Below are 243,526 nucleotides of genomic sequence, written 5' to 3'. Positions count from 1 at the left end.
TGCCTAAAATATTCACGTTATGTTTTGGAGGCTCCACTTCAAAATAGCGCGTGCATCATCGAAGCGAGGACAAAACGCTCTGCGCCACGTGCTTGAAATTTTCAACTACGTAACAGTTTTTGCTTCATGAATTTTCATATACGCTTTCATTTCAATTCTAACCTGTCATTGGAGATATCGAAAATACTGAAAGATACGAACGAAATAACAAGTTTGAGCTTCATGAATTTTTACATGTTTGCACACTTGAGTTCTGACGCGTTATTATAGAAACTATTGTTTGTACAGTTCTTGTTTTTCAAATTCCCTGCGACGCTAAACATTTTCATACGCGCTTCTCCACAACGCCAATGTATGGAGCAAATATTTTCGATATCCGAGCCACGTGGATCGAAAAAACCAAGATAGAGCTTATTCGTCTCGGTTCTATATCCATAGGTGGACGCGTTATCGTGAGAAAAAAGTGGTGAAAAAATGTTGAAAACAATTTCAACACGTGCTTATAAAAAATCGCATTTGAAAAAGAAGACAAACAGTTTCAAGGAAAAAAGTGGCGCTCGTAAAATATGCTCCGAGTGATAAACGTGCCCGTCGCGTGTTTACTCAAATGTGACAAATTTTAACCGATGAAAACATTTGTTCCTTACGTCATTACATTAATCACCGGGCATTCGTATATGTTTTCGTACAAAAACAAGGAAAACACTGACGCTACCGGTTTTTGTATTCGCAACGGTTAAAACTTGCGTAAAGTCCGTTCCTGTCGTAATTAATTGTCGGTTTAAAAAGAATACAAACACACGCAGGTAAATATCTACGCGGCGTCCCTTGCCGAGCCAATTTTCGAAAGCGTTGTGGAGATAGCGACGGAGGTTAGTCTCGTCGAAGAGACGGGGGCGAATGAATTTGCACTCGTTATAAATAATCGATTAGTCAACTATTCGCTCGTCCATTTGGGCGTCGGTTCATCGTAGAGTTGAAGATTCAACGACGACTATAATGTTCAATAAAAATCTTTTGACTAATCGACGTCCACGAAGATCGAGAATGCGGAGCGAAGAACGTTTTCATCCGATCTAAAATTATTTGCCGATGTCCACAGGCAAGCTCCATTTTATTTCATACAAAAGCCTATAATGGTAACGAAGAAAAAGATTATTGGACTATTATCAATTTAATACGATTGTATCGAGCTCCCACTTTCCTCCCCGAGTTTATATCTACTTTGTAATAACCTCTGCCCAATCGAGACAACGAGATAGTGCTCCCCTCTATATCTGATTTCATGAACGCTCCTTTATTCCTCCTCGGCACATCAGCGTCTCGTCCACCATTTATAGCCTGCGTATATATAGATAAATATATCCATCAGCAAAGATCGCTATCGGATTTACATTATCTTACCAGCAATTGGACGGTGGAATCACTCGCGTTAAGCGGATAACGTTGATCGTGAAAGAGAAAAAAAGAAAAAAAAAAGGAAAAAAAAAAACTATAGTTATTACAAATGAAAGTAATGATCCTTCGGGCTACAAATAAATGGCCACTTCCGTTAGCATCGATGCGGAGAAAAAAAAATTATATAAGATTATGTTTTATATATTCATGCATATTATATTATATGCATTTTTTTCATTATTACAGTTCAGACGTATATTTCCTCATATTATTCAAATATATTGGCCCCGCCAGGCACGGAGTTTTCGAGTTGGAGTAAACCGTTTTGTTCGAGCGGTGCGTAAATACGGTGATTATCGTTATCAAAATAATCGATAACAGCGTTGAAATATTTCACGCGCTATTCGTACGACGTGCGGAAAAGCATGAATCTCATGATTCCTGTCGTCGAAAATTTATAATAAAATCCAATGAATCGTTCACGACTACGGTGTTGATTTTGGCGCTCAGATATCAAAAACGCTTGCTAATCAACGTGACACTAATCGTTTCGTGTACTTTTAAGTGGCTGCGTAAACACACACATCAATATTTGGGAAAGTATCCTGTCGACTGAGTCTCACGAAAATTCACGAATGCAACTCACGAAAATTGAAAATAAAAGTTAGTGTCGAAGAGAAATTTATAACACTTGCGGCAATAACGAGAACTGGCATCCGGCGGCGAGTTTCGCTCGGTGTGCGAGACCATCGCGCGATTCATGTCGAAATAGAAAAAAATTGGTGCGGTATTCGAAGAGTATGAAAAAATTTATGATTTTGTGATTTCTAGAAGAGCGTGAGATATCCGGAAAAGGCGCAAAACTATGCAGTCGAAAATGCACGAGAACAGATTTTTGACGCACCCACACGAAAAACAAACTTACGAACATTATTTTTAAAATATTGTTACTTGCTACATTGTGGACGAAATAAAGAGTCAAACTAGTTTTTCGAAAGTATGGAGCAGAAGACAATGTGATGCGTATCGCTCGAGGTTCTTACGTCTTCTCAGTCTTTGATCTTGTTTATTAGAAAGAACGATCGATGTCAGGGAATCAAGATCATCGTCTCTTGGTAACGAGACAAATACATGCACATGCAAGAGAGAAAAATCGTAACAATATTAATGTTATTATTCATAAATATTACACATAAAAATATCCAAGAGATTCAGTTTTACGAATGTAGGATATATTTTCAAATCGCGCGAGAATAGACGACGAAGTTTTGTTGAAACATTCAAAATTTTGTTGACCGAATGAAATAAAATAGTCGAATACTACGTCGGACAAGATATTTTGGATGAACACAAAATAATTAGTCGATGTGGCTCAAATATCGATAATTTATACAACAAAATGTTTTCCCGAGTAATTTTGCAAGACGCAAAGGCCTGAACACCTCGACAAAACAAACAATCAAACGAATCTCGACCGAACGAATTTCGCTCGATCAACAGAAATGTCATTAGGATATTTTGACCCGGATCTCTCGTCCCAGGATCTTTTGAGCATACACGCAATTTTTCATAATTTCAACGAGTCCAATCGAAAGTTAGGCTCGACGCGGTTCAATTGAACACCGCGAGAGTTTATCATTGAGCATTACGTAAGGACGCATTCGGTTTGCTGGCACGTTAAATATCGATGTAAACAAATTTGAGGGTAAGCATCGTCACAAGGGGGTTGAATAAGTTAGGGTCGCATGATCTCTGCAGCAGCCCGGCGACCTCTTTCTCTCGGAGCCCTCTGGCCCCGCGTGTACAGTTTGGCGAAGCGATGTTTTGCCAGCTCGTGTCGAATTTTTCGTCACGGCTGTCAAGTTGGCGCGTGAGAGGGAGCTTCGTAAATGGTTGGATGTGCTTTCTCCCGCTGGCTTTTTGCTCGTGCGATGTCCGGGCTCGAGGATATAATGTCGCGTATAAAGTATGTAATATTGACTGCGCACCTATGGAGCCTGCAGGGCTGCGCGTTCCGTCTCGCCCTTTTCGGGCTTTCGATCCTCGGACAATAATACAGAGTGTAACGGAAGGGGGCGCACTCCATTATACACGAATTACAAGCGCGTTTGGGGATCGCATTATGTGCAGCGCGAATGTGTCGGCGCGAACAAGCGAGACGAAAAGTATCCGGATCTATCTGTGATTCGGCGGAGGCATAAAAAGCGCGCGCGACGCCGAAGGAAGCGCCCCCTGAATCTAAATTTATCTCGGGCCGAGGTTCCAGGGGCATATGTGACAGCGAATAGGGTATCTTTCCTCGTGCTGCCGCGCCTCCGATTGCGGATGACCGCGCGGGACGAATCGCTGGTGAATCGGTCGGTTATAATTTAAAATAAATTGGCTGTACGGCGGGGCGGACGAAGTCGATCGATCGTGACAATAGGGTCGGCAAAACTGAGCGTTTACAATGGAGCAACCCTCTTCGTAAAATAGTCGGGTTTCGTCGTCGACGAGCAGGGGAATCGAAGAAACATATTCGATGCGGGCTATCGCAAACCTTTGTTCATTATCCGCCGTCGTTGCTCAGGCATTAATTTCATTGATGCTTCGGAAGTGTTGAATATACGAAGCTCCGAGTACGAGGAAGAAACGCTTTGCGGGATCGGCGGATTGCTTAAATCACGCCGGACAGGCGATTGCATTATGATAATAAGTTCGTACGAAATGAAGACCTAAGAACAGATCGACTCGCATTAATAAGGTTCACTTCGGAAACAATAAACGATGAACGCATACGCAAAGAGAAGGCGAGATGACGAAATACATAATCGCGACTTGGCATACGCGTGATAACTCCAAAGTCACTTACACGTGCTTCATCGCCGGGCTCGCCGTCGAGGTTTAATGGGGAAAAATGCGGGAACGCTGATTGAATATACGGAATAGCCATCGCGATGGAGCGCGCAGCTTCCAAACGGTCGCGTCTCGTGTTAGCTCTCGAAACGTATCCTCACCTCTCGGGCCTCGCTCGTATCATCGAGTATATATAGATGCTGCGCTTGCAGACCGCGACGGAAAGCAAGCCGTACACCGCGTACACAAAGGGCACATTAGCCGAGGCCATAAAAGTAAAATAGCTATTGGCCCCCTCCAGCCCCTCGTTCTTCCTATTCTTCTCCATCTTCTTTTCCTCCTCCTGCTCCGCGTCCTCTCCTCTCACGAGAGTATAACGAATCCCTCGTGCGAATATTTCTGCCCGAGCGAACATTGCTTACTTCCCTCATCGTTTATTGTACTTGGATTCTCGTATATAAAAGGTGTATCAAAAGTGGAGCTCTATGAAAGCCGTCGGTAATGGGGAAGAGCGTTTCGAGGTGCGAATTTATGGCAATTTTTCATTTCACACGGTATCGTTGGGTTTATTAGTTTTTTAATACCGAATCGGTGCGCGTGTTAGGGATAAACGTGAGTCGAGTCGAGTCCGAAGGGACCGTCCGCAGCGATGCAGATGATTTTTCTTCAGCTTCTCAAGTAATCCTCATGAGAATGAGTTTCGGAGTAAATAGTGTTAGCGAACTCGGGCTTCCTGCGCGTGCTCTCGGTGGTGGAAATTCCCGAGGATTTTCCATCTTCGTGCGCACATTACGCGACGAGGAATTTTTATTGTTTCTGGCGGGCGCGGGGGGAGGGTCGAGGATAAAGAGAATATAAGAGTCGACGTTAATAATTCGGTAGGGGCGCGCGTTGCCGCTAAGAGGATAAGCGTGTCTCGGACCGCGCCCGAGGACCCGTGACCCAACCCCCGAGACTCGCGCGCGCGCACACACACACACACACGCTCGTTCCAAGCTCGGAATTTCTCTCACAGCGTCAGCCGAGCTGGACCACTTGCGCGCTCGGTTCGCCACCGAGAAAGTGCGGTGTTTGCAGAATTCATTGAATCATTGCCATTCTCGGTGGCACGCGCTCTCATCCCCCCCACCCCTCGCCACTCTTCCCCGGCCACTTTCCCTCCCGGTCTAAAACTCTCGGCAACACCCCCGACTCTTCATCATGCCGCCGCAATTTTTCAATTGTTAGTCGTCCCCGCCAAGAGGAACAAGTGAATAATATACCCCGACGAATTCTCCGAGCCCTACCGCACCGCCCGAGGGGTGAAAATGCCACGTGTGCATCACTGCTGCGACCAACAACGTGTACCGTACACGTATATAAATAAATACGTGAGTTATTGTCCCTCGGCAAGCATTAACAATAAAATCGAAAACGTCATGCGGAAAATCCGGGCATTCGACAAAGCGCCCACTGTAGTTTCAAGAAAATAACATTTACGTAAAACGTTACGTGGATCTTGGACGACTAACCAAACCTATTTAATCAACGATGACAACCGATCGAAGAAGCTATTCAAAGGAGCCTTTGTCATTCGGTAAACAATTCAATAATGAGATAACAAAAATGTTGATTCAATAGCAATTGATATTATTAGAAAAGTTTTCTTCATTAAACTGCAATGTTTTTGCGGGGAGAATGAATCTGCGGTTTGATCTAAAAGTATTATTTTATTCGTTTATTTATTTATTTATTTTATTAGTTAACTCGTCGTATTCCAAGCTCTCGTTTGAGGAAAAGGTCCGCATTTTGAAACAACGGAATTTAATCGTAGACGCGCAGCCGGAGCGGTTTAGATAATTAATTAATTATGAAATATCAACGCGCTTTGTATCGATTCAAAGTTTAAACCATTAAAGTCAAATTGCAATTAATATGGATAATGAGTTTCAATCGTGCAGCTCCGAGAGGTGGGTTTAATCGTTGGAAAAATGATAGAATCGCGGTATATAATGATATGGAAGAGTGTAGGTACGCGTGTACTCTTAACGACGTGTATCTCGTAACTTCGATGAACGAGCCACTCCGATCTTCACATCGTAACGGGCAGCCATTAATTTCGGTGCGTTCGTTCGGCCAACGCTATCGTTTTTTTTTCTTTCTCCTCAATTACTCAGTACGATAGATTTGGTGTTGCGATGAACGGTGCTATGCCTCTCGGGTTTTTACACGAATGTGACCATGCAAACGAGATGACAGTCTAATTAATCAATTGCCACAACAATGACTCATTAGTTGTGGCGACGTTCGCTCAATATCTGACTTTGACCAATTATTATACATCAGGCTTTCTCATGGAAACGTACACTGCAGAGAAGAAAAATTAGAAAAAGACGAGACGAGCGGTTCTCGATGTTTCCTATATCATTAAATAATCTGCTTGGAACAAAAACAGGATTTTCATCGGCTGTCCAACGTCCTTCACAGGGACCTCAGGCGCGCTCTGATAACCTTACCAAGTGTTTGGAAGCATACGAATGTTTATTCGAAAACATTCTACAATCGTTTCAACATTTTAAAACGATGCCATGCTTGACCATGTTAAAAATATGAAGAATTTCAAAATGATACGAATTTCATAAAATTTGGTAAATGTATTCTTTAAAAATATATAAGACGATATAAATTTTTTGGATTTTTCTACCACATAGCTCTCGAGAAATTGAACACTCAGGTATACGTCTTGTGCAGAAGAACTTCGATTTAACGCTCAACTATTATACGATAACCATGTGGTAAAAAAATTTGAGAAAAATTGTATTTGCATACTTGATGCCAAAGAATGTTAACACCAAATTTTATCAAATTCGGATTATTTTCATTTCGTCATCCACCTCTCTTAAAAAAATAGTAATAAACTTTAAAAAGTCTGAAGTAAAATAGGTGTCGGGATTTTCGTCGGGAGATGTCTCTAATCAAATCGTCGAATGAGAATAAGTAAAGACATTTCCCGACGAAAATCCCGACGTCTATTTTATTTCACGATTTTTTAAGTTCATCTTTTTTTGAAAAAACCCGAAAACTTGACATTGCTGGGCAATTCGCCATCGCATTATTCGCGTATATCCTTAAATCGCATTATCATAAATTTCGTTAGATTATCTTCGGGATATTTTGAGCACGTTTTATCCCAAGGATATTCTGTCGCAGGATATTTCCTCCCGGATGCATTGTCACGTGACCGAAGTATGTTTCAGAGTCAATAAGTTAGAGAGTGTGAAATAGGATAATATCTCAAGACGTGGAGACTATCGAAAAGTATGGTGTCGTCAAGTGTTTGTTGAGGACAGAGTCTTCAAACGTATCTCACTTCGCGGTCGACAGCACTTGTGCCTCTCGGTGTATCGTGCGCATTTGTTAATCGTCGTAAACTCGATCGAGAAATGCCACCACACCCTGGTGCCTGTGGCTCGAGTCCTTCATAACTTAATTTTCTCACTTACCACACGCTCGGGCGCTTTATTTATTTCAACACTTAGTCGTTTCCGGTTGTGCCAACATCGTCGTGTCGATATATTTTCGTGTCGACTAATTTGCAAAGGTCATGAAAAACAAGCAACGAAGAGATTCGCGTGGAGGAATGGACCAAAGTCGAAAAACAAATTTCCAAATTTCCAAATACAAGGCAGTGAATCCTCGTTAAGCAAAAACGCTAAAACAAAGGGAATATCTTGTACTTTTGCAACAACTTTGCACGGAATAAATGAAACAACCGAAGAGAAAACGAGAAACCATGATTTTTAATTTTTCGAATTTTTTAATTAATAAATTAATGTTTTCATTCAATAATTAAAATTTTTTTCAACAACAACTATTTTCATTCTTATAAATGATTAATTTACCATTTTTTTCTGATTAGTAATTAATTCACAATTTTATAATAAATTTCTTTACAATTTCTTTAAAACTATTTATTTATAATTTCCTATAATTTATTAATTTACAATTTTTATAAAAAATTATTCATTTCAAACGAGAAAACGGAATACTTCGGGCGTTCCTGTACAAGACAAAAATATTTGATCCCGTGGCAGGAAGACAGTTTACGACTCGAGTCTTTTTCGCGAACCACTTATATAGGGCGGCTTTCCAATCGCATTATTTGTTTTGAGGATAATAATTGTGTAGCGCTCTGTATATTTTATTTGAAGGAAATGATGAAATTTTCAATCATTTCTCGCAGCACAAATAGACACTGAAATATCTATAGGACAAATATAAATTGTGATGCCACGAGAATCGTAGACGTGAAAATATCTTTTTGTCCGGAGTTCACGGATTCGCGTAACCGTGAAGGAATATATAAACCGGCCAGAGTCGTTCAAGCCCAAACACACACACACACACACACACACACACACACACACACACACACACACACCGTGTTCATACGTCCGTACATTTGAACTTGTGTGTATCCGCGTATTAATGTACATTAACATACATAAAATTCTTACTTTGTAGCATAATTAGCCTCGGTTCAACGTCCCGGGCCCAGATACCTCTTATTCATCATTTCCGTTATTGAAAAGCCCATGAAAAAAGTATCCTGCAATAATGAAGGATGCTCGCGAAAGAGTTGAGCGTTCTTGTTTCATCGTTGATCATGCCCTCCGGAGTTGGATAATCGTAGCGAGAGCTAAACGGATTTCGTTGATACGTCAAACCTGTCGTTGTGGCTCATCGACGTTCTCGTCGCAGCACTTAGCAACGTTTATCCCAGCTGGGAAATAAAGCCATTGGATTATCGATGCACAGGAGAGCAAGCGGCAGTTCGAACTAACAAAAAACAGTTCTGCGGCCATCGCGCTGTAAAAAAACTCATAAAAAACTGCATCAAAACGAAAATGACAGTGTTCCGAGGAGAAAATATTAGTCTATAATAAAATAATTTACACGTATGCAAGCCACAATAAATGTACGATGCAATACAATTTTATGAGCCATGCACGAAAGTACTATGAGAATCGTACAAAAGATTCAAAAATCAGTTCCCCTTTCAATGCATCGCTCCCCACACACACACACACACACACGAAGAACCCTAGACGATCGCGAAGCCCCCTCGAACTGGCGGAAAGTCGAACGCGTTACCAATTCCAAGGTAATATTTACGCGCCATTAACCCCGAACATGTGTACAGGGTAGCAGATAATCGACTCTTTCGCCAACCCCCTAAAACTGGCTTCACATGACCTCAGTGCTTTGACTTTCTGCTGCGTTGTGTACAGAGCCAAGGCTCAGAGAGGCGGTGCGCACTGCTCAAACTCGAAGGAGATCCGGAGCGAAAATGGTACACGGGAAATGACTGCTCGGAAATGGTAATTGCTCGCGACTGCGAGGGCCCAGGCAGCAGGCGTGAGGCGAGCGAGTCTCGAGTTTTCACGGGGCCTCGGGATTGCTCGCGTATAAAATAACTTTTAGTGGAATCATAAAAACTGTGGTGGAAAAAAGGGCAGTAATATTGTAAAGCAAAGAAGGAGAAGGTGGCGCGGAGCGAGGCGAATCCGAGTCTATTAATTAGCGATCAATTGCAGAGCTTTTATGCGATCCCGTACACACAGAGCCGAAGGTCCAAAGGTCGAAAAATCAACGTATAAATATATACTTATTCATGAATTTATATATGTATTTTTGGCGCTGGCTGCGGAGCCTTTGGCGCAATGCTGGACCAGCACCGTGATTTATAGAGACCGCCTTTGTGCTCCCTCCCTCGCTCTCTCTCTCTCTCTCTCTTATCCTGCACTGCCGGTGCGTTGTCTTCGGCCCAGCCGCGAGAGCACATTCTCTCCTCTGGTCTGCTTTGAAACGAGGGAGGATGAGAAAGCCCGAGAGATGAAGACGAGGAGAAGAGAATGATGAAGAAGGAGGAGGGAGATACGAGGTGAAGAGAAATCACAAGAGGACGCGCGGAGCGAGACAAGGAAAGGGAAGAGGATGAGACGGCGCGGCGTGTCTCGAGAACGGGGCAGACATCGCGGCACAGAGGAAGACGATTTTACCTTCCAGACAGCGTGGCTCTAACGTAGCCACAGGTGCGTGCCTTCCACCGCGATATTCCTTCCCCATCCTTGTCGTTACGGGGCCTCCGAATCCTCCCGAGTCCCTAAAAACCCATTAGCTTTTTCGCGATCCCTCCGCAACGCCGCCACGCCTCAAGCTTATTCTCTCGCCTCCTTACATACGCTTTTTTACCCTGGGCTATTCACATGCGGAATTTACTTCGTAGTTTATTGTCATTCCACGCAATTTTATTCCGGAGCTAACTTCATTCCCGAACTACTTGACTCTTGTGCTGGATTTTCGGATCTCGCAAACCCCCGGCCAGATATATCACCTTTCCACACATGAAACAACCGAGGCTTTACGTTTTTGCAACACCCTGTACACGATAAAAACACACAGGCCCAACACTCGAGCCAAACCATTTCGTCTGTCGCTCTTCTTTTTTTCTTGGCTCCGTTTCACCGCGGCATCTCTCTCTCTCTCTCTCTCGCCTGAGAAAGAATTCCATCCATCAGCAGCCGCCTACCACCCTCAGTTAGTACTACACATGCACGACACAAAACATCATACTATGACAAGTTGTATAACACCGACTCGAGAAAAAAATAGCCGCTACAAAAGTGAAAATCCACATTGAGATTACACGCCGTCGAGTAATCCTGTTTGAAACTTCTTTTAATCCGCACCCACCGTTTGCTTCGATTATGAGAATCCGATTAGTTCGCTTTTTCACGCGCGGTTTATTCGAACGTGATATTTTATCGGAGGAAATATAACAAAATGTGTATTTACGTCGCGTGTGTTTGTCATGCGAATGTTTTTCATAATCGGTCAAATTACCTGGGAGTCTACCGAACGTAGAAGCTTTTATGTCGGCTCCACGGTTAGAAGGTCGTGCAGAATCCACACGAAGGATCGTTCTTCAAACTTTGCGTGTATAAAGGCTATTCGATGCAAACTGATGAAGCAGCGGACTTCAAACGGTGTCTGTCCTCCCCATATAGTGGCAAGGAAAAGTATTTGTTTCGTGGAATGGAATTATATTGCTGGTTTCAAGCAGTGCTTTGTTGGAAGCTTCAAAACACCTTTTTGTGCATTTCGAATCTTATTCTCGTTGAGGATCCTTCAAAATTGATGACAGGCGATTACATTTTGAGATACGATTTCACAATCGATTCGTCATTTCCGATAACGTATATAACTTTGCTCCCGAGCATCGCGAATGTTTGATGAAAAATTTATTTTTCCGCGACTTAATCTCACGAGGTTCCGAGCCTTTCGAGCTCCGAAAAAATACCGAAAAAAAGTGTTTTGTCGGAGAATCGATACGGAATGGGCTGTATAATGCGCGGTGTAAGGGAAGCTAGAAGGAGAACGCGTTCGCGAAGGTATCCGAGGTCCGTCGGCGAGGTATGAAAAAGGAATAAAAAAGGGGGAGCGAGTGTTCTCTCACAAGGGACTCAGGTGTTGATGACCAGACAGTGTGCGCATCAGTCTTTCTCGGAGCGTCAGCCACCTCCTCTGTCTCTTTCTCCGCTGCTCGTTTCCTCTCCCTCGGTATCCCTGGTTCCCTCTCCCGGTGGCTGGGCCCTCTCCGCGAGTGCGGGATGCCTTTTATCTTTTTTCATCTCTTTCCTCAGCATCTTCGAGGGCTTCCTCAAGCTTCTCGTATCTTTTAGACTCTTCAGTAGAGTCTCACAGTCTTTTACGACGGTGTCTTCTCGTAGAGGAGAATCCTCACACTGCTATATTTCACCGTAGCGTTGTGTGAGCGAGAGTTTAATCGTTCGTATCACCCGGAGCGCCTTCGCCCGAATTCTACCCGTGTCCGAACAAATTACTACGCGCGTCTATGCCATAGACCAATATATCTCTGCGGTTCCGCATCGAGCGCGTTGTTTCCAATACAGAGTCGGTCGAGACACGTAGACACGCGTTTTCGCGTGTCCGTATATGTAACGGGAAAAGAGATATTCGAGCGCGGAACTCGAGCGAGGCAACTGCGAGCCCTCGCCAGCAGAGGAGCCGGCACACGAAACGCTGCCACCTCAAATCCTATAAAAAATCGCCCCGATGCAATTAAAAGCCGAGCACACTCGACGAAAACAATGTTCCGTCTTGGTGCAATTTCTCCGAATGATAAAAAACACGCAGAGAAATGACGAGAGACTAATAAAAATGGTGAATATACACTCGAGATCTTAAAAGGAGCAACAGTACATAAAATTTCGATTTTCCAATATGAATACATGTATACATATACATACACGCACGCGTACACATCGATACTTTGATGGCCGTAGTTATGTTACAACTATACGGTATATGCAATGGTAGCTCACGCGGTATATAGGTGCGCGCGAGCAAATTGGTACCCGGCCGCGCGATTATTCATGCCATTACGGGATGTGTAGGCCCTTTGCTTTTCGCTCCAATGCCGAAGCGGAATGGATCTTAACGAGCCTTCCAAGACCTCAAATATACGTGTATATATGTATATGCGTACGCGTATATATGTATATATCCCTGGTTACCACCGGAGCACCGAGAAACATCCGAGGAGGATAATGGAGGAGAGTGAAATAGAGGCGTAAGAATATCTCGCCCGACTCGCTTCGGCCAAGAAACATAGAAAAGAGGGTTGGATTTATAATACATATACTTGTATATATGTAGAGACACATAATTCATTTATGCATTGTGCCTCGTGTAAAACATTCGCGTCGAGGCAAAAGCAAGTGAGAGGGAGGCCGGGAGGGAGGGAGGTGCTCAACAATAGAGAGAACTCTCGAAACAACAATGGACCATTTTCATTGGAAAGACGCGAACTCTCACGCAACACGATTTTTCACCCGCGCTATTCCGTATTCGACAGCCTGCCGGCGAGACTCCTTTTAATCGGTACGAAATTAACATTTTCTTTTTTATTAATGTATTTCCGTAGGAAGGCTGACGAATTTTATTTCTCGAGAGCCGGATAATTCGTTGTCATAAATCTTATAAATATGTTTGAAACTATTAACGAAGTGGGCACTTTTGTTTTTCAATTTAAGCTAGATCATGCCCGCAGGCTCGTATTTTATGGGTGTCTAAATTGGCTCGATTTTCAATTCCTAATTAAAGATATTGTCACTCTATATTAATGACAGAATAATCAATTCGAAATAGTAAATATATTTTATCGACTTATGATTTTGACGAATAAAATTACAAGCCAATTATTTAACGGGGATCCGTCACTGCGACTGAACCCGAGTTAGTTTCTTATGGGAAAAATCGCTTCGAAGGAACAAAATCCCGAATTTTATCACTAGTAAGACAATCGTCTCGAATTTCTTCCCAAACCTTCGTTTATACTTCGTTGTTATTGTCTACGTTTTTCATAAACTTCGTTAAAAGCGTTCATTCGTAACATGGAAAGATGAAAGATTTTTTACGCAGTCCCTCTGTGTGTTTTTCTTCATATTTAAAGACATTTATCTCGAAAACCAATAAGACGAAACCTTTAAAATTTGATACGCGTCTCAGTCGACTACCCATTTAAACTCGCTGTAAGAAAATCGTTTTCTTTCTTGGATCTCAGGCCCTGGATTCAAAATTTCTTGTGATTTCTTTTATTTTCCGCCATTACTTTGTATTATTTTAAGTATTTTTTCTTTCTCTTTTTGTCATTAATTATTGGTAGCATTTCGATTGTATTTTTTTCGGCAATATTGCCTAAAAGTTCAACTAATGCGAACAACTATCATCATCGTCCCTCTCTCTCTCTCTTTATCTACTAATTCGCCTTTACATCGTCACAGAACGTTTGATGAATGACAAGTGAGAAATTGGAATCTCATGGAATCTATGAAAAGCACATTTTGATGAATTCTGTTCCTTTTGTTCATAGCTTCCGGAATAAGTACTAACCATAGACGCTGGGAAAAAAGGTCTGGTAACTCTGCTCCGAGTCTTAGCTCGCTAATAGATCGACGAAGGTCTTTTGGGAACCTGGAGAAACCGCGAAGCTAACGTGGACCATACACTCGGGTCCGAATGCCTCCGAAATTTTCTCAGGCACACAGTGTTTCGCTCAGGCACAGTCGAGCGACTACGCTAGACTATTAGGCTCACGCGATCCGTCGAAAAAGGCCGAAGGAACAGGGCAGCACGAGCAACCCGGTTTTCTATCGGATTCTGTACGTTTGTCCAATGAAATTTGCCGGGTAACGTGCTGCCCCATCGCTCGGTGCACTTCGCTGCTCTCGTCTAACCAAATTTTTCATTTCCAAGGTCAAATGATCGTTGAGAAAACGACGGTTTGAGGCAACTGCTCTAACGCCTGCTGGTCAAAGGCGGACCGAATTCCCCCAATGTTTTTACTTCCCAACGAGTGCACGCGTTGGGCCAAGCAAAGAAGAATTTTGTATTCTTTTTCACCGCGATTTTGTACCGAAAAATCGAATTTTTTTTTTCTACCATCGCGTGGATTTTTGGTGAACAGAACGAACTATTGCGAAATGCGAAAATGTGCAATGACCGAAGTTTGCAGCTGATGCTTTCGCAAATCTGTTACTTTTTGCATTTTCTTCGGAACTTAAACTCACTCCGATACGAAAGCACCAAAACAACTGTGAAATTGTAACTTATTCCGAAACGATTGGAACTCGCTCATCGCGTCGTCATAATTCACGCAGTTTGAACGGTGACGGGATGAGCGCGCGCGAGGGAGACGCTCACCTGTTCAGCTCCTTGCCACGTTTTATTAATTCCACCATTGCGTAATGTTCCTCGCTCCATAGTCGCGCAAAGTACGAGCGCTTTGAAAAAGCTCGACAAACGCAAATGTGTCAATCTCCCGGGGACAAACAACAAACAGCGGCTTTCATGAAATCAGCACCGAGCAGCGATTTGCGATTTGATTTAAACGATCCTAAGTAAGTATAATTTAATAACCTTCTGCCACCGATTCATAACCGGCTGCGAGTGTACGTGCGCGATTGTCTGTTTTGCGGCACGAGCGAGCCGCATGGAGTTTGACGCCGCCGTCAATGCGACCAAGAGAAATGAGTTGCCGTTGAAACGTGCGAAAATAGTTGCAATCTCGGGTATTAATGTTACGAAGTGACGATAAATCGAATGCCGCAGTCGCGATCATTCAATAATGTATTCGTCATTAGCGAACGTCAGAGTTTTTCCGATGGAGATAAACAAATCCTATTTATCTACGACGAGATTGCATTTTGTAAAACAAATAAGTCGATCGAGGGGAAAAAAAGGCAAAAAGTGAGGAATTTTCAATATTTCTGCACCGAAACCGGTTTGTAAACGGTGAAACTTGCATTTGCGACGTTAACCATATAATCTTCTATTGTGTAAGCGAGAGAAGTCGACACGCGTTTGTATCGTGATAGCAGAACGGGCTACAGGTGGTGAAAAGAGTGAACTTATTGTTGTGCCTGTAAAATAAATGAAGAACGAGATGTCACTGGCCGTGCAGCATGCCTAAATATAAACACACGTAAAAAGCACTCGACATACGTATCCAGCGATGTTGCGTATACATAATAAATAAACACGCACAAATGCAGAGTGATCGTCTCGCAAACTGCGTCGCGCGCGCGCCGCTCTGACACATCGCGACAAAATACTTTTATATTCGCGTCTCGTGAAAAACTTGTTTCGTTTACATGTTGCGTGTGTCTCGGACTCGCGCACGTTTGCGCGCTCGCTTTGTGTGTATCTCGCTCCACGAGCGATATTCTCGGACTCGCTTTCGCTGCCGACATAAGAGTATCAAACGTAAAAAGACTCGACAAACAGAGACACATATAAAGCTTATAAATGATTCGAGAAAGAAATGTTGCCAGTTTGTCCGATTGTTTCCATCATGCTCTATAGACGAGGCGAGCTTCCATGTACACAGGCTTGAAGAGACAATAAATTATTTCAATCATACACATATCGAACGGACCCTCGCACACGAGCGGTGCAAAGCCCGAGGTTCGTTGTGGATAATTCACTTCGACGATATACGAGAACTCTGCTGTGACGGCTCGCGAGACTAATTTTCACTCATCGCTGTAAATACACCTTTCCGTTTCTATCCTTAGAACGCTTATTTCGCATCGGAGATAACGAGAGCTAGTTGCGAAGTATTTTTCGTTCTCCGGAAGCTGTTGACTCGGTACAAAAGTCGTGAGCTTTTTCGCGGCAGTCCCGGCAAGTCCTGCTGAATTCTGAAGCTTCGAGGTATCGAGTTGACAGAGCGAGCACTCATTGTTGAACTTTTTCGTACGAATCGTTCGAATGTAATACTCGCATGAGAAGCGCACGACTGCGCGGGCTCAAATGAACGAGGGATCGGGTATGAAAAGTTTTTGTAAGCCACACGCGTTGTGAGCAGAGTTCTCTCCGAGCGAGAGAACTCGGCTCGTCAGCCCACATCGCGAACAATCCCCTTTGCAGTGTGCTTTCGAAGTGTCACGATTTTTTATTCCCGTGATAAATCCATCAACGAGCAACAACAAGGGCACGTATGAATTCGTTGGCTCATTATAGATACAAAGTCTAGAGTCGCGGGAGCGCAGAGGAGGAAAAAACAAAGACGGAGCGGTGGGCAAGGAAGGCAGAAGGGGCCCAGAAATACACGGATGTTCGAAGAGGCGCTCACAAAACAAATTATGCGGATGGGAACTAATGATGATTTGTTTAACTTTCTGGCGGGCCTGCGAGCCATGAAAGAAAAAAATCTATAGATATAAGTTTGCCTTTGTGCGTGTGTTTATATGCGTGTACATCCGTAATCCTGACACGGCCACAACTGCGTTATGTGTTAGTGTAAATATATAATAAAGTACAATAGAGCCGAGGTGTACCTGAGCAAGTTTGTGAGGAAGATCGCGGGTGCGAAGGATCAAAGAGAGAGAGAGAGAGAGAGAGAGAGAGAAAGAGAGAGCGGAGAGAAAAAGGCCTCCATAACGTCCGTGTGTATTTATAACCTTTTTGACTCCTTTTTTTCTCCCATTTTTTTGAGCCTTCTCTCTCCCTCTCTCTTCCTCGTTCTTCCTCTTGTCGCTCTCTCTCTCTCTCTCTCTTTCGCCGCTTTTGCCGAGGCTGATTGAAGAGGGTCATCCAATTCCCCTTTCTCCTCTCGGGTAACAATGATCCAACTGGTGAATCACAGCCACAATTATGTTGCGTTAAAGACATCGGTGCGCTTTGTCGAACAACCACCGACCGATGTTGTATCGACCCTCAAAATTATACGGCTCTCGATATCTTCTCTTCTTTCCACTTGTTCTCTCTTTCTCTGGGAATTATTGTACAATGACAAATCACCGCTTACCTCACGATTTTCTTCTCTCCTTACGCGCCTTTCACGCTTCTTCGCGCACTATTGAACTTGACTCGTATACATTTCCCGACTCGTGTCATAGACCAAGTATTAGGTACGTAACAGAATCACTCGCACACCTTCGATTTCGGGTACATTTATTTTCGAAGGAATTCGCGCAAACGTTGGTACCGTTTGCACGAAAATATTCAGCGAAATTCATATTAACTCGCGCATAATCCGATCAATAATTTTTCAAACCCATTATTCACTCCGTTGAGAGATATTTTTTAAGAAAATGGGCATGGAGATTGAACGTTTGACAGAAAATAACTCGAGAAAAACACTTATTTCCTCGTGACGCTCCAACGATAATTCGAGTAATTCTCCGATTTCGCGCCCTGCCGAATTCGCAATTCGTAGTTTGTCAACGTACACATGAATCGTGAAATAAAAAATTGGTAGTCGCGTAAAATAAAAGAAAGATTATCCTAACGTCCACGAAGGTAAATGAGATAAAACACGTGAATTCTTATGACCTTTGATATATGTACAATAATTTATTTATCGACGAGTTCTTTTCTACATTTACAAATACTTGTTTATTTTTGTTTATTTCGCGATGGATGTTGAGTGTTGTTTTAATGTGTACGTGTGTTACACTTACAGTCGAGGGGTGTAATTCGTTTCGTTATTTTCATCATCCATATTAAATGGGATAAGAGCTGCGTAACCTGTCCACGCTAGTAGAATTCAGCTCCGTTTTGGATAAAGCTTGACCTTCGAAACGTCAACGCTCATCGTTAATTAACTCGCAATTAACTCGTATTTACTTATTATGCCACATCGACACGAGTCTACGTTAACGTCGTAAAGAATGATCGACTTTTATCATCAACTATACAATTTAAATGAACGCTTAAATTTATATATATTTGTACATGCACGTACACATACATTTGCATCTATATTTTCGTCGATAGTTTGAGATAAATATGCTTCGACGCATACGTATATGCACATACGCGCGTATTCAAGCACGTTTAATAAACGCCCTCGTTAACTTGTTCCGATCACAGAATTATAACCGCTTTTATAAAAGCCTATTAAATTTTAATCGTTCACCTGGATATTTATTTGATTTTCAAACACTCTCGTTCGCGTTTACGCGGATTTATATGCGTATAAATGTGTCGAGATGATAAACGTATTTCGACGACAGTGACATTCGAGCCAGGCGTTGTACAACAATTGAGCTAATCGTAAGCAGACTATATTATCTTCGGTAGTTTATTCGGAAATAGTCTTCTTGCTCATCTTTGACGAAAATATCCAGCCCCATTTGTTTTTCGCGAATGCTTTGCCGGCTCTTTCTTCTTGCCTTTTGTCCCCGGATCGGTCCTCTGTTCAACGTAGCTTTGAGTTGGTCGCGATCGAGACGAACCAGACGAATTTCTGGCAGTGGAATTAGTCCGGAAGCTTTTTGATTCCGGATGTACCGATTTTTGGTGTTTCTCGACGAATGTACGCTTCGTTTTAATGAAATGGGAAGCTTTTTATTGGTCGCTCGATCCGGTTCGCTATGGACGGAGCTGCAACGATGAGAGAGAAGAAACTGGTTTGTTTTGGAGTAAGTTGAAAGAGCGGAGGATTCATGTCGCGGCTCCGTAGGGCGGTCTGTGTATTCCGGAACCCGTGATCGGTAAAGGATAACCGGCGTACATGGGTCTCGGCATTTGCAAAATGGCCGCGGTCGTCTTGGCCGCGGTGGGAGCGCGGAGGAGTTGGCGGTGCTCCAAATTCCTCGGGTTGGCCGTCTCCTCGTCGGGGGCTATGATGTTCTCGATGGTGAAGGGCTTTTTCGTTCTTTTGCCGATTCTGCTGCCGATGGTGAGTTGCAGGGCAGCGGAGCTGGAGTTGCAACTCGACTCGGAGGAGTTACGGAGATCGCTGGGGTCCCCGTAGTTCGGGGAAGACCGAGGGGACGAGGTCGGCCGGTACAACGAGTCCGCTGGTCCGTAGGGCTTGGTGAGAATCGGTGATATCGAAGCCGCCGGTGAAGAGCTGTCGCGATAGATGACGTCGTTGCGGGAGGAATTGCCGGATATCGATTCGTCCTCACCGCTGAGGCGTTCCGGGTAAGGGTGAGCCTCGTAAAGCAACGAATCTCGGAAGGCCTCGGCGTTGATTTCCGACGGTGAGCAACGAACGGCGAGCAGCGACCGATTGTTCTCGTTGTCGACGAGCCTCGAACGCTCGTGGCGATGATCGCCGCGCTCGCGCAGGCTCAAACTAGTCGAGGGACTGTTTCGACGATTGCACAGATGAGCCGAGACCGGACTTTCCGGTAGTTCCGCCGCCAGCAGAGCCGCCGATTGTCTGACCGAGGAGCTCTGCAAATAGGGCAAATGCGTCATGTAAGCGGAGCTGTTCAAACCGGAAAATGCCCAGCCGGAGGTCTGCAGAAGAGCTGCAACTTCGTAAGGACTCGCCGATGCGTCGCCACCGTCGGCCAGCGTTCCGGTCAGTCTTTGCCGAGCCTCCGGTGACAGCAAATAATAACCGGGCGTCCCCTCCGTCCCGGGGACCCCCCCGTCCATCGGGAAACTCGGGGACGCCGTCGACGCCGCGGCCACCATCATTCTTCTCTCTTGCATCTCCCATCTCAACAAATCTTCCCGCAGTCTCTGGAGATTCGCCGCGCTCAGGCCCCCCGTACTTCCGCCGCTCGATGCCGACGAGCACCCGCTCCCGGTTGGCTCGCTGCTGTGCGGCGGTGGCATCGACGATGCCAACGCCTGCAATTCCGACTTCAACAACTCTTTGTCAGGCTTGTGAAGCTTGAACCGCTTCCTGCGTCGCAATAACGAACCGTTCTCGAACATCGAAAGGGCTGCGGGATGAAGAGCCCAGTAAGCACCTTTCCCAGGCCTGTGAGGTCCCCGTGGAACCTGAAATCATTAATAAAAACATGCTCTAACGATCTTTCCATATTTTTTCCTCCGCAGCACGCGACATCGATCTTTCTTTCCTAATCTTCATTTCCACCTTTTTTCCTCAATATGCAAATTAGTCTTTTTTCTCTTTCCATCTTCGCCACGTTTTCGTAAGAAACGAACGTCGCTTCATCCACGCAGCTCTTCAAATTTTCAATCATCGTCAAATTTTCCGTCCCCGACTTGAGCTACTGGCCTCGATACAAAAAGCCACACTCCGCGACACCTCGTGTCTCATCAACTTCTTCAACATTATTACTGAATAAGCTCCCCAGTGAGAGCCAGTGATAGAAGCGTGCCAATTTGTAGCAACACTAACGATTTTATAGCCACCGTCACTCGACGAGAACAACCGTGCGCAATGAACGATCCAGCTAACTTTAATGGTCGTCCAATTTAACTAAGTCGCGCTCCCCAGCACTGTTATTCCGCGCTCGTATTACCTTTACTGCCACAAACTTTCTCTATCCAATCCTGCGAGAACGCTCGCCAAAAGAAACTCCCAATCAGAATGAATAAATAAAGCTTCGAGGCGAGGACACGTAAATGAGGAACGACAAGTTGAAACTTTATCGCGTTCGATAATACACTTGTTGGAAGATGCTCTTACTCGTGGGCAATCTATAGTTCGTGGCATTTGCGTCATTCATTAAAATTCGAGCCCACGAAACTACGCGTCTTCCAATCAATTTATCATTTGCCGCAAACACCTGTGTGTGCTTTACCTTCCCACCCAATTCTACGCATTCAAAATAAAGTTTAAATACGATCAACTCTAATTAAAGCCATCGAAATGTACGCGACTGATACGAACACAAGGCACAGATAAGAACGTCCACGCAAGTGAAGATCTCGACCTTGCTGTGATCAATTTATTAGTTCGATAACGTAAGTAAGCAATTAGTGCTGCTATCCTTTGCTATTCAAGCCTGCGATTAATCATAATAATCATTTCATTAGGTTGCACGTGAATAGAATATCTTTGAAACTCTGCTTCCTTATGTGCGTTAATTAATAACTTGTTTATGTTAATGAGCATTAATTAGGCTCGCGAGCATAAGAATTTAATCTCACGATAAAGCCACGTCGACGCGAGTTTCCGATCGATTATTGAGGGCATTTCGTTCCTTCGACTGCCTTCCAAAACGTTATAGCTCTTCGGTACGATTTTGACTAGTATTCTGAGCCACGAATGATTATGATTTCCTGGAAAATCGTCGCGAGACGGAGGCTCAAGTTGCAACGTCGGAGTCCAGCGGAGCGAAGGAAAAAACATTTGGAATTGACCAATTTTTTATTTCACCAAGTATCGGTGGAGGTTGGAAAACTACAAAAACTGCGAGTTCGGCAGGGAACGAAATTGGAGAATCGCTGGAATTATGGGAGGGCTTTTTCGCGTAATTTCGTTGGACTTGGAGGTTGCAAACTTCAGCGTCAGTCAGCTCCGAGGCAGAATCTCTTCGTGAACATAAAACACTCCGTTTCCTGGACTGAAATAGCTCCGATAGCTGGTAGCTCGTCCCCTCAATGTACCTCGATTTTCCAGCGTTCCGGATCGACCGAATCCCACGAGAGATCGAAAAAGGCATTGGAAACAGTTCGCTATTTGGTCTACGACTCTCGCCCACTCTGCCGAACCGCAGTGAGTTCCCTCGCAGGTGCACGACCCCGCAGGACAATCCGGCTCGCTCTCTGACGCTTCGTTCCCTCCAGAATTATCGATTCTGACATCGAGAACACCGCAAGCCAAAAAAACTGTACAACCGTTCGCATTTCCCGGCTCAATTAACGCTTAACGCCTTGGAGTCCAACGAAATGAACGAAAAAAACGACGCTGAAGTTTGCAACGTTGGAGTCCAACGAAATGATCGAAAAAAACTCTCCAATTATTCCAGTAATTCTCCTATTTTGTTCCCTGCCAAATTTGCGATTCGTAGTTTTTCAAGCTGCACCAACGATTCGTGAAATAAATAATTGGTGAATTAAAAACGTTTTTTTCCTCCATTTCGTTGGACTCCAACCCGTTGGAAACTTCAGCGTCGTCGAAAAAAACGTTTTTAATTCACCAATTATTTATTTCACGAATCGTTGGTGCAGCTTGAAAAACTACGAATCGCAAATTTGGCAGGGAACAAAATAGGAGAATTACTGGAATTATTGGAGAGTTTTGTTCAATCATTTCGTTGGACTCCAACGTTGGAAACTTCAGCGCGGGGGCTCGTCTTTTTTCTCTAGAGATAACGAAGAGATTTTATGCCGATTTCACCACGTCCCTCGCCGCTCGCAACGAGCTATAGATCTCGCAGCTATAATCCTGATACAGAGTTAATACACGGAGTTGAGGTGTGAAGAGAATAATCGGATTGGCAGGTGCGAAACAGATGCTTCGACAACAATGTGTTACACGTGCATACGCGCCTGGCACCTTGCCTCGTTGTTCAACACTTTCGTGATCTATAAACTCGAGTTCTTTTCATCGTGAGCTTGCAAACAATTGAATAAAATAATGTTACGAGTTTGATTAATGAAGTGAAGAAAATTGCCTCGATTTCGAGTGCTCGTTAAATTTTCGGGGAACGCCTCGATTTTGAGAATATTTTTCATGCGTACGCGTCGGTTTCTTCGCCCGAAGATTATTCTTGTCGAATGATGAAATATCGGGGATTTCACGAATTCGAAAGATTAAAGGGGAAAAATAGAGGACGAATTTAGTCGGGGATGAAAATGGAAAAGTATTCCAGAAGCGAGAGAATTTTTGCGAGAACAATTAAGCTATTTTTCTGGTACGGCGAAAGTGACGTTTGCAGCGTTCGAGCCCAACGAAACGATGTAAAAAACTCTCCAATAATTGCAGCGATTCTCCAATTTCGTTACCTGTCTAATTTGCTAGTGAAATAAAAAATTGGTCAATTAGAAATGTCATTTTCGTTAATGTTTTTGGACCCGAGCGCTGCGAATTTCAGCGTAGTCGGCGAAAGACTCGAGGCGTCGAAACGTCAAAAAAAATGTCATCGCCAGAGTCAATGATTTCTGGGCTGGGGATCCGTGCGAAGACCGCGAATAGCGAGTCGTCGAGAAAGCAACGAAAAAAAATCGCTGGATTCCGGATACCCGCGCCAAACGTACGTTTCGCCGTCTTTCCGTGCGGGCGCATTCACACAACGTGGTATTGGAAGTGTGTATCTCGAGCGTGCAAGATTGTAAACCGCAAAAACCTCCGACGAACATCGAGTACGCGATTAGCCTCGCATGTAACGTAAACGAGAAAATGAAATTACGTACACACATATCGTTGAAGGAGGGAGCATAGAAGCGAGTGCAAAAATGACGTTGCAGCTATAAAATTCAAATACGCATATTTCCATACTTTCAAAACTGTCGCAAGATCTTTTTCGAGGGTAAAAAACAGACTTCGAGGCGCCGAAACAGCCGCCCGAAATATCAAATCTCAGTTGTTTTTTTTTCACGCTTCGGAGAGTCGGTTAAAAAATAGTTGAAACCTTGGAACTCTCGAGTACACGTTCCACGAATGTCTTGACAAAATAACCGGGGATTAGAATCGATGATGAATTTAGACACACTCTGAACTAAACAACAAGACGCATACTAAAATTGTTTTGTGTTATTTTCCTTCGCTACTTTGAAAGGTGTTCAAGAGGTCACTTCTGATTGGGTTTCCGGTTAAATGAGCTGGTTGGAATATTTGGATCGTCGCTAAGTAAAAGAATAAATTAGCGATAGTTTCGAACTCTCGAATGTGAAACTCGATTTTTTATGAGGAAAGACGAATCGATGAAGTGCAACGCTGAAGTTTGCGAGGTTGGAATCCGGTAAAGTGAACGAAAAAAAGTTTTATAATTCACCAATTATTCAGTCCGCGAGCCATTTTTGTGTAGGTTGAGGAACCCCGCCAATTGCTAATTGGAAAGGAGAAAAAATAGGGGAGTTACGAATGTTTGTTTACTTTTTTTTCGTTTATTTCGTTGGACTCCGGCGTTGCTAACTTCAACGTCGTGTTCAAGTACGATTATTGTTATTTGAGAGAAATCGAATCGATCGTGAAGGTTGACCTACCTTGATGAAACAATCGTTGAATGACAAATTGTGCCTCAACGAGTTCTGCCATCGGCGAGTGTCCTTCCGATAATAAGGAAATCGATCGGCGATAAATTTATAAATTTCGGCAAGCGGCAGCATCTTGTCTCGCGAGGACCATATTGCCATTGCGGTGAGCGAGATGTAAGAGTACGGAGGCTTTTGATCACCGTACGTGTCGCGCGACGGTCGCGGCATCATTAGCAAGGATCAACGCGAATTCAACGTCGGAAATGAGAAAAAAAATTTCGAAGCTCCGGCGGAATGCCGAGGGGTATGAAAAACAACACAAAGCAAACAAAAACACCACTTTCCGTGTGTCCCGGGCGAGAAAAAACGGGTGAGAAACGATCACATCGAGCTGGCACTGCCACCTGCCGGATTAGTACGAAATCCAGCCACTATTCTCCTCAGCCTCATGGCTACGATCGTCCAACTTTATCCCACATTCTTCCTCCGCGTTGAAAACGAAACGAAAACGGATAATGAAATGCTGCGGCAAGTCCGAACTATACGAAGAAGTCGTTTCCGAGGCTTTCCAGACTGCCAAATCTCAAGGCGATCGATAAATTGCCTCGTATTTCAAATCACAACGATAAAAGAAGCCTCATGATGCTCGCGAGAACAACGGGAATTCAGTTATGATTATTTTGAGATTTGTTTCGACTGCGATAACCGCAGGAGAGAAGACAAAGAAAACAAAAACAATCACGCTCACTCTTCTTACACTTGTTCGTTTATTTCCGACGATGATGTAAGGAAAAACACACTATTCTTTGGCGAGATAAACTCCACTGTGCGATGCTCGTATCGATGAGCACTGTTTTGACTACGTTTTTAACAAACCCCGCTACTAGTTTCACGGCAACTAATTTTCGTATTTACATACACAAACGTACGTGTCAAAATACATAAATATTTGTTTATTCAAATAAATAGTCCACGTAGGGTCCGAGGGTCAGTGAGAAACTTGAGTCGAGTTCGTTCGGTCGAACGGATAATAAACGACGAGTATCACCGGAGATTGAGAGGGAAAGAGGCTCTCGAGACGCGAGCTCCCAACGCGCTCGGGGCTTCTCGAGTAACTAGCTTCGAAAAATCCTCACACCCCCGCGTCGCGATCGCTGCTCCCCACTCTGTTTTCCAAGTAGTCGCGCACAGGAGGACGGACGTTCGTATTCATTGGTTAGAATTCAAGAACTCTACGAGCCTTCGATTTCCCCAGAAATATTGTTGCTCCGAGGGAGGGGAACGTCCAATGAAATACAAGGATCACGGAAGTTTCGAACCGCCCAGTGGGAAGATCGGAGTGGGAGGGAAATGCGATGGATCCGTGATCCTCGTGAATAAAGCAGCGTATCGAGTCTTTGGGCGTTCGCGCTCTTGGGCTTCGCGAAAATAGCCGATTGGTCGTGTCAAATGGACAGTGGGCGTGATAAATGGCACATTACTCCGCCTTAAGGATCTTCCTCTTTTCTCCCTCGAGATACTTGTGAAAAAACGTCCACGGGGCTTTCGCGCATCTTCCTCGTTATCACAGATGATGGGTTTCGCGAGATATCCTTTGTGTCTATATCTATACATTTATTGTATAGATTTATAGCTCTGATACACAGTGTACGTATATAAGTGTGTGTACAAGAAAAGCGTGAGTATATCGGGCCTCTATATGTATACCCGTGTTCATCAGATATCCTTCTCTTTAAGTACTACATACCATCAGATCTAAATCACTTTTCGGATTCTTTGAAAAATAATAAGTGAAAGAAAAAAACAAAACAGCATCCGCCCAGGTTAATAATTAGAAGAGACTTTGTATTTTCGTAATATAATCGTGTATGTCATATTATTTCATTATTTATTGACAATACTATAGCTAGGGAGAGAAAAATATTCTTCGGTTGTTAACAATCAATCGTAAAACGAAGAAGCGATTCCAGCTGATGTGGCATTTCTGTATATAGAAGCAAAATAGAATCGTGCGCGGTAACGCAGCGTGAAGTGAAATTTTATTATACCTCCTCTTCGTCCGCGTATACATATTTACATATATGTATATATAAATACGATGTGTACGTATATAAATTTCTCTACGTGCGGGCTATACGACTGTGTAATGTACTGTACAAAATTGATGTATGAACGAAGTTAGCGAATACATACTGTTTTACTGTGTACGAGCACTCGTGAACGGGCTCCCAATATGGCGGTCGTAGAGGGCGCGTAAGGGCACGACCGGCACGGTTCTCGCGCGCACCGGTCTCCCCCATGCACGTACTACGAAAAATTAGTATGGTGGGGGCTGCGGTAGAGAGTACAAAGCGGTGGGAGAACGAGAGAATGTGCGAGAAAGAAAGAGCGAGGGAGAAAGATGCAACAAACGGAGTGTAATTGATTTCATGCTCGAGCGATCTTGCCTCTGCAAAAGAAGGGTGGGGGAGGGTCTTAAACCGTATCATACTTGCTTCGGGAACATTATGGCAGCCTTCACATCCCCGGATTGTTATATTTATTATATTCCCAACCAGCACACCGTTTTCGCGTGTTACCGCAATATATACCACTACCCTGGGTAGTACTATATCTGCGCGCGTCAATTTACTCGACTAAAGAGTAGATAATCACTTCTCATCTCTCCCCGATATATATCATCAAAACGTTGTATTTTCGATCATTTAACCAACAAAATTATTCTTGTCAGCTCCCATGTCAACTGCAAATCATATGTTGAAGTTGATCCTAATTTCTCTTTTCTCCTCCATTATGTTAACCAATAATTATTTTTTTTTTTTTTTCATTCTTTCCACTTTTCCTTGGTTTTATTTTTCGGGTAATAAAGTTTTTGTCAATATATCTTGATGAAACTGGACGAGTAAGCTTATTAAACTTATAGACAGCTTAAACTGCCGTTTTATAATCGACCGAACTATCGCAGAGCTTTTTTACTTTCGAAATTTTCAACTATGCTTCTCACACTCTAGCGGTGACCGAAACGGTTATCAAAACAGAACACACACGTAACTTTGTTTTCTTGTAATATCAAGCGTATACCGACAAAGCTCTGCGTATGTGTATGCAATTCTTTATCGACCGTGACACTGATAGATCACTTTCTTTATGACAAGAAGAAGAAAAATATACATCGACCGTTGATCAATTAGGACTTATTTCTCAAATCCTAATCCGTCTTTATTTCAGTAGAAAAAAAAAACAAAGATTCGGTACAAAAAAAACCGTTTATCTGACATTTTCAATTTTAGTTCCCTTTGATCGATGCAGAGGTCGCAGAATGACGACGAAATTTCCTCACCGAGCGAGTTTATTTACTCGAAATTTGCCAGATTTGCCGACAAACAATTACCGCTCCATCTAGCGTTGTCTTAAGAAAGTTCAACTTAGAAATTTGCTATACAATTTTTACTCGAGAGATCACTGAGCGGCGCGAAAAACTTTGGGGCTCGCGTCAAGAAACTCTTGCCGCTCAAGCTGTCAGTTTCGAAACCGCAAGCATCAACAGTGGTGGATATTGAGTGATAAAAAAAACGCGGAATGGAGATATGGCTCTTTTGGAGGATACCTTCGTTATTCTTATTACACAGGTTAATATTTTCTCGTGTGATGAAGAATTTATTTTTATTCAAAGCATGCCTATTGATATCCCTTAATTATATCCGGCTTCATTTGAGAGGTTAATCCAACAGTTACACGTCAGTCTTCGCAGACTTCCCTCCGAAATTGCCATGAACAATTACTCATAAGTTTTTATGAAACATTTTTAATCCAAAAAATTAATAATTTCAAAATTTTATCACAACTAAAAAACGTTCAACACTGATCAACTTCCCCAGAAATTTCCATTTTTTTTATGATCTAATTGTTGAATTTCATCCAACGCTCATGACACTTCACCATAAAACTCTGACGCCTGTTTAAATTCGTACATCCATTATAGATAAATTCGCTGTATACAATCTATTTTGTTGTGTAAAAAATTCAATTTTAACATTAGTTTAATTGAACAGTATTCTTGATCAATAAATGCTTTCAGGTGTTTTTTTTCTTAGGAGGATGGGTGTTTTTTGTGAAAAAATTGTTTCGAGATTATGAAGTGCATCACACCTTGGTGCAGCTCATATTCTCAACGACATTCTCACTGTCATGTACCATGTTTGAATTGATCATATTCGAAATTGTTGGAATTCTTGACTCAAGGTAATGTCTAACGTAACAAAAATACTATCAATACTCGATGCTTCTTTGATTCGCTTGAAATAATTATCTCTGTCGATTGAACATATCAAATTGGAGTTAAGAAAATTTTAATTCATCAAATTTTGCTCGCTACTTCTCACATGTATCGATGATTCCTTTGCTTGTAAAAAAATCAAACAGCCATCATCGATCATTGAATCTAATGGATTTTTGTTTTTTCTCAACAGTTCCAGGTATTTTCACTGGAATGTTGGATTGTACATGCTGCTTTTCATGGTTATCGTATTGATACCATTTTATATAGCATATTTTATCATAAGTAATGTCAGATTTGGTAAGTAAAAATACTTCTTGAAAAACTTCTATAAATCAACCCTTACGAAAACATGAAAATCTATTACTGACAAAACAAATGTTTTCTAAATTAATTTTTTTCGATTGTTTAATTCCCGGAACAGATAAAATAGAAATGATTATCAATTTACAATACTTTTGGGAAAAAATTAAGTTTTCTATAATAAATTCAAAGCAAAACCATCGATACACCTGTTATTTGCATTCAATCAAAATAATTACGCCACTCAAATAATTTTATGTACGTAGCCTCAAAACAATAACCCATAATGTTTGCTCTATTTACAGTTAGACTGAATTTGATACGACCACTGACAGTATTGGTCTATCTTTTTTACCTCTATTTATTCTGGAAAATTGGTGATCCTTTCCCGCTGTTGAGTCCAAAAAAGGGTGTGCTTTCCATAGAACAGGGTATCAGTCGCATCGGAGTCATAGGCGTAACGGTAATGGCACTATTGTCCGGTTTCGGTGCCGTTAATTATCCGTACTCGTCAATGGCTTGTTTCATGCGACCGGTCTCGTATTCCGATGTCCAATCGGTCGAGAGACGTCTGTTACAAACGATGGATATGATTGTAGCAAAAAAGAAGAGGATAGCATTAGCGAAAAAGGGTGAAGTGTTGACCCCAACTGAAACGAGATCGCGACTATGGGGCATGTGGTCACCGTTGGGCGGAAACCAAAGAAATCAAGAGAGTAAATTGAGACTGAAATGATTATTAAAAATTTACTGAATCAACACATGAATTTGTTGGAAAAAAAGGACATTAATGAAAGTTTTGTTCAATTCGATTCTCTAGATGTGAAACAATTGAGACAAGAAATTTCTGGCTTGGAAGAGCTTTCCAGGCAATTGTTTCTCGAGGCTCACGACATGCAAAACGCCAGAGAACGATTGGAATGGGCCGCCACTTGGCAGGGAAAATATTTTAATTTTCTTGGCTACTTCTTCTCCATCTACTGCATGTGGAAAATATTTATTGTGAGTTCATCAATTTTTTATATTTGATTTTTTTTTTAATTTTGGGGTATACCGTAAAAACGCGATTTTTAGTCGAAAATTAAATAAAAAAAAGTTTGTGTTTCATTCCTAGTCTACGATCAATATCGTTTTCGATCGCGTAGGAAAGAAAGATCCCGTGACTCGTGGCATAGAGATAGCCGTTCACTGGATCGGCTTTAATATCAATGTCACATTTTGGTCCCAACATATATCGTTCTTCCTCGTCGGCTGTATCGTCGTCACCTCGATCAGGGGATTGTTACTCACGTTGACCAAGGTATGGACTTGGAAAAAAAAATGACGCCCGTTTTCTCATACATTGATTTTCTTGATAATTCCTTCAACATTAACTTTACAGTTTTTTTACGCGATATCCAGCAGTAAATCGTCAAACATAATCGTCTTGATACTGGCGCAAATAATGGTGAATATGAGAAACAAATATTTCTTCTAGTCTTAGTTACCGCCATGGCATATTTCAAAACATAATTTTCTTTCAGGGAATGTACTTCGTGTCGTCCGTACTTCTGATGAGAATGAACATGCCTGCCGAGTATCGCATTATTATAACCCAAGTTTTGGGTGATTTGCAATTCAATTTTTATCATCGCTGGTTTGACGTCATATTTTTGGTGTCGGCGCTTTCGTCGATCGTATTTTTGTACTTGGCGCACAAGCAGGCACCGACTGAACGTGCCTAAAAGTCAAACGCGATCTTTGTCGATTGAAAATTAAACTCAATAACGATTTTCAAGGCAAGGCGAGAGAGATCAAAGAGGTTAATTTGGAAGATACGTGCAAACAGTGTGTATTTCCATTGTAAAAAGTTTATTAAGTCTTGTTCTATCAATGGCTGTGTAAGACAAAAACAATGAAAACAATTATTCATCCAACATCTTTGTCACTAATCTATTCTTGATTTTCTACCCTTTAGCACGATTTACATCAATACGATTGGAGTTAAGTGCTGACTTCGCTTATTAATCGGCGCCAAATAGTTGGGCACGTTCAAAGATTAACGATTTTCAAGCGACGCGATATTCGGTTGTTATAAAAAATTTGACAACTTCGTATTATGCTGTGTCATTACGAGGTTACGGTTTTCGTACTCTTCTTGTTCTTCTTTTTCTTCGAGTTTCACACTTTCACGAGTACATTTTAATAAAATCAACAGTAATAGACTACGAGACGAGTCTCTGTAATCACTCGCGAATATTTCACAAGACAGAATAAAATTATGCAGATTATCTAATAAACTAATTCAATGGTCCACTCTTCGCCCATATTTACAGCTGGTTTTCGTAGAGTGAGTACGTTGTTGTTAGGATTATATTTCGCTTCCAGTAGAACTTTTCCCATTTCTGAAAAAAAAAAAATTAATTTATGAAATTCTTCAAATCACTTTCGACGACTTTCAGTTTTTTTTTTGAAAATTTGCAATTTGACTTCAAAATATAAATCTCGATCTATAGGATTTTTAAAATATCTTTAGAAAATAAAAGTGGCAAATTCATAAAGACAAAAGTGCACAAATTTAACGTACTTGACGAATTGAGAACCGCTGATTTGACTCCCTGCGGTGGATTCGCGATATCGACTCTCTCAAGCCAGCTCTTGGTTTCGTAGATTGCTTTTTTGTTGATAAACTTGGAGGTGAGGTTGTGCCCATCGAAGGTTAATTGGAGATATAAATATTCATCATGGCGATATTTGAAGCTAACTTCGTCATCGATGTAGAGAGTACCATTGGCAGTGCCGTCGTTTCCGGCAATAACGACAAGGGTGTACGGATCGTCTTTCATGAGGACTGTACTACGACGGATACGCATTTTTCTTGGTACTATCGAGCCGCCTCGTTGATAAACAGGTATTTTGTACAGGGTGACAGGAATGGTAACGAGTCCGGGCGTCTTGTGCGATTGCATCGTATCGACGTCGTACCAAACAACCTTACCATCCCCGGGGAAATAGACCTTAACTTCGGAGACTGAAGGGTCGAAAACGGGTCGAACGAGGATAGAATCGCCGAGGAGAAGCTGATCGTCGATCGTGAACGTCGCGGATTCGGTCGGATAATGAGCCCACAACGGTCTTATAACGGGATCACCGGTGGACTCGTGTTCCTTGAAGAGAGTGTACCACAATGATAAATAAGAATAACGCATACGCAACGCGTCACGAACGATTTGGGTAGTCTCGTCCTTGAAAGTCCATGGTTCGCGTCTCTTAGTCTCGATATGAGAATGTGCACGGAAAAAGGGAAGCCAAGCGCCAGCCTGATACCACCTGACGAAGAGTTCAGCATCCGGATTCTTGAAAAAACCACCGACGTCAGCGCCGCAAAAGGATATTCCTGAGATCGCAATCGAAAGACACATCTGATAACTCGCTCTCAAATGACTCCACTCAGCCATATTGTCACCGGTCCAAATGGCCACGGTTCGTTGACTCCCAGCGAAGAAAGAACGTGACAAAATGAAAGGTCTGAGGGCATCGTTCGATCTTCTTAGAAGTGCGCTGTAAGTCGCAGATGTGAAATAAAGTCCAACTATGTTGTGGACATCTCGATGCTCCCACTTTCCGTAGTGCACCAAGTCCTTCGGCATCGTCATTTCTGGACCGTTGAAAACACTCGGTTCATTCATGTCGTTCCAAATATAAACGTCATTAGTCGTTCCGTGAAATTTATCAAACGCATAAAGAGACATGTAGTATTCTCGTACTTTCGGATTGAAGAAATCGAGATACGAAGATGCACCGGGCCAACACCAGCCTTCGTAATCCTTCTCATCGGGCGTTTTAACGTAATACCCATTATCCGTTGCATCGTTGTGCAGGAAGTAATTTGTATCTCGTTTTATATGAGGATCTATTATCACCACCAATTTTCTACCCTTCGCCGTCAAATTCTGCACCATTTCTAAGGGATTCGGAAACTTTCGACTATCCCATGTGAAATATTTCTTTCCGTCCGTGTATTCGATGTCCAACCACATCACGTCCATCGGCATATCATGCTCGTCGAAACCTTCCGCCACCGTCGCCACATCTTCTTGGTCGTTGTAGTTCCAACGGGACTGATGATAACCCAGTGTGAACATCTGTGAAAGAGCGGAAAATAAACGATTTTTTAAACGCGAAAACCATAAAATATCAAATTTTAGTCTTATCGATTCGTGTTACTATGAAAACTAATTGTTTTGAAGCTCCGTACCTGTGGCAGATTTCCCGTGCCCGTTAAATCGGTGTACTGTCTAAACGTATCCAAAGGCTTTGGTCCCAACAAGAAAAATACATCGATAACACCGCTTTCGGACATGAAGTGAGCATCGACCTGCGGTTTTTTGGTTGTACCCGATACAAAACTGAAGATATTTTCTACCATGTTGTTGTCCGCACTTGATAAAATATCGACCCACGTTTCAGCAGCATTATGCCAGAAAATACCGGATGTTTTCTCCGTTCTGTCGATTAAAAAAAAACAATAATAAATAATACATTTTCCAGTACGTCAAGGGTTGTTAACGATAAATTTCATATAAACCCAACATCACGATCGAGAGCGACCCCAATTCAGTTACGCGGAAATTACTATATGGCATTCTCTCAAAACTTTTATTTCACTTCATAGTAATTTGATTTTGTAGTTTCTATAAAAGACCAGTTTTCACAGATCAGTTATCAAAAAATAAAAAAAGGGTATTGTGAACTTTCTTCCTTGGAATAAGGATTTTGTTTGGAAAAATCTTGCTGCATTCGAGAAGAGGTTGAGGAGTCGATTAAATAGAAATCAAAGATGTAAAGAATAAATCAGCACATACCCATGAGCATAGAGAACTGGTATGGCTCCGTAAAGTGACATGCGCTCATTGACCTCGTACTCGAAAACATCTAAATTGTACAATCTGTAGGGATCAGTTTGCTTGGTCGATTGCAATGCATGAGAATCGGCATGTTCAGGAATTCCGTAAGCATGTTCCGCTCCTGGAAAACTGAAATCCAGAGCAACAGCTTCGGGTCCATAGGGCTTGGAATCGTGATGTGATTTGAAATTTTCCTCCCACGCACCAGGATCGTCTTCGGCTCCGTCACCCGGAAACGGTGAAGCTGTCGTGACTTCTAACGGATCTTCTGTTGTTACTGCCTCTTCAGATTTTCTGTAATAACCGACAACGCAGTTTCAAATTTTCACTCAAATTAGATTGATGAATAGAATCGCGGTAAAGAACCGAGACGATCGCACCAACTTTGAATAATGCTTCGAACAGGGAGAGCGGTTGGCCCGATGGACAAGGACTCTCGGGCCCGCAATCTGCGGGTCCCGAGTTCGAATCCCGGCGAAAACACCAATGAAAATTGAAAAATATTTTCAAGTGTTTTCTGCTGTAATCCCGGGTGGTTCGGACTCCACCTTGATAAATCCATGGCCAATACCTCTCTGTGATGCATGTGCGGTCGGTGTACGGCTTCGGGGATTCGTCCCGTGGACGATTCTCATCGTGCGGTGATGGCCCTCTAGCCGTGAACCGGCTGGCGCAATGTACCACAGTAGAGGAGGTGCATGTTTGAGCACCTCTGGTGGGAGTGCTTGAGCGTGCTCGCACTGCCACCCGAGGGGATCAACCGAGTACCTTCTGGATCGGCAAGATTTTCTGCAGTTTCCCTTCGCCCTCGGTAAATGCCATACAGTGGGAAGTAAGTCGACTGCAGCCGCAATGGGAAGGGGAAAATGTGGAATGGGGGAAAGGGGGGGGGGGGGGGGGGCGTAAAAACTCAGAAGGTATGCGAGTGGAAAAAATTAAGAAAAAAAAAAAAAAAATGCTTCGAATACAATAAAAATTTCTCTATTACTGTCGACGAATGGACGTATTACGTTAAAATTTTGAAACCAAAATAAGTTGATCGGTACAAACTTTTCGAGTCTCAATCTTTTGTGTTCAAATCTCATGAGACCCCGGGCATTGGCAGCAATAACAAGCTCATTGTCGGAATACATGTCCACTCTGAACGGATTGAAATATACAATGGCTTTTCCATTGCCATTGAGCACTGTAACATGGTCTGACGTTTTTTCTGCCACAGTCAATTCAGATGTTTCTGGAGGACCTTTCAGAGCATCTTGTACTTCGTAACTTGCATTCCTAGGATTTTTCTCTTTTATTTGGAGTCTGAATATGTTTCCCTTGAGTGCAGTCAAATGAAGAATATAATTAACTCCCGTATCCTTGTTGTAAAGATCAGAAAACAGTGTTGTTTCGTTCGCATCAATTGTATTTGGCAGAACTTCGTAAGGAGTTTTCCCAGGCTCAACTTTACGACAACGTCTGTAAAATTCCATATAATTTTGCATTATGTCTGTTTTGCTAATTTCATATTTTTTTATATTCCAAGTAAATTTGAATGAATAAAGTACAATATTAAATCCTATATTTGGAATTTGATATATTTATTCCTATGAAAATTGAACTTTTCTTTCAAAAAAGCTCTCCTTCAGAGAAAAAAAAATTGTAGAAAATACAATGAGAAAAAATGTTGAATTTTGAACGGAGCTAATACAACTTTTCAACTCACCGGCAAAAACTGCTCTGATCACATTTTTTGAAGTCATCTCTGTTTACCGCACTAACAGTAAATACAAGACACAGCACCAAGACCCCCAACCTAAACCAAAAAATCAACATTTTAGTACAGTTTTCTTTAAATTTTACATTTATTATTGACATTTTTTTGATAATTGTTTGAAAGCTTGTAACTAATAAATGCACGAAATATTTGATGTACAATAATATAAATAATAATAATATGATATGTCATTACTTTCGCGAAAAATAGTGTATTTATGTATATAAAATTGTGCGATATCAAGATTCGTTTTTTTTGCACGTATATGTAGTAATTTTTCATTCATATTTTTTCACTCCAGTAATATGTGCCATAAACTCGGTAAAAGAGTCAAAGGATCAAAGATAAGAGAATGCTGACTTCAGCGAGAGAGGGTGTGTGTAAAAACATTGAAATAGATAAAAGAAAAGTCTCGAAATCGTGGTCCAGAGGACACGTCACAATAAAAGTATATAGAGGGCCGATATAAAAATAAGGCAAGCCGCATTGTGAGATGATCAAAGTTTCGTTTCATTAGAATCCGAGACTAAAGAAGACGTTCTTTCCGTCGTTCAAAATTTCGACGTTATATTGTTAAATTTGTTAATACATCGGCGTGGATTTTTTGTTTTTACTCTAACGCTTCACTCACCGGAGGTACGTAGCCATTTTGTAAAGTGGAGCGTGTGTATTCTCGTACGCACGATCGCGGATGTTTCTTGGTTACTGTCAAAACGCGAAATAATTTTTTATATACCGAAAAATGACTATACCCATCCACCCGGCAAATCGTCGTCAACTGGCAATCACAATTCACAATCACAATTTATAACCGCGAACTAAACTGAAGCGAGTTTCGTCTTCGACCAGATTGCAACGATATCATCTACCTCGAATATATCCGTAACCCCCTCCTGCGTTATTTTCCAGAACTCGATCCGCGCGTTCCTTCAAACCCTTCAAGTGAATATTTCCAAGTATTATTTATCAGCAAGACAAAAAAAACAGTCAGGAACGTCTTTTTTCGTTTAAAATAATGCTTCTTGATACACGACGATTATTTTACCTCAAACGACGTTAAATGAAAGAAAAAAATATTTGGTCTGTAGTGGAAAGTATCAAACAAACGTCCTCCAATAAAAAAATGCCGCGTGAGACATATATGACGACGGCATGAACGGGACAAACGTACACAACTCAAGAAACGATTCATATTATTACACACCTAGGGAGGGAAAGTAGACTAACTTCAAACTGCGGGCAGATTGTCACCCGAGCCGAAGGCGAGGGTGATAAGCACGCGGTTTGAGGTGGTCTAATTCACTCCCGTGGATTTTATACTATTTTTCACCACACATGCACCGAAAATTCAACCTTCCGGTTTCGGAAAGTTGAACTTTCGGCGCATGTGTGGTGAAAAAAAAAGTTACAGTATCTTTCGCGATGAGAGGAAAACAAAATGTTTATATCAAGATTATTCTTTAAAGAACAAAATTTTTATCGCGAAAAATCTGTTGCTTATTGTGATTAGATGCTTTTCAGCGGATGATTTTCTTATAGAAAACTATAATCCTAACTACAGTCGCAATATCGGAAACACGGCCCTGGGTATACTTTGCATGCCATGCCCCTGTTGAGAATTTTCTAAACTTAATTTAAATAGAGTTACCATGGCAACGTGCAAAAAGCGTCTTATCATTCCGCTAATTTATCTTCTTCGATCGATGAATTGCTATCCTTATATCATTATTACGTCAAGTCGAGTCAAGTGGATACTTAACTTTAGAAGAATCGACGATAAATTTATCAACGTTTCCATCGAAAAGAGCATTTTTACACTCTTGTCGAGGTCGAAGAATACTTGAAAATTATAAAAAAATGGCCGAAGTAGAAACCGTCGGTGCTGCTATTATTTTTCCCGAAAAAGAGAATTGTTGTGACACAGAAACAACTAATTCTACAGTGCAATGGAAAACCGAAGACAACAAAAATTTAGGCAAAACGTTGAAGGTTTTAGACCCGGAAGATCCCTTGATGAAACGCTTTCAGAATGCTCTCAAAGCCCATTTGACCAGGATCGATCAGAAATTAACTGAAGATATTTTAAATCTCGTGAGTCCAAAAGTTGATTTCACTGATGCTCCACTTATCACTAATATTTAGTATAAAGTACAAAATTCTTATTGCTAGGAAATCAGCACAAAGGAATCGAAAAAACAGAGAGACACCAAGGCCTCGCAACTATATGCATCTCAGGAAGAAATAGCACGTCAACAAGAGACAATTGACAATTATCAAAAGAGGTTGGCAGAACTAATAAAATTTCGTGAGGAGAAAGAATCTCGGATAGACAACACAAAAGAATTGAGAAAATTGATGAAAAATGAGCTGGAGGCTGAGAAAAACAAGGCTACAAAATTTAGTCAAGAAATTGAGAGTCTCGGCTCGACTTATCATCATTTTGAAGAATGGGAAAAAGAAATAGTCAATCATATGAAAATTTCCAAACGGATGTCTGAAAAAGAGGCAACTCTGCAGCGAGAACTTTTGAGAAAAAAACAACAAGAGGATTATGTTCTAATGAATCTTATGGAAGAGGTTTCCAGGCTCGAAAAAGAAATAAAAGATTGCCGGGAACAATTGGCTATCAAAGAAGAAGAAAAATTGGATGCTGGACAAACTATTACCGACGCAAACACAGATTTGGAGGGATTACAGCGAACGCAAAAAAAATTGTTTTCCGAATGGAATCATGTGGTTGCCGGTATCTCACAAAGAGATAAAGTTTATGAAGAACTTTCTAAAGAACGAGCGTAAATATTATTTTCACTTTTAAATCAAACATTTTGTTACATTCTATGACGATTGTGATATTAAGTGATAATCCTCTGAATTCTAATAATGATCCTCCAAAATATTTGACAAGTTTTTGAGTTACTGCTACTTTTTATAACATGCATAATTCGAGTAATTTTTCATTGTTTCACAATATCAATTGCAAATCTTTTGTTACTCAAGACTTTCTTTCCTCAAACACTTTCAATTCTAATCATGTGATTGGGGAATATTTTTGCAGAAAAATTCGTGAGTCTTTTACAACTTTGGATTCTCAAATCGAGAAACTCAAAAAAGACACGAACAGAGAGATGGAGAACAATGAACGTCTAACTTCCATACAAACGAGACTCGAGAATGACGTATCTTCCAATCTTGCAGTGATTGTCGATGAGAAAAGTAAAATTGATGATGTAGAAATTGAATTAATGAACATGTCAAAATTATTGGAGGGAAGTCAGAACGAATTCGACACGGCTTCTTGGGTAATTATCGAAATTTTGTCGAACGACCAAACACCTGGGATAACAAAAAAAATTGTCTTTCCTCGTGTCAGGATTATCAACGTTGCGTTAAGGAAGAAAAATCGATCGACAAAGAATTCGACAAACTGACGAAAACGAAGAACAATCTCGAGGACCATGTGCTGTCGAAATTAGAGACGAAAGTGTCCCACAACAAAACAGTAAAATCGTTGAATAAAAAGCTTCGTGAGGCTCGGGAGAAGATACGGGAAGAAGAGTTGGTGATGGTTCAAACAGAAAATACTTATGGGAGAAATCTGCTGCAGATAGAAAAATTAAACGCTTTTCTAACAACTGAAAAATTTGACGTTGAAGATTTAACACGAATGAATATTGAAAAAGAAAAAGAATTAGATGGCACACAGAATGAGATTAAAAAGTGTGACTCGTTGGTAGTAAAAAAACAACAAAAAATCGTCAGTCTCAACAAAAAGATTGAAGAGGTACGTACAACATTTTTCATTCTTCACTGAACGAGAGAACCAACCTTTTTCATGTTTCATTTCACCTTTCTTCACACTCAATTTTTTTAAAATTACCATTCTAGGCCATCTCATCATTGGCTGGTGGTGAGGACATTAGCCCTCAGGATTTCAGGATAAAAGAGCTCGAGAAAAACATCGAGGAGATCGAATCGAGTAATCGAAAGTCCCAGGAACTTTGGCTGCGTCAGGAAGGCTACATGGTGACATTGAGCGAAGAACGTACAGAACAATTGCGAGAAATCAATCTCCTAGGGAAGCAGATAACAATTATGGAGCAAAAGAGCTTGAAACTTGAGCGCGAAATCGAGACGCAGAAAAAAGAGGGCGATAACATATGCCGTAACGTGAAAATTCTGCAACAAAAATTGCTTTTGGCAAACGAACGACTCGCGGTACAGCGCGGAGTGCACGACGATCTTGAAGATAAAAACTGCATTACGAAAAGCGAATGCATCGAGACTCTTCGTGATGCTGAGATTGAACTGTTGAAGTTGCAAAATGATATCAAACAATTAGGCGCCGATCGTAGAATCCTCGAGGAACAACTTCGAGCTTGTCAACAGGAAGTCATGTCTTGGGAAAAAAAAGTACAAAACTTATGTCGGCTTTTTGGAAAAAACGATCACGATAAAAATCTCCACATCTCTCATAACGTAATGCATTTCGATATATTTCGATATTTTCGTAGGTTCGTTTGGCGATTGAAACTGCAAAAAAAATGAAAGTTGAAAGTCTCGCTGGTGGCGAGGTTGCTATCATGAAGAGTGAAATTCACAAAATGGAAATGCGTCTGTCCCACTTAAGAAAAGCTCAGGAAAAAATGATACGTGATATGGAGTTTTGCGTAGCTCGTAGAGACGTGATTTTAGACGGAGCTATGGCTCGTGAAAAGAAGAATCCTAAAGGAATACACAATCAGAGAGTTATTTTTGAAAAACGCATGAACGATCAAAGACTCAAAATAAAACAAATAAACAAGGTAAGAATCTCGAATGAATAAAAAAGGATTAACTGATCTCTGTTGATTCCGAGAGTAATCAGTTTCTCATACAAGCCATTGTTCGTTCATAGGAAACTAAACAAATGGAAAATCAAATATTGGAGTTGGAAGATCAACAAAGAAAATTGCTCGAGCAATTGAATGAAAATCAGAGAGTCCTTCGAGCTTACGAGGATGATATTCCTGATATTGACAAGCAAATTAACGAGGGTGAACTTGTGAAATATCATGTACGCCTGAATTTTTTCTGTGCTATTATACACAAAATATTTCAATGAGATCCGAAATGAAAAAACATCTTTTTTTGATAGAAACTCGAGTGTTTGGTACGGAAGCAACGAAAGATTCGAATGCTTCAAGATGTCAAAGAAGGACGTTACAAAATGCTTTTCAAGTCGGAAATGTCTTTAAATGATGAGCTACAGAAACAACGAGTCGTTAGTTTGAATTTAAAGGAAGTGATGGAAGAAGCTCTGCGTGATTTTCCACTTTTAAAAGACAGTATTCGCAAAATAATACTGGGCATGGAATCTTTGTGAATCGTAGAAATTTACTGAGCTCTTGTCCTATGAAAAAATGGTTATGAAAAAAAGTTAGCATGTAGAAATGAGCTGGCTAAATTTCGAAACCCAGATGATGCGAAAGTAAAAACATTTTATACGAATAAAACAAGCACATTTTACCCTTTTATTAGGCTGTACATAATTTATTAAATTCCACAGTTCACTATAACCATCTGATAATATGATAATTTTTTTTACCTACTCTGATAAGGGTCAATTTATTTGGTAGTACATGAATACCATTGGTTATAACTTCACTGGGGTTTATAATTTTTTGATGATTAATGTGGAATCCTCCAGCGGGTATAATCCTTAAGGCATCGTGATCGCTCTTGAAGCATTTTGTTTCCATAGCGAGTTCATGGACTGTAATACCCGGTCGCAACATCATGTCCACAACTTGAGCACCCTCGAACACTTGAACAACCTCGTCTGTGCTCATGGTTGAGAGAGTGTCTATAGATTTGTTGTAAAGAAGGGCAGATGTTTCCTGTGCAGAATGTAACCCCTCCTCTGAAACATTTGAGTGTTCATGAAAAAAAGGAAAAAAAAATTTCCAATGAGAATACCTGCAGGATCAGTATGCATTGTAAACAGTTTTCAAAATGTTGTTCTGTGTTATTTGAAAAATCTTATTTTTATATAATCGAAATATCACAGTAAATGAAACTGGTGCTTCGTGCAAATAGATTTGATGAATATTTCCTTTTTCGTACCTCCGTGGACAAGAAGAATCACATTTTCAGCAAGAATGCGCTGGGCTTCTCTTTTCTCTGGGGCTTTTTGGTGAGCATTCATAATCTCTTGGATTCGTCCAAGTGGTAAAAACGTGAAAAGTTTCAAATAATTCTCAACATCAGAATCTTTTGATCTGACAAAAAATTGATAGAGCTGAAAACTTGAGGATTTCTTTGATGATAACCAAACGGCATTACCCACTGATTTACCAAATTTTTTTCCACCCTCTGCGGTTATCAATGGTAATGTGAGAGCATAAACTTTTTTTTTGGTTACTTTGCTTATTAAATCATAGCCCGAGACCATATTCCCCATTTGGTCATTGCCACCAATTTGAAAACAACAATTGTGTGTTTTTGCGAGATACAACCAATCATAAGCTTGAAATATTTGATAAGTGAATTCTGTGAAACTCATACCACCTTCGGCATTCAAGCGTGACTGGACAGAAGTCCTTCCCATCATTACACCAAGCCGAAAGTGTCTACCAATTTTCCTAATGAATTCTATGACATTCACGTCTTGATACCAATCCAAGTTATTTAAAATGATTGGCGGTTTCAGCTCATCTTTTTCATTGACCCAGAAATACTTTTTGTGGTTCTCAAAAATCGTTTGTATGTTAGCACCTATACTTTCAAGATTTTCTTTGGCAACAAGATTGCTCAGTTCAATCCTTTCTGAAATTCTGTGACTCGGATCTCCTATGAGACCTGTCGCTCCACCTAGAAGTGCTATTACTTGATGACCCCCTCTCTGCCAATGCAACAGGTTCATTAGGACTAGAAGATTTCCAATGTGCAAACTTTCTGCTGTTGGGTCAAAGCCAGCATAAACGCACTGTGGTGCTTTTACTAAAAGTTTATTTATTTCGTCTCTGCAATAAAAAATATCAGTCAACGTGAAACTCTTAAAATGTGCCTCTTTATTACTGATTTTTTGTAGAAACGTATTTTTTAAAGATAAAATAACACTGAATACTCACGCACTAGTATCAGGAAACATGTCCTGAAACATTCCTCTTTCGTGAAGTTTTAGCACATTTCTGTTTGAATAGAATCTCTGCTGAAACTTCACAAAATGTTTGCCGGTAGCACATAACCTCAAAATATAATTCGGATTCATGGCGCTTTGAAAAATAACGGAAAACACTATGCCCTTATTACAATATTGTATTTTTTCAATTTATAGTATTTTGTACTACTTTTCACACATTAATCTTGATATCAAACGCTTATAACAGATTTGATTTAATCATGCAACAACATACTATGTTGTTACGGTTTACAACCAGAACAAAATGCCAAGTGCTAATATAGTGGATATAGTGATAGTGTTAGTGCGGTAGTGGCGGTGGATTCCCATATAAGCTATTAACCTTGGGAGATGTACTCTCAAGTACTCTGCAATCTCTGCATTACACATTTGTTTCTTCCACATTTATATTGGTGTCGATAATAACCACCAGATGGCTAAAAGGTAAAAATTATTTCTCATAGTTGTTCGGTTACTGATCATTTGAATATATACGAAAAATTTGCAGTTCTATTTAACGGGGGAGTTAACGGCCACGTGGAGTACTTGGAGGTTCAATACTTAACCGTATATTAGACAACTACTCGTTCACTACCCCTTCAGCCCCTTCGTCGTTATCTCGACTTACCTCCTTATCTCGAGTCCCATTACTTGCCCCACTTTGGGGCCCCCGCATGAACGTGTAGTAGCCTTGGGTTAGTATCCATCGGGTTGACGAATCCATTCAAACCATCGTCCTCCAAGTACGCGGCTGGTTCCCCCTTAACTTTTGGTTCCTCGCATTGATATATTAATATAATATATTGAGGTTTCTAAAATTTTATTAAAAAACTACTAGTTATGTAGTTCGATGAAAATTTACGAATAACATATTTAAATAAATAAATAGCTTTATTCGAGACTTAATCAAGTTTCAAGTTTGTCACTACCTATAACGGTTACTCTCTGTACATAAAGATTTCTCTTAATCGATTTTGCCTCAATTATCATAACAAAAACAATTGAAAAATATATGACGTAAAGTACGTGTGATGGTAGAGATAATTCGTAAACACGATTATCATAATGAATTTATTCACATGACGTTTGTTTTCATTTATTTTTTCAGATTTAAACCCTTGAGTGCAGATGTAGATAATTTGTACTTATTTCTATATAATTTGCAAAAAGGCTGCAGAATCCATAAGAGCTTTACATCAAATTACTTCATCATACATTGAATCTTTATCTGCAAGACGAGATTAATCTGTGGCGGTATCGCCATCCCCTCTTACGGGAGAAAGAGAAAACGCGGGGGCACAAGAGGGCGACGACAAGCGGCATCGCCGCAAACAAGATCTAAAACCACGCACAATCTACACAACGAATCGTCTAGCGTCACGTTTCGCCACAACGGTAGCTACCACCAAGGGCTACCACGTAGCTACTCAACGTCTCGAAGCTTCTCATCATTAATAAATTGAGAAATTTGATTTCCTGATAGCGATCCCGAGAGTAACCTCAAATCTATATTCACCCCATATTTGCCGATGAGTTTCATTCCAATTACATGGAATCAATAGGGTATTTTACACCATGTAAAAAAATATATAAAAATGCATGATTATGATAGATTTCGTAAAAAGTAAACGAGAAACATCAATATTTATTCATAAAAATGCAATGTAAATTTTATAATTCAATTTTAAAAATCGTCTTTTTTCATCTGTTTTTCAAATGTCTAAAACACCATCCGCCAATTGGATTCCAACGTGACGTTACTCCGATAGTAAACAATTTTTGTGGCATTTTTACACTTGTATTATTGCATTCAGACACGAGACACCAATGATATACCACTATAACTCATTATTTTTTTTCACAAATCTTATTACTTGGTCTTTCGCAATTGTATTGTTTACTAACGGAGTGACCTCACAAACCGAAACAACATGGCGGCTAGCGTTTCCGCGCTAAAATTGAAAATCATAAATAAAAAATAGTTTTCAAGACAGTTTTCGGTCTTATAAAATTGAAATAAAAATTCTACTGATTTATTACGACCTCAGGATTATTTTAAAACAGTTTTCTAAAAAAGAGGTGTAATACCCTATTGTATCATTAAAAGTTTTTTTCATACATGTATTTATAAATGAATAAATGAATAAATGAATATATTCAAGATCAAACGCTATAAAAGCATTAGCTGATATTTAGTTTTTTACATTCATTATGCAAACATGTATTTCAATTTGTTAAAATTATGTACAACGTGAATAATTCGTAGAATGTTTTGAAGTGTATTTGCAAAAATTCGTTGGTCCGTTCGTCTTGTTTTTCGCATCTGTTCATTTTGTACTTTCGACGAACGAAAGCACTTTCCTTTTGCAGTAGCATAGAAGTTTGCATTGTCGAAACGCAACAAGAATTGCTTTTGTTATGATTTTTTCAACTCATTTTAGTTGGTTCAATTGTAATATCATTTGGTTTGAGGTTTTCTAAAAGAGTTCGTCGTAGATTTGTATTGGTATTTCAGGCATTATTTTCTTTTTTAAAATTTGTTCCATTCTCAAGATGCAAATCTTGAGATTTTGTTAAAAAAAAATCTTTTTCAGGCTCGAATCACGCATATGGCCTTCGAAATCGTAAAAAAACAGGACTGCTTCAAGCTCTTCCTTCAATGGTCGCTATGGCATCTTGCACCCCTTCAATTACACTATAAATATATGGACGTTCCATGGGATTGACTTTCAGCATTGATAAAATGAGTTTTTCCATGTCCTGGAAGAAATTCAGTCTCAATTTATTGGTGAAAAAAATTGCTACGATATTTTCGAATCTTAAATTCTTTTTCATTTCATTTTTACCTCGTTGTACGGCGAATCTTCGGGAAACGCGATATTTGCACTTATCACTGCAAGAGCGACACTGTCACCTCTTTCGTAAACCGCGTCAAATGGTGATTTGAAGTAACACAATGCGTATAATATACAACCCAGGGACTGAAAAAAAATTGTTTCAACATTTGCATGAATGATCACTCGAAAGCAAATTGCATATTTTGCAATGATATTGAACTAACAACAAAATCTTTTAAGTCAATTTCGATTTTTTCTTCTCTCGCTGTGTTATTGAATTTTCAATTATTCAAAAACTTCAAAATCTCACCCAGATGTCAGTCCTTTCATCAACCATGCAATAACTCTCGACATTGAATAATTCAGGTGCTCGATAAGGCATGGAGCATCTTTCAGCAGCTACATCTTGAAGAGTCTGAGCAGCATGAGCTCCGCACACTTTGACTCTTGCAGGTGCAACTGAGCCTGCAAAAATAATTATTTACTATGTTCCAAACAAAAAATTGTCCTTAACTTTAAACAGGAATCTTACCAAGATCCATAATGACAGGTGTGTAACCATCGCCCAATACAATATTTGCAGTTTTGAGGTCACGATGGGCAAGTGGTTCGGGTTTTGCTTCGTGGAAAGCCTTAACACCTTCGCATATCTGTAGAAAAATATTGAGGACCTCTAGAGGAGAAAAATGGTCCTCTTTCTTACTCCTTCTTTCTAATTCGCTTGCCAATGTTCCTTTCTGTAATTGTTCAACACTTGTCAATATTCTTTATACCGTTGTACTAGAACAGCAGGCAGTATTACAAAGCAAATTTATTCACTTTTTTTTTACTACTAAATAAACCTTTTTGTTCAGGGATACCATTACTTACATGGTAATATGGTAAGACTAGCAAAACTTCGCTTGTTGCATTGACAACAGGATCAGCAGTTCCTTTGTGTGTAGAATCAATGCATTCTATGATGTTTGGATGTTTAAGCATTGAATGGTACTCTATCTCTTTGACTGCTAATCTTTGGTCATCCAGGCCATGACAGACTATTTTTTTGATGGCATACTTTTCGTGTGTCAAAGAATCCTCTACCAAAGAGACGGTACTAAACCCGCTGATAAATAAAGAAGTTTCTTGCATTAAAATATAGTGTAAATGGCTCAAGGCTTTACCTGTTTTTATCACAAGAAAAAAGAAAAACCTCTATCTATTCACGTCAATAGTCATAAAAAAGATGCTGTTTATTTATTCATATTTAACTTTATGGAGCGTATATTATCTCAAAGAGGTTATATCATGAATTTTTTTATTCACTGACTTTTCGAAGAATTCTCTGTGAATTAACATCGATAATAAATCCATTACTTTTCTAGAGAATGTTTATATTGTCAATTTATCTGATGGAATGACACTTGCCCATCTCCAAGATGTTCACGAACGGTGTATTTACGACCGTTTACGGTTATAGTCTCTTTGGCGCAAATGCAGCCCATTTTAAGTATCAAACTCAAACCAAGGCTGTTCATGTTTTCATGGATATGAATAATATAAAGTAATTAAGGAAAAATAAGACAATGATACAGAGATTAATTTTTTCGTTCACGTAACACGAACCATCATTTCTGACGCGACATCAAAATGTCAACATCACATTGAGGTTAAGTTTGCCTAGTGGATATGTCAATTCCCTTCTTGCGGCATTGAAAGCATCGATGTACTAGTACGTACTAACTTTCAAGAGATAATGCGGAAAATTTTCATTTCCATTGTGTGGCTTTTATTTTTGACAGATGGCGACACAAAAATAGTCCAACGGGTACACACATCGGGTATGGCGCATATTACCCACCGTGCATATTCCCCATTGAAGTTTTGCATTGGCATCACTGGACTTGAACACGAAGATTCATAGAGAGGCATGATACTGATAGAAAATATGTTTCTGTTTTACCATTCGTTATAAGTATTAATGAATTTAGTACAGATAGAGCGTCGGGTTGTATTTTTTGGAGTCAGCAGTGCTGATCACTCGTTAATTCAAATATTGAAGTGCTGCATGAGCACTTGAATATGAATTAGTACGATTAAAGAAAATCGCGTTGGATTTTTATTACGGGAATAATAAATATTCACATATACGTACATCAGTCATGCACTAACAGTTTGTATATGTGACTTGATGAATCGAATATATTTATTTAACATTCACTTTTGTTTACCAAGAAACATTTTTGAACATTATATAATATAACATTATATGTATATCTGTCGGAATTTTTGTCTAGCGAAGCACGAATTTTGCGTTTATGATAACGCGTCTCTTTGTTCAATGAATGTGTACGCCGAGATTCAAAATGATAAAAGTTGTTATTAATCTATCTGTGAAGAACAAAAGATGAACTATGGGGAATTTGCGCCGTCCAAATTCCCAATCGACAAAAAAATATATAGAAATCAATGGAAAAACAATCGTCAAAATAATATAGACATGGCGGTGGGGAATTTGCACGGCGCAAATTCCTAATCGCCATGTCACAAATAAACAATATTAATTAAAATTTGATAAAAATACCTTAATATATAAATATTAGAGCGCCACAAATAATGTATAATTTTAATGGATGATCATAATTTATTCAACGGTTCGGTACATACAATTTTGTGTATTGATAATTATGGCAATAATCGGTGAATATTTACGAATGGATTTTGGATAATTCGTTCAGTTTGTTTTCGTTCTTCACGTGTTTACGTTTTCACGCGTTTACGCTTGGGCTTGGTCGTGTTTGGACTTTTCGTAGTGTGCGTAGTAGCAGAGCAGAGTGGGGATAGAGGCGTTCGGTCAGCCAGCGGGAGAGAGGGGAGACGGGCGGACACCGGGCGGAGCTCGAGAGAGGGGAGAGGCGCAGGCGCAACACGATCGCTTCACTCACGTCGCTCGGCCCGCTCGGCGCGCACAGGGAGGGGGAGAACACGTTTCACTTTTCGCTTCACTACTTCATTTACCGCCCGGCGGGCGTAGGGTGAGGCCTGACGCGGAACGCGAGCGTGCCGTTATCGCTACGCATTGTACATTCCAGTGTATTGAGAAAACGGGGCACGAAATACGACACGTGGAATCCTACTTTATCCTGAATGACTAAAATAATCTTTTTTTACGATTTAATTTTTTTCAATCAATCGATAAACAAATAAAATAGAAACCAATAAAAATTGGTAGCGGTCATAATTTTATCAATTATTGTAGCTTTAACAGTTATTTCATAATTTTAACAGTAAATTCAATCTCGCTGAAGCAACTGATCGGTCATCTAAATTACAAAATAAAAGAACTTAAGATCGTGAGAATCGATAAAAGACACGAAAACACAACGTAACGAATATTAAAGTTGAAATTTAATAAAAAAATAATGATTCGCTCCTTGTCAATATACATTTTTTTTCTTTAATTTCTGAGATTCCTTTTTTTGACGCAACTACATAGATGAGCCGATAGGGAAGTCCTCGCACTCGATGTTATTATTACAAAATTTGCACATGAATGAGTATTTATAAAATTTTGGTAATTCGTGAAAAATAGTATCGAGGCAAGGGCCAGTAACAGAAAGAGTTTTGTGACGTCTGTAATATAGCTTCGAGAGTCTTGTGTATGCTCGCACGCGCGCGTGTCCGCAAGCGAGCTAAGATGCAAGCATACCCCGAGCAACGCAACGCAAAGCAAAGCACCTAACGCACGGTCCTAAAGCCATGGGGTTGTCGGCAAGCGAAGACGGACAGTCAGTAAATCTACTCCATAGCGGATAGTTTGACACAGTTCCGAGCTCGATACAGTTTCTGTATCACTTTGAAGTCGCGCAGGCAAGATTCCATGCAGATAAGTCGGAGTTGCAAACGCTGCACGCTAAGCAATGCACGCAACGCGTATAACCGCAGCTATGTACAGCATTACGAATAGTTTTTACTAGTCAAATGCTAACAATAGGACGCGAGCAACCGACCACGCGTGCACGCACGCGGGCACACTCGATTCTCTATGAAACGGTGGTACAGGTTTTGTCACTACAATTCTTTCTGTTACTCGACATATTGGCTTATCCATTTGCGCAAAAACGGTTTTCTGGAGAAAAAACCTAGGGAAGAGTAGGCAAAGAAGAGCCCTCCCTGAAAATGGGGATATTTTTTTTCGTTTATGTTAATTTTCGTATTCAATCGGTCGTACAATTAAATAACGAATTTTTTCTCTCGCGTCGGTATAAAGTTAAATTTTTGGTGAATAAAAACCCAAGTTCGTTCTCGAAAAAAAGACCAGCGGAAATATAACTTTGTGATAATGAATCGCGATTACGATTTTCTGCGATACGGTGAAGTGATAACAAAAGTTAAAGGTGAAATGATAAATTCCAAACATGGGAGGACGAAAAAACATTGGAAGCAAAGTGTGTTGAAAATATGTGGAAAGTTCTTTATGATCAGAACCATGGAGCAGGATAAGAGAATCGTAGAGGCAGAGGGAAAGCGAAAGAATCGTGGAGGAAGATGGAGAGGGAGAGGATCGTCGAGGAGAACGGAGATCGCAAGGATCGCGGGAGAAAAAGGTAGGAAGAAGATCGAGGCCTGTTCCTGTAACCGTGAGTAACTACACCAACGATTTTTTTTTTAAATACGAGTACGCGAAATATGAAAAATGATTTTCATGTTACAAATGTAAACATTCTGCCGATTGAATGATCAAAACACGTGAACGTCAGGATGACGTTTGGATATTTCATGGAAGTATTTTTTTCAAATAATGAACCGTTAGATATAATATTTTCATATTATTTATTTTCATGATACAGTCGTTGCGATTTATAGATTTACGAATAGAATGTTTTGCAGAGTTGATATATGGTGGTAGTTGTGCAAATTTTCGTTGAAATGTTTCTGGTAAAGATGTAAATGTGTCTTTACTCGACTGTCAACAAAGTTGAGAATCTCTGTCGTCGTATCTTTTTTTCTTCAAGTGCTCATGCAGCACTTGAATATTTGAATTAGCGAGTGATCAGCGCTGCTGACTCCAAAAAATACAACCCAACGCTCTATCTGTATACTACATATTCATTAATACTTATAACGAATGATAAAACAGAAAAATATTTTCTATTAGTATCATGCCTCTCTATGAATCTTCGTGTTCAAGCCCAGTGATGCCAATGCAAAATTTCAATGGGGGAATATGCACGGTGGGTAATACGCGCCATACCCCACACATCATCAGTTGTGTCAATATTTTCTTACTAACTAATTTATTTTCACGTTTCTTTAAAAAAAATATCATCTTAATGAAGTGAAAACAATTGCCTAAATACATAACAGATGGAATAAAAATATTAGAAGCAAAAATAAACGAATTATCGATATCGATTTTAAATGTCGCGCCATTTATTTCGAAAGAAGGACTCCTCAAAAAACAATTACCGCCATGGAATAGAATAAAAATTTGTTTGCTCCTTGTGAGTTTTTTAGTGGTTTTTCATCTTGTTTGTTTTCGAAATCAAGCTATAAAAAATTGTTGAAAATTTTAGAAGTACCCAGCCGACAGTAGTGGGGTTGGCTTATCATCGCGATTTCCGGTTGATAGAATAATTTTTTTTCTCTAACCTCGTCACCGATGACACCGCGGTTGGGGAATCTTCTGAAAATCATAGGTTCAGTGGTCATTGGGAGGAAAGAAAACGCAGTCCGAGAAGAGAAAAAATAAAACGAAGCGAGCAATAAGAGATTCCCTGCTCGCAGCAGGGCTGTGTTTTTGCGTGTTGTTCGGTCGATTGTGTATCGGAAAGGAAATTAATAAAATAATATTTTAAAGAATACACGGAACAGAAGAAAAAAAAATTGTAAAAGTTGAAAGAAAAGTTGAAGTGCCAAAAGTTCTGCGGACTTCGTGTGTGAAAACGTGTTATATTTGCGTTGTACGCTTCAGCTGACGGACGGAATACTTCCCAAATAGATACTTTCCCGATGATTTCGCTTCAGTCTCATAATCAGGCAAGTGATGCAAGCCTATTTCGTTATTTCGATACTTACCGCAACGTCTCTTCAAGTTTTATTTATATACTCTTTCGACAGAATGCCAGTCGCGAAGTTAACATTCCTTCTGGATTATTTTGTGAAACGTCATATCAATTTGTAGAGTTATGTGCCAAAGTATTTTATTTTCACCTTTAGGTAATTGTATGTATTGCTGGTTTTTTCGAAGGTCCCTTATTTTACATAAGTTTGACGTTACGTTATTTTATGAATCAAAATATGTTGAACCAATTTAAAATTACAAACGAATTATCTTATAAGTTAACTATCTATCAGGTTAATCTTAGTTAAACAAGCAAACGTTCCTCATATTGTTCCTTTTTTAGGTCTTGTACCACCTGACACAATTGACATCAGCATTCACACCAATAACATCTTCAATATCAACCAGAATAAAGAGACATGAAAATGTCAATGCTCATATATCGACCGATGAACTTTGTCCCGAAAGTCTTAGCGAGGTGTGTAAAGTAATTTTATGAATTATAATAAACGAAAGAATTTGATCAATTCACTAAGCTGTCAACTGTCAAATCGGGTCACTCAATCTGGACTTCTGTGAAGCCTTGAACAAAATTCAAAATTATTGGCAAATAATCCTACAGAGATTTGCTAAACAGTCATAATTACTGTCCTTGATGTGTTCTTTTAATTCTTCAAAATTTTATCTCAATACTCTTTGCTGAGGCCTTAAATGATTCATCTTATTTTTCATCATTTCTATTCTGACGATGAACCAGTTTTCATTCAACAATGTTGCAGAATTGTTACAATGAAATAAAAAACAATTAAATTTCCAATCATCATAAGAATACTTTTTCCTAGTTTTGACATGCATACGCCTCAAATTTTTATTTGAAAACTCAGTCGCAGCATTGATGAACAAATAACTGAATGAATACTCAAAATCATGATTGTTAAATAACTGTATTTTATTTGCAGGCAGCAAAAAATTTCAGAGGGTTCGAATTACACAACCTTGTAATTGAATCGATAGGCAATCCACCAAAATTTCGTCAGCTTCTTGACGAAATTTCGGTGGGAAGAGTGAAGCGGCCACTAAATAAATGTAGCATATGGAACGTTTCGTATGTATCTGGGAAATGTTTTGCGGACAACAAACGAGATTTGTCATGTTCACCGATTTCCGAGCCTATTTTACTACCGGTTATAAAATGTTCTCTCGAACGAGCAAGGAACACGATGAGAAACGACAACTTTTTCATCGGGCCACATTCACATCGAGGTATTTCGATACGTAGCTTTAGAACAAACAGGAACATTGAAGCAGAAATGGAAAGAAATCCTACAATCACTGCACGACTTCGAAAATGGATGGGTTTAACAAAGGCCACGCACGAGGTACAAGATTTGGGACAAAACATACAAGTGCTTTGTTCTCTTTTTCCTTTTCATCAAAATTCGTTTGACTCGTTATTATTCGAGTTTTTCCATAAATTCTTTCGCTACTTATCTGTGTTTGTTATACCTACTTGAAAAATCTCGTATGTACATCAAGATTCGGTAGGTCAATAAACCGAAAGAGCTGAATGGGAGTAATTTATAAAAAAAACAACAATCAATTTTCTGTTTTGATTTTAACGCGCGTGGAAAGCATTTTTCATTGGTTCGAAAACGATAGATACTAAACAATATTTTCAAGTTGTGCTTGACAAAAAAAAATAATAAATTCATAAAATTTCGTTTGACAATGAAAATCGTTCAGAACGGGAAATCCGGAATGACGATTGATCAGACAAATCTCGAGAATTTTAAGACTCTACTAAACGATCATGATATGACGAAAGACGAGAAGCAAAGGATGAAAGTTGCATTCGCCGAGGGTTATCTAGCTGGGAATGGTCGTAAGGTGCCCGGTCGAACCGTCCGCTGGCTTAAAATCTTGCAGCAGGTGGTAATGATCGGCATTACCTTCATCGTTCTCATATCTGTAATGGGTGTGTATGAACGCTAGCGATTTTTAATAAAAATTGATGCACTAAATGAATAGTTATCACATTGGCTTGAAAAATTGTTGGCACTTCTGGTTTTGGTCTTGGCAATTCGCATTTATTTTTGAAAGCATCCTGCAACAAGAAATGACCGCTAAAGATTTTCAGTCCTTCGCAGAAGTTCTTTGAGTCCACAAGTTGTAAAAATATTTGCGTATTGCATTTTCCTTTTTGTGATTTACCATGACAACGGAGTAATTAATTTTTATTGTCTATCAGCGAGTACAAACGGAAGTATGTTTAGAATTCAAATTGGCAAGCAAGGCATGATCGATCCTGAGGAAATAAATGTGACTTTCGAAGACGTTAAAGGGGTGAGTTTCAATGGCTAGAAGAAATCTGACGATCTTATGACAATAAAATCATGAGGAATATATGATTTATATCGTTGCTCGATTTGACATGTTTTTTTTTTATCAAAGGTCGACGAAGCAAAAAGCGAGCTCAAGGATGTCGTCGAATTCTTAAAAAACCCCGACAAATTTTCGGTTCTCGGTGGAAAATTACCCAAAGGTGTTCTCCTCGTTGGGCCACCGGGAACGGGAAAGACGCTTTTGGCACGTGCGGTTGCGGGTGAGGCTGGTGTCCCATTTTTCCATGCCGCGGGACCAGAATTTGACGAGATTCTCGTTGGCCAGGGAGCACGAAGAGTTCGTGATTTGTTCAGTAAGTTTTTGAAAATGATCATTCTCCAATATCGTGATCAGCATAAATTTCAGCGTTATATATATTTATACATTAATCATTCTTTTGATACAGAGGCTGCGAAAGAACGTGCTCCTTGTGTAATATTCATCGACGAGATCGACTCTGTAGGTGGAAAACGTACCAATTCGGTGCTTCATCCATACGCGAATCAAACGATAAATCAACTCCTCTCCGAAATGGATGGTTTCCATCAAAACGAAGGAGTCATTGTTCTCGGGGCGACGAACAGACGCGACGATCTTGATAAAGCTCTTATGCGACCGGGACGTTTTGACGTTGAAGTTTTCGTCAGCACGCCCGATTTCATCGGTAGAAAAGAAATAATTAGTTTATATACGAAGAAAATACTTACGAAGCAGGTTGATGTAGATTATTTGGCACGATGTACGACCGGCTTTACGGGTGCTGATATAGAAAATATGGTAAATTATTTGTTGAACGTGTTTTTCTTTCCTCATTTGACAGTAAGTGAAATTACAGCTAAAATGTTTCTCTTGCAGTTTCATTTTATTCATTATCTTGAAATAGGTTAATCAAGCAGCTTTAAAAGCCGCGATCGAAGGAGCGGAGTTCGTTACGATGCGGCATCTCGAACGAGCACGAGACAAAGTGATTCTTGGTCCTGAGGGAAAAGGAAGGATGCCCGATGACGAGGTTAACCGTATAACAGCCTATCACGAGGGCGGACACGCTCTCGTTGCTTTTTACACCAAAGAAGCGACTCCTCTGCACAAAGTCACTATTGTACCTCGCGGACCTTCTCTTGGACACGTGAGTTTGAAAAAAGCTCGAAAACTTAACTGTAGTACACGAGAAAAGTCTGTTTCATACGAATCGCCACTGTTATGTCCATATATAATCTCATTGTGACTGTATACTTTATTACGTTTTTTCATTGTATGATTTTTAGACTTCTTTCTTACCAGAGAAAGACGTATATCACGTGACGAAAGCACAGCTTATGGCAAAAATGGATACGATGATGGGCGGAAGAGCTGCCGAAGAGCTGATATTTGGACCTGATCGTGTAACCACCGGAGCGTCGAAAGATCTCCAGGTGACTTGACAGGGAACTGATGTTGGAGTTTATGGGAAAATATTCTGATTCAAACTGACTGGATCTTGTTGTGAATGGAGGTAACAGCTTGATGGCATGTTTAAAAATGTAATGATGAATTTTAGGACGCCACTAGAATAGCCGAGGAAATGGTTAAGCGATTTGGAATGTCGGATAAGGTCGGCTTTCGATTCCACACAGATCCAAATCAGTCGTACAGAATTAATTCACCGGAATACAGTCCAAGTACGAGTGAACTGATTGACGGCGAGGTCAAGAGACTTTTGCAGGTAATTTCATTTCTCTGAATCGTGCGAGGCTTTTACGTTCCAACGAAAGTTCTTAATTAATGAAAACCGATATTTTTTAATCGCTAGGAATCTTACGAGAGAGCAAAAAATATACTGAAGACACACACCAAGGAGCACAAGCTTTTGGCGGACGCTCTTTTGAAGTACGAGACACTTGATGTCGAGGACGTAAATGCGATAGTAAATGGCAAAAAACCACAAGTCGAATTGTTGAACGAGTCTACTAGAACCCCGATTATTGAAATTCCCACGAACGTCCTGTAAATATAAGGGAATTTTCACAGTCTCTCCCTTACTAACTAAACAAATTTAAATTCGGCAGTGTATCGCGTCTCTTTTTCGCTGAGTCCCCGAGACTAGGAACTTTAGCGCGAAAATCAAACGATTGAATGAGTCCTCGCGCTTGGAGAACTTCCGGCCGTACTTTTTTGTTCTTCATTTCGAAACTACGATCGTCGGGCAATCACTTTTCCATCGGCTCGGTAAACAAAAATGAATAAAGACGAGGACAACACGCCAAATAATTGAGAAAACCACATATAATAAACAAATTTATGATTCTCGGTCGATCGAACGTGAGGAAAATTCGATATTCCGCGATATTTTCAAATCGCGGTTAAATATTGTTGAAAATTTTAAAAAGCGTGCTTCGTCGCGACATAGATAGTTAACATTGCGAGACGAGATTAAAATGAAAATAAATAATGTGACTGCAATTGAACGGCTGGTGTATGCACGAGATGAATAAATTTTGTACAGTAAACAAATCCGTCTTTTCCATTTTTCCGAATTCCTTCCTCATCATTCATACAGACTGTAAATAGTCCTAAAGATATTTATATTTATATATATATATATAACACGAATAATTATTCTCCGATAGAAAAATTAAATCGACAATTAGGCCATACAATGTTAACATTTTATTTTATCGTCAAATGGTAATTATAAATTATACAAAATTATATATATATGTATATATCTTATATTTCCTACCTACGAAATATAAGATATATATTTATATATATATATCTTATATTTCCTACCTACATATATATATATATATATTTTTTTTTTCACTACAATGTATATGAACGTTCAAATCATTTTCGTTTTTCGAAAACTAAGTGTGTGTCTGTGTATGTGTGTATTATGTGATGTGTGTACAGAAACCCGTTACGCTCGTTACGCAAACTACTGCGAAAAAAAAATCGGAGCTGATTTATTTTGTTAAATAAAAAAATTGATGATAAATAACTTTTGGTTTAGGCCAAAGAAGAATTTTTTTGAATGCGTAAACGTTAAATAAGATTGTACATGAAATAAAAATAATGAAAATGAACATTTGATGGGAAATTACTCCGATTTTTTTTATGGGTTGATGAATCATTATGGGCTCGACATAAAACTACTTGGGACATCCGTTTTGCTGCGCGGTTTGTTGAACATGTTTTTTTTTTCTTTTCTTTTCCTCCATTTCATTGTTCGGTGTTGTAGAAAAAACGTGGATTTTTACACGAAGTAGGCAAGGAGCGGGAAAAGAGAATTTGTGAACGAGTGTGACGAGATATCATGTTTCGGGGTGACGAAAAAAAATGTAGAAAAAAGAAGAAAAAAAAAAGAAAAGATAATCGGGTCAAACGCGAAATGATGGGATACATTATGTACATGCGCATACACACATACAAAATACGTAAGCACTCGCGCAAATATCACAGTTTACTAAATCATCGTAAAATGGTTTTAAATTTTATAATAATAACAATAATTGCGAATCTATAAGAACAAATTCGTACGAGAGGGGCACGAACTTTTACAATTATTATTTGCTTTATAAAATATATTTTTATGTATATTCATGTATAAAGTAAATAATAATGAAAAAAAAAAAGATTTAAAAAAAAAGTTAAGAGTCCAACGATTGAGACGAAGAAGGATTGTCTTAACATAAAAGTGAAACTTACGACTACTTTATTTATGATTGGACTGAGGCGTATTCACAAATCGCGTTTTCGAAACTTGCTTCAAGTATTCAAGCCAAAAGAACGTATTTTTCAGTTTTTTTTCTGACACGCATACGTCTATCAATATTTTCTTATGTCTCTTTCATGGCTCATCTGGGAATTGTTCAGATCCGGATAAAAACTCACAAATCAAGAAAACGATGGTAATCGTGGCAAATTTATGTTTGAAATCTTTCCTTTTTTGCTGCACTTTTTTTGTTTTGTACAACATTTTTAAATAGAATCTCGGTCGAATTAATACTGACGGATTACTAAAAATTTTTAGACCGCGATAATATGATAGAGGAATTCGATTTATAACTCCACGCGATGGGAAGACCGCTTTCCCAAAGCACGAAATTTCCAAATAATCGTTGATGCGAGATTGTCGTTTTTTTCTTGTAACGCAAAATTTGTGAGATATTTAAAAAAAATGATTCAACTGATTACGATTTATGAGGACGATTGAATTTTTCATCGCAGAGCGCCAGGGGATTCGAAATTGAGCTCAATCGAATTTATTTACACCGAAATTGAAGTTTTTTTTTTCTTTTCTTTTTTTCAAATTTACAAATCAATCAATTTTTCGTTAGTTTTTTTTGGCCAACTCGTTATTTAACTCCGGGTAAAATATTATTATTTCTACATCGTGATTGCCGGATAAGGGATTTGATTATACGTGTGTTTGCAGATTTTCTAAGAAACACACAACCTTGACGAAAATTGAAAAAAATTCATTGAGAAAAAACGTTGTGTGGCTGACAAAAGACAATTATTTGCATGCGAATTCTACGAAATAAGATGAAAAAAGCACGACAGTGTTTCGGAAAGGCAGGAGAAGAGATCATTCGTACAAATAATCATTGTGATAACGTAAGCGATTTTTTTTCCAAAAATTAGGGCAATCATAGATCACACATTCTCAATCATGGGATTTCGTCTTTTTGAAAAATGTACTTATGAAATGAACAGCTGTAATGGTTCACGTGAAACACCTATGTGGAATATCATTCCGAAGATCAGAATCGAACTTCGTGATTCGAAGATCATTCGAATAATTTTGTTATTTTTTTTCCTTCATTCGTTGTGCCAAAATGATTCTAATAACAGTTGATATCTGATTGATGAAAAAATTATTTTATTGAATTCAGAGATCAATTTGAAACTCGAATGAAAATTCGGTACTTTTCTCAAAAATTGTTTTCATCAGCTGAGAACATTTTAACCGGTTCATTGTGGCTGATTGAAAATCATGATCAAATAATCGGTGTATGATTGCCCAAAAAAATTTTTGGCCTCGTGGTAATGCACATTTTTTTTTCACTTCGCTACATTGACCTTGTACAATTATAATTGCGCGTATTCTACTGATCGATTATAGTATTTTAGTGAGTAACTGCAATTCTATAGGTTTCGTTTGTTTTTTCTCTTTTTTTTTTTTGCTTTGTTTTTCCTTTCATTAACTGATTTCTATTTGACATGCAACACGATTCGCTAAACAAGTGGTTTATTCGCGACTTCATTTTCTCGCATTTTTCCCCACGGATACTACATTTTGTCATATTATATTCAATATCGATATTTTACACAAGCACGAAAATACAGATATTGTGAAGTAAGAAAAAAATTCTTTCGATCTCCGTTCGCTTATTTTTCTTCAATTTGTTTTTTTTTCTGTTTTTTTTTTGGTTTTTGTTTTTGTTTTTTTCGTGAACGACTACAGTCAGGCAGTGATCAGTTTTAGCGTCGAAAATTTGTTTTCGCTTTTGTACTAGACGGAGGGAAGCAGAATCTCGTTTAATCTGGGAAATTTTGAAAAAATGAAGTCTCGCCGGAAATTGCTTCCGTTAAAAAATCTCTTTGAAAAGTGAGAGCTCATGAATTTTTCGGTAATTATTAATTTTTTTCATTCGAAACCGTCGATCATCGGACCGCCCTTTTTAATTATTATTACTGTTCTTCGAAAAATCAACTCCTTTCCTGGATTTTTGGTCTCGAAAGTGAAATTTTTCTTTTTTATATTTCGTGCCTGATTTTCGGAAGGAATTTGCGTAGTAAACGCTTCCGCAAAAAAAAAAAAAGAACGACCTTCGACCACGTTCTAAACGATATGAGAGTTAGAAATTTTATTTTTCTTCCTTTTAATAAGCTCGATTCATTAATTCGTCCATTATTCCTGTAGGCAACTAACGATCAAACGATTCTTCTTCGCACGCGTAAAGTAAAAAAGTCCTAGAGACGAAACGACGAATGGTTCGTTTTTTTGCGATTCGATCGTCGGAGCTGAATTATGATTTTTCAAACTATACAAACACATTTATGTACGCTTTTTGTTTGCTTTCGTTTTTTTTTTTGGCTTTCGACGAACATCAATCTCTTCCGGTTATTTTCGATCTCGATTTTTTTCTTCCTTTTCCTCCTTCGTAAACGTTGCGACTCGAAGCTTAACGTATTTTTGTGCGTGTGATAAAAGATGAGATAAAAATTTCGTAATACCATCTTTTCCTTTCACTCTTTTGCGTTTCTTTGTCACTGCTCTTTAAGACGAATATTCATTTCGTAATATCTCCTACGTTCTATCAATTAATTTATTTTCTCGCACATTCGTTCGATCATTCAGATTGCAATTTTGAATCGACGAGCATCGTTTTCGAAACTAATACTTTTTTTGGTACATCGTCGTTGAAAATTACTTTCATGTCGTATATTATTGCGTTAGAAAAGAAACGAAAAATTTTTGTCAACAAAGTCGATTCTATAACGATTATAATAAAATTCATTTTTTTTTCAATCACTCGGATTTTGTTTACACGCGCGAGAATTTTGTAAGCCTACATTCGCTTTACAAGCTTTGTTTTAATCGATCGTTGAGAACTAATAAATCAACCACTACACCGGGAACAACGAATGAGGACATAGTGAAGCTAAAACATAATCGTTTTTTATATTCTCCGATCGAATAAAAGCAGTTAAAACAGCAAAATCATTGTTCGAACGACGGCTGGCCCCCGACCGACCTGACAATTTTACGGTAATATTATCGAAAAGGCACGGAAATTGTATTTATTTTTGTTTAATTTGCAAATACATTCGCTAAGTCCAATCGAATCGGGGAATTTCGTATGTAATTTATTTTTTCCTTCGTAACTCGTCAAATTAAAAGAGCCGGCACGTTCGTTTAAAATTTTAATCGATCCTTTTAAAAAAATATTCCTACAAATTAATTTGTACAAAGAAGAAAATGACCGATCAATTTTCTCTCGGTTCAAGACACGTGCCCACAACATTCGTTTCATTTTCACCTCCGCTTTGCTTACTCTCACGCACTCTCTGGACGAAAATCTAACCACACACATAGCAAGTAAAAAAAAGAAACAAAAGAGAAAATAATAATGATGCGAGTATAAGATGTATGGAAAGAACCGTAAAAAAAGGCGAAGATAATAACGAAGTCTACACAATCGGATCACGAGCCTCGTCAGGGAGTCTCGGGTCATCACAATTATCACGAGGATGAAGCCCGCGAGTACCCTTTTCGCAAAATACTTTTTCGTTCTCTCATCTCTTTTAATTCCTTTTATTCTTATATCTCGTTCGAATGTTAAAAAGTGTTTGTTTCATCGAAGCGATCGTGCGAAGAACAAGCTCACGTGACTGTCGACGAAATTGCTTTTTTTTTTCTTGCTGTTCCGATTTTATTCGATTTTCTCGTGCTTTTCATCTCGCTACGAACTGCAAATTCCGCTATGAATTCAATCAACGATAAAATTCGTTTGATCGCTTCGATTCGCGAGTTTGATCGAAAATAAGGAAAAGAATCCGTTAGCAATGTTCGCTAGTCACGCGACATGTTCGCGACAATTTCGCTCGTTCTCCCCCTCTTCCTCAACATTTGAAAGTTTTCCTGGCAGTGAGTCATATTTGTTTTTCTTTCGTGTTCGTTCACTCCGTGATTGTTAATTTTTGATATTAAAAAAAAAAAAAAAAAAAAAACGGTGGAGTACCTCTCCGACGTTATTCACTATCGGCACAACACTTTTTTCCCCCCTCGCGACCCCGAATGGTTATTCTTTCTTTCGAACACTGGACGATCGTTATACTTTGAAACAGTAACAAGAAATCCGGCGAAATGAGGAATCAACGATTAGTTTCGGCGACCTCGTTGAAGAGCGGGGTCAGAGAATCGACGTCTTGAAGACCGTCGAAATTTCCAAGTGGATCGAGATCGTCGTTGTCCGCTTCGTTGTCCCCCAGGAAATTAGTTTCCAAGAGATCGGTAACGTTCCGACAAACGCTGTCGTTACTCGGATCGACGTTTTCGGCGCGGAGATTCAACGAGTTTAAGGTCGGCGATGAGAGCATGGGCTCGTTACTTTCACGATAAATCTCTTGGGATTGCAGAGTGTGCAATGGCGTGGATGGATAAGATCTTGAGCCGTTACTGTTGTTGTCCTCGTTGTTGTAATTTGCTGCGTTATAAGCACCGGTAACGATCGGCAATGGAGTGTTCGGATAAGAGCGCGATTCGATGATTTTACGAAGATTGCCATCGACCGAAGGGTCGAGAACGACCGCTGGATCGACGATGCTCTCGGTTTGTATGGACAAATCGGCGTTGGCCAGGGGATCCAAAAGGTCGATCGTGAGATTGGTGTTCTCTAGAAGATTGTCATCGTTTGTCGTTCTATCGGGTAAAATAGTCATGCTCTGACGTCCCTCTTCATCGAGAATATTCAAAATTTTGGTAATCGACTCTTTGTCCTCCATGAGAAACTGCTGATCATCGGCGATGAAGCCGGCGTCGACGTCGTCGAGAAGGTAAGCTTCGTGAGCACCGATAGAGACGAAATCGTTGAATTCACTGGGCACGGGTGTCGGGGCGATGGAACTGTTGGATGAGTTATTGAAACTGTGAAGATTGCCTAGAAATTGTGAATGATTGGACGCTATGGGTGACATTAGAGTCGGGTTGACCATGCGATGAAGAGGCACCGATTGCGATCTGTAATACAATTGTTCGGTCGTGAAGGATTGTTGTCTCGTTGCGCCGTTGAGCAATTCGCTGATTTCCTGATCAGGAGGTTGGCAATTTCTGACTGTGTGATTGTTCGTTCCGGTGTTTGAAGCTGTTGGGGTTGTATTGGTCGTTGTGCCGCTCGTGGAAGATCTGGTGGTCGGGAGGCACGAGTCGTAAACGTTTTTTATTTCCTGTAGATTCTCCTGACTCGGGTAATTGATGAGTAATTGTTTTTGCTGATCTATATCGCTGAGGAATGAAGTGGCGCTCGCTTCTCCGAGCACTTTCGAATCGTCGTTTCGTCGTTCGACGCTTATCAAACGTCCGGGAAGTAAACTCGACGCTTGGACCTCGACGACGTTGGAGCGTGGTCCTGTTAGGGACGTCGGCGTGATGGTCAAACGAGAACTGTCCGAACTGCTGGTCGGTACGACGAACGTATCTTGTCTGGTATTCGTATAAGGAACACTGCAGGATATCGACCTGGCGAGGCTCTTTTGGCCTCGAGCTCGAGATCCACCGGCCGATTGTAAGTTACTTCGTGAGCGTGGGACCGGAGTATTTCGTGGAGAAACGAAAGGACTCGCGTTGGCGGAGCTGGGCTTTGAAGCGGAAGCTGCTCGTCCGTTTATCGGTGAATGAGGCCCCGGTGATATTGGTGTGAAATTGAATATTCTACGACGGGTATTCGGGCTTTGTGGCACCGTGTTTACTGGTGTATTCGCGGTCACGTGGCTCGTCGAGATTTCGTGAAGGTGCGAAGTTTGTTGTTGCTGTTGTTGCTGCTGTTGTTGGTGTTGTTGTTGTTGTTGCTGTCGTTGTTGTTGTTGTTGTTGTTGTAGTTGTTGCTGCTGCTGCTGCTGTTGTTGATGAAGGTGTTGTTGCTGCTGCTGTTGTTGGTGATGGTGTTCGAGCACGCTAGTTTCAAAACTCACTCGTCGCCTCGTCCCGCTGCTAGCTGGATTCGAATGATGATTCAATAATATCGGCAACACGATGTCGTGTTGTTTGCTCGTGTTTTCTCGACTTTTAGTCTCGATCACCGGAGTCGTGCGTCTTATTCCGCTCGAACCGTCCAAGCTGTTCACCGGTCTGATGGTTCCGTCTTTGAGATTTTGCTGCAGTATTATTCGGAGCTGCGACACTTTGTCCGATCTCGAAGAACGCTCAGTTTCCGAATTACTCGCCAATTGATTGTTGAAACCAGCCTCAACGTCCGAACTCGAGGAATTACTCTGCTGAAAGTACTGCAGCAACTCCTCCTCTTGCTCCTGCGAATTGTTACCGCCGTTCAAATAGTCGTCCAACGCGTCAGGATCTATTGTACACAATTTATCCTCCAAACGGTTATTCACCGTAATACTTTCCCATACAGTCGCACGTCCGTTCGTCATCTTCTCCATTATCGAAGTCTCCGCGTCTCGCGAACGTACCAGTTGCGTCTTCAATTCAGGACAGTCTGGTTTTTCGAGTTTCAGGTTACTCGGTACGACGAGAGTGACCTTCTCCACGACTCGTTGAATTGGCGGCATTTGAGCGAAATTCTTAATCGCCTCTTGATGCTTTCCTCCATCTATTTCTTCAGCTAATTTAGCTTGCTTCTCCGGACTCGATTCACTCGGTTGACGCGCCGAGTCCAGACTCGATCGTTTCCGCGAGGTTTTTAATTTTACCTCGCGAACCACGTCATTCGGCGTGCAAGATCTCGATGCGCCATTGTTGCTACTTCGGCCTTCATCCAAACGCGGATGCGTCGACGACGCGGTTGTCCCTTGAGATTGATCGTTATCACAGTATAATTGAGGCGATACGGCGTTATTGTTGTTGCTGTTATTGCTCGCTCCCTGACTCCCCGATCTCGGCAGTTTTCGGCTTCTCGATGACGCCGGACTCGACGTCGCAGCCGGCTGCGACGTCGTTGTCTTCGGCGATGGTCCCGTTGTCGTTCCTGCACTCGTCAATCCTCCAACTATCTGCGGCGATTGACTCGTTTTACTCTTTTTACACCCCTTACCAATCGACGACGACGATCTCGTCGTTAATTGCGCTGGCGTTAGACTCTCCGCGCTTTTTTCTTTGCTCGAATTTTGTAGCGACACTTCCTGCTGACGATTCTTCTGATCCCTCGTGTGTTCGCGCTGCTGCAATTTTCGTTGCAACTGCAGCTGCGCCTCTCTCATCTTTCCAGGTTTTCCAGCCACCGGTGTCACCGACAAACTCGGCGATGTCTCTGAAACTGATTAAAACGAAAGTTTATCTCCCTCACTTCGTATGACGCTATTTTTTTTATATTACGTTGCTCATTTTTGCGTTGAAAATGATTTTCAAAATTTCTATCAAACCTTTATTATTGGTCGAAGGCTCCGAATCACCGGATGCACTCAAAATGCAAACAGCGGAGAGCGATCGCGTGTTCACCCGGAGATTGTCGACGAGATGTCGTGCGAGCGCACTGAGGGACGAAAATTTCATTTTTAATAAACTTTCCGCCCATTCTCTAATCAGAGTCGATGCAGCCCCCAACATTTCTTCAGTTATCGGTTCCTCGAAATCCTCGACCTAGAAAAATTCGAATCAATCGATATTTCACCAACTTATTCTTACTTTTGTTAGCCTATTAAAGAAACAAAGGATTTCTGTTTCCAGACTCCATAACGGGCTTTTCACAGAAGAATAAAAATGGCTGCGAAGCTAAGTAATTCAAGAAAAAATCATTAAGTACCGCCGTCGTGTCCGTGACTGCTGGTAACGTCGGCGTATCGAGTTTCACTCGTTTTCTCATACCGGCGTAACAATAACGCGAGTTCCCTCGCGTACCGAGTCTCCGTGGTCTGACACGTGGATAAACTTGCTTCATTACTTTTCCAAAATCGGCAGTTGACAATGGTTTCATCGCGTTTCTTATACAAAACACGCTGCAATTAAATATATTTATAAATTTCAATTTTCATAGTTTTCAACGAGAAAAAAAAATTTACTGATTCGTTTCATTCGATTTTTGAACCTTCGAAAATTGTGTATCATTCTAAATGTAAGAATAATGAAATAATTATTTCAAATCGTACTTGTACTCGTCGTAAACTTCCTGTTTGGGTAACGAAACATCCGGATCCTCCTCTAAATGTGTTTTTATCCACATAATCGTCTGATGGATTTCGTATCGATTGCCAAGCGGATTCAAAGGTTGCCTCAATGGATCAACCGTTCCTCCAGGATTAGCGAGTGACGCCGGTAATCGTAGATAGAGTAATAATTTTTCTTCGATCTTCAGCTGCTCTACTTGTAGAAATATTTCTTGAACGCGATTCTTCGAATCCTCGCTGAAAAATAATATGTCTTGATAAATAACATATCTTTATTTGTCATTTCCGTTGTTACATTTTTATTCTTCACTATTTACGAGAAATTGGTCTGACACACTCACTTTGAGTTGGCAAATATTGAACTCGAAAAAATTTCATTTTCACTTGTTTTTATAAATTTCGTTTTATTTTTTCTCCATAATTGTGGAGATTTTTCGAAACATCGATTCCGCTAAAGTTTCGTAATATTTTTTACCTTTTCGCACTCGACGCGAACCAATTTTGGCATATTTTCTTTTCGTATCTAAGCACTCATTTTATTCCGTTTTGCCTTCAGGTTATTTCGCGAAAATTTGTTCAAGAGCTGGAAAGGTAGGCGATTCGTGAATCAGGAAGGTTTTGAAATTCCGGAAGTGAAACGAAAGGACCGGAAACGCTCGACAGATGGGCGCCATTTTTTTGCCTCGCATCTCTCAAAATACGAGGGAACTAATTTGGGGAGCTTTTGTTTACCGAAGTCTGCAGACGAGATTGAAAAAATAATGACGCGAAGATAAAGTGAATCGAGTACTAACCCCAAGCTGTCTTCAATCATGAGGCGAATTTTGTCGTTTTTGTTGGAGTTACCGTGTCCGGTAGAAGATTGGCCAAATTTGGCGGCAATGATTTCCTGAAGTATATCACTCGAATGAAAGCCGTTAGTTCTCGAGACATTGTTGATTCTCGAATGATGGTGCCCATTTTCGGAAGTGCCGGCTGTCGTGTCATTGTTACCGGCGAGACTGTTGTTGCTCCCGCCGTTCGCACCATTTTCATTGACGCTCTCAACGAAATTTCGTTCTTTTTTTATTCTGCGTGTCTCGAGCACGGGGCGCGTTGGACTTTCGTCGTTAATGGAATTGGCGATGTTGGTTAAATTTGTTGGTGTTCTTTGCTCGAGACCAGCACCCTTTGGGCACTTTGCCTGGCCGAATCTCTGCCGGTCATGCTGTCCCTCCGCGTTCATCGTTTTTTTTTTCTCGAAGATCTTTTCACCTCGCCCTTTATCTTGTTTTTTCCTTAGTTTTTGTATTTAATATGTATTTCCATATATTCGTAATTTTTCTTCCGTCATAAAAATGTTTTTTTCTTCGTTTTCATTTGGGTATTCTCCGGAGCCCTTTCGTCCTTTTCGACCTGAGTCTTGGAATTTTTCGCTCCACGACGAGACGAGACACCGCACAAAACACAGAATAGTCGCGGACTATTCTGTCTCTTTTGGCAATCACTCCTCGTCGTGAATATCGCGCAGTATCATTATTCTAAAACGAGGATAAACGTCTCTACTCAAATACGAGATAAAATTGCATCCCGAATCGCATGCATTCCCACAAATCTCAACATCAAAAGCAATCCCCGTTTAAATAGTCCGCGAATCTTCTCCTTCACTTTTTTTTATTATTATTTATTCACACTCTAATTATAACGGAGCCTGATAGAATTTGACAGTCGTATACTTTGCAGTTTAAAAACAGTCGCGACGTAACAAAAACGACGTTTCAACAAGATCGCGTGAAGAACATCGGGTTTTCGTTTTTTTAAGCGTTTTTCTTCGTACACGCACGATCGATTATGACAGTTTTTTTTTAGTTTCTTTTTTGAAAGAGAAAAATCCTTGAGCTTCCTCTTTGCGTCCTCCCCCGTTGCACATAAATCCCGGCGCATTCACGATCAAGCTTTCCCGCACTCTGCTTCTTTATCGCTCTCTCGATGAGCGACAAATTTGTCACGATCGGAAAATCGACACTTTACACAATTGACTCGAAGTTTCAAATTCACGAATATCCTTGAATTTTAACGCAACAACGTTTTTTCCTTGTTCGCATCACGCCACCACCATGCACCCTCGATCACACGAAGCAAAAGCACAGTACTTTTTCTCTTTCGCTTCCTTTCAATCGCCTTTTTTCTCTCCCTTCTTCAGGCACTCCCGTGTAGATTTTTTACTGCTACGATCTCGAAACTTTTCAAATTCACTTCTCTCTCGCGGTAAATCCCTTGGTTTTCACAGTCTCGAAAGTCAGACAATTTGTTTTCTCTTTTCACCGTCGTTAATTCGCCGGCAAACGACGCGAGCCGACCATTTTGTCCGAATCAGCTGCTCCCTAATGTCCAACTTGTTAGAATTTCCGTTTTTTAACGTTCTTTCTTGCTTTGTCACATAGCCGCGATCTCAGAGACGATAGGAAAAGAAGCTGTTTTTAATTGTTTTGTCATTCAGTTTGACGAGATTGGAGGGGAAACAAAGGGAATAACTGAGTCGTGTCACTTGGATTTTTCGAATTCGTTTTGTTGTTGTCTTAATATCGTAAAAAATACGAATTCCACATTTGTTTCGTTATTTTAACTTGTTTAATGTCACCGTTTTATTGTCTCTCGGATACGTCGAGAGTTCTCGTGGTTGATGTCTCGGTGTCGTGCACGCGATGCCCTGCCGGCTAACGTGCCGCGACCAGGCTTCGGACATTTTGTATCAATCAGCTGCTGCTGTCCCGGCTGCTGCTGGTGCTTCTTCTGACTCGAACGCCCCCGTTGTAAACGACGATAATCGCCCCGCTGTTCGAAAGATCCACGGCATCATAAAACCCCTTCGACGTTTATTGAACGAAGGCACTAAAATATCCTATTTTTCTCTAACAAATATCAACGAAATTGATTACTCGGTTGTAGCTGTCTGATCCTTTTTCCACTTCGCAAAAACAATGGGGTCGGGGATCGTTCACTCTGAAATTTTTCATTCAAGTTCCGGCCATTGAATTCATGATAATTCACGACCCGTTCTTTTTTTCACAATTTCGATTATTTCGGTTTTCTCGTAACACTCCCTCGAACGTCCATTCTAACGCGTTAAATAATATACACGCGTTCTTTGTTTACTTGTGCCTGATTGTATTTCGTATTTTCGACTAACGTCACGAATGCAAATACATACATTTTTTTTTTGACGATCGAAGCATTTGACGTTTGTTGTCTTTATTGCCAGTTTTTTTCCAGTAAAAATGTTGGATTTTTCTAAGAGAATAACGCTAGAGCACTTTGGCACTTGTCGTTGTGGATCTAGCGTCTCTCTCACTCCCACGCTTTTCTAGTATTATTCTTCTACTGTCTTTCTCGCTCTCTCGCACGCGGAGAGATTCTATTGTGGCCGGTTCGGTGAGAATCCGCGGGGCGGCAGGAACGGTATCGACACGAAACACACCGCGCGATTATCCTTCCACTGGATCATCCCACTCTCACAAAACGGCCTTCTTTGTGCCGAGGTATTTACAAAAAAATGAGACAATTGTCCTCAGCACTCGTGTTCGCCGATGAGACGCGCGGAAAAAAAGAGACGCGATTACGAGCCAAATAACCGCGCGCGTTCACTCTTCTTTTCCTATACACACGCACACTTTGACGCTAACCGTCACTTTATCGTTCTCTCGATCGAACCAACGCAGATGGCGCCAAAAGCGGTTTTGAAAAATTCCAAAAAACTCTTGGCACATTCGCAATGCCGAATTTGAGAACTCACCTTGATGTAATCGTGTGTACCACCAGTAGGTAAAAAAGTTCATCCAACCAACATCGAAAAATCAAAAAATATGAGAGACGACGTTACATCTCTGTAAACTTATTAGCCGAGTAATTTTGGATTTCTAAATTTTGTTTGGTGCCAATCGTTTTCGGGTTTTTATCGAAAATCAACCATTTCAAAATTTCATTTACTTCACAGATATGTGTGAATCAGACTTTGTTACCGTTTTGTAATATAATGAATGAAAATTAATTAACTTTGCCATCGTAATAAAATTCTGAACGTAATTAATCGTTGTGTTGCAAGCGTTGCAAGAAACAATTTTTGTGATGTGTGATACGTTTGAATTTATCAACGGCATCATTCAGAACTACTTTGAGTATCAAGTACCAGCGCTCTTAACCTGCAGCGGCAAAATGATGAAGTAAAGTGAAATAAGGTTATCGATGGTTATCGACGCAGCAGCAGAAGACCACGGAAAAAAAAGAACAACGAGCATCAAAAAAGTAACCTCGTTCCATCAAGTTCGTGGTGGCTGTTGGTGGCGCGGACGAGGGGTGGGTCGGCGGGTGAAAACATTCTAGTCAGGTTCTAAGAGCTCCAAGTCAAGTCGATTAAATGTACACACGTATTAGCCTAAGTCGAATTGACGGATAAGCACATTTATTTTTTGTTCTCATGTTGGAAAAAGTTTCGGAACGTCAGATTCGTGCGCGGTGGAATGTGAGATATTCTTCCGAAGGTACGCGTATGCGAATACGTGCTTATTTATACGTATAACATCTACGCACGTTTCGAAAAAATCTCGATGTTTGTGCTTCGTGTCATGTCAGTGAAACAAAATTCTGGCTGAGCGCGAACGGGTGTTTTTAAAAATTGGAACATCGTTTAAAAATAAAAAAAAAAAAAACAAAATCGAACGTTTATCGTGTATATTGCACGCACGAATTGGATTGACGAAAATTTTACTTTTTATTCCCGTCCTGACTTGAATGAAAAATTTAAAAAATGGCGATTCTCAATCAGAATATGAGTACACTGGAAGGATTGGCAGATTTGATGGGAGTTCCTGTTCCTGCTCTGCGCCTAATGACCTCCATACTTTTAGGTAAAAAAACGTGCATTTTTCAATAAACTTGCGCGCACGCGCTTATATATTCTTGAATTATATAACAAAACATGTTGATAACATTGTTTATAATTTATGTCATTGCATTATCGTTGTTAATAGCGCATAGTCAAGACCTCGATTATCGAAGGATATAAAACGTTGATGATTCTTGCCCCATTTTTCCAAATCGGTCTTAACGGTCATGTACACGTATTGTCCGTGTGCCCTATTTTGACTCCTGTACTTGAAGTTTTCATTTCAGAGGAAAATTCTACTAAAGTTTCGATTTATCGGTTTTTTTTCAATCATGATATTAGCGATTATTTCGAGACCAGGAATCGGAAATCAACAAAGGAAAAAATCCGAAGAAACGATCAGTTGCCCCAAATTCATTTTTCCGTCATCAAGCACAGATTTTTTCAGCCACTTTCTTGTAAATATAAAATAGGCATCATGATCACCCGGGAAATTTTTCATCCAGAGTTGAAGATGTTAGCAATTGAACAGTGTTTTTGCGATGTAAAACAAAACTATATAGTTGAGTAATACAATTTTGACAGTTAATCTTCGATTTTCGCAGAAGCCAAAACGTTGTGATAGTTTGAAAAAAACCTTGCGTTTCAAAAATACACCGGATAGCAGGAGCGCTTCAGTTCCATGTAACTTGGAACAACCCTCTAGCAGACGACAGTCAATATCTGTCGCACTCACTCTCATAGCCTCCCGTAGTTCCACCACCCGCCGTTTTTATTATCGCCAGTCATTTAATCTCTTTCCCTCCTCCATCCTTCTTCACCCGATCTACAACTTCTACAAACCGAATAACTGTTATACGTATTTTTTTTTCTGCGCAATGCTGCGGAAACGATGTACACGAAGAAAAATCAATCATGCCCTCTTTCGAGTGCAATGTACAAAGTTCAATTATCTCTATTGATAACAGAGGTTGTATTTGCAGATAAGAACCATAAAAAACATGTTCCATAGAAGAAAATAATCTCAATTATGGAAAAACATTGTAGTTATTCTAATTATCGTGTGTATGAATTTTCATGTCTGACAATTATTTATTGACCGAAGTAGAAAGATAAAGAATCATGTTGCAGGCATTTGAATTTTTTTTTTCTCATTCAACAAATACAATTTTCAATTGAAATTCAATAGACAAATTATTTCCAATCTTTTATGGTTCATATTATCCTGTCTTAATTCCCCACCCGCCATGTCTGGATCACAAAATTATTGTTGCTATATGGAAAAATACAAATTGACTGATTCAATTTTATTTATATATATGGTCTTTAACATTCTATGAAAGTCAAGCCTTAGCTCGCTTGTTCCTGAGAAAAATTGTACATGGCACCGATGATAAAGAGTCAAGGCGTTAGATGATGGTATTTTGTATACAAGAATAGATATTTATGTATCAATAAAAGTGTTTTGTACTTTCAGAATAGGCAGTAACACATTCAAAAACTCTTGGAATACATATAGTTTTTCTGGAAATCAAAGAAATTCTGAAAATTTGAAATCTTTAGTGTTTTAGTTTAGTTTTTTTACATTAAATTCATTTACTTGGGAAAACACTGCTGACATTTTATCTTTGGCTATAAAATTTTAGGATTCCCTCTCGCTCTGGTACACCGGCATTGTTTGTACGGAAAATCAGCTACATTGCAGCACTTATTCTTCATAACAAGCGGCCTTTCGATAGGATTTTGGAACTATGGTAAGTGTCATCTCTTACAAAATTAACTCAGAACTTCATTCAAGAAGTTTTGCAATATTCTATTTGAAGCTGTTTGTTTTTGCATTTTGATAAATAGGATGGAATTCCTTACATTCGGCACAAGCTGTCTGCGCTACGTACCTGATACTTCTTGTCTTTGGCGGTACATTGACTTCAACAACGATAACATTTATCTTCAATATGGGCTACTTGTTATACGGTAATGAAACAATGAAAACGTCCACAATCCCTGAACTCGTTCTGAACTCGCAGAAGCGTTCTGTCCTCTTGAATTATGAATATTTTGTTTAAAAGGCTACTGGACTACGAGTACAGACGTATATGATATCGTATGGACGATGCCTCAATGCGTACTTACTTTGAGACTTATTGGACTCGCCTTTAATTTGTGGGATGGCACTAAAATGGACGTAAGTGACAGTGCCAGTGAAAAAACATTGGTCAATGTTTGCTTTCATTGATTTTTTCAAAATAACGTTGTACGACCAATTACTATTGATTAGACTTTTTTATTTTTACATGGTTAAGTGGAAACGATAATGGATTTCCGTGTAAATAACTGATATGGCAAAAAAAAATGGCCTGTAAGGAAGTTTCGAAAAATTTATCGAAATTGAGAAAATTGGTTACACCAACGATATTTTATGTTCGCTGTACGGACACGACCGATAATACAAAAAATGTTACATAATTTCAGGAGAGCCTGTCGATTTACCAGAAAAAGGTGGCTCTGTGTACATGTCCGAGTTTCTTAGAAGTGGCGGCTTACGTTTACTTTCCTGGCTCGTTTCTAGTCGGTCCGCAATTTAGTATGCGACGTTATCTCGATTACGTGAACGGGACATTAATCGAGAATGGAGATGATCTTAGAACAAGCTGCTTAGTAGCTGGAATAAAACGAGCTATCGTCGGTTTTATTTACGTAGCTTTTTTCCAGATCGGTACGATTTACGTTTCCGATCAGTATCTGCTCGGAGACGAATATCGTCAGCAAAATTTCTTTAAAAAATGCTTCTTGATTGGCCTCTGGGGACGCATTAATCTTTACAAGTACATTAGTTGTTGGCTTATTACCGAAGGGGTGAGTCAATTATGCTACAAATAGATTCTTAGCTAATTAGACCAATTTCGCCTTTTTAATCAGTTGTAGACGCGATGTCCCGGTTTATACGGTCAGTAAAACCAAATTCGAAAGCAATTTCGAGCTTTGTTTAGCGACCACCTAATCCGGGACTCGATGCGCATCTTTAGATACAACTATTTAGAAAGGAAGGTTCGAAATATTTGAGAAAATTGTTGTTTACAGGTGTGCATTACTTTTGGACTACCCTATAACGGCCGCGACAAAGACGGCAGTCCCAAATGGGATGGTTGCTCGAACGTTGCACTTTTGACTTTCGAAAATGCAACTACTTTCGATCACTATATCATGTCCTTTAATAAAAATACGAATCATTGGTGCGCCGAGTATATTTACAAGAGGCTCAAATTTCTCGGATCACGCATATTCAGTCAAGTCGTCACGCTCCTTTTCCTCGCTGTATGGCATGGCTTTCATTCCGGCTATTACCTCTGCTTCCTTATGGAATTCCTTATTATGTACTGGGAAAAAGACGTAAGTACGAAAACGCGAGAGCGACACCACACTATTTTACGAACGGACGACAACCTAACGATACTAGAAGTTACGGTAGCTCGATACGAATATCCGAAAAAATGATTGGGCATCAAAGACAGAAAAAAAATCATCCACTCCGAATGAATTTGATGGATGAAAATGAGCAGACCGATTAATATTATTTTTTTTTACAGATCGGGCCGGTGCTGATGCGTCATGAAAAATTGCAGAAATGTTTGAAGGAAAACTTAGCCCTGCGAGTATTAGTTTGGGTGATCCTGAAGATGTACACTTTCGTGTTTATGGGCTATGCGTTGATACCGTTCGTTTTGATGTCTTCGTCTCGTTACATCCCTGTATTCGGCAGTATTTATTACTGCGGTCACGTCTTATTCTTATCATATCCGCTCGTCGCGCCTTTCATCAAGAGGACTCTAAAGGCCTCTGTGGAATCTCGTTCTCGCGCCCACCAAGAATAATTTTGAATTTGAAAAAACGAACCTACAAAAGCTAAATATAATTGTAAATTTTAGAAGCGTAAGTAGGTAAATATTTTCCTATTTCGAAGAGGGAGAGACGGCTGTTCGTGATTAATCGAACGAATCTCGCAGCATTGTGATAGTTGACAAAAAAAAAGACAAGATTGGAAGAAAAAAAAACAAACTAGAATCAAGAACGCTCCCTTCTCTGTTTCACCAAGAAAAATACTGTTGGACGACGAAATTATAATTCGAAATGTTCACCATTTTTCCCGTTGCATCGTCGTGTCGCTAAATGAATATTTTGAACTGATTTTTTTTCTGCAGATACTTTTTTTAGAGACTTTCAAATCTCTTATTCATCCGCTCTCAATGGTGCACAAAGTATGATATTTTTGTAATCAATTGACGTTTTTGTTTGTCTCCAATACTCACGATGGTATATGAAGTAATTTTTGATTTTTGTGAAGATTTTTGACACGTTAAAGCGAGAAATCATTTGGTTCTTGTGTGTGATCAAGCGATCTGTAATGACATATGTCAATCGCCCAAATGAATGAATTGCAGCGGATTGTCCAAGTGATGTTATCATATTCCAACAGTATTTTTCAACTGGTATTTTTTCTCTATAGAGCTACTTCATAATACTGTTTTTTTCTTCGAGCAGTCAGCACAGATGGTCTTCCAGCTCAATGGGAAACATGCAACACACACGAGAGGGAAAATGAAATAATAACATTAATATGAATAACAATGATAGCAACAATAATAAAAGACAACACATAAAAAAAGACACTCGGATGACGATTCGTTACGATCGTATGAGAATAACAAACCAAGGTGTTCATGATATTGGAGAAACAAAAAGCTTCGAGGCTGATTGAATAAATCGTATTTTCTTATAGTAAAAAACGATTCCAAATAAAATATAGTGGACGCTGTCATGATGCGATTCTGGCTTCAATCTCAGCTCCAGTGGTGGATGGTCTTTTTTCTCAAAATACCTAAAATTTGCGTTTATTGGCTATAATGGAGTTTGAAAAAATTAAAACAATGCCGACCTTGATGAACCGATGATCTGAAGTGTCAAATTATGAGCGTGTCCACTTCATGTATCAACGATGTAACCTTTAACCCCTTTTTGTTGTATTACGGGAATGGGAAATGAGATTTTTGGAAGAAAGATAAGACGAGGCATTTACATTTTCTTTTTCAAAATTTTCTTACGAATGTTTCTTGTCTGGTATAAAAAACGAAATAATGAAAATTTAATGACTACATGTACTTGAAACAGCCGGTCTGTGAAAATCCAGCTTTTCCGATGAGTTTAGCAAGACTTTTTATGTTTTGTGTTCCTCTAATAAGGTCCTGGCGAACCACCGGATTGTGGTGCACCGTAACTGTCTTGCGGTACTCCTGGTGCACCGTATTCCCCGCTCTGCTGTTGCTCCTTCTGAATACACATTGAAAAAAAGCCTTCAATTAGAATCAGTCGGTCGTTCATAAGTGAGTGAATTTTTCTAAAATTCATCCAATTGCAATGCCTTATTGAGTTATGTGAGTTTAGTTCACGGGTTTAGTTATTAGTTGTACGAGTTTCTAATTGCTTTTCAAATTGCCAGGAGATTTTTTCGATTTATTTAGAAAAAGTATATGAGAAATTCTTAGATCATTGAAAGTTGAATTTAGTAAATTGAAGAAAGTTATTTCTAATTTCTTCTCAAAAAAACATTAATATTTCGCTAAAATATTCTTGATAATAGAATCTCGCGAAATATAACGAATTATCACTTTTTAGAGGAAAAAGTATAAACAAAATTAAAAGAACGCGTATACAGTAGACCGACCTGAGTCTTGTAGCGAATAAAGTAAACTTCAGGTTTGCTCGGCTGTGTTGGTTGTTGAGTAGGTAAGACAACTTCGGGCGCCTCTTCCGGTTTCTTAACTAAAACGTAAATGAGCGTTTTCTGTTCGTCCTGTGGCGGTAAAGGAGGCAGCACCGGCGCCGTTGGGGTCGGTGGTGTTGGCGCCTTGATGAACACAATTTTGTAATGTTTTTGTGGTGCTGGTGGAGGTGCTACGTATTTTGGTGCTTTGTATTCCGGTGCCTCGGGTGGCGGTACGTGAACGTAAACATGCTTGTGGATCACCGAACGTTGCGGGGCTCCGTATGTTGAACTCGGACCGCTCGGATAACCTCCACCGCCGCTGTTGCCTCCTGTGCTCGGAGGAAAGTACGAATCGACTGGCGGTTCCGGTGCGGGCTTTGCAAGACAGCCCAATGTACACCCCACGATCAGAATCAACTGTTGGGTTTTTATAAAACAAATGACCCTTTAACTCTTTGATTATTGAAATATTTTTTGGAATATTTCACATTTTAAAGTGAGCAGTCGAATCAGAGCACGGAAATGGGTAATCGCGACACTGCTAAAATCTTATTTGCTCGACTGCAATACAAGATAGTTGATATTTTGCGTAATTTTTTTACTGCAATGAAATAACTAATAAATCTCGTCATTTTCCCGACTACTTTCAACGCGAATCGAGAAGATTTCGTCAAAAAAGTGCTTGCATCGAAATTTTTTATCATTTTTCCAACTCTTACGATCTGTTGCATTAGCGGAAGCGTCAGCGGGATTGGATTTCTGAAAAACGGTGAGTAGATGAAAAGTTATGAAAATTTCACTGCCAATTATGGACAATTCGACGGTGAAGTTTTGTGGAAATTTTTTCGCTTCAAGCTTATTGTCGATGTCTACCTCAGCGACGAAGGGATTTAACTAATTCAGTATATTATTATTGCGCACGAGAGATATTCGTTTAGGAAACGTGAAATGTGACACAGACGTACCGTAGGATTGAGCAATACGTAAAAATCGAGTTATTCATTTAATTTCAATGACTGATGGTCATTCGAAGGTATGATTAAAGTGAATTATATAAGGCCCAAAGATGGGAAGGGGAAAATCTCACGGAACAAAGAAAGGATCGTGTGTATCGTGTGAAGGAAAGTTGTACTCGAAGATGAAGCTGCTCCCGATGCTACTCGGAAAAAAAAGAACAAAAAAGCAGATCGAAGGGTGGACGACCTCCGAGCGCAAAGTAATTTCAACGCTTTCGCGATTCACCTCGATATTCGTTCTTCGTGTTTAGCGCTCACCGACTGTGGAGAGAGTAAATTGAAATATGGAACGAATTGAAGTAGCTGATGCATCGTTACATTGTCCGTTGAGGGGGAGAAAAAAAATTCTGAAGGAACGAAATTCAAGTGCCTGTCCTTTCACGTCGAAGCTTCAGTTCAAAAGAAATTAATCAATGTGAATAAAAAAATGTTCAAATTTATTTTTCGACCAGTCAAATTCCATCGAAATTACCAAAGTTTCGATTCTTCAGAGTTCAATTATAATCTCGCTCGTGCGCGAATTAATAAACAAAAGCCCGAAAAAAAAAATACGGTCGAATAGAAAATTTAAAGTTGATTTTGACGTCGAAACGACTGACCGACAAAATTGTAACTTTCGTTTCTCTTCGTGTAAAAAAAGGATAAAAAAAAGCGCGTTTGAAGCGAAGAATACCCGAACAATTTTGACATCGTCGGGGTCCGCGCAGCGGCATAATTATCGTTGGGTTGCGCGTTCGTATATTCGCGAAAATACTCGTGGTGGCACAAAGTGCGCTAATTACTTCCTGTAGAAAGCATCTCGAGCGAGTGCGCTCGACTTAATTTTGTATTTTTATTATTTCTTCTTATTTGTCTTCATTGCTCACGACTCCGTCGGTGTTCGCCTCGGCACAATGATCATCATCATCATTTTCATGATTATCGCGGTGCTCGAGATTTCGTCAAGTGCGAAGAAATTGTACGTTATAGACAAAAGTGAGAAATGAGCACACCACGTTCGACATAAAAACCAAAAATAATCGTTTTTTTTTTTAATTCAACAGAACCGAGGACCGACGTGGAAACGAAAAAAAAAAGCAATCGTCGACCAAAGTACAGGAATAAAAGGGAAAAAAATGGACCGAAAAAATGTCTGGTGACGAAGCGAAACAGCGAACCGTACGAGGAGATGAAAAATCGAAGAAAAATAGAAATTGGCGAAGGTGGAAAGTGGACTGGACGATAATCACTTACGATGGAAGAAGACTGCATTTTTGCGAGACACTAAAGGCCGAACGTTCAGCGACGTAAAAGCAAATTTTCGATGATGTTGTAACACAAACTTGCTTATTATTTGTTTATTTAACGAAAACGGAAGAAATGCGATTCCGAAACACCGGAATAAAACAACGGAGAACGAACCGATCGACGAACCGGATTAAGTAACACTCGCTCTTACTGGAGCACTCGTACACCGGAGTGTGTGCTCTACTGGCGTTGTCTTTGAAACTTTTATACCTCGACCCCCCCTAGATCGAGAATTTTCTCATCGTGTGTGAGTCTGTAAAAAGGGGGCAATGCGTATACACAGTCTGGGATTATATAGAGCGATGGTGTGGTTCGGGTCTGCTCCACCTCGAAGAAACGATCGTACGTACGTACTCGAAGAAACTCCTTCACCTGTCCGTCCCTCGTACGAGCCAATGCTCTTTCCCATTCGATTCGGACGTCGAGTTTGTACATACGAGTCATCATTATCGTCCTCATCATCACCACCATCCTCGAGAACGACCTCCGCGTATTCGTATTAGATCGAAAAGAGATGCCCGGAGAAATATAGTGGGGGCAGGCCCGCGGTGAGAGGTTTTTCGACGCTCGCGGATATGGTGAATCCAGTGCGAATGTAACGAAAGTGCATTCAGCAGGTGGAACGCACTAAACGTTTCTGAAACGCGTGATCCCGGACAGCGGGCACACTCGTTGGCAACGAATCTTCGCCTTTGGCAATCTCCAGTTAAAGTATAATAAAAATTACCGTCTCGGGCTGAGGTATTATGGATAAATAAATAAACATTGAGATGGGGAAGGAATGTGCCAGAGAGCGAGGACACTGCAGCGTCACGTTTCCGGGGACATTATTACTTTGAAAGTATGAACTCGCTTTTTCAAAGTTTCTTCGAAATATAAACGCGAGGATTATCGGCGCTTTGTTTTTCTTCATTAAAAAATGTACTCGCCTAGATATACTGGATAAAATAGTATTGTTTAAGAATATTCCATTGTATCCAGTAAAAAATGTAAATTGTTTTTTCTCTTGGAAGACTCGCTAATGCTCTTATTATGTATTCCAGGGGTTTTCGAAGAATTAACGGAGTGTCGGAGGATCGGTGAAAAAGCGACGATTTACTGGTAGCGATTACGACTGCGAGGGAAGGCTCTTGGGCGGAACGTATGGCGAGGAGTTTGTCCGCTCGATAGTCGAAGAATCTTGGAGGACTGTGGGATACGCCATTGTGCTTTCCCTCGGTGAGAATTATACGGCAACCTTGTTGTAAATTTGTGGGCGGTTTGATTGAAAAGTTGTTTCAAAATTTCAGTCGTATCGAAAGGTCAGTCTCGTTAACTTTCGTCACTTTGAGTCGTGAAGCGTCCTCATTTTGTCGTCCAAGAGGCAAATAATTCAAGGATTTTGGCGTGTAGATGTGAATCGCGCCTGGTTTTCTCGTCAAGTTTAATAACGTTGTTACGAGAAGGAATCGGGGCTTCGAGATCGAAAGGCAAAGAGGTGCCAATAACTGGGGGCTCGATGTTCCAGGAAAACTGACAATAATCTCAGAGCTCCTCGTCGCGTTGATGTAGTAACACATCGCAGCTCGTTTTGCCGGGTTGCGCGAAACAAAAAAACGTCGTACACGAAACGGAGCATCAATTGTAGGGAACACCTTCGCAACCGCATATGCACAGGATATTACGAACCCGCAGCGAGCGAGCATTAGATCCGATCTAAATGAGATACGTGAGGACTGACAAAACACTTTTGCGCTCGGACCCCGAACGCACTTTTCATGGAGCACAATGAAGCTACGAAATCATTTTAATAACGCTAATTTCGTGAAAAACCAATGGACAAAGGGCGGGGAAGATGAAAATAATGGGCCATCGGATCAGCAAACGAATTCGGAGTTTCTAGCGACGTAATAAAAATGAGAAAATTCTTTGCGGGGATAAATACAGCGATGCAGTCGAAACAGAAAGATTCTCGGAGCTCGAAGTGAATTGCCGTTAAGGTGAGCGCGAGTTATTCGAAGAGAAAGAGACGCAGGAGTAAAAGTAGCATCGCAGAGTTGCGCCGGTAGCAGCGGCGTTCGTTAAATTTCATTCGCAATTCTTTGGCCAACGCTCGAGTTCCCGATGGCACGCGCGTGAGAAACGATTCATTTGATCCCCCGTTGCTGGTGGTAAGGCATATCGCTATGGCAAATTCGTCGAGGCATCATCGAGAACGAAAGTTAAATTTACGATGCGAGACGCGTGCTGCGCTATATAATCCAACTATCACGAGGCAGATCCACCGTGTGTGGCTAGACTCGACGTGTAAACTCGTTTTTCTACGTGCCCCGCTCGCTATTTATGATCCCGAGTAAGACGCGCGCGTAAAAAACTTTGCACATGAATAAAATAACGGGCGCGCACGCATATTTACTTTTTCTCGTGCAAGAAACTAGGAAAATTCATATTCTTTAAGCATTTTCCTAGCGTGCCTACCGATTTCTTCGAGTTACAATCGCTTTGTCGATCATCAAAGTAGCGCTAACATTTTTCGACGCTCTCCAAAATCTGTCAACTTTCGGGGCTTCGTAAGAAATTCAAATTTGCCAAAGCAACGAAGCATTTCGAGCAATTAGTTCGATCCGTCGAGCCACCGATCAAATGCTCATTAACGCAGTCGCACGAGAGCAATTACGCTCCTGTTTGCGATCTAGCGTTACATGCTCGAGCCCCGAGTCGCAACGAAATGAGTCGTATAACGACTCATTGAATTCTCATCACGCATCGAGAGCGATCGGGCTAGCGGAAAAGTCGTTCCGAGTGTCCGGTTACGCGAACAACGATTTAATCGACTATTCTTACGCTCACGTATATCGGCTTTTTCTAATCGAATCAACGATCTACGCGAGTATCGTTTGATTACTCAATACCGTCGTTAGAATTCTCTGTTCCAGGTCAAATCCTCACCCAGTTATGAGCACGCTCATTTTGTGGAGAAAAAACTTATCCGGTATTTTCATTTTCAGAGTTTTGGAGAAAAAAAATACCAAAAAGTGCGACATTCGCTGGAGAATCCGTCACGGGAAATGGACCGCTCCCGATTGCTGAACGACCCTAAAGAACAGCCACGGAAACTCCGAGGACGAGGCTCCAGAGATTCGACCTGGAAGTGCGTGTACCTAAGCAGCCTCAATTAAATTCCTTGTAGGAAAGTGTTGCTACGATTGTCAAATACACGTGGACGCCGAAGAGCCAGACACGCGCACAGTCGAATTGTTATTCCCAGGAGGTTCTGCTCGGTTAGAGTTGGTGCGGCGCCGCATGTCCGCCTCGCGATTGCCCATCCGCTTATGCGTTCGCTGCTCAGAGTTGCTAAATCGCAGCGCGCACACACGCACGCAGTGTTCGAGAGGCGTTTGTCTCGCAGGCTCGACTCTCCTCAGCCGGTCACTTTCACCCCAAAGCGTGCTTAACGCGCGCGCGCGCGCGCCTCGGCACATCCAAATACATCCTCATCGTGGCTTATTTACCGTAGCATGTCCGAAACTCGCTGGGTTTGTGCACTGAGAGCGAGCGGGAGCACATAACGAGTGTCCGGAGATTCCGAGGGCGCGTTGCCGGCCGCAGAGCGTTCAATTCTCGAGAGAAAAGTCTTTCGGTGTCTTTGTCTCTGGCGCGCCGTCCGTTTACGAGATACGGAATTATCGGTTCGCCGGCCAATCCGGAGGGCGGAAAGGGCGGTGCGAGGAGTGGGGCCCGCCGGCCCCGCCCGTCGCCGCGGATTGGCTGGCCCCAATTCTTCGATGTCGCGAGCATCGGACGGGAAAACTCGTCGGGACTTTCCTCTTCGGAATTTTTCGCTCTATTTACACCATCCCCGGCAGCTCGGCCGTCACTTTTTCGACAGCCCGCTTAAATAAACAAAAAACAAAGTTTTACGCGGAAAAGATAATAAATATAAAAATAATTTATTTGCCGGACGAAGGATATGTTGTAACGCGCGATCCTGCGCTCAAACACGCACCGTTCGTGTGTGTGCCAGTTACCCATTTTCGATGCAACTCTTTCAACGCAACCTCACGGACAAAGAAATGAATTCCTTTCGGAAGATTCTAAAGAATCTGTCGATTTTTCGTACCGCGCGCGACACCGAAGCCGGTGAATAAATTCTTTGCAAATTTCTTACTCGCACAAAACCTGCTGTTTATTTCAACATAATTTATTTTTAAATACCATTTAAATAATTTCAGTTGTGACACATTTATAAATAACTATAATTCGAGAGGAAGATTCGTTCGACGAATACATCGGAGAACGATTTTTAATTCGCGGGGTTACGTCGAACCATAGTTCCTTATTTGTGAATAAGTTGGAGAGCCGCTTGAGCAAGTGGTTCAAGGATACCTCAAAATATCGCGCGAAATAACGTTTTGTTACATTCCGCTTTACTTTCTCGATCTTTTGCAGATGGTGCCTGCGGTCTGCGACTCGATTGCCTCGGTCCACGGATCGATGACGATCGCTCTGGCCCAGAGCGGGCTCCGCTTCGCGTGTACGAGAAAGGTCCAGATTCGAAAATGAATTCGATTATCGCAACGAGTCGAGCGGCTCGGCTGATCCTGCTTTTTTATTCTTCGGCCCGTTCGATCGAGTGCGTGCAGTATCCTGCGAGTAGAAAGGCACTCTCGGCTCGACAGAATCTGCAGCGATCCTGGCTCGTCCTCTCTCCATCACCGTTATTTCAGCCGGTTCGTTTACCGGCAGCCGGTAAGCGATGTACGTCCCCTTTGTTTTGGGCGGCTGATAAGTGCGCACGAGGTAAAATCCGTTTTTGTTATCCGGTTGCGCGGCGGTACCGGATTCCGACGAAGCAGGTTTACTTACGAGAGAGCCTGATGGATCGTCCGAACGAGCTTCTCCCACCAGACCGAATGTGAGCTTGGAGAAAAGCCACCGCAGGAAGCTGGGGCCGGCGTGCGAATCCTCCCGCCGAGTCTCCTGCTGATCCTGATGCGATTCTTCTTGCTCGTCCTGAGGATCGGGCAGGAAGGGAGCCAAGCCGCCGAGGTCGTCGAGGAAACTGAGGTCGATGCCTTCCGTGGTGGTCTCTTGGCCGAGGAACACAGGAATCGCGGGACCGATGTAGTATCCTGGGGATGCGTCATCTTCCTGGAGGCTCCTCGAGTCGCTTCCTCCGGCATCCCCGTCCTCGCGGCGCTCTCCCGCTTCCGCTTCGTCAGGCTCGGGTTTTCCGCTGCTTCCAGGAATTTTGTAGATCCTCCAGATCGTGTGCTCGCTCGGATCGACGTCCAGTTGTTCCGGGGGAACTTGGCTATTGTAGGGAATGAATTTCCAGGTCTGAGCGGGTCCTCCGGAGGCGGAAGAGTCTCCGGCGAAGGGCCAGAAAGTCTTCCTCGATCTTTCATTCCCTGGCGAAGAGTTCGCAGAGATCGTCAACAACGCTGCGATACCAAGAGCTCGATAGATCATGGAATTTTTCATCATCGACGAGGGACGCTCGACGTCCGGAGAAGAAGGCACACGCGTAACGAGCTATTCGGCCAGACTGGCCGAATTCTAGTCCGGAAAGAGTACTTAAGGAGGCCCTCCGAGCGACGATCGACAAATCGACGAATCGTCGAGTTTCCCCGAGCAACCGCCCTAATGGGCATCGTTAATCGGAAAATGAAGCGTTCGGGGGCATTCACCGCGTTTAATATTCCAGTCGAAAGCAAAGCACGAGAAGCTTCGAGAACCGCATTGTTCGAACCACAGCGGTGTTTCTCAGATTCGCTACCGATTTTAATCGAGAAGACGTTCGTTTATCAGCCGCACATATCGAAAGTGTTGCGCGGACGTACGAGGAAATAAGTGTTCGTTTCTCGTCAGTCTGCTACGGACTTCCAGATGAATTACGCTCGCGTACGGACTTCCTCTACCGCATCGGTAGAAGCTGCACACCACGAAGAAGCCCCAGCACGTCAGCCGAGGACCTCGAAACGTGCGTGTAAGCAGCTGTTACGTCTTACGAGAGTGCATAGCTTCGAGACTCCGTACATACGAAATAAACGGTTTTGCTGCGCGGCACGACGAGATTCCTACTTAACAGGAAGATCGCTCTCGCGGGTGAGAGTGGATCCGAGAGTTGTACATGTGAGAGAAAAACACGGGCGGCCGGGAATAAGAAAGGGAAAAACGGTGGATCACGAGGATTCGAGCGCGGGTGAAAGCGGGCCCGTTGGATCAAAGGTCGCGACACCTGCTCGCTCGGACAATCTCAATAAGAATTCCTCCTGCCATTATCTTCCTTGTACTCAAATCGTGTGTATAAACTTGGAAACTCATTTAACACGAATTAAGAAGATTCTCAGGACTCGAGCGTTCGTTTCGTTGTTGTTGCTGTTGCTGTTACTTTTCTCCATTCAATTAAATATTGGGCAATCCCTCAGCTACGTGTTGGACTTGCCTTATTCTCCATTATACTTTTCGTTCATTACCAATTTCTTCTTAAGCCAGCTAGCCGAGACGATTTTTTTTCTTCTCTCTCTCTCTCTCTCGCTCTCAACCGAGGAATGCCCGAGAAGGTTTATATTTTCTGGCAAATTATCGTGAACCCCGTATACCCCGGCGAATATGACCGGTTAAGACACTCTCGTAATATTAATTATATTCTCGTTACGAAATATTTAACTCGGCTGCTTTTCGTACGCTCCCCCGAGAGCCTTCGAAATGTTTTGGAGAACATTTTTAAGTGATACAATACAGAGTACACGCCTCCGTGTCTAAATCAGCGCGCACGAGTATTGCGGCCACGTAATCAACTTAAATTAAGAGATAATGAGCCTACGAAACACTTTAGGGCTGAGCGTACTTTTTGTTCTCCTTTCCTAAGAATCTAGCGACCTTTTTTTCCTTGGAATTCCTTTTTGTCGTTACACGAGAGACAAAAATTCTTGAACGTCGGATCTTTGACGCAATTCTCGTTCCCACATCATATTCCGCTTTTTATCAATTGACACTTGCTTCGTTCTACGAACAATTCTCAATAATTTCCGTTAGATAATCGTGCCCGTTGACTTATCCGAACGCGCATTGCATCACGCTCAAAAATACAGAGTTTGACATTTGACCCAAACTCGTTTACGATTGCTCATCGAGCTGCGATCAGCTTCGCACCCGTCAAACATCTAATTCGGTTAATTCGACGAATCCTCGATCGAATCGCCATCGCGAAAGAAATTGCGTTTATTCTTTACAAGCTGCCCTCGTCGTGCCCTTCGCAACGGTTGCGCGTTTTGACGAATGAAAATGTTGATTGCGAGATAGCGAAAAGTGGGGGGGATGTTCCGAGGCAAGCTCCCCGGAGCGATCAAATGGTCGGCGAATCATCGGGATCCACCAATGCAATAATTGACGAAGGAAAAAAATAATCTCCTTTCTCTCGAGGATTCGACAAAAATTCAGGCCAAGAGGAGAAAAAAGTAGGAAGAAAAAAGCGACGAATAAATTGCAAGTGTTGACGGAGGCTCGAAATCCAGCAAGGTAAGACTCGGTGAAAGCGCGGCTCGTCAACACCAGTAAAAAGACGACTGAGGCTACGAGCGGCTGCTCCTCGCACCGACATAACATTGAGATATTTTGTGCATTCGTAAGCCGCCACGGGACTGGCCCCGAAGCGAGCGCACGTAAACTTTAATGGGAGCTGGGCGCCGTTTCTTCCTGATCCTCGCGAACTCTGCGCGCTCTCGCGGGAGTGTGCAAAGAGAGTCGAAGCGGATGGGGGGGGGGGAGGCCCGTGACCGCACGTGCGAAAAAATGTAGAAGCAAAGTGCGCAAATAGAAATTCTTAAGCAAATTAGCCTGTTGCCAAGTAGTAGCTCGAAAAGCATTTTTTCTGCTTTACGCACTTTGCGCAACGCGCGTGCACGAGGCAGCGGCGACCCGTGCGACGCGACGCTCGCTCGCGAGTACGAAACGTATAAAGAAAGGAAAGTGGGAGGATGGCGGGGGAGAAAGATGCGGAAGAAGATACTCGCGAAAGATGAGGTCGTTTGGAGAAGAAGCGAAAGTTGCTCGGCGCTGCGGCGTCTTCCCGCGAGCGGTATAAAGTTCGATTATGATCTTCCCAGACGCCCGATATCGTTGTGTGCGACCGTCTCAGCGAAGGTGGAAGCCGATGACACCGGTTTTCCCGCGCGAGATCCTTTCACCTTCACAAATGAATATTCACGATGCGAGAAGAAGGAGAGAAAGGTGAGCAAAACGAGGCTTTTGACGGAGGTTTTTGGCTCCGGGGAAGGAGCAGCTACGAAACCGCTGACCCAGTGGCTTCGGGCTTCGGACAAAAAAACCGGGAACAAGGCGCGAGGCGAAAATAAAAGTAGCCAAGAGAGAATCGAGAGGATTATTGCTGCGAAAAAGCTTTCGCGGTCGAAGCGCAGTTAGCGGAGGGAAAGCGGGCCCGAGTCGTGTGAACGAGCTACACACACGGCGGAGAGCAATCCTCGGAGAATGAAGAGCGAGAGAAAGAGGTAACGGAGGGAAAAGTGGGAGGTGAAGGTGCCCGGAGGCTGCGGGGGAGGAAGAAACATCGCGCTTTGTTCGCTCGTATTACTTGTTTTTCTCGTTTTTTTTTCTTATGTAAAAAAAATACATAGAAAAGCTTTATTTCGCCACCGTTTTCTTGCAAAAATTGTATAAAAAATATTGAGTGGGGGGGGGGGGGGGGACGGACTGGGAATTACATAAAAAAGTCTTGTTCGTCGGGGAATGTTTTCGGCAGTTTTAACAGCTTCTTCGTTATCTCTCATGTTTTCTTCATCGCCATCGGCCAGTTACCGATCTCTGGCCGATCGCGTACGTAATCGATGAAGCCCCGAACGTTTCCCTCGGTGTCTTCGTCTGTCCGACGTCGAATAACATAAACCATTTTTTGGCAGTCGTTGGTTATGATTATTCGCGTTGATCCAGCTCGAAGGACGATCTTCTCTTCGGGTTGGACGAGACCTCGGGATCGATCGGTTGATCCCGAAGGACCGGGGCAAAGGCCCGGGGTCGATCGGTCAACAGGCTTATTCTTTCTAGAATCGTTTCGAACGGTGCTCAGGAAGCTCCTTCCGCTGGAGAATCGGCGATCGATAAGGGCTCGATCGGTAACGATATCGGTACGAGAAATCGACATCGGGGATTTTACCCTCGGCAGATCGCTTAGCTTCCAACTCGAGGAAACTTGAAGTTGTTCTGTTGCTCGTGCTCTTCGTTCACTCGTTGTCCTCTTTTTAATCTTCCGGTTCGTCTTAGGGACTTGGAGATTCGTTATAAAGGATAATATATAAACAATGAAAGAACGGTTTTTCGTTGAGGGTCGCGCGACTTCTCGAACGGAGAAGGTTTCGAGTTTAACGAGTAGTTCAGCTCTCCTCGTGCTTTCTTCGTCTCTCTCTCTCTCTCTCACTTTTGCTTCTTTCGTAGCTTATTTATATTAATTATTCGTTATTATTCGATCGATCTGTCCGGCTGATTATGCTGGCCTTCCGGGTCAATCGCTTTCACGGTTTCCGCATTCGGTCTCGCTTTCTCTGGTCCTGTCAATGTGTGTGGGTGCTGTGTTCGTGTGAGCGTGTTTCGTCCTCTTTTATAACGTTCTTTAAGTAAATTGACTAGTAGGGGCCGGATTGTCCAGGGACTCCGTAACTCGAGCTCGGTCCACTCGGGCCGCTTGGTCCACTTCCGTGACCGTCACCAAGCCCACCACCAGATCCCGAACCACCTCCAATTCCACCTCCTATTCCACCGCCAATTCCACCGCCGATTCCACCGCCGATTCCACCGCCGATTCCACCACCGGATCCGCCGCCTCCACCGCCGGAAACTTCCTTCTGCAAAGTAAACGAAAAATTTCATTTGAATGGGGAAAAAAACGATTCGGAAACGATTCCGCGGCGAGCCCGTCGGCTCGTACGAGAGGCTTGACGAGAACGCATTTTTTTCAACGATTCCCGTCCTCGTGCCCTCCGCAGGGAGAAGAAAGAGTTCTTAAGACTCACCTGAGTCTTGTATTTGATGAAGTAGACTTCGGGTTTGCTGGGCTGCGTTGGAGCGATCGTTGGGAGATTTATTTCCGGTGCTTCCTCGGGTTTCTTCACGAGAACGTAGATGAGAGTTTTCTGCTCGTCCTGTTGAGGGAGCGCCGGGATAACCGGGGCGGTTGGGGTTGGCGCGGTCGGCGCCTTGATGAAGATGATTTTGTAGTGCTTCTGGGCAGGCGCCTGGGGCGCGATGGGGCGCTGGGGTCTCTCTTCAGGGGCTTCCGGGGGCGGTACGTGAACGTAAATGTGCTTTTGGATGAGAGAACCGCCGCCGAAACTGCCGCCGGATCCACCACCGAAGGATCCACCACCGAAAGAGCCGCCTCCGAAGGAACCGCCGCCGAAGGAGCCCCCGCCGCCGCCGCCGCCGCCGAAGGAACCACCGCCGAATCCACCGATTGCGGTCGAGCCGAAACTACTGGAACCGCTGCCGAAGGAGCCGCCTCCTCCTCCTCCTCCTGAGCCACCCCCGTGGCCACCTCCGAAACCTCCCAAACCTCCGAGTCCGCCAAGCCCACCGAGGCCTCCGCCGCCTCCGCCGAGGCTTCCACCGCCTGGCGTTCCGTAGCTTCCGCTTGGCTGGGGTTGGGAGTAAGAGTAGCCGGCCTCTGGGCGAGCCATCGCCACTGTGGCCAGTGCCACGATCTGTCAATAATTAAACGTTAGACAAAACATGCCTCGTTCCTATTGAAAATCTGACCCCGATTGATTCTCTATAATCGAGTTACTCGTCGGCTCGTTCGGGGAACGTTAATTGTTAGCATAAGTACGAAGAAACCGAAGGAATATCTGAGAGAAAATTTCAAATCACAACCTGCCCGCATCTTCTACGACTTTCGAACTCCGATCCACGGCACATTCGCGTGAGAGCACTAAAAACTTTCGAAGGGAAAACTCAAACGCGAAATAATACTTATTCATTGCGTCCGATCGCGGCTGCTCAACAACGCGCGCGTTAACCATTGTCGGAATAAGCTATTCCCGTAACGGCACAAGAGTATACAATACGCATATCGTAATTCCATTCGATTTTTAATTTCGTCTTTCGGATTGTCGGTCGAACGTGAGAGAGCTTCTCGAAAGATATAACCGAGAGAAAGTGCCCGAGAGATGACGTCGTCGGCCGTTGCTGGCACGGCCTCTTTCATCCGGTTCTTCGTTCCCTCTTCCTTTCAAACGTTTCCTCTCTTTCTCGTCCTCGGCCTCTCTCTCTCTCTCTCTCTCTCTAACTTTTGTTATTATCCCCCCGCGGGGATAACTGGCGAAGAACTTTGATCAGTTTCACGAGAAAAAAAGTGAACGGTTCGATAATGCTTCTTTATTTTGGGCTCTTTACTAAATGACGCGCTCGAATGCGGGACCGCGAAGAAGCACTTTTAGGATGCTGCGCGATTATCCGTCTCTCTAGCCGCGATTACTCACCATGAATGCCCTCATGGTTTCGTCGATAGTGCTGGGACTCTGATGCTCGTTCCTCCTGCTTAATTTGAGGACTGATGCTCCGTGTTCGTTGCTCGAGCCCCTTTTATACGTCGCCGGAGCCGGGCATGGTGGCGGCGGTGGTGGCGGTTACTACAACGACAACGACAACGACGATGAAGACGACGTTGATGACGACGACGAGAGGGCAGGACGAGGGGAATCGCTCGCTGGTTTCGGGCCCCACTCGCGTGTACCCGACTCCTTGGCAACCCATCGCACTGCGAGCGACCCATCACCTATGGGATTTGCCACCGCTCCATTCTACATCATCCGAGAGAATCGACGCTCTTCAGACATACGACGACAACGCGGACTCGAGGAAGAACCTTAAGCCACTTTGGCCTGTCTTGTCTATTGCGAATCTTCACTTTCATTAATCCTGGCTTACTCTCACTCTCGTTATACTCATCTCTCTCTCTCTCTCTCTGTCCCTTTCCCTTTCTTTTCTCCTCGGCGAAACTGCGTATTTCACGAATTAAGGGGTCCGGTCTAATTAGAATTTTCAAAAAATCCATTCTTTTTTATCGCATTTTTCGCAAGTTTACATACTCAAATTTTATACAAACATCTGAGCACTCCAAGTGTACTTTTGAGCGACGTTTGCTTGGCCTAGCGCTAATACGCACCGGTGCGGCACCGCGTACGCGCCTTTGTTCAAACGCCTTTTTCTCAAAATTACGTTTTTCTATGGCTCGTTGATAAAATCTCCGAAACTATTTAACCGATCGTTGCCAAAATTTTACCACGTGTTCTTTGTGACTGTAGCTGCGGCGCGTATCACACGAACTTCGAAATTTTCACTGTGGAACTATTTTTCTTTTGCAAATAACGGTAAAAGGAAACGTGCTTTTTCGTAGTTTTTGGAAAAATGCCCGGCGTTTTGTCATTTTTTAAAAAAATCCTATGATACGCGCTACAGCCACAGATTTACTCATTGCATCTAAAACCAATTTTATTTCCCGATCATCCGTTCCAGAGATTTTATCAACAGCAGCGCACACCCATCTTTTTTGGGACCTGCCTTCTCCCCCATTTTTCTGTGCGAAAACTGAGTAAAATAAAGATAAAAAAAACATTTTTTTGTCTATTTTGAGAGTGTATTTTTTAGGCCCAACACTTTTTATACCGACCAGAACAAATTCGTGAAAACACGCGAACTTTTTTGTCCGTCTAATTAGGGTAGACCCCTTAAATGTCCTCGCCTCAGATATGGCACGCAGCTGCTCATTTTTTTTTCATAATTTCTCTGTCCCCGGGTCCAAAGCGTTGCGAAAAAAATCTAGACACACGCACGCGCTGAAAAGTTTGAGTTTTTAAGGTGTTTTTGGGGAGAGAGGCGCTCTTGCTTTCGTTCGTAAAAATTATCTACTTCTGCGTGTCCGCTCTCTCGGGGCCGTCTCATTTCTTCGTTCTTAAAAACGCTCGTGTCCGACACACTCTCTCGACCTTTGATAAATGAGTCTCTCGAGTGATCAAGTAACGTTCCGATCGCTTGTTGTTCGCTTTTGAGAGCGGGTAACGAGTCCCGTAATAGTCGATAAACATTGCGCCCTGGCACGTGCTGTTCCTCGTGCACGGAAAGTCATACGAACGCCGCTCAATCCGTCGAGGGATGCTCGCTTTTCGATCGATTCCTTCGACAACCCCTCGGCGCTTATTTTTTCTCGCTTCACCGAGAGATCTCGGAGGACCGGCTCGCTGGGAACGAATTCGGGGTCCAGGCCACGGCAACGAACGACCGACGCCGTTTGTTTGCACAAATCCAAACACTCGAATGTATGAGTGAATCGAGAAGGTCATGAAAGCTCGCAACGTTCGTCTCGATTGGCAGCTGTCAAACGAAATTAATTCGACACTAATTTATAAATCCGCAAATCATCCGCGGCGCTACCGCGCTCCAAAAATAGAAATCTACTCGCCGTGTTTCTCAGTTGAAACTCTTGATTCCCTTTGACCATAAAACAGCACATCATTATGTAATTGAAAAATTAAAAAAATGAAACAAACTACCCACGATCGTTATCGTTGATTGACTTTCGCATTGAAGCGCTCAAAGTCTCGTTGAGCGAAAAGAAAAAATACTTTGAACTCCATCAAAAAAATATCTTCGCACAATTGCCTATTTTTTTCAACGATTTTATTACCTTTTCTCTCTTTCGCTGCAACATGTTCCCGCCAACGTGTCAACAGGATGGAGTACAAAGATCGTGAAACAAGTACAAAAAGCGAGGCGTGGAAATGCTGCATAAACGTGTGGCATATGTAAAACGGAGAGGCGTACACGCTTCTCGAAACGTTAATGAAAAGAGAGGTTGGTTGACGGGAAGATTTACGAGAGTTTAGGCCGTTTAGCCTGGCGAAGCTTCGCGACCGACTCTTCCGTACCCATTGTGAATATAATATTGGACTTTCACGGAGTATAGTGCGCGCGGAAAAGATCTTGGCTGAAACCGCGCGAGGACGAGCGTACCAATGTGTCAATTAAAATTAGTCAGTCTCATTGTGTTTATTCGTAGCGAGTATATTTTGACGAGTGACACGTAAAATATGTTGTGCTTCGAGAGCTACTCGTTCCGCAATGATTTTCAAGGTCGTTTCGCACTTCGGTCCTCCATTAAATGATTTCACGTTCATATATAAAATGAAAAGTAAATGAAATAATCAAGAGAGTCTCCATCATTTTCGCCGTTGCGAAATATCGGTCGCGTAACAAACGGAGATTCATTTTTCCAGTCGCGGGGCCCGAGCTCCCGCAGTTTCGAGTGTGCGACAAATTTTTCGTTCCTTCTTCGCTCCGAGAAGTTTGTCCCCAAAGCGCACCGCTCGAAGGAGCGCTGCTGCTGACGACGGATTCTCAAAACTAAACGGGACGAAAGCATAGACTAAATAAATCTCGTTCGAGTAGCGCGCACGCGTTCGAGGGCTGACGGAGCTGAGAAAAGAGATGATGCAACCGCGCGCGATTGCGTCGAGTCGTGAAGCAGGTACACAATGCTGTCTCGGAGGAAGATCGCGCGCGCGGAAGCGACGTTGCCGCGGGACGACGATCCCTAGGAAGTTTCCTCCGAGCAACAGCAAATCCGCGAAAAATCCATCATTTACATAGAACGATTATTTTCGAGGGAGGAAAATACACCGAAGAAGCAACATTTATTCAGCGGCGTTTAGAGACCGATCGTAAAACAAAATTCTCTCCGTTTCGGTCCCACCGCAACCGTGCACCACCGCAACGGCCCGTAAAACTCTTGAATTTTCTATTTTATTGCAAACCTACACGAAAAACTATTGCAATGCTATTGCAATTATTAGTTTTCCTCTAATTATGTTGGAACATAAATAAATCCCCGAGCTCGCTAAATACATATTCGTATATACATATATTCATCGTAGGATAAACCCGCGCAAATGTGCATTATTTATTTAAACACACAAAGATATAAACGTCGATTGAAAAAAATCACTCAACCCAAATTGCTGGGAGTGTTAAGCCGTGGGATTTACGATCTTTTGTTTATTTATATCCATAAAATAGTTTGTGCTCACAGAATATGAGAGACTCTCGATATTAATGGGAGATCAACGCTTTGAGACAAGCGTTATGGAAGTTATGGCATAGCGAGGTGTACCAGCTCGAAAGAGATCACGCAACAGGCTCGTACTTTGGACGCTTTCAAGAAGAAAGAAGATTTTTAGAAATGAAAAAAAAAAAAAAAAAAAAAACACACACATTCATAGATCGTTAACCACGCTCCGGGCATATCCTAAGAGAGTTTAACTCTCGTCATACACGAGTGTACTATATGCTTGCACTGAAAAGTTTGCGGGGAAGAAAAAACAGCGGAAAAAAGGAGAGCGAGCTCGGTGCTGCGCAGGAACGAGCTCGGATGCGTGGAACCACGCGATGCTCTTATTACACACAGATCTTACTGATCTCTCATCCTACGTTGCATGTGCCACTCACGCCAGCAGACCTTATTACAACCGCGTAACGCGCAATAATTGCTCCAATCTTATTAATATGTAACGCGAAACGGGCTGCAAAACGGAATCGCTAATTATTATAGAAATTACGAAAGTTTTACGATACGTTTCAACGGAAGCATTTTTTCTTTTTTCTTTTTTACTTTTCTCCGAACGTTTTATTCGAGTCTCGCGACGCAAAAGTTTTAAAAAGGAATATTATCGAAAAGAAAGTACTTCAATGAGAAATCGTAATGATTATATTTTTATAAACGTTTCGATGGGGAGCTCTCGCACTGAAATCCGCGTTGACCAATCGAACCTCTCACGACACTTTTGTGTCTCGCGTGATATTTTTTCAATTTTTTTTTATCCCAGCTTACTCGCCGCGCTCGTTTTTTCGAAAATTCGTTTTCGGCTCGTCCGACCTCGTTCCAAGGGAATCGAGATTTTTTAATTCCACCTGCGGGACAAATTTTCGATAAAATTGCAGCGTACCTTTCCCTATTAATTTCATTCGCGCGTTATTGCTAAAATTGGTCGACGAACGACTCGCGTGGAGAGCGCCAGCTCGACACGCCGGCTCAGAGTCGATAAAAATTCAATTTGAACTCTCAAATTCATCACCGAATCGTCATTCCGTCTTTGATTTAATCAAAATAAAAAAACGATGGAGAAATTAGAAGAAATCGGAAGCAGAGTCGTAAAAATCAATCGCTCGATCGAACCTTTCGTCTCACGCACCGCGTTTACGAGGCGCGCGAAACATAACTGAAGACCCCCGCGGTGGGGAGTCCTCTGACGCGGGACAACGTGTCATAAAACGGCACACGAATCGCTAATTGTGCGTAAAAAAACGGCGAGGCGCCAAGAGGTCTGTCATCGTTAGAAGTGACGTAAATGATACTCGCTCGTTCTCACAAAAAAATCGGTTTTATGGTCTCGCGATATTTCGATGAAAAAGCCTCATTCGAATTTATCCAGCAGTGAGCCGAGACGAAAAAATTGTGATTAAAAAACTCGATATAAAATTATTAGTTTACGGAAGTAAAACGAGTTCCTCGTCATAAATATTCATGCTGCTTCTTTCTAATTCGGTGAAAAGACTCTCGATCTCGGTGTATAATTATCGAATTTGAGCCCCGCGGGAGGGGAGAACAAACGTAGAAAGGAAACCGAAATTCATTTGACCCGAATATCCCGTTTTTACTCGACGTTAAACTTGGCTCGCTCCTGGCTTTTTCCTCCTCGATTTCTTTCCCTCCTTCTTCCCTCTCAAAACGTTTTTTTCCTCGATCCTTCTTCCCCCCGAGGCTTCATCATTTTCAATATTACAGCGATACGCGTGCGCGTGGAAGCGCATCGACTGGGAATATTGAGCTGTGACGACCGCCACTCGAACTTTCGCGGAAGATGGTTTCGCGCTCGCGAACTCTCGTACACAGCTCCGATCACAGATTCGTGTCGATTCACTCAAACATCATCGTACGATAATTTTTACTTTGATTGTATTACCGGTATATTACATCGGGGAATAGCAACTGGATCAACGCTTCCCTTCCTTTATCATTTCGTATTAATGTTCGATAAATAACCGTTAACTTGGCCACTTTTTTTCCTCTCGTGATGCACCGATCTTCGGTTATACAAACTATTTACTTTATTTTAACAATAAAATGAAAAAATTTGTAGGTAAACTTATCAATAAATTATAACAGTTAACCTCATTTACGTAATCAATTTTCACAATTTTATTATCACTCGCAGCACCAATTACAATATTATTGCCACAATAAAATTTGAATACATTTTATGACGCTTAAGTTTTCAACGTTGGAGTCCAACGAAACGATGTAAAAAAAGCCTCCAATGCATAATTACAGTAATTCTCTAATTTCGTTTCCTGCCGAATTTGCAATTCTTAGTTTTTCAACCTGAACTTCCGTCGTATACAGCAAATCTCGTATACATTTTTACGTGATTCATCGCATTTTTATAAAATAATTTGTTATTCAATCAAATTTATTATTAGAAGTGAATCGTGGGCAACGAGTGTCCAGAAATCAAAGAGGCCATAAATAATGATGAAATAGTGGAAAATTTATATAAATTGTTGGGACGAGCCAGAGGAGAGTAATTAAGGAAGTTGAGGCTGTACAGTCATTTTTTTTACCCAAAAGTGATGACCTGTACCTTTCAAAAGTTAGGCCAGTTTACAGTTTGGCAATGTTGCATACACTTTAAAGAAAAGTTGGGGAAAAAAAGACGAAAAACTGGTGAAAGCTCAATCGAAAACACGAACGGTGACGATCCTAGCCTCAAAAAACTGCACGGAAAACAGATTATTATTAATATAATCTCAGCAAATCTCCTAATAAATCTGAAAAAAATTGACATTATTCGGCAAGCCTTGCTCATGTTGCCCAAAAAATTTCATATTTTTAGCATCATTTTTAACGGAGATATCACCGAATGTGTCTTGACTTCCATAAGATTACATGTTATTTGGCCCAAATTGTTATTGATTTTTCTCAGCAACGACGCTCCTAAACTGTCTGAAAATTTAACTGATTTTTTTTTACACTTCACTTTATAAGATGCAATCGGTTTAAAAGCGGTGACATCATTTTCATTCTAATGCCTCAACTTCCTTAAAAAGGTAACTGATGGAACAATTCAACAGGTCAGACAGTTCGAATTGATGGCACAAAAAGTAGAAAGGAAGAATAGTGAGAGGACATTTGAAGAAAGGGGCGATCAAAGCTAATTGGTAAAATAAGGGAATGTTAAAAATTAGATACAAGGAAAGAGAAACTGTTGTCAAATACTGGTGTGCAACGCAGACTTTATGAAATAATATACGAGGGGAACAGGGGGGAGATAATTATGTAAAAGTCTGAAAAGTCATACAGGAAATAAATGCTGCTACTACTATTAGAATTGAATTCGGAGATGCAGGGGATTTGTCACGAATAATGAATAACCGAATTCATAATTCATTTCTAAATGTTCATGTATTTATTTTTATTTTTGTTTTTTTACAACGATTACGATTGAAGAATTGAGAATCTGATTGATTCCTCCATGAATAGGAAGACCCGATGGGCGAATGATTTTCGTTTTTTTTTCTCCACTTTGACGTTAATTGACAAAAGCACATGGGACAGCTTTTTATGTTTATTTTATTAGGCAAGAGGCTCGGGGACGTTTCTGTCGTCTGCGATTATTCTCGAGAATATATCGATAATTAAGATAAATGCGAATGGAAATATTCACTTGATTCGTGAAAAAACGATAATAAAAATGTGCTCTTTTACTGAGCATTGAATGAAAATTTATCGTGAGACTGGGAATCAGGATTTTTCAATCGTTCGTAAGTCCGGCAAGCGAATCGTTCATTATTTTTTCATCTCGTTTGGCATTATTTTCGACAAGACGAGGAGAGCGCGGCGGTGAAACGAATTGAGAAAAATAAAAATTGTACTCGTTTGCGGAAAAGTAATACGCGCTAATTTAGGTTTGATGGGAAGCAAGTTGCGTAATAATCGGTGTTAAATATTTATGGATAGTTTAAGCGTCGAATAATCAGTCCGGAGGTATCGAGGCTTGAGATATAATTAAGTTGGGCTTACAATTAACGTTTGTAAGCATTATTTGCTCTTGTCGAGTTAATCCGTTGCTTGAGCCTCTCGCCGCTTGAATTTTGCTTAAGAGTGAAAGAGAAGATTGCAGAAAAAAGGGGAACGGAAAAAATGGAGAGGTGTACGATGAGTCGGCGAAGGGGGGGGACATGCAGGGGCATCGGAATCCGTGCGCCTTTCTGCCCTGCAGCGTCTCGTGCCTCGTGCGCGCGAGAGACCTGATAAAACGTGAGATTGTATAAAATGATGCTGCTGCTGTGGCTTCAGTTTCGTGGAACGTCCCAATCCCGGTGCGAATGCGCCTCGTTGCGTTTTCTCGTCCGTGTCCCCGTCCGCGCCGCCACGTAAGAATTAAATTTCTACTATTTTTCCAGAGCCTAACGACGGAGCATAAAACCGCGCAATTCCGTTCAACGATTCGCCGCCTTAATGACGAAAATACTTTTTGTAATTAACCAACGTTTGTTTTTAAACTCGCGGATCTCTCATTGACATCGAAAACGCGCGAGGAACTTTTCCAACGATCCTCCTTCCCCCCCCAACGCGTTCATCGACCGAACACTTTTCTAGAACCCCGCGAGCGGGATGATCACTCAATTCTCAAATGTGAATCAGTCCGCATCCGAAGATCGCTCGAAAACGCATTCGTCAAATAGTATTCGAAACCTTGCGGAGCAATTAGTCCGCGAGGCGGTAGATTCGAGAGGACGAGCGATGAGAAACCGAGCAAAGTTTAATAACGTCGATCGAAGGCTCGTTAACGCGGGAATCGGGGTCAAGATATTCAATCGACAGGACACGAGGCACTTTATAAGCTCGATGTTAAGAGAACTTCTTTTTCACTCGCCTTCCTCCATCCTCTATCGCAAAGTAACGCATTTTCGATCGAATCTCTTTCACAATCGTTGCAAACACGTTCAAGGATTTATTTGCTTTATAGGAAATATTTCACAACTCCGAGCGATCGCATTTTAAAATAATGTTCGCGCGACTCGATCGATTATTTTTTCATAATCGAACATCCTCAACGCTCTATCGAATAACCATTCCGATGAAAAGTCCACAATTTTATGCCGACTTTTATGGGCAGAAGATAAAAATCAATTTTGAAGATAGACGAGATTTTCTCGCGCTCGAAATGTTTCCACCGACTCATAGACTCTCATATTCTCGTGCGTTTATTGCACTGTCAAATAAATTTCGAGCGAGAGACCAGCCGAAAGTTCCGAATCGTTCGAAGTTTACGTAACGGAAAGAGCTCTTCGGAGCATTTAATCGAGTGAGAGCATCGGATGTGGATTTGACCGACGGGAAAAGAAACTGAACGATCTTGCGACGACGCACGACGGTTGTTTTCATTGAGAAATAGCGACAGAAAAATATTCGAAACAATTGGCTTCGTTGGATTAAATGACAGATTAGATCGAAAATTGTGATTTGTTCGATAAAAACAAAGATTTTTAAAGCCCGCGACGGCGTTACGGAATTCTTTTAATTTTCTCGAAGACATACGTAACGAGAGAAAATTCCCGTACGTGTGTGTTATGAGTCACGTAAATTAAGGAGAGTTTGAGTTTTAAAAAATACGAATACATTAGCTTGCTCGATGAGGGGACGATCGTTTAGGGAAAAGGCGATTCGAAATAATGGTGTAGAAACGAAAAACATGACACAACGCTCGAATTGCTCAATCGCCTATTTTTATTGAGTTCATAACGAGCGGCTCGATAAGGAATGAAAAATGAATGGAAAGGAGTGAAAAGTGTGGAGACTCGCCGAGAGGAAATGCCCTCGTAGGCCGAGCACGAACGACGAAAGGTGCCACAGTTAAAATAGAGTCGCACGGCTGTCATGCGTCTCCGAGACGCGCGAAACGAGGAGCCGACCATGAAGTAGTGACATAATCGGAAATGTTATACATCACGAGCCCGTTCGCGAGGAAGAGAGCGAAGACTGAATCTCGCTCCACTGACACGAGCTCAAAGGCTACCGAGCTTCAGCCACACGAGAATTGCTACTCGCGCACAATCGATCTCCGATATTGTAAGTAGCGATGAAGGATAAGCGTCGTTTATTCCAACGGGTTAAAAGTTCGAGAGAGTTGTAAGTTCGATGGTTTATATTTTAAACGAGGATGAATAAAGATAACAAGGAGCAGAGGCTCGCGGTTGAAAACGAGTAATTACACTGTCCGACCTAACCTCACTCAGGTATAATTTGTGATGCCATCGATAAACGAGGGCCCGCGAGAGCGAGAAAATGCTCGTCGTTTAATCGGCTATAAAAATGCGTCATTTTTTACCTCTGTTTCGTACTCATCTGATTTCGGGATAAACCCAACGATTAGATTTTCCCTTCTGCGGAGAAAAACTATGCGAAAGCGGACTTATCGGTCCGTTTCCGGGTTTCGTGAAGAGGATCCTCGAGGAGATAAAAAAAACTGAATAAAAAGACTCGCGGGTAAAATCGAGCGGAAGAACGAGTTCGATCGTATATAGCGACGAAACACTTCGATGGGAATAGCTATGTATACATCGTGTAATATGCATCGTGCAACAGAGATCTCTTAGCGAACGGCGTACGTTCACATGTGTGCATAGCTATGTGTCAGAGATACGTGCAGGTTAACATGGAACAGCTCTCTGCAGATATGCAGAGCTCACAATCGGAAGAAGACGCCGCCAGAGGGCTCACCACCACGCGCAGCTTTCCTTCGTACGTGTACACCGAGTGTGCATGTATGCGTGAATAATGTACGTATACGGTTTGTTACAGCTCGGAAGAAAGTTGAGAATTTTCACCTCGACGCGACCGGAGAAAGCTTATTACGCGCTTGGAGATACGAGGCTTACGACACGCCAGAATAAGAAGGAAGAAACGGAATGAGAAGATCAACAAGTCAGAATTCTGGAGCCCGGGAGGCGTGAGATCACTGCTCGTGCGCGCGCAGCTGTTCCTCGCCGTCTTAACCTCAAAGTGTATTAATATTTTTCCATTATCATGTGAATATGCATGAAGTCAGCTAATGTTGATCGTTTCTATTTTTGTCGGCGATCCGAAAAGTTCTTGAGTTTCGATCTACGGAGAATCGAACGGAAATTCGGCATTCGCAGGAATAAAAATTTAGACCCGAGAGTTCTGTTGGCGCGAGGCGAAAAAGGAGGGAAAATTGCGTGGGAGCTCTGTGACCCGTTTACGAAAATGATTACGAGGCAGTTTCGCGTGAAATTATTTTCGAACAAATATGTATATTTAAAAACGGAAAGAACGAGTGCTCCCGCAGTCGCCGAGTCTTCAAGCGGGGGACAAAATGCTCTCGCTCTCATCCGCAAGACTTGCAGCATTTTTCGTAACCAGCAATGAGAATGACGTCAAAGACGACGACGACGACGACAAGTTGCTCTCTTTCTCGCGGACACGCGGAATAGTCGTAGCGACAAAAATGCCCCCGGGGGCCTTGCAGCCTCGCGAAAGGGTCTCTTTTAACATCCTCACAGAACTCGCCATCATTCGTTGCACAAAGTCATTTGCGCCAGGCCAATATGAGACTCGAAAGTACCGGGACGATGTGCTTCGTCGTCTGCTCCACGACCATTTTTCCTGCCTCTAAACATCGCACTGTTCGCAGACACTCTCTGTCAAGAGGAACACACTTTTTTTCGATCTCGATACAAGTATTTATTGCAAGGCCAAATAAACTCGGATTCATTCTCATTAATCAGATTTTTTTTATTTGAAAAGGTAGCGAATCTGGGACAGACTATTGCGAAGCAATAGAATTGCACAATTGTGCAATCGATAATTTAATTTTCGAATAACTGTAAATTGAGCGTTGAAATTGACGTCAATTCGAGAAATAATTTGACATTTTTATTTTTTATCGCAAAAAACGATTTCGTCGTTTTCAAAGATTGATGTGCGTCGTGCTTCGAGACATTTTTCTCTCAAAATACTTTTTTCGAGTTTTTTTTTTCCAACGATATTCGAGAAGCTCATTCCCTGACTTGAACATTTCGTAAACACGACGCTGAATACATAAAAACATGTAAAACTTTTGGCCTTTTCTGTGGGAATTAAATGAAGAATTACTTCGATTAACGAGGCTTCGAGAATGAGAAAGAAAGAGCGATTGTCATAATATGCAAATGCGAGAGCATGGGCCCGGTATAATCGCGTTACAATACGAGACGTGAAATTCTCTCGAGCCACAGAGCAACGACTGTACGAACGCAAGAATTCCTAATAATATTTAGTTATTAATTATGAGAATAATCCCACCAAAGATTCGTCGAACTTTCCTAAAATTTGATCATCCTTTTGAAACACCTTCCAATTGCTTCCTAACCTAAAAAAATCCACTCGCACAACGGTTGTTGACAATTGGGTTTTCTTCGCCAAATGCGTGTCCCAGATTGAAAAAAAACTTTGAATTCTCCACAAACGAAATGATCCGACATCCTTGAAGCTCGTCGTGAAACGTCCTCCATTTCATTTCGAGCAAAATTAGCTCAAAAAATAGTACGTTGTCAGTTATTACGTGCGTATTCCTTAGACTCGTTGTGTCATACTTTTCTCCTATTGTCTTGAGCAACGTCAGCCACTTAGCTACACTACAATCACAGTAAACTCGTGGCTGACGAATTTACCAAGAGGCACAAACGTTTTCCTCACTATTTTTCACCATTTTCGGCTCGTACGCGATATTTATTTCGAATAAAAATGTCTGTTTTCGTCAGGGCTTGAACCGAGTCAAAAAACTTCCGGGGAATGATCGATTCGTGAATATTCGAAACACGAACGTGACGAAATAAAAATTGTTTGAAATATATCGTGTCGATTGACGTCAACAACAAAATCTTTGAGTGATACGGGTTACGATCGTAATTCTCGTTGCACGAGAAACTTTATTTTTTTTCTCTTTCTTCCAACAAAGCGAACGAGGAAGAATGGATGATGCTCGAAGGAAATGGAAAACGAGCGTTGTTAATCGCGGAGACGCCAGGCTATTTCGTGGTAATAAAAAAAAAAAAAAAAAAAAACAAAGAATGAACGAGAATTTTCTGGCATTGTTGCCAGTTGCCAGTATTATTTTATAGGCATTTCCATGTACAGGGTGGTCCGATTTTGCTGGACAAGCAGTCCCGCGTATTCAAATGAAAAAAATCTTTTTTTTTTATAAAAGTCTAAGATTTATGAGTGATTCTATAGTCGCAATTCCGTTTTCAGTGTTAGATCAAATTTGTCGATTTGCAACACCAGAAGAGTTCGATATCCTCGAATGAATAAATTTATGAGTCTTCCAAGTTAAAAAATCTGAAAAAATCAAGAATGTTCAAAATAATTTATTCATTTTACGAAATAAATATTTCAGTTATTTTTAGAGATCGATAAATATTCACTTCCAAAGACACTTCCGCGATGAATGGACAAAATTTTCGAAAATTCAGTAACGAGTCAATTCCATGGAAACGAGTCACCCTGTAGTTGTAAATAAACGTCCATAAAGAGTTCTATCGAGACGAGCGAGAATAAAAACAAACGCGCGCTCAAGTGTGGGTAATGTTTTGTGGTTGTATTGCTCGATGCGCCCGAGTATACATAATATAAGGATGACCAGATGACCGCTGCTACTTTCACATTCTGTAACCGAGAAGACGCGGTTGGAACTTTGCCAGCTAAGCTTTTGATGGGGAACCGCATGGGGAAAAGATAAATGAAATATATATAAACCCGCGGTATGTAAAAAGACTCATTGTCACTATTCTTTTGCACGCTGTCGATGCTGAAAGCGTTTTTGCATGGAACGTGATTTTCCTGTTTTTTTTTCTATTTTGTACACTTTACTTTTGTCGTAAACTTCTAAACTTCGAGGCAGAAGAAACAAATATGACAGTTCCCTGTGATGAATTCGAATTCGAGGAGAAACGGTAGAAAAAATGTTCAGTTCTGCTGTTTGCATGATTTTAATTTAGTTATAAATTTCGTTATGTAAATCAATGAATTCGATTGAATTTCAGTGGACGTCAAAAGATTTCAACGTGCAGAATTTCGATTGGAAATAAAATGTATGGAAATTGTGGGAAGTGCACTATACAGTGGAGAGAACGCTCACATTGACGGGAATCTCCTTTGTAAATCATTGAAGTAAATATAAAGAATAAGTTCAAGTGAATGTAACATCTGTTGAAAGTGCGTTCGCTCGAGTACAGCGGTGCAATTCGCACATTTTCTGCCATGTTTATAATATTGTCTGCTTGCAAGTAATGATTTTTATATTATTTTTTATTTTCACTTTCAGTCACTGTTATACTCTTGCTGAAGAAAAATGAAATTTTATCACAAAGTTTTAATAGCGATACCAACGGCGATACGTGAATTCGACCATTGGCACGTAGTTAAAATTTTATGTACTAGATTTTAGGTTATGGCGTTGATGCCATCTGGTGGCCAAGTCTTCTGGACTCGTGCATTCGATCACGTTGCTCGATTTCTCAGAAAGCTCGTAAAAAACATTGAGAATTACAATAAAACGTGTCTTAGCTCAATTTTCTATATTTAGCTGTCTTTACAATGTCCAGATCCACTTCTATGCGTCATTAAAAATATAATTTCGTACCGTTACCTGTGGATAAAGTGTCGAAACAAATATGCAGAGAATTACTATTCCCGAACAATTGCCGAATGACCTGCCTGCGAAGCAATTTGTACAATTTCTCAACGTGTATATCGTAGTGCAGATACGAACGAAACGTCAATTTTCTTTTTAACTTACAGTTCAATTACCAAGAACACTGAAATTGTCGCTAGTTCCTATAATTGTAGTACAAGTGTTTATTACAAATTACAATCGGTATATATGCAGTGTTTGTAGCGACAGGTGGTGTGACTTCCGAAATGTTGCAAATGTCATTTCGTTCACCTGCCGCCAGGGGCGCATGACGGCCACGCCGCATACCGGAAGTAATTTGAACTCCCACTGGATATATAACCAAACAAAATTACGCTAAACGAAAAATGATGCAATTTCGAAATAAAGTTCACGCGAATTATGTCCATTTCAATCGTTATCGATCGAAACACGTTGAATACTATATAATCGATGAAATTTCAATGCTATTGTCCATGCAATATTATAAAATAGGTGTTTTCGGTCTCCATTGTTTACGCTCCGGTTGTAATACATTAATGCACGAACAGGCGTCGACATGTGTATATATATGAGAGCGATCGTGGGAATATAGGGGAGACGTGCCAGAGAAAGAAAGATTGAGGGAGAGAGAGAGAGAGAGGGAGAGATGGAAAAAACAAGGTAAGCCTGCGCCAGACACGGACGAAAGGATGAACGGTGAAAGTTTTTGGGTAGTAGAGTCCTCTCCTGATGCTCGATCTTTCTTGATACGATCTTCAACGAGAAGTCGCGTCATGAAGCAGGGACAAAGGCGAGAGGAGGCAACTCACTCCAGGTGTTTTCTTCTTCTCAATTCGAACACTATATACGTACAATCATTATGAGGCAAAGTAAATTATATATGAATCGTTCCATTCACCGGAATGGATTCTTTTACCATATCTTCGATCGCATGTTTGGCAACACAACATTGGAAAACATTGAAAAAAATGAATGTTTCATCACATTCTTCAATTCGTGCGCATGTACATATTTGAAGGACATATATTCATCGATAATGTTATCGATTTTAAGTTCTCAAATATTTGTTTACAATAACGAAAATTCTGAATAATTTTTTTTATTTATTTCTCCATTCAAAATCTATTCGCTCAAACTAAAACGCTAAATGTTTATATTGAGTGGCAACGGAAAGTAAATAAACTCCGACATGTGTGAGGGCGTGAAACTGTTTCAATAAATCCAGTACCGTTCGTCGGTAATTCGATTTTTAATATATATATGTTCAATAAATTTTGTCGTTTTGACCGTCGGTAATAATGAAATCTTTTATTTTTCTTTGTACAGACAAAAAGCGGGAATCGGAATTCACTTGATGGTTTTGATTCGCTACCGGTTGTTTACGAAAAATTTTGATAAAATACATATTTAACTTTGAGTACCAGTGTTGTGATATATTTCAAATTTCTCAAATTTGAGGTGAAATTAATTACTGTGTCATGAAATTGCAGCAGTTTACAAACTCGAGACATCGAAATGTATTCGCTCATTCAGACATAACCTTCAAAATATGAAAATTACGATTCAACCGAAAATTGTCAGTATGATATTATTTTCTTCATTTAAAAATAATTCAAGTTTTGATGCATCATGAATGACTTTGGAGGAAAAAGTTTCACTCGGCCGAAAGTGCGTTTTTCAAAATCGGCCGAATCACCGGAGCAAATGAGCGAGACTAGGGCATTTCATAAACCTAAAATAATAAGTGTTACGACATTAGAGCCCCGAATAAAAATTCTGAAAGCACCGTTAGCAAATAAAGATTTTGGATGGAATTCTAGTCCAGAAGGAATTTCTCCGAGACGTTCAGCCGGTGACTCTCTCAATGATCAATGTTCACGTCTTCCACAAACAAAATTTGTCTCCAGTCCCGATGGAGAGGAAATTCTCCCTTATCCAGAAAATGCTAGCAGTAAAAAAGAAGTTGCATTAGATGCCAAAATCTCTAAAAAAAAGCTGTCAAACACTAATCAGCCTTCCAAGACTCTGAAGGGCATTTTAGTTGAAAAAAAACCATTATCAACGAAAACTGTGCATTCCTCATTGAAAAAATTGCCAAAGTCAGTTGCCTCTCTCCCTGAGACAGTTTCGAAATCATCCGAGGACAACAAGAAGATTGTGACAAATGCATCTCGACCTAAGTCTTCCAGTTCGGACAAAGAGAATATTCTGTCGAGAGAAAGCAGCAAAACTGTGACTATCAAGGTTCCTCACAACACCCCAAGAACTGATAGTTCAACAGGAACAGCCAGAAGTACAGCCACACAAAATAGTCGATCCTCTAACAAACCTGCACAACCAGTGACTAAAACAAATATAGGAGTAAATACAACTTCAAAATCCTCGACAAAAGTTAGAGGAAAAATTGGAGAAACAATTCCAGTGAAAAAAAGTATCAATGTACAGAAAAAGCCACCAGTAACGTTGATGGCCTGCATGAAATTTGGTAAAATTGGGAATAATAAAGCCCCTATAAAAAAGACTATAGTGAGAGACACTCTGGCTAAACGCTCTGAAGTGTACGTGGGCCCTGGATTTCCAAGATCGAAAACACCAGATTTATTGACTCATTCCAAGGGAGGAAATAAGAATTATTCTCGTGCAGAAATTCATTCAGCTGATAAACTTGCTCGTCCTGAGTACAATTCCATAACATGTACAATGAGACAATTGCAAGAAGCTCGGAAGGAAAAAATTGTTCCGGACATTGATCGCTTACCGGCATTTTATCGGAGGCTCATCAATGGAAAGGTATTTTGAATATTTGACACTGTAATAATTTGATTTGTTTTTTATTTCTCCAATAGATGATTAGAATATAGAGATGATCCTTGACAATTTTTCATAAAAAGATTCAACATTCCAATTGCAGTGTAGTTTTTGAGAATTCACATGGAAACTATATTTAAAAAATTAAAAAATTTGTCTTGACAATATTTTACTCCAGAAAAAGGAGATAATTTTTTTCTTTCAACACATGAGAGAATTCATTGATGATACGTGATGGGTTTTCATTATTTTATTTATTTTTTTCAAAGAGCCTCAAGAAAGTTCTAAGAAAACTCGATTTGCTTGTGTCAAAAATGTGATGCTTTAACACAGTAAATAATTTCTTACTTTTACAGGTATCGAGTGCACTGGATTTCGGTGCGAACGAAGCAATTTATCGGGACCTGATAGATCTGAGTGTTGATGAAAAACAATTGCCAACTAGATTAACCCGGAGTAAAGATCCTGAACCTCGTCAACGAGACGTAACGCCAAAGTTATCGGATTTCTTCGTACCAACGAACGAGGACGAGTTTCGGAGAGCGGTTCTTCCGAGACCGCCGAGTCCTCGCGTATTCGACACTTGGAATCCTTATAAAATAAGCGATCGCATATTTTCGTGGAAGGAAAGTCTCGACCGAGAGTTCTGATGAGAAGATTCAACTCTTCACTGTATTGTCTCGTTTCTAAAACGCTTTTCTTTTACTGACGAAACGTAACAATATTCTGTACAATATTACGATATTTATATATATTTCTTTTTCAGCTATGTAATGTATGATAAAAAAAGATAGGAAAGCAACGACGATTATCGTTCACGTTACACTTGATATATACATTTTTATTGGATCTAAGCAAAATGTTTTTCGTTATTTTCATGCTTTTACCTTAATTTCATTGGGAACGCGAAAACCTTCGGAATTAACTGGCGAATGGGTTGAGGTCTTCGTTATAATCGTTCTTGTTTTCGTCAGCTGATATCAATTTACCCGCTTCTTCAGCTTCCTCGGCGAAAGGATTCATCGACTCATCATATTCGAAAGGATTCATCGGTACGATCGGGGTTTTTGGTGGCACAAAAGATTTGTTAGCTGGCGACGATTTCGGACTTGGATTGTTCATTATTCTTGCCTCTCTTATCGGCACTGGTGATGCTCTTCGAGAATTTGTCCGTGGTGTAGACGATCCGCTCACCGCACCCGATATGTTCGCCTCCAATGACGACGAGTAAATATCCGGTTTCACCAAATTTCTTGGTCGGTCCTCGTAAATCGTTACAGAGCTCGATGCGAATGGATCGTTATCGGATTTCTTCACATCCGGTTTGACTGGAACAAACAAAATGTAATGATTCTACAATTTCATCAACATTCGATTAAAACGAAACTATGATGTTGGACGGATGAACATAAAAATGAGGAATTTCAATGAAAATTTCATGTATTAGTTTATAATTACCTAGTGTCGTATTACGGCCCTCGGTCAGTCTTATTTTCGCTTCGACTCCTGGCCCATAGGCGTTGTAGTTTGGTTTCGGGTCCTGGATTTTGTTCTGCACGCTTGCGGGGTTAGTAGGAGGCGCAAGATTTTTCGGAGCTGGTCCAGCAATAGGTTTATCGGCGTCGGTGATGACCATGAGTTTTTTGAACACTCCACGACCGAAATAATTAGCAACGAGGGAAAAGGGATCCTCGGCACGATCAAGAAGACAATGGAAAGTCTCGTGCAAATCTCTCGACTGTTCCTGAGCTCGAATGATGTCGAGGAGTTTTTTGTTGTTGGGCAAACATGCAGGACACTCGTTTTCGTTTTCTGAGAAACTCTGGAAACAACTGTAAATATTTGTTTTAATAAATTCACTCAACGAAGCATCAATGAAAAGTACGGAAATACGTACTGTTGGTGATAGGAATGTTGGCACATGAAATGGACCGATGGGAGCTCGAGTTGATGGTGACAAGCGCTGCAACGAGCGCACTGGAAAATCATCGTGCTGTTTTTAATGAGATCTATTTGCTCTCGTAATTTTTTAGTGTCTCTACGATATTTTTCCGTTGATTCAGCGTCTAAACGCGTCTGTTCATATTCATTTTTGAATACACCGTTGAGATACGATTTCACGTCACCGAGGCTGCACGTTAGAGATGTCGAGAGAGCATCGATCACCATTAGAGGCGATAAAAGGCCTTCGGCAGCTGAGCCCATGAAATCACATGAATTTAAAGTTTTTAATATACCCAATAAATAGCGGACGATGTTTATTAACATTGTCGAGTCATCGGATTTACCTATGTGTTCGAGTATATCCGCAAGGAGTTTCGTCGAGGCATTTTTTTTCCTCGCGACGCTCCATAAAGCTTGCACCCAAAGATTTGGATCTTGATGACCGAAATTTTTACACGTAGCGAATACCTGTTCGTTGTCTCCCTCCCGCAAATGATACTGTAGAATTTCTTGATATCTAAAAAAAAAGCATAATGAAAAAACTATTTCTATGGATTTAATCATACACTCGTTTTCATTCACTCACAATTTACGTTCCTCGTAAAGAAATAACAATCCACGACGAAAATTGTGCTGATGACATAGGATAAGGATTTGGTCCTTGTCGCAACAAGCCTCGGAACTTTGCAGCAAACGCACTACTTTTTGCTCATACTGAAGTTTTGCCACCTCATTGTCCAACGCTGACCAGACGTGCAGGTAATGTTCCACCAGGGTATTATATACCAAGGTGCTCCATCTACGAAAACATACGAAAAGTTACGTTATCAGATTTAAATAAATAATGTGGAAAATTTGATTGCAGTGAACTTACTTGCTGTCGCATTTGATGAGATGCTCCAAAAATTCGACGAGTCTCTCAGAGTTGTTGAGGAAAAGATGAATGAAATCTTCGGGATTGGCACGTTCAACGTGTTCTTCGCCAGTTCCATCGAGAACATTCTGTTGAAAGGCAAATATAGTTTTAATTCAATAAATGTAACAATTTTTGTGTTGTTGTGATATGGAAAGTGGAATTTAAAAAAACGTGCCTGATCGATCAACGGTCTGTTCGTGGCACGATAGTTGGTACAAAGAGTTTTGAGAAACTGCGTCGCTTCGTTGGGCACATTTTCAATGAGAACATTGCCATATTTTTTCATGTTCGATTCTGCTTCGTCGAAGTCTAAAGTGTTTATATACTCAAGAGCACTTTTGTATTCTGCTTTGTCCTCGATTTGTATCCTCAAGTACCACTCGTGTTTACGATGTTTTCGTGCCAAAAGCAGTGCATCTTCGGGCGAGGCTTGACGGCACACTTTAATCGCGATGTCAACGTCGAAATCAACCTCTCGATCTTTCGTCATAATGAATTCTTTCAATTTCTCCGTATGGTTTAATTTGGTGTAACAATTAAGCAGCAACGTAGTGTGATCGCCGGAAGCGTGCCCCTGTTTGTGCAATGCCTGAAGATACGTCGTTAAATTGTCGATATGTTGGGAATCGAGAAATTTTCTTATTACGTAAGACGGCTCGAGTTTTCCGATAGTTTTTATGTATTGTTCTATGGCACCATTGTGATCACCTTTCGAGTACAAATGATCACCGTACTGACGGAAGATATCAACCAGACCTTCGGCATCGTATTGTTGACTTTTGGCGATTCTGTTTGAAAAATAAAAACATCATAGTACAAAAGCTGTTCCTTTAAATTGAAGAAACAAACTATTTACTGTGAATCATCTTAAAAATACCTTATCGAAACGTCGTAGAGATTTTTTTTGAACAACAGTGCTAATTTGGATTGTAAATCCTTTTCATCAAGGTGGTAAAGTTTGCTATCCCCGCTGAGTATGAAAAAACTACCCCATTCGGAAAGTACAGCTTGCACCGATATCATGGATGCTGAGGCTACAATGAATTTGTTTTGAATATCGAGCACCGTGATGATGTGTTTGTCCACACCCGGTGGTATTGGTTCTACGGTGCTTGGCTTAGCTGTTATCGTTGTTGTTGTGCGTGGTACATTGCCTGCTTCTTTTGCTATTATTACCAGATATCCACGGAACCAATCGAGCATTATTTTCTGACCATCCACTGCGTAACAAGGTCCACGACCGTCCAGAGTGTAACAATAAATTGCCTGAAAGAAATTGTTTGTTAGCTATAACTGACAAGTTGGTGTTGGTACTGCGAGGTTTGATGTTTGGAAGAAAAGATTAATGAAACAATAGTAAGGTGGAGTAAAACGATGTTCGTACATCATTTCGTCCGATCATGAAGTGGCTGTCTTGGCTCGTTTCAGCAAGAACACTGCATTTCTTTTCGCAGCCCATGTTGTCAAGCGGGGATTTAGTCTCTTTGTCCTTGACCGTGATGTTATAGAGGTAAACACTGAGGGTGGTTGCAACAAATAAATAATTCTGTTTTCCTGTGTTCCTGATGGCCAAACCAGTTATTGGAGTATTGCCGTCTTTCAAAATTTTTATCTTGTTTTTACGCTCTCTTGTAAGATCACCTCTGAAAGTTCAAATAACAACAAAAATGTTTGGTTACTCCACTTCCGTCAACGGAAGTCTTTATTTTATGGAAAATATGTTTTCCTGCAATCACCTGTAGAGCATTATTGAACCATCCCCAAATCCAACAGCCATCAATGTCATGCTTGGATGTACACAAAGAGACGTTGCTGGAATTGCTCTATAACTCGGGATCGCTCTACTTATTCGTACACAAGTTGGATTTTCGTGTTTGTCTAATTTCCCAAAATTCCATACTTTTATTGTTGGATTGCATCCCGGATCGTCTTCCTGGCAACCGTAATAGAATAAGTTTCGCAAACATTCGATTTTTTATCCTTCAATTTTATTTTGTAGATATATACATTGAAATACTAACAGTTGCAAACAAGTTATGAAATGAATGTAGCCTTTGAGTAATTGAACCGATGAATTTCGGAGTTGACAATTGAACAATATAATTTTTCCAAAACTCACGCCTATTGTGAAGAGATAAGTGGAATGTTGGACCTGTTCAGCAAGAGTTAGGCTCATCTCATAAGCCCTAAAAGTAGAAACCTGATAAGTACGTTTGACGACATGGACATTGCCCATGGCATCACCGAGGATCAAATTTCCATTGCCGCTTGTTGCTGCAGTGACTTGGGCACCCTGTAAAAAAGAAAACCAAAAACTCAGTTTGAAAAATGACTCACAATATCAAAATGTAGAATAGGCAAATCGAAAAAATTCATATAAATAATACCGCGAGTGCCTCCGCGATACTTCCGCCATCGACCTCTTTCTTGAGGTCGAAAAAGTTGAACCGCCGCCACTACGGAAGCAACAAAGAAAAACAAAAGTCATTATCGAATCGACAATTCGGGGTGGTTTTTCGTTTTTTTGAGGTTAGATCATTAATGAAAGACTGCCTCAGAACGACGATTTTAAGAGGACAGTAAGAAATTTTCCATACCTCTAAAAAAGCCATTTTACTTCAATCAAAAAGGTTTAACTCAACATTGGGAATAGTTATTTTTTCACTTCACTCAACTTTCGCTTGATCAGACGAAAGATTTTTAGGCTATAGTTTGACAGATCTTTGACAGCGGACTTAATATGCTTACCGACAGATTACACAACAGAATTCTTCAACTTCAACTTACCGATTGAGCGGGTCAGTACGAGTTGAAGAGGTTACCGCTCAACGGTATAGTTCAACGATTTTATTTTACGAAAAAATGATGTATCATAGATCGATCCACACGTGATATAATGCACCACTGACATTCGTTCGAGTAATTTGCGAGAAAAACGTCAATATTCAATTTAGCGATTGAGAAAAAGTATACGAGTAATGCCTGTCGAATCAAACCATCAAACCAAATGAAGTTTGGCGAGTTCGTAAATTGTTGGAAAGATGGCGCAGGTGTCCCTTCTGAGGGCGTTCAATTTTCAGTCTTAACGGTTTTTTCAATATTGCACATTGTATGTGGACAATGATTAATTAGCTATGAATTGATATTTCAACTTATCGCATTTTGCAACAAGTAAACGTTGCCAATGTAACTGTGATATAGCGAAACAAGAGCTTGAACTTTTCGCATCATAAATAAAGGACGTTTGTTACTTTACCGTGTGAAATAGCCGTCTGAAAAGAACCTTCCAGTGTTTGCGTCTTGTATCACGAAGATCTTTGAAAAATCCGCCATATTGAAATTCGTTGAGGGTGTATACGCCGGCGGAAGAATGCGGGGGATGAAATAACGAACAATTAATCGATCTTTAAGACGTAAGTTTTTTTTGTTATATTTGTTGATAAAAAGGACGAACAGTTAGTTGTGTCAACGAGACGAAAATAGTCATCGGTGACGGCTTTGCCCGGTAAATCGCGCGGGTCTCGGGGAGTTGTTTTTTTTTTTTTTTTTTCAATTATATATATGATTCAACAAAGGTCGAGAACAATCGAAGGAGTGACAATCAAACAAACCATACGTAACCGAACGTCTGGGCACTTTTTTCGTTGTGTTTTAATTGGGACATTGAAAAACAATAATGAAACATTGTGAAATACATCTTTTGAACGGAAAGTTTGTTCTGAAGGCTCGGAAAAGGTGGCAAAGATTAAAACGACATTCAGAATTTCGTTTAGGAATAATTACTTGGATTACTTTTAACCATAGATTTTACGATTTAAGAAACGGGCGTTCGATCTTGCATTACGAGTTTATCATTATCTCTCAATTTTTTTCTCTTATTCTACTTAATTTATAACTTTCAACAAAGAATCAATTGAATCAACATCGTTCGCACAGGTGAGGGAAAAATGCAAAGGATAAATCTCGTTTTTCCCGACAGAATTCCGTCATAATTGCGTGTCTAAATAAATTCAATTATACGTGTGCTTTAAAAACAGCATTTTTGTCGATCGATGAAACTTTGAAGCAAGATCGTATCGCTCGTTTGCTTTTAATATATATATATATATATTTTTTTGTTCAATAACTCTATCTTATCTCTTTTTCTACTTTAATATATAATGCCTAACAATAGTTCATTTCCGTGGTTCAATTGTCTCACATTCGTTCGTCGAATAAGTGTAACGTGCATACGATTTTTACGATTCGTTTATTACACTTTCATACGTACGAGTCTCGTGCATTAATCAAATCACTCACTCTCTTGCGCGTATTTATTTTTAATCTCGTTGAAAATATTCTTATGGATTCGCGTCGTTGTACGGCGACGTTTTTGGGCGAGGAATTTTGGTACCAAGCAAGCGAACGAGGTTTTTCCTTTTTCCTGCTAATATCAACGTGACTCGAGAAGTTTTATTGAGTATAATGAGAATTTAGCTGTAAATTATATTTATTCTGAGAAAAAGCGTGATTTACAATGAAAAAGAAAAAAATGTCGAATTCGCTTCCCCGTTTCAGTATAGTTGGATGAATTTCGAGAGTTTTTCTACATTTCTCAAAACTTTTCTATCTCGTTCGCTTCCAATTCCCGTCATTTCTTTTTCTCTGATTTTTTTAATACTTACGAGCTAATGTTTTCTCCCATGCCAGGAGATTATAACGAATATTCAACTTGCACAGACTGGGTGAAAAATAATATTTTACGAAAAATGTAGTTAATTAAAAAAAAAAAAAAAAAAAAAATGTATATCAATGCGAAACGTAAAACCGAAAAATCGATATTACGAAAATGGAGTTGAATTTCTATTCACGTGCATCAAAACTGAGTTTAATTGGACGACATTGTTGTAACTGTCAAAAATTCGATAACAATTCTCCCTCTCCGTTCTCCATTGTTTTTTTCTTTCTATTTTCGAGATCGATTTCGTTCAAACACGTTGGGGGGTGAGATTTTCTCGTGGAAACATTTATTTACTAAATATCTCGTATATACAAACGGAAAAACGATAAAAAACGAACACACACGCACGCACACCGAGAACTTTCGTATCATTACTTTTTCTTTATTTTTTTTCGTCCCCGAGCATCCTCTTTTCGTTCCCGTTGAATGGACCAAGATTCGACGTTCAAGTAGGAACGTTCCCTTTTATTTCAATGTTTTATCCGCAGCTATTTTTCTTTCTTCCGGAGCGATGATGCTCACTTTTCTTTTGTTACCTACAACGATTATTCCAGAATGGATAAAATTGGCGAATCGCCAATGTAAAATACGCTTAAATCTGTGACTAACATTAATATTTTACGCCCTCCACCCTCCCGTAATTAAATTTTTTCTCATATTCTCTATGTTCCTTCGTGTCACTTCGTTTTTCGCGCTTGTTTTTGTTTTTGTTTTTTTTTTTTCAATTTCTATCTTTTGTTTTTTTTCTTTGTTTTTTGTTTTGTTTTGTTGTTTCATCAATAATTTACACAGTAAAATATCACAGTTCTGTTCTCGTACCGCGCGATATAACTATCATTATCATAATTATTATAAATATTATTATTATTATTATTATTATTTTTCGTACCTACATTTGCTTTGACAATTGTTTCGCGCCCTCATTCCTGTTCCGAACCAGTTATTTTTCTTTGTTTTCGTCTCATTGCACACATTATTATGTCAAAAGACTGAGGATGCAATTTTTACTTTTCATCAACATATTTGCTGTTGTTGTTGTTGTTGTTGTTGCTGTTGTTGTTGTTGATTATCGGAATTGGGATTAATCGTTAGTGGTAATCAACAAATTATACAAAACGCTTTTCTTTCATTTTATTTTCTCAATTGTTCCTTCTAAACGGGATATTATTTTTATTAAACGAAAATTATAATTATTATAATAATAATAATCATTGAAACTAAGGATAGAGATGTAAAAGAGGAAACAGAAAGAAATGAGAAGAGAAATAGCATAATAAAGAAGAAAAATAAATCACATATTAAAGCGCGAGGTCCCTGGTTTTCCCCCCTCCCCTCTCGTTATCGGCCTAACGAAATTCTATCGCAATTGTTTTATTTTTCAGTTTGTTTTCCTATCTCATATTTTTTTTATATATACTCATATATATATATATATATATATATATAATTTTTTTTGTCTCGCTTGTTTATCCAGTCCTTTTTGCGACGAACATTCAAAATCTTTCACACTTTATCTCGCAGTTTTCTTTGCTCACGCTCGTCACACGCATACGTCACTTTGCTTTTATTTATTTGTTTTTGTTTTGTTGTGTGTCTTTTCGAATTCTCACTCGTTCGCTCACTCTCACTCTCTCTTTCTCTCTCGCTCTCGTACGCGCGACCGGGCGCAACAATCTTTTAGGAAACCCAAAGAGCAATCTGTTTCGCGTGTCTGCGCGTCTGTCTGTCGAATGATGTTGTTTTTTCTTCTTTCCTTTTTCATATTGTTTGTGTGTTTATGTATTTATGTGGGTGTGTGTTGACGATATACAATATTTCGTAATAATTGTAGAATACCATACTTTCCTAATAACAAATTAATAATTAAAGAATTTGAGCACAGGTGAGGCGTGCGAGCATCGCGAGGAAATCAATCCGCGCAAAGGTTGAGGGAATTGTTTATTTTTTTTCGTTTTCTTCATTTTCTTCTCTTTCCATAAATTATTCAATTTTTCCCTAATTCTCATAATTCTCTTCAATGAGATTATTTTCTGTTAAATATTCACTTTAAATGTACCCTTTAAAATATCCATTTTTCGTTACCCTACTAAACGAGGAAACGTCTTGTTTTTACGCTCGATCGCAAATAATCATAAAAAAATGTTGTTAACAATTGTCCTGTGTGCGGAACGTACGATTTTTTTCGTTCTCGTTAATTCTCAGTGGATTTTTATTTTTTTTTTTTTCATTCCTTTTTTTCCTCTTTCCTCAATCTCGGAATGAAAAGTTGATTGCTTACAATAAAAAAACTGTAATAAATCGTTTAAACGATAAAACTTGTCTCCGATTTATTTCTTTATTTTGCAATTGCCATTTTTTTTTTATTCTTTTTTTTTCAATGTTATTATCTATTTTTATTCAACAAAAATATGATATTTCAAATGAGTTTTTATCTTCTTTCACGAATAACGTTAGAATGATTCGAGATATCCGACAAAATTTCGATAATAAGAACGAGAATTTTGGGTATGATAAAATAAAGATATTTTGTGCTTATACGTCGATGTCGAGCAGCACGTTTCCATACGATAATAATGATAATAATAATAGTAATAATAATAATAACGAATCGTTCGTAGAAACAAAAATGTAAACAAACGAAACTGCCCCCCCCCCCTGCCCCGTGTATTTGTTCTATATCTTTCGTGGTTCACGTTCCTCCCGATTCCCGCATTCGCCATAACAAGAAATTATCTACACAGTGTCCTTTTCACTTTCGTCCTTTCTTCATATTTTTGCTGCCTCTTTATTCCCATCGAATTATTTATTTCTTCTTCAATGAATTATGATTTTTCATAATTTTCTTAATAATCCGATCGTCTCGACTGTAATATATTTGCTTCGTCGCTGCCGAAGTCGGTCTGTACACATTTTTTTTTTATTAATTTTTCCTTCTCACGTCTCGAATACATTTACATTTCTTATATTTATATTTTACGCTTTTTTTCCTTTCTCTTTCTCTCGCTCTCGACGATTCGCGCGCTCGTGCGTCTCTCCCGAACGATTTTTTTTTCTCGAGCTCGAGAATTCTCTCGTCTGACGAATTTTACCCGCGCGTTTCAATTTCGAGCAAGATTCGCGAATGTTTCGCCTACGAAAAACGAAGAAAAAACCCCCGACCCTCTGAAAAAATAAATAAAATAATACGACGCGATATGCCATGAGAACAGCTGTGAAAGAGCGAAAAAAAAATACATATTGAACCGAACACCGAACAACAGTGATCATCGATCATTTTTTTCCATCGACGTATACAGCGTTTTAATAAAACTTTCATCCTTCTCGAAATTGAATCTTACGCGACAAAATTCATCAGGTTTACATTTTACGCTCAACCGTTATGTTTATTCTCGTTCACGCAACTTTTTTATCCCAATTTCACAGAAAACAAAAAGAAACAGTCTGGACAGTTTAACCCATTTTTCCTCCACTCTCTCTTTCTCTCTTTTTTTTTCATCTCGTTTCGGACAAGGTACGTAGAATATATATATATATATTTTTTTTTTCGTAAATCTATTTTATCCACCTTATACACCTACCAAATATTAATTAATAATATTAATATAATAATAATAATAATAATAATATTTATTTATATATTTATATAATAGTTATGTACAGGAGGTCGTTACCATACCACTCAATAATGTTTCGCTCTTTTATCTGTCCAACTCGATCATCTACCTCGTGTTTGTGTTTGTGTTCGTGTGTGCGCGCACGCGCGTGTGTGTAGATGTGTCTTTCAATGCTTTTTCTCGTTTGCGTGTGGCATGATCAAACCTACTCTACTATTCTCACGTTCGCCGCTTACATTAACTTTCGTTATTCCCTCTCTCTTGTTCTCTCTTTCCCTCTCTCTCTCTCTCTCTCTCTCTGCATTAATCTCTTGCTCTCTCACTCGTAAATACATTATGTCGCGATTTGTGCCCTGAATGTAACCGTCGCGTCAAACTTTCGTGAATAACATATGAAAAATCAGTATGAAAAAATGAAGAAGGAAAGAAGGAATCGAAGTGATAATGCTCGTTCGGGGAGATTCTCACGATTGTTATTATTTTTTAGAAAAACAACAACGTCTTTATGGGCAGCGAGAATATTTGAGGCGCGTGTGTAAGAAACGATTGAAATATCGCGAAAGGATTGTCCCGAAGTAATGAAAAAATGTGCGCAGCACATTAATTTTATTTTCCTTCAAGTTTTTAAACTCGCTTTGACTATTCAAACGACTCTTCTGGTCGAATCCCGATGTGGCCCCCGACGAATTCGTGCAATAAAAGTAAGAAGAAAAAAATGTATAAAATTCAGTAACATCGAAGCCAGTGACGATTTCGTTCGATGCAGGAATGTGTAACGGAAGAAAAGTTTAGCTCGGTAGCTCAACGGGATTGTGGCGGTCGTCGTGCGCGACGAGGCCGCGGCGCGAAATCTATCGATCACTTATATTTTTCAACAAGAGGAAAAATACGAGACCGAAAAATATTCCCGTATAAATAAGATAATGAGACGGCCGTGAAGCGAGGAAAAGTTGTAACTACGAAAATTGGAAACTCACTCGTCCAATGAAGCAACGCGCTTAACGATATCGTCGGGGAACGCGAATTTCGAAAATGCCTGAATCCTTTCAACATCGAACGAATGTTTTCACGAAACGGTGATAAAACGCGAATGCACACGGAGACACGGAAACACACCCGTTGGGCTCTGAGAAGCATGAAGACGAAAAGAGCGAAAGAAGATGAAGAATGAGAAGAATGCAGGGGCAGGATTTCTGGTGGTCCGGTGAGCAGCGCAGGGGCCGGTAGGAAATAGTTTATTAGTCATGTTGCTCTCGAATAGTGGCAAGTCTTGGTTGGCTGTTGGGAGCGAGAGTGAAGTGAAGAAAAGAAAAGAAAAGACGAGTTCGAAGTACGTCCTCCCCGCAAGCCGGCGCATCTCTGTGATCGGGGGCACGGGTCTCGCCACACAACACTGACGTTTCTTTCTTTCTTATATTCTTGTTCTTTAGTACCTAAAGTTAAGCTACAGTTACTGTTTGTCCTTGAGTCCACCGAGGAGCGCGTGTCCCTCCATGCTTGCGCTGAGGTTGCCCAAGTTACTGAGATTGCTGAGATTCCCAAGATTACCAAGATTACCGAGGTTCGGTTGATGCGCGTAATTTCTTATCTGATGAAGGCTTATCAGCTGATTGGGGAACGACGTTGGGTTCTGATTGGTCGGAGCACCGGGTGTGACACCTGCGACCGATGAGGACGTCGGCGATGATTTTTGGGTGTTGAAAGCCTCGTAGAGATAGGGCCTCGAGGCCGGATGATGACTTCCAGGGTAGTGCAGATGATTGAGGGGATTGAGGGGATGCTGCATCGAGGATATCGAGTTTATGGATATCGATGATATGGGAGTGAACGCAGAACTGCTGTTCGGATGATGATTGCTACCGGGTTGGGGGGTTTGTTGCCTCGAGTCGTTTTCGATCGAGTCCCTGTTGTTGTGTCCACCTCCGTTGCCGCCTGGTCCACCTCCGTTGCCGTTGTTTCCGGCGCCCCCGCCGCCGCCCCCTCCTCCACCTCCTCCCCCAGGCCCGTTGGCACCTCCGCCGGCTCCGTGGGGCGGTGGCAGGAGCATTTCCGTGTTCTGATTCTGATGATACTCGGTATGGTGATGCGGCAGTCTCTCGTGGAGTTCGCTCATCATCGAATCCGGACTGACTTTCGGCCAGTAATGATCCTGGTGATGAGACATGGCGTGTATCGCGGGCCTCAGGCCCGTCCCGATAATCGGGGGTCTCTTGTCCGTGCGCTCGGCGTGCTTCTGCATGTGCTTCGCCAGGTAAGTCTCCTGGGTATAACTTTTGCCGCAATACTGGCATATGTGCGTCTTAAGATGCTTCGACTCTTTGTGCTTGGGTATGTGCTCGAGGAGACTCGGCTCGTCCGAGAAACACTTGTAACACGAATTGCACTTGTACGGCTTGTCGGTTTGATGACAGCGCGAGTGACTCTGTAGATTGCTCAGCTGACTGAACGCCTTGGTACAGCCGGGATGACGACATTTGTAAGGCTTGTCACCCGTGTGCGTGCGTATGTGCTGCTGCAGATGACTTAGCTGGGTGAACTTGCGCTGGCATATCTCGCATCGATAAGGCTTTATACCAAGATGAATTCTCGTGTGCTGCGACAGATACGACGAATTCGCGAACGCCTTTGAGCACTGCGTACATTTGTACGGCTTTGCTTCTCGCATGTGTATCTGCGTGTGCAATTGGAGATCAGCTTTGCTACCGAATATCTGAAACGAAATAAATCAAAAATCCAACTTAATATACGGGCTCAGACATAACTTGATCTTTCTATTTCTTTGTCAAATTATATAAAAACAATTTCCTCACGCGCACTCGATTATTTAATTCGATCGAATCCTCTTATAAAATCACTCTTTAAGGCTCCAACTCGTAATGTCTTTGATCGGTTGATTAAAAGTGTGTTGAGTCGCAAAATCGCGTCAAGTGCCTTGCGGTACCGACGGCGACATAACTCGTATAACTTTTTGCTGGTCCATGAGACGGTTCTCCTCTTCTTTCCGCTCTCTCTCTCTCTCTCTCTCTCGGGCGCTCGGCTCTCTTGCGAGAGCACCTATCGACGGGAGAGGCTGACCTTGTCTATCATGTTCGTAGCCTCGAGGCTATATACCTGACTGACTGGCTCTCTCGCCACTCTTTCCTTGCCTCCGCAGCTCGAATGCTACCGCATAGAGTTCCAGTATAGACACAAGATCTTATACAGGCGCATTAAACACACGTATAAATATACAGCTCGCACATAATACTCGTATATATACATATATATACGTACACGTAAACCGTTTCATCTTTCTCAGGATGAATCGCAATCCTCACATTCGAGAATATATAGTTCGCGGTCCCATCTCCCGCCGTCTCTCTATACGACGACGAGAGGGCATATTCTTCGAGGGTATTCGCGCTCCGGTCTCGTCTCTCATCCCATGCCTTCGATCATAAAACCACGTTATAGGAGTAATTCATCTCAGTCACGAGATATTCTGAAATTCTCGGACATTAAGAATCGAGACGAGGCGGGAAAGAAGGAGAGGGAGAGAGAGAGAGAGAGAGAGAGCCCCGAGGCAAATAAAAGACCGGACCGATGATCTCCGGTGAATTGTGCCTAAAAGAGTTGAAGTCTCCCTCCCCTCGCGTGTGTGCTCGTTTGTCTGAGTGCGCTAGTGCGACGTGGTCAGTTTCAAAATCGTATTATAATAGCGGCTTAGTGTATAGCTCGGATTTTGACTTTGTTACTGCAACAAGTGGGCCAAACGAGTTTAAAAAATGGTGTATCGAGACGTGTGCTAATAAGTTTGACGACCAGGTGGGAGTTTTCGAAGGGAAACTTATGGACAGACTCTGTCGATTTTATAAATATCGCTCTCCAACGCTTCGATCGCGTTCCCCATGAAACAAGTGTGCGCCGCGATCGAACGAGGAACGAAACAATAAACCGCTGACACATATTCGATTACGCAAATGTTTCGGGACGTCGAACGTTCCTCGCGAGTCATCGCGTCATGAGAATCAGGATATGATTTTTAGGAGGTCTCTCTCTCGTCTGCCTCACCGCGTCCCGCTCACCTCCGCCTTGTGGCATTGAAACTTGGACGAGTATTTCGGAGATGGGAGAATTTGCTCTTTGGAAGGCCTCGCATGTCGAGTCCTCTGAATGCAACGAGCTCACACTCGCGCGCCTTGTCTCCGTCTGGCTTTACGTAATTCCTCGCAGACGATTTCGTCCACAGTAGAAAAACTCATGGGCACACATGCGCGAACGGCTGAAAAGACGCTTGACCATGTATAAGACGCGCAACTCGCGCGCGCTCGCTCGCTCGCGGAATAGAGAACTCAACAGCTGACTTGGCTCACGTCCTTTAACGGAGCGACATTTAAAATCTTTTTATTTTTTCATTTCCTCCTTTCGAAAGAGCGTCCTTGCAGGTGTCAAGTTCGCTCGCTCTTGTGCCACTCCGCGCACAGCCTTCTCTTCGCGCGCACGTTCGATTCTCACATGCTCGGCCCACACGTTATTTATACCGAGCAGCCCACCGAAATGAGAAAAAAATGACACGCACACACGCTCGGCTGGCGGGATCCGTTCGAATATTTGGCTACGAGCACCGATCTTTGGATCTTGAGATCAGAGAGCCTTCTTCGCGCTGTCTGCGCGTGAGCGTTGCTTTTAAACACATCGGTAGCAAGGAGAACCAGCTCGCCGGTTTTGCCCGCATGAGATCCATATTTATTATTAGCTTTCCGGCATCTGAAATAATCGTTCGATATATTTCGTCTCGTTGGTTTTATATTAACGACGTTTTTTTTTCCCTTTCCGCTCCATATTTCCACTGTCAAGGAAAGATTGTGGGAACTTCGATGACGATGTTGAAATAATGTTTCGATCGATTTATTCACAACGAACATCTCGCTCTCGTCAAATTTCATAGCTCCTCAATTTTTCATATTAAAGTTTGAAAATTGATTTTTCTACCGATTAATAACGTACGAGGTCGCACAGCAGCGGGTCGCTACCGCGAGGAACGGTCGACGCTTCCTCTGCTGCGCGCCCGGTCAACCGAAGAGGGAGGGAATCTTGGTAAATTCAATCGAAATATGTGGCAGTCGAGCCGCACGACCTTAATGACGCTTGTACTCGTTAAAAAATCACGATGATCGAGAGAGAAGCAGCATCGTAGAGTCACGGGTAATTTGGGATTATAATACGCACTGGGACAGTAATCCGGCAGTCGGTAGCCCCGAAACGTCGTTTTTTTTCTTTCTTTTCCTCCGCGTATAAAAAAGTGTTCTAGGATAATTGTGTGGCCACGAAGAAAGACGGAGAGGAGAGTCGAGACGTTGATGACACTAATGAGGACTCTGTCGGCGGAGCGGTCGCCGGTATTGAGAGAGAAGAGCGACACACGCAGTGGGGAAAAAGCATTTAATCTAAACGGTTATTTTGGTAATTAAACTTTGAAGCCTTTCACCTCGAAAGTAGAAGAAAAAAGTCGGAGGAACAACGAGTAGCATAAAAATGCTCCGCTCGATGTTCGCGGGGACACGGAACGAATTTCCTCATAGCGGAATTCATCTCGTTCGTCACAACAGAGGCACAGACGATTTCTCTCGAAATCGAAGAAAAATAGATCGAATATAAGAGCACCTGAAACGGTTTTGCGTCAAAGTGGATTAGGCCCGTTTGCCCATCCTGCTCGCCCGGCCTTCGGCCCCGCACTGTTGGGACAACATGAAAGGAAGATCCTATTTTACTCCGGAGAATCGAACGAAATTGGCGTATACAAGCCTCGAAGAATCACTGCAAGATTAACGCGATCGGTATAGAGCAGCTCGTAGGAGGGTTGACCATAGTTCCTCGCGATCTACCTCCCAGGAGCATCGATACATTCGTAAATGTCTGTGCGTGTCCGTGTACGTGCGTACATATTCAATGGAAAAGGTACTTATGGCACGTCTACGAGTCTCCGGTCGAGATCCGCATGGAAGATCATACGAGAGAGGAGGAGAAAGAATCCCTCGATCCGTCATCGGCTTGTTTGCCGTAAAACTCGAGATTTTTCCCTCGGCGTGTCCCCCTCGTCGCAGACCATCTTTCTTTTTCTCACGAGCAAGCAGCTTTTTCCTCCCTCAATATGTCGTGTGTTTCCGATATCTCTCGTTTCGGTGTATCTCTCTCACCGCGGGAGGCGAGAGAGCCTTCCCCCGCGCGCGCATCTTTTTTCCAAATGCTCGAGAGAACCTCCCTTCGAGAATCTCGCGTGTGTGATCTGCGTTCGTAAACGGGGGGAAAAGCACGAAAACGAGACGAGGCCAGCTGTTCTGTTTTAGTATAAATCCAAGGATTTTAAATGCTCCTCTTGCTCTCTTTGCATCGTTATGAGCGCCGGGTATGAAAGTTTGCGTGGCGTAAGTCATGCCGGCGGAGGATGCCTCGCTGCAAGACCGATCATCGCGTTCTCTCTCTCCCCCCCATCCTTCGATCTTTGCCGAGTATATACGAGCGGCTCGCGGACACACATGTTTGTGTATTTTCTGGAGACCCCACGCGATGCGACGGGAGCCCGCGGAGAAAAGTGGAAAATGGAATGAAAAGTGTTCGAAACGAGGGAAGCATGCGGGGAAAAACAGGTCCCGGAGCTATAAACGCAACGAGGTCTCTCGAATGAAGTTTGTTAATCCACCTGCTGCTGCTGCTGCTGCTGATTCGAGCTAATCAATTCGTCGTTCCGGAGAATAAAGCGAATGTGAGATTATTCGTAATGGATCTAAAATACTCGGGGGGCTTTATATCCGAAGCGGGAAATCAGCCGAGGCAGCTTTTTTCGGGTCCAACAGACGTGTTTGCACAGCGTCCCTTTACACCTTGAAAATCAAGGGCTCGAATGAAGAGCGACGAAGAGAAAGAGCACCCGCACACCGTCGCTCCAATTAGACTGCAGGAGGATTGTGTAATTGGTTAGATAAAGAATCGACTAAAATTCCCAGGCATCTACCACCTGCCGGCGCTACCCAGATGCAGGCTCCCCGCTATTTTCTCCGATGTGTTTTACCAGCTCGAACATGCCGTGTCCCAGGTATAGCGACGGGTCTAGGAAAAGGCGATTTGATACAGGCCCCGATAGCGTATCGAGTATCAGTAAGATTTCGAGGTATTTGAGGACGCGGATACTTTCATGTTCGAATTGAGTTGCTACGAATTTCGAAAAAGTTCTCGTCGATTTTCGCGAAATCGTCGAACCCGCCGGAGCGTAAGAGTTGGAGGGACGTGGAATCGGAGCAATAATTGTGGCGTCGAAAATCATGGGAAGCTCCGCGGGAACGTCGATAAATAAATAGCGAAGGTCAATAGAGTGAGAAGTTGCTTCTGGGCAGAAGGGGCGCGAGAGAATTCGAGAGAGAAAAGGAAAAAGGTGAAGCGCGCGTAGTAAAAGAGACAGGAGAACGTTCGGGTCCGGGCATATCTCGCGGGTCGTTTTGAACAACCGCAGCGACGGATAATTTTTTCCGGCAATTTCCGTGGAACACCAGGGAGAAAGAGAGAGAGAGAGAGAGAGAGGGCGCTCTGTACTCGCGAAATGGCCACTTGGACTGGCAACAATTACGCGTCGTAAACGTGGCTCTCTCCTCTCGGTGAGCTCCGCGAGATTGAAATATAAAGCTGAACTTTTTGTATTTTTTGTTCCACCCTCCCGTCGACGCCCCCTCTCTTCCCCCCCCCTCCCCCTCCCTCGATCCTCTTCATTGGCTCGTCTCAGTGATCGGGGATCTCGTTGCGAACGAAGTTAGACCCTCGAGGGTTTCAAACAGCTCGCCTCATTGTTGCTCGTGTTGTTTTACGGAGAAATTAAACATTACGGGGTGAAACGGACGCGGCGGGTTGGAGAGAAATGCTCGACGGAAAGAGAGAATAAGGGTCCTGGTCAATTGCACTTTTTCGTCGATATTTATGTACTCTTGGCGATTTGCCTGGAGGAAAAGTAAATCTCCACCTTCTTCTTCTTCTTCTTCTTCTTTCAATATGCGTTTTTGCTCGATATTCTACTCTCCTCTGGCAGAGAATTAGAAGTGCGAACGTGCGGAAATCAACGAGAGTAAGAGATGGAAAGGTGGCTTGTTATAATGCCCTTTGAAAAATCTTTTTGTACGTTTCGTTCATGAAAATAACTCTCCGAAGAATATACACTCCTCTGCCTCTCGCTTGCTCTCTTTTCCTGGCTTCTTCGAGGCTCTCTTTTTTTAAAAGGGCTTGCGTATACGCGGTTAAATAACTAGGAGGCCGTTAAAAGCGGGTGTTGCAGCTCGTTTCTTCTCTCTTTGGCCATCTTGGAAATTCATCGAGGCTGGAAATTATCGCTCTTTTATCTTCTCCGTCTCTCTCTCTCTCTTTCTCTCTCTCTCTTCCCCGGATCTTGTTTCTTCATTTTTTCTCCGCACTTTTTCTCTTCCCGTTTCTTTCGTATCTCCGTCTTTCTCACGCCGTTTCAAGCCTCCGTCTCGCCTCCCCCCTTTTCTCTCGTGCGAACATATTTCTCCATTACCCTCGCGGAAAGCTTTGACGAGCTGCCGGAGGAACTGATAGCTCGTAAGAAAGCACTGCGAGGATAAAAAAAGGGGGAAATAAGAAAAATTGAAATCGACGAGAAACTCTTGGCAATCCTTCGGGTTATCCATCGCAATCCTTCGGGAGTTTCATAACGAGGCTTAAATTTATTGAGCCGCGAGCGCTCTCGCGTGGCTTTGTCTCTCACCGTCTTTTTATTCCCGTTATTTATTCGTTTCGTAGCTACTATTGCTCGGTTTTATAGTGTGCCGAAGGAAAATGATAAATATTGAAAAGAGAGGGTCGTCACGCGGGTAAATTACAGGAGGAAAGGCCTCAAACGTTTCTTCGCCTTTTTTCGATTGGTAAACCAAGAAAAATATTTATCCCGAGCAAATACTACGATTTCTTCGTTTCCAAACCCGAAGCAAATCTCCATTCATCCGTTCCTCCCCTCGAAGATGCCTCACTCCGGGCACATCGAACAAAATACATTAATCACGCTACGCTGCAATTCAAAAATAAATTTTGAAAATTCAGTCAAGATCCAAGTTCGTTAATGCTCTACGCAGAATGACGAAGGATTGTTTCCACCTGTGGAAACTCCGTGGGAAAGATTTTTTCAAATTCTCACTGGTAATGCCTCAAATTTCCGTATAGAGATACATCCCGAGGATCCCGAGGGTCGTAGACGCAAGAAAAGAACACCAGCAGGTGAAAAAAAAAGAAAAAACGAAAAAAAAAAACAACGAAGAAGAGAGAGACGAAGAAACAACGCCTTTGACGAGAAGATCGCGTTGGAAGAGTGCCGGCAAAAGTGCGGTGAAGGGATGCTGCTCGCCCTGATGGTGGTAGAAAGCTTTTGCCTGCTACTGATGAGGAGAACGAGGATGACGCTAACGATTCCTTAATGAAAGCCGGTGCTGCGGCGTCTCGGGCCAGTGCTCTTTATGCTTATACACACGTTTTCTCTCTCTCTCTCTCTCTCTCGCGCCTTCTCTGTATTATTCCATTCCGTTTTTCGGCAGTTCTCTGGGAGCTCGAGTTTTCAAGACATTTTTCAGCACTCCGTGAGCCTGCGCTCTGATTTCAATGCCCGTCGAGGCGTGGATGACAAAAAAACGGATTTCGGGACCAAAAGGGATTATTTTGAAAAAAGAGTCGAAAATACGATCGAAAAAATGAATTTCGTTGAACGTGGTCGGCGGTTTGTTAGCCGTTGTGCGAATGTACTTGTCCCCGAGACTCGAGCGATTCTCTCAACTATTTGGAGGCAGAAAGACGCGAATGATTGTGAGACAACGGAAAATTTGAATGGCTCATTTTCCAACCTCCTTTACGTTTCGAGGCTGAACGATTTTTTTTCCAGTTCTCCCTTCACCGAAAATAGAATCAGTTTCGTCGCGCGTGACTTTTTTTTTGTTCATTCTGTTTCCGGCTTTTTTTGTTGAAATTTGTTTTTTTTCATATTCAAGATCATGGAGAAATATGGTATCCTGTGCGAGCGCTCGGGGAAAGGGAGGTCGGGCGCGTGTCTCTGTACGTTCATTCTCGTATTATGGAGGGAACTCTTATATGCGCTTATCCGGGACGTGGAGGGAAGAAGTTAATACGCACCCGTCGCCTCGGAGCAGCAGCTCGACTCTTCCTCGCTTTAGCTCGCTCGTCTTTTATTTCCTTCTCAACTTTTTTTCTTCATTTTGTTCTTCAACTTCTCGCGTATATTTATATACGTGTTCGGGGCGCCAGCATCCCCCCGGTATCCATTTTCTCAGTTGCTTTCTCTCCGCGCTTAGCTCGCGAGAGTTAAAAGATCTCGAAAAATGAGGAGAGCGAGAGGGGAGGAGGTTTCAATTAGTCTCGTCGTTTCGTCTGAAAGGTAGTCCGCGCTCTCCGACTCACCTCCGATCTTAAAATTCCTTGGGAAGCACCGTCGGAATTGGAGATTTAAAAAAAGTCTGAAAACGTTGTTGTTTCCCGCCAAAATCTCGATCCTTCAAAACGCAAGGAATTTCGATTCAGTTTATTTTACATTTTCGTAAGGAAAGACAAAGCTGCGATTTTCTCCCGTAAATTGTCCGATCAGAGGCGAATCGAGTGCCGAGATAACATTCTAAAAAGTCATTCCAATCGGAAAGGCTGAAGCAGCGGCCCGCTCAGCCTTATTCGTAGGTGGAAAAGTCCGAGTCGTTTCGTCAATTCCAGCCTGATGCTCCCGAGAGAAAATTCTTCCCTGAGCACACACGTACACACACTGACCCAGTGTGAGAACATTGGCAATCTCGGTGTCCTTCAGTCTCCTCTTATTCTCTCTTTCTCGTATTATATACATCGCGCGATCTCGACGATATATAGATCTTTCGCTCGGACACTTGGGAACGCGCTGAAAGGACTTTTTAACAGGTCAAGTTTCACAAATTCTGTGACCGGACAAATGGAATTACCGAGGGTACAATGAGCACGCCCACGTCTATCTATACTCGCATTAAACATACACAGAGCCGCGCGCACACGCACACACGCACACACACTTGTGCGTCTATATAAACGCGTTTTTCTTCGAGGTATACACGGGTCTATGAATATATGGATTTTCTCGAAGAAGAAACCAAGACTCTCGAGTTTTTTCCTCCTCCAATATCTTATTCTCATTCACATCTTGTATTGACAAGTTTTCTGCGATTGTATCGTTTATTTCGCTACCCCAGAAGCTCCTCTCGTGCTACGATTATTATGTGATTTTCGTTCTCCCTTTACGCGTTTCATTCTCTTCCCTTTCTATTCTCCTTCTTTCATTTTTTTCTCTACGTTTTTTTTTTCTCGAAATAACCCTCGTATTTCAATCGCGATTCGTTTATTGTGACAAGGAGCAACGAAAAATATTGTTCTCCCGAACACACGCTTCTGGAAAATTGCACGGGCGCGCGCGAAGAATGCTTTTTTATGTGTCACACAAGAAGCCTCTTCTCGCTCTCATCTCTGCTTCGTTCTGACTCACGCTTCACGCGTGTACTGTGAAAAAGCGAAAAACGAGAAAAGCATTTCTCTCGCGTCGACGAGTGAATGGAATGGTTATTACACGTCGAAAATTTCGAGGGGAGCGATCGTCTTCGATACACGTGTGTATTTACGTGCGAGGAAACGTATTCTTGACCCTTGGTCAGCCCCCGCTGACCGAGCATACCGAATTTCATTTCTATAAGTTTCTCGTTAACTCGTCCTCGCTCGAGAGCGGCGAGAGGACTGAGGACGACGCCGCGTTTGAAAATACTGCTCTTTTCTCCTCTATTTTTTCCATTACTCTTTCAATAAAAATCGTTTAGACTGGATCTTCCTGTTACTTTTTTGCTTATCGAAAACTCGAAGATATCGAGTTCCGCCTTTGCTGCGATAAGGAGAGAGGGAAAAAACACACACACGGATCGTCGTTGCGTAATTTCACGATTCGGGGAGCCGATGCTTCGAAATATGTGAATTTGTCTGGTTTTTTTATGAGTCTGATCTTCGGACCCGGGACTTTTTTCTCTATGAAAATAACTCGAGCATTCAGAATTTCCCTGCTCAAATGTTTCGCGTTCAATTTCATAGCCTACTTTGCTCTCTATTCGTTGTCAGATCGAGGCTATTTTATTGGCTCAATAACTGACGGAGAAACGAGTGTCAAGAGGTCCACTCGTTACTGGCAAAAGTTTAATTTCCATTTCGAATAAGCATGCCTTCGTCCACGATCATTGATAAATTATCGAGAACGTTTTTTCGCGCGGGAAATGAGGATAAATGGCTCGAAATGGATTGGGGGCTTCGTATTTATTTACCTTCTCGTCCTCGTGCGGCGTTGGTGGTGTCGGCGGTGTGTACATACGCGGCGCGTATTCGCCGATCGAGGATGCGCCACCGGTGGAGGAGCCTTGGCTCCTCGGTGGGCTGAGATCGGGTATGGCAGCGTGATAATCCTGAAGACCGGCAACAACCCCCGTAGGGACGACCGGTCTGTACTCCATCGCCCTTAATTCCATTTTCGTAAGGACCGGATAACTCCCCGAATAAACCAGCTTGAGGCCGTTTCTCGTGGACTTTTTATCGCTTGGACGTTTCTCTCGATAACCGACGTTTATTTCGATCGACAATCAGTCGCGAGGTCTTCCACTTTTCGGTCCTCAGGTACCGGGTGCGAAGATCCGATTTTTCCTCATAACCATTGTCCGATGAATAATTTTATAATTGTTTCTTTGTTTATTTGGCTTGTAAAAACGACCAATTTTTAATGTATTTCGAAGAAATGCGACGAAGCGAGCACCGAATCACGAAAACATCGTTCCCTCGCAGGCCTGCTCGTTTATTAACGAAGAATGAAGCGGGCTCTCGCCGTCAGTTACACGTACGATGACGCAGAGAGATTTTAGATACAAAAAGAAGACGAAGAATAAAAAAAAGCGTAACTCCGGAGAAGAAGAGTACGGAAAAAGAGGGAGAGATCCCTCAGGGATATAAACACCACGCGTTTCCACGTTGCACAACACACGGAGTAGCTCTCAGCAAACCCCTATTTGTCACCACATCCACATGACTCTCCTCCCTCGATTTAATATAGTTCAGAGAGTCGGCGGCGAAGTACACCCCCTCGTACGTGCAGTTGCTGTGACCGCGGCTGTGTGAGTCTCTCTGCGCGGGCGGGGGGTGACTGCGGACGGTGTATCGAAACAAAGATGACGAAGAGAAGAGATAATAAAAAAACAAAAAAACCGGTGGAAAATCTTGACGGTACAACTGTCACCGTAGGTATTCACAGCGAGCGTGTTTTCTTCCGGTGATTTATTCGGCGAAATGGGAGATTATATAGAAGACCACGGGAGAATACGAATCGAAATGTCTCAGGCGTAATCTCGGAGGTAGCGAAAAAGTATTTTTTTCAAATACCGTACTAAAAAAACATTTGTACAAACGGCACGTCACACTCGATCACAGATCCGTCCGCGGTAAATCGTGTTTAGTTTTTCCCGTGCACCTTCGACGAGTCACTGTTTGACGACGTATCCCCGTGAACGATCGGAGGAACGATGGTAAATCGTTGATTTTTCAAAAGAGCTCGCGCGCCTCGCGACCACGATAAAAATGGTTTTTCGATCTTAATTTAAGAAAAAACGAAATTCTATGTCCCGTCTCTTGGTATAATACGTCGCGGAACACGCGCTATTATCTCCCCTTCCTTTTTCTTTTCCCAATTAAAGAAATGGAAAAAAGTAAAAGAATAAAAAAAACGAACTAAAAAAAACGTACGGCGCTACGTGATCGTGGCCCTCTCGTGTACGCCGGGGTAATGCTTACCCCTTGGCTACTTTTTGCCGACTGAATGTTTTGCGCCGTGGCGCGACGAGCGTGGCGGCGAGCGAGAGCGCGCGCACACACACCATCTCACGAATCTCTTCTCGATACCACTCCCCCCTCCCTGTAACAGTGAGCCACGGCGAACGCCAACCATCGGGCACCTTCGCCCACGGTAGAGCGCCTCGTCGTACGCCGCCGTCGCTTCCTCCGTGCTGCTTCTATACATGTATCTACACAGATATACTCGAGCGCGTAGTCTTTTACCCCACTTTGCCTCGGTTTTTTCTCTTTTTCTTCCTCTCCCCCTCGCTCGTGTGCTCTCCTATCTGTATATACGAAGACACAGAGGACGATATATGTATAAAAATACATTGCTCGGTAGGTTTTCTCCTCTCTCTCTCTCTCTCTCTCTCTCTGTTTTGCTCTCACGATCGGTCCCTAGCTTTTTTCTCCCTCCCGCTCGGTCCTCGATGTATACGAGCGCGCGGCGGCCGTGCCGCTTTTTTCTTTCCCCACCACCACTTGAAGGGGCTCTCTCGCTCTCGCTTCTCTTTCTCCCTCTGTCGCGACTCGCGACTCTGTGGCTTTCGTCTCTCGTCTGTATACACGCGGGGAGAGAGGGACCGAGAAAACTTGGGCGCTGCTGGACGAACGAGGTGGAGGAAAAAGAGGGAGAGAAAAGTTCCTCGGGAGAGGAGGGCCGGCACGTAAAAACGCGCTCGGGACGATAGAGAGAGAGGGGCGAGGGGAACGAGGCAGAGCTCGTTGAAGAGAGTCGCACACGCGAGGGCGAGGGGGCCGGGGCCGAGGGGCAGAGGGATAATTAAGCGGGCATATCGTGCTTGCCATGCCCCCGGTTCTCTCTCGCTCCCTCCGCTTATGCATTTCTGTACGAATATCGTGTGTATTTTATCTCTTTTTCTCTCACTTTCTCGCTCTTCTTCTCCTTTCGCGGGAGGCTCTACTCCCCCGTTGCTGAAAAGAGATTCGAGGGGGGAAAAAAAGCGTCGCGATGCCTCTGCTCTTTCCATCCCTAGCGTTGCGATATTTTCTCTCTCACTCTCTTTTTCCGCCTTTTCTCATCTCGAGATACATCTCCGGATAGCCGCGACACTATTTTTCTTTGCCTCGCGTACTCGTCCTTCCGGGCATCTTTCCACGTGCCCGCGAACATCCCTCCGCGGCGTCGCCAATAAGTCCTGTGCTTTTATTTCTATCCACGATTTTCTCGTCCACCCCCGATCGTGCGTCGGCCACTCTTTTGTTCGGGCTACTCGTCGCATAAGCTACTCGGAGTCGCGAATCCTCTCCCGGACGCCCGCTATTTTTCGTACGGAGACTTTGACACGTTCGCGGATGCGGATCCCGATCGCTACTACTGCAATCGAACGAGCTCTCGAGTCTTCGCGCTTCTTCAACTCTCGTTTTTTATATGCCAGCACAGGCACGCCTCGAGTTCACATTTCTTTCTGATTTCGATGAAAAAGCGACATTTTTTTGAAGGCTACATATAGTGCAAAAAGCACTGGCCTTGAATCGAGACTTCATTAATGCGACGCGTCTTCGAAAATCTGTTGGTTTTTCTCTGTTTGCACGTGCGCATGTCCCTTTTTTGTTGATCGCTGCTGCTATGGCTCCTTGATAAAAGTGATTCGGTCATGAGATCGTGGCGCTGGTGAGGCGATCAACAGCCGTGACGTATCGCGCGCGGGTTTTGCTCTTGCTTCTGATGGATTATTATACACGAAGGCCTCGGAGAGTAATTTTTATTCTACCTTGCCCAGCAGCAGCACCGGCAACAGCCTCCCTCTCGCTCCGTCTCCCTTTCGACGAGAACACACCGCGCGCGAGATCGAATTGAAAACGCACCGTCACACCCGGATACCTTCTGTTGCCCAACCGCGTGTAGACGCGATCGGTTCGCCGCTGTATATCGATATACCCTCGAGAATCCATAGCTGTATCGATGGATATTGCTTTATGGCTTTGCTACGAGTCGAGTACGTGTGTTCGCACGACGAAATGTGGAGGATGGTGAAAAAAAAACGAAGGAAAGAATAAATGATGCTGGTGTTGTAGCCTCGAAGGAAAAATGACGCATCGATTTTCATTGAAAAATCTTCCCGACGCGCGTGGAGCTTTTCGTGTGTGTGCGCGCGCGCGTCCGTGTGCCCCAAAAAAATCGATCGATCTACGCCGAGCTAGAGCCGATTCTCTCGATCCTCCTGTTTTCTTGCACTTTCTTTTTCCCTCCCTGCTTTAGCGCCGCTTTTTAGTAGTACCGGCTGATTTTGGAAAATATGGTGATTCATAGGTTTTTGGGGAATGTTGACGGGGGTGAGAGCGCACTCTTGAAGGGCTGAGAAAGGCGAAATTTGTCAAATGTCCACGCAGCCGTGTAACGTCTTCATAAAAGTCATGTTTTTCCAAAACTCGAGTTCTTTTTATATTCTCTCTTTCTCCCTGCTTTATTCTTTTATCCTCTCTCGTGCGGCTTCTTCTTCCGCATTTTCTTCGGCTCTCGCGGAGCACGTGCTCGGTCCCCCTTTTTTTTCCGTTACTTTTTTCTCGGAGCCGCGGAGAGCCACAGCGCCGGAATCCCCATGAATCTCGGACAAGTTTTTTCTCGAGCACACTATTTTTTCGCCCCCTTTTTATTTCCCCTTTTCCATAGCTTCCTGATACTCCGCGTTCGGAAACTCCGTACCGAAATCTTTGACAGCCGCGAGTTATACCCGGTCTTAATACCGGTTGCCGGCAACCAAGGGCGTGAAACAGGGGTGCCAAGTGCGCGCTGGATCAGAAACGCGTGCTGATCTCGTGCAACTTTTGTATCCGCGGTAGCACCGAAATGACGACGGAAAAAAATGGACGATCCTTGGTCTGCGAGATAAAAAATAGGGAAACTCGTTTTTGGCGCCAGTTGGAAAAAACGCGGACGAAGGGTTCGCCCTCCTTTCGGACCTACGACAAAAGGCTCTTTCAACATCCCCGATCGTTTTTTTGTTTCTTGCTATTTTCGATTGCGCGAGCTCCTTTTTCCTTTTCACTCGCCCAACTTTTCTCTCTCCCTCCCTATTTCTCTTCCTCTTTGCGTCCATTTCTTTTGCCGTGGCAATTGCGGTCGACCGACTTGTTGTACGTGTATGTTTGTTATTTCGTTCCCGCATCTACGCTCTTCTCTCCTCCCGATCGTTTGACTAGCTGCTCAAAGGAGAGTCGGGTGTCTTGCTTTTCCTCTCTCTCTCTCTCTCTCTCTCGCTCTCCCTCGTTTTTTACGTAATTCCTTTTTTCGTCGTTCCTTTTTTCAACTGTGCGTCGTAAAAAGCGCTTGCACTTGCCAAAGGGCGAAACGGAGTCATTTCGTGGGGGATATAAGAAGAGCAAAAAAATGCAAAAAACTTAACGCTCGATGAAAGACGCGAATAGGAGAGAGACGGAAGAAAGAGAGGGCATTTGAAACGGAGTCGCCTCGGTCTCGTGCACCGACCTTCAACAATTTTACTTTTAATTATATTCGCTTACAAAAATATATATTTTAGGAGCGAAGGAAAAAATGTTGCTCACGTGGCTCAAAATAGTGCGGAGTGGTTCAAACTAAATCCAAAGGAATCTTTCCATCGAATCTCAAAGCTTTGCTATTCGGTCTGCTTACCGTTCTGCCTCACTAATTTTCACACAGTGTTTACACTCGCGTCCTCGCGATTTTCGTTGTCACCTGGATACCGAGAGAGAATCGCTCACTTCGATCTTTCGATCTTTCATTTGTTAAGTAAAGAGAAAGAAAAAACGGCGAGACCACGACATTATACGGGGTTATTCCGGCGTGATGTACTCTCGAGAAGTATTTCAAAAGCCGGAGAAAATAGCGAGAGAAAAGTATGAGAAACAGGATTTTCGGCCGTAGCCTTATTCCTCGAGGGAGTATTCCGCCAAAGATCGTAGATCGAATCGATAACCATTGGATTTAACGGTTTTCTTGTTTATCCGAAGTTCCTCGAATGGGCGGCGGGGCGGTTTTTCATCAAAGTGAAAGAGAGCGAGAAACAGATTCATGGATTTTTTAAGCGACGAGAGATAATTGAATTGCGATTTTGTGCAAATTTCAAAATACCTTCGACCGCAATATTGAAAGTGTCTTCGAGTCATCTCTTCCCGCATCCGATAGCATGGGAGCAGCGCGAGGGATACACACGCACCTACACATTAATGTGTATACGGATCAGTCACCCTCCGGACGACGATGTCTCGTCACTGCGCGCGCGTTTCCATTGATATGGAAGAGACTAGCGAGAGAAGTGTCGGCGAAAAAAGGAAACCGAAACGGCGTCGAGTGGATTGAAGTGGCTGGAAAGGGAGGAAGAGAGAGAGAGAGAGAGAAAAATGGGGCGAAAGAAGGCAAAGGAAAGAGCGAGATGACAAAAAAAAACGAGAAAGACATAGATGCAGAGATGCTGGGAAATGTTCTCTGTCGTATCTCGTTGTTCCTCGTCACACTCTCGCTTCGCCACCCCCCTGGCCCCTCCCGCCCCTACCGGAGATAGAAATCGGCTTTGAGCTGTCCGCATTTCGTCTCTCCGTCTCTCTCTTCGACTCTCCGTTTCTCTCCGTCTCTCTTTGGGTTGCTGAGTGGAAGCCTCGCACAAGTGGGCACCTTGGCACGTTTATTATGATTAGGAGCAACCAAGCGTGGACCTATGCTAGGCTCTCCAGCTTCTGTTGCACTCTCTCGTGTCTGTCTCTCGATCGTTGTACATCGAAACACATCGGTGAACCACCCAGACCTCCTCGCGTTCTCGCTTTTCCTCTCTTTTTCCCTCTTTCGCATTCTCGCTCCCTCGCGCCCTCTCGTTCCGCTGGCTCTCTTCTCTCTCCCCGGTGAGCAGCACTTCCAATATACCGAAAGGCGCTGAAGCGTGTAAAAGAACCGCTCTCCTACTGCCTTCATTGCGCGCTACGTTTCCTCAATCTTAAACCCCGACGCCGATGCATGCGCGCGGAGCCAGCCAGCATCCTTCGTCATCCGGACGAAGCAAACAATAAAAATAACACCATTTTTTCGAGCTCTTCGTGTGCCAAACTTCAACAGCGCACTGTCCGTTCCTTTCTCTTTCGTTCAGCAACGCACTTCTTGCCTCCCGCGTCCTTCCTATCCTCGGTCAGATCGACTCTTGCGTTCGGTTATTTGACAATGCCCCGGTTTTTTACGTCTCCATTCCTCGATTGCTGGATACTTGATTGATTTAATGACGAAAATATCGAGCCTTTTCCAAGCATTCACATCAAAAAGTCTACGCAAATTTACGCATCATTTCCGAAGCTCAGGTTTCTCACTCTAATTTTGTACCATTTTTCAATGGACTTTCCTCGTGCTTTCGAATTCAGCCGCAAAGACGAAAGCTCTTTGTCGAAATACGTTGACCCTTCGAACAGCGTTGACGTACGAAAACGCCGCGGAGAATCTCAATGAAAGTCGAATCTAAACGGTGTCCGGGCTGCGAGCGAAAAAAACGATTGAACATCCAAAAATCAGGCTCGTTACCGCGCTTCAACAAAATATAACGACAGAACGTAATCTGCCTCGTTTTTTGTCGGCGTCGTTGTTGTCGCAATTTTTTTTCCGGTCAACCACAGCGGAGAGAAAATATCGAAGCCAGGATTACAGGGCAACATTAATATCGAGCGGTCAGCTTTAGGCATTGTTCGCCAGCAAAATAGTGGTCACTCTTACACCGAGACTATAATGCAAGCGTACGTATACGCGCGTATGAATACGCAAGCGTTTGAGTTTGTGTGCGCGAGCGTGCACACGGACGGGATCCACAACTCGCCCCTTGAATTTTCTCCCCTAGATGATTTTTTTACGCATACGGGATGGGAAATAAAAAAAAACCGGATTCGGTGTACGGTGTCCGGCTGGAGGAGCGAGAAAAAGAGAAAGGACAAGGTAGGGTGCATTACCGCTTATTTATACATTTACATCGATGGGTATGTGCCGGGCCCTCGAAATGTGCGTTCGTGTTGGTCCCTCAGCTCGAAATAAGCATCTGTGCTTAATCTGCATATGGTCCAGAGCTGATTTCCCTCTCGTCCTTCTCTCTTTCTCTCTCTCTCTCGCTGACTGGGCTTCTTCGAGCGTAGCCTCGTTTCAACGGTCCAATGTTTTTGTCTTCCTCTGCATTTGACGAAGTTTCAATGACAATAAAATAGTGAGAGTAATGAGGAAAGGACGTTTGCGCCGCGAGATACGGGCTGCGCGGCCTCGAGGAAAAATGATGATTTCTGAACTTGTCCCTTCACCGTTCGCGTCTCCGAGTACACGCTCTTATATTTATGTACGTGTAAAGCCGGTGCGTACGCTATCAAAGTGAATAAGATGATCGATCACGTTCACCGGGCGAGTTTTGTATTGAAATTTGAAAGTACGAGGAGGGTAGTCGCGGAATGTGGCCCGAGGAAAATTACCCGAGGTGCAACCCGATATGCTAATATTTTCGTCTACTTAAACCAACGAGATTAATGACTTTGCTTGATGGAACGTACACCGAGAGAAATTGGCCTCCTTTCATCCCCGAGCCCGACTCCGCTCCGCGCTCGCTCTCCACGCTCCTCGTTGTGATTTAATTCGCCATTTTTTTTCGCTATCCAACATCGTGGGATCGTTAGCCCTTCGCGAGAATGGAGCGCGAGACGCGTCCCGCTCAATTCTTTCGGGAGAAATCGATCGGGCGTTTGTCGACGGTTCCGAAGTCTCAATTCCCCTTCAGCCTCGCGCGCTTCAAGACCGTCATTCGTCAAAACGCGCGAAAGCTTACGAGCTTCGAAGTATTTGAGTGTGGAAATTTGTAGACGAAAAACTCTCGCGGCGCGTCGTATTTCCATGAGCCGAGAGTTTCGACTCCGGGAGCATCAGTACAACGATTACGAAATGAACGAGCACTGATCGGAGTCACCGCTTAGCTGAGACAAAAAAATTACGGCGGGGAATGAACGATTTTTTCAAAATCTTCGTCCCAAGAAAATCCTCCAGATTTTCTAGAATTTTCCAGACACCTCAAACACCGAGGAATCTTTCGAAGCGATGATGAGGCGAACGGCTAATGAAGAAGTCGCCGAAGGTGACGAGGGAGCTTGGCATGTTCCGTGTAAACATCCGTTAACGAAAGTTCAACTGGCACTTTCGGTGTTTATTGTAAAACATACAGGGCAGCTCGAGTCCGAGGAATGGAAAAAAGTGTGAGAAAAAAAAACGCGAAAGGATCTTTAAGAACGGTCGTTTCGGTGATTTTTCGTAAAATTTAATCCCGTCCGCAAGGACCGCGGCGATCTTCACCGGGGGAATAGTCGCGAGTGCGCGCGAAAAAAAATGGTCAAAATCCCTGGCACGGCGGGAGAAAGAGAGGAAAAAAGACGACAGGAAAGTTGTGCTCTCTGTACGGGGCGGGGAGAGAGGCCGAGTGGCCACGGAAAGGGTTGTCGATGCTCCGCTAGGGATTAAGGAACGAAAAAAAAGGGGTAGCGAGAAGGAGAAACCGCTATGCAACGACGAAAAGGGTTGAAGAACTTACGAGGCCCTTCGGTTTTATTGCCTAATTTTCACTTTATAATGCACGCCTAAAGAGTTGTCCACTCATTTTTTTCTCTCTCTCCCCCGACGTTCTGTTTTTTTGGCTTTTTTTTGCATCCTCTTTTCCCGATATTTTAATCCTTTACCTTGAGGAAAAGACTCGCAAATCGTTGGACGAGCTCGAGTCTCGAGGGAACTGGCCCCGAGGATTATACACGTAAGCCAAAATCCTGGCTGTAACGTGTTTTGTCCAAGACCTTTTGAGCGTGTAAGCTCGAGGAAAAAAAACACTGGAAGGGCACGAGGCGGAAGGAGGCCGAGAGAGAGACAGCGAGAGAATAATGAGACACCGGAATGGTATAAGCGTCGTTAAATTTTATTGGGCCTTAGATCCTCGGTACAGTAGTGTGGGCTCTAACGTAATTGCATTGTCGCGCGAGAATGCCGATATAATAATCCTGCTCTGCGACGATTCACGACAAAAAAAGAATGCCGAAAAAAATGAACGAAAGTAGGAAAAAAAAGCTCGTCAATCATAGACATTTTCTGGATTCCCCCTGCTTCGGCCGGGATGAAGAAATCAAATTCTAGCGTATCGCGAGCAGGGAAGACGCGCGCGCGCGCGGATATCGGCTTGGATCACATTAGAGTTCACCAACGGTCAACGAGCCTCGAGGTTTTTTCCTCATTTTTTCTATCCCATGCACCGGTAGAATTCGACGAGTTAATTTTTTCGACTTTGCTTAACGAGACCATTGTGCCAATGAGAAATCATATTTTCAGCTTCTCTCCTCGAACTTTTTATTATTCACGATTGTTGAAGCTTTTTTACAAGGAGATTTCGTAAATGTGGAAATTGCCGCTCTCGACTTCGCAGTTGGACGAGAGAAAGATCGCCTCCTCGGGTCACCAACGGTCATCCGTCATGACTCCTGCCTGCTGCGACGCTGCTGTACAACAAATGAAAAACGTTGGTGTTTTTTTTTCTAGTTGTTCCACAGAAATATTATTCGTCCTCCAATCGAGAAAACGCCCTTTCACGCTTCTCCCTCTCATTTTTTTCCGCATCTTTCCTTCCCTCCCGTCTCTCTTTCTCCTTCGGATCATAATGCGAGGCGTAACTTTCTCATATATACGCGCAGGAGAGCCCGAACGTTTATTCAGCACGAAAAAAACGCCTGAGATTCACGCACTCGGGCAAAATTATCTCACGCACTCTCGCCGAGATTCGTTTCCTTCCGCTTTTTGACCCCCTTCAGACTGCGAGGGTACGATTTTTCCTCCAAATTTTTGGTCAATCATCGTCATCCGAAATATCCATACACCGCGTGAATTCTCATTGAAATGCATATCCACTCTTGTATTCGTAAAGCATATGCATCCTGACCTCTGACACGAGATCGCCGCGAAATATCGCTGGACCCTCCTACCCCGTGGGACATCTTGGCCCAGGGGGTCACTCGGGGTCATGGGAACCCATGGGGGTCTCGAGGATTCCGGGACTCGAGTTCAAACTCTTAAATATATGTATAGGAGCACACGAAATGAGGACCCCTCTTGGATCATGTGATTTTTTTCGTCGCGCACGACCTCGGATGCCAGGTGGACGGGGTCCAGCTCCGTCTCTCCGCCTCGCGCTCCCCTTCCCTTTTACTTCCCCTCTCTCCGTCTCCCTCGCACCCTTATGACACGACGAAATTTCCCCGGAAGGAATTTCTCAAACGGGCTTACCAGCCTCGACCCCCACCCCTCGGGACCTGCTACCGATTCTCTTAAATACCCTGGCAGACCGTATTCCTCCTAATTTTCAACACTTGTACGCCTTTTCAAATATGTTCCGGACGATATAGCGAGAGCGAGGGAACTCGATAAACGAGGAAAACGGAGATCGATCTCGCCATTACAGCTGAGCTTTTTCGTACAATTTTTCATTACGAAAGCAGTTATTTTTGTTTGAGGGACGATGATATTGTTTTTGAGCTTTCTTATTCGATGGATTGAAATCGTCCTTGAGCATTGTCCCAGATAATCAAAGTTCCATAAAGTGATTTAAGGAAAACTCCAACTTTGAGAGTTGAGCTAGAAATATACAGCGTGCATTTATTCCCGGAATTATTAGAGGATCTATCGTCCAGCGTAGTTGTCGAGAAAACAATTATAACGAGAATCGCATTTTTTGAAGGGTTATAAATAGGCTCGTATGGCAGGCGCACTTTCTGTGCGACTATTTGGATTTAGTGAAATAGAATCCTCTCAACTTTGAAGAGTCAAATACGTGAATAAGAAAATATGTTTTTAGATATCAATGTTGTCTTGAGAAAGCCTTGCTACCGGTGAAAATGGCTTGGGAATGGAAAAAGAAAAATTATTTGAAGTTAACGAGTAATAACGACACAAACGGTGGAAGCTTTGACAACGCCATGAGCCAGGTGGTTTAAAATATAGATACGCATACGCGTATAAACAGAAAATGGCTGTTGTCCTCAAATGCTGTAATCAAATAAATTACCCATAATTTTAATAATTGCGAGAATAAATTTCAGTATTAGTTTCTCTGATGATGAAAAGAGGAAAAAAGTTCAGTTGCTTTTTCGAATCACAAGTAACGCATGATCTTTTTTAAAGTCGATTGAAACGTTTGTCGTAAGAAGCGAGGAGCCGAGGGTGCTGCAACGGGGGGTGGGGGAATCGACAGAGGAAGTTGGCACAATACGCGGCGAGGAGTCAAGTTCAGTCATAACTTGTATGAATATAGCTAAAGAAGAATAATCTCGATAATGGGCAGAATGAATGTCTCGATATTGGGCTGTTGCTAACAAGGAGTATTTCCGAACCCTTTTTTCCTCAGTCGACAATGTGACCACAATAATAACGAAGCGAGTTGTGTTGGTCCTCGAGCCCTCCGCGGGCCGTGCGGCGGGCGAAGAACGAAACGAGCGAGCGAGAAGAATGAAAAAATCGGTTCACCTGTGTCGTGTGCGCGTACGCTCGAGGACGAGGAACAAAAAAAGAGCGCGGAGCCCTTTGGATGTTTTGATAGCTCAATAGGTTCGACAATGCGCGCGTCGCGGCGGCTGCTCTATCGAGAAAAATCAACCCTTTTTAAATGGCCAGAGTTCAATACACAAATTGGTTCGTTCGCGAGCAGAGAGAGAGAGAGAGAGAGAGAGAGAGAGAGAGCCCGCACCATATAAGCCGAGCATCACCAGCACCGATCGCCCGTATTATGGGCTCTATTGGGTCCTTCACACATTTATCTGTACACACACGCACGTATCGATATATGTGCGGAGGATAAATACATCGGTATACATTATTCGAGGTACAAATGCCTCCGGAACCCTTTCACCGCAGGTCGTGTGCGATTCAAAGTCCTCTCTCGCGCCTAACGCGCATCGATTCACCATTCATTTTTCGGGCTCCCCTTTTTTTCCAGAGAAAAAAAACAAGGTGTTACAGATCGAGAAAATCGTCAAAGGATTCGCGTTGCCTCTCAAAGGGCATCGCGCGACCTGTTATGTACATCGATCGGCTTGGAGAGAGAGAGAGAGAGAAAGAGCTTCGCGTTGAGAAAAAGGGGGAGAGCGGAGGGAAGGGTTCATCTCGAATTTAGATCCGGAATCGATTCCTTTTTTCGCTCTCTTTCTCTCTCGAGTTCGATCGCTAATAGCCGATTATGCCACGCGATCTCTCTGTCGCACGCTCCTGCTTTTTTGTACTCCTTTCCTTGGTCGGTGCGAGGGCTCCAGAGGAGCGTGCTTTATTGTACTGACGCATGTACGCACACACTGGAGCCAGGAGCATTTTTCCTGCGACGTCTCGTGGCGCGTATACGCGCATGTTAGAACAATCTCGTGTTTTCCTCGAGGATTATCCTCGCGACGAGGCTTTTTCAGAAGCTTTTTTGCGCGAATTACGACGTCGCTTTTGGGCGGTGAACGGGGCGATTTTTTTCCTACGTTTTTTGCATCTCCCGAGTCATGAGCGGTGCTCGTTCGAGGGCGATGAAGATACACGGTTTTTTATCGTTCGCATTTTTTGTGGTTTTCTTTCATCGCACTTGTCCGGGCTCCTGCATGGATTTCAAAGCGACGCTTTTCGTCGACTTTTTTACGTCATCTCAGAGTCGATTCTCGGGGTCGTTGACCAAGCAAAAAACGATGGAACTGACCCAGAATTCTCCAAGGCGATCGTCTCACCTTCTCTCGCTCTCTTCATTTCTTTTTTCCTTATTTTCTCCGACGTATTTTTTTCCCAACAAACGCCCGACTCCGCCGCTCTCCGTCGAATAGTCCAAACAAACAGCGCCGAGAAAAGTGAGGGGAAAAACATCGGGCCTCAATAGATCTTCCCAAAGGAACGGCCGTGCTCGGGGGTGGCCTCGTGGGCCCTTATGTCGATGACCGCACTGGCCCAAACAAATCGGTAGTTTCTCGGAGCGTGCAACAACCGCGTGACAAGTGCGTCCCACGCTTTTCGCATGCGACCCTCCTACACGAGCAGCCTGAAACTGACCACACGAGAGGGTTGCTCGCACGCTCTTTCTCTCCCTCGGACACGCTTCCAACATTTGTCAAAATCCTTTTCACCCTATTTTTCTCCAAACTGCAGTGAATTTCCATCGAATTATACCAAGCAAACGAAGGATTCGATGCACGATTATTGTACCCATTACAAAGTCAATGCGCACAATAAAATAAGCGGTTCGTTATGGTCAATTAATCGAGAATTGCTTCGATTTATAGATGAGGTCGAAAAGATTTATTGTTTCACGAACGACGAGGTCGACTCGAAGAAACGTTTGGAAAAATCGGACCGTCAGCGTTTGCGGTGCAATAAAAATATGTACATTTTCGTATGTTTTTGTGTGCGGTTCTTCGGTATTAGTTCGGATTATTCATAGGATCCTGGTCGTATATCGAAGAGCTACGAAAATACGCGGAAGATCTGTCGAAGTGAAAATTCAGGCAGATCCGACGGGTATTGAATGGGGTCGGAGAGGCGTCACGAAATTTTTGGTGCACGCGCATCAAAAGTCGGACCGAAACGCGTTTCGATCCTTGATTTCGTCTCCCTCGTCGTCGTCTCGAGTCAACGGAAAAACATCTGTAATCCGTTTAGGTGTGCAAATTCTCTTTTCACTTATATTTTCTTTTTTCCTCATTCTTTTTTTGTCAGCGTGTTCGAGAAACACGTCGTATTTCGAGGGATTCAACGTCAACGTTGACGCGCATCAAAAATTTCTTTCCTCTTTCTGCGCGCGCTCGCCTTCCTCATCCTCGTCTTCTTCTCTTTCAGCTATATAAAAAATCGAGGCCGAAAAAGGTACGAGAGCGCATTTTGGAGCGTGCGCCCTTCGCTTAGGCACCCATCGAACCACTCGAAAATCGCGCGCGCGCACCCCCATATATAAATGGAAACGATTATTACGAGAAAGCACCGGTCCTTTCTCCCGGTCAATCGATTTACCGAAAATATAAATCCGCCGAGCGTGTAAAGCCGTCACAAAGAATCCGGCCATGCATTTTTCCCCATTTTTCCCTCCGCACCTTTTCTTGGCTAACCGAAGCGTTGAAACGCCCGCGAAATCCCAAAAAATAGTCTCCAATGAAAATGAAACTTCGGAGCTTCGTTTGTCAATGATAATTTCTTCGGAATGAGAGTGCGAAGCTTCGCGATAGCTCGCGCCAATACCGAATACGATCGGATCGTAAAAAGTGCGTTTTGCCTCAACGAAGGAAAGAACATTCGAGGTCAAATTTCATTCGCTGCTCCATCTTCTTTTATTTCTTCCCCGTTGCTTTTTTTCATCAGTTCTTGTTCTCTTTTTTTCTTTCTCTTTTTCCATACATAAATGGTTTGCATCAGGGATATTCGGTTGCAGGAATTCTCGCGCGCGCGCGCGCGCGATCTCACAAGACTTTTTTTTTGCTTCTCGGCGATTCGGTGGTCGTGCACCACACCCTTAGCGCATCTAGCGCGAGTGTATATCGAAGGAAATATATTTTGGACGCGCGGCTGTTAGGCAAATCGTGAATGAGGCCCGTTGGGGAGGAATTTTTTATGCGATTCTTTTTTCCTCCTTTTTTTCCGTTCATCGGGGCCCGTTGGCGGCGCCGGACGCGAGCTGGACACTCATATCGACCCTCTCGGTTCTGTATCGGAACACCCGGTGTCGACGAGATTTGGGAATACGTACGAAAAGAGAGGAAGAAAAAAAATCCTCGTACATATATCGCGGGGCGAAAAAACTGCGAAAAAAACAACGCGCGAGAGAGGAGATCGACCATGTGGCGCGTGGTCGACGGGAGCACACACGAACACGCGAACACACGTGCATGGGCGCGCATGGATGTGCGCGCGCGTATATCCACCAAACGCAATAATAAAAACGGTGGACTCTTAGGAAAAAGGAAGCTGGCCCCGAGTTTTTTTCGTCGCTTTTTTTCTTCCTTAATATTTTTCGGCCCCCCGAGTTTCACTCGATCCCGAGGGGAAGAACGAGGAGGAACGTGTGTGTGTGCTGTACGCGGAAGGAGAAGCAAAAGGTGCCACCGCGTACGTGTGTCTATATAAGCGTATGAAAAAAAGCAACATTAAAAATCGTTGCAGCAGCTTCTCTCGCCGTTGCTACGTTTACGGATAGACTCGGAGCATTTGTAGCGGGGATCGTCCGAGGCCTGGGGAATAGTACCGGAGCATTTAAGCTACCCCCGTTTTTCCGCGTTTCCGAAAATGCCCTTCCTCCGTCCGCGTGTCACATAAATTTGCTTCGCTATTGACGAGGTGGCTTAAAAAAAGGATGAAAAAAAACTGAAAATCGGCCGTTGCGCGGGCCAACGATCATTCTCGAGGGATGGATATCCCGGCTGCGAATCTCGTCCTTGGTATACGCAATTCTTTTTCATTCCTTCTCTTTCCGCGTGCACGTATCCTCGTAGCTGCGTTACGTAACGCACACTCGCAGACACGCGCGCGTGATTTCTTGCTTGAAAAGATGAAGAAAAGGAGCAAAAAACTGTACGAACTTCGGGGAGAATCCTTTTTTTTCACCGAAACTTCGGTAACCACCGAAAAATCACTGGTTTCTAGTTTCTCTCGTGGAAATGAAGAAGAAAAAGAAAAAAAACAATCCACAAAAACGTGGCGCGTGCTGGAAGAGCGCGCAAAAAAGCGTGAACGAGAATGAGAAAAAAACGCACACAGAAACAGCAAAAAAATGAGCGAAGGGGTGCAACAGAACGAAAGTGCGTGTTGCCTGACACACGAGAGAACCGCGATGAAGACAAAAAAAACGTACACACACACACACACACACACACACACAGAACGAAAAAAAATGACAAAAAATCTACCACGCTAACCTGTTCCCCCTTTACTCGTACAAATATGCAAAAAAAAAACAATAATACGCCGGCGATCGTGCGCCAGGGATTATTGAATACTCGTGAATTTTTTGCGGCTTTTACACCTGTGATTTTGACACGTTAGAGATCGCATCGTGTAGTTTAAAAAACGTACGCGACCCGCGAGCTTTGGCACGTCACCGAAAAAAAAAAACGGCGCGTCATTTGCTTGTTTTTGCTCCTTTTTTCTGAATTTGAAAATAAACAAAAATACGCGCTTCCCCGTACGAAGCTATTTTATTCCGCGATGATAATATCGGCTCCCCGAGATTCTTCATTCGCGTGAGAAAATGAAAATCCACGCACACTCGCGCGTCCGTATCTGCGCGTCGAGACTCTCTCGCGTACATGCGGGGGCGGATATGCCTCAAGGGGAGTCCAAGGGAAGTGAACCTCTTGAAATCTTTCCCACAGATCGTCCAAGACGATTTTTTTCTCACCCCTCCTCCCTTCATCTCTCGCTTCCTCATTTTCACTACTCAATATTTCCTTCTCTCTTCCTCCGGACGCCACCGTCTGGCACAGCCGCACCGCATCAAGCCAACCCCCTCCCTCGCCTTTCACTATATTTGATAAGGTGTTGGTAGATCGCTTTTTTCATCTCCCTCTTTCTCCCTCTCGCTCGCTCTCCCATTTCTCCTCTCTCTTTCCTCCCTCTACGGGAAAAGAATCTGACCAGATGTCGAGGGTTCTTCTTGGCTATGGGCCACCGCGCGACCCTTCAGGTAAACCATACCCTGGCCGACCTACGCTCCTCTCACTCTCTCTCTCTCTCTCTATTCATTTCGTTTATTCTTCCCCGAGATCTCATCGGCTGTAATTTCAAAGAGAAAGGATGGCTCGTCATTAGCTCGCTAAATCAATCTCCCCGGCGCGAGAGCCCGCGTCTCGCACTCGCAGCCAACGCACAAGAATAAATCTCTTGCACATTTTTTAGCCGAGCTAAAATCCGGATTTGTGAGGATAAAAAAGGAGTTTTTATTCGGCCCTTCGTAAGGAATGTCGGAGCGTACTGCAGTGAGTATCAGTACGAAAATTCTCGTGTTATTGTGCACACATATATATTTGACCTTGTGGAAAAATATAAGCCGGGATAATTGAACGAGTACGAAGGGTGGCTTCGGGCTGTTTTAATCCCTCGTCGCATCTTACTCGGCCCCGTCCAAGTTTAGAGACTCGGATATATACAAACGAGCTTAAAACACTTTTACTTACGCTCGTTACCGTCTCGCCGCGCGAACATTACCAAAACACACGCACGCATTTTCTTCCATTCCACTCGCTTCATGAACCGAGCAATTAGGAAATTACAAGATGTTCTAGTTCCGTGGATCGTCCAAAGTGAGAATAGAAGCGTGCGGATCACATTCGATCGTAAATTGACCCAATTTTCACGAGGGAACCAAAAGAAGCGGCGCGATGTACTCGCTTGCAACTCATCGTTCCATCGGCCACGAAAAACCTTAATTTTCCGATTCCCCATGAAATATCAAGTTTCACAGCCACCGCGTGTGTACCCCCATCGCAAAAAATGCTTAAATAAATACTCGAGAGAATTCGGAGTCGGTTAAAGTGCATCCTATCCTGACGTTCGGGTGCACAGAAGTCAGATATCGAGAGTGGAACGTTAAGAAAAGGATTTTTTTAGTAATGGGATACAGAGAGGCCGGGTCATTAAGAGAGAAAGGAGGCGACTGAGAACAAGGACGAAAATAGTCTCCCGATCCCTCATCGCTGCTCCATATGTCCCTAAATTATTTTCAACGGTGTACATACCTCGGGTCTGCCTCATCAATTATAACTTCCATGTGTAAGAGGTTGCATACATAAATGTACTGCACCGAAAGAGCGAGAGAGAGAGAGAGAGAGAGAGAGAGAGAGAGGAGACACACGTGTGTATAGGAAGGCGCTGCTAATAACGTTTCTGTAGATTATTTAATCGTTTCTGAGCATGCACGAAGGCGCGAGGTCGAAGCTTCGAAGGTTCATTTAATTATTTGATGAATCTTCGTGTTCGATCCTTCGTCGATAAAGCGACTGAGATTAAAATCGTCGTGCCCTCACTTTGTTTCGTATTTCACGCTGATATACAAGCATATAAATGGGGATGTAGGCGCATATGTGAAAGGACGAAAAATCAGGATCGTCGTAGGTGATCCTCATCTCGTTGTAGTTCTCTCGTGTTTTACATGCCAGGAAGACATTTGATGGTTGCGTACACATAATATATCGAGGATCTTTCTCCTGCCCCCTCTCACTCTCTCCCTCGTCGCTCCGTTTGCCGGGGACTTGTAGGGACAGGTGGCGAACCTTCTTAGGTAACATGTATACGTTGTGCGAGATGAGAAGATGAGAGGAGCGAAGAGAGCGGAATGAGCGAGCGTGGAAGAGCGACGAGGACGAAAGATTTATGGGAGCATGGGAACCTGACTTCGGGGGCAGCATCCCTAGGAAGTGAACGAACCGTGCAACGCCAAGGGAGAAGACGGAGAAGCATGTAACCGAGAAAAGGGAAGGAGCAAATTGTCCCCCTCTCTTTCTCTCTCTCTCTCTCTCTCTCTCTTTCTTTCGTTCCACTCCCTCGCCCTTCAACTCCGAGAAGATTCTCTTCCTCCGTCGCCAGAAACTAGCGTCTGCTCCCAAAGTTCATCGGACCCTTGAGCCTTGAGGCCCAAGACTACTCCTTCAGGGGTTGATTCGTCAGTTGGATCCTCAGGGAGAGGGGGATTGCATCCACTTGAATACACATCAGTTGGCTAGTTCGATGGACATCGGCATTCATTTTTTTATTCCCCTTCCTCGCGATCCTTTTAGCTTTGTCTTTTCACCCCACTCTCTCTCTCTCTCTCTCCCTTTTTCCCTTTTTCGGTGTTTGGTCTATGGTTTTGAAAAACTTGGGTATATGTTTGAAAAAAAATGAGTCCTGAAGACTCATCAGGCCGTGTGATACGTCGGGCAAACACAATTTTCAAGCTGCTGCTCCTCATCGCTTCATTCACTTAGTCCTTTCCCTCTATCTCTTTTTCTCACTCTCTCTTTTTCCTGTTTCACGGGATCATCTTACCTCGCACTGTCATACGCACACGCACGCCTAAAGCGAGATCCTTCCTCCCGTTCTCCCATCTGGTCGATGGATTTTGAATATTCATTTTTCTTCCTCTGGCAACAATTGTCTCGTTTTATAGATGCGTTTCGTGAACGAATTCTCATAATGGATTACCATTCGAAAGTCTCCGTTTTTGGGCTTAATCGATGGACGGATGGAAAATAATTGTTACTACACTTGCGTATATTTAAAAAAATGAAGGATGCGTGAAAAATAATTGGGATATGCAATGTCGAAACTAATGTGTGAAGCGATCGTGCGAGTCTAGGCTGCGTTTTATAATTTCAAAAGTTTTCATTCTTTCGGCATCGACCATCCATTAAACAACGGTCCTAGTCGACGCTCGAGTCTCACTTGATTTTTCAATGTCTTTGATGAATTATCACGCGCGTACTAGCCCCGTTACTTATAATTTCGGAGGATGAAATTTAAGTGAAATTGATGATTAAATACTTTCTATTCGCTCATCCCGAGCTGTGTACTAATATTTGATGTTAAAGCATCTCGTAGGAGAGCCATATTAGCTTAGCTGATAAAAAACACTTGAAATAATCGAGAAGTGAAAAAGGTTTCCCCGTGCGCGCGCGCGCGCGCCTGTCCACGACGATGAGGAAAGTACGATTGAGGCGCGCGCGAGGTAGGAAGTTTCGTAATTTCCAGAAATAAGTAATAATCCGTTATCGGAGTGTACAACAAAGACGATACTAATAGCAGATTGTAAAATGCATTTTGAGAGAGACGAATCTCTTCGGGAGAGGAGAAAAAGGAGGAGAAGAAAAAGGGAGGCGATAAAGCACGTCGGATAATTAATTTTATAGCTACTCAATTTCCGAGGGATTTGAAAGAGGAGGAGGAGAAGGCGAATGATGAAGCAAGGGGTGGAGGGGGGGGGGGGGGAGGCTACCGTGTGGACGGGCCTGGACGAGCCCTCATTTTCGTTAGTCGCGCCAGCAGCAGCAGCAGCAGTGAAAAAAGGCAAGAAAGCAAGGAATAAAAAGATGTAGAAAAAAATAATAAAATACGCGGTATAGAGAAGCGACGCGGAGGCGAAGAGGGTAAAGTGAATGAGGATAAGGTCGGGGGCGCGGCGGGGGGGAAAGACGCTACGAAGAGAGATGAGCAAAAGTCCCGCGAGATTTTGTGCGTGTCCGAGTAAGATGAAAGAGCTACTTCTTTTCGAGGCTGGATGAGAGTATAGAGGCGTTATGGGATGAGAAAAGCAGAGAGTATATAACGCTCGGGCGAAGAAGATGAAGAAGGAGAGGAAAAAGGAGATGAAGAAGGGAGAAGAATATTCAGCCGGTGATGAGACCACGCCACAGATTTACGAGCGTCAGGAAAAGAGAAGAGAGAGACTCCGGCACACGGAGCCTCTAGTCGATTATTATTTACTCTTATTTCACTATAACCTTCTTCTTCGCTCACTCGAGATTCTCTCCTTCCAGAAGTAAAGGAGCATCCTCTTTCATAGCCCTGGGGCCGATTTCCGCGCAGCCATCAACCGCGGCTACTGTTCTTTCCTATATATAAAATATTTTGCTCTCTCTCTCTCGCTCGCTCTTCGTCCCTGTCGCCTTTTCTCCTTTTTTATGCCACTTTTTCCATCATTTTTTTCAATCCTTCACATTTTTTTACCACTTTTTATTCACAAATGTAAGCCTCTTCCGAAAAGTGCCACGCGCCCGATCTTGCCCGGTCATTCGAACGGGAAATTCAATTAAAAATAAAATACACGTTCGACCTGGACGTTCTCCGGAGGCTTTACGACGTGGTAGATCCTCCAGATCAAAGAGGAAGTCCATTAACCAGTAGCATTAACCAGTAGCATTAACTAAGCTCGTTTCTCTCTCTTTTCTCTCCCCCCCCCCCCCCCTTCGGGCTCCATCTCCGTCCGTCGCTCACGATGGATATAATTTTGGGACTCACTTTTTGATGCCGCGATGCGAAGACAACCCGCGGGGCACTGGAAAAAGGGGAGCCAGAAGAGAAACAACAGGATCCTTTGTCGATCGCCTACCGCGCCGAAAAGTCTCAGTTCGGTATTTCGATACACGGAGAATTCTCGCCATCGGACAGAGTTTCAGATGGACAAGTCGCGATACGTATTATACTTCTTTTTTCTACAATTTCAACATCGAAACGTCAATTTTTGCTTACAAATTTCACCAACGAAAATCCCTCGATTATCTCGCGTAATCCTCATTCCTACTTTTCCCCATATTTTCGTAAATTCTATAAGCAGAATCGAAAATATGATCCAAACGCAGGAGAGCCCGGAGCTCTCGATTTAAGTTCTTTAAGAGTACACTCTTTCTCCCATTCTTCCCTTCTCCGTGTCGTCTTGTTTTCCTCTTTCGCGTGTATTCGTGTGACTGTTGAAAACGTTTGTATACACACACGCGTGTGCGCATACGGAAAGGTATGAAACGCGCACGGAGCCCATTGACGACGAGGCGAAGAGAGGGGCCCACCTTTTCTGCGCGCTCGGACGGACGGACGGTTACATAACTCTGGCAGGCGGCATTGTGCCCGTTTTCTCACTCGCGCGCACACACACTGGCCCACAGGCTCATTGAAAACTCACAAACTTTTTAAAAATATACGCACGCACACGCGTGCGGACGCGTCACACGACGTCACTCATGTGCCATCGGCCCCTGGCTCGAACTCGGATATTTCGTACATACATAGACAGTAAATGGGGTATCATGTTCAGTCTCTAAGGCTTAAGGACTTTTGTTTGGCGTGGGAGTGTATAGCCTCCTAAATAGAAAAAAGGGAGAGAGAATGAGAGCTCGAGCTCTGGGTCCTTCCTTGCTGCACTGGCCGTTCTGCCTCCTCCCCGGAGCACCTGATCCGACCTAACCTAACCGATCTTTCTTGGGCCTTGTATGTTTTCCCCTAAATCTTAGCCCCCTCCGTCCCTCGCTCTCACAGGATCTCAAGATTTCTTTACAATTCTTACTTTATTTCGTCTTGGCCCGGTTTTCCCGCGAATATTTCAGCTCCCCCACGAGATTTATATTATATTTATATATCTATAGAGAATATTCAATTTCCTATGAAATTTCGGGCCCTTTATCCTCCTATCCAAGGAAATAAGGATGAGCCTCGATAAAATAGCAGTTCTTGGATTATGGATCTCGATTAAAATGTCTTACGTATAAGGAACTTTGGGATTTGGGAAAGTGGTCCCTTTTGGCTCTGATTTCAATGCTGCATTCGTCGTTTTCTTACCTTTCGGACCCAATTTTCTCCTCATTGTTCGGTTCGCGTCTACTTCGAAGAGGAAAAGTGATTTCTCTTGGAAGCCTGTTTCGATGCATCTTATCGACTCGCACGCGAGCACCGAAGACGGATCGATCTTTTCCTGCTTTCGAGGTTGTAATTTTGATGACGAAAGACGTAGAAGGCAAGTTTTTACGACGAGTTTCGCCACTATCTGAATGAACGCTTGATATCGTGGGGAGATAATCTAGGAAATTGTCTTGAAGCTCTTGGAGGTACGGAAAAACTGTTTTTTTTCTGATCTTTTGAACCGAAAGTACGGACGCTCGTTGTTTCGAGTGTTCAAAGCGTAGAAATTTTCATCGAATGCTGAATTTTGAGTTTGGTAAATTCAAAGTTCATGGGGCCTCGGAATTGATGAAAAGTCGTGGCATTAGAGGGATTCGAAGATTTCTGACGACCCCTCGGGCTTCGATTCGCCCGAAATGATCAATCGTCTTTTTCCGCATATTCGAGTAACTCCGATACTAAAAGGTGGGCAAAGTCGGTGGGGAGGGCACTTGGAGCATCTCGCTGCAGCGAGTTGAGTCTGAGGAACACTCTTGCGCGTGATCGTTTACGATCCTTCGGGGGCCTGGAGTTGATTGTCCTCCCCACATGGCCCCCGCCCCTGCCCATAGTTCCGTATAAATTAGTCGGGGCCTTACGAAACGAGATCGCCTGACCCAAAATCTTTCCACCGTCCGGGTATAAAAACTCTGGGGCCATTCGTCAAAGAAGCCCGAATTAAAACGCTCTGAAAATAAAACAGCGAGCACACTTTCGTTTACTTTATTGAGCAAAGATCGCGATTATCGTTCGTAACGAATGTAAAAATCTTCAAATTTTCTCGCAGTAGTAAGAAAAAAACTGAAAAATCATTCTCAACCATTATTCTCACTCCGGCGAGAGTAAACTCGCTCGAAAAATCCACTCACATTTTTCTCGATTATCGGATTACGAAAAAAAACGTCCGACCCCGTGATAGAACGTGAGCGCGCGTGTAGATCGATCTTTCGTGTGGGCTCTCTCCTGATTTTGTTGCCGTTGATTTCCGAGACGAGGAGGATCAAAGAAAGGGGGAAGAAGATTAAAAGAAATAAAAACAAAAAAAATAGAAAAGTGTGCACGATGATGATGATGATGATGATGATGATGATGATGATGCTGTTGCTGATGATAATGATGATGAAGACGAAGTATAAAGCGGAAGACCGGGAGCGAACAGGGAGAATCTTTTACATAGATATACGCATAAGCATGCACACATACTCGCGCGCGTGTGTGTATATATAAAATCAGTATAAATGTATACAAGTCGAGGAGACGAAGAGAGAGAGAGAGAGAGAGCGGTGATGATCGGTAGCAAAGGAAAATAAAGAGAAGAGAACAAGAGCGATAGAGGAAGCGAGAGAAAGAGGGAGTGGGAGAATGGAAGGAATCTTCTGGGCAAGCCGCAGTGAGATCTTTGAGGCTGAGGGGGGCGAGAGGGAGACAGGATGCTGCGCCGTCACGGTACACTTGCCTCCGGACTTGAATCTCAGTCCTCCGGCCACCAAGACGTCTTCGTCATTCACCATATATTTTCACGCTTCTATACGTGTGTATATACGTAGATAATCCGGAGGCTGCTGCTGTTGCCTCGTAATATTTTGTCCGTATATACATAAACTCCAACTCGAATAGTTCATCAACGTGCGTTTCCTTAAGTTTTTTTATTTTCGTCGTTGAGCTGCTGCCGAGTCTTTCGAGCGAGAGAGAGAGAGAGAGCGAGTCATTTTTGTTTCGAGGGATGAAAATATCTCGAACGTTTAGAGTGTAAACATACAAGAAAATATGTTTGACGAGAGGAAAGCAGCGAAATTGCCATCAGCTTTTTCCTGTGCCACTTTAATTGTGTGTGTACGAACAACGAGAAGGGTTGAGGAATTAAAAGACGAGAGTACGAGAGCCACCGCGAGGAAAAAGGCTGCTGCGAGCTCTCCTGTAAGTGCGCACGCTTTTTTCCGGGAGACGAGAGAGAAAAAAAAGAGTTTATGCGATCGCCTCGATCGTAAACGATCAGGATTTTTGGCGGTTAAAATAATCGCCAACCCTTCCGCTACCTGTCCCTTCGCAAATGGATGCAACCGCGAGCGAGACAGCAGATCGGAGATTCCCGTGGGTCGATGTGAGACACTGCGCCAGCTAAACGTTTCTCTCTCTCTCTCGCGCGCGCTCTCTCTCTACGTTTTCTGGTATATTGCCCCGAGTCGGTAGTACAAGCATTGGAAAAGTGGCCTCTGAATGGGCAACGAGAGTTCGACGATGGTTTTACAACACATTCACAAACGAAAATCCCTCGTGGCTTTGACCTCTCGGTTTTTCGCCTTTTTTCCCAATACAATGGGGGTGCGAGGCCAGCGAGGCACTATTTTACTCCGGTGGATCACCGCAACTACCGTAAAGGGTTGAAACAACCCTTCGCGAGCATTGCTGCTATAAAAATTCTCGGTATTATCGCCGGAGAAAGCCCCCATCGAGTGGCAAACTCAGTTATGTCTATTAGGCCTTTTTTTCCTGCGGAAAACAACTCAAGAAAGTGCATGGACGCGAAAAAATGCGCAGGGGAATCGGACGAGGAAGCAATGTCCTGTTATAGTTGTTCGTGCCTCGAGATTTACTCACAGAACTTACTGCCTTTTCAACCCTTTTTTTTGCTCGATGACTCTTCGGACAAGTTTTTCCGGTCCTAGCAGCCGTGTTTTTTTTCATTTTTTTTTTTTTCTTCACAAATGATTTTTCGCTCTCGTTCATTAACTCGTACGTACTTTGTATATTTACAAATCCCGTACTCGGATAATTATAATTAACTTTTGATCGTTGGTTCAGTCGCTTTTGAGCAATAATAAAGGAGCCGTTGATGCGTCGCGCGCTCGATCTATTAATTCGCGGAATGAATTCCTTGCGTGAATCCACATACGCTTAATGCAATGGAGAAATGCATCGAGTAATTAGTCGGTGGCGAATGAATTGACACGAATTTATCGAAGCGCGAATAATGCGAACGGAATCACGAGCAGGAAACGCTCATTTTCATAATCGCTCCCGACTCGTAAAAAATCGTAGAATAAAAATATTTGATAATTAATGCTAAACATACCTGCGGACACATTTTGCACTGGTACTTTCTCGGCGGATGCGAATGGGGTCCTCCGAGATGAGGATTTAAATGCGAGGGGTGGGACGGTTTGACGGTTAGGGGTTGCGGCACGACGAGCAAACTCGCTGGAGGGCTGCCGCTGCTGCTTCCACCTGCTCCTCGATATTGTTCTTCTCCTAAAGAAAGAAAAAAAAAAAAAAATAAAATAAGTGAAAAACAAAAAGGAGATGAATAACAGTGTTCGTCTTGATTACAAACGAATAAAAATAAGTCACGAATTTCATGCTGCTGCATTATGCGAAAACGCATAACGAATATTATCTCAGAGTGAGGAAATCGTCGGTTTCATTAACGAATATATTATGGCCGATGAAATATTACGAAAATACTCGTTTCGTCGTTGTGTACAGCAAATGTAATGATACCGGAGCGATAATTAATTGATTGGTGGCTCGAGAGTCGAGGAAATATAATGAGATATCGCGCGGTATCGATCGCGATTTTCCCGGTTGCCTTCGCCAATAAAATCAACACATACATGCATATCCTCGTGCCATTCACATGATATAAGTGTAGCTCAGCAGCAGCGGCAGGCTGCTGCAGAATGTTAAATACTCAAGGCGAGATAAACCGGCGTCGCATCGGCCTTGCAACCTGCTGCTTAAGATCCTTGCCCTTTGCACGCCATATATACACGCCTCGTACAAATATACATCGAGTCTCTTTCGCGTCGAATACGCGTTCCGGGGCTCGGAGCGCGAGCGGCGTGTCAATTGCGTCAGAGTTTTCGTAATGCATCGAGAGACGGAGAGACGACGGTCCAATAAGTCGTACTTCGCGCGACGATGCACGAGATCCTCTTGCGTACGCGCGGTTTTCTCTTCCCCTCTCTTTCTCTCGCCGCGGCGACTCTTTATTTTTCTGCCATCATTCGCGAGCGCCTTTGAAATCGATAATTATTATTTGCATATTATTGCCGCGGTGTGTGCTGCGAGTGTCGGCATTAAATGTGCCGACGTTTTCCAGCTTGAGCGACGCGACAGCACACACACGAATATTGATTTTTCTTTGGCTTACTAAAACCTCGTTATTCCGCTTATTATTCACGACAATTGGGTTTCAATAACGATCATGAAATCCTCTGGCTAAGCCAGAATACCGTTGACAAAACGCGGGGACAATTATGAGCGAGGAAATATTGTAAACAAGTGTGAAAACTCGGAGCTCGATTAATCGCCGATTAATCAAGGGGATTTTCTATATCGAACGATCCGTCGCTGCCTCATCCCGGTTGTGAGTGATCAGAAACCAGCGGAATTATCGACCCGATAATCGATCAATTAACCAATCAATTATAATACGATCCCCAACCGACTCCTCGCGAGCAATCGAATCTTATTTATAGGTATTTCCTCCAGGCGGCTTCGTGACTTTATTCAGAGCCGACGAATCGCGTTTACTGCCGCGCGACTGAAAAAACGTCTGCGAGCCATAACGCAGATATGATACTTGACCGTGCACCCGGCCGGAGTTGTTGGCACACTCCGCGTTTAATCTCTGCTATTACACGCTTCCATATCCACATCGATCGTTTTAACCCTCGCGCGCGTATAAACCTTCGCTCCATTATTTTGAATGTATGTTTTCTTGGACTTTGCTTGTACAGTCGAGACTCCGATGCTTATATACCCGCTTTTATCCAGTTACCTGAGCTACGATCAGAGATCGATTGGTAAACGCGCGTGCAAACATTGTCTCGCGCGATCTCTCCTTCGTCGTCGTCGCTATCGACGTTGTACCGCTGCGGCATTCCCGAGGTTAAAACCAAACCAGATACGCAGCCGTGCGCTATTCGTACTTCGAATTATAGACGGCCGGTTCGCAGTGGACCATTTTACGTGTTCTCCGTTGTACGGTAGTGGCTCCGACGAGGAAGAGCATTAACGAGGAATGACGTCAGGCGTGTTTGGCGTCCTCGTCGCAACGCGTGAGCCAACACGAATTTTTAGTCCCCGGAATTTATCATGGCTCGGAGCAACCTTAATACTTTCTTTTTTTCGCTTCCTCAAAATGTTTCCTGCGTGTGCAATTATAAACTCGGAATTCGTCGCTCTTCGCGCTGCGCAATGATCTTGAAGTATTTGATTTTGTTTGACTCGCGTCACCGAGCGAATTTTAATTACGAATAAATCGTCAAATACAGTCGACATCGCGCTGCTTTTTTAAAAACAAAAAATAGTTATTAACGACGAATTATGGTTGTACTAGCTCCCAGCCCGTTGGCACTCGAAAGATTTGGGTTAATTCATTTTTAATTCCCCTTCCTCAAAGTTTTCTAACCCGTTTTTATTCATTGCTGCGCGCGGAGTTCTAATGACGATAATGATAATGGTTTTTTGAAAATGCACTTTCGGACGATCGAACGAGCGGAATTAGAACAGTTTAATGGCCCATTAAACTTCTCATCGTCTCAAACGTTTTTGCGGTGAACCGTGGGTTTTTTTCATGAATCGAAGAATCAACGATGCGGCAGAAGGTTTTTGTGATACCTAGCGCGTTAAATATCTTTCTGATTACGCTTTTTTCCCTGTCGTCTCTCATATTTGTTATTATTTTCGGAGACTCCCGCTCAGCTGATAACCTCAAATAGCATATTTAGCTGTTCCCTATGAAGCTAACAAACTCGTCGCGGTTCCCTGATGGCCGTGGGAACTCGACAATTATTTTCATTGTCGGGAATCGTCGTTTCGTATTATGCGCGGCACACATGCACGCGCGCACACACAGCAATACCGGTTGACATTATAGCGCAGAGGACTATAAAATTGTTCAACAAGCGCGTCATTCTCGCGAATAGTGTATACATAACCGAGCATCCTTTGCACACGGAGTGCCAACGAAAATTATATTGTTACGAGATAAATATGAATTTATGCCATTATTTTTATTATCTTGAAAGAAAAAGAAGGAACGAAATGCGGTGGTTACGGATATTCGAAAAGCGGAGATCGTAGCGCTGCTAAATATAATCAAAGTCCCGCAGACAATTGTCCGGGACGAAAAACGAAAGTCTCGTCTCTCGTATTCACGGGAGTTGACCTTGGTGCATCGAGTTTTGCAAATCTTTCCAATTTTTCAGCGCTTTTTTTTATGTTTACTTGTTGTTTTTGTTCTTGGATTCGAGAGGAATAAAATTATGAGAAAAAAGTCGTCTACGCGAGCATATACGGAAAGCTTGAATTTTGTCTCTTCCGCGGGCGCGCGCGCTCTCTCTCTCGCTCTCGCTCTCCTCGGCGAGAGGCCGAGTAATTAAAACACACGCTGGCGTGTCTCGAGCATCCTACCAAAATCCGTAAACGCAGAAAAAACGGGGGGATAAAAAATACGTGGCGAAAGATGAAAAAGCGAAGGAGATGAACCAAGTGCAGCAGCGCGAAGGCGCGGAGGACCGCGAGCTGATTGCGTCATGTTTGTGCCACGATGCAGCATCCCCCATTCGCTTCGCGTTCCTTCGTTCTCTTTCATCCTTTTTCATATATATGCGTTCGCGCCCGACGACACGCGATTTAGCATAATCAGACGAGAGATTTTGAGGAATAACCGCGAGAGATTCGTTAAGGACCGTGAACGTTGCGCTCGTTTTTGGTATTCCGCTGGAATCCAAGGCTCTGCGAGTGCGTCCTTTCACGAGGCACGAGATTAGACAAATATGATTTTCATAATTAAAGAAAAACGTGAATTTTTCATGCATTCAGAAGGAATTCGCGACGCTTTAATAATTCGTGTAATTACGCTCAACAGGTACAACCTTTGACCCCCGCGTGTGATTCCGTCCGGAGACGAGACGCGCGCGCCGGAGCACCAGCATCATCCTCTCGCGATCTCATTTCGTCGCGTAAGGTCATTTCTGTGTTGACGCAAAGCTGGAGCAAAAGGTGAGATAATCGGTAGACTCTTTTAGCTTTGTCCTTTCTCGCGGCGCGCTGCCGCACGTTAATAATGCAAATGCGTATATAACATTCGTGAAAATGTCAACAGCAGTCTGCCATTTAATGATCGATTAATCGATTTTAACGAAGCATCGCTCCGGAGGTTAATACAAAAGTAGTGTTTTATCACGAAAGAGAATGCCATTTAAGAACGTGGCCGTATACATCGATTCGGGCATGTTTATGTCACGCGCGCGATAAGCTTCAATATCATCGTGACGAAAAAAACCATAATCTGGGAATAAAAAGTTGACGCAGAGTCTTTCGGTGAAGCATTTTTATCCGAAGTTTGTCTAGACGAAAAGTTGTCTTGGTTTAATGCAGTAGGCGCGAAATGGTACCGAAATTTTTTCATTTCGCCTCCTCGTTTTACAAAGATTCAACGAAAATTGTATTATTTATTTATAGATTTTATTGACGTTGCTGAAAAAAATTTGGACAACTGCGTGCATAAATTTTGCAACATTCCGACAGCCGTTGCGTAATATAACTCGAACATTATTCGTCATAAGCGAAAGGAAGATTTTAGCCATCCAATGGCTAAAATCAAAATGCAACGAATGCCCCAAGAATGTGCTGGTTATTAGAAATGCGCATTTTTGCGTGAACGTTTTTCGTTCATCTGCGCGCGCGGCTCACGGTCTATGAGGACCAGCGGCAAGGGCCTTTTTTTTCTCCACATAATCAAGTTGATGCGATCGCAAACGGGGAAGAGAGGGCGCTGCTTGGCCACGTCGACCATTTTAATTGGCAGTAAAGTTTGCCGTTGACGCAAAAACATGAAATACTGCTACGACGACACGAGGGATGAGAAGCAAAAGGGACTCGTCAAGATGGACGAATCTCCTCAGATTCCCCTTCCCGGCCCCGTTTTCCTCTCTTTCTCGTCGAACCTCGAGTCTCCGCAACAACCCCTTGAAATCCCCCCCTCCGATCTCGCTCGTCGTTCTCTTTCCTGCTTTCTAACTATCGCCGATCTTCGTTCTCCATTTTTCTCTGGGGTTCCCCACGCGCATGCTATATTGTTGCTCGCTAACAACAGGTGCATGACTTTAATGTACGACGATGATCATAGAGATGCGAAAAAAATGGGAAAAGATGGAAAGACGGGAAGAAGGGGAGGGCGAAAGAATCGGGGGAGGGGACGAGCTGATCGTCGAGCGGTGTCTTTTGAGTGTACGGAATCCAAAATAACTGGAACGCTTAAACTTTTGCTGGGAAGCTTGAAACGAGAATATTTTTTCAAATTTATTCCCATTCGCATTTATGACATTTATTCCGTGTTTGCTTCGCGTCTCCCACATTATTTTCGTCTCGATAAAACTCGCTCAATAAAGTATTGAAATCGAATCGAAATGCCGAAAGGAAGCCGAAGAAATTCAGCCGAAATAAGAATCCGGTTAATTTGGGTGACGAGAAAACTCGGCGCGGTGCGGTTCCACGCGATTTGTTCGGCTCTTCGCTTACAAGCCGAGAATCGCGTGCGATTAAATGCGTAAGTGGATAAAGTAGAATAAAAGTGATTGAAATGATAGAGTTATGACGAAAAAAAAGACTGGTAAGAAGCGTTGAAAAAGTACAGCCTCGGAGAAGCATGAAAAGGGAGCAATAAAAGTCGTTGCATTCACTCGGATGTCAGTCGTACAGTTTGAGGTATATAGAGAAAGACGAGGAGTAATTTCTCGGCGTATACGACCTCTTTTCCAACTGGAAGAATGGAAAAGTTACGTCGGAGAGTGGTAAACACGAGTGGCATCGCGGATGCGGAGTCGCGCGCGCGGTGCACCGGCAGCACAACCGCGGGAATAGCTGGTGCTCGCGCGCGTGTTCGCGGTGGGGATTTCTCGTGTGCGAGAAAGAGCAACAGCGGGAGCACCAGCAGTAGCAGCGTTGTTATAGCGCGCCCGAGAATACATAGCATTGGCAGTGAAAAGGCGTTTATGGAAACGTGCTTCACCTTTTACGAGCTACCACGAGAGTTGGGCTAAACACAGGCTCACACACACACACACACACGCGCACACGCACACACTGGTGTACCCAGACGAGACGATTACTCAATCCTTTTCGTGCCTTTTAGAATGAGTGAAAGAGTCAGCGAGACTTGTAATATGACTCTTTCTGCAAATGGTAGACCTAGGTCACTGTCGCGACTTCAAAGAAAGAGAGAAAGACATTGCTCGAGTTCGTTGTACGAGAGGGGATCCTAGTCGCGCGCGCGGCTGCTGACTCTCGCCACATATTTTTCTCCGTCTCCGTATTGCGAAATAGGCGAGATCGCGAATGGTCAGGCGAGTTTGTCATCGGCAGTCGCGCACCGTCGTTAGATCGGATTTGGAGTAAAAAAGTAGCCGCGCGCGGCGAGCAGTAAAAATGGAGGCTTCGAACGTTGAGAGGAGCCTGCGCGAGGCGAGACGAGGCTCGCATTAACATTATTTTTACTCTTCCTGCGCGCGAGAGCAAACTTCCGTCGACGATTATTTAATATACAGGCGAGAATTGAGTATTGCGGAGAGATCGGCTCGATTACGAGACCGATAAATACGAGAATGAATTCTATCCCGCGGTGCCTCGTTCACGCTTTTTTGTCTCTGCCCGCTCCGCGTGTACCGCATACGCATTCACACTACGAGGCGCGTGCGCGTGTGCGCCGTTTTTTTTTCACTCGCGGATTTCTCCCTCTCGCGCCTAATCGACGATCTTACGGCACGGATGCAAAATCGTAACCGGTTTTGAAACGCTGGCTACCGCTAAGGGGCCCGAGATTCTTGCCGGGCTCGCGTGTGTTTACGTTCATCTTGACTCGTGGGTCCTGGGCCGTTTTTTTTCTCCTCGCTCATATCCCTTCTCTCTTTCTCTTTTTTATTCTTCTTTATACACACGTGAATTTATATGGCCACGCGAGCCAGAGTTTCTATGTGCGCGTCACGACTTCAGGCTCCACGGAGCGAGAACGGCCAGTGCAAAATGAGAGAGAAAAAAAAACGATCGAGAATTTCGGCGCCGCTAAAACGTTTCCTGTTCCCCGCTCTCGGTTATCTCCATGCCTCGCGGCTTTTACCATCTCGAATAACCGGTGTGTTCTCCTGCCTCCGCGTATCTGTCTTTTGTGTCTTTCCCCGGTGAATCGAGGCCCTCAAGGTCGCATTGCGCAATAGCCTCTAAGCCTCTCGGGGTCAAAGCTGCGAATTCACGAACACGCGCCGCCGCCGGCTCTCCTTTCTAACGAACTGCCCCCTCCCCCCGGCGAGACTTTTCGAGCTGTTCCGAAAACCTGATTGTCCGATTCGCTTCTCCGTATTTGTCTGAAACCGCTTTTTTTTTTTTTTCTCTCTCATTACCCTCCTTCGATTTTTCAAGCCGTAATAATATTGGGCTTACGAACCTTTTTGCAACTGTCCGTGGTCAGCGTTCATCTTGGCCTGCAACAAAAAATGCTGCGTTTCACAAAGTAGAACAGACTCTCGTTGCGCCTCGCACGCCCCCACATTTCTCACTCGATTTCAGGCCTCTTTCACTCACCTCGTAGCCCTGTTTCGCCCCTCGCCCCGTGCCCCAGTAGTCCGTATCCTTCTCGTGGGGATTGCATTGCTGCAACAAAATACAAAAACGAAAGTACACATTTGCTCGTTCGAATTTAATCGGATCCGACGATCTCCGACGAGCTCATGTCCCGAGCAATCCATCGGAAATAAACAATTGCTCAAACACTACGAATTCTGATCGCTCCCCCCAAAAATTTCATTTCCCCCGCTAGATGTTGAAGCAGCAGTTCAAAAATCGATGAAACCGTTCCTCCTCGAGTGTGGGGCGCAATTAAAAAGCTTGAGTTTGTAACGATGAGTCAAGTGCCGGCTCAACGCGTAACGAGAGTGTTTGACACGATGAGTATTAAAATTGTATTCATTCAAATGGTCTTTCAACGCATTATTCTCGGTCGGTTTGTCCTCGCACACTCGTCGTGGCTTCCATTACATTATCCCGCCTCGTAAAAAGTTGCGTCGCTCCCGAGTGTTCTGCTTTAGGAGAGCCCGCGAGAAGCAGACAAAACGGATGGGGCCGAGAGCCGGTGCATTATGTGCGGGGAGTTGGAGTTGCGGGGGCCGGGGATGATGAAAGTGTGCGAGGGGGTAAAAAGGCCGAGGAAAGAGGAGAGGCGAGGCGCGGCTGAGGGTTGAATAATTGGCAAGCGTTACACGATGTGCTGTGCGAGAGCCGTAGACTATTCAGTGTAATACAGCATCCGACAGGAGTGTCACACCGAGGAGTCCCTCCGGGGTGGTGAACCGCTCGAAAGTAAGAGGGTGCGAGTGCGGAGAACGCGCGAAGGGAGAAACGACGAAGAGGAATATTGCGGCGAGGGAAAGAGGGCGCGCTTCTGACGACTGGGGAGGGTCGACGAGGGATGAGGTTCGTTTGCGACGGCAACAGAGGGATGGTGCCGGTGGTGGTGGTGGTGCTGGTGGTCTAGACACAACACAGACTGGAATGACTCTCGAGCCAACCTCTCGGGGGTGGTGTATCTCCTCTGCGACCTTGGGCATCACTCTCCCGACTTTTCTATGGAGATAAACGAGCCTCTCTCTTTTTCTCGCTTTCTCTTTCTCCTTGGCCTTTCATCTTAACCAGTTTATCGATTACCTCAATATGTTTCGCCCGAACTCATCATCAATCTTTTGGCGAATCACTAAATTTCTTTCGAAACTAATCATTTTATTCTCCGCGCGAACTCATTCGAGGGCCTTTTCACAAGACGATTGGCTTTCGCTGTTCTCGTCGTTCGAAGGCGCGCGATAATTTTCTGGAATAATATTCTACGAACCACGCCTTTCATTTTTGTGTTTTGGATTTTTTATACCTCTTTTGAGAAAAATTAGGACACGAATTCACCAAAGCTCTTGGCTAATAACGTCGCTAGTCTCCATACGCGCGTGTGCTCTCGGCCCTCGAGATTCGATGCTGCGGAGGTCGTTCAGGGATTTCGCTTCACGTATATATGGGAGAAAAATGGGAGAAAAATGTGGGCCCTCGCACGGCTGGACTCGCACAAGGGTCCTGAGAAGGGAAACGAGGTCATCCCTTAATATCTATCGTCCCTACTTTCTCATCGTATATCTCGCGTACATAAGAACATCGCTATATATATATATAAACCTGCGAGCCTCCTTAAGAGCCACTGAGTGCGTTGGCGCTCCTACGCTCCTCCCAGCGAACGCTCGTTTCTCTGCCCTTCGCACGAGAGTTTGTGTAAACTTGCGAGCATTTTCTTCTGATATTGAAGATGGCATCTTGAGACGAATTTTTTTTTTTTATTCTATGTATCGTCCCAATATCGAGCCTCCACTCATCGATCAACGTTGGCAAACGAGGCGGTGTTACGAGAGCTCGGTATAAATTGGGGAGGATATTGGATTGAAGGATCGAGTCTAAAGGAACTCGGGGGTAGCGGATTACCGAGCTCTTTGTTCCAATTCCAATAGAATCAAGGGTAAACCGAAACGTCGAAAATGCTGGCAGAGGCTTACGTCGGGGGCAGCAGCAAAATATTTGTCACTATTTTGACACCAAAGTCTTTAGGATTGGAGGACTTTAACCGGGGTGAATTACAACGAGACTGAAGCGAGTTGTGTATGATTAAGGGCGAGTGAAGGAATGAGAGAGGAACAAGGCAAGAGGACGGCACCCAGCGGAAAGGGCCAGAGCAATCCCTCACGGTTTGCCCTGCGCTACAGGTGGCATCCGCGCGTCGAGCGTCGAGGACAAGACGGAAAGAGAGGAACGGACGCGGAGAGTTGGAAGAGGAGAGAAGTAAATACGCGAGAACTTTTGAAGGGAGAGTTTGCCCTTATTGTGAGAAAATGTTGATCCCTTAGAACTGGGACGCCGAGAGTTCAAATACGTCTGTAGGAAGTAGCGCATTTGTGGTAAGCTGATGCTCGTGTATTTAAGTGGAAAATATATGGGACGAAGAATAGCGAGGGAGGCTCGAGGGGGGAGACACCGGAGGCTGGAGGGCTGGAGGGGGAAAATTGGTTCATCCTGGACAGAATACAAACGTCAAGTTTCCGTTTCCAAATTGGAAAGGAAGAGGCATAAAAAAAAGTGGAGGAAAAAAGTTAGGTGCGGTGCAACGGTGAGAGGAAGATTGAGGGAGGCTGTGCGAAGCCTTCCGGCCAATCCCGGAAATCGCAGCGTAGACACATCTCTCGTTTGAACTGAGAACATACTCGAGCCGCGTTTTTCTATTTCCAGCAAGGCGAGCAGCAGTTTGGCGGGGGGCGGTGGTGGGGAGGAGAAAACTCTCCGATCGTGTTCTGCACGGAGCGTGGATTCCCGTGGAGCTTTTGCTCGCTGGGCGATACATAAATACGTAATACGTAAAAAGAAAAATAAGAAGGCCGGAGCGAGAGCAGGGCGCAGGAGAAAAAGAGAAAGATTTAGAAGGAATGAGAATTGGGGGAGTGGAAGGAAAAAAGAAGAAATTAGCAGAGTTCCCTTCGCTACCCGCGGTAAAGGGAGTGGGGCAATTTAGCAGTGCGAGAAAACGAGAAATACGTGTGTGTTCTTCTTTCAGAGGATGTTATACACACCGTGCGAGTATGTATATATACGCGAAATGAGAAAATGTGCGTGTGTTTTGCCGCGCGAAAGGTACGTGCATGTGCACGTACCGCAGTCAGATCTCCAACACGTTTTCACTCTTTTCTCGTGTTTTCTCGTGTTCGCATATATGCGGAGCGAGCGAGCGCGGTGTACGTGTGACGAGAGGTAAAGCTTCGACGTGAGGAAAGATGTGTGGGTGGGCTACGTACGATAGACTGAACGGCATCAGGCTCTGCTCCGATAGAAAAAAGGGTAAAAAGATGAGAGAGAGAGAGAGAGAGAGAGAGAGAAAGGGAGAAGCAAAAAAAATAGAATGCCCGGCGTCGGCTAGAGAGCGTAGTGCAGATAGAAACACAGAGGGAGCCAAGAGGGAGGGGTGCGGTGAGGAGAGAGGGTTTGAACGAGGAGAAACGAGGGTGGTTTGAAATAAAAAGCGAGCAAAGAAGGAGAAAGAGGTGAAAAGGGTGACCGAAGCGGGGGGGGGGGGGGGGTGTAGAACGAACGCGGGCGCGGTGTAGTAAAGAGAAAAAAAAGGAAGAAGAAGAAAATAAAGAAGGAGTCAGGGCCCGGATCGAAAGAGAAGAGAAAAAGAGCGCGCGCGGCAGAGAAAGAGAGTGATGGAGAACGATTAAAGAAGAAAGAGAAAGAGAAGGAGTGCGCGACCAAGCTCCAGCTATTCCTCATGCAGCCTCCGGAGCTCGGCCACGGGGAGGATTGGAAGGGGGTAGAAATAGACAGAGCGAGCGAGAGGGAGAGAAAGAGCCCGCGAAGATAGAGGTTTGGTCGAAAGAACGGTGGAGTGAGAAAAAAGTATGCGAGTGTGCTAGAGAGCAAAGAGAGAAGGCGAGCGGCGGGGGTGGCGGTTCAGCTCGGCCAAAGGGGTGGCGGGTGGGATATGGCGAAGCGGAGGAGTCGGGTGTTCCAGGGGGCGGCAGCACGGGGAGGAAAAAAAGGCGTAAAAAATGCACGAACGGAGAGAGGAACGATGCTGAGTTAAAAAGAAGGAAAAAAATCGTGCAGCCTAGCAGGAAAGGAAGAGTAAGAGGTGCGGAGGAGGAGGATGTAGAAGGAGAGGTAGAGGAACCACCGTCTCCTCCTCACTCTTCTTCCCTCCCCCCCGAGTACACCCCGTGCACATGCGTGACCGTCCGCGTACGAGAGAGGCGGCGGCGTATTGATCAGCCAAAGAGCGCCACGACGCCGGGCGTCCTTTCTGCGAGCCTTGCTTTTTTCGGCACGGAACAGAACATATATACGGCTCATGCGAGAAGAGTCCGACGCTCCGTGCGGGGAGAACAAACCAACGGGTGAAAGAGAGAAAGCGAGAGGCAAAAAGAAAATACGAAAAAAACAGAGGCTTTGCCGAGCAGGGGATATGATGGGAAAGAAAAAGGGGTGCTGTACACTCGAAGCTGCCTTTTTTTTTCTTTTCTTCAGTTTTTATCAACCCCCTTTCTCCCTCTTTTGGACCGCTCGCTCTTGTATCGCTTCGTAAAGCTGCCCCGCCGTCCCTCCCCGCCCTCTCTCTCTCTCTCACTCCCATTCCTCTTTGCCTCGCTTCGCGTTCCAGGTCTCGGCGGTCTCGCTCCCAGAGCGACGTGAGACACTATAGAGGGTGGTGTTTTCACGACCTAGCCCAACGGGACACCATGACGTCACACCAGACGACGAACAACTTTGTCCTCGTCTTCTTGGTCGCGCGCATCCTTCGAGATAAAACCAGCGATCGTGTAAGTTTTGGGTCGAGCTCGCAGGGCTCCTCGATTTTATGTGCGTAGCCCCACAAAACGGCGTGCGAACTCATTCCTCGAGGCATCTACTCAATACCAGCCAAATAAAAGTACCGTTAAAACTTTGCGCTGCCCAGCGCAGCCAGCTCGCGGAAACCGGGGATTTTTATCACTCGTACTATAATTCATCCAAACTCTTGGCTTCTCGATCATTAACGATCAAACTAGATCCTCCCGAGGAAAACATCATACCCTGCCATTAATTTATTTCGGGCTTTCGCCTTTCGCAGAGGATTATTCTACCACGACGTATTAGCTCTGCTGTATTATAGACGTACGTACGAATGGATATGTGTGTGTATAGAGTTATAAAACGGTATAAGGAAAAAGTGGGAGAGGCCACAGGGATACCACGACTTCGATCGATAGGGGTGGTCCTCTCCGCGCTCCCACCAGAGGGAGGAAAGGATGAAAAAATATATGAGCAGCGAGCGAAGAAAAAAATATGGCTCGCCCGAAATTCCAGACGTCAATCCTCCGACCCCGTTGCTATCGCGCCTATACTCGCTACGAAGATACCACCGGACGCCTTAACGAGCTGCTCCGGCTCGAAAGGAGTTGCCGCAGAAAAGCCACTATTTTACTCATCCAAGTGACCGCGCCGAAAGATCCACAATGAAAGACGAGACGACATCGCTTGACGCCCTCGCCCCCCCTCTCTATCTCTCTCGGTAGGTCCAAATATTTCGGTTAATGTGATCTTCGACAAATTGACAACAGCTGCGAGCCAAAAGTCACCCCTGGAGCGGCGGCAGTCGCCTGCGAAGGGTTACATGGTCCATCGAACAGGCTCTAATTTTCCTACAAATCCTGCTGGTCGACCGGATTTTCCGTTCGCGGAGGAAAGAATCGAAGGGAAGTGCGCGAAGGAGATCGTCCCTTCGAACTGAACTTGGGGCTCGAAAGGCGCGGAGTTTGAGAAATCAAACGATGGCGCGAACATCCGGAATTCCGGACTCGCGATCGACGAGGAGGCGGAGGCAAGTTCGATAACGCGGTGTAACAGGGAGAGTCGACGTAAAGCACATGGTTCTCACAGTCTCAGAGGCGTCGAGCAGATACGAGGGGACAGAGAGATTCGAGCGAGTGAGAAAATGGACCGCGGCAGACCGTCATTTTTCCAAGTCCCTTTTCCCTCTCTCGCTCTCTCCGCGTTGGGCTTATCGTCGGAGATTTTTTTCAGTCTCTTCTTCGAAAGCGACTTTCGAGTACAAGAGTCAAAAGTCATCGCTCGCTGACGAAGGAGAAGCCTCGAACGCCGCAGCAACGAGGGTGCATCCGAACTCGGAGGAAACCGAAAGTGAGAGAGCGAACTGCGCCGGAAGAGTCAAGACGACGCGGCCCGAGCAGAGAAAGAGAGAAAAGAACGTGAGCTAAGCCAAACGACAGACGTTGGTACACACATGTGCGGGCCTATCTCGTGTGACTCCTCGCTCGGCTTTATTCCAAACGTGAAACGTAAGAGACGACATATGCGGGATGACTGGTCGACCGGGTGAGAGGAAGGGCGAGAAGGACGCGACGATAAAACTCAACAGTTGGCCCCCCGAAATCCGTTGCTATCGCTTCACTTTTCTCGCTCCCGTGAGATTCTCAAGACCCGATAAAGCCCAGCGATCCCTTGATTTTTCAAGAAACCCATATAAACTCTGATATTTACTAATGTTTCCGATAACAGACAGTATACGGTCTCTCTTATCCGAATTAGAAAGATGAGAAACCGGCGTGAAAAAGCTCTTGAATTATCAGCGCAGCGACTAACCTCTTTTCGCCTCTCCAATCCCGAAATCGAAATATGCTCGATCGACCGAGGCGCGCGAGAGACAGAATCAGTCAAGAGCTAACGCGCTATTCTTATTCGAACGAGCTCCGTCCCCGCCGGTGCATCTAATCCGCGACCTAAATGAGCTCGAAAAAACACTCGTGCGCGCCCCTCATGAAAGTCGGAGCTTTTTGACCCAGACGGGTTTTTGCACCGCGCGATTTCGCTGCTAGCGCACCATACGCGGAGCGGCGACACCGCGGAAAGAAGCGGGGCGAGGTGATGGAAATTCCCATTTTTCCGTGGCCATAACATCGCGAGCTAGATGGCGGCGAGTCTGCAGACAATTCGCAGTAAAATTTTTACAACCCCCCGCCGGCAGCGGCTCTAACTTTCCTATGTCTGTATAAACCGCGGGCTCCGCGTGTGTGTGTGCGAGGTGCAAACCCCCCGACCGGTAGACGCGCCACGGGATAGTCCTGTTCGCGAAACCCATAAACCTATACGTCTGCCCCCCGTCTCGTGCTTTTCCCAGCAGCCATACACCTCCAATCTCGTATCACGAGCATCTCTTTCTCTCACTAGCTTTCCCAAGCCCCTCGGAGACCGTTATTCTCAACGAGAAAATGCATTCGAAGCGCACGATGAGACTGCCCCCTGCCCCTGTTCCTTTCTCTTGTTTCAGCCTGGCCGCGCAGCCAGATTAGTTATTTCTCGCGAGAGCCTCTATCGCCTCGACGTTTATTTAATCCACGAGGTTTTCTCACGTTTTACGAATTCACCCGCCCGCGATGAAATTCGATGGCATCTTCGTGTCTGGAATTCGTCATAATTTTATAACGTTTTGTTTTCCGTTGGCAGAAGCCTCCGGGGCAGAAGAAATTGAGTATTTTCGTCGGTAGATATCTCATATGAAAAAGTTCCGAAAAGGAGGTTACTTCGTTTTTCTTTACTTCGTTAGTCTTTTGATTGATTCGTCGCGGAGAGCGCGCGGTTTATTTCGGAGTTTCGCGACGATACGAAACAATGTTTAATTGAGCAACGTTTCGACGAGCCAATTTAACTGAGTAGCAAAAACTTCGAGCTCGCTCCGTGCCTCTCGTTGAAACGAAACGGAGAGATTTTCGTTGAGAAAAAAGAATCGATCGTTTGGAAATAATGTATGGTGTTTCTGATGAGCACACATACATCGTTCATAGCTGACAATCCAAATTCGATTGACGGAGACGGTATCGTGTACGATCGAAATATTTCATTGGCTTTGATTTCGTCTCGACGCGTTAGATTCCAAGTTATAAGCTTTTTCGGGGACGATAGAAATACTGGAATGAATTAGTCGGCGGCCCGAGTGATGGATTGCGGGGACGAATTTCAGTGCTCGCATTTATATTTCTCTAACGAAATTTGAATTTCTTGGCGGCCTAATTGCGTCGAGATAATACGAGAGAGAAACACGTGGTCGTAGGATCGTTGGCCAAGATTTCGGTTCCCCTCTCATGGCGTCAAGTGTTTTTAACAGCAGGTTGTGCGTGGCCGAGTGGAAGATGCGGAGTCGATCCGCCTAGACTCAACATCTGAACGCCTGGGAGGAAGAAAAAGAGACACACACACACACACAGATACGAATATGAAGGCACGACCTACAGGTCATTTTGGATCTTGTGTACACCATGAAATTACGAGTCGAAACTCTCCCCTTCTTCGAGAGACCCTTATGGAAAGTGAAACCACATGCGGTACGACGTCGCGTATATCTGGTCGAGAATTTATGAGAAGACGAGCGATGAGCGAGCTCCGGTGAGGAGAGTTTTATTCGAATCGATCTTTAAAACTCACGTGGAACGATGAATTACGATTTAATCGGTGAGCTTCCTTTGCGCTAATCGAGTAAGTGGAGAAATCAAGTTCTCGCGGTTTCCGATGACGGGAATCGACGATGATGTTGAATAAAGACGGGAAGAAAAAGGTCGATTCGCGTGGGTTAGACCCTGCGGAAGTTGGAGGAAATGAAAATATTCGAGCATCGCCCTACGGGGGAAGCCTGCGGAGGATCCGCGAACCCTTTGCCCCAGTTTTCGAGCGTTTTCGTCTCTTTCTTTAGCTTTTCATCGAGCCCAGGAGCGCGTGGGATTTACAGCGCAGACGGAGTAGTCTGGCAATGGAAAAAGAAACGAGACGGAAGTCAAGTTAGGGCTGTGCTATAGTAAAAAGGGTAGAAAAGATGTACTCGTGATTTGGAAGGTATTGCAGAACGGGAAGTGTAAAGTTGAAAGGGGATGAAAGCAGCCATGCACCGGAGGAAAAACAAGAGGGTTGAGGGAGCGCGGAGGCGGCGGGCGCGAGGGAGGAGGAAACGTAAAAGAAGCAGGTTGGGGGTGAGTAGGTCAAACTTTACGGTCCTGGCGTCTAGACGTCGTTGCGCGCCCCGTGCAGGGCAGTAAAACCGTTTTAAGGGGCTGTTTTACCAGCGCACTTGGTAACTGCGGCGGCGTTCCTGTCTCGCTTGCCGAAGGCATCAAAACCAGGGTTGAAATAGAGGATAAGAGAAAAAGAGAATGAGTGCAAGGTGGCAGGGCGAACAACGCCGAGATATATACCGCGGATCTTTCACGTTGCAGTTTCTCGCTCCCTCTCTCTCTCTCTCTCTCGAAGGGGTGAGAGCGCCGGGTAAATGCACTTGCAAAAAGGGTAGCGAGCGATTTCGTTGGCGGAATCCCTGGGAAGACGAGAGTTTTATGCCCGAAGCTGTGCGTCTCGATAGTAAATTTTTCCAATTCTCTTTTCTTTTGCACATCACTCCCCCTTTCCACCTTCACGCGATATGCGGAGGAAAAAGCTCGGAAAGACGCTGACGTCGAGGAAAAACTTGTTTAACTCATATGTCCATCGATGATGCTATTTTATAAAAACGTTAACCCGGAGGTCATTAAGAATGTGAAGATTCGAGCTTGACGCCCTGCAGCTTTTTCCTAGGCCTTTTCCCCTGCTTCAACTTTTCTTCCTTTCTCTTTCTCTCTATTTGTCCTTCTCTCTATCCCTTTTTCGCGTCGTCTCTCGCTCTCTTGATGATCTTTCGCCGCTGCTCTCGGGCGTAATTGAGCTGAGAAACGTCGTTCTCGCTCGATGGTCCACTCGAGATCCTCTCTCCAGAGTCTTCACTCCGCAAGAGCATTTTACAAGTCGATAAAAATCTTTAGCTCCTCTCTTCTCTCGCGCGCTCTCTCTCTCTCTCTCTCGCGCCCATTTTTACTCCTTTCAGCTTCTCCCTTGCACGGTTATAACGCGTACCGAAGGCCTGCCGTATAACGACGTGTTTGCGAGCTATTATAACAAACACAGAATCCCTACGAGCTCGTATATATATCAATTGAAGAGGCAGGCCACTTGGTTATGTCCGCCGATGGCAGGCCAAGAGGAATCGACGCGCCTCTTGAAACTTTACTCCGTGAAATTCTCCAGCGCGACTGCCATTTTTACTTTATTTCATTCCCATTCGAATCAACATAACCGTTAATTATTTTAAACAATTCTCAACCACCGACGATCCCAACGATCTTTCGTCCGGAGCGCACCGGAATAAATTGCCCGCTTCATCGTCAATTCATTCGTGCACAATACGAAAGAGAGAAGATTCCCGAAGGAAATGGATCAACGCGGTAACAGGTGTAAAGACCTGCTTTTAGGACGATTCTGAAAAGTGACACCTGCTGAGGTCACAAGGGCTCGTACTCTCGTTCGAGGCAAATGGTCGATCCGGGTAAGAAATCCTACGGATTTGTGGCGCGCTTCGATTTTTCCGGTATTTCGAGACAAAAAACTTCGAGACACTCTTACACGAGCTTTCAGTCCCACCGATTTGAATTAAAATGAAAAAAAAATCAATCGAATTCATTCGATATTAATAGAATTGAGAGTTATTTAAAAAATGTTGATCTTCAGCAAAAATTCGTTCGACATTCAACCAAATGTCAATAGCTTCCGACCCACTGTTTTCCGACTTGACGAATCAATCGCCCCGCATCGAGGCACACACACACACACACACACACACACACACACACACACACACACACACACACACACGCGATCTATGCTCATAGACGCGCAGAGGCCTGCTCGAACGATTACAAATGGATAAAAAATGGTGGTTGGTAAAGATGAGCGAAAAAAGCGCAACCTCGCGTTCGTCCTCAGGTATACATAGCTCGACACATTGAGCACACAGCGAGGAACCGATCTATATCCCTTCTCGATTAGCCTCCCTCTCGCTTTCGCATGGCTTTGTCCCCCGGAGTCTCTTTCTGTCTTTCGGTGTATACCTGTCAAGAATCAAAGTACCAAGTTCACCTCCCTCGTGGCTTTTGTCGAGGCTCGCACGTCGATACACATTAGTCGATAATGATTGTTGTGTTATTCGAAACGAGAGATCGATCACGCCTGGTTAAGCGGCCCGATAATTTGCCACAAGTTTAGCCTCCTCGCGTATGGTTCGAGCCTGACGATGGAAGCAGAATAAAAAGGCATTCGGTATCCCGAGCTGACGAACGTTAAATATCCATCGGAGCAAAAGAGTCGAGGGGGAAAAAGGAAAACGACTAGGATCGGTCTGCACACAAGTTCGGAATTTCGCTGTATGCCGGCGAGCAGCAGACAGCAAGTTCACTGACTTCGCCGACATAAAATCGGCCCCAGTACCCTTTTCCTCTCCACCTCGTGCCCTACACTTTTTTAACGCTTTTTTCATTCAAGGGCTACTCGCCCTTGGCCTTGGCTACAACGCCGACGAGAGCAGGCGCCATGAAAAATTTTACGAGCTCTCCGCGTACCGCAACGCCGGAGCGAACCAGCACACATTTTTCCCTCGAGCTCCACATCGCGCGAGAATCTGCCCTGATTCTGGCCCTTTCGGGAATACTCTCGCGCGCGCGGCACAGTTGAAACGCCGGCCCTACGCGAGCTTCCCACTTCTTGTATATTTATACGCACCAGTTTATGGCTTTATGTCGCCTGATATTTCGATCGAGAATGCGAGAGGCTGCTCCGGAGAAATCTTCCTCTCCGCATTATTATGGCACACATGCTCTAAAAAATGTTTTACAACGCAATTGGCTTTCTCTGCTTCTCGTCACACACCACGCAGCGTGTGGGGAACACGTGGCCCTCCGACTCTCTCGGATATCCACGCGATGAAAACACTGGCTTCACTGTTCCAACTGGCCTGCTCCCGCAGCCAACTGTCACTCACGTTCTTCCCAACCTCCGCCGATTCTCTAATCGCCATTTCGACGATATTCACTCTCTTTCGCCTGCTTTAAAGTTCGAACGAATAAAATCATCCGTATCGTTGAGAAAGAAGTAAATTTGTCATTTATTCAAACGACGTGGGATACTGCAAAATATCGAGGATAAAACCCTCAGCCGAATCTCAACGGAGCGAGCTCCGGCGTCGCAATCATTTGTCGTGACAAATTAAACTGATCAGCCGTCGAAATAAATGAGACAAACAAATTTTCCTATGAAAAAGTGAAAATTCGTCGAGTTTTGAAATTCGTACGATAATCGAACGGTCTCGGGAGACGGTGTCGAAAAACGCTGCTTGGGAATGGGCCGCAGGTTATAAGCAACTTCACACTTTCGTGACGTTCCGTCAAGCGGATAATTATGATCGATGGCGTGGACAAGCAAGAGAAAGAGAGAGAGAGAGAGAGGAAAGTAAGGAAAATGCGAGTTTCTCTTTTTCGCATTTTCATCTAAGCCGATCGAGGACGGTATCAGGCACGTTTGTTCTCTTCACCTTGACAATCCAGCGCTCTCTGCTCGTTACCTTATTATTTTTCTCATCGTGCGTTGAAAAAAAATGGCTGGAGACGAAAGCATTTCACGTTCCCATATCACTGATTCAAAAATTCAAATTCGTCGTCATTAATAAAAATTAAAGAGACATCACTGGGTTTGGGGTGAAGAAGAGGGCCTTTTTTCCATTGATATTCGTCCTGCAGGGCACTGTTGTGGAACCGCGGTCCACGAGACACGAAAGCCACCCGAGGGCGAGTTATAATCTGTTTCTCTCTCTCTCTCTTTCTCTCTCTGGCGTACGCACTGGCAAAAGGGTTGGCCGCTTATGTACATCCATAAGGTACGCGCACCTTTATCTTACCTGAGGAACGACAATAGCGTGAGACTATGGGCCCTTTATACTCTATTTTTACGACGATCTGCATACCCACCCCATCATCCTCATCACCACGGCGGCCTCTGAAAGAAAGCATCGTCATCGGGCGCACGCACCCTGTGCTAGACTAGAGAAAAAAAAAACACAACGAGCGTACAAGTTCCCTCGCCCCGGAGACGCACCGCTGATGGTTTTAGTGTATTCTCACAGCATCCCTGCTCCTCTGTCTCAGGCCTCAATTTTCTTATAGTCATCTAAGCACCGCGCGGCAAGTTTCAAGACGAGGCTTATTCGGTCGATGCTCAATATTTTCTGTAACTTTCGTAAACTGTTTTTCCATTGTTACCAAGGGAGGAACGAGGCGATGGAACGACGATGAGCTATTTTAATCTCATTTTTACTTTCCTCTCAATTATGATATTGGAAAGCGAACTGTCATCGCGAGACAATTGCACGGGCCGGATGACGGCATGTGGTGGGACGAGACTTGACGAAATAATGGAGCGAACTGCTCAATAGTTTTTCACTCCGCGCAACGTCTCTCTCTCTCTCTCTCTCTCGATGTTAATCTTTTTGGCTGCCGAGTCTTTTTGCGGCGAGGAGAAGAGAATTATGGAAGTTTTTACTCGGATGGAGGCGAAGGGAAAGCGATAAAATACTTTCCGCTCGAGTGCGTTCTTATACACACGAACAATTTGAGCTGCGTTCGAGTTTCAACATCGAGCCCTACATTGCGCCAGTGTGCCAGTAGTGCGTGTGCTCACGAGCCTCGAGACGAAGGGTTGCAAAATCGGTAAACCCTCGAGCGTCTCGCTGGCGTCGGGGTTCGCAGTTGTCGGCTGCGGCAACAGGACAAAAGTGCCAAGAGATACGAGCGCGGTTGCCTCGAAATGCCCGAAAAAAGGGAGCCCAATAACTTTCATCGGGTCCAAATGTTATGACACATAGAAACAGGCCAACTTTAGGCCTCTTCGCTTGTTAACTCTGCCACGAATATGACTCTTCCCTGAGACCTCTGTTCTGCCTTTTTTCTTTACTTTTACTACAGTCAACCGATGACTCTCGACAAGTTGAGTAGGAAAAAAAGAATTGTCACTGCGGGAGCTCTCGGGTCGTGCGATCGAGGGTTTCTCGCGATCCTCGTCCACGAATCGAGCCTCGCGATGACAGTGTCGGAATTGATCGCGAAAACTTTGGAGAAACGGTGCTTCGCGAGCTTCATTTTTCTTTGCTCCGCCAAAATATCTGGTGCCAGTCACTTTTTCCTTGAACATGCAACTTTTTACGGGGTGGATATTCTCGAATTCATTGCCGCACCAAAAAACTCTGTTTATCCGACGATAAAGTCTCTCTTATCGAGGGAGTAAGAAAAAAATTTCGATATCTCGCGGTTGACAGGGGACAGCTGTCACAGGACAATATCGCGTATGGAAGTCACCGGGAATATAAAGTTGTGTCAGGAGGGAGCGAGAAAATCGAGAATAGAAACCGAGTGACGCGCCGATTTTTTCGAGCTGCTCTTTTGTTCCAGGCGAATGTACGTTAGACGATTTTTTCATCGAAACTTTTGCTCGCTCTTAATTCATTATTCTACCGGTTTGTCTCAACGTATGGATAACGCACGTACAGACGCGTACGCAGAAATGAGCGCTCCGCAACCCTTCCGTTGGAGGGCGAGCGTACAAAAATGTAGCTCGCTGCAGCCAGGCCGCGGTGAGCCCTCGTCGGTGTGTTTTTCCTTAGTTTTTTTACTCTCCTAAACAATGCTGGTGCAATTTTTTGTCCAATTTTTTGTCTCCTTCGTCAGGGCGAGAAGACAAAAATGCCGTTGGACGATTTGCATCGCGAGGGAAGAAGGCGCGAAAAAAATTGATCGTAGAGAAAAAAAATCGAAGGGTCATGAAAAGAGAAAGAGAATGAGAGAACGAGCGAGCAACCCTTCGACGTGCACGCTCAGTAGCGGAGAAACGCACCACCGGCACGTCCAGGGGCCATTATTTTAATTTCCACTCGGCGCGAGAGAGAGAGAGAGAGAGAGAGGAACGCACACGAGCGTTGTATATCTGTGTCTGTATTCATCGACGAGCAACCCCTTGGAAGGGGTGGCTGGCTGCGAAGCGTAGAATGATTCTGCTTGGTGGACCAGTCGTGTACGAGGGTCCATCGCGTCTCGATGGGAGGGGAGAAAAGTAAAGGAGTTACTATTTTGCATAATCTTTCGAAGGTTATAGTTCTTCTGGGCCTAAGAACTCTCTCACACTGCCAGGAGATTCGCCTCCAGGGCTTCGGTGCTGTGAGGAAAATACATATATGCATGCATACGTGGAGACTCGATTCCTTCGTCTATAAACACATGAAGATGGAAGGGCGCAACTCCCGGGAATAAAGGTATCCGGGAAGCCGATCAGGGCCCTTTTGATCGCCGCAGGAATCCTCTCGAATACACGAGTATAGTTAGGGAAGACTTTTGCATTATTTCATCTCTCTCTCTCTCTCTCTTCGTTTATTACGCTCATCGGGATTTTTGTAAGTAAATAGTGTTGAGGAGACTCGCGGAGGGAGATGCTAGAGGAGAAAAAAGGGCGCTGGAAGGTCTGACGCTCCGTCGAATCCGCCATTATCGTCACAGAGATTCTTTCGTGCAAAAATTTATTCCAGCCAGCAGCAATGCCTATAAGCGTTTTAAAGGATTATGCTCCGGGATGCGTAAAAAACGCGAGAAAGGGGTTGACCACCCGCTGGGCAAACTGCTCGCATCCTCCGCAGGGCACGACCGAAACTTTGCCAGCGGAGTGAGTGAGATTGACGGGTTTTTAGAGTCGACAAAAGGTACGAGATTACAAGCATTTTACGATGTTTACTGGGATCCAGAGGTTTTCATCATCTAACTGCGTGAATACTTAAGCACGCACGCATTTGGCCCTCTCGGGCTGCGTCGCCCTTGTTAAAACACACGTCAATACATCGGCTTCCTCATCGCCGCATCTTCGTTATTATATTCAGCATTATATTTAAATCTGGCCCATAAGCTGCCGGAAGATACGAGCATATAATTATGCTAATTAATTACGAACCTTGGCGCAAAAACGATTCACTCTCACAGCATCGCGTGCATGCACGCCATTTTTTGTTCCACCGTCCACCTCGTGCTATGCTGCATGCAAAACATCCAATAACTCGCAGCGTTTTAATCAAATATTCGTAAAAAAGTATCGAATGTTGTTTCTCCCATCCCCGTTTGAATGAATTTGAAAATGGAGATGAGTCAATGATTACGAGATAACCGAGTGATTGAAAGGTGTTTCCGAACATTATTTGTCAAAATAGATGGACCGCCGCTCATAAATCTCTGTACCTGCGCCTCGCTCGCTGCGCTACGCAGCCTCCTTTTTCTCCACGAACACTGGCTATTTAACATGCACAGAGGCTGCCAAGGGGAGAGGCCGAATGTTCTATCAAGCCTTTTAAGGGCTTGGGACTCGATACGGCGGGGAGGGAGAAGAAGCTGTTGGTTCCTTCTATAAAGACAAACGCAGATTGGTCGATTGTCTTGTGCCTTTTTCCGTCCCTCTCTCAGGTGGCGAAAATCTCATGGACTCGTAGCATACCGGGGTTAAATGCATACCAGTTGAAAAGGAAAAAATCTCCGCGTGTCCCTCATCTCGACTCTACAATGAGCCCGCACAGCTCTCGGTGCTCTTTATAGTCGCCATTCTCTTTGGGCTTTGGCTAATACTCGTAATGCGACGGAGAGAAAAAGTGAGAGGCAAAGTTGTTTTTGGCTTGGTGAGTCCTTAAAAGAAAAAAGAGACGCGGGGCCAGAGGAGCCGCGGAGGGGCGAATAGGAGATAGAGATGAGCACACGAAACGCGTGAGAATCTCACGGCGTGTATTTACATTTGCATATACCGCGGATTATTTAAATCATTTTTTATTGTCGTACTCGCCTTGTTTTCCGACGCTTGCCTGCGGCTGGCAGACAGAGAGACTCTCTGGACCCGGCGCACATATATCGCGTACCATACATAATGTGACATTGTCTTGACGCTCTCGAGAGGACACGCCACGCAATATTCCTCTCTCTCTCTCTCTCGAGCATCTCGAGAGTCTTATCCATTGAAATTTAAATTTCCCGCCCTTCTCTCTCGCTCGCTCGCGTTCTTCTTCGGTCCTCGACGAGATCTTGAGCCTCGAAGGAGAGATGAAAAAAGGACGTAGTGTGAGTTTCTCACTTCTATAATTCGTGCGATGAAAAAACAAACGTTTGACAGAGCGCGACGAGTCGTTCGGCTTGGACCAGTTGCGAAAAATTTTGCGGCGATTCGAACTGGTTATTCTTACCGGGGCGAGCCGTGACTGGGATTTTTTCTCTCGTTCTCGCACCGTCTCCGTATAGCAACTTGCCTCGATCCGCATCTATGCGTCCGCGGAGTGCTCTGTGTGTATTTAGTCACATATATACATCTGCCTTTGCACATAAATTAGACGAGGCTGCTGCAATTCGACGATTCAAAAATTAAAAGACAGGCGCGGCGAGTTGGGAAAAAAACAACGGTACATAGCGGACCGGAACCAAAGGGAAAAAATCCTCGGGCTGCAAAGGGTGAAACGCCGAAAAAAAGGCTTGAAAAAATTGCTCGAGTGGGAATATTCAAATATGGTGGAATGAAAAAAAGCTAGGCGCATGTACGGACGGAAAGAAAAAAACTGAGTTTGACAATCGAAAGGAAACGTGCACGCTCGTGATGCCCGGCAAGCTGCGAGCTTATAGAAAAGATTTTTCGGTGTGAATCCGACTTTTATCGGAACGTATTTTACACGACATTATCTCGTAAATATCCGTACCAATGAGATTCACAAGGAAAAGAGTGAGAGAGAGAGAACGAATGGGGAGCGAGCGAAGAGGGAGAAAGAGAATCGATGTGGCAATAGAAACGAATGGAAAATCCGTGTGAGCCTGTATCTATTCAAATGAGCAACCTCATCTCCGTACAATCGTTTTTTTGCCTCAGTTATCCCGTTTTTTTCGTCATTCTCCTACCCCATTGCTCACCCCACACGTACGACGTGCGTAGACTGTTGAATTTGTTTTTTTTTCCTCGAGTTCTTTCCTCGGCTCTCTTTCGCGCGCGCATTTCCGTTTGTTTGTCCGTTCTTGGGCGCCTCGGTTTTTTTGTCTCTATCGCTGTACCGCTATGCAAAGCAACCCTTTCGCGCCCCGCGTCCCTTTTTTTTAAACTGGGCTCTCGCGCAGCATCGAGGAGAGAGCGCGTCACCCAATGGAGACTCTCTCGCTGATGTCTATGGCTCGTAATCCCGCGCGAAGCCCTAAGCCCAAATTATGCAGGCTTCGAACGACGACGACGACGACGACGACGAAGCCCACGGGGTAGAAAGTGGTAAAAACCTACCCCAGCACCAACAAGATCAAGAAGAAGAAGATAAAGAAGAGGAAGAGACAAAAAAACGCGAAATCAAAACAACGGACAACCCGTTTCTTTCCTAGTTTCCTTTTTTTTGCCTCCCCTTTTTGTTCTCTCATCATCCCTTGTTCTAGCGGGCCAACGGAAGAATCTCTCGTCTTCCGTTTTCTCTTTCTCCACTCTCTATTCTTCCTACACCGGAGAAACGTTTTATTCTAATCAGTTTTTTCTATCCAAAGACAACCGTTTTTTCACGTTTTTTTCTTTCGAGCCTCAGAGATCGAGAAACTAATGAATGAGATTGAAGCTCCCTCAGGCCCGGTACCGCGAGCTCACCCGAAGCATTTTTCTCCTGAAAAAAATTCTCCCAACTGTCAAACGGTGTTGAAAAATTTCTCCGATTTAAATACCCTCGTTCCTCATCGCCCATTTCGTGCGCTTTTCCCACGCGGAATCTCTTCGTTTCGATCAGTTTTCTTCGACGCCACGAGACAACTTACTTTTTCTCCTTTCGAGACACTCCCGGAACGCGCAACATTCGAACAAGCATTTTCACCCCCTCAAAATTGCTTCTCCATCGACTTTTCGTCCCCGAATTACATACAGGCTCCCAATATCTCTCGAAATTTCAAGTGAAAATAACATTTTTTACTCACGTCACTGGACAATCCGTTGTTCCAGGGATACGGAGGCTGCGGCGGTGATTGTTGTTGATGATGAACATTGCCAACACCACCAGCCGTGTGGGGGTTGTGAATGTGCTCGGCCATAACACTGACCCAATGGGCAAGACCGCCACCCCCGCTCGTCGCCGTTCCACCACCGCCATTGTTTCCGGTACCACCTGTACCCGGACCACCACCTCCGCCACCCCCGCCTCCACCACCTCCTCCACCTTCTTCGCCTCCTTCGGACCACGCGAAGGAAGCTTTCTGAAAGTACACGTTGCCAGGATACTGGATTAATTGTTTTGTCTGTCAAAAAAGCCAATTTTTCGTTCACGAATTATGGGAGGTTTATGAAAAGTGTATTTGGCTCGTTTGACTAAAAACTTGGTCGTTTCGCGTGGAAAAATCGTGGAAAGTCCGCTCTGCGAAGAGTGGAACGGAACGGAGAATAAAAAATCGTGGAAAAACTGACGAAATTTAAATGGATTTTGTAAAAATGTTTTACCTGAAAAGCTGCTAGGAATAAGTTGGTCGTAAACCGAATAATTTCGTGTGGATGAAAAAATGTTGAAGTTATTGAGCAAACGAGTATAATTGAGTGATCGCGACAGTGCGGCGTTTATTGTTTGAACGTAACGATTTAATCACCAGGCAGGATAAACGTTCATTGACTTTGTATGAGAGAATCGTGGGAACGATCGTTAACGTCTTTCCTCTATGGTAAAAGTCGTAAGAGCGATCTCATATAGGTTCAACCCTCACGAGGACTTCCCGCCTCGAGGGTCCCGCGGCACGGGGATGAGACACATGTTAATTATCCTCGTGAGTCAATGCTCCCCAATTATCGTGACGGGGGAGCATCGAGAACACGGAGAGCCAATAATTAACGAAGCCTCGTCCTACCGAGTGCGTAGTACAGAAATTAGCTCACGCCATTACAATGGCGAGTAGATAAGCTTTTTTCGTTTTTATTGTTCCCAACAAATAATAAAGTCGTGTGAATAAATATAAACAATGAAAAAGTCACGAGGAAAGTCGTTGATTCATCATCATTTTTTCAATCGATGCTGACTCATATTCTCACTGATTTTATCAAAAATAATTCATTCTGCCGAGTGTCAAAAGCAGTTTAAACAGTGAGTTGAAATAGTGAATGAAAACAGATATTTCGGGGCTCTCCCGTACATCAAAATATCTTGGCGAGAATGGGAGTCAACTAGTGTTTACGTCGAGGACCTTCTGTTGGCACAGGTATCAGGAGCAAAAGTAGCAGTGGATCACGAGCCAAGACGATAACAATCTTTCGGCTGCCAAGGACACACAGACACACGTCACACGTGGTCCTTGGGTGAGAAAACTCATCGAAAGGACCGTGGTAAGTGACAAGAAAGCAAGAAAAAACCTCGATCGATTGACTATTAAGGAATAATCGAGGAAATATGTAAACATTTGAAAACCGACGATTGGCTACCTCGTCGATGTCGTCGCGATGGAGTGCCAAATTCCTTGGGAAAGCCGGCACACTGCTGACCGTGAGGCCTTTCAAATCCTTGAGATCCTTGAGTGCGTCGAGGGCATTCAAGTTGTCTTTGAGATTCGCCAAATTTTCTTTAAAATTGAGATTTCTGTTGAGAACCGTTTTTCCAAGGACAGCACTCGCCCAAAGACTTTTGTACAAATCGTTCTGCAGGACAAATTTTTGATCGCGATCACCACCGTCACCACCACCACCGCAGGGCACACCGCCGTCCTCTTTACTCGAGGAGGCATCGTTCGAGGATTCACTGTCCACCTCGACCGACGAGTTTGACACGACACTCACTGTGGACATTATTATTTTATAAATGATTCTTTCCTTTCTGCTTTTCTTCCTATCTCTCTTCTCCGCTGATTTTTTTACTTTTCGTTCCAACACCCAAAACTTTTTTTTTCACCGAGATAAATATAGACTTTTATGTATATTTCCTTATATGAATATATTTTTATGTGTAAAATGAATAAAATATACAATGCACTTGGATTAAAACGTCAGTGTATGTACGTCATACATTTATATATGGATTTTTTATGTGTTTGTATATATAGATATATTGATTTATTCATTTTCGTTTAATCGTTGATTAAATGTTAATTCACACGCTTTTTTTTATGTATAAATATGAAGTTTTATTATTAAATCTCTTTAACGTGGAAAATTCACTTCACCAAACAATTAGTCAGTGATGCTTTTATGTTATTCACTCGTTCACTCGAGATATTATTATTACTGTTATTATTATTATTTGTTTTTAATTTCGTTAGTATTATTATTATAATAATGAATAATGTTAAAAATTTATTCATCTTTTGTTCCTTATGAATTTTCGTATCTACTATTGCTATGATTGTTAGGAGACTATTAATTATTTTGCATTATTGGACAGGTTGGCTCCTTTCGTATCATCATCGTCTCTTATCAACGATTATTTTTATTACTTTGAGTGAGCTATTTGAACAAATTGATCGATTTTTTTTTCTTCCAAGTTGTTTATTTAAATAATTATTTGAAAAAAATCGATCTCTATGATTCTACTTTTTGGTATATTGAACTTTTTTAAACTCAAATGTCGAAAGTTTATTTATCGTTTTATTTAATATACTTTGTCAATAAACAATCGTCGGTGCGAGTTTGCTTTAGGAACTTTGCGCGCGCAGCTCATTACGCAGCCGGGCTGGCTTCTAATTGGCTGGCTAATTAACACGCGGGATCTGACCACGAGGCTTTTTCCATGCGAAGCTTTTATCCGCGTTTCTTCAACAGTTTTCAGCTTCTCCATTAATGTGAAATTTTTCTCTTCGTATTCAGGAACTTTCAGACATCCTTTCGCGAGATTTAGTTTTTATTTCGTTTTGCTTTTCACCTCTATTAATACTACTCTTTTGTGCTACTCGTGAAAAATAGGAACTTTGGTTTATCATCTTTTGTTGTATTTTTGTTATTTTTCTTGTTGTTATTGTTGTTGTTGTTATCGCCCCCCCTTCCCTCGCCACACGCTCGACGCCATTTTCCTTGTTGTTTTGAAAATATATGCGGAGAAAACGTTCTCAACGCTCCACATGTCCAGGGTCTTCGGGAGGACAGGATGACGACGACGTGGACGTCGCTTTTGAGTTCACTCTCGTCAATCCTATCGATTCTTTGCCTCGCGATTCTTCCATCTCGAGCCGCTCTTTCCTCCGCGAAGGAAATCCGTCGTGAAGGAAATGATTAAAAAAAAAAACAAAAAACAAAAAAAAAACAAATGAAAGTTATCTTTGAATGTGTGTCGCGTCAACTTTGTTCACCTTGTTCTGTCGTGACGACGATTTCTATTTACTCCGCTAATCTTGTTACGATTCGACCGATCAGTCCAATCGTAAAATCGCATCGATTCCTCGATCACGAATTCCCATATCCGCCGATTGATCAAACTCTCGTCGACGCTCTTCATCGCAGATGCTAATTACAGGCTCATTCTTGCCAATCCCTTTTCCTCGTGGTCATGGTAAGTTGCTTTCGTTCGTACCACTTGGCCGGGCTAAACGCACGAAATATTTCGACGAGGTGCGATCACGTGCTCCGGAATTTCTAAGGGTCCGCCGTGGGGGGTGTTTTTTGAGCTTTGTTTATAGTAGATCTTGGGGGGATGTTTTTTCAAATTAATTTTGGTCTAAGCCCGTCGTGTCGGTGATGGAGAAAAGAAAAAGTTGTTTTTTCACACGTGTAGCACGCTAATGACGCTTCAACGTTACACAAACAAAAGATTGTTGTTGAGGGTGGTTGTTGAAACGGTGATTCTTATATGAGCGCGACCGGGGGCGAACCGCGCGACTGGTTGATGCAGTCCGCGGCAGAGCATAAGGAAGCGGAAGCCGGCGGCGCGGTCTCTCTCTTTCTCGCTCTCTCGCGTCTCCGGGCTCCTCTTTTCTTCACGTCTCTCTTCCGTCTTCGTGGGCTTCGCATTCTTTCTCTCGCTCTCTTCAAGGAAGAACGGGGGCGCGCGGCTGCCAAGGAAAGGCGCGCACGCTTCGCCGCCGCCGTCGTCGTCGTCGTCGTCGTCGTCTTCGTCTTCTTCTTCCATTTCTTCTACGTCTTCTTCGGTGCATTCTTTTTTACTTTTCATTGCCTAGAGAGAACGAAGAAGAGGAGGAAGAAGAAGAAGCAGAAGGGGGCGAGAAAAGAAGGAATTGGATGGAGTGCGAGACGAATAGATCGAAGCTAAGGAAAAGCGAGAACGCGTCGTGTAGGAGAGCTCGGTGGAGCGGGCCCGAGAAGGAGCGGCGGGGGGTGAGAGAAAAAGACGCGGAAGAGAAAAAAACAGCGAAGAAGAAGAAAAAAATGTGACTCGGGAGAGACGAGAGTGAGTACGAGAGCAGGAGAGGGAGAAAGAGAGCGCGAGAGCCAAATAACCGAAAGAGCGAAGACGGTTGGAAAAGAGGAAAGAGGGATGAGAATAGATCGAGCGAGAGAGAGAGAGAGAGAGAGAGAGAGAAAGAGAGCGAGGGGGGCAGGGTGGGGTGGGAAAAATCGTGGAGAGAGAAAACGACGCTGTGCTACCGCCGACGCCGCGAAGAAACAGATAAATATAGATATTTTCGTAAAAGGTGCGCCAGTACCGATGCAAGCTAGAAAGGGTGGAACTCAGTTTTCATTTTCTCTTTTTCTCTGCCACCCTCCCCCTGGAGTACCATTTCTCTCTGTCCCGCTCTCTCGGTATCCCGCACACCAGCGTCGTGCGCTAGAATTGGAAAAATGGAAATAATAAGAGTTTCACGGGGTGCAGGGGGTACGGGGTGGCTTCAACCCTCTCCGAGCATATATACGTGTGTAGCCGTCTACACTACTCGAGCATTCATATACAACAACTTTATACACGTATGCGAGCGTGTACGCTGGCTGCGGCTGGCGAAGGCAGTGTGAGAGGCCAAGTTCGCAGAGGGATGGAGAGAAAATCTTTCTTTCTCTTTCGCTCGCCTTCTTCCTCTCGTTTAATCCTCTTCTCTTTTCCTCACGATCGTACCAGTTCGAAAGAGGCGATGGTGGTAGTACCTAAGGAAAGAAGGGGTGCCATTGCCGACTCGAGTTGCGCAGTGCAGCCTGCGCAAGACTTTTCAACATCGCGGACCAGCGAGTGCAAAAGAGAAAGAGAGCAGCGACGCGATAGACGATTCTTTCGCGCCCTCTTTTTCCTCTCTGTCTGCGTGCGCTTCTGTTGTGTTTTTTGTTTCTCCTTACTTTTCATCCACCGATCTCACAGTCGTTGGCTATTCGATCGGTCATTGGACAGTGCCAATCAATGCTCCCATGCAGTATCTCGTAGGAAACGTCGAATGCATACCGATCAGCAGCACCTCGCTGCCTCTGCTTCGTCACGTGACAAGCTTCGGCTATCGAGAGTACTCCCATCGGTGAATAAGAACTTCCCCCTGTTTGACTACGGTACAATCATTAGCATGCAGAGTGCGTTAGTCGAACGCCAAGATTCGCCTTCCCTCGCACGGTGAGAGCCAACCTGTACGCACCTTCTACTCGCGATACCCACAGCAACGCTCCAACTAGCCTATAGAGAGGGCTGCTAGCCCCGTTGGCCTCCACAAAATGCTCTCGAATGTGGGCTCGACTCGCTCAATGCGAGGCATATCCATATATCAGAAAAGCAAAAAAATGTGTACACATATCCGAGGGGGAGGGTGAATTCGGAGAATGGAATTCTTTCTCCCCCCCCCCTTCCCTTTTTCGATCTGCGATGAGCTTGTGCAAGAGTCGCCCCGCACACGCACGAGGGGAAAAACTACCGATGAACATATCCGAGCAGCAGTTCTAACCGGGCGGGGGGAGGACACGTAACCACAGCGGAAAATAAGCGAGAATGAAATAGCCTCCCCGATATAACTGGGGTGAGAGTCAAGGGATAAAGCCCCAGAGCGTTGCCTACCCCCTCCCAACTTGGCCGCATCTACAGATCCAACATGGCTCCACTCGGCTCCACTCGAAGGTGGAGGATGGCGACTTTGCACATTGCCGATAAATTAACCCTTATTCTATAGCGTAATGACACACCTACAGGTATAGACGCCAAACGGGCCGTTGCTTCACCGACCCTACAGCTTTTCTCAAGCGTATTGCCACGCGAGAGGACGTCCCACGATGAACCAAGTTCCCACCCACTCGTTGTCCACTCTCTTTCTCTCTCCCTGTTTCGCCTCATAAGCTCGCTCATCGTTTGTATCGCGAGATATACAGGGCGCTGTAGCCAACCGCGGGGCTGGTGTCGATTCCACGCAGCACACGGTGAAACAACCCTTTGCCAAAGGGGCTAGAAGATTTTTAATATCCATTTTCCATTGGACCTTTGCGACTATACCTTTGAGCTGCATTCTCTTTGCTACCAAAGGCCCTTTTGATCGGGAACGGTTAGTAATACAGGCATTTTGAGAACGTCCTCCGGAGCAGGTAACAGGTGTTCGGTTAGGTTAGTCTCCCTCCGTACCAGGGCTCCCTGCGAGGGCACGTCAGCCCTTGACAAATAGATGGACCATCGGCACTGATATAGTCGCTCGCATACATGACTCTTCGGACAAGTTGCTGCTGCTTAATCCACAAACGTGTGGATGCACACATGTTCCTCCTGCTAAATACCAACATTTTTGACATTTCCTTGCTATCATCCCGGGGCTTACTTTCACACATGAAGCCTGACGTTTAGCATTTTGCTTGCTTCCTCTCTCCTCGTCTAAGGCTCCGAAGAAAGAGGCCTACGGGAATTACGCACGCCTCGTTGACTACACATGACCCTCGCAGCGTTCGTACATTATCTATGAAAATCCGGCGAAGCCTGTGCGGAACAGGTAGCCGCAAGAGATCCACGAAATAAGAGAACGCATGTTGCTTTCCCTGCTCCTCTTGAGCGTGTTGAGGCTCCGCGGAGATCCACGTGAGACAGAACCCGCGTAAGACCCTCGTTCTTTCTCTCCACATATATGCGTACACCCTGCCTCCATCATTAATCCAACAACCACGCGGATCCCCGTATACACGCACGTAGATTTCAATGCGTGAACGTGACTAGGCTCCGGCTCCGCAGATATGTTCCAAGGTACCGTTCCAGAGAGCTGCATTCATGGCGAGCCTCTCCAAAATGCTTCCTCGTTCATGGAGAGGCGCTCGTTGATGACCATCCGACGGAATCGCACGCGGAAAGTATGTGAAAATCTCCAAGAGATCGAGGAGCATGGCACCGGAACCGAGTGTCCGCAATGGGCCTCGGGCTTTTCTAGCTAATTCCATGGAAACATGGGCCGACGATTGTGTGCTCGATGAAAAAGGGCCCCGTAACGGTGCATCCCCAATTACCATTATCCCATTGACATGCATATGGCCTCACACGGCTCCACTCATCTCTATGGGCAAATGTCAGTGTCCTTATATCCACACCACTTCTGGCATGAGGATTCTTTTTATTTATTTTGTTGTTTGGTGCCTCCTAAGCAGCCGTATCAGAGGTACCGGTGGCCACGAGCATTATACTTATTCTTTTTTCCTCCTTTCTCTCTCTCTCTCTCTCGCTCCCTCTTTTGGTTCGTTTTACCGCTGCTCGGTTGTGCACGGAATAAATATGTTTATGTATTCATTCGCGAGAACGGGAAAGTATAGCTCGGCGTGAATATTTGAGCTCGCACCTTCTCATTCTCTATGCGATTGCGGTAAGTAAACGCACAATATTTTATTTGTGTTTTGGTTTTTTGGGGCGGCACCCGGAAGAGCCTTCACCTTCCTGCGTTACACAATTGGCCGTATGTGCGAGCGACGAACTCGAGAATCTCCACCTTTTTTTTCTCTTCCTTTCTTCCCTCGCTGTTTCCTTCGCTGCGAGTGCGCGCTCGTATCGAATTCGCGTCTATACTTTCGCTGGGTTATGAGAACGTTATCTCGTTTTTTGTGATTACAAAAACGAAAAAAAAACAAGAAGGAGGAGGAGGAGGGGGGGGGGGAGAGGAGGGGGGAGGAGGCAAGTAAAATATTGAATCGGCGAATTGGATGGATACTTCATCGCCTTTTGTTGCCGAACGGTGAGGACTCCGCGCGCCCGCGGTCGAGCTGCTCTCACTCGTCGCGTGTCTTAAACTCGCGTGAGAAACAACCCCTTGCAGAGAGAGAGAGAGAGATACGCTCCGAAAGCTCACTTTCCTGTGCTCTTCACTCTTCACTTTTCTCTATTGTCTGTTTTCAGCAAATACGCAAATGCATAAAAGATTCTATGGTAGCATCGATCGTTCACCCTGTAATTTTCGTACGTAGACTCGAGAGGTAGGTTGACATACTCGAGATTGCGGAGGGAAGAATATGGGAAGGTGGAAAAAAGCTCAACGAGAAAGGGTAACCGCGAGTTCGCATGCGTTTGGTCAATAAAATTTCCGACGGGTAAACGAATCTTTTTGTTCCCCATGAATCGAGAGTCGTCTGCCTTGAATTAAGGGCAATTTCGCATTCAGCGGAACTATCCGTTCATTTTTTGGCTCGCTCGAATCTCCGCTGTGCACACACACACACACACGCGTTTTTTATTCTTCCTCGATTGCTCAATTTTTTGGTTCTCCATCGAAGGGAACGAACCAGGCGATGACTCATTCTGATTCCGCAGCATTTTCAATTCGCCCTCAAAAGTCCTCGCTTTCGACGAAGAACCTTTTCGTTTTTTCCATCACTTTTCTCACCAGTTTGTTTTTATTCTGTATACACAAAGTTACCACGAGGCGGGACGAAAGTGAAGGAGTACGACGAGAACTGGAACGACGAAGTGACACACCACCGAGGTCGAGGGTGAAAATTAAAGAAGCACTAAGCAAGGCGCTAAACTGAAGAACCACTTGTTGAAGCAGTCGGGCGCGGTGCTGGTGTCTTCGTCGCGCTTTCTCTTTCTCATTGCTGCTGCTGGGGGTGTAAAACGCGAAGGTATAGCGCGGGACAGCCGACAGAGCAGGGAAAGTGAGAGAGCGAGAAAGAGCCCCCCGCCCTCTTCCCTACGTTGGGGTGAGGAAAGTGAGCCCGACAGAGAAAGACGTAGAAAGGGAGGAAGAGCGAACTCTCACGGATATGCAGATGAGGGGAAAATCCCTGTGTAACTAACTTCTAACTTTAACCTGTAACGGACTTCCGCGTGTTACCGTACTCCCCAACCATCCAGATCCGTGCCAGAACGTGGGAGACTGAGAAAAAGTAATAGCGGGTGAGAAAGAGAGAGAGAGAGAGAGAGCGAGGAGCGAGGCATCCGCTGAAAATTAAATCTTAAACCCACGCCACCGAAATCCTTCCGCGTTTTTAGCACTCAACGTGGAAACAACTATCCCTTACCCTTGCCATTCTGCTTTCACATATTTTCGCAATTATACTGAAAGTGAGTAATTCATTACTCGATGTTTATGAATTGAGATTTTGGGAATCTTTATAAAGTGAATTCGCGTTATATCGATTGAATTTATCGCTGGAACAGTAGTTTGCGAAACGTCATTTGAGTCGTTGAAATCGAGCTTGAATTTCGGATTCAGTATCCTGGAAGAATGTTTTCGCTTCACAATTGTTTATATATTGAGAGAAACGCGTGCGCATTAAAGTTGCACATTAAAAAATCGCATTTTGTTGTCATAGATTCATTCTCGTGTTTTATGGAGCGAGCAGAGCACGATTTTTTATCTTTTTTTATTCTCTTTATTCGTTGTTTTTTTTCCAGTCGAATCCTTCGGGCACTCCTAGAGCCCGGGAAGAGCTTCTTTAAACCAAAGAAAAGGACGCCTGGCGCCGGGACGACGGCGACGACGAGTCTCGACCCAGATATCTCCCGCGTCTCGTCGTCGACTCGCGTCTCTCTCGCTCTCTTTCCTCCTCTCCCTTGTCTTATTTCTCTTGCTCTCGCACACGTTAGGACGCTCGGAAGGCGAAGCCACCCCTCTGCAGCTCCGTAACAGCATCTCCTTTGCCCTTCTCTCATTCGGCGTGTTTCTACCCTTGGGGTAGGTTTTTACCATCCCCTTGGAACGGGACATACGTGTTTTTGCCGATTCGTAAAACTGCGTGCGAGCTGTTCGCTCCTCGCTTTGTCTGCGAGAGCTGAGCAAAATTTCTCTCAGCAGAAGGGATCGTCGCAGCGTTTTATGAGAAAAAAAAAAACCAAATTAAAAATTCCACGATCTTTCCATCTCGATAAAAGCCCTGCCGAAAACAGCGTTCCACGAACTTATTCCACGGATCCGACTCTGTCCGCAATCGATGAACTTTTCGTCGAAGCTCCTCGATGATTTCCCCATGAAAAAAAAAAAAAAAAAAAAAAAAACAATCCCACTGGTCGCTGGATCCCGACAGTTCTTTTTCCCTTTTCATTCCTTTCCACTCGCACACGATTCTTATCTGCGTCGGAGATAACATTTTTCTTCTTAGCGGCCATGTTGTTTTCGCATTTTCCGCGCGTCAATTGCATATATCTCGTCGCGCTCTCCATGATAAATTAAGTGAAGGAGGGAGACGGCCGAGCGATAGAATCTCGAAGGGCCGTCATTGGTCGAAGGGCCACCGACCTCGACGAGGCTCTCCCTCGTTTCAAATACACACACACACTCGCACACACACACGCTTTATAAACGCATACGGGAGAAGGTTTTATCGCAAAATGCGAATCTACCAAGCGGACGTCTCGTACGTAGCCGGCGACTGGGAAACGCTCGGGAGGAGGAGAGCTGCGAGCAGCGTGCACATGCACCATGTGCATCAAATGTAGCAGCAACCATTTTGAATTCATACGTCATGTGTCGTCTCTCCCCTTCATCGTGCCACGTATTTATATATACACACACACACACACACACACACGTGTCCGTATTAAGCTGCATTCGCGTACATATACAACCTCCATAGAGAAAGTATGAAATCGAGGTGTAAGGAAGAAAGCTGAGGGGGTGAGATTCTGGAAATATGTTATGGGGCGTGTGCCCGGTCTGATAGCGCGCGCGGAGAAGGAAAAGTATCAACAAATATGCGAGGTCCTCTATTTCGATGAATGTTCTTACAAAAAGAATAATATTTCGAGGTCTGGTCCAGCGGAGAACGAGCGAAGGGCCGAGGGGGTTGTTACGACGTGGCGGGGCGAAAAAGAGGAGGGAATTGGAGGATTGGAATGAGAAAGAAAAAAGGATGGGAGACGAAAGACATTGAGACAATTGATTATGATTTATTCATTGGGAGCTTGGCTGCTCGTGTGTTTTCACACGCATTTATGCTATATGCCCCCGCGTCTAGATAGCGCGATTCAACCTTTAATTGAGTATGATAAATGCGGGCTTTTTTCTCGGCGGGTACGTGTACCGAGGAGAAGGAGGTATGAATACGGTTCGACGAACTCGAGAGAGTTGAAGAAATAATAATGAAACAATTAAAAGAGTTGGAATACGAAGAAAGTTGGTGCGGGGGCGCGCAAGAGCTTTTATCGTTAATCATGGATCTCTGGGTTGGCCGACGCGATTTTGTCCGCAATTTATAAACGAGCTTCGTGGAAAGGTAATTTTCTGCTTGGGCATTGGGTTATCCACGTCGTTTTGTTAAATTGCGTTCAAGGTATATTATGACCGAATGTGCGAAGGGCGATGAAGAAGGTGGCGAGCGGGGAGGGCTGGAATTGCGTGGGTTGAATTCGGGAGGGTGTTTCGCACAGCGGGTGTTCTCCCTTGGTAAGGTAAAAGGTTGTCTGGGGCGGCGTCTAGCCGTGTCTATCGATTATCTTCCAGCTTTGTTCGTTTCGCGCGAGGCAATCTTATCGGAGCGCTCCTTCTCTCATTTTTTCTTCAGCCAGCTCTCTCTCTCTCTTTGTCCTCAAAGTTCTCTGGGTTTTTCGTGGGGTGACTTACCTCCGGAGCGTATATCGCGTATCGCGCGATCCTCCGCGCGGGAAGGGATCTTCTGCAGTGAGCGAGCTCCGCCGCCCGCTGCCAGAGCTCGTTCCCTTCGATCTTTCGGTGCTCCTGACCTGTCGCAAGTCTCTTCACCCACGCACCGAGGATCTCTGGAGCGAGCTTTTCGTGAAAACAAGAGCAGTGTGCAAGTCCCCCTGGCTCCGATTTCTCCCGGTTAAATCCCTTCGCTCGCGTCTCGATCTCCCGAAAAACTAGCCCAGCACATCTCTTTCTCTCATTAATTTATAATGCGAGCTATATACTTTACAAATTAATTTTTCTCCTGCAGCTTCGATATTCGAGAGTTTTTTCCTCTCCATTATCCACACGCGGGGATGAATAAAATGATGCCGAATCGCCAGCTGATCCAATCGAAAGCTTCGCTAAGTAAAGCTCCCAGTTAAGGTCGTGCAAACCTACGCACATCGGGGCTTTAGAGACGCGCACTTTTTTTCGCGGAGAGGATCTCATGGTGGCGGACGGGTCGTGACCTAGGCCGTCTTGAAGGGCAGACATTTTTTAATCGATAAACCCTCGTCGCTCCCCCCCCCCCCCCCCGCCGCTCACCTTTTTTTCCTTCATCCTCCTCCTCCTTGTTTGGTGGGCTATGTTCTCCGCTCTTTCTCTCATGGCCCACCTACATTATACACACACACACACGTGCACGCACCCACAAAGAGGGTTGAAGGTTCGCTGACGGGAGGACATTACGGAGGGAGGATTCGAGCTCGACTCTAGAGCCTGGCAGAACGAGAGAGAGAGAGAGAGAAAGAGGGAGGAGGGAGAAAACGTCAGACGCTCGAGACACACTCTCGCTATATTCGCGGCGTCCTCGAACACCCTCATTCCACCTCGAATCCATACACCCTCAGCCTAAATAAAGGCCCATCTCTTAAAGTGGATCACCTCGAAAACATTGTTAAAGGGGATATAGCGTTGATTGTAAAAAGTTTAAAGAATTTTAGCCGAAGATTAGTTTTTGATCGTATATAGATGAGAAGTTGGATAGATCGAGTTGGTAAATCGTTGGAGGCTCAATTAAATTGATAGACTTGAGAGCGACTAATAATTTTGAGTGCGGAGCCGCGTCGAGGAAAGCGCGCAACCCGGAGGAGCACATTCGGTGTTGTATTTATTCACATTTTCCTCGACAGAGAAACTGCAGTTTAAACAATTCAGAAACTCATCGATCAATCGTCAAAGGGAAAACAATTTTTGGTTTCTTTTCATCGGAGAATCGAAGGATAACGCAAAGTCGTTGGAATAACCACGGAGCTACGGGCGAGGCGAGGCGAGGCGAGACGCGCGGAGATGGAAAATCCTCGAACGCGAGATGAAGCGAATCGAGAAGGGGATGATAGAAAAAATATTATTTTTCCATTCTTTCCAGAGGTGGACCATGATAGCGAGACGGAGCAGTATGGAACACACGCTGAATACGGGGCTCTTTGCAGGCGGACGGAGACAGCCAACGAGCAGTGTATTTTCTGAAAAAATAACGTCACTCGCTGGTTCGCCTGTAGGGTTGTTTCTGGCCCGAGTTTTCCACTCGCTCTCGTCCTACGTGTCCTGATAGAGTATCGCGCTTTTTCTTTTCCCTCCTATTTTTACATCTTCCCGTCGTGTTCTTCGCTCTTTTCATTTCTCCATTTTTTCATATTTTCATCATCTTTTTCGCTTTTTCCTTTCGCGTTTTTACTTTTCTTCTCTCCGACCCGGGCACGGGGTATAATTTCGAAAGGAAAATAGCTTTTTTCCAGTGGAAAAGCAAACAGCAGGGCGTTGCTCGGATATCAAAAAATGGGTAATGGCAACATTCTCTTTTTTCTAAAAGTAAAACCATTCGCCCTCGTGATTCGAACTCTCGAGGTTTTTCTGTTTACGAAAAAACCTGCAGAAATTACTCACACGTTGATCGATCCTTTATTCAAGCCTCTCGCAAACTTTTCTCCCAGTTCGTATAGCAATGAGCAATTTTGGCTTGAGCGTTTTTCACATCGACTGCGATATTAGTGCGCGCGTTTCTAATGTCAATTTGCATAACGCTACGCGCTTCGTGCCATGTATGTTTATGGTTCATATATTTTCTGTTTAATGTAATCGTCGTACTCAAATGCGTTTTAGAGGCTTCGATTGCAACATACTAAAATTAATGACAGTGAATGAGCGCGTGTCCCCGAGGGCAATCGACGTCCTCGTATTAATAATGATTCATTGACAGTTATACGCCCGTTTGAGGTTTTACGTTCGCTCGTGTCAGCGGATTTTCCCTCGCTGAAAAACACTCGATAAACAGAGTGCGTACGATTGAATATGGAAGTAAAATTATTATCAAAACAACTTTGATAATAAGGCGACGTCTCGCGTCTCAATTATGGTCGCAAAAGCGTTGAAAAAAGTCCCTCTTCAGAGGCTTATCACTCGTCTGTTCGCGGTCTGAGCTCGATAGCTTCGGTCGCACTGAAATCGTTCGAAACTCTGAACAAATTGAACTTGGGACGCGTCAAGCAAATTAAAATGGCAGATTAAGCTCTGCTGTGCATCGTGCGATTGAATAATTGCTCGATTCAAACTTATTTCATCATTTTTTCACTTTTCAATGAGTTCGAAAAGATCGTCATACGTGCCGACTGAAAATGGAGATTCCTCGGCGCCAGTTTCCTTCGGAAAATGCGCGCTGTCAGTTCGTAAATATTGAAAAAACGAGAATTCCACATTCCATTTAGTTTTTCTTCGTTTTTGCGCCTACATTTCGACTTGGTCGTTCATCCCCGATTTTATTTAGTATACAACGAAGCAACGTCGCGCTGCCCCGGAGGTACAAGAACGAATTTTGCAACCCTCGATAAACTGTTTATCGACGGAGTTTTGGGGATTCGACGCGAGGGGTTGAAGTGACAGACGCCAACCCCCGTTTCTTCACCCTCGAGCAACCCTCGCGAGTCGCCCTCGTAGTTCTCTGCTTTATCCACGAGGGGTAAATTCTCCCCGACTCGGCCCCGTGTCCCTAGCGCACTGCACGGTGTCCTGTTGGTCCTGCGGGCTTTCGCCCGGATGCCTGCGAGCCTTCGAACCGCGCGGTGGTAATTTTGGCTCTCGTTTAACCGACACTTTGCTCAATTATTTTTACCAACAGTCACTGCCGGACCGGAGCCCCGAAAGCCCAACGAGGAACCGCGATCAGCATTTTTTCGCGCACCTCGCCATCGAAAAATCATTAATCCCGGTTAAAACTGCAAAAAAGTGTCAGCGACACTTGCAAAAATCGATTCGAACAGCGAGCATCTTTCAGGCCAAACGAACGATTCGCTCAATTCTTGCGCGAGATTTTTGCAACGATTTTCCCCCCTGCGTACATTCCCCTGAAAGTCTTCCACTTTCGGAATCCACGCAAGCAGCAACCAGGACGAAAAAACGTGAGTAATTGCGAGCGTTAAAATGATGTACGCAATCGTAGAGTCTCGAGGAGGGGCTGTGCGAGGTTGAACCCTGGGCCAGAGATCCAGGGTGCACTGAAATGTCGTCGAGACTATTAGAAAATGAATAGCGCAGTGACACGTTTCGTTCGATACTTCAAACCTTCATTTGCAAGTCGATTGATGTATGGAGAAGTGATAGAGTAAGAGAGAGAGAGAGAGAGAGAACGCTTTCTGAAGGTAAGAAAATTTATAACCGTACTGAGCATCCGTGTACGTGTATATTCGTAGCTGACCCTCGTATCTCTCCCATTTACATACGTAACCAATACGAGCGTTAGCAGGCTCGTAATCTTCGATGCAAACTGAGGTTAGAAGTTACCTATCAATCACCGCTTCGGCATTGAACCGCTTCGTAACCCTGTCTCACACGAGCCGAGCATATACTCTCGCGTGTGCGTTGTATACACACAAATATATAAATATAAAAAACTTCCCGACCCAGCAAACACCGCCATTATTTTCGCAACTTTTATGCAAACTTTGCATAAACTCGTAACTTCAACATCAAAGTTACGAAAAATCATGAGACTTGTGTGTTGCCGAGATTTTTCTATGCATCGATCATTAAACTGCGAGCTCGAGCACAGAATTTTTGAAAAATCCGACTCAAGACTGGACCAATGAGCGAGAGAGCCGACGGCTTCTTCTCTGCCCATTCGATATTAATGTTCCATCGCTGAAATGCATTCATTTAATTTCGCCTCTCGACGTTAAACAGAGAAATTACAGAATTTATATCATTTTAAAATTCGTGTGAAACTTCCGGTATTTTCATTCGCCTTCGAATATCATGGTCGCCTCACGATCGTAGCTGGATTGAAAAAAACATTCTTACACTCGATTGATTCTTGGTGTTTCTTCGAAGCGTATACGCGTTTTTATGCCAAGTGTTTGGTTTCAATAAGTCGGCACGCAAGCCGCTCAATACACAGTGTTACAGCGTTTAGATTATTATTTTGTATCGAGACAAGTTTGAGCCCCTCCACATTTCTTCACGTCGATGTGCACACACGTACAAATACACGTCGAGAAAATCTCAATGCTGTAATACTGTTACGCAGCAATATATATCGCTGTATTCGGTCAGGTGCACATTTGTATATGTTCACGCTTTGACACTTGACGCAAAAAAATTTATAGCTCGTAGATAAAAAGAAGAGAAAAAAAATATAAAGAGACCCGCTCCACGTTTATTGCGCGACTTTCCGAGAGATTGGTTTGGGCTCACGGACTCTGCGATACTCGCATTGTCTGCACTCGTGCGCGAGTTCATTTATGACGCGAGTGAAACGCGTTGCGAAAGGCTACCGTATGGAAAAGTCGATTTCACGACGGTCGAGCTACTCGTAAGAACTATTCGTCAACGAGCCAAGTTTTAAGAGATTTTTTCACGCTCCTTTTTCTCACGTTTTTCAATCGTTTCACTCAGGCTTAGGGAAACAACTATTGCGAGTCGGTTATTTTGGAATCATCGTTATTCGAATTTCATGAAATTTTTCATTTTCACAGACGCGAGGGCTGTTTTTAGATAGCACTCTCATTTTTTTGTGCCTTACAATCCAAGATTTCTTTTTTATTCCTGTGATATTTCAAGATCCCTTATCGACTGTCTCGTTGAAATATTAACAGTCGAAAAGCACAGAAATTAACGAGTCGTTATGGCCGCAATGATTTACTCCAACCATCTTCAACTCAAAATTCGATAAATTTTTAAATTATTGAATCGTTAAAAAGGGCCATCTGAATTAAAAATATTGAGTTGAAGACGACAAATGGTTACAGAATCTTGAAATTTTTCAGGCTTATACGCCACCTGTCATATATAGCGTAACCTATATTATTTTGTCAATGGAAGTGACAGCTGTACTTTTTAGAGTTATATGGTGATCTCCGATCTAATCTGTCAACTGAGTACGTTAATCAAACGTTGCCTTTTCGCAATGCACTATCGAATCGTGTGAAAGACTCGGAATGAAATATGTTCTGCACCGAACTCAACTAATACAGTATTTAGATAAATATATATGATCATCACAAGGTTAAGAATGATTGGATAACCAAAATTGTTTTAGATCAAACTATATAGATTCATTCTCTCTGAAAACATTGCAGTTGAATGAACATCAATTTCTATTGATTAAATCATTTTTTTTCTTAGTGTAAGATTCAAAAATTAAGATAACACTTTTTTTTAATAAAATTGTGCTATATACGAATGAGCTTTTGAAAAAATATGAAAAAACTGTCAATTGACCAGTGCGACCCACATGTCCGTCCTTAATGAGTAGATTTTTTCAATCGTTTAGCAGATTCGATTTTTTTCTTTTCTGTTGAAATATTTCGAAGCAACTCCTACGAGGGTGCGAATCTCCCTGCTAGTTGTATATAATTGATGTGCTCGCTGGGATAAACCAGAAACGCGTCTTCTAGTCGCGCCCGGTTCCGGTTTCCGGAAGACATTTTTCTTTCCATTTGCTCTCACTCTCTACATCGAGATTCTTCTTCCTTTTTAATCTTGCTCTTACTCTCTCTCTTTCTTTCTCTTGCACCGAGACCTGGCTAGATGCTCGCGAGAACGTCGAGTCTCATCCCTACTGGGCCCCTGATAGCGACAAGAGAAAACCACGCCACGTATCTGTGTACAGTGGCTATCGAGAGATTTAGGGCGAGTCTATACTCATACGGCGATTAATGGTCCCTCGGTGAATGCTCGAGGCATGAACGCCCTGCGTGACCTCACGTTGCAGTTTCTTTCACGTGGGAATTCGCCGATGAGTCGAAAAATCGAAGAATTGTGTGCTTTCCAATCGAAGATAATCATCAGAACAAAGTCGCATTTTGAAAGATAAATCATGTGCTACGAAGTCATAAAGGATTTTCAGGCTCCTCGGAAACCTCGAATCCCTCCCATTCCTCAATCAATTAAACAATTATTTTCTCTTTTCTTATTCCCCTCCGAACTTTCAGCCCGCCGGATTCTCCAGCGTTTTTTCAACTTTCCGTTTGTTCTTATCTCCCCGATGACGAGAAAAATGACAAAACGCGTTCGCCTCCCGGAGAACCGTGTCGCGCGCGGATTCGAAAAATATTTTCGGTTTTTACGAATCTCTTCGGCGTCGGCGAGGATGAAGAAAAGGGGAGGATGAGCCGCCAGTATCAGGGTGAGCTTTATAAGTGAATGAGAACGAGAGAGAGAGAGGGAGAGAGAGAGAGAGCGAGATGAAACTGAGGAACGATGAAAAGGTAGAAAACCGCGACAGAGGTGAAGCCGACGCTCAAAATTCCGGGCGGTGCCTTTTGTCGTGAATGTGCTTCAAAGGGACAAGAACAAACGTACGGTATACAGACACACTCAAAACTTAGTACATATACGCACATACAGAGGCATCAAAATATATAAGTATATATTTCTATGCGGAGCAAAAGCCCGAAGGATCAACTTTTATATCCCGCGTGTGCAACTTGAGATCAGCGCACGTTCCTCGTTGCTACTGTGTTCCGCACAGGCTTCCTTCTTCTTCTTCTTCCTCCCGCTCTTCGTTATCTTTTTGCTGTTCTTCTCTCGCCGCTGTTAGCAACGAAGCCGCTAACCCTTTCTACTCCGTTCGAGCCGATCTCTCCTCCGTTTCTAATTCTCTCTCGATACGCTCCCTCGCTCTCGCTCTCTCCGCATTTTGTAAGGATCCTCTATAACGTCCGGTGAAGAACGCAGCGACAAAGTCCCTCTCGGACTATCGGCAGGGCTCGAGCCAAGGGAATCACGAGGCATCAATCTCTCGTCAAACCTGGGAATAGTTCGGCGCGTAGAAATGCCAATCCTCGAGGAACCACGGTCTTCCTTTTTTTTGTCCTCATTGCTTTTCTCATTTCTTTTCGTCTCCTCGCAAGAGCCGTTCGTATCTTTTAGAAATGCCCACGCCAACTTGTCCTCTATCCGTAGTGCAACGGGGAATTTTTGTTGCGTTTCTTTGACCGAGGAATGCGGAGTTTGCTCGAGCTCGAAATTTCGTGGAGTATTTTCCGTTGGTAAATCGACGAGTGCGTATTTGCGAAAATTCATTCGTTCTTTTCCTATATCGATATCGCGATTCACATTCATTTTTAAGCGAGCTTATGTTTCACACAGGGAGACATGAAACAACAAACACAAATAAATTCGAGGTCAAAAGTAACCTTTGATAAAATATTGTATTTTGATCTCAACGAATTGTGTGTTTGAGGTTGAAAGTTTCCTTTGACAATATTAGTCGCTCGATCTCTTCCGAATCGTACTAAATTTCGGGAATCGATAAACTTTCCGCATTACACGGAATAATGATTCGCCACAAAGCGAGCGCGCTCTTTGCCGAGCATCGAGAGTTAAATTGGCCGTTCGACAATGACGCGCGCCGCGCGATGACATCGACACGAATGATTTCCGAGCGGGCGTTCATTGCAAACGAAACAAAAGTGGTGCACTTATTCCGGATAAAATAGCGAGCCGCGTTGAAAAAATCACAAAGCTTTACGAATAGAAGAGGAGCCCGAGAGCGGGAGGGCGTTTATCCATAAAAAATCCCTCAAGCGATTAAAACATTTTTTCCTCCCGAAATTATGAACAGGCGAGGCATCCTGTGTGTGTGTGTTTTCCCTGCCTCTTTGCCGCTCTTGCATTCTTGCTCGTTTTCTGTTCAATGGGAAAAAAGGAAGGGAGAATAAAAAAAAAAAACGTTGTCGCGAGAATGCTCGGCGTAGCCAACGAGGCGAATCGCGCACTGGCACACAAGATTTTATGATGTAATTCACGTGGAAAAAAAACGAACGAGGTGAAACAATGGCCGGACCAAATCATTGTCCTCTTTCGCCATTCTACCGCTGTTTTTATTCTCTCAGACTACCTATTATCGGCTGGCGATAAAATATACATGCGAGTATGCATGTATGCAGACGAATCGAATAAAAAGAGAGGCTCGCGCGCGCGCGCGGTAGACACGAAAATTGAGAAAACGTTTCGTTACTTTTGAATCTCAGAAATTTATGGTTATTCAATGATTTTGCTGGCTCGGTGTGTGCCGCATATATATATATGTGCGAGGCCTCAAAAAAGAGCGTAAATCGGCGGTGCATGTGCACACCGTATGTCAACAAAATGCGGTTTTCAAGCACATTTATGTTAACGGAAAATGAGTTATAAAGTCAACTTTGCGCTAAGGAGCTCGCGCTAACAATTAACGCGATACGCTCAAACGTGGGAACAAGTGTAAAAATACGGCTAATTATCATTCGTTGTGTTATTGTTTTTTATAACGAGCAGACAGTAAAAATTCGAATGCAACATGTAGTTTATCCAGTGCTCGAGTAAAACAGCAAGATTTTTTACGATAACGCGCAATAGAACGCGAAGGCGCGATAATAATTTTGAAACGACACATTCTCGTTATTTACTCAAACGTGTCGCTTTTTTCCAGCCCCCCGAAAAGCAGTACGCCAAATTCCTGCTGGATTTTGCGTACGAATCGTTAATCCCTTTTTACATAAATCACGTGATCCAAAAATCTCGACCATTCGCTAATTATTTCTACAATTTCTTTCGTTATTCCGCACGCACATCGAATTCGTCTCCGTCTCTGCGTTGCTCCGCATAGAGCGAGTATCACGTAGCACGAGTTTCTGGTGGTCTTGGAAAAGCAGCGAATGGCTCGAGATGAGTCGTACTCGTCCCTCGGCCGGGTGATCAGAGTAGTTCACGTGTAACGCTCATCCCGAGAGCTAATGATGATGACACTCCTTATTTCTCTCGGAGGGAGGACGAGCTTCGGCTCATTTTTCAAAAAGGCGACCAACTTTAGTCCCCGCAAGATGAAGAGCGCGCGAACCAAAGAGAAAGAGAGAGAGAGAGAGAGGAGATGGATATGCAGAAGATCGAGAAGAGAATATACAGCGTGATATAAGCGACGAAGGGTCCGGCATGCTGGATGGAACAGAATAATACAGACGTATATATACACATTAGGTACACGAAGAATTCCGAGGACGAAGAATGAGAGCGAGGGAGAGGAGAGTATACGAGTTCGTTTCCGCGCACGCAGAAGCTAATGTCCGGAACGATTCCTCTGGTGAACCATTAGAGCGAAGCGAGAGAGAGAGAGAAAGAAAGAGGCGATAACGAGAGAAGGGGAAGGGATGAAGAAAGATTATACTTTATCCATTCTGCATCGTATTCTCGATCCCTTAATCTTTTACACTCTTTTCTCCTCGTTTTTTCCGCTATATCATTCCTTCGCTATCATCATTCACATTTTTCTCGAATGAAAAGATATGTCGTGAGCTTCGGGACGCGATGGAAATGGACTTGGAGGAAATTCGTATTGAATTTGACGTTCTGCGCGCGGTATTATTGCGTAGGAAAATAATTGAAAGATCGACTCGTACGAGCGGAGTCGCTGAAACATTTTTTTCGCTTCCTGAATCTCTTGGGAGAGGAAGAGTAAGGGGGGGGGGGGGGGGGGGAGAGAAAGGGATGAAGTAAGCGCGTATGCGGATTCTCGGAGTCTCGTGGCCGGGCGCGGGGAAGGCCGAGGCTGATTAATTATTCTCCATACGTAGCGATTTAATTCGATTCCTCATAACGAGCCCTCCGGATCGTCCGAACTTTATCTTCGTCTCATTCGTTCCGTGTGTGTGTGTGTGTGTGTCTTAATCAGCCTGTAAACATTGTCAATTATTTAAATAACGAGCTTGCGGAGCGAAAGCCCTTTTTAGCATAAATTATCCTCCCATTCTCTTTCTCCGTTTATTCCTCGATCCGCTTGCCTCCTTTTTCCTTTACGCTCTTTCTCATTCTCGCGTACATTTGAACGCTCCGCTGAATAGCTACTCCCGCCGCCACACGCTTTTCCTAAAAATCTTTTACGTGGTTTTCTGCCGAGACCAAATTCCAGCCCCACACGTCCCTCGATGGAGCTTTCCGCTTTTCCTCTCTCGATCTCTCGGATTCTCGTGAGGCGGAAGTGCACGACTGAGCCCGCGCGCGCTCGCGGCACCAACAAGATAAATGTGCCTCACTTCCGGCCGCGACAGGGGGTGGCGTCTCCGGGACGAGCTTCCTCACCCTTCCTCCTGCGATGACAACTCTGCACCCCTATTTTCTCTTCCGCTCTCTTTCTCTCTTCCTCCTTCTCCTTCTTTCCGTCTCCGCCCCCCTCTTTCCTTGGCTCTTTCAAACTTTCTTATTTTTCACGAATATAATTACTCGAAGCAGATCTCTCAACTTAAACTTCAACTCTCGTCCCTTCGAAGGCGATATTCAATGATGAATTATCTCGAAAATGAACGCGGTGTGCGGGTACAAATTAGTGGAAAGGGTCAACCGCGAATAATGCGACGGTACTGAAACACACGACGACGAAGAGAATTGAGTTATTAAAAATTATTTTCACTTTGCCGGTGCTAAATTTCGTTTTTTCTCTCCTTTCGCATTTGTGAGTATCCGGCGCGCGCACGCTCCGCGCGGAGAGTTATACGAGCGTGAGGGTTAATTGGAGGTAGGGACAATTTGAATGTAAACTGGCCGGTGAATAAAGTGGCGAATATAAGTGAGCCGGGGACACAGCGGTGAGGAGTCCACGTGCTTCGGTCTCCTTCCGTCGTCTCTCTTCTTCGGCAGCTCCGCATTGAAAACTCGCTGTGCATTTTGTATAGTTGAAAGACTCCGCGTCATTGCACAGACGCGTGACGCTCTCGTCGTCTCATAATTAAAATACAAAATAGCCAGCACGAAAATGGGGATAAAATCCAGCCTGATGAGTCGAGAGGAATTTCAACTCTTATTTCCCACGTCATTTTTCACCAGCGACAATAACCAATCGTATACGAAACGCTCCCCTCGGAATATTTCCAAAGCATTTTCCTACTTCAGCGACGACACTATCAACGTTTTTTTCCCTCAATCATTCGAGATTAAATGAAAAGAAAAAACGAGGAGGAAAAAAGAAAAAAATCAGTCCTAGAATGTCCTCCGCGTACGAGCGCGCGAGTTTAATAGTTCGCATTTCGCACACAACTCTGCGGTTTATAATCGTCACAGAATATTTCTGCGCGTTCTATCGTCACGCTGGATAATTATATAATAAGTCGGTCGATCTGCGGAGAGCAGCGTTTATATACACTTATTATAATAATCATTCGGCACGGAGCTCGCGTTACTCTTTAGTAATGTATCGCGCATGCGAGAGAGCAAACGCACCGCGGACGTTGCATCTCGGTGTACGCGCGCGATCCGATACGAGAAGGGATGTGTAATGAGATACTCGTTAATAATGCGTATGTACGTGGCGAGGGGGGAAACATAATAATTGAAAAAGCGCATCGCTGCATAGGAATAACGCGCACGAGTAGGAACACACATGTGTGATCTCCGGATGGTCTGGATCGTTCCGCTGCCACGAGGCATTGCGACGAAACTGATGACAGAGATGAATAAAAAACGTAGTATTTCAGGTGAAAAAATACAATGAGGTTTTTTCAAGCTTCTTCAGGCTCCGCCCAGGCGTTTTGAGCTGCATATTTTGCGCAGGTGACTGCGCTCCTCGACGCCTGTTATGCGGAACAGTATTTCTCATTCTCTCGCTCTCTGCTGCTCGTGCGCATGCGGAACTTGACGAAACCGCAAGAGCGAGACGATCCTGTCGTCTCCGATCAACATTGTTTCCTGGCCCCGTGTCCTTTGTCCGATTCTCATACTCGAACGATACATTTCGCGGGCAATAAAGGGAATTTCGTCCTGCTGTTCGGCCTGTGGAAACGTTATTTCGTATTATTTTTTTCTTATAGATCGAGAAAAAATATATGTCGGTGAGGCTGCTCCGACGAAAACATTGACAGGTGTCCTCGAAGGAGAGACATTTGCTCGCCGTTGACGCTCCGTTTCGGTCGCCAGAAGTTTAAGGAATGAATAAAAAAAAACCTTTTCTAATATCTAATTAAGTGAAATTAATAAATAGCAGTAAAACGTTGATAATGAAACACTGCGCGCGCGTTCCATTACTTTTCAACCGTTTTCAAAACTTTCGGATACTCGCCTGCTCGCATCTGCAAATAGCTGTCACAGAGACGACCATTTCCCACTCGCATCATTTGACACAAAAAATTGTGTAAACTTATAAACTTGACAACGAAAATGGTCATTTATTTGACTGGAACCCTATGCTTATTTCCACGGGCGATTGATCCTTGAATTTCCATCAGCTCTTTCTCGACGTAATTACCGAGCGACGAATCGATCGATGTATGTGCATAGGCTATAGTTGCATAGAGGACATTATTAGTTTGATACGACGAGGAGGAAAACATTGAATGAATTTAATGCGTGCAAGAGTTCTTCGCGCGCGGAGTATATTTCAAAAGTAATGTACGCGTAGCGGGGCGTACAGTCGATATAAATATAGAGGCAAGACGAGCGTGCAGCTTCCTACACGAGCAACGATTCTTCCTCTCTTTCTCCTCACTTCGTTAAACTCGATCGCCTTATCCTCGCGCTAGCGTCTGTACTCTCCGCGGAGCGATCCGATTATCTCTCCTCCCGTCGCTCGATTCTTCCTCTCCGCATCTCCTGGCCTCTCAGTGCTCGCACTCCCTTTTTCTCTCGCGGTCTCGCAACCTCTCTCTTTTATATCTGCGAGCGTGTCGGTAAGATTTTCTCGGTAACGGCCAAGTCCTTGGACCTCGGAGTCCGCGTCGCCTTAGGGTTCTGAAACCCGCCCAGAGCGTACACGCAATCCTACTGCACGTCCCAAAGACATTAGGCGCCATCAGGCTACGATTCAACACGCCTGTTGTCTTAAGGCCCCCCGCTCACCCGAGCACACGGTCGTTTCCTCTGCCCTCCCGGCCCCGAGCCTTTCTTCCGATTATACACCTTCCTCCCGGCTCGATATAAAAGAATTCGTCAAGCTCGCAGCATCTCGCGAACAAGGAGGATCCTTCGATCTTTCAGTTTTTCATATTCTCGCTCCGCCGCAATTCGCTCATTTACATTTACCAGGTATTTTAGCGCACTCGTTTTTACCCAGGGGATTTCTTCTCCGCGAGAGCGCCAATTGATTTTCCTAATGAGCAAACTTTTTTCGATCTCTATATTGAAGGTTTTTTCTTTTCAGCTCGCCCCGTGTCCGGGCGCTTGCATACGAATGACACTTTCATTCAGTCTCACCGGCAGCTCGTATCGCTCACACGCGCGTCCATGAAGTCGCATTTATACGAAGGCTTCATCAAGGCGATCGTCGAGTTTATGGACTGGCCGATGCTACGATATCGCACCCCCCCCCCCCCCCCCCCATCCCCCTCCCCGTCCGTACGTATGTGCCGTATAAGAAATATTTAGCAATGAAACTAGTGCGCGTTTGCGAGACTCGTAATTAACACTCCGCTCCTCCGGTGCTCGCGAGGCAAATGCAGAGAGAGAAAAGAGGCTTGAGAAACTTAGCATAAATTCATTATGCATCGTTACGACAACGCGTGCTCCGAGAGCAAGTTAGATGCGCCTAATTGCAGCGACTTGGGTCAACCGCTCTTACGATCCTCGTCGTCGCTCTCCGCATCCACTTGTCGCAGCGTCCAGCAGGTTGAATAAAGATACGACCGCGTACGAATATCATTATCACGGTTATCATTACTTTTCAGATATTATTTCAGTACGATTATTATAATTGCACGTTGGTACGAGTTCACTCCCATTTTATCATGATCCTCAGTCTTACGTGCGTGATTTATCGTTATTTATGTTATTGTTGGAATTAATAAGATCGAGGAAGAGCGAGCAGAGCGGATTTGTATCGAAGGATATGAAACTCAGGTCAATTTCGTACCGCGCGGGCCACGTACACCCGCGAAAGTCACATATTAGTTGCGTGCGCGGTGTGGTGCGAGGAGCCCGAAATTAGGGCCGTACCGGAAGTTGAGTCGGGTTTAAATTATCTTCGAATTTTTCGGCTCTCACGACATTAGCTCAGGCTTTTACATCGGCATTAGAACTCGATGTTCACTTTGTTCTCCGCGCTCGTGTTCCTCGTGTCTTTGGAGTGTTTTGCTTTCTTTCAGCTGCGCTATACGAAATGTAGGATTATTGATTTTCATGGAAAACTCATTTTCACGGTGGCATTTATTTTCAATTTTCACAGTGGGTGACAAACGTTTTTTTTTTGCTTTTCTGCTTCGCTGCGAAGATCGAGAGCAAAGTGATGCGGAATAAGAAAGAGAGCAAGGGCACGATATAGCAGTAGTTGCATCGGGACGAGGAGAACAAAGAGTCCCAAGGGGCCAGTGCACCCATAATAATGGCCACTTGGATGCGGTGCAGGTGACGAGCTACTTTTTTTTACTCTCCATCTCTCTCGCCCCTATCCTCCTCCTCCTCCTTCTTCTTTTTCCCCTTTTCTTTTACTCGAGCAACATAGCACAAAATGGGAGCTATCATTATCTCTCGAATGCTCCTCGAAATTTCTCCCTCCCGGGCTGTCCTCTCGCCTCATTTATTTGGTTACGTTGCCTCCGCATATCGTCGTTGACATGGAAAATATTGCATCCGAGGTACGATGCGATAATTAATGATGTTTTTAGCGCACACTGTCACTGCGTTTGCACAATGATTTCGAATCTTCGGTTCGAATCTCCTCCGACATCCGAAAATCACGAAAACGTATTCGTTATCGAAATATTTGAGATGCGACGGGAGAAGAAAAAAGAAATACGGAAAGAATGAGGAGCGAGATTAATGTAGGCGAGCTGATAAAAACGACTCCGAGAGGGGTTTCTCGATCTTTTCCAACAGATGAGGATGGGTCGAGGGTCAGCGGCTGATAAGTCTTCAGAAATTTCGTTTTCCTTCGACGTACAATTTCGTAGAAAAAAACGAATTTAACGGGGCGAAATGAAGAGACGCGATGGAAACGGAGTCGTTCGAGTTTTCACGCGGATTTCGTTATAGAAGATCGAAGGTGCATTGGGCACTACTCCCTGATAATATTTTTAGCACGATTACGCAAACAATCGTGATCAACGCTCGCGCATTCGGTTCGTTGATTTTTTCTTCTCTTCAAACATGCGAGATGTTTGACAAGAGATTTAAATCATCGGGTGGTTTTTATCGACTGAAATAACCAGTCCGAGCTTGATAAGAGTCACTCGTCGAGCTCGTCGCTGTCGCGGTTAAACCGGAGTGTGCTGAAACGGCGCAGCAGCAGGTGCGTGCATTGGAAAGATCTCGCGCAAGAACGCGTTTTCTCAGCGTGCTCTACACGCGGATAACCCGCGGGGGCAATTTTTGCCGACGGCGGCAAGAATTGCGGAGACGCGCGCGGGGATGACCGCGAGGATAAAAACGTCTCTCTTTCTATTTATCTCTACTTCTCTCTGTCCATCCTCCGGCCATTTGCGGGCGAGTGTATATACATGAAACTCGGTGGAGCCGGAAGTTTCGTTACAAAGTATGATTGCCCCGGAGAGACTTTCTTAGTTTACGTAACGGTGCTCTATCGAGCACCGAACGAACGAAAAAGGACCCGACGTCGAGACTCGGAGAATCCCAACCTCGCGGCTTCGAAGAATCGCTCGAATTATTATACGTCTTTTTAATCTTTCCGGGCCCGCATGAAAATACAGATAAAATAAACGGGAGATAAAATAAGCGCTTCATCCGTGAAGCAAATTGTTGGAAAAATGATGAAAATTTCATTCATGGAAACAGACCTCGAATTAAGGACGCTCCATTTCGAAATGGAGACCCACTTTGTCCCGTCAGAGATGAGGTTAAAAAAGTGACACTTATCAATGATTATATGCGCCCGGTGCGTGTAATTTGTGATGAGTAGATTGCCGTGGCCGGCGCTTTGTGAACGAGAACGATTGATATCGAAAGATTTGAAGTCTTTGATCAATTTCCGAGGAGACGTATAACGACCGGGCGAGAGTGCGAGCTAGCGGGACTCGCGTGTAACTGATTGTTTTTTCCTTTTTTTTCTTCATCTCGTTCTTTCAAAAGAGGCTTAATAACGCTTTCTAATGTATACCCGAAGGTGAGAGAGAACCTAATCTCGCCGAAGAGACTCGAGTCTTCGGGTTTTGAAGAGGCGAGAAGCACCAGCGGGAAGGATAAGAAGAGATGAGAAAGATTGAGAAAGGAGAGAAAAAAGAGGCGGGAGAGGCGAAAGAGAAAGAGGGAAAGAGTAGGAACTCCATTCACCGATCGTAATGAGGTCCTCGCCACTAGAGCTGGGAGCAGGGCATGAATGAACGTTCTCTCACAGAGAATGGAGATGCTGAAGAGGAGGACGGAGAATACGAAAGAGACGAGCGCAGCATCGCATCGTCCGCGCTGAATCTTCTCTCCGCAGGATATTGGAAATACTTGACTGCTGTTGAACACGTATTTTCTCTTGCCCGTTCGAGGTTACCTCTATTTAGAGCTCATATTATAATCGAAACGATTTCGTAGCGATGCGCGCCTACCGGCGCGACCAAAATGAAACGAAACGATCGCTTCCGTTCGCAAAGCAATCTTGAATCTGGCAGTTTGAAGCCCGATCGATCGCTGGCCCGAGTTTTCCGGGAGGAAAATATTTGGCGGTTTTTTTATTTAAATCGTGCTGAAAGATTAATTGTAATTGAAATAAATCGATGTGCTGGTCTGCGGCGAGTATTTTTCTAACACGGATTCACTCTCGCCGAGACAGATTTCGCGGTGCCTTCTGCGGATAGATCCTCCGTGTTTGGCGATTTTCTCATTTTTCACGAAAGCGAGGATCTCGCGGGAGAGCCTAACTAACGAAAAGTTGGAAGGAACTCTCTGGTAGCTCCGCGGCTGCTGAAGAGCCGCCGGAAAGTCTGGGTGCGATTTTTTTGCGTCATTTCTCGACGTCATTGGCAGCAGTATGGAAGAGAACTCGAGCCCTCTGTCCCTCACCCCGGAACTAGACCAGAGACGAGGAGGATTCGTGTCACGCCAGAGAAGAGATCTTTTCTGGTTTGCTGGCTTTTATCTTGAGGAAGAGGGTGGGCAGCGAGGGAGAAGGAGAACGAGGATAGAGAGGGCAGCAGCAAAGCCGAAAAGAGAGAAAAACCCGTGATACTTGGTTTTCTTAGTTGGAAATTCTGCTGTTGCTTCAGCAGCCAGTTTGTGCGGCGATCTCTCCTGTCTTTTTCCTTTATTCTTCCTTTCCTCGTGTCTTATCCGAGCAGCACCCTTCGTCTGCTCCGGCGATGTTTCGCAGAGCTTGAATTCGTCCCTCGTCGGTCCGCGCGATATCGCATTGTGGCGAAAAACTCACACACTCCCTCCAAGAACACTCTCACACAAGCCCGCGAGAGAAAACGTATCACACTCTTGTCTCGGTGACAGCGCAGCGTCCTCGGCTTGATTAATACAATCCTTAATGCGCCCTCCCGTTCCCGTCGTCGCGCGCGCGTCTATCTCGCGTCTCCGGGAGGCTCCTGCTTCCACGAAAGAAAACAGAGGAAGCAACGTCAAGAATTTTATTGTACGAGCCCAGCATCCGAGAATAAAAAATCTCTCGAAGCATCCTCATGAATCAAGGGACACATTTTGCTCTTATTCTATGAATTTCGGCAAGCATATCTACGCTCGAGCTCTATGACAGATGAAGAAATGACAGTCGAACAAAACGCCACGTTCGCGACCGTCGCGTATTTGAGTTTGAAAATAAATATTTCTCCTCGATTTCATCCACGATATTGCTCTAAATATGAACGAGTTAATCAGTGAACTTGAAGAGTCTTCATAATTCGCGAATCACGAGACTGAGATAAATTATATCGAGAGGCAGAGGCTAAAAATAAAAATCAAATTTATTAAGTGAGGAGCGAAGCTCGTTAGATGTCAACGTTCTTATGACACTTTCATTATCGTTTGCTCGCCAAGACACGTGCTCGCGCAGGAGCCTCTTATCGGTCCGTCACAAAGAGAGGCGAGACAGAGAGAGACGCGCAGCAAAAGTGAGTGGAAACTCCAACGAGAATAACAACTAAAGCGATTATTTTTGGACCGTCCCTTTGACCCTTCGATCTGCAATTATTCAATAATTTTTCGTCTCCACGAAACCGTCTAAGCTTTTCCAGCAATTACCCAAAAATTTCAAGCCTGATCCGGATAATTTTTTCCAAAACTGGTATTCCGCGTCAACCGAGAAGCGCGGAGGGGCCGCACGTTTTATGCGTGGGCCCTTTGCTTTCCTCTGTCCGTTGGAGCTGTCGGGTTCAGATCCAAAGGAAGATCGAGGGGGGAGGAAGAGGAGAACGAATGTGAGAGTCAGCGAAGCGGGGGCTCGAGGGGACTATCCGCATTATATGAAAGAGGGAAAGACCGCTGGAGAGGCGAGGGGGGGTCCGTGACATTAGTATAGCACGCGGGAATAATTGGGTACAGTCTGAAAGAAGCGGCTACCGTACGGTAGTCGGCTTCTTTTAAAGAGTAGAAAACGTACAAGGAGCCAAGAGAGGAAGAGTATCATCCAGAAGCCAAGAATCCCTCTCCTCCTTCCTTCCTTTCCTCTTATTCGTCTCCTTCTTCTTCGGCCCCTTTCCTTACATATATACACGTCCGTTCTCATCCCACGAAGTGCGCGCTGTGGCGGCGTCGACCTCATCCTCCTTTCCTTCCACCTCTCTCCCTTCTATTCCGCTTGCTCTGCTCGGTTTCGCTGATGAATAAAAAAAGCAACAACAACAACAACAACGCGGAAAATGAAAAAAAAAGAAGGCGCGCGCGGCGCGTCGGCGGCGAAGGGAATAACGAAAAAAACGCATCCGCCGCTACTCCCCGCGCTGGCTTTGCTCTGCTCCTGGTTCTACACGCTCCTTGTCCTGTGGTCGATTCCCTTTTGCTCCTGGAAAAACAGGAGCAAAATAGCATTTCAACGCGGTCGCAAGCAGCCCGCCGCAATAAGCCCCAGTTAAAGAGGAGAAAGGCTCTGCGAGAACAGAAGCAACTTGCCAACGATCCTGATGTCGTTACGATCCAAATTTCCTGGGAGCCTCTCGCCAAGTTTTTACTTGCGCCATATCGATTCTCGTTGATTGACCGAAGCCTCAAAGTCTCTCAATATTTTTCATCAGTTATTGACCAACGAATGAAACGGTAATCGAGCATAAATACGTTTGCTACAACTCCACGTAACCGAAGTGAACACATTTTTTGGTGCTTCCCATCTCAAGGGCGTCTTTGATTTTTAAATAGCTCGTTTTATGCGGCCCGAAACGAGCGTTGGGGAAAAAAAAATATGTAAAAATACAAATGTAAAAAAAGGCATGAAAAAAGTGAGGGCGGAGGGGCGGGGGAGAATAGAAAAAAACGGTAGGGAACAAAAAATGCTTCGTTCCAGCGGCTTTTCTTAATGGAGTCGTAACTTCTGAGACGATGCACCGGCGTCGTCCGACAGACACGAGTTGAGCGAAATGAGTAACAGAGTTGATTCGCACACACGAACAACACGTATACGCGCCTCGATGTAATGGTTACAAACAACCCCTTCGCGTTCCGTTCAACCTTCATTCTCGTTGACAATGCGGGCCACTGTTTGGCCAACGCGATCATTAAGCTCACTCTGCTGCTCTTCTCCACCCTCTTCATCTTTATCTCCGCGTCGCTCTCCTCTCCTTTCCTTTTTCTCCTTCTTGTTTATTAATTTTCTCTTGACAAGTTTGAAGATACAGCGAACGAATTGACCCGCTCGATTTGCGCGAAGGTTATTCTCAAGTGTGATTTAGGAAAAAGGACAGAGAATGAGAGAGAGAGAGAGAGAGAGAGAGGAAGAGATGCTGCGAGAGGATCTTTGCTCTTTCGTGACTGAAGCTCGTTAAGAGGAGACGCTATAAAGAAGAGAACGAAGGAGCGCACGAAGAAAAAATCTGGCTAGAAAAAGAGAGAGGGAGAGGCGTGATGAGAGGGCCTCTCGAAAAAGGAAGTGGGATCTCTGGCACGGGGAGCCTGCGAGCTAAAAATACAAATTACAGAATTCGAAAAATCTTCGAGAACAAACGAAAAATACACATCCCCACTCTATTCATTTGCATTACGTGTGTTACGATGTGCATTAAATGCATAACCAATGGATAGCCATAACAATTTCGACGAGGCCAAAATAACTGGTTTTTTTTGTATTTTCGATTCTCTTTTTTTCCAGTTTCAACAGCATTCGATATTGACCTTTCGCTTGCACGAGAGAAGAAACGAGACGGAGCGAGTAAGACAGAGATCGCAAGTGAATTATTGAGCTTCATTCCCGTTTCTCAGTCTCGACAATTTTTTTCCTCTTCCGACTCTCCGTCTGTTTTTTATTTCCTTATCAATGACATGAAAAACGCTCATCAGAACTATTATCCTACGCTCGGTTCATCGCGGGATTACACGAGAAAAATGAATTTCAATGGGTTCGAGGATCCATCATTTCTTGATCCAGTTAACGTCTCAGACGAGTCTCCGTGACCCGCTCACCAGCGACGCGGAATCTCTCCTTCTCCTCTATCTTCCTTTTTATTAGTCGGGCCCACTTTGTTCGGGCGATCGAACCTGCTGGCCACTCTGGTAAAGACGTTCCGACCAAGGCTCGCGGGAGACTCGAGTGAGTTTTTGATGATCGATCGTTCCGCGAGGATCCTCGTAACGCCCCGCGACGGCAAATCGTTGAACTATTTTGACGAATGCTGCTCCGTTACGAGTGCTGCTTCGATGGTACAGACTCCTAAAGTAGCTCACAAAAACCTCGTTTCCGTGATACCTGGCGACAGCTCGGTCTCGCTTCCCTCGCACTTTTTCCACTCGCTTCATCAACTCGATATCGGCAAAAGCCAACATTTTCTGCTTGTCAATATTTGTGCGTATAAACCAAAAATTATTTAGCAACCATAGAAAAACCAATTCCGAAATTCTTCGATGCTCAAACCCACAAAAACATTTTTTTCACTAAATATTTCAACTTTCCTTCAACCAAAAACAATATTCCTAATTAACGTTACAACGAAACTCTGCATAATGACTTGCGTATCAAGCCCTCGCACACGAAACTAATGCACGTTTTACACGTTAATATACTCGCAGTAAGTAGAAACAGTCAGATAAGCTCGGACCACAGAGTTTTACGCGATCGCGTAACAAGCCCCAGTTCCAGAGGTTAGTGCACAGCTTAATATGCACGCCCGTGCATATATTTATACATCGTAGAATCGAGCATATGGTATCGGTAGAAGCGAGCGCGATGTTAAGCGGGTGCGAGAGTTTCTTCCGTGCAAACATTGCGAAAGGGTCAAGCCGATGGGAAAGCGAGAGGGGGAAAGGAACGAAGAAAGAGAAAGCACGAGCAAGAGAGAGAAAGAGAGAGGGGGGGGGGGGCAAGCTCTAACATTAGCGTATATAAGCTCTTTTGCCTGGCCTATCAATGTAAATATCAGATCTGCTAAATCTCTCGTTATCTGTGATCTAACAAGTTCGCCGAGTGCTCTCCGGGTGGAGCGAGCGTTTCTCTCGAGCACGCATACCAGGGATCGAGAGAAAGGAAGAAAAAGTGAGAGAGAGAGAGCGAGAATTTATGCCGAAAAAGTGAAGAGGCTGAAGCGAAACGAATTTGAAGGTAATTATGCGGTGATTACGGCCTTACGTTACTCAGCGATCGATCTCTCCTCCAATATAATGATATACATACATACGAGTGTAGATTCCCGATACAAATATTCGATCCACGTGTATACGGGGAGCGAGATTCCTGCAGGGAGATTGCACGTCGAGCGGCGGGGTTAAGAGAGAGCGAGAGGGTGGGGGGTTTACCGTCTGACACTTAACCAGCCTCCCAATTAAACCTCCATTACACGATTAATTATCTAATTAATTTATATCTATCGAAAGGGCCAATTCTCATCTCCGTTTGCTCGTTGTACACCTACCCTCTTGGCGGTTACGACGTGATCACCGAACAATATATATAGAGATATCGAGCGTTCGAACGAATATACGTATATAGATGGGCGAGTTTATAAAGCGAGTGTGCGCTTCGTTAGAGATAACAGTGCGCTGCCAAGTCGTACAGAAGCGATGCAATCGAGCCGCGCGAGAGATATGTAAATAGTTGTGCACCCGAAGAATTTCCCATTTTAAGGTAACACGAACAAAGCGGCCATTTTGAATATGGAGTATTTCGACAAAAATGAAATCTCCCGATGCACGTGAATAAAGCGTTATCGTTTAAGTATCTCTCTCTCTCTCTCTCTCTCTCTCTTTCTCGACACACGCATTTATTAAAACGCATTCAAGTACGTCTACGTAAAATCGTGTTTATTAAGGCTGTGATATAATTGGAGGGGCAAAAAACGGGAATAAAAGCGAGAGGCCTCCGGGGGGGAGGGACTCCTTAACCCGTTGAATTTGCGCATCCGGCAAATAATCATCCCCCTCTCATGCGCTCTCACGTTATTCCCGCGGCGCGGATCTCTTTCCGACTTGGTGTTTCTCTCGCTTTAAAGAGCTAAGTGACAGGCAAAGTAATGCTCCCTGGCAAGCTGCTCCCGCCCTCTCGCGAACGAGGTACTCCTCTAGCATAATCATCGGGAGGATCTCTCGGGGGCGAAAGATCGCAAGATTTCTCGTGCCGTTTCCCATGCCGTTCCAACGCGTGCATGTATATACGTGTATATATTTATGCACACGTGTTGAAATGTTTCCGTACGTTTGCATCGATGACTCCGAGGGCAAGAGGACTTGGGGACAGGCTGCCGCGACCGCAGAACCGACCTTTTGCCTCGGAGGCTCGAACGACGATCGGGCACTGCACAAATGGCGGCGGCGCGTCTTTCCGATGTATCCGCGTGCATTGAGCACGCATTACCGCTTTTATTCGCACTGACAATAATAAGCAAAAGGAATCGGACGAAGGAGAGAGAAAAGGAATGGAAAATATCCCTTCGGTCGCACGCGACCCTCCGTTCGCGGACCCTCCCGATAATTACATAGATATATAAACATATGTACATACACGCGAACACAGGCGCGTATATCCGTATGAATTAATACGAAGGGAAATGCCCTCCGAGTCGGAGAAATACCGAGCGACTTATTCCCGTTTCCTTGACTCGTTTTTCCCGCAGTATTTCGTGTGCCTCGCATGCCTTTATTAACGCCATACGTTCCTCGCTCATCGATACGCGTCCCGCGCCATTTTTTTCTCCATCCGCATCTACTATTCATTATCAGCTGGGCGTATGCGAAGTTTCTCCTGCCGCGAGGACGCGCGTAGTATCATTGTTGGGTCCCAGACTCGTGCATACTTAGGAACGGAAGAGGAGAAAAAAAACAATTTACGAGCAGATCGAAAGGGAAGGACGAGGGGCTGACGGAGGGTAATGAATTGCAGGCAATTATATCGCGGCGCGCATGAAAACACAATTTAATGACATCGGAACGGGGGGAGGGGAGGGAGGGGAGGGAGAAAAAATCGATGCGCGAGGGACGTTCGGAAAAAAATGAGCGACCCGTGCCCTCTGCCGTTTCATCGTTTCCCCGAGTGAACGGGCCATATTTCTCAACGAGAATTGAGAGGCGAAATATGAAAATTTGTTGAGAGCTCGCGAATTAGGAGGAACTCATGGCTACCGCGGGATCTCCGGATCGCACCGGGTGCGCGCTTCGCGTTCCTCGGAGCGATTCGAGTTTGGCGAGTACCACGAGGAGGATACAATCAGGAGAGTAAGTGCAACCCTCCGTGCGTGTGCGTGTGTGTGCACACGACACGTTGAAATGCCACCTGGCTGCTTTTTGCCCGGGGGCGGCGTACGACGGCGGAGGGAGCTGCTCGCGGAGCAAGGCGCGGCGGGAGGGAGTACGATAAAGAAGGAACGTGAAGGAACGACGACGCGATATAATATATCGTTTTTGCTCGTCGTCTCTCCCGGAGGGAAAACGGGAGATCCCGGGAGCTCGTACGTTTCAGCGCGTCCTCCGGTGTTGGCTGCTTCTCCCCCACTTCCGGTCACCCAGTCCTCCCTCTCGCTCTCCTTCTCGCCGTGTATATACCACGCGTATTTACTTCGCATAGCCTCAGGTGCGAGTGTGTGCGCGTCGTATACTTGGCTATGTAGAAAGGAACGAGCATCGCCTCCAATCCGGTGAGAGGACCACGCCTCTCCACCCACGCGCACCTGCGACACGCCCATCAGCCAGAAACGATCATCCACACCGGAATATGTACGCGAATATATATATATATAAACATAGCTCGATCTCTCCGGATATTTATATATTCTGCATGTACATAGCTCACCTCTCCAGTTCTGTAGCTACCGAGGTGTGTTCTGATCCCTGCTCTTCCCTCCCCCACTGCCTACCCTTTCGCCCCTTCCTTCTCCGACGACTCTTCTCTCGCTTATTCTTCCTTCGATCTTCTTACCCTCCTCCTCCGGCTTCTCCTCCTTCCGCTCTTATCCAGAGGCCCGCACTTGCGTGAAACTCTCTGATCCCAGAGACGGGAGACACGCACGAACGTACAGGGCCTTTCGTCCCCTCGCATAACGCGGTTTTCTTTTTTTTCGCTTTTTCTCTTCAGATTTAGCTTGATCGTTGCGCTGGTATTTTGCTTAGTGATAACGCATTTGGCTGTGTCGTGCGAAAATGATCGCAGAGGACGCGGGGGGCACGGAGGCTCCGACGGAAATTTCATTTCCCTACCCTCGAAGATTCGTTTTCTTGATTTTCGAAGCCCCGCGCAGCTCGGGGGTCGCGATCGATCCAAACTGCCAGTCTCCGAAATGCATTAAACGTGCGAGAATCGCTTCGTAAATCGTATACGCAGACGCATCGTAAAAGTCAATTATTCAAGCTCGGAACTTACGGTCCACCTTGAACTCGCGGCAGGCTCGAACGATTAAGCAGGCACGATCCGAGATGAACAGACGCACGAAGATCGTGTAGGTATAGCGACTGGAGAGGGCGCGAGGGGGAGGGAGGAGCCAATGCCATTTTCGCAGGCTCACGAGCCACGAGAGATATGTTCGAAAGAGGATGAAAAAACCATAGGAATATATGTGCCGGGGGAGCGGACACCAAATTTGGAAAGCCGCGCTCTGGACGTCGTTCCATTTAAGGGATTCGCCTTCTGGCTCTCTCGCATCGCGACGTGACGACACATATGAGCCTTTAAAACTCACACTTTATCTGAATTTCTATTTACGCACACTCCGCGATCGCCGTATTAACTTGAAATACGCGATCCGACTATTTTTAAAATCGCTGACATAAACGCGAGAGTGTTATTATGTATAATATCAATCGATATGCACACTCGTTCGAGCCGTGCGAATCCCAGGGTGAGTCGAGTCACGTTTTAGAGCCCTAGAACGAGCCTCACGGGGCGGAGAAACCTTTGCGAAACTCCAAAAAAATGGCAAACAAGGCCGGAGGCATTCAAATGAAGGCCGCTCACGAAACGTTTCATTTTCGTTCATCCCTTCGCAGGCTTCTATTTATCTAACTCATCGCGGACGTTAAAGTCTCATAAGTATAATCTTTTCTACTCTTTTTCTCGCTCGTTACCCTCGAAAATTCGCTGAGGCGAAAAAATCAACATGAACGCGTTATAATATTATTCTGATTTATGGGAAATAAAAGGAAATAAACTCCCAGCGCTGAAAGCCTGTAACCCTTACTTTGCTCTTCCCACCACCGAATATCGCACGTGTTGCAATCATCACTGGCGGCAACTTCCATTTTTCTCGGGGTTTACCGAACGGGGAATCCCCAGGAGCGAGCACACCGCGGCAGACACTCTCGGACACACTCTAATTAGGTGCCGACAATAATTAAACCGCAGTAGCGGGGCATTTATTCATATCGTAAATTATCCCGGCTCACTCGTGATCCCTCCTGTATAATGTATCTGATAAACTTATATTCAATTATGATATTACGAGCCTGTTGAGGTTTACAGTCTGTTAATGTTAATGGAAATTAAACAACGGGTTAACGCGAGCCGGGAAACCGATTCCCGTACACGAGATAAGAATCAGTGGGAGCTTTTTTTTTTTTCATTATCTCGAAAAAAGTGCGTTTTAATCTCATCGGGAATGAAATCGACGTCAGCGTCCTTTCGTCAATGGATTCAGAGTCGGTTTGTTGCCGATAACTCACGAAAGTTGAAAAAAATGGTTGCCCTTCGCCAAATGAAATTCTGCACACTCCTCCGTACCATTATAACAAATAACACTTATTTTGAGAATATACCGAAGTGAATCACCACGCGTGAAAAAACATGCTTCGTAAGAAAAACGTGAAATAATAGAGTCAGCGAGTTGAGATTGGCCTCCGGTCAACACAAAAGTGACAAAATAAAATAAAAAAAAAAAAGGCAAATATACTAAAACAAATATAGCGGGGGGGGCTGAGGGTGAGGCAAAAAAGTGTATTCCCGCATGAATGAAAATGCAAAAAAACGTCACGAGAGTATAAATGAGAAAAAAGGAGAGAGAGACTGAGTCAACGGAGTGTCTGTACGCGTGGACAGAAACGGTTGATAATATCGTGGCTTTTTACAAGAGTTTAATGAACGGCTGGTTGGTACTTATGGTTGTCGAGCGGAAAAGTGGTGGGACGGGACGAAGGGGAAACCACAACTGCATCAAGTTCCAGCCTCGTTCTGTCTCTGACACTGTGCACTTTCAAAGCTTTTTTGTTTATTGAGCCTCCGCACGGAGCGAGACACACGAGGAGGAGTGAGCGCGAGCGACGATACCAAACGTATATCTTCGTACACGTATAAATATATGTGTATATAAATACGAGACTTTTTCTCGTTTCTTCGTTCGAGCTTTGTGGAATTATCACTCTCTCAAGTACGACACACTCGAAGGTGTGACTCTTCGAGGCTTATATATACATAAGATTTTTTGTTGGTAAAACGTTGAAACATGTACGAGATAAATCAGGGACTGGGAATCGTTGCTGCCAACATATTCGCACTTTCATCTTTTATTCCTTCGATTTTGACACGGCTGTGGGCTCTCGTTACCATTCTTTTTATCATATTTATTGCGTCGCTGCTATCGAATGGTGATATTGTTATTATTGCAATGCGAGCGCGAAAGAATGGTTTATGAGCGTTGCCTCTCTTTTACGTGACTTAACGCTCCTTCGATTCTTGGCTATTTAGAAAACGAGAGATTCGAGTGATGACCATATAAATTCAATAGTGAACAATTAACGCGCGCGTAACACTCGAGGAATTCAACGAAATATGGTGCACAATTCGTTTCTCGTGTTTTCAGAGCGTTGCAAATTGGCGCTCGCCCGAGCGTTTTTGAGCTTTCGCTCTTTTCCGATCGTTACGAATGCGATTCCTTCGAAGCTGCTGGCCTTTCTGCCAATCTTGGTAAACTCGGCTCTCCCCGGAGCAGCGATGAACGGGGGTCGGTCTTTAGTGAATCGTTTTACAATATTCAGTAAGATTTTTTCGTCAATATATATTCTCACGGAAAGTTGAGCGAATCAGGGATACATTCGCTCGCGGTGACTTCAACGAACGAACGTGACTGGGACCACAAAGAATTGGTACTCACCTTGCTCTGCACGTAATCCAGGGCCAGCATGCAGTCGGAATATCCGCTCTCGGTCTTAATGGTAGCGGCACCTTGTCCCGGTGCTGCTGAACAGAATCCGGATCCAACGACGCCGACCGGGCCGCCGAGACCCGCGGCTGCCGCCGCGGCGACGCTCTCCCGGTACCAAGGGTACATACTACTCGTCGTGGTCGTCGTATTTGCGATGTGTATCGACAATCGTGTAAGAAATATCAAAAGGACTCCCCCCCCCCCCCCCCTCCGCGCACCCCGATCTCAAAGATAACAGAAAAAGCTATTTACCTCGAGTTTGCAAAAAATCCCTTAAAAGGATTCATTGACAAAACAAACAATATTCGCTTCACCGTATCGATAATTAGACGACTAATTATCGGGATCGATTAAACGACAAAAACAACATCGATCCAGTTCACCTTATCATTTTAATCACAACAGCGTTATCGGCTTAAACACTCGAAGGCATCACATAAAAAAAAAAAGCAACGAACTTAATGAACTACGAATTTTCGTAACCATCCGAATGTCTCCTCGACAAATTATTCCGATCGTTTATTTTACTCCGTTCGTTTATCGATTATTATTTATCCTTACATTATTACCAACTCGCGCGTACAGAGTCATCGACTTTTAGGATTTCTTCGTCTCCCGCGTCACAGTCGGGGATCCTCTTAGAATCTCCCTCTCCCGAAACTCGTCGGAGCTACTGTACCCACCGAAATATTTGTACACACACGACTGTACGTATCCGCACGGTAAATATATCGAGCACAAAAATCACGTCGGTCACCGTCTTCCTCGTAACAGCAGTTCCTTCTGTTGTTCGATTCGACCTCTGCAGTCTCGAAAAATAACTTTTCGAAAATATTGACCAACTGTGGAATTCTTTCCTACAGGATAAATCACCGAGGATCGGGATTCGACGGGGCTAATTATCGCGTCACAACTGTATGCAGAGAGGAAGAAAATATGCTTTCGAAGGCACAACAAAACGTAAATCGATTATATATATTTCGAGCAAAACGCTGTTATGCTTCGATATAAACACACGTGTACACGCACACATGGGTATTCGAGCGTGTAATACACGATTATACTATACTTGTTCAGTCGTTCGATTGCCTCGTTGCTTTTCTTGACTAGAAACTCTGCGTTATTATTTCCTATCTCCTTCTCAAATCCGTAATTAATAATCAGTCGTTAATTTTGTATATCGCAATCGCGCCAGTTTATTTTTACTCAGCATCGACCAGCTGTATTGCACTCACAGAGTTATTACGATTAATTGCGTATGTAAATATATGTGTCGCGATAAGCTTGTCTGATCGCACACTGTCATTATCCCCTCGCGCTTTTCCTTTTTTTGTGATCTTCGATCCTCGATCGCGAGTCGCTCGTTATATTCACATCGTCGTTTCACGTAGCACCGAGCGAAATAAAAATCGTCGTGTTCACAGCTCGGAGATGATAACCGGAGCGAGAAGTAGTTGTAGAATCCAGATTCACGAGGGTCGTTAACGATTTGACGAAGACACGGGGCACTGTCATTGTCGTCGAGAACACCGCGGAGCCGAGCCTCTTTTCGATCTCCACGAGGTCGAGGACGAAATGTTGGCTTTTCGGGTAAAAGCAGGACGCAACGATCGAGAGCCCGCGAGGGAACCTCCGACGACACTATCCGTAATATTATTTCACACTGAATGAAATTTGGGTGAAAAAAAACTCGGAGAGACGAATCGTTACTCGAATCATTATATCTCCCCCCCCCTCGCCCCGTTTCTCTTTGGCACTCAATCCGGTGTCGAAGATGTCACGATCAAATGGTTTTCCCATGAAAACAAATGGGCGAGTTGTGAGTTGGGGAAAAAATGAGTGGATTGTGAGAGGGAAAAATAGATTGGCTCGTTGGTAATTTGCGCGGAGCGGTGTACGGGTGAGAGATAAAACGCGTTGTCGCGTTGCCGGCGAGGGCAAAAAAAGGCGGTCTGCTCCGCCCGGAAATCGTGAACCGTGGACCGCGAACGCGGTTTCTACACTGACGCGGGCGCTACGATTCGAACGGGTGTTCGGCAGAGCTCGTGCGTCTTCGGGATCGTTCGGCCGGAGGGTCTGCTTATGACGATCCTTTACCACTTGTCGTGTACGTTCCCTAGTTTTCGTACGTCGCGGCACTCGAGCGCGCGGCGCGGGTCTCTCCCTCAATTTGCGATAGTGGGGACGAAGTAGGGGCATCGCCGGGAGGAGGAGGAGGCCCGCGGGGCTGGAGGGGGGCGGGGGTTCGCAAGGATTCAGAGCCCCGATGGTGTGGGTAGAGCCGCGCTCCGTGCGGTTATCCGCGAGCGTTCGCTCGTGCCGTCAGCCAGTTCGTACGAATACACGGGACGAGAGAACGCTTCGCGGCGAGGAACCACCGAAGTAGGGGAATCGCCCTCTCCTCTCTGACAGGACGATCGAGCGTGCTTATATACGCGGTGGGAAAGGACCAAACTATCATCCGTGGCTCAACCCCTCGCCCCCCCTGGCTCCTCCTCGAGGACCACCGAACCCCTGCGTGCCCTCGCAGCATCCACGGGGAGAGATCCCTCCAACGGGGGCGGTTACGGTGACCATTTTTCTTTTACGTTCATCGTTAAAAGAACAATCGAACGAGACGTTTTTTCGGCACAAATATGGAGGCCGAAAGTCCAGCAATGCCGCGTACGATAAAACGGAAATGTAGAATTATCACTCGCTTTCTTTCATTCGTGTATTTAACTCGTTTAATCGCGTACTGTTTTTTTTGCCCTTTTTTTTTAACAGAATTTCAATCGCCACTCTCTGATGAAATGGCCCTTAATTATCCTTTCGTTATACGAGCACGCTTTTTCTCGTCGTTATCTCGTTCGGGGACAATCGCGCGTACTACAATTTATTTGCGAACCTCCTGAGATCGCTGCTTATTTTATTCGCGATACAGCATACGAGTGCGTATAATCGCGGTGAAAAAAAGCTCGATTGATCTTAATTAAGTGGAAAACGCGGGGACTCCGGTAGGCTACGGGGACCAGTCCTCGTATCGAGTTATGATCGATGCACCGGTTGATCGATTGACTCCGATGGGACGTTGGATATGAGGCCCAAAAGATCGTTAGAGTTTATGGTCGAACTTCGCGTATGGATTTATTAGTTGAGGACGAAACGGGGCGAGCCATTCTCCGCTCATTCAATGAGTAATTAACTCTCGAATGCCTTCGAAGCCATTGTTTATTACTTTTATTCGAAGAATTCGCGAACCCTCGCGCTTGTAACACATTTTTCGATCCCCATCCAAATGCAGCATGGAAAAAACTATGCGAAATATTTTCTCCAAGACGTTCAAGAATGTGTGCTGCGCAGAGTCGTTGAAAAAGCAATTAAATGCCAACGCATGCCCAACTTTTTTCGACACTAAATGAAAAATCATGAAATTCACTTCCTCTCATTTTTCGATTTTCGATTCCGTTTATGATGAGATAATATTACTGAAATTGCTGTAAATTATTCATCGATATACTTGCAGGAGGCAAGAAGAATACGAAATATTTGAAAAAAAAAAAAAAAAAAAAAAAAAAAATCAATTCATGTACATCTTGTTTCGAGGAAAACGTATATAATGAAACCGTTTTACTTCGGATGGAAATAATCCTGAAAATAATATAACCACAAGTTGCCTCGGGCTGTGAGTAATTTTCATTGTGTAAATAATGTTCCTTCAGAAGCGAGCTGGAGTGATTATGGACTGGAAATGAGAATGAGCCATGGACCATTGGCAAAGTGTAGAAATAAAGGCGATAAAAGAAAGAAAAAAAAAACAAAACGGGAAGTAATAAAAAAGAGAAAAACAATCAACGAGAGGAAGCAACGAGGATAAAAACATGGAAAACCTTGAGGCAGGTCGTGCGAAACAATAAAATCACCCTCGATCGTTGAGTTCTGTGACGTGGTAAAAGGCACGGCGAGAGAGAGAGAGAGAGAAAAGCATCATTGACGGGAACGCGGAGACCCGCAAGATGCAAAGGTTTGAGCAAGGTCGCGGTGGTCTCGCCGCGCGAACGATCCTCCGCTGCGAGAGAGTGCGAGCGAGTACGAAAATGAGGCGAAAGAAAACATGACAAAAAGTCACCCCTAATACTGACGAGACGTGCTTTGTGGCCACTTGCCGAGCGTCAATTTTTTCCTTCTTTCAAACCACTGAAAAAAAATGTCTACGAGGTTTTAGGATTCGCAGCAGCGGAGGGAAGCCGAACCGCTCTGTAAAAACTCACCCCAAAAGTCAATGAACCGTGTCCGCCTTTCTCCTCGAAAGTCGCTCTTACCCCTCGGATATTATGGGGTTTATGGGGGTACGAACGCTTCTTGTAGCAACACCGCGAATACACACGTATACGAATCGGAAGTATATGAAACATACGCGCCAGCGGGTCTCCGAGTCGGAATGTAAAAATGCGTTCATTCAAGAAAAACGTGGTGCTCCCCGTACTTTCGCTATCATCGCGGTTTTAGTGAATGGCCAGTGTTTTTCTAGGACGAAAAGCTCGACGAACGAGATATAGCAAGAGAAAGAGAGCGCAGCACAAAGCAGGGGTCGAAAACGAGGGATGGCGATAAAGGGGTCGCCCCACCGTTCGGCCATAACCACAAATCTTACTGCTCGAGCTTTTCCTCGTCGGATTATGGCCCGGCACCGCGAATCGAGTCAGACTTTCGAGCGCACCACCAGAAAGATATATTTATATGTGTATATACAGATAAATGCATCAGAGGATGCTCGCAGAGGGAGAAAACGACTACGACCTTAAGGCTACCACCTTCTTTAGCGACCAAACAAGTAGTCTGTAAGAAGATGGCCCATACGCCAAGAGAGCGAGGGAGAAACGCTCTTAGCGTTTCGCCCTGGTGAATCGCCACTTCTCATCCCACGGTCCCCGATTTCATCCCCTTTCGTCCCCCCTTCCACGTGCGTTCTCATAGACTCTCATTGGAGGGAGAGAGAAGCGATGTTATATGTAACGTTCTATAGCTAGACCCAAGAAGAAGAGGTCGTCGCTCTCGTCATGGAAAAACTCCGACATGCTTTTTCGTTCGTGTGCCCATGCGGTCCCCTATCTTCGTTTCTGATGCCACCAGACCAGAGCACCAGTACCAAGTTCAAGGCCAAACGACCAAGGCGTTATTCCCCTCATCTTTCTCTTCGGCACTCTCTCCCTCTCTCTCTCTCTCTCTCTCTTAAGCTAAGGACTTTTTGCTTCGTAGCTCTCAGACACTGGATCATGAGAAAGAGAGACTCAAGTTTTTTTGGATACGGTATGTCACGAATTCGACGAGAAATTCCAAAGAACCCGAGCACATTTTCTGGCGAAGTCTCGCCTTTTTCGCCCTCAAATTCCAACCGCGAGTAAGGCGACTGGTATTGGCTCCTTCATTTTTTCTTCTCGGATCGAAGCTGCGTTCCAAGACACTCGGACGAAGACTTTTTTCTTTGAAATTTGCTATTTTGTTATTCAGCACGAGGTCCGCTGGTGGAAGCAGTCGACTTTGGTGCCTCTTTCCAGCAGCTCGAGCTCATCTTTTTCCCTGGCACTCATTCAATCAGTTTTCGGTCGGTGCTCAGCCTCCGTAGCCGCCATCTTGGAACGCCTCGATCCCGCGGTCTCTTCATCTCACCCTCGGACTCCAGTTCGCCTTTCCTCGGAGCTAGAGGAACCGGAAGTTTCTCAAGCTCCTTCGAGATACCGAGGCTCATGCTCCGTCGTAGGTCAGGGTTAACGGTCCAAGTTTTCGGACTACGTAAGAAAATGGCCGTGGGGGTGTGAGGGAACGATCCGTCATAATTTTTTGGTCGTTCGGTAAGTGACGCCGCGCCGGAGAACGCACGACGCCTCGCCTTCTCCCTCTTTCTCGCCTCGCGTTCGCTCTCTCTCCCTCGAACCTCCCAGCAATGTTTGTGGTTTTTGTCGTAGCACCGAGACAAGAATCTATAGAAGCTTTCTAAGAGGATATCGCACGAGAGCCTAGCAAAAAAAGGGAGCGAGAGAGGGAGAAAGAGATTGTTGGACGACGCGCAACGGAAGTATGACGGAGCCTCGAGTAACGTCGATTTTTCAATCCTTCCCCATCGACGAACTTCCCGCGGGGCGAAATTCCTTTTCGCTTCCGTTGTCTAATCTCACTTCCTGCGAGCTCTTCAATAGTAGCACCAATCGACTTATTATTTTCCGATGCAATATCCGTTCATGGATCGCAAAACGCGATGCGATCAATATCCACATTTTAAAAACGAACGTCGCACGTGCTGATTATTCATTGCAACGAATTTGTGAAGGAAAGAGGCACAAAAAGTGGCCGCACAAAAACAATGTCGAGGGGTTTTTAATTCTCGCGAGAATTCTTGAAAACCCGTACATTTTCCTACACAAAGTTTATGGACGCGGCATGAAATTGATAAAGATTAATTGACACTTTTATTTTCTTGAATTTTCACCTTAAAGAAATGTTCCTTTTGACATTCCGCATGTAAATTGAGCGCTGGGGACGTGTGCGAGCAACCACGCGATTTGCGTACCTCGCTTCTCCATTTTCAAGCTTTTTTTGCCCAGTTTGTAGCGAGTGTGCAATATTTATATACGTAAATATCCATGTTCACGTGTGTGTGTGTATGTGTGTGTGTGTGTGTGTACAAGGTTCGAGATAACGGTGATTGGTGGTCCCCGAGTTCTCCAGTTGCGAGTAATACCAAGCCCGGAACAGCGACCTCTCGTTCTCCACGTTATACCTCATGCATAATTAATTAAATGGGGTTCTCTCTTGCAATTGCAGTTAAGGTGGGGTTCCGAGGACTCGTATTGCCGCTGCGAGAGCTTCGCCGATGCCATTTTTTTCCACCATAACGTTGCCTGCTAAGCATTTGAATTCTCACTGTTTCGCAGGGAGGGCGGTGGTTCGTACTCTCGGTAGAAAATGAAATTGCAGCTGTGAGCGAGCGAGGGCGTGAACTCGACTGCCATATACAGCGTTGCTGGCGGAGCCTTCATGCGCACCCTCAAAATTCTCGTTCGCTTTTTCTTTCTCTTTCGTTTTTTAACTTTTTCGTATGCGTTTCAACAGTAACGAGAAAGATAAAATCGTTCGATAATGAAGCGTTCGGTAGCGAAGCGCGAGGCATGAAAGAAATCAAAATGAATCTCGATAAATTTTCATGAGGAATTTTCCATTCTGCGGAAGCAAAGGAGTCCAAATCGATTGTCTACTTCTTATGATTTCGAATATTCCTTTCTCAGATACGAGACTCGAATGCACTTCTTATATTTCTTCTGTCATAAACGAGATGGAGCACTCGAGTCGCCCGGTAACGTGTAAAGGTACAAAAACAGAGAAGATATTTCATAAATAATATTAAATAATCTGGTTGCAATTAGCGTTTTCCACGGTTTCTATATAACCACGAGGGAATTGATAATCTCAGCAGAATTTTATCTCTCATTCGTCCACCGCGGGAGATCTGAGATAAGGATATATAAATAAAGATATATGTAGATGCAAACAGGATGTTGCTTCTAAGCTGGTTGAAAAAAGAGCGAGCGAGAGCATGAGAGAAAAGGGAGAATGGGCGTCTGTGACGCAGAAGATTCTTCTCTCCTTTCATCTCGTTTTCTTCTCCTCTTGGTTGGATCTGTCCCACGATGTATAGTACATCCGAAGAATTTGTGCTCTTCTGGTCCCCAGTAAGAGGGAGAAAGAAAGCAAGAGGGAGGTTTCCTCCAGTCCTTTTTCTCGGTCTCTCTCTCTCTCTCCTTTTCTCTTTCTTCAACGTCATTGGCTGTACCCGAAGTGTATTCTCTCGAGGTGGGGGGGGGGAGGAATTCTTCAATTGCCTCGTTTCGTTTCCTCTCGTGCGTCTCGTCTCGTTCGTCGTCGAGGCTTCGAAGAGACGCTGAGCTTCGGCAAGGGGCCGCACCTGATCAATTAATTCAACCGGAGGGCTGTTACTACTCGGCTCTCCCAGCCGAGGGTGGGAGCGATGAGGGAAGAGAGAGAGAGAGAGATAAATACACACACACACACACACAGAAACACATTCGCAAGGTAAGAAATATTGGAAGAAAAAGAGGGCGAGATCTTTTGGATACTTTCTTGGTGCAGGGAGTCGTGGAAAGGATATTAACGCAACCGCACCCCCTTGCTACGTCAACCAAGGAGGAAGGTGTGTGCGACACTTTTTTCTACTCGACCTACCAACCGGACTCTCTCTCTCTCTCTCTCTACAAACTCTCCGCGATTGCAAGTCGATCAATAACCAACGAAAGGGCCCAACTTGCCCTGAGGAAGGACCCGAATTTCATCAACTGGAACTTTCCCTTTGACAGCTTTCGATTTATCTATGGACGAAGCTCCATTGCGGAGATACGCAGTTTATCTAGATACGTTTGTTGGAAGATGATAGCGGCGTTGGGACAACGTTCATGGCCGCCACAGCACGCGTCCGACTCCACTCCGAGTAGCCATCATGAAACCTCCCTTTTTTACCCTCTCTCTCTCCCTCTTCCTGTCCCTTTTCCTCTCCTCGGATCGCCTCCTTTTCCCTCAAAGCTCTCTATTCTTCCTCTCTTTCGTTGCAGTAATGCTCTTGGGGATAATGATATACCATATCGTGATAAATCCCACGACGATGAGCCTCCCGATACGAATCTCAATGCGAAACTGAGAAAAATGAATCAAGAAACTGCAACTAAGAAGTACCAAAAGCCTGGAATGTGTTAATAAAGTCCCACGATTTCTCATCGCATCGCCCAGACACACGAGACTCTTCATATACGCATGTGAAATAATGATGGACTCGCTAATTATCGTGGTGATTAATTGCCTGAGAGGAATTTATGAACGAAACATTTTTTTTCGTATTTCTGATGATTTTGTCTCCTTATTTTTCGATATTTGCGCAGCTATCATTTGAAAATCTCGTTCGAATTCAAGCCAAAGCAAGCTCCTTTTGCTCTCGGTTAACTTAACATTTTTGTGTTTTCACTTTTTTCAAAGACGAAAATTTTTACATTTTTTTTTCCAATTTACTATCCAACGGACGCGCGAGCGATCGATTTTTAACTCGAACGATTTGCATAGAAAGTAATGCGATAAAGAGAAAAATAAGCGGTATAAATTACACGGTAGCATGCTAACAATTATTTTTATGAATGGCCATCGGGATCAGCTGCCAGTAACGCGGAAAATTATACGATACATCGCAGGAAAATTTACCGTACATATGATGAAGTTTTTCCACTGTACCCATAGCAAAATCTTCCTAGTTATTCGCGCGGAATTCCAAACGCAGTTTATATACACTGATGATTTTTATGTTCTGAGCCACGGCTAATTCACACGAGTTTTTTTATCGATGCGCGCCGCACCAGACTCGAAATTCCGGTAATATTCTCGAGGAAGTAAAAACTTTTGGAGGTACAGAGCAGGTGGAGTTGCGGAGTCAAAAATCGTCGAAAAAGTATGATTTTTTGTTCCTCGTCAAGTGCGCACCGTGAATATTTAATAAATGTTAAACCACCTGAACATCGTTTCCTCCCGGAAACGTGCTCTCACCATTAAGTCGTGGAATAATTTCAGTGAATTTTTCGAGAGGAAAAAAGAGTGAAAAATCGTTCTGCAAGGACAACGCTATATCGGGGCTTTTTTCTTTGGCAGTAGCGAAGCTCCAGATGCGGGGTAGTAGAAAGAAAAATTTGTAGCAAAAACACGCGGGCGCACAGTTGGTGCTGGAAGTGTGGAAGGAAGGAGGAGAAGGTCGAACGACAGAGAGAGAGAGAGAGAGAGAGAGCAGATCCTCGGATCCTTATTTGCCAGAGAAACGAGGAGAGTTAGAAACGGTCGTTGTGCGGTAACGAGAAGGAAAATTAAATCCTAGAATGGAGGATTCGAGTGGATACGGGTGTTCCTGTACCGGCGAGCCTTGATCGTGGCTCCCGCGCGAATTGCACCAGTGAAACGAGCCAAAGAAAGGGAAAAAGTGTACGGAGGCGAAGGAGAGAGGGAGAAGGAGGAGGAGGTGAAGCGCGAGGAGTGAGAAAGGTCGTGCGAGGTCGGACGAGGTTGCTCGTCGCGGCTTGCATGGTTAGCGTCGTAACGACTGCTCGTGCGCCAGGAAAGCCCCAGGAGGAACCGCTCGATCAAAGCGAGGAGAGCAACTCCGAAGCGGCGAACAAACGTAACAGCGAAACGAGGAGCAGCCACCAAGCGCGGAGGAGGCGGAGCTCGAGTTTACTCCGATTGGACGCAGTGCTCCGATTCGCTGGCCTCGCCCATCGCACGCGCAACCAACGCAAAAAACTCTCGAGCAACGAGAGAGCGGGACAGAGGAAGAGAGGAGAACGGAGGAGCCGGGAGGAAAGTAAGGAACAGAGGCACTCGAAGAGGAGGGCAAGAAAAGGTGCAAGGGAAATAGCTAAAGAGCAGGAGTCAAATAAAAGGAAGGAAGAGAGAGAAAGTGAGATGGCAACACGTGGCTCACGATAAAGGATAAAACAAAAGTTCCTTTGTATCCGGGGATCCTGGAGAACTTAGTGCGCTGACGCACGCTGCGAACGCTCTCGACTCATGCGAGACAACGATATTACAAACGAGAATACCGGGCGAACACTATTTTGTGGCGCTTCTTATCCATCTCGATTTTATTCTCCTCCTTTCTTCTCTCTTTCGTTTTTCATATCACATTGCTTCGAGCGATAAGAAGCGTGTGCCCCAGTTACTGATCTCGAAAGCTCAATTTTACCGGTTGTCGGAACTCGCTCCGATGGACATTTAACGGAATCATTCGGAGCTCGAGCTATTTCAAAATTATGACAAAGTTTCATCTTGACAAGTAATCAGCTTTTTTTCATTCCACTGGCAAAATTGTTAATCATTTTCGTGTAAAGAGAAAAAATCTTCGATTCGATCCTCCTCGAGCCTGCACTACCCTCAACCATTAGATTTCCCTTTTGCTTCACTCTTTCGTTTCCCTTCTTCAATCTCCGCTCGTGTACCAAGGGGATGAACAGCCCCCTCGCTTCGTTGGTCCTCAAGAGACGCCATGACACTTCTGGCGCATCCTCCTGGTTCCTCCTGAGCAAATGGCACGCCCTCTCGTGCCGGAAAATTTGCCAATCCTCAAGCAGACCCCGCGAGAATTTCACGGAGACTCTCTGCCGCGATGTAACACTCTCCTCTCGATTCGTTGCCTCTCTCTCTCTCTCTCTCTCTCTCTCTCACTCCGCATTTCCTTCTCTATCATTCATCCCTCGACTGCAATCTCGAATCTCTCTTCAGCCAATTCGAACCCCTTTTTGTTTCATTCCTCCCTCTCTTTTCTCTTCAACTTCACCGTCGTGTTCCGTCGTCCCTCACCGCGCACTACGGTTTCAACTTGCAGTGGAACTTTAGTCCCGGAACTGGAAACCAAATCCAGTGAGTGCACATCCTGGGGACCATTTTGTTTGTTAAGCTTTTTGAAAAATCGACGTTTCCCTTGGTCCTCGAATCCAATTTTCTAGAATTTTTTGAATTCACTTGAAACTAATCGTTTCGATAATCGATCTCTCGATCGATTGAATATTGAAAAATTTTTCATTCCTGGGCTAAGACAGAGCCTCAGTTTTTCTGTTGATCGCAATTTGAGATTCCACATCAAAGTTGTCCAGCACATTTCGCATGTGTCACTTTGTAAGAGAAAGAGAGAGAGAGAGAGATTCGAGTCATAAAAAAAGCTTCGGCATCTCATCCGCGGAGAGGTTGATCGCGTCACGATGTCCAGGCTGATGAACCGACGCCACGGAACTAATCATCGCGCGGTGAGAGGCACACGACAATAAAGCGAAAAAGAGAGTCTTTCTTTGAGGCGTTTTACAGTTAACTCGGCGACGTTACGAGGGAGCAGGAGGCACACATAAAAGTTTTGAAATTCTTCAGTCTGCTCGTGCCAACGCTCGAGGCCACGAGAGCAATGCGAAAAAAAGTAGGAGGAAAAGAGTTTAGAACTCTAAGCTATAATATCGTCTCGCTCACTCTCTCTGCCTCTCTCGTTCTGGCAAGAAATCTCTTCGAGACCTTTTACGTTCTCGGTGCATTAAAAAGTGACAAAAAAACGTAATAATGGTCGCTTACGTTCGTAAAACGTTACGAACAGCTTGAGCCAGTAGACATTTTTCAACGGTGCAGATTACATTTTTGTCTGATGAGCAATTCAATCCTCGTGATCCAAATCCTTTCAACCGTTTCCAAAATGCGTTTCGTTGCCTCGATCGTAGCATCGCATATTCTTGACAAATGGGGATTCGCTATCGCGGTGTTGCGTTGTTTTTTTCTTCGTTGTACATAACTCAATGCAACCGAGGAACCAGACGAATTAATACTCTCCCGAGATTGGTGGGAGGTCCACTGGAAAAAGCAGTCTCGTGTCAGAGAAAAGGGGAGAATCGAGCAAAGTCATATTCGCAATTAGAACTCGCTGCGCCTCCCGATACAGCAAAGTTCACGAACGTTTGCTTTAACGGATTATGCCAAGTAATTACGAGCCGACGTGAATCGTGTTCTCTCTTTCTGCACACGATTACTCTGAGAGAATTCCTTCGCCAACCCCACGAGCCCAACGAGTCGCTGATCAAGATTTTCCCCTCTCGTGATGGCCTAAATAGTTGTACTTATCTGACAATTATTCGAGAGCGATTCAACAAAATGTGCGTAGTCGCAAGTTTTCACGAAAAGTCTTCTCTTCCCCTTGGGCAATTCGGGCTTTACTTCGCGAAGATGAAAAATCGAGTTTCATTCCACGTTTAGAATATTCTCACATGTAATTTCTGAGCGGAGCCAACGCGAGCGTAGAATAATTAAGACTAAAATACTCCCTTCGTACAAGCTGCGTTCACGCTCGATGAGTTTTCTCCCGTGTCTTTTCGCCGCGGATTAAACGTTGCCCATCAACCCTTCCGGGGGTTGTGGCTCTCTGCAGTGTGTTATTTTAAAAGGGAATACGAAATCAGGGATTTATCGTTGTTATCTTGCGACCTTAAGAAAAAACGGGAGGATCTCGAGCTTCCATTTTCCCCAATATTTCTCCTTTATACGAAATTTAATTTGGGATTCGCGTGGGTTACGGGAGGATCGAGACGAAAATTCGTTCGTTTTATGAGAAAACAAACTTACTTATTCGGCCTGGTGAATGCGCGGGATGAAATAAATATTCAGGAAATCGTGATGAAGAACCGACCACGAGAGAAGTGAAAATTCTTTTCATCGGTGGATTTCTTTCCACAGCGAAGAAACACGTTGCGGCGAGAGCAGTAAATTGAATGAAGTCGAGAACTATGGATAGTTTAAAAAACCTCGAAATTTCGATGACTCAGTGAAATTGGTTGGCGAGACGAGATTCCAGCGGGCCCGGACTGACCGAAGCAATAAGACCGAGGAGAGGAGGAGAAAGCGGAGCAAAAGAAAGAGATAAAAGAAGCGGCAAACGGTAGCAATAATATCTTCCAAAAGTTCCGCCTACCTCTTCCAATTTTTCTTACCGCACTTTGTTTATTTTTTAGTCCTCGATTTTTTATATGACCTGCAAGGATTCTCGAGGCTTTTTCCAGTGCGCGCTCGACGCTGAGCCCAGTGGCTCGGTTCTCTCCTTAAATTCATCTCGATGGCTACCGCTTAAAAGCCGGCCTACACTTCCTCGCGCCTTGGCTATAAAAGACCCGAGCGGACTTTACGAGTGTGAATAGACACCGTCCAATTATGCGGCTTAATTTAAATGGGATAATTGCGTCCGAGCGGGAGGAGAGAGGAATGGGCAGGCGCCTCGCGAGCCACACTCGAGCAAATAAGCTCGCGATATATGTGCGGAGAAACGTCTATCGTGGCCTGCTGGCTCCTGCTGCTCTAATATTAGCTGATCTCGTCCGAATGTACGACTCGAAAAAGTCGTACTTCGATGCGGCGATCGCGATTATCGATTCGATGATTTTACCTCGAAATTTTCGATTTGCCAATGAGATAAATCGAGTCATCGATTGCTGTCAATTAAACCGCGGGATAGCAAAGCTTTTCCATCGCGGTAGACGCCAAGTTCGTTGGCCTTGATGACACGCGAGACGGGCTACCGGATAAGTAGAACGAGACGCGATGACGAAAAGGTGCATAAAAAAGGCCACAAAAATAAAGGATAACCGAGTAAAAGAGGAGGCAAAAAATAGGAAAAAAAACGGTTTACCGAAGGAGGAAAGAGAGGCCCGAGCAAGAAAAAAGAGAAAACGAACGTACAGAAATGTGATTACACCATCTCGTGGACGTTGCGCGACCGAACAACTTCACGGCTATCACGAGTTTATAGGCTTTTGAAAGGTTTACGCGGTCACGTTTCCCCTCCTTTTCTTTCGCTCTCTCTCGCTCCTGCTCCACCACCACCACCGCGTCTATCATGTCCTTTTATTTTTCTTTTATCTTCGTGAAATACCGTTCGAGATCGATGACTCTGCCACGAAAAAATCAAAGAAATGGAATTCCAGGCCTCTGCGATCGAAAAATCCGTATGAATGTTCCGGGTTAATGAGTTTTGTGCAAAGTGCACCTGCACCTTGGGCCCATTCGATTTTTCGAGGTCAGCGAGAATTATTTTTCAGTTTTTAATCCCATTCGCACATTTTCCGAAACAAAAAATGTTCTTACGACACCCGCGCGCGTGAAGCTCGCGAATGCGTGTGTTCTGGGAACCAAAACGTCAATTTAGCTAAAATATTCAATTGGCAATTGATCTCGTAGAGCTTCGTCGTCGATTGTAAGATCGTTCGGTCGAATGGCAAGTTTAAAGCATCTCGAGGTCTTTTAATCCAATTACTCGAATTGACGCTAATATTTGTGAGACTCCCGTTCCCACAAACGCATAGATAGCAGGGTATATCTGAAAGCTACGGAGACGCTGAGGAAGAATGTACTGCGAAAACAAGAACGAAGAACGCGACGACGAATGACACGACGAATCGAGCCTAATTACAATTGAGAACGATCTAATTGTTGAATTTATCGTTACACCAGAATTGTAGCAGGGCCACTCTTAATTGCATAATAAAACTCGATCCACTCGATTATTGGCCTGGGACACACACGTTTGTTTAATTGTCTAATTATCGTTGACCCCTTCTTACCGATAGACCTCGAGAACTTTTCGATCGAATTATGTAATTCAGCCCCTTGCGAATCTTAAAAAATCATTTTACTCTCGTGGTAAATAAAAAAATTGAGGGATATCGAATGATGCATCGATTCACCGCATCCTCGTTGCAATCAGAAGGCATTTTTTCATTCGCACCAAAGGTTTTTATACGAAAATCCATAGCGAATGAATATTTACGAGTTTGAAAATGAGTCCCTCCCATTACAAAGTCTCTTCTCGTATAAGAGCTCTTAACAGCAGTTAAATAAAAGCAGTAAATAAATAATGAAACAAAGATACAAAAGAGATCGAGAATGGTAATAAATAAATTCGAATTAATGAGGCCCTGAGAATTCCGCCTCTCATCGATAGTCAGAAATGAACAGCGAGATCCCGAATAGAAGGACGAGAGAAGCGACTTTTAAACGACAGTTTTGTCTGATGAAAAAAAAACGAGGATGAGAAAACGAGAAGGAGGGATGAAGGATTCAATATCGAGAGACGTTGTTTCGTCGGCCTCGTTGTATTCTCCCCGTGTATTCTCGATCGAAAAGAAGTCAGTCGACGCCGGTATTAATTCGTGATAGACGAGAATTAGAAATGCTAATATCAGAAGGTCATTTTGTATTTATTTAAACTCTCTTTCCTTTTTATTATTTTTCTTCCTGGGAATCGAGTCTCCCTTCGCGAGAGGACTCTGCTCAATTCTCTCCCCCGTATTTATACGCACACGCACTCTATTTTATTTCGAATTAGTTCGCCTCGACGATCCCGCATGAAATAAAAGTCAAGGAAGAGAAATGGAGGGCGAGCGTCGAGAAACGGGGTAAAAAGAGTCGCTGAAACGCAGCCATTTTTCTATTTCGTGGGAAAATTTTTTCGTAGGGACATTTTTATATTTCATTATTCATATAAGCGAAACAACGGTAAGGAAAACTAATTACTTAATTGAGTGAATTTACTAAATTAAGTCATTAATTTCCTTATTCAAAGGTGAGGTAAAAACACAAGGAATTTTTGAACGGAAAAATCAGCGTCGTGCCAGCTCCGCATTTGAATTCATCGGGAGCTCACAAGAAAAGGGGAGGGTTTAAAAAAGGGGAGGTGAAGGCAGCGAGTAAAAAGGTGAAATTTTAAAGGAGAGAGTTCGAAAATGTTGGGTCCCTCGAGAGAAGCGTAAAAGACGCGAAAGGATGGGAGAGAAACGAAAAATAATTTCTCGGGGATGTGTGCCGATCGGTAGCACTTTCTGAGCACTTATGAGCATCGAGAAAGAGAAAGAGAGAGAGAGAGAGCGAGAGAGAAAGGAAGCCGCTGAAAGGCAAAGGCTTTTACGAAACGTCAAAAGCACCCGCGCCCGTGCGCTCGCTTTTTTATTTCCCTCTTCCAAACTCTTTTCTTTGCTTTATGCCATTGGGTTTTTAATTCCTTACGATTCGAATGTGGCGCGAGTCCGAGGATTCCAGAATCGAGGGACTGTGTGAAAAACAGGATGCTCCCTCGATTCCCGCTCGAGGGAGAGCTACGAAGACTCGCCGCAGTATTCTCGATCCTTATGCGTTTCTTCCTCTCCCCCCCCCCCCCGATCATATATTCCCTTTCTTCATTTTCGTCAACATTTTTTTACCCCCCGTTCGGCATATATCTCGAGATCTTGGACATTCGTTGGAGCCTCGATTCCATCCAATTACAAATTCCCTTGTAAAAGCTTTATTTGCCAATAAAAGAGAGTTTTAAAACGAGGATAAAAGTCAAGGAGCGCTCAAATTTTCTGCAGCTTCATAACCCAGTCTAAACCGAACGAGAAAAATCTCATAATTTATGTTTACATTCAATTATTTATTCCGTTCGGACAAAGATAAATAAATAATAAAGCAACGTACGTGTTATAAATGTATTTATTCGGGTATTACCGATCCACGTCCATAAGTCGTCGATTTTATAGCTTCATACGAAAGAATACGCGAATTTATCGTCGCTCGGCTTGCTCTTCGTTGTGATTTTTCTCCTCTTTTTATGGTCCCCTCCTCCAAAATTGGTGATCGATATCCTTCGATGGGTGCATGTATGTACGATGAAGAGACATTGATAACCGCGCGATCGATAAATTCGACGGGAATTGGCAATGCACACAAGCGCACGAAGACGCATACGTTAAGATCGAGCTCTTTATATGTATATATAAACAGCAGTGTCCTGCTGCTACAACTCGTGATCCTTGCGCCGTGCGAGTCAAGGGCTTCTGTTTCGTTAGTCGTTCTTTTGTATTATCTTTTTCTCCTTTTTTTTCTTATCATCAAATACACGCGCGCGGTGGTGGAAAGAAAAGATGGAAAGAGAGGGAGAGCGAGAGTACGAGTGTTGCAGAAAAGGGATCTTCTTAAGTCAGAGGAGTAGCAAGATGGCCGCGGGGGCCTCCGGTAAATAAGCGACTGTCATCTGACGCCCGCAAAAACCAGATACAGGAGAGCGCCCGCTCCAGACTGGTCTCGCGATATTGTCTCTCTCTCTCTCTCTCTCTCTCGTCCTCTCTCGGAGATTATATTCGCTCCTCTCTTTCTCTCTCTCTCTCTCTCTCTTGACTTACCCTTGTCTCTTTCCGTCCCCTTTCCGCCCTTGGTGAATCAAGACCGAGATGAAGAGAGCGAGAAGATCGAAAGAAAAGAGCCAACCCCTTTCGCTCTCTTCCACTCGGCGAGTCTAAAGATTAATTACAAAAAATCGCCACGACGCGAATTGGAAACGTCGTTCCACGAACGAAGAGAAGAGAGTGCTCGTGTGCGCGGGTCTGTATGGCGAAAAGCAGCCCAACTGCAGCGTCCGCTTGTCGCCCTGGCTCTCCACCTAACTAAACTTCAACATTCATTTCCCCCCGGGCTGCGATCCTCTTCCTAGTCCTTTCGCTCGTTTGCTTGAAAAATCATCGCTTTTGTATCGATTAGGTACGAGCCACCGTGCACCGAAATTTAGTGAACCGAGTCCAGCAGGAATCTCGAACAATCATTTAGAGTGCAACGCGTACCGATTGAACTTACTCTTCTTTTTTATTCTTACTCACAAACTGTTAATCGCTTTTAATGAATTATTTTCCTGCCCCGTACTCATCCAACTGCCAAGCAGGCTTCCAACTTCCTTTGTTTCGCTCTCTCTCTCCAAAGGCTTTATCTCTAATTGTACTTGTGTGTGTGTATGTGTTAATATTTTGTGACTGATACAGTTTCAACTTGCATACGCGAAAGCACGGGATTCGTGTTAACGCTCGTGTAATTATACGTGTAATTAAAAATACTCGTTGAAAGGTCTACCCGCGATAATATTGCACGTTACAGATATACAATGCACTTTTACCAACCAACATAATCGTATGTACGCCTTCCTCGATCTTTTGCCTTTCGTCTACCATTTAACTCCTCGCTCTGACGGTCTTATTTCCTCGCAAGCACGCCTCCCACTTACCAACAACATTGCTTACAAACAGTACAACACTTGATTATGGATTTCGTGTATACATATCTCCTCTTCCCTTCGTAGACATTGTACTGACCGATCTCTCTCTCTCTCTCTCTTCAACTTTGTTTATCTCTCTTTCTCTCGCTTTTATCAACACAAGCTCTATAATTATTAATTTATTCGCTACTCGCTCGCTCTGCTACTCGTTAATTGAAACACCCATCTTTTTGTCTTTCTCTCTCTCTCTCTCTCTTTCTATCTCGTCATTACTCGACTCTTAACTGCGTGTTGTCCACCTATAAGTCGGCTATTTAACGAGGGATCTAATTATCCTCTCTCCGATATGCTCCAAGACACGAACATCGGTACATCCATTTGTTTGTTTAACGGATTAAAAATTCTCTCGCGCCTCGTTGGACAATTTATCGATTTGCTTTTTATTCGAAATTACGTTTGCATGTGGGTCTGCAAATTGTAGAAAATACTCGTGTTACTTTTTTCTTCTTCTTCTTTTGTTACGAGTGCAACTCGTTTCCGGTTGTTAAATACATTTACGGCGAAGAAAAACTTCATGGATACGGGAGCCGTTACACAGCGCCGGTAGCGCCGCTCCTTTTGTCAGAGAAACTCCGCTTCTCTCCAGTCACGAAAACAAAAAAATTCGATATTCTCGCACTTGGATAATTTGGAATTTTTCTTCTGAAGTATTATGCTCGATGAGAATGTAACATGAAAACTGAAGAATTCTTTCGCTCTTTGAGTTTCCGAAGATCAATTTCGACATTCGGATGCTTCAGGGAACTGAGGATCGAATATTTATCAATTTTTTAATCAATCGATTGAAAACATCTCACTCGAGATTCGTGAGGCAACGCAGCAAACGTTTTAAAATGATTCCTGGAATCGACGCTAAAGTAAAACAGCAATCTTTTTTTTTTTTGGTATTGTTAAAATGTACAAGACAAATATATAAATCGATTACAACGACGAAGCTTGGTTAGCAAATAAAGAAGTGAGATATTTGGAAGATTTTATGGAGTCCTAATTACGGTAACTGTGGAAGGAGAAAGTCGAGAACATTTCTGTGAATAAATACATATCCTCGGATACAAATGAAAGGTTCACCCTCTTTCGGGAGTAAATCCCGTTCCATTTGTCACGAGGCGCTTTGCGTTTGACTGCTCGCCCATTTTAACCATTGTCTACAACTCACGGGGAATAGTTTGTCCTGAAAATCCTTTGAAAGCGTAAC

The 243,526-nt window shown here is 43.8% G+C and overlaps 14 protein-coding genes and 1 long non-coding RNA gene across 22 annotated transcripts; 6 read left to right on the top strand and 9 right to left on the bottom strand.

The window, feature by feature from the left end:
* Nucleotides 1–18,125: 18,125 nt before the first annotated feature.
* LOC122413617 (forkhead box protein F2-like) lies at nucleotides 18,126–25,758 on the bottom strand. Of its 2 annotated transcripts, none has more exons than XM_043424078.1 (2): nucleotides 24,667–25,758; nucleotides 18,126–20,547 (listed from the first exon to the last, which is right to left on the bottom strand). In XM_043424078.1, the coding sequence occupies exons 1-2, from the start codon at nucleotides 24,886–24,888 to the stop codon at nucleotides 19,249–19,251; spliced, it is 1,521 nt and encodes a 506-aa protein (XP_043280013.1). In that variant the 5' UTR covers nucleotides 24,889–25,758; the 3' UTR covers nucleotides 18,126–19,248. The 2 variants fall into 2 exon arrangements, with proteins under 2 accessions (XP_043280013.1, XP_043280014.1); XM_043424079.1 differs by lacking the exon at nucleotides 24,667–25,758 and adding an exon at nucleotides 22,126–22,309.
* A 2,378-nt stretch (nucleotides 25,759–28,136) lies between these two features.
* Nucleotides 28,137–31,152, top strand: GPHR (golgi pH regulator). Its single transcript, XM_043423215.1, has 8 exons — nucleotides 28,137–28,286; nucleotides 28,736–28,899; nucleotides 29,127–29,233; nucleotides 29,542–29,952; nucleotides 30,057–30,238; nucleotides 30,351–30,536; nucleotides 30,618–30,683; nucleotides 30,760–31,152. Exons 1-8 carry the CDS (start codon nucleotides 28,245–28,247, stop codon nucleotides 30,958–30,960), a joined length of 1,359 nt encoding a protein of 452 aa, XP_043279150.1. The 5' UTR covers nucleotides 28,137–28,244; the 3' UTR covers nucleotides 30,961–31,152.
* On the bottom strand, nucleotides 31,071–36,894 carry GCS2alpha (glucosidase 2 subunit alpha). 2 transcript variants are annotated; one of them, XM_043423210.1, is made up of 7 exons: nucleotides 36,513–36,894; nucleotides 35,831–35,920; nucleotides 35,173–35,583; nucleotides 34,081–34,416; nucleotides 33,474–33,723; nucleotides 31,803–33,360; nucleotides 31,071–31,620 (listed from the first exon to the last, which is right to left on the bottom strand). In XM_043423210.1, exons 1-7 carry the CDS (start codon nucleotides 36,527–36,529, stop codon nucleotides 31,508–31,510), a joined length of 2,775 nt encoding a protein of 924 aa, XP_043279145.1. In that variant the 5' UTR covers nucleotides 36,530–36,894; the 3' UTR covers nucleotides 31,071–31,507. The 2 variants fall into 2 exon arrangements, with proteins under 2 accessions (XP_043279145.1, XP_043279144.1); XM_043423209.1 differs by lacking the exon at nucleotides 36,513–36,894 and having other exon boundaries at nucleotides 35,831–35,940.
* LOC122413092 (coiled-coil domain-containing protein 40) lies at nucleotides 36,380–41,394 on the top strand. 2 transcript variants are annotated; one of them, XM_043423213.1, is made up of 9 exons: nucleotides 36,380–36,517; nucleotides 37,824–37,972; nucleotides 38,051–38,673; nucleotides 38,937–39,180; nucleotides 39,252–39,662; nucleotides 39,767–40,291; nucleotides 40,393–40,683; nucleotides 40,776–40,934; nucleotides 41,016–41,394. In XM_043423213.1, exons 2-9 carry the CDS (start codon nucleotides 37,895–37,897, stop codon nucleotides 41,241–41,243), a joined length of 2,559 nt encoding a protein of 852 aa, XP_043279148.1. In that variant the 5' UTR covers nucleotides 36,380–36,517; nucleotides 37,824–37,894; the 3' UTR covers nucleotides 41,244–41,394. The 2 variants fall into 2 exon arrangements, with proteins under 2 accessions (XP_043279148.1, XP_043279147.1); XM_043423212.1 differs by having other exon boundaries at nucleotides 36,404–36,517; nucleotides 37,806–37,972.
* TyrRS-m (Tyrosine--tRNA ligase, mitochondrial) lies at nucleotides 41,378–43,373 on the bottom strand. Its single transcript, XM_043423214.1, has 3 exons — nucleotides 42,991–43,373; nucleotides 41,984–42,882; nucleotides 41,378–41,780 (listed from the first exon to the last, which is right to left on the bottom strand). The coding sequence occupies exons 1-3, from the start codon at nucleotides 43,128–43,130 to the stop codon at nucleotides 41,431–41,433; spliced, it is 1,389 nt and encodes a 462-aa protein (XP_043279149.1). The 5' UTR covers nucleotides 43,131–43,373; the 3' UTR covers nucleotides 41,378–41,430.
* A 1,858-nt stretch (nucleotides 43,374–45,231) lies between these two features.
* LOC122413622 (serine/threonine-protein kinase 16) lies at nucleotides 45,232–47,537 on the bottom strand. The gene is made up of 6 exons (XM_043424086.1): nucleotides 47,285–47,537; nucleotides 46,748–46,982; nucleotides 46,410–46,614; nucleotides 46,188–46,342; nucleotides 45,887–46,021; nucleotides 45,232–45,800 (listed from the first exon to the last, which is right to left on the bottom strand). Exons 1-6 carry the CDS (start codon nucleotides 47,392–47,394, stop codon nucleotides 45,684–45,686), a joined length of 957 nt encoding a protein of 318 aa, XP_043280021.1. The 5' UTR covers nucleotides 47,395–47,537; the 3' UTR covers nucleotides 45,232–45,683.
* Nucleotides 47,538–51,547: 4,010 nt separating this feature from the next.
* YME1L (ATP-dependent zinc metalloprotease YME1L) lies at nucleotides 51,548–56,792 on the top strand. Its single transcript, XM_043423082.1, has 11 exons — nucleotides 51,548–51,895; nucleotides 52,264–52,398; nucleotides 52,880–53,299; nucleotides 53,664–53,895; nucleotides 54,169–54,263; nucleotides 54,372–54,615; nucleotides 54,709–55,079; nucleotides 55,186–55,428; nucleotides 55,568–55,714; nucleotides 55,840–56,004; nucleotides 56,092–56,792. The coding sequence occupies exons 1-11, from the start codon at nucleotides 51,869–51,871 to the stop codon at nucleotides 56,287–56,289; spliced, it is 2,277 nt and encodes a 758-aa protein (XP_043279017.1). The 5' UTR covers nucleotides 51,548–51,868; the 3' UTR covers nucleotides 56,290–56,792.
* Nucleotides 56,793–56,925: 133 nt separating this feature from the next.
* LOC122413017 (formin-J) lies at nucleotides 56,926–69,784 on the bottom strand. The gene is made up of 5 exons (XM_043423081.1): nucleotides 66,923–69,784; nucleotides 66,111–66,365; nucleotides 65,768–65,960; nucleotides 65,388–65,604; nucleotides 56,926–65,281 (listed from the first exon to the last, which is right to left on the bottom strand). The coding sequence occupies exons 1-5, from the start codon at nucleotides 67,351–67,353 to the stop codon at nucleotides 62,166–62,168; spliced, it is 4,212 nt and encodes a 1,403-aa protein (XP_043279016.1). The 5' UTR covers nucleotides 67,354–69,784; the 3' UTR covers nucleotides 56,926–62,165.
* Nucleotides 69,785–70,449: 665 nt separating this feature from the next.
* nes (lysophosphatidylcholine acyltransferase 3 protein nessy) lies at nucleotides 70,450–76,049 on the top strand. 2 transcript variants are annotated; one of them, XM_043423315.1, is made up of 8 exons: nucleotides 70,450–70,645; nucleotides 70,930–71,011; nucleotides 72,636–72,743; nucleotides 72,841–72,963; nucleotides 73,059–73,174; nucleotides 73,462–73,845; nucleotides 74,071–74,379; nucleotides 74,577–76,049. In XM_043423315.1, the coding sequence occupies exons 2-8, from the start codon at nucleotides 70,933–70,935 to the stop codon at nucleotides 74,859–74,861; spliced, it is 1,404 nt and encodes a 467-aa protein (XP_043279250.1). In that variant the 5' UTR covers nucleotides 70,450–70,645; nucleotides 70,930–70,932; the 3' UTR covers nucleotides 74,862–76,049. The 2 variants fall into 2 exon arrangements, with proteins under 2 accessions (XP_043279250.1, XP_043279249.1); XM_043423314.1 differs by having other exon boundaries at nucleotides 70,450–71,011.
* Nucleotides 76,050–76,058: 9 nt separating this feature from the next.
* Nucleotides 76,059–79,138, bottom strand: TwdlE (TweedleE). The gene is made up of 3 exons (XM_043423316.1): nucleotides 79,000–79,138; nucleotides 76,709–77,167; nucleotides 76,059–76,314 (listed from the first exon to the last, which is right to left on the bottom strand). Exons 1-3 carry the CDS (start codon nucleotides 79,015–79,017, stop codon nucleotides 76,219–76,221), a joined length of 573 nt encoding a protein of 190 aa, XP_043279251.1. The 5' UTR covers nucleotides 79,018–79,138; the 3' UTR covers nucleotides 76,059–76,218.
* On the top strand, nucleotides 77,006–85,462 carry LOC122413151 (uncharacterized). 2 transcript variants are annotated; one of them, XR_006261519.1, is made up of 7 exons: nucleotides 77,006–77,519; nucleotides 78,810–79,894; nucleotides 80,097–80,271; nucleotides 80,343–81,032; nucleotides 82,041–82,183; nucleotides 83,482–83,781; nucleotides 83,889–85,462. It is a non-coding gene; the product is annotated as an uncharacterized lncRNA (long non-coding RNA). The 2 variants fall into 2 exon arrangements; XR_006261518.1 differs by having other exon boundaries at nucleotides 77,006–78,724.
* Nucleotides 85,463–87,631: 2,169 nt separating this feature from the next.
* On the bottom strand, nucleotides 87,632–90,675 carry TwdlT (TweedleT). The gene is made up of 3 exons (XM_043424171.1): nucleotides 90,525–90,675; nucleotides 89,061–89,747; nucleotides 87,632–88,892 (listed from the first exon to the last, which is right to left on the bottom strand). Exons 1-3 carry the CDS (start codon nucleotides 90,537–90,539, stop codon nucleotides 88,674–88,676), a joined length of 921 nt encoding a protein of 306 aa, XP_043280106.1. The 5' UTR covers nucleotides 90,540–90,675; the 3' UTR covers nucleotides 87,632–88,673.
* Nucleotides 90,676–106,205: 15,530 nt separating this feature from the next.
* LOC122413251 (uncharacterized) lies at nucleotides 106,206–108,308 on the top strand. The gene is made up of 2 exons (XM_043423469.1): nucleotides 106,206–107,624; nucleotides 107,999–108,308. The coding sequence occupies exons 1-2, from the start codon at nucleotides 106,464–106,466 to the stop codon at nucleotides 108,290–108,292; spliced, it is 1,455 nt and encodes a 484-aa protein (XP_043279404.1). The 5' UTR covers nucleotides 106,206–106,463; the 3' UTR covers nucleotides 108,293–108,308.
* Nucleotides 108,309–108,320: 12 nt separating this feature from the next.
* Nucleotides 108,321–113,237, bottom strand: Vps11 (vacuolar protein sorting 11). Its single transcript, XM_043423468.1, has 13 exons — nucleotides 113,100–113,237; nucleotides 112,890–112,958; nucleotides 112,622–112,795; nucleotides 112,239–112,435; nucleotides 111,887–112,145; nucleotides 111,380–111,768; nucleotides 110,678–111,290; nucleotides 110,461–110,588; nucleotides 110,173–110,385; nucleotides 109,931–110,103; nucleotides 109,540–109,837; nucleotides 109,101–109,474; nucleotides 108,321–108,970 (listed from the first exon to the last, which is right to left on the bottom strand). The coding sequence occupies exons 1-13, from the start codon at nucleotides 113,112–113,114 to the stop codon at nucleotides 108,564–108,566; spliced, it is 3,309 nt and encodes a 1,102-aa protein (XP_043279403.1). The 5' UTR covers nucleotides 113,115–113,237; the 3' UTR covers nucleotides 108,321–108,563.
* Nucleotides 113,238–113,907: 670 nt separating this feature from the next.
* On the bottom strand, nucleotides 113,908–223,833 carry rn (rotund). Of its 3 annotated transcripts, none has more exons than XM_043423598.1 (6): nucleotides 223,608–223,833; nucleotides 183,583–183,882; nucleotides 164,699–164,767; nucleotides 164,562–164,613; nucleotides 157,188–157,363; nucleotides 113,908–121,546 (listed from the first exon to the last, which is right to left on the bottom strand). In XM_043423598.1, exons 1-6 carry the CDS (start codon nucleotides 223,782–223,784, stop codon nucleotides 120,287–120,289), a joined length of 2,034 nt encoding a protein of 677 aa, XP_043279533.1. In that variant the 5' UTR covers nucleotides 223,785–223,833; the 3' UTR covers nucleotides 113,908–120,286. The 3 variants fall into 3 exon arrangements, with proteins under 3 accessions (XP_043279533.1, XP_043279535.1, XP_043279536.1); XM_043423600.1 differs by having other exon boundaries at nucleotides 164,562–164,598; XM_043423601.1 differs by having other exon boundaries at nucleotides 183,583–183,858.
* Between the last annotated feature and the right edge of the window lie 19,693 nt (nucleotides 223,834–243,526).

The sequence above is a fragment of the Venturia canescens genome, chromosome 7, assembly GCF_019457755.1.
Source record: "Venturia canescens isolate UGA chromosome 7, ASM1945775v1, whole genome shotgun sequence".
Taxonomy (NCBI): domain Eukaryota; kingdom Metazoa; phylum Arthropoda; class Insecta; order Hymenoptera; family Ichneumonidae; genus Venturia; species Venturia canescens.
The sequence above is the reverse complement of the archived record's forward strand: the minus strand, read 5'-3'. Positions and strand labels throughout refer to the sequence as shown.

Bases quoted from the DNA above. Each gene is read 5' to 3' on its own strand.
- LOC122413617 (XM_043424078.1), bottom strand. From the start codon at position 24,888: ATGATGCCGCGACCGTCGCGCGACACGTACGGTGATCAAAAGCCTCCG. The intron at 20,548-24,666 runs GTAGGTCAACCT...TAATGATTTCAG, and splicing joins TCAACGATTGTTTCATCAAG to GTTCCACGGGGACCTCACAG.
- GPHR (XM_043423215.1), top strand. From the start codon at position 28,245: ATGGCTCTTTTGGAGGATACCTTCGTTATTCTTATTACACAG. The intron at 28,287-28,735 runs GTTAATATTTTC...AAATGCTTTCAG, and splicing joins TCGTTATTCTTATTACACAG to GTGTTTTTTTTCTTAGGAGG. The intron at 29,234-29,541 runs GTAAGTAAAAAT...CTCTATTTACAG, and splicing joins CATAAGTAATGTCAGATTTG to TTAGACTGAATTTGATACGA.
- GCS2alpha (XM_043423209.1), bottom strand. From the start codon at position 35,940: ATGTTGATTTTTTGGTTTAGGTTGGGGGTCTTGGTGCTGTGTCTTGTA. The intron at 33,724-34,080 runs GTATGTGCTGAT...TTTAATCGACAG, and splicing joins CCAGTTCTCTATGCTCATGG to AACGGAGAAAACATCCGGTA. The intron at 33,361-33,473 runs GTACGGAGCTTC...GCTCTTTCACAG, and splicing joins GCACGGGAAATCTGCCACAG to ATGTTCACACTGGGTTATCA.
- LOC122413092 (XM_043423213.1), top strand. From the start codon at position 37,895: ATGAAACGCTTTCAGAATGCTCTCAAAGCCCATTTGACCAGGATCGAT. The intron at 38,674-38,936 runs GTAAATATTATT...ATATTTTTGCAG, and splicing joins GAACTTTCTAAAGAACGAGC to AAAAATTCGTGAGTCTTTTA. The intron at 40,292-40,392 runs GTACAAAACTTA...ATATTTTCGTAG, and splicing joins TCATGTCTTGGGAAAAAAAA to GTTCGTTTGGCGATTGAAAC.
- TyrRS-m (XM_043423214.1), bottom strand. From the start codon at position 43,130: ATGAATCCGAATTATATTTTGAGGTTATGTGCTACCGGCAAACATTTT. The intron at 42,883-42,990 runs GTGAGTATTCAG...TTTTTATTGCAG, and splicing joins ATGTTTCCTGATACTAGTGC to AGACGAAATAAATAAACTTT. The intron at 41,781-41,983 runs GTACGAAAAAGG...CAAATGTTTCAG, and splicing joins GATTCTTCTTGTCCACGGAG to AGGAGGGGTTACATTCTGCA.
- LOC122413622 (XM_043424086.1), bottom strand. From the start codon at position 47,394: ATGAACAGCCTTGGTTTGAGTTTGATACTTAAAATGGGCTGCATTTGC. The intron at 46,022-46,187 runs GTGAGATTTTGA...ATTTTTTTTCAG, and splicing joins ATGAAAGGACTGACATCTGG to TCCCTGGGTTGTATATTATA. The intron at 45,801-45,886 runs GTAAAAATGAAA...AATTTCTTCCAG, and splicing joins AAGATTCGCCGTACAACGAG to GACATGGAAAAACTCATTTT.
- YME1L (XM_043423082.1), top strand. From the start codon at position 51,869: ATGATTTCGCTTCAGTCTCATAATCAG. The intron at 53,300-53,663 runs GTACAAGATTTG...AAAATCGTTCAG, and splicing joins TAACAAAGGCCACGCACGAG to AACGGGAAATCCGGAATGAC. The intron at 56,005-56,091 runs GTAATTTCATTT...TTTAATCGCTAG, and splicing joins AGGTCAAGAGACTTTTGCAG to GAATCTTACGAGAGAGCAAA.
- LOC122413017 (XM_043423081.1), bottom strand. From the start codon at position 67,353: ATGAACGCGGAGGGACAGCATGACCGGCAGAGATTCGGCCAGGCAAAG. The intron at 65,961-66,110 runs GTACGATTTGAA...ATTTAATTGCAG, and splicing joins GAAGTTTACGACGAGTACAA to CGTGTTTTGTATAAGAAACG. The intron at 65,605-65,767 runs GTACTTAATGAT...GAATTTTTCTAG, and splicing joins CAGTCACGGACACGACGGCG to GTCGAGGATTTCGAGGAACC.
- nes (XM_043423314.1), top strand. From the start codon at position 70,912: ATGGCGATTCTCAATCAGAATATGAGTACACTGGAAGGATTGGCAGAT. The intron at 72,964-73,058 runs GTAATGAAACAA...TTTGTTTAAAAG, and splicing joins TATGGGCTACTTGTTATACG to GCTACTGGACTACGAGTACA. The intron at 74,380-74,576 runs GTAAGTACGAAA...TTTTTTTTACAG, and splicing joins TTATGTACTGGGAAAAAGAC to ATCGGGCCGGTGCTGATGCG.
- TwdlE (XM_043423316.1), bottom strand. The intron at 76,315-76,708 runs GTCGGTCTACTG...ATGTGTATTCAG, and splicing joins TTATTCGCTACAAGACTCAG to AAGGAGCAACAGCAGAGCGG.
- TwdlT (XM_043424171.1), bottom strand. The intron at 88,893-89,060 runs GTGAGTCTTAAG...TTTACTTTGCAG, and splicing joins TCATCAAATACAAGACTCAG to AAGGAAGTTTCCGGCGGTGG.
- LOC122413251 (XM_043423469.1), top strand. From the start codon at position 106,464: ATGAATGACTTTGGAGGAAAAAGTTTCACTCGGCCGAAAGTGCGTTTT. The intron at 107,625-107,998 runs GTATTTTGAATA...TTACTTTTACAG, and splicing joins GGAGGCTCATCAATGGAAAG to GTATCGAGTGCACTGGATTT.
- Vps11 (XM_043423468.1), bottom strand. The intron at 112,146-112,238 runs GTGATTGCAGGA...TTGAACTTTCAG, and splicing joins GGTTCAATAATGCTCTACAG to AGGTGATCTTACAAGAGAGC. The intron at 111,291-111,379 runs GTATTTTTAAGA...TTTTTCAAACAG, and splicing joins CTCTACGACGTTTCGATAAG to AATCGCCAAAAGTCAACAAT.
- rn (XM_043423598.1), bottom strand. From the start codon at position 223,784: ATGTACCCTTGGTACCGGGAGAGCGTCGCCGCGGCGGCAGCCGCGGGT. The intron at 164,768-183,582 runs GTGAGTAAAAAA...ATTTTGTTGCAG, and splicing joins ACAACGGATTGTCCAGTGAC to CAATGCAATCCCCACGAGAA. The intron at 164,614-164,698 runs GTGAGTGAAAGA...TGTGAAACGCAG, and splicing joins GGGCGAAACAGGGCTACGAG to CATTTTTTGTTGCAGGCCAA.